The 232,924-nt window shown below is 33.0% G+C and overlaps 1 protein-coding gene across 1 annotated transcript; it reads right to left on the bottom strand.

Moving 5' to 3' along the window:
• Positions 1-65,246: 65,246 nt before the first annotated feature.
• On the bottom strand, positions 65,247-221,716 carry LOC129218265 (spermatogenesis-associated protein 13-like). The gene is given in 17 exon segments (XM_054852491.1): positions 65,247-68,579; positions 72,319-72,364; positions 72,366-72,397; positions 75,712-75,870; positions 77,255-77,339; positions 80,082-80,207; positions 81,126-81,383; positions 85,583-85,687; positions 87,769-87,948; positions 93,463-93,651; positions 96,126-96,302; positions 102,809-102,933; positions 104,302-104,455; positions 105,841-105,924; positions 109,640-109,771; positions 115,894-116,901; positions 221,472-221,716. Coding segments are annotated over 17 exon segments (3,093 nt in total). The 5' UTR covers positions 221,496-221,716; the 3' UTR covers positions 65,247-68,370.
• Positions 221,717-232,924: the final 11,208 nt, after the last annotated feature.

Here is a 232,924-nt window from a genome sequence, read left to right as displayed (position 1 = left end):
TTGGAAGTATATCTCGGAAATGATTTAACATTCGCTTCAACAAATATAATTTCTAAATCCTCCTAAACTCCACAATTTTTTTAAAAAAAGGCTGTGTCACTTTTTCTCAGGATTTATGTCTTTTTTTTTATAATGAAATTTTTCGAGAAATAGAATAATGTTTTCTGCAGTGGAAATTGACAGAAATTTTATGATTGACAAAAATATTGCTCGCTTGAAGCGGGGTTTGCTCGATAAGGTGAGTTACGCTCTTATAGGCTTAACATTGTATTAGCCAAAGCTTTTTGATTCCCTCGCTAAATCCAAGTTCTCGTTAAAACAGGGCTCGTTATAAGCAAATTCGACTGTATTAACCAGATACACTACAAGAAATGGTTCCGTAGGTAATTTAGACCTTTTAGTAAATAGACAAGTGCTCGAACAAGATGCAGGCTCGGATCCACGGGAGGGGAACTGGGGGAACGTTCTCCCTCCAAAATCCCATTGTACCTAAAAATTTTCAAAAGAGAGTACGGGAAAATAATTCCGTTTTTCAAAACTTGAACTATAAGAAAGGCGCCAGAAAAAGTAAGGAGAGAATTTTAAAAGCGGATCTAAAAAGAGGAACTGCTGGAATGTCCCCCCCCCCCACACACACACACACTTTAGAACGTGAACTAAGGCACCAGGAAAAGCAATTAGGCAACAACAGAAACGGATCCATGGAGGGAACTGGGGGAACCTTCTCCTCCCCTCAAAACTACTTACTTGGGGTGCTTGAGGGGGGAGGTCCCTCAAAACTCCCATATATACCTAAAAATTTTCACAATAGAGTGTAGAAAAAATCTTCTGTTTTATAGAACTTAAACTCGAGGAAAAGCTCCAGAAAATTCGATCAAACAATAGCAGAGGCGGATCCCTGGAAGGGAACTGGGGGAACATTCCCCTTCCTCTAAATTCTCATGTGTACTTAAAAATTTTCACAACGTATTACAGCGAAGTTCTCCAGTTATATAGAACTTTAGCTTGAAGAAAGGCGCAAGAAAAAGATAGGAGAGAATTGCAAAAGCGGATCTAAAGAGGAGAACTGGGGAATGTTCCCCTCTTCCCTGCATAAAAATAAATAAATAAATAAAGACAAACCTGTTTAAACTGTTTTTTGCATTTATTTGGTGAAGGATTAATCATTATATTTAAAGCTACTGCAATTCAGTGGCGCTATTAGAGGTGGAGGCTGGAGGGGGGGACACAGGGCGACAGGATCCGTGATCCCCCAGAAGGCCGAGTAGAATGTTTTTGTAAAACATTTCCTATAATTAAAGAGAACAATAGAACGTACCTTGGAAACAGTCGCCTTTTTTAGTCGGTCTAAAAATAAGAAAGTCTTCGTAATGTCGGAAGTCCGCTTCCTCTGCCAATACCTTTAAAGCGCGTCTCAAATCTTGTTTTCAGGACTTCTATTTTGAAAATTTTAAAGGGGAGAACTACCTAACACCTCGCATTCTAATAACATCGAGAATCGTTCAAAATTGCTTTTTTGGAGCTTCAATTTTGAAAAATTGCCAAACCCCTGACGTTACCAAATATGGTCTACAGTCATTTTTTTAAGATGTCGATAACGAAAAATTTCCGGACAAGGGTCCGAATGCTCCTGTAGAAAATCTGAATATTAAAAAATTAAGGTTTTGAAAAATTTAATGGGGAAAGCGTTTAAATCCTTTATCACCGAATATCGCTCAAAAACTTCGTTTTCTAGGACTTCAATTTCGAAACATTTTTTGGGAAAAGCCCCAGAACCGTACTGCTCGAAGTATTGTCAAAGTTTGCCTGTAACTGCGTTTTTGGAAATTCAATTTCGGAAAATTTATCGGAGGGATTTTCGATTTAAATCTATTTTACAAAAAAACGGAGGCAGCCCCCCAAAAAATCCCATCTCTGACCCTACCGTCAATAAATATCGCCTATAATTGCGTTTTTAAAACTTTAATTTCCGCAGGCGGCCCCCGAACCTTTCTTTTTTGTAACATCACCAGAGGCCGTCTAAAACTGCGTCCTTAAGACTAAAATTTCAACATTTTTTTTCAACAACCGCCCTATCAGATGGTGAAAATTTTAAAAGTGCACCCTCTATAAAACTTTTGTGGTTGAACCACTGGTGCAAATATTATTTCCTTTAAGCACATACAAATAGAAAAATGAACAAACTTTTTAAACTAATTATTTAAGAATTGTACATTTAGAATTTGTAATGAATACATTTTTTTCCATAAGAGGCATTAAGAAGCAGTAGACTCAATATTTATGGTTATTTTTTAATGAGTAATTTCATATAACTCCCCCACCCCCATAAACATACTTGCTAGAAAAGTTCCCCTCCCAAATCCATAGTCTGGATCCGCCCCTGACAAGATGTGCAGAAACAACTTCTGCCGTAGCCTCTGATAGGATGGAAACGGCATTGTATCCTCGATGGCTATTTTTTTGCCCATTTACTTCAAAATTTGCACAGTTGGTGGCTGCAGCTGAGTTTTGCATCTAGTTATATTACAACATGCTTCCTTCGCCCTGGATCCGGCACTTGATGTACGAGAGAATAACCTGCAATTGTACCAGACAGTTCGTTTATCACATCCAAAGACTGCAGTTTGGTTCTTATTAGAACTCATCAGTCTGGAATAGTGTGAACAACCGAGCTGGAGGCTTATATCAACTCATTGGAGCTGAGAACGCCAACAAACTGGTAGACAAAGTAAATTTATCTCACCAGTGAGTGTCCGCAGCATGGTGCGGTTCGACTTGTGGCGGGTTATACAGCATGTAGCTCTGTAATACTACATGAAGTACATGGCTGGTTTTAAGGCCAATGTATGCCTTTACGTGCGGCAGTGATGGGAAAATTGTATTACAGCAATGCATTTGAATTTTTAAATCTCAGACTTGTTTACGCAGGGCCAACGAGAGACCATTGCAGCCTAGTCGAAAACTAGGGGTCACAGCTCAGAGTTTTATGAGGAGAGTGGGGGCTGGGGACCAAGCTAACAACAGGTTCGCCTTGGCTCTCAGCTGCCCTGCTTTTACCTCAAAAGCAAACCAATTTCCACTATTACTCCGTATCCCTGAAACAGCTATAGTCTAGAGGGGAAAAGATTCCAAATTCCTAGAATTTCAAAGCTTCCAACTTGTATCTCCTAACCTAAAATTGGCCTGACACTGCAACCCCGGTTATAAGTAAACCTTCACCTCCATATAAAAAATTTCTCGTTATGCTACAATGCCCCAAAACACCCCTTTGTGTAAATTTCCAGGGCTAGCAGGCCCCTTGTGAGTCAGCTTCAAAGCTTTTGCCTGGCACATGGCTGTCCAAAGAGAAGGATGAGCAGGGCATCCCCCGCCGGGCGGGAGTGAAGACATGACAGCGAGCTCTAAACTGAGCTTTAGCTGCATTAAAATGTATTCTTTTTACTTTTATTCAGTACTAGTGGTACCCACACGGCTTTGCCCATAGTAGAAAATTAAAAGGTCATTTGGTTCGCCTTTATATTTAAATAATGTATGGTGAATTTCTCGCCAATTCGCTTGCCCATGTTACAGTTCCGCGTTATGATGATTTCGTAATTTACTATTCCACATTGTGATAATTTGTTCGGAGAAATTTTCTGAAAATTGGAATAGAAAAAGAACAAAATTGAATTTTTTAAAAATCGCTTCGAGGTGCACACCCTCATGCTACAAACTTTGCAAAATTTCATGAAAATTGGCCAAATGGTCTAGGTGCTATGCGAGTCACAGAGATCTAGACAGAGAGATTTTCAACTTAATTATTAGTACAGACTAGCTGACCCAGCCACGCGTTGCTGTGGCAAAGAAGTTGGATTAAAATAAACTTTTACTCATTATTTTCATAGAATCAAATAAATTTTTAATAGAGCTTAAAATAGTATAGCCGATTTTAAAACATAAGAGATTGATAATGGGCGTGATTCAATGTAAAAACCATTAATAAATGTTCCTGGAAAATTATGAGCAGCTGATGTAGCCAATTTCTGCCGGTAACATGTCATGCCAAAAACCGGAAAGTTTTCCGATAAAAGTTAATAACCTTCCTGAAATTATCTCGGAAGCCTTTTGAAATATTCGAAGATCTTCCTGTTAGAAGCTAGTCGTTTTTTTTGGAACTTTAGTGTAAACTTAGGAAGGGATAAAAAAAAAAGCTTAGCACCTTTCTAATTTATTAAGGAACTTGTATTAGCAGTAATGCAAACATAGCCAAAGCTTAGCCAGAACTGCAAGCAAGTATCGAAATTTTTACTGTAATGTTTCGGATTTTTTTTTTTTTTTTTTACAATGCAGGCTGAAGAAAGTAGTTATTGAATTCAGTAAGTACTAACTAAGTTTTCTATGGGAAAAGCACTATACTTACGCTTAGTAAATTTTGAAAGTATGACTTCGGCGAAAAAAAAGCAAAAATAACTTGAAAGTGATAGTAAATATCGAAACTGATTGTAAAAAAACCGAATGTAGAAACTAAGAGTAAACCGCCATACACTTTTAGATTCTACACTACATTTTATCACCTCAGCTTTCTCTATAGTTTGTAATCAATAACTTCTTTACAAAATACACTAACTAAATTAAAAACATATAAAAATTAAATTTTTTCAATGAAGTAGATAACATTGACTTCGAACTATTGTTTCTATTATTTGAAAACTGAAAACTGTCTAAGCACTAAGTTGTGCACAATGTTCTTGCTTAACCACTCTTTTGATAATACGAAAAGTATGATAACTTTCCACTTGTGAGAAAGGCGATATATGGTTGCCCATGAGAGAAATATTTATGTTTCAAGTCCAAACAGAAAGAAGACATTGTTTGTTCTTGAGATCTATTTATGGTCTTTGCAAAAGCTAAACGAATCAAAAATTGAAGCCTTTCAAATGTGTTTGAAAATTATGACGCTATTAATGGATTACGTGGCAACACAAATATTTCTCCTTTAAACTTTCCCGTCAAAATTGTTGACTTTTGATGAAGAAACGTGTACCGTTGCGTAATTTAGGTGGATTTAAATCGCGAAAAAGAATAAATTGTTGGGCCAATTTTCAACCGGAAATCGTGCAGTCGCATTCCTGGTGTATCCAGGAAATTTAAAAATTCAGTTGGAATGTTTACTGCTTTGTTTTCGTCGACAACTGTATAGGGTTGTTCAGCATCAATGGGGAGCTTTTTTTTCCAGGCGTCAGTAATGGATCATTATTCGCAATAATTGTAGCTAAGACAGCGTCATTGCTCAGTTGTTATACGTTACAAATCAGTCAGCTGTAAGTCGGTGACCCAACTACCAAGTGACGGCATATCATAATAACTAAGTGGCAAATTTGAAATTGAAACGCAAAAACCTTCAGTTAAAACTAAAGCTTCATATTCATCTTTGGTGTAAAATCTGGATTTGGACATTTGTGTGTTTGTTAAACTTTATGAAATACGTCTTCAAACGTGAAAAGTATATAGTTTCTCCTTAAAAATAGTATGTCGTCAAAATTGTTTTAAACAGTTGACGAATAGTAATTCTCCTTATGTCAAACCTGCATTAGAAAATGTCAACTCCAATAACTTAGTACGACCAATAAATACAATTTGCGACATGCATCGGGATACGTATTTGACAGTCGACAATTGACGATCCACAAATATTTCTGTCTGTTCGGGAATGTTTACCGAAAACAAAACTGCTACAAAACCAGCACGATTACAGAGGCAATTATGATTTTAAAAAAAAATTAAATTTATCTGGGAATAGACTCTCAATTTGTTCACTTTTCGTCTCAACGGCAGTGTAGAAAATGTCTGTCTATTTGTTGTACTGTATATTTTGATACAGTTCAATTTCACCGTTTCCAATACCCAGCAATTGCTTAGAAAATACCTCAGGGATTAGATTATTTTGCGTTTATACTCGCATGTTCATGGCCAATCGCATTATCTCGACATTACGCTATAAAAACGATTGTTTTAAACATGCGTTGATTTCATCGGAATAACTGGTAATGTCTGCCGGAAGTCTCCAGACAGTATTCAGACAATTTCGCCTAAAAGTTTATCGTTGCCGTTTAAATCTTGCACAATCCTATGATGGGCTTCGATTGAATGCTTTTACTCATGAGCCATAGTACACTTATCCCAAATTATAATTTCACTCTCTTGCAACACTACAGCCATTCTACGTTTTTTTTTTCTTTAATGTTACACATTGCGTTTTGTTTGTTATGAATGTCTAATAGGCAACTTTAAAGCTGAATGTGTTGTTCGTCTACCATCTAAAAAAAGTAGCAGCAATGCCTGACGATGCAATTGTCACTACAATTTTCTGTTGCGAACGTATCTTTGCAAGAATCAATGATATTAAAAATTTCTTATGGAAGAAAATAAAGAAAATAATTGTTTTCCGCTTAAATTCATTAACCTTCCAGAAATTAACCTGGAATATTTTTGAAGATTTCAGTAGACTTCTTGGTTAAAGGCAGAGAAACCTAACGCAGGTTTAATATAATAAAAGCCTGGAACCTTCCTGCTTTTCTAAGAAAGATCTCAAAGCATTAATGCACGCATTGCCAACGCAAAGGCAGACTCTCAAGCAATTAGCTCGAATGCAACTCCTCTGCAACTCTTGTAAAGCTTCGTGATCCAGATATCTTTTCGCACACATTTGGTGTTGAGTCAATCTCGACGAACCGTACTCGCTCCGAAACCGATGCACGTATTAAATGCATTTAGTTAATCTTGATACTGGTGGAGAAAAATATTTTTTACAACTGTGTGAAATCTGCAATTTGTAGCAATTCAAGGAAACGTTTTGAAAAATATAGTTGATTTTCTCAGGAAGTGAATAATAACCTGTAATATCCCGAAACGTTATATGGAAATTCTAAGCAACATTTCTGAGTTTTTTTATCATGGTGTTTTTAGCAGTAAGTCATACGATGTTAGAGTTATATCGATTAATTAACTTACACTGCCATCTATTAAGAATTTTTAGAACTAAACAATTAATTCACACTATTATTGCATAATTAATATGAAATTTGCAATAAAAAATTACAAAAACTATCCTATCTTTTAAGTTGGACCAAATTACAGATACGTATGAAATTTGATAAAAATCGGTTCAGTAGTTTCGGAGTTTACCCCGAACAAACATCGTGACACGAGATTTTTATATATATAGATTTAATTTAAAATACTAACACATTCCTATCTTTCTTAATAAAAGGAAAGATAACATGGTCAGTCTCTTTGGACGGCCCTGCCCCTGCTTTCCTACCCTCTGTGCGGCCTTGGTCAGGCCCGGATCTACATACTCGGAGACCCTGCAGTGTGTGTGGGGAAAGGGGGCATGCCACTGAAAGTGCCCCCCGGCCCTTAGTTACATAGAAATTTAGTAGGCAGTCAGCCGCCGTGCTGATTTTTGACAGGGGGCCGCAAAATTGATAGATTCGGGCCCGGCCCTGGTCGTACTGTGTTCTTTCATTGTTCGTATTACAGTACATGTAGGTGTAATTAGTTTTATAATTTTGTATTTGAATAAAATTTATTTTTTGAAGCTACACTTATTTCAGGGTAACAAGAAATTAGTTTACATTTTACTGATGAAAAAACAACTGACTTCCCTTAATAACAAAGAAGATATACTGCAATCACACCTGTTTAAACGAAATCAAAGAGACCTATTATGATCTAGATGAACTAAAATAAGTAAAATACCGTAAAAATGTGTTTAGTTAAAGTAAAAAGAACTTATCTCCGCACAATGTGTATCAGCATTTCAAAACTAGATGTATCTTATCAATTTGATTATTTGTAACTATTCTAGAAATTGGCTCCAACTTTTGAATTTAAACTTGTACATAACCCAAGCTATTAACAAAAACTCTCATTTTGCTTCATAAGTAAACATATTTTTACTTATTACTTGTGCAAATGTATTCAACGTAGGGAAAAAAAACATGTTCAAATCAAACAGATATTACAATAGGCAGTTTAAATTCAAAATTCTCTAAGTATTATTCAATTGCCGTTGTGAGAAAATTATTTGAAAATCTTTGATCCTGATTAGATTCATTCTCATCGGATGATTATCAAATCGTAATTTTCCTTTAAACATCATGCGTGTTATTCAAAACAAATACAATGTGCATGTGGAACATATAGAGCATTTCTTAAACGGCAACATTTTTTATCCAGTTTGCTTTCTTTTCCAACTGTAGAACTGAAAGTTGAAAAAAAATGTAGCACGGAATATATCCATTACGCGAGCGAACATGAATTCAACATCAAAACAAATATTGCATCACGATTTTAACCATCTCAAACCCAGGGAGCTCAAACCTAATTCTCTCATTGGTTGACATCAGTTAATCGCTCCAAGTACATGCGATTATCATCGACCAGTAGCTCCTTTCTCACTTGCGATTGTCCAAATTGTTTCACTTGAATTCGACTGCCAACAGCGATTGCAAATCTCGTCGATTGCGATTGTCTTTTTTGCGATTGTGTAGTGTTTCACTTGAATCCGGCCCTTGAATTCAAGTGTAACATTGCGATTGTCTTCAGTCCCGATTCCCTCGCAAAATTTGCAATTGCTCTCGAGCTGTCATAAGTCTGGAAAATCCATCGCAAGTGCAGAAAAATATCAATGGCGTCTATTTCGAATGCGAAGTTTATTTTAGAATTAATGGAATGTTATTGCTAAAAATTTTCAATTCTAAATTGGCAACTCAATGCAAGACTCGTTTTTTTGTTTACAGAAGCATTTTTGCAGTAGCCTTCATTTTCAATTGAAAGTATAATTGGTTTTATTTGCTTAAAATATGCGATACTTCCTCAATTTAAATTTGTTTTCATCTACAAATGCAGTACTTATTTTAATTAATGACTTAATACTTGATGGCATAATAATATTCTGCACAGTCGTCATTATATTACTTCGTCGTTTTGAAGAAATCAACGAATTTTTTTCCGGCTGAACAACAGAACAAGTTGAATTACGACTGTAATGAGAAATTATAATTGAATTTTCTTCATTGTTGTAATTTTGCTAGTTAGTACTATACTAGTTGAGAAAGAAAAAAAAAGGGACTGTTGAAATTGAGTAAATTTGTTTAACTTTCACTATCTTACTAAAATAAAATCTCAATTCTAGGCTAGTATTTTTTGATTATTTGCTAAAATTGCATTTACTTGCGTATTATGGTACAATAACAAAATGCATCAAACTTAGCTACATGGCCCCGGCAGCATTTAAACAACCCTTATTACTCTGTCAGGGGACCATGTAAAAGTTTTGAGGCTCCTGATTGGCCAAAGCGAATGACTAGCGCGCATACACGGTGGCCATGTTTTTTCGTTCCTTCAACGCATATGAACAAATCTCGTTTTAATTCAACTCATGCTTAAATGTATCTATTTTCCATTTCGAACAAAGGCTACCTGTTTCTTTTTTCAAATCTGCACAATTTCTTTCTGCATTAATTGAATACTACTCATTTAAAAAAGTTTCTAGCAATTGTACTTTGCTGATTTTTTCAATTCAAAAAAGGGGGAAGAATTTTATGTGCTGCCATCTATATATACATTAGAGTATTTTATACTCACATAAACTCATATTTGGTATAAATTTTAAACACTTGAAAAATTTTATTGTGTACACTGTTTTGAATTTTAATTCGTTTCTTCTATTGACGATTTTTTTTCCACAACTTTTTGAACTAGTTTTTGTATTGTTTGGTAATAATGTTTAGTGGTTTCAATAAGATTATAAAACACAATATTCGCAACTCCAACTAACTATAGGGGGCACTGCAGTCACTGTCTAATGGCGGACGAAAAAACTAAAACAAACGCATATGGTAACGAAGAAAATACTAAAAATGTTGTTATTTTTGTTCGTATGTATGATTTTTTTGTTTTATCCTTTTTAAATCAATATTGTAAGTCCTGAGGATATTTTGGCCCACGTAGAAAGAAATGAGAATTCAAGAAGTATTACTAAACGTCAAACATTAATGCAAACTACGTAGTTCGTAGTTCTAAGCAGCCATTTCCACGATGTTGAGTTCGATATTTATCAATTCTTGATAAAACTAAATAATAATTGTGGCCTGACAAGAATAACAATTAATGCTAGATAATTTAATTATATGATATTACGAATTATTATCAACAGAAGATGATACTTCTTTGCCTTGCTTGGCTAGCGCTTATTGTTTTGCATTTGTAGCTGAGTTATTTCTCTCAAATTCCCGAATCGGTTAATTTAAAATTTTTCTGTTTCGATGTTTCTAATTTCTGAGTTACGATTTAATTATGTCATGTTATGCAAATCATCAACAAAATTCTCACGGAAATATGGAAGTAGTTTTCTTTTCAGTTTGAATGACCATTATTTCTTTTAACTTATCGAATTCTGTAATCTTACTACCATTTTATTCCACTCATGATAAAAATTAAAAATGGTTTAACTAAAAACGCGAAATCTCGCCAAGGTTACTTTGCTCGCACAATACTAAAACTATAACCCTAAACAAATTTTGCGAAACCTTTCAGCTGAGAATAAAAGGAATAAAGTAAATTCTTTCTCGGTTAAACATTTTTCATTTTGTTCTACGATAATATATTCAAGAAAATATTTTGCTTACTGTCCATTCCAACTGAATGCTGCTGTAAAATATGGTTAGTTAAATTAATTTAAGATTTAAAAAAAAACCCATATTCTTACAAATTCATACAAAACAATAAAAATTTTTACCTTGTATAACGTTATCCAAGTTAGTTAATCCAGAGTTTTCGCTTTAACCATTTCTCAATCAACTCACAATTTAAAAGGAAATAAGGAAAACTAACATTATTCTGAGAAGCTTGAGAATACTACTAAGGGACTAAACAATTTCTGTAGCTGAAAGCTACAGAAATCGAACTAAGACACATGGATTGCGTTAATAAATACTCAGAACAAACTGCCTGTGTTTACGTCAACAGACACACATAGAACGCAACGTGGCAAAGTTTTAGTTTTTCCGGCAGTTTTGTAAATCACCGCAAGGTAGCGTACTCGAGTGCTGGAGTTGCGAATATAATATGCATGTGTTTTTTAAGCTAAAATTTAAAAAAGAGTAGTTCTAAATTTAGTTTCGTGATTTTACATTTTGATTAAAAATGTTTTTTTTTTTTTAACAATAAGGAAATTCACATCAAAAATAAGTATTCTAATGCATTTTAGGGGTTTTAATCATTACTTTTTTCTTATAAGGAAAATAAACGTACGCGATATAAAATTACGGAACAACATTAATTTTTAAATTTAGTGGAAGTTTTTTTCTTTGAAGCAGCATTTAGCGTAAATTAAATTGCAAAATTTTTACAGAAAAAAAGTTATTGCTCAGTTTTAAAAATTTATCTTTAAGTGTGATATTTCAAATTGATTTCCTGTCGTTCTTAGCGTGTTTTGATCAGCTAAGAAAAGTTTCCTTTTTTTGTCTTTTGAAATGAACAAATAAATGAAAGAATGACTTCAAAGCAACTTTTATTTTACTTACATAACAAATATATAATTTATATTACATGTAAACTATTAAATATCTGCAAATTTTTGTTTTGCAATAATAAGTTAAATGTATTATAATTATATCACGTATGATAATTATACAGCCTGGTAGCTTCTATTATGAATGCACATTTAATTTTACAATTTGAACTGAATTATATCAAAAAAGAACTTTCATCTTACAGTTTTCATTTTAAATTAGTTCTAAGCATTCTTGATTTTAGATTGAAATACAGTATTTTACAATTCACAAATTTTGCTTTAAAAACTGATCTGAAGCATCTCTTACTTTTACTAAAGCATCTTTCTTTCTTGTAGAAAGCGTATATAATTCAATTTTTACATTTATTTTTGTCAGACAACTAGAGTTTTTTTAAAGGCTTCTTTTTATTTTAGTCCTTTGAAATCTTCATGAAGGAACTGTGGTGACGAATAAATGGTTTCCTAGAAACAATTGAACAAACAATTAAATCCAATAAAAAAAATCAGGTTAAATCCAAGAATAAGGTACTAACTGCACCAGGATGATACAACTAATCTGGTGATTTGGGAGCTCAGTTTTATTTTGGAAAATCCACCCCTCCCCCCATGAAAATGTAGGCACAACATGAAATAATTGAGAAAATATTTAATATTGTAACTGACTTGTAAAGTTCATTAATGGGAATGAACTGATGAAGGTTCAAGTTAAAGGAATTGGCATTACTATGATTACTTTGTCCCTCCAAAAGTTGCCGTATTCCTAACTTTTTTTTTTAATTCATGAATGCAACTCAGATTTATAGAAAATTAAAATAGAATAAAATAAAAAAAGTTTGACAATGCAATTGTTTTACTCTACATACAAGTAAAGGTTAGATAAATATAAATAGCCTAAAGTCTATGAATAAAATTAGTAAAATATTACTCATAGCTGTTAAAAAAATTTCGCACAAAGAGAAATTTAAAAAATTTCTATCAAGTAAACAAAAATAATGTTTCAATGATTATTATTCATTTAATTTTAGCAGAATGTGTTTCCCGTTTTATTTTAATGCATTTTTAAAATTTTCACATATCAGATACATAGATAGATGGCAGCACTGTAGAATGAATAAATGAATTGGTAATTTTATCAAATTTCACGTAATCAATATTTATCAGAATATAAACACAAAGAAAATATAAGTACTTACAAACACATAATTCTCTTTCCCTGTGGAACTGAAGACCTTGAATTCTATTTCGTATTTGTCTGAAGTCCAAATTCTTTCACCCATTTATTGCACTGCTTCGCATTATTTATGTCGCTGCGTATAGTAATAATATTACACTTCCTATTTAAAATACAGTTACTAAAAGAAGCGGGAAGTTTCACTTCCAAACAAGATTCGGTAGCCGTTATTCGAAATTGAAAAAGAAAATTGTGACGTAGTGAGTCACAGAAGTAGCGTTGAAAAAAATTCAGCTTTCAATTTAAAGCCAGTCACACCACGAACAAAAAAGGACTAAACCCCTTTTAAAATGGAACAAATAAAAAATTTATTTACAGAGAAAAAAAAATAAAAAAAAAACGATTAATCATGACAGATGGGGTTACAACTTTCTCATGGCAAACGCAGTTGCCTCGTGGTGATCACAAAAAAAATCACGGTTCCACATATGAAACCGGAGAATGCCTATGGGCACCTATTTTCAGTGAAGTCCAAGAGCAATCTGCCCTCCCAAAGTTCAGACGAAAAAATCCTCGTGAAGGCAAGGGGCTTGTCAGTTAAGCCCCTTAAAAATTTCCCATTGGTGGGAACATGTTGACGAGCACCGCAACGTAGTGGTTCCGTCGAGAACTTCCAGCCCGGATTCGCTGGTTGATCCGGCGCCTCATTAACATGAGGATACACCTCCACGTCTGCAGGTTTGCGGCAAGACAAAAGGGATCACCGGCCAGGCTTGACAGCAGACTCGACACACTCAAGTTTGAAACTGTCCAAAGTGTCGCCAGCTAGTCGGGTCCATTCTTCAGTGCGGGAATCCAACCCAGACACAAAGGGTAGTAGAAGAATAGCTGTCCGTCAGTTCCACAGAGTTCGGTCGGGCATCCCCGTCGCACAATGGACGCGCGACATCAAAAAGGGCACAGGACTGAAGATGCCACAAAATGTATACATTTAAGCGTGAATTAAATGAAAAATAAATTTGTTCATACGCCTTGGACCGAAGAAAAAACATGGCCGCCGTATGTAAGCGCTAGTCATTACGCTTTAGTCAATCAGGGGCCTCAAAACTTTCACATGGTCCCCTGACACAGTAAGGGTTGTTTAAATGCGCCCCGCATAAGTTCATACAATGACATGCATTGTACTCCCATTAAAAGTTAAACTGTGAAAGGCTGAAATCTGGTAAATGTCGACATTAGCCAGTGCATATCAACATACACATACCAAAGACATCAGTGATATACTTAATGTTTCTGGTGAATCGCCAGTAAAAGTCGACATTCTTTAATTTTGGTGTTTTACAGTAACACATATGTACTGCATACACATGCTTTTAAAAAAGTAATTAGCAGAAACATTTCGCTGTAAATAAATGAAAAATAAATAAATAACGGTCCAAATCCCGTTGCTTTTTTTTTTTCAATGAAGAAAAAAATAATGGCAGTATTACATAAAGGTGCATATACACAACATAGTCAGACAAGGTGGGCAAATTTCGAATTAAGTCATTTAATATTGGTTTGGGAGAGGTGGGGGGTGATAGTGCTAAGCGAGCAGTGCCAGATCTTTAATTTTTCAGTTATTTTTATATTTCTGTGGCAAATGTTGAAACTGATGCCCTCACTAGTGATGGGCAATAGCGAGACCTTTTGATAATCGAGATCTTTCCAAATCGAGAACTTGAGCGATTGATAATAGAGATCTTTTAAAATCGAGAACTCGAGCTGAGTCGATCAATAACCAAGAATTCGTGATAATAAGAGTTCTCGAGTCATTCGATTATGCCCATCATTAGCCCATACCCATCTACCTTCAAGGTTTTATATCAAGTTTGAACAAATTTGAAGAAAATAATTATAGTGAATTTTGCCACCTTTCAGAAGTTGCCGCCTGTAGCAAGGGCTTACTCCCATATATGTAGTACAGTCTAACTCACTAAAAACAAGCGCAAAGAGACTGCAGCATTTGCTTGTTATATATAACAGAGTGCTCGTAATAAAAGGATTTGTGGAAAAAATCATGAAAATTTATACATACTGCGTTATTTTTATATTTCTATATAACACCAAAGTTAGCTATTTGCTTTAAACTGTCTTTTCTCTTTCTTGATATGTTTTCAAGGAATTCGTGGTACGAAAACCATCGCCAATGGCATCCGCGGCTTTAAATAGTTTGATTTTTTTCTGCACTTTGGAAACTCTTGAATACTGTCAGTCCCGCTTAATCGGGTAACGGATAAACGAATAACTCGCTTATACGAATAAGACCTCCCGGAACCGAATATTTCCCCATAGATGCAATGCTAAAGATCCCCGCTTAATCGAATAATAATAATCAACTTTCACAAACAATTTTGATGAGAAACATTTTGAATTCATTAGAAAAAAATTAAATAAGAACACTTATTAGTTGCGTTCGACGAACCTCACTGGTCGACCGGTGAGTAACCTGTTACTAACCGCAGCGTTCTATCATCTTTCGGTTACCATTTTAAGCTGTTGATTGAAGCACGTGATCGGATAACCGGTTGAGCTCGTCAAACGCAAGCATTGAGTTAAATTATAAAGTAATATTTATCGCCGACTGTCTTTGACATTAAAAAAAAATAGCAGAGTCGATAACCTAATTAAATAACACAAATACTGTACACAATTTAGACGATGATAAATTGACAAATATTTAATGTAAGATACAGTAGACAAGGAGGGGGAGAAAGGTGTCAGAAAGTGTTCCCAAAAGATCTTGAGCCAGCAATCACCCATTATGGAATTTTTCAAAAAACAATGCTGTTCTGAAAAAAAGTGCCAAAAATAAAGATTTCATAACTGAAGTTGTAAGCTACTTTTTATAATTTTCATACGTACTTGTAATATACTTGTTTATATAAGAAACTATTTTGTTGTTTATTTAGCTTATTCCTAAAACTTAAGAAATAACACTAATTATTTCCCTTAAAAACTTGTTTTTTTATTATTATGTTTTAAGACAAGTTGTAAATTTAAAAAGGTAAATAAAATTTCCACGCTTAACCAAACAGTAATATTTCTTGGAACCGAAGATATTCAATTAAGCCGGCTGACAGTATGTCCAAGGCTATTGAACTTCAAATTCTTCACATTTGTTGCTATTGTAGTCACTTTCTCTCCTTTACATCTGCATTAGATTGACTTAGAGCTACAATATCCTCGGAAGTATATCTCGGAAATGATTTAACATTCGCTTCAACAAATATAATTTCTAAATCCTCCTTTACTCTACGAATTTTTTTTAAAAAGGCTGTGTCTTCCCTTTTTCTCAGGATTTGTCTTTTTTTTTAATTCAAAATGTTAATGAAATTTTTCGAGAAATAGAATAATGTTTTCTGCAGTTCAAATTGACAGAAATTTTATGACTTTCCCCGCTTCAAGCGACAAAAATATTGCTCGCTTGAAGTGGGGTTTGCTCGATAAGGCGAGTTACGTTCTTATAGGCTTAAACTTGTACCAGCCAAAGCTTCTTGATTCCCTCGCTAAATCCAAGTTCTTGTTTAAACAGGGCTCGTTATAAGCAAATTCGACTGTATTAACCAGATACATTACAAGAAACGGTTCCGTGGGTAATTGAGACCTTTTAGTAAATAGACAAGTGCTCGAACAAGACGTGTAGAAACAACTTCTGCCGTAGCCTCTAATATGCCTTCGCAAACAGCATTGTATCCTCGTTGGCTATGTTTTTGCCCATTTACTTCAAAATTCGCACAGCCAGTGGCTGCAGCTGAGTTTTGCATCTAGTTATATTACAACATGCTTCCTTCGCCCTGGATCCGGCACTTGATGTACGAGAGAATAACCTGCAATGGTAGCAGACAGTCCGGTTATCACATCCAAAGACTGCAGTTTCGTTCTTATTAGAACTCGTCAGTCTGGAATAGTGTGAACAACCGAGCTGGAGGCAGGTGTCAACTCATTGGAGCTGAGAGCGCCAACAAACTGGTAGTAAATTTATCTCACCAGTGAGTGTCCGCAGCATGGTGCGGTTCGACTTGAGACGGGTTATACAGCATGTAGTTGTGTAATACTATATAAAGTACATGACTGGTTTTAAGACTAATGTATGCCTTTACGTGCGGCAGTGATGGGAAAATTGTATTACAGTAATGCATTTGAATTTTTAAATCTCAGACTCGTTTACGCAGGGCCAACAAGAGACCATGTCAGCCTAATCGAAAACTGGGGGTCACGGCTCAGAGTTTTATGAGGAGAGTGAGGGGGGGGGGGGGCTGGGGACCAAACTAACAACAGGTTTGCCTTGCCTCTCAGCTGCCATGCCTTTACCCGAAAAGCAAACCAATTCCCACTACTCCGTATCCAGGACAGAGCTACAGTCTAGAGGGAAAATGATTCCAAATTCTAGAATTTCAAAGCTTCCAACTCGTATCTCATAACCTAAAATTGGCCTGACACTGCAACCCCGGTAATAAGTAAGCCTTCACCTCCATATAAAAAATTTCTCGTTATGCTACAGTGCCCAAAAACATCTCTGGTGTGTCCATTCCCAGGGCTAACAGGACCCTTGTGAGCTAGCTTCAGAGTTTTTGCCTGGCACAGGGCGATCCAAAGAGAAGGACGAGCGGGGCATCCGCCCCGGGCGGGAGTGAAGACATGACAGCAAGCCCTAAACTGAGCTTTAGCTGCATTAAAATGTATTCTTTTTGTTTTCATTCAGTATTAGTGGTACCCACACGGCTTTGCTCGTAGTAGAAAATTAAAAGGTATTTTGGTCGCCTGTATATTTAAATAATGTATGGTGAATTTCTCGCCAATTTGCTTGCCCATGTTACAGTTCTGCGTTATGATGATTTCGTAATTTACTATTCCACCTTGTGATAATTTGCTCGGAGAAATTTTCTTAAAATTGGAATAGAAAAAGAACAAAATTGAATTGAAAAATCGCTTCGGGGTGCGCAACCCCATGCTACAAACTTTGCTACATTTCATGAAAATCGGCCAAACGGTCTAGGTGCTTCGGACGGCCCTGCCACTGCTTTCCTCGAAATGGGAAGAGTGGGCGCCGTCGATTGGGCGCAGAGCACTTTGGGCGCCGGGAACTTTGGGCGCGGAGCATTTTGGGCGTCGGGAACTTTGGGCGCTGAGCACTTAGGGCACCGGGAACATTTGGCACAATGTGCTCGGCGCCTAATGTTCCCGGCGCCCAAAATGATCGGCGCCCAATATGCCCGGCGCCCAATCTTCCTAGACCGAGAATAGGGGATTCGGGATTTCTCCATCGTAAATATTGCGAAATTGATGATGTCCTATAGATTTTATGATTTACCTAAGGTACATAAAGCTGGCATTCCTTTCAGGCCGATTGTTTCCAATATTGGTACGGCTTCTTATAAACTTGCAAAATATTTAGTCTCTGTGTTTTCTCCTCTTATGAATCATAATGTATTCACTGTAAAAAACTCTATCGATTTTGTCAAAAAAATTCAGAATTGCGTTCCAAATAATTCTTTTATGGATTCTTTTGATGTGAACTCATTATTTACGAACGTTCCGGTCGAGGGTTCATTGTTAATTTATTTCTGGTGTTTAAACAGGGGGCTCTTTTGGGATTTTTCAAAATTGAAGTCTTAGAGGCTCAATTTCAAGCTTTATTTGGCAAGACTGGGAAAAGGGTTAGATAGGGGACAGGAATGAAGATATTCCTCGAAATTTTTACGATCTTTTTAGAAAGATCCAAGAGGGGTGGGGGGGTTAAAAGTTCTATAGGTGGATCTTAGCCCTCTATTTTCCACGCCAATTGACAGTAACAACAGTGAAGTAATTAATTTTAATAAATGAATGGTTAAATGTGTTTAAAAAAGTAATTGTTTTTTTTTTTTTGTACTTTCAGGAAAGTATTAAGCATATTTTTTCTAAAAATATTATTATCAGACACAATTAGAGGTAAATCAGACCCATGTGCGCCGACAGAACCAGATATGGGGGGATGGGTGGTGTTCACTTGCATGCAAATCGCGAAAAAAAAAATTGTTTTTTTTCATCATCGTGTTTTTTTTTTCTCGTTTATTTTTAACTAGCTGCATTGCCCGGCTTTTTGCACGGTCTACCTCGAAAAAAAAAGTTTTGTCAAGTGACGCGTGTTTAACAATCATGCTTCAATTAAGGGAAAAAAATACTACGAAATTTCCCGTCAAAATACATTCTCAAAGAAAGAAAACGGCAAATCAAAAGTTCCCCCAGAAAAAATTAAACGCAACCCCCCAGAAATACAACTAAAATCCTAAAAAAAAGAAAGAAAGACGATAAGTAGCTAAATAATAATCAAAAGGGGAAAATTTTACCTCAAAACAAAAACAAAATTTTACTAAGCCACAACCGAGAAAAAAAAAGTGGCAACCTTCTGAACGCTAATTTAAAATGAGATCACGCAAATGATAATTTTCCGCTTTAAATTTTCTGTTCCATTACGCTTCGCAGTGCTTTTTATTTTTTTTTTCTGGTAATTTTACAGCCTTTTTTTTTAACTCGAAGAAAATGAAGGAATTCTATTGGTATTCTTCGCGGACTTTAGAATGGGACCTGAATCAAAGAAATCGGATAATTATTTTGGGTGGAAAGGACTATTGAATGCCATTTTCGGGCTTTAAAATAAAAATTCGAACGGTTCAGTCCTTTTTTGGCGTTTGAAAATCCCCCCCCCCTTCCGCGTTCTTTCTTGGGTGCCCAAGTACCTTCCTGCCAAATTTGGTCGAGATTCGACGTAAACTGGATTTGTATAGAGAACATACACAGATATATACATACACATATACTACATACACACATATTCTTTGTTTTATTTATATAGATTAATTTATTTACTTTAAAGCGAATAAACCAAACCCAGTGGAACGACAGCTCATGAGGGCTCAGGACTAATGTGTCCATCTCAGTTTTCCTGACTAAGGGCTGTGGGGAGCAAGAGCACGGGGCAGATTTAGTCTATATTCAAGGGGTGGCGGTTGAAAACCGTGAAAGCCATCCCCCTGACCCGTCATGTAGAGGGGCAAGGAGTCAAATGCCCTTCCCCCTTATCCTGTCTTTTAAATATTAATCGCCTCTAATTAATTTTCACCCTTTGTAGTGTCAAATCGCCCCTTTGGGGGTGATCCCCACCAGGGCTGGAAACAACTGTTCTAAATTATTCATTGTATTTTTTATAATATAAAATGTTTCAATGCGAGTTATTGTGTTTTTTTTTTTTTTTCTGGAGTCAAACGGTCAAATTATTGTTCTGTGTGAAATATTTATTACTTGTGTAAAATTAATTTGTAAATATTATATTGTTTAATACATATTTATGTTTTTGTACTCCAAATTAAACCGATTAAATGACACTGCGGACAGTGCCTTTGGAGCTTTTTAGTGCTGAATTTACTACTAACTCATGTTGAACTATAATCAAGAATTTCTTAATTTACTTTCGTACACGTTGTATGTTTTAACTTTATTTTATTTTGCTTACTATTTGCTATGTATGTGTGTTTTTGTTAATAAAAATCTTATAAATCATCGCAATGTCGTATCATACCAGTATAGTGTAGTCCTGGAAGAAAAAGGTTGAAAAACACATATAGAAATAGAAAAATTATCAACATTCAGAAAAAGGGGAAGGGGCGAGCTTAGGTTTAAATTAAAAAGTGGGTAATACTGTCCATCCTCGACTGCACTAACTTTCTAAAATTAATTTAAAGCAAATTTGTGGAATGTACTTGATTAAAATTAGTAGCGATTGCTAGTAATTCTTTCAATTCTATATCATTGGTTTCAGAAAATGACGGTCACTAAGGGGGCGGTCGCCCCCACCGCCCCCCTAGTAAATCCGCCACTGCAAGAGCAGATGTTCCGGTTTGGTGGTCAGCCTATAACGTGGGACCCCCAGTGTTTAGTTCCCAAGCACGCTTGGTACTCATTTTATGAACCAACTGAAGAGATGAATGGCTGAGTCGACCAAGCACAACCCGGAATCGAACCCGGACCTGTGGTGTGAAAGCGCTAAGCGTTAGAGCCACTAGGTTTCTTTAAAGCGAATAGTGAGTAGTATTTTTATCTTTGTTGAAACTATTCAGCGAAGAAAGTTAAGTAAAGGAAAGGTTTGCAATAAGTAAAAAATAAATAAAAGGAATTTAATATTAAAAAAGTCTAAAAGTGATATTACTTTTTAAAATCAACTAATTTTATTTTTAAAAGCCAAGGGTTGAAAGTGCACTCTCTTGAAGCAGCCCACTACCGGTGCTCATGGACATAAAAGTGAACCATATTTCCTTTGATGTATTTTGTAGTTTTTCCTAAGGGTATTTGTAGACCTTGTTGAATTAATTTTATTTTATTGTTAAAAGTCAACGGGAGTCAGAATGCACCCGTTGCTGGCGCTCATAGACATGAACATGAATTTAGTAATTTTTGTGATGTATTTTGTAGTTTTGTAGCTATGATTCTGATCCTTCCCCATGCTTGACGAGGAAGCAATATTCCCATCACAAACAAAATTACATGCGCCAAAACTTGACGACCATCCCATTCCCGATTTATTTGAAAAACAAAACAAAGAATGAAAATTGAAAATTATTTTAAAAGCCTTGCTTAAAATAATTACAAACATTTATTTGTTAACAAACACAAGGTGGCAACAGTTAAAAAGTTTAAATCATCGCGATTATCTGGTCATTTTATTTTCCAACAGGTAAAATCACGCGAAATACGCAGACGACAGTCTATTACGATTTATCTTTCTTATTTGTTGCATTTATAAAGCTATTTTTATTCACAAAAAAAAAAAAAAAAAAAAAAAAAAAAAAATCAGCCCCCCCCCCCCCCCCCATGGAGTGGTGAGCGCCAAAGTTGAACCAACAGCCGTTTACATATGGATTCACATTTATTCCAAATTTCATCCAGAACGTAGCATTACTTCTTGAGATATGGCACTTACAATGGAAAAAAAAGAACGTTCGATTGCGCCACCCCCTTTTCAGCTATTGACACCAAAATAGAATCAGCTCTTATACCCTCTAAGGGCTACTTGTCGATAAATTTCTGTTTGATTCCGTTCATTATTTCTTGAGATACAGCAGTCACAATTGGCGACAAAAAAAAAATATATTCTCTAGCTCAATCCCCGATTGAGTTATGGACAGTAAAATTGAATCAGCACCTGTACCTGCTAAGGACAACATATGGACCAAGTTTTGTTTGATTCCGCCAGTTACTTCCTGGTTAATAGCAGGCACGCATAACTCAAAAAACGTCCAATTGCTCCACCCCTCCCCCGCCCTTTTGGAGGAATTCACGCCAAAAAACAATGGGCACAAGTTCACATAGGGGCACATAAGTGTACCAAATTTCGTTCGATTTCATGCGGTTGCTGTAGAGCGGCCACAAAAACTGGTCACACACATCATACGTGACACGCACACAAACACACACAGACATTTTCCAAAAATGGTCGAAATGGACTCACACACATCAAAACGTTCGAATCTGTCAAAGTTCGAAATTTTGCACTTATACAATACTTTCTTCTATATATTAGATGCAGAAGAAAGTAAAAAAGGAAGAGGCACAAATTTTAAGGGGTACATGTTCGAGGGCGCAGATGAGGAAGGGTGATCAGGCCGAATAGAGGCGGGCCAGCCCATGCACCGGCCTGCGGGCCAATGACGCGCAGGGCAAGTCCGCCACTGATCGTGGTGTACGTTCTTAAGTGATTGCAATTTGTCCTTTGCTTAACATGAATTGTTTTCTTTTTATTTTCTTAAAACATTATTTTAGATATATTTTAAATGTATTGAAATGTTTCAAACAAAAATTTATTAAAGTCAAATCCCTCCCTATCCCCCAAAACCAGGGGGAGCAAAGCCACACCCTTAAACCCCCAAATGGGAAGATTGGGCGACGCAGATTGAGCACCGGGAACATTGGGCACCGAGAGCTTTGGGCGCCTGGAACATTGTGCGCGCAGAACATTGGGCACAATGTGCTCAGCACCCAAAGTTCCCGGCGCCCAAAATGCTCGGCACCCAAAGTTCCCGGCGCCCAAAGTACTCGGCGCCCAAAGTTCCCGGTGCCCAAAATGCTCGGCGCCCAAATAAGTTCCCCGCGCCCAAAATGCTCGGAGCCACATCGACGGCGCCCAATCTTCCTAAACCGTGCTTCCCTACCCTCTGTGTGGCCTTGGTCAGGCCCGGATCTACATAGTCGCAGACCCGGCAGTGTGTGTGTGGGGGAGGCATGCCATTGAAAGTGCCCCCCGGCCCTTAGTGACATAGAAATTTAGTAGGCAGTTAGCGACCGTGCTGATTTTTGGCAGAGGGCCTCAAAATTGATAGATTCGGGCCTGGCCCTGGTCATACTATGTTCTTTCATTGTACGTATTGCAGTACATGTAGGTGTAATTAGTTTAATAATTTTGTATTTGAATAAAATTTCTTTTTTGAAGCTATACTTATTTCAGAGTAACAAGAAATTAGTTTACAGTTTACCGATGAAGCTCGAGAGCCGATTACTCACTCTTGTTTCTTCTAAATTTTCGTCAATCTTAAAACGACCATTCTCGTTGATTTTTTGACAGATTTTTTCAACGTTTTCATCATTTCGAGACGTTGAAGGGCGCTCAGAGCGAGCATGATCTTCAACATTCATACTACCGCGTTTAAAGCGCCCAAACCACTCGAAAACTTATGTACGGCTTATAGCATCGGTCTTGAAAGCTTGTTGAAACATTTGGTAAGCTAATCCGTTGCCGACTTTTCAAGCAGGAGAATAAAAATTTCAAGATTAGTTTGTTCTTTGAAATCCGCCATGTAATGAGTTCGCAGGCGGAAAGAAACATCACCTGAGAAAACCAGCCCTACGATCATACGGTATCAATTAAGCTGACGCCACTTGCACAGCTGGTTTGTGAAGGTCGCTACTTGAGCCATCTAGCTGGAGAACACTGTACTACATCTAGGATTGGCATCGCACCATTAGTCCGGTTTCTTTTGGGTCCCCCCTCGTAAATTCTGTTTCGTGTGAAACGTAAGATAATAATTGCAAATATTATTTTCTTGCACTATATTTTATAAAGTCATCAATATCTTTTCGAGTTACTTTGTTGTTAGGGAACTATGCGTTCCCTGGGGCGCAAAACCTGCAATTCATGAGTTTTCCTTCTTCATTTAGGGGGAATGTTATGGAATTTGGTATAAAAGAATGAAAGATATTCAGAAACTTAATTTGTCTCATGTGCCGGTTTTTTACCTGACGGGAGTCGGACACGTCCGCGCCTCTTATGCAACATTCACATTGCGTCCGCACACCCGTCACCGACGTATAGTTTTCTCCCTAAAACCAGTTTTCGGCCGGCGTTGCCATGACAGCAAGCCGTATTGCGCGGGACCCGTCAACGTGCCTAGAAGCCAGTTATCTGACGGCTCTGACGTCCGTAGAGTTGGGAGTCGCATTTCATTGGTCTCCACGAGATGAGCGCGCTCTTACTATTGGGTGAGAGTATCGACATGTGCTTTACGCGCGTTCGAATGTATGAATGCTTCCCCCTGTTCGGAAAACGTAAGTGTGTCCGCTTGACGGAGCGAACGTGATGTGCGGACGCTGTTTGAATGTTGCATTAGGGGTGCAATACTTACAAAATTAATGCGTTTCCCCAAAATTTAGGGGGAAGTTTTGGAATCGGGTGCATTGCACACCATCAAGGTTCAATTCCATCCCCACGGTGGATGATTAAATGAATTATATGTTCCATTTAATTATCTTCGGCTTGAGTAATTTACATTATCTGACTATAATTTCACCGCTTGCTTACCTTTTGCAACGCTATATTCAAATGTTTTACTTTATTTACATATGCTTTTTCTGACGCCCAGATTTCACGTCGCATTTTCTTAGTCTTGAACTTATGGAGTATATAATCTAAATGTTAAATGACTCCTGATTGTATGTTAGTATTTTACGGTTAAACTCCTGTTGTCAGAACACTTTTTGGGTGACTTTGAGCTACTCAGACTCAGATCCTAATCGTCGCCTTCTCGAAAGCCACGCTCAGACCGGAACGAATATTTCTTTAGGATTAAAATACTTTCAGTAAAAGAATGAATACTTCTGGGAATGTTTTGGTAGGAGTTTATGACTCTGACCAGCGATAACAAAACCTGTGTTAGTAGACACCATGTCTGTCAGCTCATGAATGGCGGGGCGTGTTTGTTGGTTCTGAAAGCGATGAGCTTCAGTTTTTGACATGAGGGGCAATAAAAGGAACCCAAGCCAAAGTAAATGGATTTTAAAACTGAACTAGAGAAGTAACAGGAAAAGAGAGTTGGTAAGCTTCTCCTGTGAGAGATCATGGGAGAAGGCGGAATCCTTCTAGGCGGCGAAGGCGACCCTCAAATGAGGAGCTAAAATCCCCTCATTAGAGTGAAAAGGAGGATACAACCTTAAAGTATAGAAAAGAAATTAGAATGCATTTTTCACTTTCAAAAGGTGGGGATTAGCTTCCAGAATAGAATCAGGTTGCGGTCAGAAGTGATGAATACGTTGACAGGTTTCTTGCAGCGGCTAATTTGATTTTTCTCACTTGAGTAAATGGAGAAACATTTTTAGCGGTTGGCAACTATGGAGTGATCCGAATCAATCGCATGTTTGCTGCGACGTGAGAGTTTGCCGTTTAAAGTTGTTATTTTCTTCCAAAATTGAAATGATGTCTAATGGCAAAAAATCATCTGGCGCATTTAATCGTAAAAGAAAATTACGACATTTAAAAAAAGATGAAAGGCAGTCAAAAGCTTTGCAGAAGTTTTTTTTAGTTTCGGCTGCCTCCAATAAATTGGATGAAGCAATCGTATCTCAAATCGAAGATGATGATGAATCTACATTGGCTACGTCAAGACAGTCGACAAGTGAAGATATCAGTAAAGTTGTAAGTGGATTCAATTTACATCATTAAATAGTATAAATAAATTGAAATTATCAATTATTTTAATTAGATTAGTAATAATTGTGAATTATGTATTAATTTATTCTACAAATAGTACAAATTGCTTATTTCAGAAAAGTATTGTATCGTGACCAGGATTTTCAAACTAAAAATTAGGACATCTCACTCACAGGGCAGGGGAGACGATATTGTTTCTTTTAATGAAATCATGACAACTGTTCTTAGCTAATAAATGAGAAATAATTGAGATGTGCCTCTGAAGAACTTAAATTAAAAGGTTACTCAATATGGCGTCAATTACAGCATCCAAAAGTGTCAGTCTTATTTACTTTTAAAAGCAATATAACTATCAAATTTTCATCGTCTTGCGAAAATCTAACGCATTCCTTGAATTCAAAGTAAAGGATTAACTTGGTTTAAAAGAAAAAGCTATTTTAAAGCTAACGACTTGACTACGTATTCTGGTTTACAACACAGAGGCCCAGGTAGCCTGATCGGTAAGGCGTTGGACTCGTTATTACTGGAGAGTTCCGGGTACGATGCCAGACGGTCAAAGATCCTCCGTGTTCGTTAATGGTGACTGGGGCACGTTAAATACGTTCGTGGTAACAAAGTCCTCCAAGTTCCCATTTCAAATCAATACCTCTGGGAATGCTGGATCAAGGGTTGCTCGGCTCTTGGTCTGGATCAAAAAAAAAAACAAAAAAAACAGAGCTCTCTTCAACCCATCCAACCAGTAAAACCATGTATGTGGGACCCTGGAGTATGAAGTGAAGACAGTGTAGAAAATGTCCGAAGGAAGGGCCGAACCTCTCTCCTTTCTTTCATCACCAAAGATTGGCCAAAACTGAGTTTTGAAACTTCAATTGCAGAAAATGTTCTAGAGAGAGTTTCGGACCCAAACCTTTACTCAAACGCCATAAAAGAAATCCTACAATTATTGTGTTTTTAGGATTTTAATTTTGACAAATTTCCAAGGGAGAGCCCTCTAACCTCTCTTTTCCCAGTATCACCGAAGATTGTCTGAAATTGCATTCGCGGAACTTTTACAAAAAATTACACCTGATCTCCATCTCGTTCCTTAATATTACGTGGAATAGTAAACAATAGTGATTTTAAGACTTTAGCTTTCAAAAATATACCCGGAGGTAGGCCATCGAAACTCTCCTCTTTCTAATACCACCAAAGGCAGGGCCGGACTAATACTCCGTCAGTCCGTGACCCGGCACGGAGTAAAAATTTTTGAGGGGCGCAAAATCGCCAAATCAAAATGAGAAAAACATTTGCAATGAGCGACTGAAAAAAAAAAAAAAAAAAACCCTAAGTTCTCTGGAAAAAATACTGGCACTATCTACAAATGAAGAGGGCGCATCGCGATATCCCTTTATCTATTCTATAATCGTAGTCTGCATAAGGTTGAAGTAAAAGGTGTTAGTTCTTTTATTTATTACAGAGACTTTAAAATCATTTTAAATGAAGTAGAATAATCAGTAAAATCAACACCAGCCGGGCCGCGTCCCGAACTGAAATTTTTGGGAGGAGAGAAATTCTCTGCCGAACGGCACTCAACTTTACAGAATGATAAATTATAGATATGCACACATGTACTTACATCTCTAGTAAATAGTTACATTTAGGCATTTAAATCTTTCGATTATGTCTCCAAATTTGCAGAATCGTCAGGCAAAATTTGCCGAATTATGAAATTTTTGGAAGATCACAGTGACTTCCCATCAGAGTGCCCATACTCTCTTGGAGGGGGAAGGGGAGCGATGTAAACATCCCAGTTTTTTTAGAAAACGAGCAGTAAATTTGATTTTAATTATGTAACGAAAGGAAATCCTTCGTGGCGTTAAAGATTTAAAAGAAAAAAATAACGAAAATGACAATTTTTTCTGTAAAATTTGAGAACAAAATGCAAATGAAAAAATATATATACATATATATAGCTTTAGTAATATATCAGAGAACATCTGTACTAATAAGAAAAACAAAGAGCCGCTGAGATGAACGTTTCAAACATCTTTAAACAGGAAAAAAAAAAAAGCTACTGTAATAGGACTAACTTTCGCGAGCCGTAATTTTCACGAAAAGGAAGATAACGATGATTTCGCGAGCTGAAAATTTCGCGATTTTTTTGTAAACAGAAGCGAAAGTTGAAAAATTCGACATAAAAAGAATTTTTGCGAGGTTTAAAATTTTTGATTATGTCGGGGTTGCAAAAATTAAAACCTCTCGAAAAAAGTGCTTTTACAGTATTCAGTGCAATTTGGAAACTCATGGCAAGATTTAGACTAAAAAATGTATAAAGTTATAAAATAACAAGATAGCGTCTGGGGAGCTGATGTTTTTCTGTTTCTGTTTTTCTTACTTTCATTTTTTTTTCTTACCATGAAAATCTCACAGCCAAATGCTGAAAAATGTATGTGCCGCTGTAATATGGTTCAAACAGATAAAAAATCAAAGTAGAGAAAAATGGAGAGAAGTGAGATTTAAACGATTGTTATGAAAAGACGCACCAGAAGTTGTTAAATGGTTGAAGGGAAAAAACGAAGGTTAGAACAAGAATTCTGCAGGAGATTAATGAGGCACGATATTTAAAATGAAACATAGTAGAAAATATGACCATAGTTATCACTCAAAGGTAAAAAATAAAATAATAAAAAATAAAAACACCTCCGTCCAAAACAGTGAAATATTCTACTGGGGCTGTAAGCGTTTGAATTCAAACATATTAAAATGTAAGGTAAGGGTGAAAATTGAAAATTTTAATGTTTGCATTTTTAGGACTAATTTCGAAAGAGTTCCAAGGGTTAGGGGAAATCCTAGAACCTGGTCCCTATAACATCATCAAAGATTGTCTACAGTTGTTTTCGAAACTTTATTTTTGAAAAATTTCCTAGGAAGTCTCCTCGAATCTTACCCCTTCCCCTAACGTCATCAAAGATTGCTTACAACTTGCGTAGTTATAATTTAAATTTTGAAACGTTTTCGCGGAAGTTTTTTCGAACCTTCCCTTTCCACCATTAAAGATCAACTTTTGTTTAAACGATTTAAATTCTGAAAAATTCCGAGGGACGAGGCACTTAACCCTCTTCATCCTGACATCTCGAAGATCGTCTAAAACTAAGATTTTGGAAATTAAAACTTCTGACAATTTACTATGAAGAATACGTCAATCCCATTCCTTCTCTTAAGATGACTTACAATTACGTATTTTGGACGAAAAATGTATGTGGGATGATCCCAGACCCCATCCCGTTCCTCTACTTCAACAAGTGTTTGCCTGCCGATCGAGTGGTGTAATAATTAGGAGTTGGCATCTTACGCCTGAAAACACAGGTTCAAACCTGGCTTCAATCGGTGGATTTTCAAGATGCATAAAATAGACAGTACTCGGATTGTATGATTTTGCGGCATGTGAAATATCCTTCGATTATTCATTTGGTTTGAAGTACTCTCGGAAAAATTAAATTCACAGCTCAGTTTTGCATTGTAAGAGCTCAGGTACCTCCATCTGATACGGAAACTTTGCGCCGATATTATCGTGGCACGGTGCCACATGAAAGAATGGATGCTACATCGGGAGATCGTACTAGGTCTACAAAAGTCGATGCCTCTAACACAACCTCATTATAAATAAATAAAAAAAGACGAAAATTGCTAACAACTGCATTTTTGCTTTGAAAATTTTCCTCTCTAGACGTTTCGACAACCCTTTCTTCCCCTCCTTTTTTCAAATTTTGTTTACAGAAAAATTTCGAATGGTTTAAAATTTTGTTTTGAGCCTTCAAGTTCGAAAAATTCCAAAGTAAGGTCCCTTTAACATTTCTTCTCTTCCTAATATCATCAAAGATTGTCTAAAATAACGTTTTCAGAGCTACAATTCAGAAAAATTTTAAGGTGTAACCCCTAGACCCCTTATTTATGCGAAAAGTTTACCTATGACGCAATGTTCACATTTCTCTTTTTTTTTTGAGCAATCATGAATTGCTTATTGTTTTCACTTGACCGTTGAACGACGTCCGTCCCTTGATTTTATTTTTCTATTTAATGCAGGCGTCCACGTGCCTCGGAATCGAATTATTTATAAACGACCTTCTCAACTGTACAATTTTTTTTTTCGCGAAAAAAGTATCCAGCACATAGCATTCAGCACATAATTTGAGTCTTGAGTTCCAATTTTCGTTACGATAAGAGCCATTAGTAGAACCCAACGAGTAGGGTCCTTTCGCAATTCGTAATTGCAAAAAACATAATCTGATTTTTAAATCTCAAAATTGAAACTATTTTATTTATTTATTTGCACATAGAAAAAGGATTAGTAATATGCATGCAACACATAAGCATAATTCTACTAATTCCAGATTCCACATATAGATAACACAAGTCCCTTTATTAGTATGCTCATATTCTAGTAAGGACTCCCACTTAAACCAGACGTTAGCCCGCTCTCTTTGAGACCGCTGTATTATGAATGGAGAATTGGAAATCACCAGAATCAAATCTGTCAACCGATTTGAAAATTATTATTAATATTTACAATTTACATTAAATGCCAAGTTACTTTGACACATTTTCTGCGTTTGCCAAAAAATGTAAAAAAGAGCATATGTTTTTTATTTGTAGGGGGGGAGGGGGGCTCTTTATACATGCAGTTCAAAAGGGGCGCAAATTTTCCTTTTGCACGGAGTGGTTCAAAAGCTAAATCCGGCCCTGCCAAAGGTAGTCTTGAATTGCAATCCTCTTAGAACTTCAACTTCCTGGAAGGAGTTCTAAACTCTATACATCCTCCTTACATCGTCAAAGATGGAATGCAATCGTGTTTTTGTCTAAAATTGCGATTTTTGAACTAAAATGTGGAATTATCTCCGGTGGAGAGTCCCTCAAAAAAGGGGCGACCGTCCTCATCCCCTTCCCTTTGTATCTGCGTTTACCCTTTCTATTTTTGTAATTGTTACTAAGCCGATGGTAAAACAATTGTTTACATCAAAAAATGTGTTATGCACATTAATTTACTTTTATTGCAATAAATTTCAGTACATTCTTCAAGATTTTCTCCACTTCGAAATTACCACTTATTATTTAATATTTTTTCAACTTTTGTAAGTACGATTAAAGAATATTCTCACCATTTTTTAGGTCGTCCAATGCGATTTTTTTTTCTTTTTTTAAAACTTCCGCGAAGCCATTGGAAAAAAAAGTTAACTTTGAAAATTATAGCTACTTTATGTACTTACGACGCGTTTATTTTTGCCGGGGAAGGGATACATTACAAATTCCTATCCCGGGAATCAACCGTGCTAGGAACGCCTCCATAAAACCATTACGTTTTGTTTGTTTGTTTGTTTGTTTTAATTATTTTTTTGTTTCTTATGTACCAGTGTATTTTTATTTCCTATTTTTCTTTCAAAACGGATAAATAACTGAATGTTTAAAAGTTAAGACAATGTGGACAAAATACTAAAATGTGATTTTTTTTCCTTTCTGAATTTATAAGGGGGGGGCACCGAAATTGGAAAAAAATTGCCCCCCCCCCCCCCTAGCGGAATCTTGGATCCGCGCCTGGTACACAGGTAAGACAAATCATAAATTCAAAGCAGAATAGAAGGAGCAACAGCCGGGGCCCATTCCTTTCTGATTCAAGGAACCCCGTAAAATTTGAATGGGCCCCGACTGTTGATCCTTCTATTCTGCTTTTGAATTTATGATTTGTCTTATCTGTGTACGGTAATAAAACTATTTCAACGGTGTATTCAGTAGTACTTAATAACATTCTAAACTCCTGGGCTTATACATTTTCTTTTTAGGTTTTTTGGTTTTTTACGCAGTCGGGTTTTTTGTTTTCATTTAATAATTTTTTATTTGACACTTTTTAGTTCATTTTTATTGACTTATTTATGATTATGATACGGTACATTTCGCAATCTTGTCATTTCATTGAGAGAGTTTGTTTGTATCGTGAGGTCTATTAGGTAACTTGCGGTGGTCTAAACTGCTGATAATTAGTCCCTCTAGGGACCTAACTCCGCTTAAAGCTACATGTGCTTGACCTTCGACAAAAATGCGCGAACTTAAGTCAACCACAGCACATCTATATAAACAGCCTGTATAGTATAACTCATAATGACGCGAAATCGGAAACGTCCCGTCATTCAAATCTTTCTCGCATAACTAAAAAAGCCTGTCGAGAAAGTATACGTCGCGAAACTCAATCCCTTCAAGGCAAACTGAAATGCAACATGTTAGAGATGAAAATCGAATTACCCTCCTTTGCGTCGCGCACGCGCAGTCGGGTAAAAAATTAACAGAAATTTTTGTCTAAAATATATTCATATTACGCACAAGAAAAATGCAAATGGGCTTACCGTATTTTTTTTATGTATGGCAGCATGAAGCAGTCGAATTATCACGAATAATAGTTTAAAATCAGAAAAAAAAAAAAAAAAAAAACATTTTCACCGCAAGAACTTAAATTAGGAACAGCAAATTTCTTGCGTCTCATATGCTCAACCTCGTGCATAGACATACCGAAATGGTATTCACGGCTCCACATTATTAAAAAGAAAAATGCTAATGTAAGCATTAATTGGCATCACGTGCTTTCAGAGTAAAATATTGCATTTTTGAATAGCCTATTTAGACACAATTAGGCAATAATTTTTCCTTACCAGCGAGATGGATAGTTCGTTTCAATGAGCAGTATAATTTCACCGCCCCCATTTAGATATAATGAAATGCTCAAATTTTATTCTTTTGTTTGGAGAGATTTCCACCATTTGGTGCATTTTTTGATTGGTCAGCGTCTTTTTGAATCTGGCACCGTCGTGTGTCGCAAGACTTTGCACATAGGGACAGCGCGGCCCTGGCGGTTGTAATGAGTAAGGGGGTAGGTAGCTTTAAGAGGGCCATTGGTCTTCATTAGGAACTAACTGACCTAGTACCAACCAAGCTGGGCCCAGAGCCTGTTGCTGGTCGTCACATTTGTATTTGAATAATTGCCAAAGGAGATTCTTCCAAAGAAGTCGATCGTCACAAAATCAGAAGGAAAAGAAGAAAAATACCTATTGATTGAAAAGAAAAATGAGGAATAACACTTTTCATAAGAATACGCTGTACTTTGACGGTCGAAGGAGCAATATTTTGATTCAAATTAAGGAATGAAAAAATAAAACTAGAAAGACAACAGAAAACCAAGTTGTTTTACTCTCTTAACCTAAATCAAAGTATGATATCCTTGTAACTCCTATGTCTGGTAGCTCTCATAACATCAAAATGCGCATATTAACTTTTTGAAAGAAAATTATAGATATTTCTAAGTAACGCGCTGTAGGTAAAGTGCAAACAGTTGTCAATACAGGTTTTAAAAGTGGAGTCATAAGAAAAATTGAAATTTCTGTTGTAAATTCTTTGCAATGGTTTATTTATGAAGTTCATACAAATGAATTAAAATTACGTCATTTACTCCAACATTTGAATGTAAATAACCACTGGGACAAAAGGATATGGTTTAGAAATTGGGAGAAAAACTAGAGTCCTTTGAAGATATGACTGTACACTGTAAAAAATCTCGGAAAACTCTCTGAATATACAAAAAAGCTTTCCGTAATACACAGATTCGTACGCCCTCAGCAGTTTTCTGCTATTATCAAAAACCTTTCCCGTTTAACAAGAAAGTAAGAGTCGACGCATGCGCAGCTCACACGGCAATTTTATAGTCCAGCAGCAAATCCAAACTGAAACTCGTGAAAGCAAGCAATGAAAACAAGTGCTGACTCATGTGCGAACACTCATCAAGGGGATTAGTAGAAGTTTTTTTCCTCGCATGAATTCACTGAAGATAATTTTAAAGTCTTATATTTTCTTGCCAATGTATGAATGTATCGTCATGAGATTGAATTTGAAGCTATGTCGCTTATTTTTAAGTAAGAAGTGGAACTTCTCGACGCATGCTCGCGGAAGGAATACAAACTGAAATCAAAAACCAAAAACCTGCCGAGAGGACGCCATGTAAATTCGTTGCGTCGCATAACTTGTGTAGGTAATTTACTTTTTTCTTCGATACTTTTCTTCTTTCTACCAAATGGGTAATTTTTGTAGGCAGAATTTTATTCTGTCATAAAAATTTTGGTGACCAAAGCCTGCAAAAGACCACCACCGACGAATAGGTAAGTCGCTTTGCAACTCTATTACTTTAAAGTGATTTAGTTCATATAAATCTCGTTAAAAAACCTATTTTCCTCAGTATCATTTTTTCGTTGTGAACTATTGCAATTTGAAAATATTTTACATTACATAGAACACATATTTAAAGTGCAAGTGTGTCTAGTTTTATTCTGTAAAATTTATGAATTGAAGATTATAAAAAACTTTAAATAAGTGTTATTGTGTACTTTGTTTTTATGTGTCAATCTCAGTTAATATTTGGCTGAACATTTATGTATCAAGCATTATGAATTAAATATTATAATATGCAAATTGTCAGGTTTGATAGTTCGTCTTTAAGATTGCATGTTTTCATTCTCTTGTAAACAGTGTAGCTAGATTGTATGAAGTAAAAACAAAAAATTATCTCTTGTAATTAGGAACATAGTGCTTCAGTATTATCTAAATGACGATATCTCTTTAAATATTTGCATTTGCGAAACGCTTTAAATTAGTTAAATGTGTATTAATTTCTTTAACAAATAGATTCATATATGTATTTAAAAGTGTCTTCATTTTTTTCGTTTTACAAGCCTCAATTTTACCAAAAGCAAAAAAAAAAAGACTTAATAAAATAAATAATTTTGTATTTTTACACCATATTAAAGTATTTGATTTATAATTTATATTATACATGAAATATTATTTATCTCAGCAGAACTTCATTAGTACGATTTATTTTAGTTGCAATGTACCTGCCCTTAAGGGAAAGAAGCTGCAAATATAACAAACAAGAATTATTTCTCAATAATATATTTTTGTATATATATGAAAAACACAAGCAATGAATAGCAATGAGAAAAAGAAAATTAAAAGTAGCAATTATTAGAATAAAGTTGAAAGGTTGAATTCGGAGCTCATCAGCCGTGGAAGATTCGATAAATATGATCAAAAGACCAAAAGATATTAAACTACTTACTAACTAGAGTGTTTAAGCTCTAATACACTGTCAAAAATGAATCGCTCAATTTTGACGATTTGGCAATCCTCGAGCACTATTTCGTTATTTTCGACGATCCTTTCGTCACCAAATCACGTGATATTTGACAAAACCAGAAATCTCAACTTTTTGACGAAATTATTTCGTCCCGATTTCGTCATATTGCAGTGCATTCTGGGAGTTTTCGTTTCAGTCTTGTACTTGCTCGTTAAATTATTTTAAAGGATTCATAAAAAAGGTTAGTATTTATTAAAATTTGTATGTGCAATGTGCTTTTGCTTTTATTTATTGTTACATTTTTGTTTAGCGTTGTGTTTATAGTTGTGTTTAAAACACATTAAAATTGAAAACGAACCGTTCGATTAGGTTTAGAACTCTGTGTTTTTTGAACTAACTTTGAGTCACCTCCACGTTAGGCTTAACTAGCGTTGTTTTTTATTCGCAAAAGGAAATATTGGTTTATTGACATTAGTTTCCAAAAACGTACTTCTATTTCGTTAAAAAATGTCAAACATGACCAAAAAATTTGTACAAATTTAAACTTACAAAAAAAAAAAAAAAAAAAAAAAATTCCTCCGTAGCTAAACCAACACAAATGATAAATACAGCGCTTTTATAAAAGGCATAGAACTTTGAAGCTTTTAATTTCAACGTTGAATATATTGCATGGTTATGTGTTTTCATTCTTCTCCATGAATTTTACAAAAATAATTCTGTAAAACGAAGTGTATTTTTTAGTTTAATAGTTCAAATTTTTTTCACTGTGCATTTTTATTTTCTTAAACAAATATGTACCCATTCCCCAATAAGTATTGATATTTTTTCTTCTTCCACTCTACATGTAATGTTTTATTCAATGTTATAATTTATACAGTTGCTCCCAAAAGTGTTCGTACACTTTCATTTTCAATGAAATATTGCTCTACAAATTAGTAAAAATTAATATTTTGGAATGGGTAAACAATATTGCAAAACTAAATGAAATATTTTAATAGCAAAATAAAATATGATTTTGAAGAAATTAATAATCAAAAAGTGTCATGAACTTTATAACACAATAGTGTTCGTAGGAAATATTTTAAAATAATTGTTTAGCAATCTTTGAATAAAACCGATGAAACTCGAGGAAAAAAAGCGCTTGATGCAATAAAAAATAAATGCAAATCGCTTATATCAGCTTTTGGATCCGAAATGATACCCTCTTTTTTTTTTTTATGCTCGTAGACAGGACTTATAAATGCTTACCCCATGTTGTTTATATAATTTCTTTCCCTACGGCAGATGTTTCTAGCAATAAGTGCTTATGTTCATTACTTGTGGAGCCTTTTTTTTTACTTGCATAAAACATGAAGTAAAGTAAATATCAATTTCATACAAATCATTTTAAGTTAGAGAAGATATTAATTTCCGTAAAGAACTCGATCTTTGTGCTTGATATTTCAGCAAAATATTTTCAATATTTTTTTCAATTTTTCCGCAAATTAAATAAATTAATGAAAATAGAGTTTTAATGTTTAACATCGATTTAAAAAAAATACATTTATAGTAGCATGTTTTGAAAATGATAATGATAAGCATTTTTTGTTGTTTATTTCCACACTTAATACACTAAATTTATTAGTTTTCTATGTCAATTTGTGTTACATGATTTCTGATAATTATGAGTTTTTCTATTATACATAGTTTCTACGGCTAAAATTAATGCAGCATTAATTTTATTGCTATATTTCACGTTTCAAGGTATTGTCAACAAAAAATGAGAAATCCGGGTCTACATGAAACCAGACTAAGAAGCATTTTATAGATGAACTACCAATCAATCCAAATGTAAATTACAGTTGTGATTTTTGCTGGATGCAAAGTAAAATATCTGAAATTTTAACCGAACAGCTATACTTTAATTGAAAAATTAAAAGATAATCAAAAAAGAAAAAAAGAAGAAAAGAAAAGAAAATCCATTGATATCTGTCAATTAGTTCTCAAGACACAAACAAAGAAAAGCACTATGTTATTGGGTTTCCCCTGTCTTTGGCAACTCTTCTCCCTTGGCGTGTTTTTTATTTACTGCGTGAAAATTACATATTTTAGAAATCAAATATGCTTGGGGAAAAGGTAATACTTCCTTGGTAATACTCCCGCCGTCTCAAACTAGTAGAGCGACGTTTGAATATTTTTGTACCAGTGATTAATTCTGACGCTTTTATGATTTTGTTTGAATATTTTTTAAAGATTTCAAGGTACTATACTATCAATTAATCGAGTGTTGGAGCCCTTGGTTTTTGACTCTAATTTGGTAGTGGTTTAAGCAGGTAAGGCTCGGTAAGTAAATGTTACTTATTGATAACATAACACAATAAAATTTCTGAAAAAAAGTAAAAATAAATCATAATCATCAGTTTCAGTACTACTTAATTTGTTAATATCTTAATAGAACTAATTTGTGGTGGAGGGAGTACTTTAGAAAACATTCGTCAAGAAAACTGCAAATCTGAAAACGAAAGTCGGGAGAAAAAGGTGTATTTTGGCTGTCGGCTGAAATAAAAAATAAATTTAAAAAAATCACAGATCAACAATTGTCGCACCCTTGATTTTTTTATAGCTCGAAAGAAAAATGAAAATTCACGACTTGATATGCAAAGGAATTAACTAGTTTAATGGCTAAGTAATGCTGATTGTCGATAAATTGAAGAAACTCTAATTCCAGAACGCTATTCAGAAATTAATTTCAGATACCAACTGAGAGAAATTGTCTGTTTGCTTAAATAAAAACTTTGCCCATCCGCTGTAAAAATAACTCACTCTTGCTATCTGCTTGGAAAAATAGCTGTCACTGACGATATAATCATATTTTGAAAAATATGAATAATGAAATCAGATGCTCTTTAAAGTCACAAGAGAATCGTAGTTTTTTAACTAAAAGGGAACAATTTTGAAAGAAATTGTGGAAAAATGCTTCATTTCAGAAATAAGCTGCTGCATTTAATCGTAAAACTTTCCTCGAAATAGAAAAAAAATCAATGTGCATGAGGGCATACACCCATGGACTTACACATTTACTTATTATACATATATTTTCTTTTTAAAACTCTTTTAGGATGGATCCAACATCATGGAGATAATCAGAACCAAGACAGACGAAGATTTTTTCCATAATTACAACAATATTCAGAGTGTTCGTATATTATACATTGATTTCATGTTACACATGTTTGGAAATAATAATAAAAACTTAGGGGTAAAAAACAAAGGTATATTTTATAATTATTTAACAAACATTACACTAAATAAATTTTACCAAAAGATTTATTTCACATTTGCATTTTTTTAAGATTCATATTTTCAAATACCTTTTGCAATTTTGGCAGAGAATTGTTTTCAAAGTATGAAGTATGAAATGTATGCAATAATAAAGTTCCTGTATTAAACATAAATTTGGCCAAATAAACATTCTACATACAAGCAAAATTAATAAAACAAGTAATTGATTGGAAAAAGAAAAAGGTAAGCTTTTTCTTAAGATAATCTAATTTTACTTTCTGTATCTAATTTTAGAACAAAGATATACTAACTTAAAGTTGTCCATTTTATTGTACTTTTTCTTTGAAATTTGTGGTATAAATTGGATAAAAATCTTTTTTTTTCTGGAATTTTTTCATGCAATGCAATGAAGAAGAAAATCCCCAGCAAATTTCCCCCGAGCATATATCGATGTAACTGTGCATAAAAGTGGCACATGGTTTATTTTTCCAGAACCCAATGTCTGCTGAGGAAGTAGCACTTTTATATTCCCAGTAGGACAGGACGATGTAGGAATTTCTACATCGTGATGCATCGCCATCCTTACATCGCGATGTAGCGATGCATCGCGATGTAGTCCAAACAGCTTGAAATATTCTTCCCGCTTTAGGGGCACCCCCCCCCTCATTAGGGGAGTTTTCCTTACAAAAATCCAGGCTTTTGTCAGATCTTTTTCTAATTTGGCATAGGTCCTTTAATCACATGGGGTAGTACCCCATATGAATACTACCCCATGGGAAACTATCCTATGTGGATTTCCAGCATCAAAGGACATCTAGGCCGAATCTGGAAAAGATTCGACGAAAACTGGATTTTTATAAGGAAAACTCCTGTGGGGTTTGGCACACATAGTGGGACGAAAACTACAATATGGGAATTCCCAAGCATCAAAAGACAAATGTACCAAATTTGGAACAGATCAGACGAAAACTGGGTTCTTATAAGACCTTCCCCCTCCCTCCGACACACTCACATGGTTTCCCACTCCATAGCGGGACGAAAACGGGAATTCCCGAGCGTCAAATGACATCTGTGACAATTTTGGAAAAGTCCTGATAAAACTGTTTTTTTTATAAGAAAACCCCCCGTTTGGTGGTTGTCTCCCATAGCGGCGCGAAAACTACTTTATGAGAATTCCTGAGCATCAATGAACGAACCTCTATGAGAAATTTTGGAAAGATCCGATAAAAAATGATTTTTTTTCAAGGAAAACCCCCATCGGGGTTGCTGCCCCCCCCCACCCATACATTGACGAAAGCTAACCTCCGTGAATTCCTGAGCATCAAAGAACCTCTATGACAAATTTGAAAAAGATCGGACAAAAACTTTTTTTTTATATAAGGAGAACCCCCAATGCGGGGTTGTTCCCCCCCATCATGGAGGGTTGAAAACTACCATGTGTGAATTTCCGAGCATCAGAGGACCTCTGTTCCAAATTTGGAAAAGATATGTTAAAAACTGTTTTTTCATAAGAACCCCCCCCCCCCCCGTATAGGGATTGCCCCCCATAGTGGAACGAAAACCACCCTATGAGAATTCCTGAGCATCAAACTCTGTACCAAATTCGGAAAAATCCAACAAAAACTGGATTTTTTTGTAGGAAAACTACCATAGGGGTTGCACCCCCCCCCCCAAAGAGGGACGAAAACTACCCTGCGTGAGTCCCGAGGCATCAAAGAACCTCTGTGCCAAATTTTGGAAAAATCCGACAAAAACTAGATTTTTTCAAGGACCCCCCCCCCCCTCCTCCTTATAAAGTGATGAAAACTACCCTGCGTTATTCTTGAGCATCTAAAAACCTCTGCGGCAAATTTAAAAAAGATCGGACAAATTTTTTTTTTAATACGGAGAACCCTCAATGTGGGATTGTCTGTCCCCCCCCCCCCCCCCACATAGATTGACATAAACGACCTTGTGGGAATTCCCGAGCCTCCAATAACGAACCTCTGTGCCAAATTTGGAAAATATAGATTTTTTGAAGGAAAACCCCCCATTATGGGGGTTTAATTAAATACCATGGGGAGTTTAATCTGCAATGATTTGTTTTACCTTTTTTAAGAAGTTGTTTGTTTGCACTTTTACATAAATAAAAATTTGCTTGTCATATTTTATGTGCCTCTTTTTTCAACAATTACTTGTCTTTTTTTTATGGGGGGGGGGGCGCTGCAGGCCCGTTATTTCAATTTTTTCCCAAATATGGCAAAGAGTCTGTACTCAATAAAAATTTTACAGAAAACCAAGTAAAACGACGGGCAGTCATGTGTAAAAACATGAATATTCAAAAATCAAGACGGGGGGGGGGCGTCAATTGACCCCCTGACCCCATAAATGACGGGCCTGTGAAAGTGACTATACGCATTAAAATGGGAAACTACGGTGGTAAGCTTCTGAAGTTACGATTTGATCACACGCTCACGAATCTTATAAAATACAGTCGAACCTCGTTATAACAAACTTAAAGGGACCATTAAAATCGATTAAAAACGTGGTTCGCTTTATCCGAAAAACAATAAGACAAGGATTGCAAAAAAGTTCATTTCAGCAGTTATTTGTTTTAAGCGTGTTCGAATTAACGAGGTTCGACTGTATTCTGAAAAATAAAAAAACTAATGTGCTCCAAGATAAAAAAAAAAGGAAATAGATTTTCTTAAAAATTTACGAAATTAACGTCTTTATATATGACGAATTTAATATGACAAAACTAATGCTCTCAAAACTACGAAAATTATTGTTAATTTGACGAAACTAGAATGAAGAAATATTTTGTTACATTTGACGAAATTCGCATCCTCAAACCACTAACAAAAGCAGTTTCTTCAATTTGACGAAATGTTCGCTCGGAGCATATCCCTGGAAGTGGCTTCGTCAAAAACGAAGAAAATTTCGTCAAATTTGAAAGTCCATTTTTGAGAGTGTATATGCGTTACATTGAGCCAAACGCACCATATGCTAAACTATATGCAATAAACAAGAGCTTAAACCTAAAATTAAAAGTAGGGGTTTTTTACCTCGGCTAAATTAAGAAACAAGTCCCTATAATTTGTCTTCCTCAGGACAGTACCTACTGCATGCATACTAGTTTAATGTAGGACAGTCAGGAGGAATGAGTCAGTGGCAAAAATGGAACAGCTGCATTTACATGCCAAAATGAAAAGTAATATTATTTCATGTCATTGTTTTAAAAGTGATCATTTTTAAAAAACGATGTTATTAATATGCAATGTACATATGGGGAGAAGACGAGGGGCGTTCACCACGCAGACTGTGCCATTGACATTTTCAGGGGGTTGCTTTTTTAAGGGGGGGGGGGCGCTTTATAGCATTTTATGGGTGCACCATCACTCTTATGGTGTGGGGGGGATTCTCGTATATATGAAATGGAATAATCATGTAATAGAGTTCAATGTTTTAATAAATAAAATATATATTGCATTTTGCGCACACTGTAAAAATAAAATCAGTAACCTATTTTGAATAAGTATTTATATTTGTGATGAGCTGGAAAAGGGCAAGAACAGAAGAATCAACCCGAATGGTTCCAGCAGGGGGACTTGGTGTCATATTTAAATTCATCAATTTCTCTGTTGGTACTTTTCGGTACACTTTGTTCGTCAGAGAAATTGACTTGAGGTGAACGAATTCCGGAAAGCGAAGGGTAGGTTAGTCCTGTCAAATTTTATCCGAAGATAAAAGCTATCAAGTTTGATACAAGATATGTTTTTAAGTTCTGCATTAAAAATACAATATGTTGATAGTTTTGTCTTGAAAATATTGAGAGAAAAACTGAAGTTTAAGATTGTTTAACAAACAATCCCCACTTTTCAGAAGGTACCCCCCCCCCCTCCAATTCCCCAACGATTTTATGAGTAGGAATGAAACTACTAGATTATTTCATAATTTTTCAAAAATTTATAACTGTGCATATGTTATGCTGTTAATCATGCTGTTTGTCATTAGAAATTCAAAAAAAAAATCCACGAATGATTCTAAAATTGCTTGTATTATTGCTCTTAGATATGAAAGAATTGAAGGTGATATGGTATGCAATACTATAATAAAGAATTATATTTTAGAAAAAATCACGGAAAAAGGATTCCGAAATTCTCGGAAACGTTTTTGAAAATTGTTTGGAGAATTCCGAAATACTCGGAAACGTTTTCGAAACTTTCATGAACCACAGCTGCACAGAATACTCAGAAACATTTCTGGAAATTACGGAAAGAGGATTCCGAAATACTCAGAAACGTTTCTAAAAATTACAGAAAGAGGATTCCGAAATACTCAGACACGTTTCTGGACATTACAGAAAGAGGATTCCGAAATACTCAGAAACGTTTTTGAAACTTTCATGAACCACAACTGCACGATATACTCAGAAACGTTTCCGGATTTTTTTTACAGTGTAGTAAACTTTTAAAAAGTAGATAAATCTTTGGCAGAGGCTGCCCCTGATGAACTTAGTACAGATCAATGGCATATCTACAAAATGTGGAATGGAATACAGTCATTCTAGAAGGTTAACGACAACAAATAGAACTTTTCGGTTTCGAGAAAATGCCCATCAGAGAACGTGAAAGTTTCAACAGAATATGTTGTTACAATATACTTTATAATATTAAATCTAAATTATCGCGTCGGATTGGAAGTGAATACTTTTACAATTTACAGTATAATAAAATAACGTAGTTATGCCAAGAAAACATTCTATTGTCGATGCTGACCAACAATATAAAACGTGCGAAAGAGATGGGCCTTCAACAGCTTTAAAAGGGAAAAAATGACTAAACTCGTTAATTATGTTTAAGAATTCAAGATTCCTATAATATTCAATGCAGATAACTATTTGACTTTAAATGACTGGAATTCAGTTGCACTTATAAAAATTGACCCTAAGCTCATTTACGATGCTAAAGAAAAACCTTGACTTATGATTACGTTTTTTTTTTCTTATTTCGAGTTGTTTATTTGTAAAAACCGCGTCTTCATTATTTATATTTGAAGTGATAATTTTAATAGTTTGAAATAATTCAAACTAAATGAACTACTTCAAAAAAGAGAGACAACCAACTAGAACAAAGAACGCAGTCGGTACCAGTGAACGCAATAAGTAAGTGCGCTGGTAGAACATATACTATATATATATATGTATATATATATATATATATATGTATATATATATATATATATATATATATATATATATATATATATATATATATATATATATATATATATATATATATATAGATATAGATATTGATATATATATATATATATTAGGTTGGTCCTTATTTTTGAAGTTGTAGATATTTTACACGACCCCCCCCCCCTCAATTTGTTCCATTATACAAATAAATGATCCATGCAAAATTTTAAGTCAATCCATGAATATTAACACGTGCCCCTAGGGCCCCTTTTTTTTGAGTTTTGAAGAAAAAATTGCGGATTTTCTCATTTTTATGTAAAAATATTCCTAGGTTTCATATTGAAAGTAATTTTGAACCTCAATAGATGTTGCTACTTCCACACCAACCATTCTCTCACTTTCATTCTGTAAAATTTTACATATTATATAGGGTACATGTACACCAATGGCCTTGGGACAGGCATACCGCTATTCGCGCTCGTTTCAAACGAAGCGGCAGGGGAACATTTCTTTCCACCAAGATGGACACAATGGATTCTAAAGACCATTAATGAATGGCCTAGGCAATAAATGAATGATTTTTGACATCAACAAATTGCCTCCTCCAGGCTTTGGGGGTGTTGATTTAGAAAATTTTCTGTGTATGTAATAGGTGTGGCAAATAGAATCACTAGGTTTCCATGCTATAAATATTAGTAATGAAAATTATAATTTAATTCGCTGTTCTTTAGTTATATACTTAAATGTTTATGCATTCTTATACATTAAATTTTGAAAAATCCTCGATTACCCAACCATAAAAATAAACTCTATTTTCCATATCTAAAATATAAATTTAAAAAAATTCCAGAATTTGGAATAATGTAAAAATCTGTACTTTAAATTGTCTTCTATTTCAGCACATAGTCCTTTATTATCATCAAATTCCTCTTCCAATTCACAAGATTTAGAAACCGAAATAGGTATCTATCCTAACCTGTTGGACCTTTTTTCTATATCTGGTCTACCGCAACGCAAAAAAGCTTGACAACTATTGAGATCTTCTCGCATTTCATCAACGCTAGACAAATGCCATATTAGGGACAAAGATTCTGCTCATTTATTAACAGCCTATGTAGATGCAGTAAATTTAATTCCAAATAACTTTATGATCAATCGTACATCCCTTATTAGAGCAAGAGAAAATCTTCGAGAGGTAAAATCAGATTTCATGAATTTAAATTTAGATTTTTTAGTTATTCCCTGGGATACAAAGCTACATCCAGATGTAACTGGAAAAAACGCCGATAGGCTTACCATGATAGCTTCAGGTTCCAATGTTGAACAGCTACTCAGAATTTCTGAGATATTTCTTCAGTTGTATATGATATCTTAGATGATTGCTCTTTATTGCTAACTGTTCAAGCTGTAGTGTTTTATACAGCGGCTTACAATACCGGCCGTATAAATTGTGCATGCAATTTTTTAGAGTAAAAGCTGAACGGTGATATATTGCATTTGTATTGATATCATCATGCACTTAAAATCGTACTGCAGAGTGTCTTTAAAGAAGTTCTTGCCTTTCTTAGTTCTAGACTCGATATTCCATTATTTAAGCGCTTCAAAATTCAAAAATTACACATACCACTTAAATTCTAAAAGAAGAATTTGATGACATATTATTGTTCATAGAAAGCGGAATTAAGAAATATTACAGAGAATTACGTGTAATAATATTTCTTTTGAAATCCTCCCTCCTACAGGGATACTCGCATGTTTTCGGCAACCTGGAGCTTATCTGTGAGCCAGATGGGTAGCAAAAGGAATTTATTGTTTGAATATTTATATATTTAGGAAACAATTTAAATTGACCTTACATGAAGAGATTGCCCGTAAATGCTGTTTTACAGTTAAATGTTGTATGAAGATATAGTTATTCGCAGCAACCCATTCTAGGCCTTTTAAATTAATATAAAGTCTAGTGTCTAAAAAACATGCAGCGTACAAAACGATGACAAACATACAGCAGAAGCAGTGATTAAAAAATTCATAAATCACTTATGGTACTTAGGGAATGAACTAGTAGCTTTGTACGTACTGGATGAAGGAATTAACTTTGAAGATAGGAAAAGACTACTTCAAAAAAATGCTTGCTGAATAGGAAGACGTGTCTGATGACTATAAAAAATTTCAAATAACAGTAGATGATTTGGAATACTTTCTTAATAAAGATCTTCCTCTTCATAGAATCAATTACAAGTCAATAAAACTGTTTGATAAGTTACAAACATCAAAAGATGTTTTCCTATTTGATCCTGATTCATGGCAAAATGAAGGAAGCTATTTAAAGGGAAGAGATATCTTTAAAATGCTGAAAGTTGTGAATGATGCAACTGAAAGAGGAGTACAATTAATCGAAGAATTTCGCAATCAATTTACCAAATATGAGTCACAAAAGCAATTTAGTATTTTACAGACACTCCAAGACTATCGGGGAAAAAATGCACACGATTGAGATACATTGAGAAAAGCGTACGATTAAGGTAAAGTTTCTAAAGCAATATTTCATTCTTATTCAATGTAAAATCTTTAGACGATATGAAGTAATTAAAAAGATTATTTTTAGGCTACCTCGCTGTAAAAATATTTTGCAAACATGGGAGAAACGATATACGGGGTCTGGAGTAAAATCTCGAAGATTTGTGAGAAAATTACCAAAAGTGTTAAACTTCAACGTCCTAGGGGCACGTGTTATTATTGACCGATCGAGTTCAAATTTGCACCGATTACTTTTTATTATAGTGTCACAAAACTAGGGGGCGTCACTTATTGAATTCCGAATTTTTTTTCCCCATATAAATAAGGACTACCCTAATATATATATATATATATATATATATATATATATATATATATATATCAGTATTTTCTTGATAATAAATTTTGAAGATGTAATTTAAAAAATGCCGATAGAGGGTGCTTTAGACTTTGGAGTAACGAACAACTATTTTTTTACCGCTATTATTGAATCTTATTCGATTTTTTCTAATGTTTGGACTTACACTTAAATTTTCAGCTCATAATCAGAATCATTGGGCGTGATAAAGTGTTGCGCAAAGTGTACTGTGTTTAGAACTTGGAATACACTCTGTCACAATAACCCAAAAGGAAACGAGCTATCTTCACGAAACTTAAAATGAATGTGACCTATGACAAGATAAAGAAATGATTGAAAACTCAGAACAAAAGATTGTTTTATTAAGAAGTTATGACACAATAAAGGTTACAAAACCGTAAGTTGTATAGCCTCCTCTAGCAGCTATACAAGACAAAGCGTGATGTGGAGTGAAATAGGTTACCTATGACCACTCGGACTAAATCGGGATTCATTGCTGAAGATAACATGCCTCCTGTCTGTCACAACTCAGCTAATCAAGTACAGTGAAAATCCAATCAATCGCAATGGACGCCAGTTTGAGATATCAGCGTCTTTCAGTCTACTCAGGATTGTTTTTCTTGATACCATCAGTTTCATGGAAGGTGTTAAAAGGCATGGAACTAATGTTGGCGACCTTGTTGATACGGTAGTGGCCGCTTTTATGATGTGCGATCTTCGCGCCTATTTCTGTTTCTAGAAAGGCTTAAACCAACCGCTATGGAGTAATTCATTTCTTTTTACCTACACTAAACTACTACCATATCGCTCCGACCGAGGTGACTGCAGATACGCACGTACAACCAACCTGTTTCTCTGAGACGTACTGTACGTTCTTTTAAAAGTCCAACAATTGTTCGTATACCTCTAAAAGGTTGTCCTAGTCACAATAACGTCCATCCAATTCGATAGTTTCGTTTGAAGTGCCCTCTGACGCAAGCTTTTACTTTTAATCGTACCTATCTGCGCATCTTGTATGCGCATAACGCGCTTACCCTTTCGTCACTGGCGACGAAATTTAAATCATCTCTTACCAAACTATACTCCTGTTTGTTGGTTGCAGCTCAATTTATTCTTGATGCATACATTTTTTGCGACAACGTGTGTTTCAACCTTTGAAAACAATCGAGTTTTCGCTACTTAATCACTCTCAATAATTCAGATTTTGAGCTCAAAATTTAAGTCCAAGCATTAGAAAACATTTAATGAGATTCAAAAATAGCGATAAAAAAGTTTTTTGTTACTCCAAAGTTTAAAGCGCCTTCTATCGGTATTTTTTAAACTACATCTTCAAAATTTCAAGAAAATACTGATAAAAAAGAATTTTAGCGAAAACCGCAAACGAATCGACCAATTTTTCCTTTTTTTATGATCGTTTGAAATTTTGGACCCTAAACTTTAATGGCACCTACCTCCTTCGGAAGACGTTTGGGACCCTTATTCTTGCCATTATATTGCTTGTCTAGATGTGTACTATCCCCCTTTAAATTTTTGCCCAAGAGTTCAGAAACACCCTATATTTGTATGTTAGTATATGAAGGGCCACGGGGAAGAATGATCATAGTGAACCATGCTCAAATTTTCCTCATTACGTTTTTGAGCTTGAAATCTCGAATCGTGTCCAAGTTAGCCTCATACTTCCCTGTTAAAACTCACTCACTATGATGATTCTTGTTGTGATTCCTGAATAATATTTCTCTTGAATGCTCTCTGTGTGTTCCCATAGGTTAACCAGAGTTTTTTTAGAAAAGTGGACTTTGATCGTTCTTCCCCGTAGGCCTTCATATGCATCAGGGGTGATTTGATGCCGGAACGCCGTGCCGTTCTAGAACTGCTTTTCTGTAAAAATAAATTCTCCTATGACATGGAATTAGTGACGACACAGGTTTCAATCATTTTTTATTGGCGTTCCGGTACTGAAAAATTTACGAATTCCCCCCTGGTGTAGGTATACGTATCTATTCTTTCTCTCTCTCTCTCTCCCCCCACCCCTCATAAACAGAAGCATGACTTTCCCAGGGCTCCGATAAGTTCTTGTGTTTTGTCGGAATCTCTTCATTTTCTCAATGGGGAAAATGTTAGACTGGAAGGGATTTTTCAGTATCGATCCGTGATGGAAGCGTTTGCTTTTCCCCCACCAAAACAAGCTCTCCTCGAGAGCGCTCCGCCACGATCACACTAGGACGCAGCAATGATGGCAGGGAAGGGCTACAGGATGGCCAGGTGCAAACCTATCAAGCCTCAGCGTACCATTAGATGGTGGTTCTTGCTCTTCATAGTATTTATTTTAGTGTCTTTGTTCGTGGTTGCGATTGTGTTAGTGCTCCACTTCTCAAAGACCATCGTCAAATTAAATGAGAAGGAATGCTTCTTTAGTGAAGAGGAGGTAACGTGTCGCAATCTCATGAATGAAGGGAACAAACTCCAGATGGAGGTGCTTCCTAGAACTTTGATCGGTCCCCGCCTCATGCAGGTGATCCAGCCTGAAATCCGTCGCGACCTCGTTGAAAACGTCCGGTGCAACAAAACTGACCAAGAGGTGCTGATAAAAGATCGTCACTGCACTGAGTTGTGGTACTGTGTTCCGTTGTCAATGTTTGCCATAGGACTCTGCTTTTATTTCATGTCTGAATTCTATAGTGAGATTATCAACGAATTCACGTTCGACCTGCCAGTAGAAGAGGGATGAAACAAAATGTATGATTCAATCCCTTGAAGTTCCATGTGCTAGACTTCTTGGGATTTTTCGTTTCCAAAAAATAATTGCCATTTGGGGACGCAACATACCGATAAATGGAGTCGAAAGAGCCCCTCTTTAATTTTCCACATTTATATTTGATACAATTCATATTTTAGTCGAAAAAAGTATATTTTGCAACAATCCACAATGTTCATATATGTACTACGTACGTGAAGATTCATATTCAGATTTGTTTTTACTATTGCAAAACTCTTCGTGCCAAAAGAACAGAGGTAAACTAGAATGAACAACACAATTCTACGAGCTGGGCTTTGATGGAACGTTGTCAACAAACATCGCCATTTTGGAGAAAAATATGACCAAACATATCACTGGCGTAGGAAGCCCCCCCCCCCCCTTTAATTTCAGAATTTACGGATAATATTGTTCAAGTTCTGTTCCAAAAGAGCTTCATCTAAGCACGGTTCATGGCTGTATATAACTGTCAACGTATGTAACAAAACAAAATCTCATTTGCTTTTATTTAACCCATTACAAGACTTACGTGCCAGAAGAACAAAGATGAACTAGTTGGAGTGACGCAATTAGGGGCGTGACATTGATGTCGATGTTTTTGTTAAAATATTGATGTTTTTAGCATCAATGTATCATAGGGTCAATATTTTTCTAACAACGTTGTTTTAAGTTCGATGTTTTATAATTAAACCAAGAATATCATCAAAAAACGATGGTTATATCAATGAAAATAGATTTATTATATAAGCTGCACTATTAATCAATGATCTCAAAATCCATCACATTGGAAATGGTTGTCTTTCGTTAAAGAAGTAGATTTCTATTGGAGAAAAGAAATCAATCATTTTTTTATCAGCACAGTTAACTACGTAGAAAATTGAGCTTTATAATAGTTTTCTAACAATAAAACAATGATTTAAATACACAAACTATTTTTTTTTATAAATATGTGCGATACTGTTAGTAAGGGATTTTCAAGTCGCTATAAGTATTTTAAAAATTTTGAACATATATTGTGTTTTAAATGTAACTTTTAGAGTTCTACTTAGCAATTCAGTCGGAAAACAATTACTAGAGGATACACTTATTTTAGTTATTCATTTTCTCTCCGTGTTATCTACTTTCAAAAACATTACTAAATTCTCTAATTAGTTTGCATTTATCAATTATTTTTTATCTTACTCAGGTGGAAATTTAGAAAGTGTCGAGATATTATTCCTATTAATTTGGATTGATGTTTTAATGTTTTGCATTTTAAACGTTACTCATTAATTTGTATCACTTAGTTTAAAAATAAGACATATTTCATAATTCATCATTATCATCATCATCATCATCATTTTTATACCACCATCATCATAATTTTATCATCATTATCATCATCATCATCATTATCATCATTGACTTTATTTTAATGATTAAAAATTCTTAGTTTTAATAAATTAATTTAGGCTGTGAATTCAGTTCCACCAGAAAAACATTAGCTACAGTTAACTACGAATAAATATACATTAAAAAGTTAGTTGTTTCAAAACATCGATGATTTGGGATCGATGTATCGACACCATCGAAGCTCTAGTTTTGAACATCGATGTCATTTCATCATTGTCGCACCTCTAGACGATCTTTGAAAGACGTTTTCCTCGTGCTGGACACCCTGAATGAGACATTAGCAACAAGCATCGCCACTTAAAAACATAATATGAGGTGGCGATACCTGAAAAACAAATTCCTGAAAACCTTTTTCTGGTTTTCAGGAATTTGTTTAGTATTAATTAAATATTACTAAAAAATCGCTTCATGTAGCAATATCTCATCAAAAACAACCCTGCTGTAAAAATTTCCCCGCCAAGAAAACTTTTCCGCACAAAAAAAAGAGCCTTCATCCTAAACCCAAAAACCCTCAGCATTAATTAGTTATGATATCTAGTTTGCCCGTCAAGTATCTGCCAAACTATCATCCTCCCTCTTCTCCTCTTTCATCACACCTACATCCATTAGAACCTCCTCCCACCTTCAACTCCTCAGAAATATGGGTAGATCCTTTAAATTGTTGATCCTGTTTGGCGGAAAGCTTTTCAAAGTGAAGTGGTAGCTTGGTGACCAAAAATCTTCCCGCCAAACAAGATAAACAATACACACACACAGGAAATAAAAAGACGCAAAATATATATCTTATTTTGATTAGTCGCAAAATATACAAACTTAAATTTAAAATTATTTAAAATGACTTATCATGCATTGTATAAAGCGTAAAAGCAATTATATAATAAGATTAATCGTTACAGAAAAAATATTCTTTCTGCTATGTAGTCTCTTAAGTTTGTTCCCTTGTCTATTCAGTGATCAGAGCATGCTACAAAACTTTGAAAATTTGACAGTGAATAGGGTTATATAATTAAGACAAAATATTTTCTGTTGACACATTACTTTACAATTTAATCCGATACAGTATAGCTTACAAACCCTCCAATGTAATTGATACATACGTATATGTTTCATATTAAAAAGTTATTCATTAAACTATGATGATAGTCCTGCTTTTCTAAACCTGGTTCATAAGTGGCCCAGGCTTGTTCACAGGTCCCCCCCCCCCGCCTCTAATGCGGCACATGTGATCACTTGAAGACAATTTTTTAAAATATCATAAAGTAAAGAAATATATTTTTTATAAATCTCAAAAAATTACATGCCATTAAAAAAAGCCAATTTAATCGTGGTGATACTTTTGCTCTCTGGAAATTTAAAATATTTTTTTTTAAATAAGGAAAGGAAAAATATTGTTAACTTGTGCCCCCTTTCGTTAACTTCTTTACGACTACACTGTTAAATATTTTCCGGAAAATTTACGGTAATTGTTACTGGCATCCATGTTGCCAGTAACTATTACCGTAAAAATCAAATGTTACTGTAAAATTTTACGGTTTCCTCGGTTGACCACAGTAACCAATTGGAGCTGGGATCGCTTATTTCTCCGGTATAAATTACCGTAAAAATCAGCGATGCTCTAAGTCCGCCATTTTACAGTAACAATTACCAGAAAATCTTCCTGAAATTTTAACAGCGTAGTAAAGAATTAACGAATAATTAAGTACAATATCCTGAACGCTAGAACACATGTTCATATCATTTGAAATCTTTGCATTACCTCTCTATACGTATTTAGAATAGAAATAAATACCCTTTTCATTTCAATTGGCGCATTTGCTTAGAGAAGGGGAGAGCCAAAGACCCGAAAGCCCCTCCTCTCCATTACATATAAAACATAAAACATCTTAATTCCTTTAGCATTAAGCTCCTACACCTCAATTCATCTCTTTTATTGTTGCTTAAAATGACTTAAAAACACTTCTGACAACTTCTTACCTTTATAAAATTGTGTCCTGCCGGAAAATATCACCATGGCCATTTTGTTTTCAAAATATTCCTAGCAATGAAATATTTAATGCATTATTTGAGTGAAAACTGGTCGGTGTATGATTTTGAACATTTATTTGTTCAAGGAACCGATAATGGCGTCATATTTTGTTATTGCTTCAACTTAGGAATTTTGTAATCCTGTAATAAACCTGATCTACATTTATGAAGAAGGACTAAAAATCTAATCAATCGAAAGTCAAATAAGCAGGTATACGAATTTTTTATTCATAATCTGAGCACATCGGGAGGGATTTTTTGCAAGGCTTTTTTTTTTTTTTTTTTGATAATGAAAATTTATACTTGAATAAAAGTCCACTTTTTGGAAATGTCATTTCTATCTCCAAATGACGAACCAGCTCACTGGGAAAATATTTTTAAAAGCACGCGAGACTAAATATTATAGAACAACACACTTTTTAATCTAGTGCCGTTTCGAAAGACCATTTGAAAACTATTTTAAGTTATAAGAATCTATCTTTTATCAAACTTTTTAAGTGGCATGTATAGCCCACTTTCGGCGAATTATAACTCATCATCAGTTTATCTCTCTAATATCTTCTCATTTTCGATTGTAAAAGTATGACATTTTACTTATATTTTATCCCAGATTCATCATATCCGATTGATATTTTATCCCATAATGTCATAAATAAGCCGTGATGCTTGTTATTTCGATTAGATTCTTTACATATGTTTATTCAGATTAAAAATATTAATAAATGTGAATTATTCAATGTGATAAAAAATTATACATATGATGAAATGAATTATAGATGCCAAAAAGAGTGCCAAATGTGACTGATAAATGTGATACATGTGAATTATAAGTGTGATAAATATGAGTCAAAGTATGATGATGTAAAATATATGAGTTATATAAATGTGATGATAGTGAAACATAAATGTGAAAAATTATAAGTGTTAAAAAATATTGAACGTTGTGAAGAGTGAATTAGTAATTCCAATTTACCGTTGATTGAATTTATTACACACATCGTGTTGCACTCATATAAAATGATGCAGTAAAATTACAAGCGGCACATATACTATAGTTGAAAGTATCCGCAAAAGGGAGTAAAAAAAAATCATGATTTTTTTTTTTTTTTGAAAGATAAAATTTATTAATAGATTTTTTATGTAAATTTAATTATTAATTATTCAATTTTATTATTTTAATTATTAATATATTTTTTTATGTAAATTGAATTTTTAAATTTAAATCGAACTTTTTTGATTCTTAAAATCGACTTTAGAAACTTCAGTTACTAATTAATTTACATTTATAAATTAAATTAAACTTGAAATGTATGTTTAAAAGTTACAAAACCATTTATGTTTCAAGCATTACTTCACCAAAAAAAACTTTTGTAAATTGATCTAAAGTCAATTTCTTACAAATGCATATGATACAAAACACATTTAACAGACATGGCAGAGTAATACATTATAAATACAAACAAAATGTTGAAAAGAAACAAACTTGGTAGGGTCTTATCAAATAAAAATTAAATAACAGTTAAATGAAGGTAGAAAATGATTTAACTTTTTTAGCGACTATAATTTATTTATTTAAGAACATACTATACCAGATTTCTCAAAAAACACTTTCACTGTTTATGGAGATGTTATCTTAAAATAAGAGCTGTCAATTTTCAATTCGTCCATTTTATTGTAAAAGTAATTAAAAATCTGTATGGAAACTTTTTACATGTATTGTTACAGTAAAACAAGTTTGACGTATATTTTTTAAGTTTCTCTTTTCCATTTTGTACAAAATGCACACTCTACAGCAACGGGTCTCATTTGCCAAGACTTTTCTTCACATCCACCTTTTAGTGTAGTGACTTAAGATTTCCCCATGCAGTTAACTCTCGATTATCCGTGGGACGTATTATCCACGACCTTTCACACATTCAAAGTTTTTTTTTTTTTTTTCGACGATTATTAGCAATGCGTGCGTTTTAACTTTTGGAGTGAAAATCTATTTTTATGCATTCCTATTTCTTTCTCTCTTCCCTTTTAATAACATCCAACCTTCCAAAGTCGCCGAAAGGTATCTACACTGGTGTCCAAAAGTTAAGCATAACTCATAAAAATGTGAGAAAGCTCTTGTAAATGTTTATAAAATTATATAAAATTACTTATGGAGATTCATTGGTTGAAGAAGAAACATTATGCTTATGCAAAATATCATAGTCGATGGCATCATTCGCGAAATAGGTGCGCATGTCGGAATGTGGATAAAACGACTCTCACATTTTAGAGAGTTCAAGCGCGTTTCATGCAATTGCTCTACCAAGAAACATTGGTTTTGGTGAAACAAGATTAATAATGGCACAAAGGTGCCAATTAGACATGTTTGCGAAGGAAAGAATCGTTGGAATGCTGGAATCTGGACGATCACAATCCGAAGTGTCTCGTATTCTTAATGTGCCTCAGTGTGTAATCTTGAGACTGTGGCAGAGGTTTCAAAATACGAGAGATGTTCTCCGACGGCCAGTACCAGGTCGACCAAGAGTCAAAACCGATCGCTAAGATTGATTTCTGGCAATTTCTGCGTGACGTCATAGGGACAGCTGTACCAGAGAACTGGGTTTGGTGCTCAGGGCCGTCACAGGAATAACAATTTCGAGGCAAACTGTTTGCAGGAGACTCAATCATGTTGGTCTGTATGCCAGAAGACCAGCAGTTTGCATTCCTCTCACGTCAGCGCATAAACACGTTTGTTTAAACTGGAGCTTGCAACATCACCAATGGAGTGTGGGGACAGTGGGTCAATGTGATGATGAGTGATGAGTCCCGCTTTACTCTACAGGGTGATTCTCATCAGGTAACAACATGGAGAGAAAAGGAAACTCGTTTCCAACCGCGAAACATAAGAGAAAGACACCACTTTGCGTCAGCGGGAGTAACGGTGTGGGTGGGCATTATGTTGGACGGTCGCAGTGACCTCCTTATGTGTGAGAAAGGTCCTGTCACTGGTAAAAGATACAGAGACGAAGTTCTTTAACCTTATCTTTGCTTGTTTCGAGGTGATGTCGGTCCTGACTTCATATTCAAGGGTGATAATGTGCCATATCCCCGTACAACTGTGGTCGATGACTTCCTTGAATCAGAAAATACCTAGCGAATGACGTGGGCAGAGAACTCCCCTGATTTGAACCCTATTAAACATGTCTGGGATGTTCTCGGGAGAGAACTTGCAGCCCATTCGTCCCCGCCAAGCTCCGTTCCGAAGCTAAAAAGAGCTCTCCAGCATGCTTGGAACTATTTGAACCCACAACTCATCCACCATGTCATAGAAAGCATGAGTGATCGGTGGGCAGCGTGCATGGCTGTCAGAGGTGGTCATACACATTTTTAAACTTCAGTATCATATTTTTTTTCCTTATTTTTTGTGTAAAGAGTAGATTACTCATACGTCTAATTTTCTTTCAAACTATTCTTTTGAATAATAAAGGTAAATATTACAGTTTTTTTTAATAGTTTCATTGTTTTGTAATCGTGTTGCACTCGCATATCACGTTTACTCCTATTCCGATGTATATTTCATTCATTACTCACATAAATAGCATTTATGCTTAATTTTTGGACACCAGTGTAGTTAAACTCGATTTTTACAACTAAAACTACTTGCTGCTTTAAAACTGCACTACTTAAGCACGTAAACGAGTGACTGAACCAGTCTTGAAAAAATTCTCCGCCCCTACCTTGTGCTTTTTTCGTGTAACCTAGTTTCATCTGTTGCAGATAATCTGCTTGCATGATTTGCTCGCGTATGAGTGTAATCCGTTTGCAATTATAAGCGATCCTTTTTCAGCTTTTTCCTGCCATTTTTACTTCCTATTTCCTATTCAGAGTCACAACTGACTACAACTGCATTTATGTCGAGGACTGCATACTAAGTGCCTTGCCTCCATTATTTTACATACCGATAGATGGCAGCACCATCACCGGATCGAACAGTTAATGAGAATTTAGAACTAGTCCAGGAGCTAATAGCTACCTGGTGCTAGCACCCCCAGAGGTATCGTTTCACTTGGAGGACATTGAGACCACGAGCATATTTAACGTCGCCCAGTCCCCTTTAATGACGACGGTGGGTCTTCGACCATCGAGGTTCGAACTCAGGACCCTCCGGCCCCGAATCCGACACTCTACCGATCGGGCTACCACGGCCCCCAATTTTTACTTACACTGTTATAGTTTTAGCAAAAGTTTAAATGTATGCAATTATTATTGATATTTTTAAGCTATTGCATACACTAGCATCTTTTTTACCTAGTTTGGGGTTTATCCGCGAATTCGCTTATCCGCGGTTATCGTGTCGTTTCCATAAAAAACGTGCTGTTAACATTAATAAAACGTTATAGTCCTGAATGCAGGGACTATTAATAAAAACGTGACGAATAATTTTTAAATGTCCACTGGATATTAACTAAAAATTTTGAATTTTCAGGTTGGGTAGGAAGAGAGAGATTTAATATTTAAAAATGGGGGGGGGGGGGTCAAGTGGTGAAAAACTCAACATAAAGAAGAAAAGTTAGTTTGATTAAGACAAAGGCAGAGCTAGCGAAATTGAGAATTTCAGGGATTCAAGTTAAAAATGATATAAATCAATGATATTTTAATGAAATCGTCTGACTTTAATTATGATGCCGCCTGCCTTGTCAAGTGGTTAGAGAAGTCTGACTGCGACAGGAAGGTCCAGGTTTGAATCCCGGCTCGGGCATGGACGTCCTTTCTCTCTCCTGTCCTTGTCCTTTCTTTGTGTGAATGTGTTGTTATGCTGTGAATGATTGCCAACCCTATAAACGGGTTCTTATGGCATGTGTGTACTGTAGAAGTTGGGCTTCACACCAAATTACGAGTTGGGAAAGTGAAGCAGCGCACCCCAAATTGCCAAGCTAGCTGGCACACGACAACAACAACTCAAATTATGATTGAAATGAATAATTTAATTCAATTATTTTAAATCGTTGACACCCTGATCTGGACCCTTTCAAAAAATGACATTGTTTCGAAGAGAAATTTTCTGTAAGTTTTTTTTTTTTCATACAAGAAGGCATACAGCTCACATATTACCGTAAAAATTTTATCATGGCTGCATTTAGAGGAATAACAATAGTTTAGAGTGGAAAATATCGCTAAATATATCTTATATTAACGAAGATATATAAGCAATATAAAAAAAAGACACTTTCCATTACAAGTTCTAGGCTCAGAAAGGCAGAGTTTTTTTTTTTTTTTTTCAAATTACCAAACTCTCAGTACGAAAATACGGCTTTGAAACGAAAATCGAGCTAGAAACAGTAAGAATCGAAGTGTGGTTGAACACTAACTCAGAAATTACGCGAAAAAAAAAAAAAAAAAAAGAATGAAATCTATTCCCAGACGTTTAAAAGGTGTTGTTGATACTGCATGATATTCTGCTAAATAATAACTTAATAAAAAGTTAGATTATTCAATAAGACATAGACATTTTTTAAAGTGTACGAAGACTTTTGTGAGACAAAATTTCCGGCACTTTTTCGTTTTTGATTTAAAAAAATTAAGTTTTAATATTTTTTGAAAAGAATTTCTTGTAGTTATGTTGCAAATGAATTATAGATCTTATAATTAAATACCTATTCTGAAATAATAATTCTAACCAATGGTTAGGGTCCTATTTCATTAAAAGTCGTAGGTGTACGAACACTTTTGGGAGCCACTGTATATATCTGTTTGAAAGAAAAAAATACTATGGATTGCATACACCTTCAAATATTGAACATTTGAAACGTTTTCTAATAAAATATATCAAATAATACATTTTAATTTTAAAAAAATGGATTTTTCCATTTTAATTCAGAAGTTTGTTTTTTCCCCCACCGCAACAAAATTTCCGGAAATTTTGCATCTCTAATTATTTATTATCTTATTTTTGAAATTTCATTTAGTTATAAAAAAAATGTTTGTAACATGTAGAAAAAAAAAGCGACTATTGAAAACCACAAAAAACATCATTTCAAATTTTCACGCTGCAATATCTTAAAAGCCCTGGTTTCCAAGAAGCGAAATCGCCGAGCTTTAACGTCGCTACTCGGCGTGACGCTGAAATCAAAGTCAAGTGATTCCCGCGTGGCCACTCAAGATGTCGATTTCGCTCGGGCGCGCATGCGCAGAACCCGAACGGCAGAGGTCTTTCCCACTGTGAGTGTGCTTTTCACTTGCAATTCGTTAGTTCGCATTACGCCTAACGACTTCGTTCGGAACGAAAAAAGTGTGATTTTAAGCTTCCTGAAGTCGAAGCCGAAGATCTCGTAATAAACCGATTATGTTAAGAAAAGGGCAGTTCGGGAACTCACCTCCGACTTTTTTTTGACCATGGAGCTCTAAAAACGCAGTTTTGAATGATCTTCGGTGATGTTAAGGGGAAAGAAGATTCAGGAGCCCAACCCCAGAATTTTTTAAAAACTTTAGTCTAAAAAAAGCATTAAAATTTTTTTTTTTAAATTGAATCTTTTAAAATGCAACTGTTGATTATCTCCTATTATGATATGGAGAGGGGAGTTCGACGGCTATCCCCCGGAATTTTTTGAAATTATAGTTACAAAAACGCAATCTTAGACGATCTTTGACGTTTTTCTCGATCTTGACGAGATGGAGAAGTTCGAGGACCAATCCCCAAGAATTTTTTGCAATTGAAATCTTAAAAACGCGATTGTAGGCATTTTCTGGCAACGTTAAGGAGGCCGGTAATCTTTCCCAATTGAAGCTATAAAAAAGTAATTTTGGTTGACTGTCAATGATGTTAGGGGGAGGAGTTCTCGGAAGCTCTCCTCCGGAAACTTTTCGAGATTCAAGGGACGAAATTTAATACGAGGAGGAGAGGATAGGGGCCCTTTGGTAATTTTCCGGAATTCAAATTCGAGAAACGCAATTTAAAATTACCTTTGATGACGTAATGAGGAATTCAGGGGCGCTCCTGCAGATTTTTTTCAAAATTGAAGCCCTAAAATCGAATGTTTTGGGGGCGGAAGTTCTGAGACTTCTTGAATTTTTCCGAACTGAAGTCCGAAAAACGAAATTTTATACAACTTTTTTTATAGCATATAAAACTTTGAATTTTTTTTTTTTTTTTTTTTTTTTTGGGGGGGGGGGGGTTTGAATATATGTTGAGACGATCGGGAAGGGGATGGTGGCTGTGTCCCCAGAAATCGCTTGAAATTAAAATTCTCAAAACATCATTATAACTTATTGAGACTGAAAAAGCTGCACTCCTAATTTTTTTTTTTTTTTTTGAAACTGAATTTCTTTGGTGACTTTCGGGGAGACTCCTCTAGGGAGATGCAGCCAAGCCCGGTGACAGGATTCTCGGGCCCCTGTGCAATTAAGAAGTCCGGGCCCATAGACAGTAGTCGGGCCCCTAGCAATGCAAAAGCTAGAAAAATCAGTCAGGTTGCCACCTGTGGTAAAGAAGAGGTAGGTACTGCAACAGCGCCAGCGCGGCAACAGGGCCCGTGAGAACGTAAGCGACAAGTCCCAGGCAGACACCGTGGTTCTTAGAATTTTCTCACAACCGCTTCACCCCACTACCCTCAGTGTTTACAATTGATTAAGAATGAAGCGAAACTAATCATTTTCTTCACATCACGTTGAAATAGAGAGCAGCTGTAAAGCATTTTGAACTTAATCTGTCATTTTAATTTTTAACAACGAGCGTAAATTTTAAGCACTAGGATATTTTTACGTTTGTTAGGACGTCGGCCTCTTTGAGTCCCCCCTGTGAGTCTCGAGCCCCTATGCATTTTATGGGGATGCTACTCACTAAGCTTCAAGATAATGATCTAAGAGTACAGTGAAAAAACTATTGCACCTTACCTAAGCGTAGCATGTATTATAGGTATGTTTCAAAGTAATATACACATAGCAGCAATAAAGAACCAGGAGTGGTTCAAAAGAACAAAAAAATGGTTAAAATTTTCATTTCTTCTTCAAAACTAGAATTTCAAAAGTAAATACTAACTTTTTTGGTATGACTTTTTTTTTTCTTTAAATAAAACCAATTACTTTTTTGGGGGGAATTTCAAACAAGGATATTTTACAGTTCAACAAATTATGAGCTGATTAATAATCTAAACAAATTAACTTCCAGCCTTCTGGAGCTAAAAACGTAAGCAAACATTAAATGAAAAGAGGCATGTTTTTATTTTCAGGAAGATTATTGTAGATTTTTCAATAAGAAAAGAAATGTACACATTTAAAAGTTTTTCAGAAACTAATTTTGAACTTTTAATGTTGACGATATGAAAAAGCCGACACTGAGAAGTATAATTTGGGAAAATTTTAAATAATATAAATAAAGTTATCTTACACCAGCAACCAACAAAATTTAATTAAAATAACATTTTTGAAAAAGTTCTAAAACGTAATCTAAAACAATACGAGAAAAGGATCAGATTTTAAAAGTCATGTTAGGAAAGCAACTAATATGGAAGGAAACTGGAAAAAAAAAATGCAGCTGGTGGTAGTAAATTACTGCTAGAATAGCAGTAAGTGGTGCTAGTATTGCTGCTAGGCTAGCAACTCGTTCTAGTAACACAAACTAGAATTTGTATGCTAGCTAGCAATAAAAGTGGGCCAAAACAGTGCCTCCCATGCTAACAAGTCTGCTAGAACTAGCGAAAAATTGAAGCAACGTATAGTAGATATCTTGCTAGAAAAGCTAAAATAAAAATCAATGGATGTTGCTAGCAAAGAAAGAATAGCATCTAGTGGTAGTACATTTCTGCTAGAATAGCAGCAAGGTGCTAGTAATTGCTACTAAGCTAGCAACTCATTCTAGTAACACAAACTACAATTTGTATGCTAGCTAGCATAAAAAGTGGGCCTTTTAATGGTGCATGGCATGCTAGCAAGTCTGCCAGAACTAGCAAAAATTCATGCTAGTTTATGCTGTTTGACTTGCTGGAAATATGCATGTGACGCTATGCTAGCAAAAAAATTCTAGCATGAATTTTGACCTGGGTGATGTCGCCGGCCCTGGATGCAACTGATGCTCCTCCGTGCCCCCTCTGGCTTTGCCCGAGCTCAGTAGCGGTTTTTGAGATTTTATGGGATTAGTTTCCATTTTAAATACCAAAGAGAAAACTTGTATTAAAAAAACTTTTTATTTTTCAGTTTGCAAGCTTTTTGTCGGTCGGGAAAACTCTGCTCGATGACCGCTGGTCCAATAAATATTTAACGCCGACAGAGCGGCTGTATGCCAAAACACAACTATCCTCCCAAACCCGTCATATGACTTGTGTACATGTTTTCCTCAAGCTTTTCTCACTGAGAAATCGTAATCGCTCTCTCAATTTAGTATTTCTGCTCAAAGGGAAAGATATCCATGGCTAAAATTCCAAAGTTGGGGGAAAAAAGCAGAGAAAGAAAAAATAGTGGCGCCATCTGTCGCGCACGCAAGAAATCAAGCACAGCCCGCTTAAATCCTGCGTAATACTTTCAATGTAACAGCTGGCCATTTTTTCACCAGGATACACAGACAGCTGACTTGTGTATTTTTTCATAGTTGCATATAAGCTGTCATCAGGCAAATTCTTAGCTGAGAGGAAATCATTGATTTTTTTTTTACATGTTCGACCTACCAGCTGACTCATAACATACCGCGTTACGTCAGCTGACTTTCTATTTTCCTTCGAGATATTGTCTTAACTATAATTTGACAAAGTTTCAGCAGAGAGGAAATGACTGAATTTTTAATTTTTTTTTTTGAGCAATCACGATTGCTCATTGTTTTTACTTGACCGTCCTCGGCGTTGTGGTTCCTTTTTCATCCCCCACCGTCCTCTGCAGGCGCTCCTCCTCCCGATATCCGCTTCTCCTGATCGATGGCGTCCACAAGCACGCTCTCATACATACACACTCACACACATGCACCTTTACAAATACAAATGTGACGACCAGCAACAGGCTCTTGACCCAGCTAGGCTGGTCCTAGTTAATTTACCAGTCCCCAATGAAGATCAATGGCCCTCTGAAAGCTATCCACCCCCTTTCTCATTACCGCCTCTTCCAGAAAGCTGCTCCAAGTGCCCACAACCCTACTAAAGTTAAAGGTTTTTCCTTATTTCCAAATTACCCTGAGATTTGAATTAGCTTAAAACAATGACCCCTCGTCCTACTTTCGGTGCAAAAATTTGATCCATTCAAATCATTCATTTTGCTAAATTTAAACAACTGAATCATGTCCCCTCTGATCCTCCTTTGCTCCAGGCTATACATAATAAGCCTATTAAGTCTGGTATCATAATCTAAATCTGAAAGTCCCCTTACTAGTCTAGTTACCCTTCTTTGAACCCTTTCCAATACACAAATATCTTTCTTCAGATACGGCGACCAAAACTGAAAAGTGTATTCCAAATGAGGTCTCATTAAACTCCTATATAAAGGCAGAAAAACCTTCTTAGATTTGTTTGAAATAGATCCATTGATAAACCCAACCATTTTGTTGACTTTGTTACTAGTAATGCTGCAACTTGAAGTCCTGATTTATTAAGATACCCTGATTCATAACATTTTCTGCCTGATTAATGACTGAACCCTGCAAACGATATCTCGTACGCTTATTTCCATGACCTAAGTGTAGCACTTGACATTTCCCTACATTAACTGCCATACCCCATTTATCTAACACCGTCCCCGAATTATAAGAAGCATTGAAAATATTCAAAATAACATCCACTTAGTAATATGACCTAAATCCTCTTGAAGCTGTTTTACTTGTTCTTCATTTTCGACAATCCCCATAAATTTTACATCATCAGCAAAATAATTCATGCTTCCAGAAATATTTTCCATTGATGTCATTCATAAAGATAATAAACAAATGAGGCCCTAAAACTGATCCCTGAGGAACCCCGCTTAAATCATCACTCCATTTAGAATGATTTCCTCTCACAACTACTCTTTGCTTCCTACCAGTGAGCCAATTTCTAACCCAAAGTAAAGTTTTTCCTCCTATTCCTATGTCAGCTAATTTGCTGAGAAGAGCAACATGCGGTACCTTGTCAAAAGCTTTTTGAAAATCAATATAAACAACATCCACACATTTTTTGTTATCTAAAGCTGAGGTAACCTTGTTGTAGAAATCCTATAAATTAGTACCACAGGATTTACCTTTCCTGAAACCATACTGCAAACTAGTCAACAGACTATTAGTCTCTAATAACTTCATGATCTTAATTTTGATCAAAGTTTCGAAAATCTTACGAATCATTGAAGTCAAATTTACAGGTCTCTATAATTCCCAGCATTACCTTTACCCCTTCTTGAAGAGTGGCATTATGTTAGCCAGCTTCCAGTCCTCTGGCACCGTCCCCGAGTTATAAGAAGCATTGAAAATATTCAAAATAACATCCACTAATCCCTCTGCACATTCAATTTCGCAAGTTTATAACATTTGCTTGCAATCATTCAATGCGATTCATAATAAAAACAGCTTATTTGCGAACGATCCCTGGAAATTCGTAGCCTAGCTAAGAGTTATTCAAATTCGGCTCATTAGTTTGCTGATAACTTTCTAAATTTTTGAGATATTGAACTGGAATTTTTTTACGAGCTGAGGAATCTAGTCGGTATTTGATGATGAAAGTTATAAATTGCTATCTTTCGCGCATGCGCAGTGATGATTGCTTTAAATATGTCCATATTTTATCAAGTTTTCAACATTTAAATTTCAAATTTTAGTATGCTTATTTTGTATGCTGACAAGTTTTCTGAAAGTTTCGTAAGCTTTGATGAAAAACTTTGCGTGTTATGAGCCAAAAACCTTTAAAAAATTTATAGTTATAAAAGAAATGCTTATATTTTCGTGAATATCAATGAACTTCTCAAAAGTATGAAAAATGATTGTACATAGTAATCTAACTAATTTCTGAAATTCGCAGCGTATTCTGAGCTATTTATGATGAACGGTGACCAAAAAACGTTTTTGTTTTCCTCAATTTGATATTGACCCCCGAAATGCAAGGGTAATATAATTTTTACTGTAAATTGCCAAGTGCAGCATACCTGTTATGTGACAAAAGTTACAAAGCAATTGTCTTTTATTTCTTCAGAAATTCTTTAAAATGTGAACTTTTGAAAGTGTCCCAAGACTTTTGGTCACATAGTGTATTTCTATTGACTGATGTCATTACCCTGTCTCTGATAATTAATTTAACTTTGTAATAATCACTCAATGAGTGATTGACTCTTGTTTGTATAGAGTTTTTCCACCTTACTTTAAGTGGCATTGATTTTTGTTGTTTTCAAACAAAAATCAATATGTAAGTTAACTTTATATGACAATATGTAAGTTAACTATAACTTTTGTCATTCCCTTGTCACATGCAAGGGAAACAAATGACCACAATAAGTACTTTTTGCACACCACCACATTGGATCTTTTTCAATTTCAAAAAATAGTGTTTCCTTTTCCCCACAGAAATTATAATACCTCCAGTAAAATGCATTATTTCCTCAAAGTCATTCCCCTGTCACAGTGAATGCCATTCCTTGCCGTGTCCAAATTGCACTGTTTAGGGAAAATAACTCATAATAAACTATATTAATGACAGCAGTTGATGATGCAAAAGATTTCTTTTAGGTTTGTTTTCACAATTTTCAGCGTTTTAGACTAAATTAATGATTTATTCCCATGATTTTTTTTTTTTTTTTTTGTTAAAATAAAATTCTCTGACAAATTCTCTATAGGTTTTACAGGTTCTCCCTGACCTGTCAAATCCATGCGTTACATTTCTTTAATTTTTCATTCAGTAATATAATCACTCTATAAAATGCAATCTTAGTGTGAAATGAAAAAGAAAAAGAGTCAGCAACAAAACCACACTAACAGTAACACACAAATTTAATTAGAAATGATATGTTACAAGAGATTTCTATCAAGAAATGTGTTCAACTGCTATTAAAATTGCTGTGCCTCTTCTTTAACCAACAACATCACACCTATATACATATCCTAGATCATACAGTAATATTCTTTAAAAATTAAGGAAACATTTAAACACAGTATCCATTTCAAGTACACTTCAAAAGTGTAATAAAAACAACTTCCATAATTTCTCTTTCAGATTTAAACATTCATTTTCAACATTCAAAAAAATGTAAGCTCAGTACTCTATTTCAACATGCATGCACATATATATGTATGTATGACTCTTGTGATAATTAAGAGTAACATTTTTGCCATAAATAAAGCATTTATCGCTAACAAAACGTAACAAACATATTATGAGGATGAACCAGATAAATTCATATAAAAGCTCTGATTTTCCAAACAGACTAATTTAATTTAAAATCAAAATGAAAGAACTGCTTTATTTAAGCGTTATTCAGAGATCTAGCATGCCCAAACACAGATGAAAATCAAAAGTATATTTTAAAGAAGAATATTGAAAAATTGGTTACTTTCCAATGAGCAAAAAACAATACATTTTCAATTTCAGAAATTGGATTGGCAATAATTGTAAAATGATTGTTTTTCATATGAATACATTTGAATGACACTTATTACCAAAATACAAACAGGCTATCAAAGGAAAAATCATTGAAATTGTGAGAAATTTTGAGACTCCAAAATCTTTTTAAGCAAAGGAACCTTTAGCAGCATTGAACTTGCACATAAGGGAGAAACTATAATAATGTTCTTGACATTTTGAAAGACACATGAGCATATTAGAAATATAGTTGATATCTCTTAGCACACTCATTAGGGTCTGAGTACAGTAATTTTGGGTAAATAAGCTGCGGGTTATATGTGTTTTAAAGTTGAAACTTAACATCTGCGGCGTATCTGCCAGGGTGGCCTATCTGAAGAAATTTTCCCCCCCACCCTTCTTTCTTAGTGTTTCTCATGTTCGCCCAATCGAGTGGCAATGTTAACATTCATTAAAAAACGCTGAGCTCTCAAATTGCACCATAAAACAGGTTTCTCATTAAATTTAATTTCTCACTTCCTTAATCCAGCATTAGTTTGTGCCGATTTTACCGCTATTCGCTGTTATTCTTTCCAGTTCTAGTGTTGCCAGATTCATGATGATACCATACATTTCACAAGACTGAAAAATGGAGGAATCGCTAGCTTGTCTGAGTTAAGAGTCCCTATAGTTTGAGTAATGTTTAAAAATGTCTCATTAATGATAAATTTAAAAAAAAACATCAATTGATAAAAGTTAAACAATTTTTTGATGAACTGCTAAGTATAACACAATGATTTGAAAACTTCTCATCCAACCAAATGTAGATGTCATCCGGCAACATTAGTTTTATGTGTAATCATAGCGTTTTCTGATCTTTTTTTTTTACACGAAGTTTACTCCATTTCTACCTATCAACAAGTGCAGTCACTTTTTACAGTTTTGTTCTAACTATAACAAATGATCGCATCCATACATATGTATAAATAGAGAGAGATATATATAGAGGGGGTGCGGAGCCATGTTTTGATATGCTCTTCTGCAGCACATACGATGGAGAGGCTTATCCGATGAACTTTTGTTTTTACTTAGTAAATTACTGCACCTGCGGCATATACGATAAGGCGGCTTATCTACCCAAAATTATGGTACTACTTTTTTTCTTAGTTTCATACTTAAAAGTATAATAAACCAGATATATTTTTCAAATTAAATTTCATATACGATTATTTTTACACAAAAATCAGTAATATCATCGACTTTCCTACTTTCTTTTTTTTTTCACATAGCATAAGCAACAATGTTTTTTTTAAATGTAGCATTGATAATTTAAAATAATTTTAACAGCCCATTCAACATACATGAGTTATACTCAATAACTTTGCTTAAAAAAAGTCATTTTAAACATTTTTTTTTTGTGCTGAAGAGAAAGATTTTAAAAAATAATTAATGCAATAAAATAATTATGAACTGAATATAAATGGAATAAGAACACTGATTCCAATTAATACACATTTAAAAAAAAATCCTCATGAACAGACAGGTTACATTTCAAAGAGAAATTCCATTTTAACATAAATAATGATATTCACAGAGAAAAAAAATGAATGAATAAATTACATGCTTAAAAGACTTTTATCAAATGCAGCAAATCCTACATTTCTTTGCATAATCATCAGCACCAGTCAATACATTAAGTTTTATTTGTCATGTCTAAAAAGTAACATTTTAGGAAAACGACATGAAAAAACTATTACTTCAAAATATTAAAATAGAAAGTATCAAATGTGAAATAACAAAAATATTCATAAAATTTTGAACTTTTCTTTTTTATAATCACAATAATATTTATGTATGAACCATGTAGCAAAGCAAAAAGAGAATTTTGCTTTACTTATTAGCAGCAACAAGAAATACAAAATGGGAATAAACACGTGAAGCAATTGCAGTAAAAAGTTGAGTATTACCGGTTTTACAGTATTTACAGTTGTAATAAATACTACTCTACACTTTTCTTGTGTACACGCTCACAATCTCATGAATAAAATTAAAACACTCTTGTTTTGTTGAGTAGTGATGTCATGCATAGTATATATTTTCCCCATTAATGGCACAAAATAGGGAATTTTCTGTTTGTAGATACAAACATCACCAGCTATGTCCTTTGTTTTGAAGAAGAATTTTTTAAAATTATAGTATTCATGAAAAAATTTATAATTCCATTTCATTTTTCAAAATATAGTTGCAAGCTATCAAATGTTCTAAATAAAATTAAATTTATCTTCTGTCGTGAAGTCATGAATCTGTAAAATACATTTCTGTGAGATTATTTATTTATGGTGTTTCAGTGCTATAAATACAAATGCATGCAATGACATTCATTAACTTACTCAAACCTTGGATTAATTCTAGTCTTTCATCATTTTTTTCAAACATCTTCAATAAGGACTTTTTGGAGTTTTATTATTTTTGATGAATTAAAATATTCACAAACATATAAGTTCATGTATGGCAACAATGTAAAAATGCCATTACAACAATTTTTTTTTAACTTTTCGATTTTTTACCACTCCCAAAGTGAAACCACCCAGATCCCTTTTTCCTTGTAGGTCCCAACTTAGCACCAGCCATAATAGCAAGTTCTGGATGTATATTCGAAGGAAGGCTTCCACTGCGTGCTTTGGCACTCGGTGAATCAAGAAGTATTTCTGTAACTGCAACATCAGGATGGCATCTTCTTCCCTTTGAAAATTTTGCTGTGAAAATGAAATATTTCAGAAATATTAGACTTTTTGCGACTTTTTGAAAAAAATTGAGATTAAATTTTATCAGTCATGTCATATGATACACACAGAGAAATTAGCAACAGTTAAAGCATTTGAGAAGCAATAACATAACTTTGAGAAGATCAATAAACAGAACAAAATATAATTGAAACAAAATATTGTTAGTATTTTTGGTTTTAAGCCAAGTAGCTTTTAGAACCCATATGAAAAATACAAATGTGACAACTAGTAACAGGGTCTTGGCCCAGCTAGGCTGGTCCTAGTCAATTTATTAGTCCCCAATGAAGATCAATGGCCCTCTTAAAGCTATCCACCCCCTTGCTCATTACCACCTCTTCCGGAAAGCTGTTCCAAGTGCCCACAACCCTACTAAAGTAGTAGTTTATTATTTTCAGATTACCTGAGATTTGAATAGCTTAAAACAATGATCCCTCATCCTACTTTCGGTGCAAAAATTTGATCCATTAAAATCATTCATTTTGCTAAATTTAAACAACTGAATCATGTCCCCTTTGATCCTCCTTTGCTCCAGGCTATACACAAATATCTTTCCTCAGATAAGGCAACCAAAACTGCACAGCATACTCCAAATGAGATCTTAATAAACTCCTATATAAAGGCAGAAGAACCTTCTTAGATTTATTTGAAATAGATCTGTTTATAAACCCAAGCATTCTGTTGGCTTTGTTACTTGCAATGCTGCACTGTAGACTAAACTTGAAGTCATGATTTATTAAGATACCCAGATCAATTACATTTTCTGCCTGGCTAATGATTGAACCCTGTAAATGATAACTTGTACGCTTATTTCCATCATCTAAGCGTAGCACTTGACATTTCCCTACATTAACTGCCATACCCCATTTATCTGCCCACTTAGTAATATGATCTAAATCCTATTGAAGCTGTTTTCAGGCCAGATGGCTTGACGGTGCCGAAAAAGACTTGGACCAAAACTATTGGCCTCAATAGATGGAGGAAATCTGTTTCTGACAGGGCGGGATGGAGGAAACTGATGGAGACTGTCTTGGCCTGCCCTAGGCTGTAGTGCCGAAAAAGAAGAAGTGTAGCAGTTGACAATTCCCTACATTAACTGCCATACCCCACTTGTCCGCCCATTTAGTAATATAATCTAAATCCTCTTGAAGCTGTTTTACCTGTTCTTCATTTACTACGATCCCCATAACTTTTACATCATCAGCAAAACAATTTATGCTTCCAGAAATATTCTCATTCATGTTATTCATAAAAATAATAAACAAAAGAGGCCCTAAAACTGAACCCTGAGGAACCCCAATTAAAACATCACTCCATTTAGAATGATTTCCCCTCACAAAAACTCTTTGTTTCCTTCCAGTCAGACAATTTCTAACCCAAAGAAAAGTTTTTCCCCCTATTCCTATATCAGCTACTTTGCTGAGAAGAGCAACATGCGGTACCAGTGTGACTATAGAGAAAAGCATTTACATAGATAAATGTCTTTCTCAGCCCACAACTGTTGCCGACTCATGCAATTTTAACAAAATAGTCTTTTGAGAAAGTTAAAATCAATGTTTAATACTGTTTATACATGAACTTAATGACAAAATCCAGAAAAACATTTTCTTTAATGATGTAACTATTTATCAAATAAATACAGAATGTAAAAGTAAGCAGGAGAAATGTTTTTACTATAGTATAATATCCAGGTGTGATAGTGGACCCAAGTAAAATTTCCTGAAGACAAGTGAGAAATTTTAGTAAACTATGAAAAAGCTCCCCCCCCCTCAAAAACTCTTCAAATATGCTTACAAAAATCATGGAAAAAAAACGATTTAAAAGGATTTTTTTTCATTATTTTTCACTTTTAGAATGTTTTGCAGTTCAAAATTTTTGGAATTTTCAGCAATTTCAGATCCCAAATTCCCCCGATTTTATCTTAAATTCAATTTAGGGGTGAGCTGGTTGGTCCTTGTCCTACCCCAAGATAGCTGTTTTAATTAACAGTGCATTGAACGCAAGCACTCCGGTTGGTGAGCAGAGTAGAATAGTCCCAACATAGTACATGAGTGTTGCAAAAGGCGACTAAAATGGATACCCAATTCAAGGTGTGAGGCACCGTGCTGATGAATGAATGGCATCTGGGTTGTATGATGCCTCAAAAAGTCCCCCCCCCCAAAGAACTAAGCGAAACCTGGGGTCCTGTTTATATTACCAGGATTTTTTTGTGTGTAATATTTATGAAGAAATATGAGTCCTTTCTCATTTTTCATGAGAGATACTGCTAAATCAAACCATTGGCTGCAGAAAAAGCTTTAATATAACCTTTCCCTAGTAAGATAAAGCTAGAAAGTATGTGTACACAGCTCGAAAATATCTGCAGGTATGTAAAACAATATACAGTGAGAAGGTAAAAGTTTTAGTAATGAATTCTTATTTTGCTTTCAATCATGTATCCATGAAAGCAAGAGATAACTTTTTCAATAATTTATGAACAGATTTTGAAGACAACCTTCGTTTAATCTTGATATTAATTAAAAACCATTGGACAATGCTCATGTCTCGCAGCAAATATATCCATGCACGGTGTGTGTGCCCCTGTGCGTCTGCATTATCTAGCAAAGAACCTTTAGTTTAACTATCAAACTGAAAGTAGATTTATTTACTCACTTTCTCCGATTCGTTTTTGTGTTATCAGAAATAGATTTTTTCTACTACTTAGGACACCATTTTTATATAAGAAAAAAACCTAAATACATTTAACCCTTTTTTTTTCACAATGAGCTTGCTAAGTTGGTTCCTCTGTCTTTTACAATTTTAATCATTTAATAAGTCATGTGTCATCAGGCCGAATATCTTAAAGCCCATTACTTATCCTGTATAACAAAATCTCTTTTTTTGTGTATCCTTCATTATGTTTATTAGACTAACTGATATTATTATTTTAGGACTAAATTATGCATCAAATAATGTAGTTTCCAAAAGACATTTGCAATGATGGATACTTTAACAAATGGCTTTTAAAATACATGAACAAACGAATAAAAATGAATACCAATAGTTCACTTATGTCTAATATGCCATATTTTTGTAAAGAAATTGGCAAGCAGCCAGTGAAGGAGAGTTGAAAATATTCACTCCAGCAGGGAGAAAGGATGTTTTTAGTTCTTTTGATTCAATAATATCTTCTAAGTTTTACAAATTGCTTTCATGGTTTTATAACCACATTTAATTTTTGTGCCTCTACTCCTAAAAACGAATGGACACATTATTTTCCACATAGAAACAACATGTTGAACTTTCATTGGCTTGGCCATAGAGCAGTATGCTTGAAATGTTCCAGTTTCTACTTGATGAAGAATTTTTGACACAAATTCATCATGTAAAACTTTGATGTAATTCTATTATATAGAAGATTTGAACCTAATAACTGAAGTACGTATCAAAAATATTTTTTCAGACTCACTTGCTTTTATTCAACATCATTACCACAATTCTATTTATGCACAAAACTAATTTTTCTGTATTCTTATATCTTAGCATTTATAGAATGAAATTCTGCTGAGTATCATAGCACTTTGAATCCAATAAATAGGGGAAGAATAATTAATTAATGATTTGAAAATAGAATTTAACATAAACCATTTGATAAGAAGACAAACAAATAACAATGCCATGTACACATCATGAAAAACAATGAGATATACATAAACAACTACTTATAATGTACCTCTAGGTCGCTTAGGTTTCTGTTTGTTCAGTACAGCTAATCTGGCCACTTTTCTTGGCTTCTTCAGTTACGATAAATGCTAAAAGAAAATCATTTTTTTAAACCATCAAATTATATCTTTAAAACTAAATACAAATTATCCAAAAGTACAATGCTTTAAAGTTGAAATCACATTATATTATAACTTATTTTCATTCATTAGGCATGATCAACACAAAAAGCAACATAACCAACATTGTTACTCATGTAAAGATCTAGAGATAACCAGACATTACAACATAAAAAAATTAATCGAAAAATAAGAATAAGGAACGACTATCATTTCTACATTTTCCATAAGTAGTATGTGCGCGCAGTACTATACACTAGTACAGCCAAAATTTACCTTTGGGGGGGGGGAAGTGTCTGGTCACACAAAACAATCCTTACCTGCATATAAAATACTATACTAAGATTGGCAATAGTGTTTAATATAAAGCTGTGGGGGTGTGAGCCCTAAAACACTCCTTACTGTGCTCTTGGCACTTTTAAGTTACAAATTATTAAATATATAATACAGGATCATGTTTAAGATACTTGAGTGCATTTGAGCCTAGCATCCTAAATATAGAACAGTTCATTGTATGAATATAAAGGGATTCAATTTAAGGCAATTACAGAAGATGGCATCACTATTCTGATTTCTTAAGTGAAAGGACATAAATTTTCCCCGCAATTTTTTTTCTCTCATCTTAAGATCATTTACCATAACTATAAGATTCATGTATTAGACTAAAGTAAAAAAAGAATAAATAATGTAAATATCAATTGCTAGAACCAAAAATATTTAGTTATCAAAAAAGTGAAAAATTAATATTTAGAAAGAACCAAAACTTTAGGCTACCTAGCAATGTTGAAAATTTCCAGGACTCTAAGAACAGCATTTATCTCGCATTTATTTTAAACTGTAACTCTAACCAACAGATTGATTGCACCACAGTCCAGATCAGAAGCGTTGAACTAATGACTTGGTGAGAGGGAGATCAGCTCAGTATAAGGAAAAAAAATCACTATTTTTATTTTCTGAATATAAATTAAAAAAAAAAAAAAACATTCAACTGAAATTCCCCCAATTACTCAAAACTGTTATAGTAAAGCAAAAGTAATGATAGTAATAATATACATTGACCACTATTCTGGTCCTGGTTTAACTATGTGGTGTTTGTTTCCTTAATGTCCCAAAACAGAAAAGTATACACATTTTTAATAATTCAGACATTTTTGCTGCAAGGAAATGTGTCCTAAATTGTTGATTTTACATAGAACAATGTTTTATGTGTGTAATAGGGGCTTTTTTTACATAAACCGAATTTATAAGATGGCAGCAAACTATGAACGTATACAATTTATACAACAGATCCTGAAATTAGTTTTCCTAATTAAGTGCCTAAGAAGAATAGTTTATGTTTTTTCAACAAATTGGTTCAAGAATGTGACTGTTGAGCTGTGAAGCACATGCCTCAAGGTAAAAAGGTGATGCACTTCAAGAGTTAACAATTTCTAGTTCAAAAATATTCACGAAATTTGGTTAAACACAGCTGATGTCTTTTTCATACAACCATTAGAATATAAATTTTCTTCTTCCATTTTCATTGCCAAAAGATGCTATTTATGCATATCTTAATGTTCCCCTTCCGTCTCCCCCCCCCCAAAAAAAGGTGGGATATTTGCTCATAAGGGGCTATCCATAGATGATGTCACACATTTTTAACATTTTTGACCCTCTTTGTTTTGGTTCAAAGCATCAAACTTCACCATACCCCTCCTTCCTTTTTAATGTCAAGCTACTTTTTATAAACATATTCTTATTAAATAAATGCATTCTGTGAAATTTCTTGTACTCACTCCCTCCACCTTGGCACAATTAGACCCTTCCCCATCCCCACTCGCCTCTAAGAGGACACATAGTAGAATAAAGTAATACTTTTGATAAAAGAGAGCAAATGTCTTGTCTGCTAGAAACAATATCTATTGTTTTCAAGGCCTGATTCAATAACTATAATGATAATCTCAAATTTACAAATTTGTCCTTGTTTCATAGTTTAAATTTTAGAACATGTTTTCAGTTTATATGTTCCTGTAATAATATATTCATAGTTTTGATTGATTTTTGTACACCCAACGGAAAACAATTTACTGCTACTTACAGTTTTTCATACAAGAAGGTTATGAATCAAATCAACATCATAAAAACTTCACAGCCTTGCAGTCAATGGCCATTACATAGTTAGTACTTAAAAATCACAGTTGGTTTAAGCTTCCTTTTAGCATTTGAAACATTTTGCAATTTATAATTCACTTTATTTTCATATAAAAAAGTAAATTACAAAAAGTGACTACTTCACAAAAAATCTTGATTGAGGAATAGAATCTTCACAACTTTTTTTTTTAAACAAATCATAATTTTTACATGTACAAATATTAAAAATATTTTTCTCATAATAGTTTTTCAACATAAAAAGTAAGTTTCATAAGATATACAGTACAATCTCGAAAATCCGAGTCTTGAAAGTCCAAGGTTCCGCTAAATTCAAGGTGATTTATTTATACTTTAATTTGGATTTTTAGTGCCTAAAAAATGTTTTACATTAAAATCTGAAAATCGAAAACTTTTTCACCTGTAAAATTTCTTTAACTAAACTTATTAAAGTAATGAAAATGGTCTTGAGAGGTCAGTATCAACATCACTTGCCAAATGGCACGAAATATTCGTTAACTACAGGTGAATTAAGTGGATCATACATTAAAGACCAACTTAGTACATTAATTGATTTTCCAGAATAATGAACGTGTAATTCTCTTTTAGAATATCACAGGGCAATTTTTTTTGAAAAAGAAGGGTACAACTTGGAGCCGTACGAACATACGTTGATACAAACATTAGGACAAAACTCGTCGAAATGAATTCAGGGAGTTTAAAAATGCATTTCTTGTTTGTCTACAAATTAACACATAAATACTTAGTCACCATGAAAAAAAGGTCAAAATTCCTTTAAGAGTTATCAAAATTTATCTTCATGTTGAAATAAAAGTGATGAATTTTTCATAAAGACGATATTTTCTTTTTATGGACAAGGAAGGAAAGATACACGTAGCATGTTGTAAAGATACATGTTGTATGAATAGTGTAAAATTTTAATTATGAAATGTCTAAAAAATTTTTGGATAATCCGAGTTTTCAGTAATCCGAGGTAGCATAAGCCCCAATTACCTCCAATTTTCGAGACTCTACTGTACTATATTTCATTAAATAAAATTTAAATGCACGAAACATGAACACTGGACAAATTTTCAGAAAAAAACCTTTATAAATTAAAAAAACGAAAAGAAAGCAAATAATCAGGAAAAATTTACCTTGCTTTTCATCCTCAATTACTCGCTGCCTTTCAGTTTTAAATGCATGAAGCCACTGATCCTTCTCGGGAGATGTCTTAGCATAAAAAAGATACCATTTATCCTTATCTTTAGAGTATATTTTCCATGCATTTTTCACACTTACAGCAAACTGAGTATCTAAAATTACAAAAAAAAAAAAAAAAATCAAGACATGTACATAGGAATAAAACTCCATAATGAATGCCATATAGTTAACTCTAAGTAACTTGATTTGTAGAAACTTCAGCAAAAAAAGATATAGTACTGAAAGCCTAATGTGATTCTAATTCCAAAATAAGGTGATTTTTGGGCTTAAACCTCATGCAAAAAACTAATTTTATCACATTTAGAAGATGTATAGTGTAACTTTGATGAACTATACTTAGGGGATCTGATACAGTTTCCACAATGAGGGATATATTGAGAGGTGACAGAAATTTATCTTAACAGGCAAATTTTGGCTGGTTTTGATACATTAATATAACAAAAAATTTTCTTCCCTTTTTTAAGAGATAAAAACTTTACACCATTAATTTATATGCATAGTAAAGTGAGATATCTTAAAACTTTCTTAAATACAAACTTCCTGGCCTAAAAATGTTAGTTATTTAAATTAATTTATGGTTTTGTTTTTTCGTTTTTCATTCTCAATCAAATAAATAAGAATGCACAGGTAATATGTATATCTATAGGCTGACCCATGCAAAACATTCACGCTAGACATAAGGAATTCAAAACCCATTTTTTAAGTAATGTTTTGAATAAAAGCCAAAATGTGACTTGTGTTTATTTTTTGCTGATAATAGTGAAAAACTCTTATTAAAATTATGTCTTAACTTAGGAAGCTACACGCAAAAGACACCTTTGAGTAATAATATATATGATACTGCAATTTACGATGTTAAAATAAACTTTGTTTTCTAACTTCAATGCAACAAAGCAACTGCAATTTAGAATCCGACCCCAAATGAGTTAAGATTATATATTTAGGGCAACCTTGATCAGAATTCATCAGAATTCACCTGAACAAAACTAGACATTCAAAAACTACATTTGCTGGCCTATGAGAGGATTGATCCCCATGACCATTGTGCTATTAGCAGGGTGGTTTTACAAACTGAGATAATGGGCCTACGTATTGTGATGCTATACACTGAAGCAATACTTAATAAGCAATAAAATAATTTGAAACCAATGCCTCTATTTTGTTAAAATATTTGTAAAAAATTATACAGCGATTTACGGTGGTAAAATTAATGCCTTGCCTGGTAGCAGAATTTTTTTCAGCTTAAAAATCAAAAAATGGCCTGCAGGAAAATTTGACATTAGATCAGTTGCAAAATCTAAATCAACACAGAGAAATGCTTACACATAAGATGCTAATTCCTTAGCCAAGTAGTAAGTTATGCTTTTTTCTATCGTACTCTTCTAAAGGACAGGTAAATAAATTTTTGCACATAGTACTTTTTTGTGACAAAGGAACAAATATACATAATCTTTAAGTTAAGGAAGATCAGCTTACCTTTACCATCTTCAACATCAATAATATCACAGTAATCAAGATTCAATCTGCCTTTATAAGCGTAGGTTTGTCGTTTCAAGAGATCCTGAAACAAATAGACATTTCCTTATTGAACTTTTAATAACCCAAACAATTCCAAAGATGAATAACCCAAACAATCGCAAAGGATGAAAACCTAAGTTCTACAAACAATCAAACTTAAAAACAATTACCATAATGCAGAACATTAATGAATGCTTTTAAGTGGGAGGGGGGAGACAAAAAAAGCTTAAGATTATGAGTTATCTGATATTTAAATGTTTCCTTTTTTTCATATTATCACTAGAATAGGAACTGCAAAATAATATTTTTAATAATTCATCAAAAATCATAGAAGAAAATAGAAGATAAATTAGCACAACTATTGACACTTGAAGAAACTGTACTGGTTATGAAAAAGGAAAGATTTCTATACAGCTTGTTGCAGATATATCCTAACCAGCACACAAGTAAATAATATACTTTCTTTTCATGTATCATCTCATGGTGGGTCATGGTTGTTCTTCTAATGACCAGGTTTTTTCTACTTTCAAGATTCTATCAGTTTTTAAATTACTTTCTATTTATTTTTACATGTGAGGTAGCATCCTCTATAAATTCTATGCCGAGGTAATTTATGATTGGGGGGGGGGGGAGCTAAAGATGTTTCTCCGGGTTTTCTTTCCCAAAGTATCTAATAATAGTTTAATTCCTTTTGTTAATGTCTTGATCTCTGAATCATAAATGACAAAGGGTTGTTTGACTGTTTAAGAAAGTTAAAAAAAAGGATTTTTTTTTTGGACAAAGTCTAATTTAAGTTTTTTTTTTCTTTTTTGTAAGTCATAGACATCAATTAGCATTTAAAATAATGTCTGGATTCTTTGAACTACTTTTGCGTTGTTAGTTAACATCAGAGGCAAGACAGATAAAACTTTTAACTTCTTCAAGTTAGAGCTGATCAACTGTTTCTAAAAAGTGTGCACTATTTCTACTAAATGTCATGAATTTTATTTTGTTAATTTTCTGAAAGGAAATAGCTCTTGTTGAATTATTCTAAGAAAAGCAGAAATGCCTCTTTTAGACCTAGAAGGGCTCTTAAGATTTGATTCAAATCATCTACATATGCTAGCAGTTGTACATACTTTATAAGGGCTAATCAATAATTAAAGAGAAATTGGTGTGTGGAAAAACTGTTTGTAGTACTACATTTGTGGTCTTAAGTCGGCATCACTGTGATGAGTTCTAATCAGTTGATTGATAAACATTGATATTTTTTATAACAATGTCAGGTATTCTTGAAAATTCCACATTGGTTTAACAATGTTCTGTGTTAAATTTTTTTGTTTGTTGAAGATGAAAAACCCACCAATGTATACTTTAGAATGATTAAAATGCATGGTGAAAGTTGTATGAACTGTAAAAATGTTTACAAGTGGGTAGAACAGTTCAAGCAGTCAAAAATCAGCGTCTCACGAACACTGTTCTGGCCAGTGGCATAGCGTAGGGGGGAGGGGGCAAAGGGGGCACTTTGCTAGGGACGGCAAATTCTGTAACACGTGTTTCGTAAATTCCCTTTCCCTTTACCATCACTGAAAGTAAAAGTACCTGGCACTGTACTAGTCCAAACATCGCTTTGTTAATTTGCAAATCGCCACTCCGCATCTTTTTTATTTTAAATATGAAATTGATGAAGCATAATTTCACATAAGTGGGCTGTTAATCTAATTTTTTTTTAATGAAGTAAAAATAGAAAGTTTCAGACAACTAAAGAAATTTAAAGATTTTCGATATGCTTGAACAACTAAAAAGTGTGTCGAATATAATTACTGTATCTACTGTACAGTATTATTGTAGTACTGCATTTTATTATTGCTACATGTCTACCGTCTGTTTAATTTTGTGCATTCTAACCATATTTTTATTCAATAACAGAACTTTTCTTTAAATACAGTAAAATTTCAGTTCTCTATGTTTAAATTCGGTAATAGGAAGTTAAGAAATGGGTTAAAACATTTTGAAGGATGTTTTCCAATGTCTAAAATAATTGGTATGTTCAAAAAAAATTTCATAGATACCCTTTTCTACAAAGCAAAATTTCAACCTGCACGAGAAGTTTTGGAACTCATCCCTCACGTTAGCCAAGATTGTAAGACGGCCAAGGCAGTTCAATATAATCCTCTTACATAACATTTACAGTAGCTTCCACACTGGGAGGATACTCAGGCACAATAATCTCACTGACGTCTAAAATGTTCATCCACGAAACAATCTCTGCTGACAGAAAACACAAACGTGGCACCACTTGGCAGTTATCTCTTATTCTTTTTTTTTTCTAAGCCATGCTCTACTCAAGGCAAATATTGGGAAAATGTGAACATTTCAATGCCAAGCAAATTAATAGTGTTAAAAAGATAGAACGTATGGTGTCAAAATATGTCTGATGTCAACTCATATTTTTCAGAGTCTTACGAGTCTGATTGATGCAAGTTTTACTTGCGTTAAGATTTAAACTAGTTAAATTGTTTGAAACCAGTTTTTTTTTGAAACTTTATTTAAAAGTAGTTTCCGGAAATCGCTACAAACTCCTTTTTTTTTTGTAGCGAACTACTCCCTACTCTACTTTTTCTAAAAAGTAGTGCGCTACACTACAAAGTAATAAAAAATGTAGCTACAACAGTAGCTTCGCTACTTGTAGTGCACTACTACCAACCACTGCATTAAATAATATGCCAATATATATATCAAGCATTAAACTTATGCAAAGCTATTGAAATGAAAAACTAAAGCAGGAAAAAAAAATTATTTATACCTTTTTGCAATATATGAGTTGATGGTCAAATATGAACAAATATATATCTCTTGACCAAGACGACGACACTCTTGTAACTTCTCCACAGTGAATTAAAATAGAGCTTGTATCCAGAACATCAGGTCCCTAGAAATGAGTTTTGAAAACATGTCAATTTGTTACATAAACTTAACATAAATCAGAGCGGAGAGTTTCCTTCAAACTTAAGAACCACAAATAACTTTTTACTTTAAGTTTTAAAACTACAAGCTTAGAATGTAAAATTACAGTTCTTAATGAAATACAAAACTGTTACACACACACAATTTTTTGCGGAATAATATGCATTTCTCACAGCATTAGGAGAATTCTTTTCCAGACTAAAAATGCACATAAGCAACCAATGAGAAGTACACAAGAACAGGAAGAAAGTTGAACCATTTCAATACATTTTTTGATAAAAAGAAAAAAGTATAAGAGAAATATCACACAGAAAAGTTAATAATGATGCATTTTGAAAGCAACAGTTTTATGCATGAATCTCAAATTTGAAGGACATATTAATTAAACTATTTCAATCAATAACTCAAAGGAAGGGATTACTTTTAAAAGTGAAAAGCTTTCCAAACTCTATCACCAAGTAATTTAATGCAAACGTTTTAAATTCCTTTCATGGTTTGTGAAGTAGAAGGTATAGAAACGAAGTATTGATTAAAAAAAAAATCAACAAAAACATTAAATGTTGATGCAACCAAGAGTGCAGACATGCTTATGAGATTACATTAATATGGGATCCTATATCAATGAAAAAATGGCCTGTTAGACTTAATATGTTTTTGTGCAAGGTTTAAAGGGAATTTTTGAATAAACAAAGAGAAGTGAAATAAGTATTGAAAGAAACATTCTTATTTTAGAAGATTGCATAACAGCTCAATTCTGAAATAAAATTGTGTTAGAAAAAGGATAAAAATTGCCAATTTTTAGAATAAAGCATTATCTTACAACAATATTTAGTAAAGGATATTTTGAAATAAAAATTGCATTGATGCAATAAAAACAGCTCACCTCCCAACCTTCAATAGTATTTTGCCATTCAGCTATGCGTTCTAAGCACTCCATTCGTCTCTTACGTTCATTAACAAGCTCTGCCACTTCTCTCATAGCTGCAAGGGCATTTTTTACAGGAACATGATCTGGATGACTTTCATCAGTAAATTTTAGTAGTTCAGCCAGTTGTAATGGGTATTTACAAATTCTTTGTATTGGAGTAAGAAGGAATCCATCCAAAGAAATATCTATCATTTCTTGTAGAAGACGACATGCCTGAATGATATAAAAGAAATTCTTCATGATTAGCAAATTCTGCTTTTTACAAATACATATTTCATAAAAATTCGAGATAAAATATTTCACAATGTTCTTCAAATAAATAAATAAAACTTAAAAAATACATCATAATATTAGAAATAAACAATTTATAACATAAAAAGTAAATAAAATCAAATAATAAATAAATACAAGAACAAAAATAAGCACCAGTAACAGGTTCTTGTTCAAGTTTGGTACATCCTATTCAATTTATCAATCTTCAATAAATTTTAAGAGCTTTCTTAAAACTTTATTATAAGTAACAGCTGCATTATATTATTTAGTGATTTCCAAAAAATCCCATTCCATCTAAAATTAGTTTTTTTGACTCTGAAGCAATGCTATGACACAGCTGCCAACATTAAAAGATGAGAATTAGGAAGATTCACGCATAAAATGAGAGGGAGCAGATTTTTAAAACTGAGCTGGTACATAACCCAACCTTAGGAAATTTAGATTAATACTTTTACCGTAATTTCCTGCGTATCATCCGTGGATTATATGTTAAAAAAATGCAAAATTAGTGAGGTGCGGATTATATAGGGGTAAATCTTAGTTTCAAAATGAAGGTCAGGGAATCCTAGGAAAAGTGGATGTCAGAAGAAATGCATTCCGCATGTTGCTTTACTTAGAAATTAGCTGATATAGGAATAGGAGGGAAAATTTTCATTTGGGTAGAAAACTGGCTGACCGGAAGGAAAAAAAGAGTAGTTGTGAGGGGAAATTATTCTAAATGGAGTGAGGTGGAAAGGATCAGTGTTAGGGCCTGTTTTGTTCATTGTTTTCTAGAACGATATTCATAAAAATATTTCTGGGAACATGAATTGTTTTGCTGATGATGCCAAAGTTATGGGGGTTGTAGAAAATGAAGAACAAGCAAATCAACTGCAAGAGGATCTAGATCATATTACGGAGTGGGCTGATAAATGAGGTATGGCTGTTAACGTTGGGAAATGTCAAGTGCTACATTTAGGGCATGGAAATAAATGTACAAGTTATTATTTGCAAGGTTCAGGCATTAGTCAGGCAGAGAAAGTTACTGATCTCGGCGTCTTAATATGTCAGGATTTGAAGTTCAGTCAACACACACAGTGCAGCATAGCTTGTAACAAAGTCAATAAGATGCTTGGGTTTATCAATAGATCGATTTCAAACAAATCCAAAGAAGTTCTTCTGCCCTCATATAGAAGTTTGGTAAGACCTCATTTGGAGTATGCTGTTCAGCTTTAATCTCCTTATCTTAAGAAAGATATTAATGTATTGGAAAGGTTTCAAAGGCGAGCTACAAGGCTAATAAAATGGACTTTCTTATTTAGACTACGATTCCAGGCTTAGAATGCTAAAAATGTACAGTCTTGAGCAAAGAAGAGACCGAGGGGACATGATTCAGTTGTTTAAATTTATTAAATTGAAAGATGTTACAGGGTTAAAGTTTAGCACTGAAAACAGGACAAGGGGTCATTGTTTTAAGCTATTTAAATCTCAGGCTAACATGGAAATTAGGAAAAACTATTATTTTAGCAGGGTAGTGGAACCTTGGAAAGCTTACTGGAAGAGATGGTAATGAGCAAGGGAGTAGATAGTTTTAAGAGGGCCATTGATCTTCACTGGGGATTGTAAATTGACTAGGACCAGCCTAGCTGGGCCCAGAGCCGTTGCTGGTCGTAACTTTTGTATTTGTATTCATTTACAAAGGGAGGAAAGATGCGTCGAGCATCTTATGAGGAAGTGGTAGCATGAGTGAAAAGTGCATGGGAAGATGTTTCGGTTAGAACGATTCGAAACTCTTTCCGAAAAGTGGGACTAATTGAACACGCAGATGCAGACTCTGCTTCAGATACTGAAGTAAACGATTCATCCGCATTGGATGCAAACGTTGTGGAAATGTTTGTGTTGGACACCGACACTTCTGACTTTGAACAGTTTAATTGATTATGTTTGTAAATTTAAACTTGTATCATTTTCCTGTAAGTATTTCAGTGTTAATAAAACCTGTCAAACCTTTTCATGAAATAATATTTCATTTTACATGCTAGTATTACTATTAGCATATTTTGATAAATTACATTCGCTTATTACGATAAATTTGCTTCAGAAAATGGTATGCATAATAGAATTGTTCTATCATATTATCCACAGATTATACGCCGCTGCGGATATACGGAGATTTTCTTTTCCTCTCTCCCATTTTGGGACCTGCGGATTATACGCCACCGCGGATAATACGCAGGAAATTACAGCACTTATTAAAAAGAAAAACCAATGTATAGGCACAGTCCACACTTTCAAAATGTTGTAAATGTAGTAGAATAACAGGTCTAAGTATCCAGCTCCTGGTATTAATTTGAATTTTGACATCTTGAATTCTAAGTGTTTTTGCAATCACAATTTGCGGTAAGACCCTACTAGTTAGGTTTCTTGATTCTACAAATGACTCCTTTATGGCAATCATATCTCCAAAAAACATAATGAAGATAGTGTTAAAATTGAGAGGGTTGGATAAAAATGAAGCCAGTTCCAGGGGTCATGGAACTGCCACTGCCTGAAGAAGTTCATGCTCAGGGAAGCCAGTGGATTTCAAAAGTGACCCAGACTGCCAGCTTTAATTAAGTGAGGTTAATTAGCAATTTGAGATTGCTAAAAAAAAAAAAAAACCCACAAGTTTTAGGCTTGAAAAGAAATGTTTTAAAATAGACATGAGTTTCTTTTCTCTTAGAAGGGATAATAAACATTCCTTTCAGTTGGTAAAAATCAGGTTAAAAATTAGGAACATTTTACCTAATTTTGGGAAATAAGAGTTTTAGAATAAAGAAAAATGTGAATTACACATTTTTCAGAAGACATATACAATTTTCACACTCCTGAATTAAAAGGTTTTGTTTTCCATCAAATCCTACCCTATGGAGTGAAAATGTACTTGTAAACGAAAGCCTGCTGAAGAAACATAAACTAAAAACTAGCAATAGCAGTCATAGATTATGCAGACATTTCATTTTAAGATGGGTAATTAGCTGATCGCAAAATTAATTTCAATTAATAGAAACTAAGATTATATGATGTTTATAATCTCAGATTTTCAATGCATACTCAAGCACTTTGCGTTTTTTTTCTTTCTTTTTCTTTTTATGTTTAAAAAGTCAAGTTTAGTCATCATATACTTTGACAAAGCTTATATGTATTAATTGAACTTATATGCTAAGTGGGACATACAAGGATTTTAAAAAATAGCCGCCTTGATACAAGTGCATGCTTCCCCCCCCCCCCCAAATGTCATGCACAATATACTCAACATCAGGTAAGTTTATTTGAACATAAAAGTATTTTTATAATCATTATATCATTTATAAAATAAACTATTTCCCTTTTTTTAGTCGCATATTAAGAACATAAGTAATATCTATATACACCTATTTGCTAGCTTAATAGTAAATTCAAAAAGAATATTCAGTATAAGGTTGTGAAACTTGAAAATCAATCAAATTGCAAGAGATCTTTCCCTTTTATAATTTTGTGACACATCAATACTATATATGCAAAAAACAAACTAAAATCTAACAACACTGAGTCTGATCTATATTATTATTATCAAGCGATAAGGATAAAAGCAAACCATGTTTCCCTTGCTGCCAAGTAATCACTCATCAGTGAGTAATCACATAACTGTCCAAATTTTTTTTTTTTTTTTTTGCCTTTCAATTTTGATACAACTTATTGTATATAGAACTGGTCTATGGCTGTGTGTAAAACCTCAACTTTTTTTTTTTTTTTGGCATAATCAACATTTAGATTCCAAGTGTTAACTTTACTCTTTCTTCATAATCCATTTATCAAGGTCATGTTTGCAAGCACTGTGCAGATGGTTTAAGCTTCATTGTGAATCATACAAAATTACATACATGCAATAGTGAAATCTAATAAAAATTAATACTCCTTCTAGGATATTTCTAAGGTTCTTGATCAGCATACAAGTGGATATGAGTTGTTCAGTAATATCATTCATGATTTAATTCAAGTGAAGACTTTGTTAGCATCAAATAATGATCTTAAGTTTCTGAACAAGAAAAAATATTTCTGAAACTGCAATTTCAGATTTTATCTACCATTAACACCAACAATAATGAAAACAAGAAATAAATAAGAAATTGAAATAATACCTCAAAAAAATGAATATATTGTGAATCACAGTAAAGCTCTTGCAATTCGCTCACAGCTAATGGATGGTTGTTGCAATATTGAGAGTACATTTTAAATTCTTCTTTCTAAAGAGAAATTAAAATTTATTTAAGAATAGTTCATATACAACATTACATTAATTTTTATGGTAAAAGTAAAACTAATTTTTTGTGTAATAAAATATCATAAAAATAAATGTAATGAAAAATACGGTGTTAAACTTTACAGCGCTAAACTATATTTCATATGAATAAGAGTGACTGCATGTAAAGCTAATACCATAAGAAATGCAGTACAGCTACTTAATCAACATTTAGTATTATTTCAAAAATGTAAATAATAAGTCCTAAAAATGCATATGCTTATAGATAAGGATTATCTTAAATGAAATCCTTTGAAAAACACTACTTTGGATCCATATTTGTTGGCAATTATTAAGTTTGATGTTACAGTAAGTTTCAATGACTGAAACAAAATTAAATTTAAGAAAATGAAAGATTGATGTTGAGTCCTGAGAAAAGGGATGAGGGAGTTTTAACTTTCCATCGAGAATGGGTATCTGAGAGATACACTAAAAGGTTATTTGATTTATAGTTTTATGCAAGGTAGCACTACAAAGGTTTGACTTTAGATATTTCTCCCTTTCATTAGACCAACTTTTAGTCATCATTGGAATTTTTCTAGCTTCAGTAGCAGTATGTACATCTGCTAATTGTATCTGAGAGATATAAGTGGCAGTTTAATTTTCTTTTTTACATTTTAATTTGCTTCTTTTTAAAATTTCATACTACATTTACTCTTTTCTATTCCAAATGCAAATAGTAGAGTCAAAATATCAACAGTTTTATTTATTTTATTTTCTTGTAAATTTTAATATTTTTTGGATAATTGAACAAGTTACTGTAAAACATACTGAAGAGTAAGGCAAAATAAGAAAGCGCACAACACCTAAAACTTAACAACGGAAAATAGAGGAATAATATGAAATTCAAAAAACGGACTAAAAGGACTCACTAAATTCCCCAGAAATGCCAAGAAAACTGCTCAAAAAAGAAAAAAAAAGAGAGAGAAATCATTGGAAAATATTCAAGCAGTTAAAAACAGCCAAAAATCAAGAAAATATTAAAAATAAAAGCCGCACTGAATCACTAACCAAATCAAGCTGATTTCACCTATATGAAAGCGAAGATCTGTAGGGAAGAACACAGTTATGCAAAATTTTTAAACTTAAATTGAAATTAAAAGATTAGATGAAATTAGGAGGGGACAATGTAAAGTTCTAGGAGACAGTTTACTAACTTACATAACTTACAAAATAAAAATAAAATGAGCATTAAAAAACCCACATAACTACTCAGAAGCATTTAGAGGAAAAAAAGCTTTAAAAAAAAACAATAATAAAACAATTATGTAAAAAAAATTTCACAAAGGCATTCGAAATTTCAAAGTAGCTAAAATCAAACAATTACTCTTTAAAAAATGTATTGTTTGGAGGGGAGAGGGGTAATCCAATGGGCAGGTGGAGGGCCTTGATAATTATTTGCAGTGGGGCCCAAAATTTATCCGGGCCTGAGTTATTACAAGGCTAAAATTCAGTAGTGATGAATTACAAGCTTTCTTACTACAACAATTACAAAATCATGTAAGTAAACCATACATATATGACGAACATGCACCCAAGGGAAACACTATGCAAAATACTTCCTTGCCAGTCTGTTAAATTTGCTAATTAAATGAAAGTGACAACTAAGTTATGCAACTTTACAATTGAAAAAAGGTTTCTTAAGTCATGACTGTAATGAAACAAGAATTAGTTTTAATATATAAGTCCCAACTAATTGTGAAATGTGAATTCAAATCGTCATAAATCACAGCTGTTTGAAATAAAGTGACCAGAAAATATTTTTTCACTTACCATTATATGTCACAAATATAATAGAAATGGCATAGGATCACACTCATTACAAACTTAAAAATGCAAACCTTTAAAAAGCTATCAAATTTCTACTTTTCAATGCCTCTCTACATTATTATTACTATAAATAAAAAATGCTTTTCAAAACCTAAACAATTCTTAAAAAAAAAAAAAAAAAAAACAACATTGTACAATTGTTATTTAATAAAAAATAAAAATTAATTTAGTTGTTTTTTCTTATTTTATATTTACATGGTTCAGAAAGCAAGTCCCAATTTGACTAAGATGAGCTGCTTCTTCAACCAAGCACTGCTCTAGCTGCTTCAGGAATTGGCTTTGAAAGCAATAAATCTCTCTTATATTTCCAAAAACTGTTTCAATTCTCTCTTTGCTAAACATATCAGGCCGTCGATGAACTTGTTTTAAGTAGCCCTAAAAACAAAGCAAAATTTAATAAGAAATATGCATGGGAGACAAGGAATATACATTATCTTTCAGAAATGAAGATGCATTGCACGTAAAAAAAGAAATACAAATTATTGATTTTTTTTACCAAATCAGCTACATAAATAGGCTTTTTTATTTGTTTTTTCATGAATTAAATATATTTTTCAAAGTTACTTCACTGCACTAAATATTTCACTTAGTGTAATAAAAAGAAATTAGGCAGAGTCCTATGTTTAAAATATGAAAATAGGTATTAGAGCATTTTATGGCCTAACTCTTAAATTTTCCAGATAACTTGAAATAATTTCAATACCATGTTTTTGTTGTCAAATTTAAAAGGTCTAACTTGATTCATCAACTTAAATGTTATTTTGTCTTTTATTTGTTTTCTATCTGCATACATTTCATCCCTTATAGCATTTTTGCTCCTAGTTTTCCATTGTTTATATAAAGCAAAAATACACTATAATTCGTGAACTACACCGCCAGCTCAGTCATTTCCAGCCGAGGACTGCAGTTTTCGTGCTTATTAGCACTCATCAGCCCGGCATAGGAAAGCGACTGAGCTGGAGATGGAAAACCTCTTAAGGAAGCCAAGAGTGCGAAACAAACTGGTAGCTAATATAGAATTAGCACACCAGACGAGTGACCGAAGCAATGGTTCGGTTCAACTCGAAGATTGAACGCAAGGCAAGGTATATTCAGTAAATTACCGCCCATTAGCCAGGGCTAAAGCAGAAATACGTGAAATACACCGCCACGTATTTCTGCTTTAGCCCTGGCTAATGGGCGGTAATTTACTGAATATACCCTGCCTTGCGTTCAATCTTCGAGTTGAAACCGAACCATTGCTTCGGTCACTCGTCTGGTGTGCTAATTCTATATTAGCTACCAGTTTGTTTCGCACTCTTGGCTTCCTTAAGAGGTTTTCCATCTCCAGCTCAGTCGCTTTCCTATGCCGGGCTGATGAGTGCTAATAAGCACGAAACTGCAGTCCTCGGCTGGAAATGACTGAGCTGGCGGTGTATTTCACATATTTCTGCTTTAGCCCTGGCTAATGGGCGGTAATTTACTGAATATACACTATAATTGCTTTTTATTTGTATTAGCTAAGCTCAAAAACTAGTTTGATTGTTGTCCAGTAACAAAAGATAAAAGCCTGTGTGATATTTAATGGCTGGAAAAAAAAAACTCATTAATGAATATCATTTCCCAATGTACCATTTTCCTGAACCTTGAAAAGAAATAAAAAAATATAATTATCTACAAACTGCAACTAAAAGATAGCATTTCAAGTATTCATTCTTTCTCATATCATAGTGAAATGAGCATGAATACCATATTGATCAATTTGTCAATATTCATTCTCTTTTCACAATGATAAAAAAAAAGTGATGATTCTTTGTTTTACTTCTGATACATAAATGAACAAATTTCATTAAAAAAAATCTGCTATTTATCAACACACACATTTGAAACAATTTAACCAACGGAGCATAGCCATATGGACCCTATCAGGGGTTAAGGTTTTTTGATAGAGCCAAGTCAGGGTTCATACCCTATAGGCAGAAAAAAATTCAAGCACTTTTCTAGTACTTTTCAAGGTAAAAAATTTTGTTTTCAAGGCAATATCATAAATTTGTACTAAAAATATTGTATGCAGATTTCATTTACTACAAACACATAGAAATAAGGCAATAATACAAAAAAGTATAGGAAAACAAAACTGTTTTTTCTACAACAAGAGACGCTTTGATGAAAGATCTACTGCGTTGAAAGTCTTTCTGAAAATGTTTGAAAAGTTCGGTCATAAAGAGAAGCAGATACCAAGAGGTTTAATTTTGAGGTTTTTCAAACGTTGCAGCAGTCAGAGGTTTGTATATTTTCTAGAATCAGCAAATTAATACTTAAAAAAAAACCCCTTTCATAAGTGCTTTTAACTTTAATGGGAAGAAACTAAAATACCCAAGTTCAATGGCATTGCCAGAGAGGAGTTTTTGAAGTCACTCCCCCCCCCCCCCCCGGTTTCAACATTTATTTCCAGTACCATACAGTGGTTTATTACAATATAAAGGTCAGGACAAAAACACTACCCAGAAAGTTATTTCAGTTTGCACTATTAAGTTCTAAAAATATTAGGTTTGCAAATCATTTATAAGTATGCAAATCAATTATTCGTATGTATTTATTAGCTGTTCAGCCAATAAGGCATTTCAACTGTCCTCGAGTAAATTTAAAAATTAGGAAGTAAGAAAAGTTTATGAAAGTCCACAGTCCAGTCTCTACACCTCAAAATATACAAAAGCAGCTTAAGCAGTGATAAATACTCTGAATGCAAACTTGAGCCTATTCAGCTTTCATTGATTAACTTGCAATAGACAATAAATGTGCAAGTTCAGATTTATAGAGCCATATTTCGGAATCGAAAAGATTTAAAAGAAGTTGACATGTATTATGACAAAAGTAGTTTTATTTTGGGAAAAAATGGGTTATTGTTGAAATTAGAATTTAAATTTAGAAAGGCAATAATATTCAGGTGTAATTGTGATTTGTGAGTTCATAAAAAATTACCTGAAAGTTTCAAAGAGCAAAATGGGGCGGGGGGGGGGGAATAATTTTTAAAACTAAGACCCCTATTACTTGAATATACATATGTACAACAATAACTTTTGCTATGCATACAATTCATAAAATAGTTTATTAAGTCAAAATATTCTGCATAGAAATACCATGCCCAGTGCCTGTTGATAACCAGCAACAGGCACTGGGCCTAGCTAGGCTGGTACTGGTCAATTTATTAGATCCAAATGAAGATGAAAGACCCTCCTTAAGCTATCTACCCCTTTGCTGATTAAAGCCTCTTTCAGTAAGCTCCAAGTACCCGCAGTAAAGTAGTAATTTTGAACATTTGAGGAAAAGGGGAAAATTGGAGATATAAGGAGGTAAAAGCATAAAAACGAACACTACTGGATTTCAAGTGAATAATCATAACACAACCACCCCTGTTATACACCTTATTTATTTTAGCAGACATAAAAAAATGATGTACTTATAAATAAAATTATATAAATCAACTTTATATTTAAAATACAAACTTTAAGTTAATTTGTTAGGTGCTCAACTGCTGAAATTTAAATTAAAAAAAAAAAAATCTGTTATGACCAAAAATTAGGTAAAGATAATCATTCAAAATTGCAAACATAAATAAGCAAATAATTAAACAAGACCAAGGTAATAAATTCTTTAACTCTTTAGTTATTAAAATAAAAAAATAAAATAAGCTAATCTGATGTAGCAGTGTCAAAATAACTACTAATTGCCAAAAATATAAAAATATTTACAAAATGCAAAAGGATTGAAATCTCAAACAAGGGAAGCAAATTTTCGCGAATTAAGTTTAATGTTGTCATGTTTCCCATAAAATAAACTTATATTTTACTGAAATTAAACATAAAATATGCTAATCTACGGTAGCAAATATGAAAATAACATCCGATTAGTGAATATATTTAAATATTTGCAAGATGCAAAAAGATTGAAATTTCAAACACGAGAAGCAATTTTTCGCAAAGTCTGAGTTCGTTCGACGTGGCATGTTTCCCATGAAATAAATTTATTTGTTTTTCATTAAAATTAAACAAAAAATATACTAATCTAAGGTAGCATATGCGAAACTAACATTTGATTAGCCAAAATATTTAAATATTTGCAGGATGCAAAAAGATTGAAATTTCAAACACAAGAGCAATTTTCCGCGAAACCCGAGTAAGTTCAATGTTGTCATGGTTTCGAAATTAATTTCTTTCTTAATTAATGAAATTAAACAAAAAATAAACTAATCTAAGGTACCATATGTCAAAATATCTTTCGGTTGTAAAAAACATCAAAATATTTACAAGATGCAAAAGGATTGAAATCCCAAACACGAAAGCAATTTTTCGCGATGTTGCATACTGAACACATGTTCAGAAAATTGCATTGGTGAAATACTTTTTTAAAACTTCTAAGCACAATTCGTTGATTTTTGAGAGAATTTAAGCACTAAGAAACTTTTTCAAGGTTTTAAAACTTTTTCAAGCACTTGAAAATGAACTTTCTTTTTTCAAGCACTTTTCAAGGTTTTTCAAGGGCGTACGAACCCTGCAAGTACATATCTAATCAAGATATAATAACCTGCAAACAATGTACATTAAATACATTTTTTTGATTACATTTGATAGCACAAATTGGCTATCACAATGTTTCATACTACTCTAAGTGTGATGTACATATATTAAGAAACTGAAATATTTTTACGAATTGAATGTGTGTTAATTCAGCTGATGTCAAAGTTATAGGGATTTTAGAAAATGAAGAACAAGCAAATCAGCTGCAAGAGGATCTAGATCATATTATGGAGTGGGCTGATAAATGGGGTATGGCTGTTAATGTTGGGAAATGTCAAGTGCTACATTTAGGGCATGGAAATAAGTGTACAAGTTATTATTTGCAAGGTTCAGTCATTAGTCAGTCAGAAAAAGTTACTGATCTGGGCTTCTTAATAAGTCAGGATTTAAAGTTTAGTCAACAGTGCAGCATAGCTAGTAACAAAGCCAATAAGATGCTTGGGTTTATCAATAGATCTATTTCAAACAAATCTAAAGAATTTCTTCTGCCCTTAAATAGAAGTTTGGTAAGACCTCATTTGGAGTATGCTGTTCCGTTTTGGTCTCCTTATCCTAAGAAAGATATTAATGTATTGGAAAGGGTTCAATGGCGGGCTACAAGGCTAATAAATGGACTTTCGCATTTAGACTATGATTCCAGGCTTAGAATGCTAAAAATGTACAGTCTTGAGCAAAGAAGAGATTGAAAGGACATGATTCAGTTGTTTAAATTTATTAAAATGAAAGATGATACGGGGCTAAAATTTAGCACTGGAAACAGGACGAGCGTTTTAAGCTCTTGTTTTAAGCTATTTAAATCTCAGGCTTACATGGATATTAGGAAAAATTATTATTTTAGCAGGGTAGTGGAACCTTGGAACAGCTCACCGGAAGAGGTGGTAATGAGCAAGGGAGTATAGTTTTAAGAGGGCCATTGATCTTCACTGGGGATTGTAAATTGACTAGGACCATCCTAGCTGGGCCCAGAGCCTGTTGCTGGTCGTCAATTTTGGACTTGCATTTTTAGTTGTAATTCCCTTCAGAGATTTAGTTACATCATGTGAAACAGAACCCTTCCATTGCATTTTCCGCCAAAAAAAATAAAATAATAATAAGAGTGTTTTAACTCCAAATGAAGAAAAATGTAGGAAAATAGTATAAATCTTTGTGGCAAAAGTGAGCTCAAGTTTTATTGGATTCATCAAATATTCTTTCATTGGAGCATTAAATGAGATAAGAAGAGGAGGAATAAAAAGTGTAGGGTAAAATTAGAGCTTTATTGCTTATTCTAAATATTGTATTAGAGAATTCTTCCAGCACCTATAAAAGAAAAGAGAGAGAAAACATTACTTACTTCGACTACATCTTTCAAGTGTTTTACATAATCCTTTTCTGTGGCAACAATCTCCTGAACAATATTGGCTCGCACTTGCTCACAGCTTAAATTGCTGATATTTAATTTGGAAGGAGAACATGGAATCGGACTGTTTTCAGACTGTTCACCATTAAAATGGAGTGATGAAGTTCTGTGACTAACATAAAGCTAAAAAATAAACAATGAATTTGAGCTAGGATTCAAAAACAAATTGTAATGAAATTTTCAAACAGACTCAAATTAGAATAAAAAATATTAGGTTTAATCTCTATTCTTTTCATGCATGCAGTAGTAACATTATACAATGTCACAAAATAAAATAAAATTATACTATTTTCATCTAGAGATTGAAATACCAGCATAAAAGCATACTGGATATTGGTATTTCAGGATATTTGGTAGTTTTGAAAAATTACTATTCGTTGTTGTAAAATATCAGTATTTTTGGTTTAACTGTAAATGATATATATTTTTTTTAATTTAAAAGATATGAATTTAACTTGTTAGATATCTACTGCTATTTTAAATGCATTTTTTTCAAAAAGCAACCTTTTTCATGCTAAATTAAAAAGTCGGAAACACATATTGATCAAGTATGAATGAATGAAAGTATCCAAAGAATACATAAACGTGTTCTCCTCTAGGGATGCAGTAATGAACTACATTTTCATGCACTTAATGTGCATGATCCTTTTTATTTCTTCCACTTCACTGATCATTTACTTTTTCTAATTAGCCTCCCCCACTTGCCTTTGCATAAAAGTTAATTTCAAAAGTTACAAGTGTACTAGTTACAAATGTATTAGGTCTTTGTTTTAAGAATAATTTACCACTGACCAGTATGAACTAAGGGAGCATATTCAACTGTAAGAACTTTGTGCAAGAAAATATGCTTGAGGCTAAATAATATTTCAATAGATGGTTTACGATTTTCCTCAGTCACAATTTAAAAAATTCTCTTTATAAACATGCTTTATGCAAAGTTCCTTGATTGCATCGAAATAATGTAACAGTTCATTTTTATTTTCAGTTTTTGATTCAAATGACATAAGTTTTTATTAAATTATACTATTTTTATAATTAATATTGAGCAATAACATTTGCTCTTTCATTTTATATTTGTCCATATCCAAATTGGTTATATTTTCAGTTTATGCAGGTTTTGGACAAAATTATGAAATATGGTAAGGAAACAAAGTATGTTTTTATTGCATTTTTGAAAAAGGTTTAACACTGGTAATCAGTATCATGTGTACAACACCACCATATACTGGAATTGTATTTTTGGATCAGTATTGCAATCACTATTTCTTTTTTCAAAAGAATTAATGAAATGGAATTCTGTTTAGTTTTAGCTCTTTTCTATTTCATGTTTTAAATATGAGTGAGTTATATTTTGCATTTAAATATCTGAATGCTTCATTCTTTTTATTTGCAATTTACCTGAAAGATTCCCCCTTTTTTCAGGCCCTTGTCTAGGATTTCATAAAGAGAGATGTTTTAAGGCTTCTTCACCTTTACGTGCATTGTCAGCAAGACATATCAGAGTGTCAAACAACTGATTTCTGCTTAATGGCACAATAAGGGGCATATAGCAGGGAGGTCAAACTCTTCCAGAGCTATTACATTTAAGTTATTGTATGGTATTTTATATACATATAAACACTTATGACTCCCTCCCCCTGCAGATAAATGCTGGCTGCATTAGTGACTGCAATATTCATTCATTTTACAGCTTCTTTTGAAGCAAATCTCAGCATCTGTTTATTATACAGTACATTGCAAAAAGTATTAAAAAATTATCCACAAATAATTCTTTTATTAACATATATTGTATATCCGGTTTTTTTTATTTTAAAATAATGCTTAATAACAAGATGGAGTTTATTTCAAGTTTGCAGGTGTACATTGAATCAAACCTCTTATGTCAGTTCTCTTTACAAAATGGAGAGTGAAGTTGGTTATGGTTACTTTGCTATCTCAGTTGTTGTTTCATGATAAATGCTTTCGTAGAATACATTGGTTTGTGAAGCAATTTCATATTTCAATAAACTCCCAGTTATTTTTAAATTATAGCAAGATGATAAGATTTGTACGTATATGTAACTAATTATCAATAGCCAACCCTAAAAAAAAAGAGCCAAGCTTCCAAATTTATGTTGGCAAGTAGTTTGAACTGTAGAAACAAAACAATTTAGAGTAACAAACTCATACTTAAATTTAACCCTTTTTCACTGTTATAAACACTGCTAAAATAACTGCCCTCCCCTCTCCTCTTTCTATTGTGAGTTTTAATATATATATATATATATATATATATATATATATATATATATATATATATATATATATAAATGAATCAACACCATGTTAAATTACTCCTCATATTTGGTTTACTACCACAACTGTTGGATTTTTCCTATAAACTACAACAATGGGAAAAAGATGGAAAATAAATTTTGTAATTTTTTTTTTCACTCCACATTAATTTTAATCATTTTACTCAAAGGAGTATTAGTCACTCGTCCAATTTCCAACCATTCGTAGATTGAAATAAAATGCAACAAAAGATTTGTCACAAATTTGATACATATCGAATCTTTTTACAATAAAAAGTGCCCACAGGGACAAGAGCTACTTACCCTTACAAATGCAGATGGAAACCATCCCCCATGACCATCCTTTGTGCCCCACCACCAATCTTGATCACTTCTATCTGTAACTTCAATTATATCACCAGCCAGAAAAGGCAATTCTTCTGAATCAAGGGTTTCGTGGTCCCAAATGGCTTCAGCATACAAACTACCTTCTCCAGAAAGCTAAACAAAATAGTATTTCAAATTAATAACTTCTGGCATAGAAGAAAGTTTATTAAAATAATACAAATACAAAAGTGACGACCAACAACAGGCTCTGGGCCCAGCTAGGCTGGTCCTAGTCAATTTACAATCCCCAGTGAAGATCAATGGCCCTTTTAAAACTCTACTCCATTCCTTATTACCACCTCTTCCGGTAAGCTGTTCCAAGGTTCAACTATCCTGCTAAAATAATAATTTTTCCTAATATCCATTTTAGCCAGAGATTTAAATAGCTTAAAACAATGACCTCTTGTCCTGTTTTCAGTGCTAAACTTTAGCCCTGTAACATCTTTCATTTTAATAAATTTGAACAACTGAATCATGTTCCCTCGGTTTCTTCTTTGCTCAAGACTGTACATTTTTAGCATTCTAAGCCTGGAATCTTAGTCTAAATGAGACAGTTCATTTATTAGCCTCGTAGCCCGCCTTTGAACCCTTTCCAATACATTAATATCTTTCTTAAGATAAGGACACCAAAACTGAACAACATACTCCAAATGAGGTCTTACCAAACTTCTATATAAGGGAAGAACTTCTTTAGATTTGTTTGAAATAGATCTATTGATAGACATAAGTATCTTATTGGCTTTGTTACTAGCTATGCTGCACTGTTGACTAAACTTTAAATCCTGACTTATTAAGACGTCCAGAATAAGTCAGGATTTAAACAGTTAAACATTTAAACAGATAAATCAGGATTTAAAAAATTAAGTCATGATAATTATGTTACATACTAAACTTTAAGAGCTTAGGGCTTTTATAAACTTAAATAGCCATTTTATTTTGAGCTCCCTCACACAAAATGATTTTTGGTAGAAGGCCAGTTGAGTACAACTGAAGTAGGACATTCAAATTTGCTTCTATTTGAGATAACATTAGACATTTCACTAATCCTTTGACACACATCATTGCCTCAGAGGAACAGTAGGATATCTTAATGTAATTCTGGGATCTTGCATGCCAAACTTTTGCTCTGAGGCAAAAGCATTTACTTTCTCAAAAATAGTGTAGTATAACCAAAATTTAAAATAAAATTTTTTATTATCCATTTGATTGATTAAAAAAAGGGGTTAAACATTAGTACAAATGATGTTTCACTTCCGAGAAACAAAAGTTTATTTTACATAATAGATAGTACTTCATACTTGGCATAGGTTTTTTCTTTTGACAAGTATTTAAAAACTTTTACACTAGCTAAATAATATTTCAGAAATGAAAGATATTAATATAAAATTTAGTTAATGCATCTGTTGATGACATACTGCTACACTTTTTAAAAACCAATATTGAAACCAATAAATTAAATTAAAAGTATCAGATTTATATTCGAATCTTCAAGATAAATTACTTTTAAATAATAAAAAAAAATCGCCTTCAAAAAATACCCTGGTATAGTGCCTAGAAAGAGTAGTGTGCCGACCGGCGCTTTTTTCCCTGCGATTCTTGAAGACGAATTGAATGAAAACCGCTAGATGGCAGTGCAGTCGAGGTGCACGTTCAATTTCGCGGTATTTACATTAGTAGACGCGGGATTTTGTTACAATTTAGTTCCGCGTTTCTCTTTTTTACCTTTATTTCGTAAATATTTCATGAAACAGCATTTAAGGCTTTTAATGGAGGCATCAAAGTTGAAAGTGGGTACAAAACATGTAAGGAAAAAGTTACGCTTTTTAAAGCTCCAGCAGATGAAGAAAAACTAAAGTGGAACTCGTTAATTCCCAGGTTAGATAAAGTTTTTGACAAATATTGCTCAATTTGTGCTCTGCATTTCGAAAAACATTTTATTGAAACGCATTTTAAGCACATTATAAATGGTGAGGAAGTTTTGATTCCTCGGGGAAAAACTTTTTTGAAAGATGAGGCAATTCCGACAATTTTCCCAAATCTGCCAACATACTTTACTAAAAAATTACCAAAGAAAAGGTCCATCAGGAATTAAGCAGTTAAGAAAAATGTTCCTGTTTGAAAAAAATAAAACTTTATCTTTCCGCAGAAGAAACTGAAATAACCACGTATAACTCTATCATAAATGAAATTGTTCATATTAATTTGCCTAACGAATATTGGGTTTGTATGAAATTTGAAAAATCTCCAAATATTGTAGTTTTTGTATATAATGTAAATTATGTGGAAAATAATATTGATGATAAAAAGATCATTATTGAAGTAGACACAAAGACAAGGATGTTTTCAAAACCAAATTTTACACAACTGACTGAAAATTTGATTGGCTATTTGATTGGCCAATTGGCTATGTTCATTCGCTCTTCCCATGTTACGGTTCCACGTCATGATAATTTCGTAATTAACTCGTCTATCTTATGATAATTTTGCTCTGGAAACTGTTCTTAAAATTGAAAAAAAAAAAAAAAAATCGAATTTTCGAAAAATCGTTTCGAGGTGCACACCCCGAGCTACAAATTAACTTTATCAAATTTCATGAAAATCCGCCGAACGGTCTAGGTGCTGTCCGCGTCACAGAAATCCAGACAGAGAGACTTTCAGCTTTATTATTAGTAGAGAAAAAAGAGACATGCAGTTATTGAATACTTAGAGGCCATTCATTAATTACTTAAGGATGATTTTGGCAATTTTTGATCCCCCTCCCTCCATGTAAGGGTGCGTAAGATTTTTCACCCCCCCCCCTCCTATTCTTAAGTAAGATTCCATTTTGTTTTTCAAAATGATAAAATAACAAATTTTGGAGTCGTTACATCACTGTAATCGTTATTAAATTCACATTATTAAATTAAATCTTTTGTGTAAAGAAATACTTACTGAAAAGTTAGAATCTAAACTAAATGTTTTTTCGACATTTTTTTTTTGCTTTTGTTTTGATGTAATATTAATTAAAAATAAAACATGCCATACACAATGCGACTCTTTTATTATATTTTACACTATTCATTCTTTGTAAAACAAACAAAAAAACATCTTATCCTAACATGTTTCTTACCTTCCAGACGCAAATGGAACATAATCTGTGCCAAATCACTTGTTGACCGCGCAATTTCTAATGTGAAATACCGACTTGGAAAATATTACGTAAGAATGAGTTTGACCCCCCCCCCAGGTACGTAGAGGCTTTTCCAACCCTCCTCCCCCTCGGGACCCTTACGTATTTAATGACTGGCCCCTTATATTCTACTATTTTCATTAAAGATAAATTAGCATAAGGTAATTTTATATTCTTCAAAAAATAAATGAACACCCATGTAACAAATAGCACTTATTACAGAATTTGTCCTTTGCGCAGAAATAAGTTCAATCCGAAAAACAGGGCTTTTAAACTGCGAAATCAGCATGCAATTCCTGATTTAAAACGAGTCTGATTGAGGAGCATAAGGTACTCCTTGAGCGCAGCGCCATCTGGATTTTCCTCAGATCTGACCTCACTTTTTCCCCGTCGATCGGCACACTACTCTTTCTAGGCACTATAACCCAGGAACTAAAAAGCCAAAAATTACTGATTACACTTACATTCTATTTCCTACCCAAACATAGAAATGAAATTTATTTTACAATTCCAGTACAAAAATCAACTAAACAAAGCACCGAATTATAAAATAAACACTGATTTAAATTACTATATGATGAACTATTTTAAATACCTAACTAATTATATATGATCTCTTAATTTTCAATAACCTTTTGAAGTCAGGGCCTCCTATAAACAACTACATAACATAACTAACAACCCACCAAATCCTGAATTAAACACTAATTTAACTATACGCGAAATAATTAGTCTTTAAAACTAAACCTACTCAGTTACGTTAGGTAGTAGTTTATAGAAGGCTCCGACTTCAAAAGGTTATTAAAAATTAAGAGATCGTATATAATTAGTTAGGTATTTAAATAATTCATCGTATAGTAATTTAAATCGGTGTTTATTTTAAAATTTGGTGTTTAGTTTAGTTGATTTTTGTACTGGAATTGTAAAATAAATTTTATTTCTATGTTTGGGTAAGAAATAGAATGTAAGTGTAATCAGTTATTTTTTCTTTTTAGTTCCTGGATATTTTTTGAAGGCGTTTTTTTTTTAGATTTAAAAGTAATTTATTTTTTTGCTTTTTAATGGTGTAAATAACATGGCGAGCGTCTCGGAGACTTCTGACGACTGTGAAGAAAGGCTTTTTCAAATGCGTAACTATGCACAAAAAAAATTGTCTTCATCATTTGTTCAACTTTATCAAAGTTTGCTTTCCGAAAGCAAATGCATGAGTCACTAAAAAAAAAAAAAAAAAAATCACAATTAGTGTCATGTAACTCGTAATAAAAGTCGCTTGTTTCTTCACATGGCCCCACTATAGATGAAGATTAAAAATTCCACTAGAATGAATTTTATGTTTGCTTCAGAGAATCCTTAATTCAAAATTTACATTATCATTACTCTTAATAATATATATTTTTAGTACTTTCTTTAACTATAGGTAAATAAAGTATAAACCTTTGTTTTATGGCCTTTGTTTATCAATGGGTTTTATATTTAATCATTTGTGAGAGAAATGGCATGAAATTTATTGTTTTACCCTTAACTTTTCCCTAAAGAACAAATAGGGTAAATCAAAAATTTGGAACCTAATATGACCACCCCCTAAACAAAACCACCACTAAACAAAAAAAAAAAAGCATAAAAACCGGTTCACTAAGTGAGACGATATACAAAGTTAATAAAGTTTAAATTGATTTAAATGCTAGTGTGATATTTGAAAAGTTCCCACAATTTCATCAAACCTGAACTTGATTAACATTAGACTGCCGAGGAATTATGCTGTTTCAAACAAAAAAAGACTTTTCCTTATCGGTACAGGCAGGGGCGTGCATAGAAATTTTGGAGCACATCACAAATGACTTTTCCGGGCCCCTCTCCATATTGTTTACCTGTATATTTCACCGTTAGTTACAAAAATATTGGGCCCCTTCCAGGCTCGGGCCCGGGCGAACAGGTGTCCCTCCCCACTCCCCGTGCACGCCCCTGGGTACAGGTGTCTTCGAGTATTTATGGAACGTTGTACAAAGGAAAAACAAATCTGACGAGTTCAGAACCTCCTCCTTTTTTTGAAGATTGCTAATTAATGTAACCCTAATTTCAAATTGAACTGGCAGCATCGTGAAATAGTAAATCCAGAATATTGGTCAAACTTCAGAAATCATACACAGTTATAATGTATATTATTAAAGAATATAAATTAAATCGCGGGGGAGGGGTGCGCTGTATTCAATTCCCCCTCAATTCAACACTAAATATATTTAAAAATTGGAATATTAAATAAAGAACTTTATATTTTAGTGCCTAAATAAAGTTATTTATTAGTAAATAAAATATTAAGGTAATTGATTCAACTATTAAAGTAGCAAAGTATATTTAATTTACTGCTGTGCTACGCAGTAATAAATACATTAAAAACACTTATAATAAAAAATTACCAGCCGGCGCAGCATTGAGAAAATTAATCATCCATGTGCCGCGAGAATTAAATATCGCTCAAGAGAAAGCCAAAACCTTAGGTGTGAAAATACACCGATCACAGCAACATCACGTGACCATGACGTATGAAATTTAAAGTTTCTAGGATTTCTCCGGGATCCCTTATCAGATCCAGACCAAATTACAATGGAACCATCTGGGAAGTATACCCTTCCAAACAAAAAAAAAAAAAAAATTCAAATCGGTCCAGTAGTGTTGGAATAATTCGAAAACACACATAAAAGGCTGCAATACGAAATCATAACCTCCTTTTTTGAAGTCGGTTAAAAATCATTGCTAAAATAAGTGCAAAATATTAAATCTTTGTCATTGTTTGCTTCTTTGAGGCATTTGAAATATTTAGTGGATTTGCTGAATACAGAAGTGGATTAAATGAATCAATTAACAAATGTTTTGATGCACAATAATTGCAAATTACTGCAGACACATGTTTTGGTACTGCAGACACATGTTTTGGTGTTACAAAGAACACCTTTTTCAATGCAAAGAAATGTGAGCTGTGTTATTTGTTACAGAAGTTGGATGTTGGATTTTGTTTTATTGAGTGCATGGCTGATAAGTATGAATAGCATAAAAAGAAAAAGGAAGAATAATTTAGAAAAGCATAAGTAAAAGGGGGGGGGGGGTAAATAAGAACAATATTAGTGATATAATATGAAAAACAAGGTGCCAATGCCTCCCAATAGACAAAACATGTTTTCAACTTCAAATATACAAATATGCAAAAGACAACTTATAACACGAAGAAAAAATATTATAATAATATTTGCATAATTAATGCAAAAAAACAATGACATAAAATGATTTTAAATATGCTTAGATTGTGAAAATTTGTTTCATATCCTTAATTCTAAATGGTAGTATAAGTATAAAAATAACAGTTTATGAAAATAAAACTCAAAATGAAGCAGAATAAAACCTTATTTGGCATTATGAAAAGGCATAAAAGAAATTGAATTAACTCTGCTTCACTTACCTCCCAACATGTATTTGAGCGCCTACTTGGGCTGCAACAATGACTGTGATAGATGTCACTTTCTGAAGAAGCCTCATCATCTGACGATAAACTTCCTTTCTGAAAGCTATCATGATCAGCAGAACCTATAAGATTTGTATTAATAAGATAATATGTAAAACTAGCATATTTAGGAAAAGTGTTTAATACAGATTGCCAATGTTGAAATTTAGGGGAGCAAGCCTTGCATTGTACAATTAAGCAATAAAATGCAGCCTCTAAATATAATTTTCTGACATTAAGGTTTCATAACTCACATCATTTAACCTAACACAATCTACCCCCTCTTTCATGAGAATAAAAATTGAGGCATTGATATGGGAAAGGGTGTAAGTCCAAAAAATTGAATAGATTTTTGGACACTTATTTCAGGAAAAATAGCCAAAAAAAAAAAAAAAAAAAAAAAAAAGGAAAAGAACAATGTAATCTCTCATCCCCCTCCCATCCGAAGAAAAAAATTTCAATGAAAACAAGCACCACAATCGAGGAAAGTAAAAATTCTCCTTCCCAAAAGAAAAAAAAAACTTACCTAAACAATTAAAAAAGAAATAAAACCTGCCCAAAGAAAGAATTATAATTAAATTAAGCTTCAAGCAATATAAATCTCTCCTTTGTCCCGTCATTTCAACTTTTTCTCCAAAGGGGGAATTGCAAATGGCATACTGTCAAATGCATATTACATCGAGAATCAAAAAATTACACCTTAATTTATAGAACTGCAGCAATTTTCAGAAAGCGGGGGAGGGAGGCAATGCCTCTCCAGACCCTCTTAAATGGCGGACCTGTCCCCCTCCCCTCAAAGAAAAGGAAATAACTATAAGAAATCTCTAGAAAAAACATTTTGTATACCACAAAAGTCTATGTATTGCTAAATTTTAACCCAATTCACATGTAAAAACTATCGATACTCGTAAAATGATGTATACGGGTGGCTTATATGTAACTCAAAAAAACTAAAAAAATATTTAAAGCATTTAATTGGCAAAAAACCACCCATTAAATATCGCTCAAACCCTATTCATACGAGGATTCTAGGTTTTTTCTCCCTTAGCAACGGCCTTGTTGGAAACATCCCCGGGTTTCTGACAACCCCTGACATCACCACTGAACATGTGGATTGCAGACGGATGTAAAGCACATGGCAGTACTCACCCAATAGGGAGACCAATGAAATGCGACTCACAACTAGACGGACGTCAAATATCTAGCTTCTCGTCATATTGACGGATTCCGTTCAATACGGCTTGCTGTCATGGCAACACCGACAGAAAAGTGTTTTTTGGGAGAAAAAATCGTCCCTGACATGAGGTGCGAATGTTGCTTGATTTGGGTGGTGAATACGAGTATAAATTTGGCTTCTTTGAGTATGAATTTTAGAGCTCTCGGTGTTCCATCTAAAATGTTTAGCATTTCTAATGATTTTAACCTAAGCATATGAATGAAAAATACATTACCTCGTGTACATTCTCTTAAATTGTGTACAGAGCCAGTCATTTCCAGTTCTACTGGTTGACTAATTGAGCGTCTCAGACGATATCGCCCTCTCTGTTTGGACATTAGTATTCGTGAATGTGCTCTACACAATTTCATAGGATTAGCTCGCCATATCTGAAAATGGAAAATAAAAAGAAGACTTTAGAAAAGATTGATAGCATATCAGCAATAGCACATATATGTTTAGAATCGGCATGTTAAGTCCAAATAACTCTCCCACCAGGGCTGAACTATTACTCCGTCAGTCCGTGCTCCTGCACGGAGTAAAAAATTTGAGGTGTGCAAAATTGCCAAATCAAACTGAGAGAAATATCGCGATTGAGCAACTGAGGGAAAAAAAACCCCTAAGTTGTCGGGAAAAAAATTCTGCCACCATCTACAAATGAAGAGGACGATCTGCAATATCCCCTTATCTATTCTAGAATCATAGTCTGCAGAAGTTTAAAGTAAAAGGTGGTAGTTCTTGTCTAACTTTAACTAATTACAGACTTTAAAATCATTTTAAACGAAGGAGAGTCATCAGTATCATCATCACCAGCAGGGCCACCAACTTAAAATTTTTAGGATGGGAGAAATTCTCAAATAGTCAAATGGCACTCCAAATTTTTCCGAGTGATAAAATACGGATATGCACAAATATGTACTTAACTTACATCTAGTAAATAGTTACATTTAGGCATTTAAATATTTCAATTATGTCTCCAAATTTGAAGAACCGTCAGGCAAAATTTGCCGAATCGTGAATTTTTTGGGAGATTATACAGTGACCTCCCATCGGGAGGGGAACGGAATGCTGGGTAAACATTAGGGTGGAGTGAAAAAAATCCAAATCTGATAACCTTTAAGTAATAGTGCGGAAAAGTTTTCTTTTGTAGAGATATTAAGTCATACAAAAGGATTTTGACAGAAAAAAAATTTCTTGAGGGTTTGCTCGAGCCTTGAAGTTGACCATTATTGAATAAAAACTGGGGAAATTTTCAATAATTTCATCAAAAATAAAAAAAATGCTATATTTGATGTAATATCACAAAAGAATAGGAATTTTGTGTAGACACACTGCATGTGATCTTTACATCTTTAATGATAGGGTGGGAAGGTTCGGAAGCGCTTCCGCGTAAACTTTTCAAAATTGAAATCATAACTACACATCTGTAAGCAATCTTTTGATGATGTTTTCGGAGGGGGTGAGCTTCAGGGAATTTCACCCAGCTCCGAAATTTTTCTAAATTAAAGTTTTGCATAAGAATAAGCAAGAGTGGTGTCTGAACTATTAAACAAGTTTTATTTATTTATATTTATTTATTTTCCGCACTGTGCTATTGCTGTCATATTTTTGTAATCTTTCTAGAAATGCTCTAAACTAGAAATTTGTAAAAATACGTTTTTGAATACATGTATGCATATTTAAATAGAAAAGATAAAACTTAGAACTGTGAATTACAAAAGTAACTACTCCATATACCTAGATCAAATAACGTATCAAAAATAGTTTTAAATACCTGATCAAGACTAGAAATATTTTTCTGTTGGTCTTCTGAACTTGTTGTATCCGAGGCTGTCCTTGTTAAGTCATGCCTGCCATCCTATAATACAATTTTAAAAAAAATATCAGAAGCAAATACATAAAATATACATGCAAAATATATATTTCTAATTCTTAGTTGACACTCCTTACGAGCAAAATGCTGCAAGACAAATTTTAGAGTTCGCACACACGCATAAAATTTTACAACATTAAAGGATCAAAGACACAAAATGAATGTTATATGAATGTTTTAAAAATCCTAGCGGTCACAAAGTATTTATAGCAAATAACTTAATTAGAATATTTTTGGTTTCAAGCTAAAAGAGAAAGTGTTTTAGCCTGAAACTAAAGAAATATTTTAGCCTGAAACAAAACAATCGTAGTTTACTTCATATCCCGGAGCAAGCGAATTACTTATTCTACAACAAAAAGCAATTTGAGTGATGCAAATGAAAACAAAATTTGTACTCTTATACAATAGCAAATAAAAATACCCTTCAAGAGTGCAAATACGATAGTAAAGCATAATATTCAACTTTTCATTTGATTGCCAACATTATCAATCAATGAAAACGAATGGTATAAATAAGAGAAAATCATGTCCGGCACAATTATTATATTGAAAACTTGTTTTTAAAAAAATGTAACTCATAAAAAGCGGACGAATGAGAGGAGGGGGCAGAAAATCAGTTTGAATAATATATATATATATATATATATATATATATATATATATATATATATATATATATATATACACACACACACACAATGTGTCTCAGTTAACTGTTTCAAAACTCAAGAGGGGTAGGGTGCATCCAGACGACATGAAATCACACAGCAATGCGGAGTAAGAAATGCTTTCTTCAAGCGGTAATGTACACAAAAGTACAATAAAGAATAGAAACGGCAAGTGAAAAATCTTTTTAACAATACACGAAAAAAAGGTACATGGGTCTAAGGGCTAAGTTTTTTCAACCCACTACAATGCACAACTCACATCTTTGGAGCATGGAACTCCGAACGGTCTGGAATACTCCTGGCATATCTCGAATTTCTCGCACTGAGAAAGCATTTCAGACCTCACATTGCTTGATTTTGCGTTGTCAGGATGCATATTCATTTTTTGAACTGCGTGTTACACTAGTGGAACAATTTCTAAGAAAATTGCTGTTGAGTTCGATTTTTTAGCAGTTTTTGATTTAAGTAGGCCTCTTGATTTGAAACCTGTACTTGGTTCTTTTTCCAACCACATCAGGTTTTAGTCCACTTTCCACGGGAGAGTGAGTGTCAAAAGAAGCATTCCTGCTGTCTTATTACTAGTCGTCATAAACCTTTTAAGCTGTTTTCTTAAAACTTTAGAAAAATTTTAATAAAGTAATATCACTGCAAAAAAAAAAAAAAAAAACATATTTTCAATAAGGGAATATATAATAATTCCTTTTCTTTTTGCATTGTGTATCGAATGTACGTATGATTGCTGCTTACCTAGAAAATCATTTTTCGACTCCCCCCCCCCCAAAAAAGTGGCATATTTCATGAATTGAGTTATTTGAGCCCTTACAAAAATTACATGAAAACTAAAACAGATCTTTTTAGGACTCAGAAATCATAAGTTACACAAACACATAAGTCGGAAATCTAAAATATTCCATCCCAATCGCTCATCTCCAGCGTTATTGTTAGATTGCCAAGTTACTGCATGCTTCATCTGTTGTTCGCAGTCCAATGTATTTCACATGTGGAAAAAATACCAATGGCATATTACTAAACGTATCTATGATTGAATATGAATACTCGTAACAGTATATCTCTCAGTAGGAATTACAAATGTTTATCTTCACGTTCACCAATATAAGGGTCATTCTCCAGAAAACGTAACTTTTGAACGCAAAATTTTTTCAATTTCTAAACCTTTTGTTTTTTTTTTTTCATTCTTACATGAAAGTGTTTCCCACTAGAAGTAACCACAAACAATGGCCCAGCTAAGTTCCAATTATTTTACTCATAAATACAAAAAATTAAAAAATGCCTTGTTCATGGAAATAAAAAAAAAAGAAAATTTGTTTCAATGTTTAAAAACTGAGGCCAATTTAATATCAAAGTAGTAATTTTGCTAATTGTGCAAATAATAAGCTATTTTAATGATTAGTGGGAATTCAATATTAAGCTGTCTTAATTAAAGCACGGCTTAATTAATAGTTATCGTTTTAGTTATCAAATGTTTGTAAAAAATAGTATTTAGTAATTTTGAGAATGCACTGGTAATTTATAATTGTGGTAGAATGACTAAGATTGATGTATTTAACCTCCATCGTTTATTTTCAACTCACAAATAATGACATTGATATGGTCTGTCACGGAGGTGAGGAATTTTCTATTAATATAGGCCTAATGGATACATTTTTCAGGGAAATATGTTTTTTCTTCAATGCTACAATCTGCACATATCAAGCATATGAAAACATGTTCACTTCTTTTTTCACATTAATTTACATCCCTGAAATTTGCGTTCATGGAGGTGAGAAGTCAGAATAACCACACTAAGTTTTTACAGCAAAATCTGTATCTCCTTGTTTTTCGACAAAAATCTCACAACTTCAACTATGGCTGAAAATAAACAATGGGATAACAAGGGGGTTCCCTTGTATCATGGAATATAAAATTTGATGTCATTACTGCCACGTGTTAATGAGGAATTGCATTTTAAGTTTGGATAACGGAGGTGAGCATTTTTTGTGTGACATAACAACTTATCCTAAAAAAACAAACTAAAATACAATATTAAAAAATTAAATATTCTTAAACAATTAGTATTTGAGACACTTGTGAATGGAATAATAAATAAATAAATATCTAACTTTTAATTAAACAAGTTATTAAGCAACAAAAAACAGTCACACCAGGTGTGTGACATGTCACGGAGGTGAGAATTCACATGTGTATCAAAAATATCCTAAAATGAAAATTATTAAAAAATTGTTGGCAGGTTTAAATAGATTTATTTTTGATGAAATTAAAAAACATTGTTAAATGAATTGTTCCTTAAAGTTTTTTCTGTAAAAGGCGTGTGACAGAAAAGTTACTTTTTTAAGAATGACCCATAAACAAATACAACAATACAACACGGCATAAGGACAAATTAGAAATGAAAATTCTACATTCCTAAGCTCGTGTATGCAATCTCCATTGCAAAATTTCTAGCAAATCACATTTGATTTGGTCAATTTTACATCCTACGGAATTATGGTGCACAAGTTTTTCTAAAATGATTTTTCTACTTCTTTATTTTTTTCCTTTTTTAAAATAGTTAAACAATAGCTGAGATATTAAACAAATAGGTGACGTTTGGCGATGTTCCATAAAGAAAAAACATTAGGGTTTGTTTGATTTTCCTTGCTAACAAAACAGCGACAATGTAAAACTTAATGTAACAAGGGGTGGTAGTTGTAAAAATACTAACTCTTAATGTAATATTATAAATATTGAATAATTTCCAAATAATAATCTTTAATAATTGCGAATTTTTCAAGCACGCAAACTGCTCTCTCTGAAGTAACTGCCTTAATCCAAATTAATAAAGAAAACGTTTGTTGCAACAAAATAGCAATTTTACTCATCATGTCTGATTCACTCCTAGACAAACACGTACGATTATTTTGAATAGTTTTTCTGAATTCGTGTTTTCTCGCACTGAACGTTTTTACCTGTTTTATAATATATATATTTCACTTATATAGGCTTAACTTTTACTAATCAGTAGCGTTACTTACAGAAGATTTTGTGCGTGGAGAGAGATTATTTTCTGGGGTTAACGAATCAGTAACAGCTTTTGACTTGGAAGAATAATCTGGCGATGCAGTTGTTTTCTGATGAATATTTGCATCACTTCCAGAAAATACAGACTGAAAGACAAATTTATTATTTAAATTTAAAATTTAAGGTTTAAGGAAAACAGCTATAGAATTAAACTTATTACTTACGGCATGCAATATTGCCATGTAATTACACACTACATTCAAGGGGGCTAAATTCAAGTAGTCAACTCCCGCTACAACGCGATCGATTCGACTTACGCGAAATGGCTATAACGTGAGCTTTTCACGAGCAATGAATTTTAGAGCAAAAGCGAATTTCTCGCGTACAACACGAAACTATTTAAAAGTAATCGTGGTGTTAAGTGTCTACTTCGTTATTTACTACTAAATATTGACATCGTGAATGCACGTTCATCTTTTTAGCATCACTGACTGCTCAAGTTCCCACACACCGCACTAGTCATCTAAACATCGGTTTGTTAGTGAAGATGGAGGGGGGGGGGGAGCGAAAAGTTGCGCCAATTCAAGAAAAGGTAAAGATTCTTGATACGCTTGAACAACAAAAAAGTGAATCGAAAGTAGCTCAACAATTAGGTATGAGTGAACCTTCCATACGTGCAATTAAAGTTCAAGAAAAGGCAATCCGTATAAGTTCAGAATTTAGTTTTAATATGAAACTCGTAAGCAAAATGCAAACAGTATGAAATGGGAAGCTGCTCTTATATTGTGGATTATAGAGACCCTGAAAGAGGGGTGTAACCATAGGACGGAAACGTTATAAAAGTAAATGCGAAACTACTCTATTTAAAAATATATTAGAATAACGATCTGATTGCGCAGCATAAAAAATCATCTTCAATTTTTAAGTTATAAATGTAACTATAATTGTATCTACTGTACAGTACTACTATAGTGCAGCGTTTTATTATTGCTACATGCTGTACGAATTGCATCGTTTTGTTTTATGTCGTCCCATTGATCATTGATTTTGTGCATCGCACCAACATTCTATGTTGAATAACGCAGCTTTTTTAAAAAAATACAGTAAAATTTCAGCTCTTCATGTAAAAAACGGTAATATATAATTAATAAATCGTTTAAAACAGTTTGAAAGGTGCTTAAAAATGTCTAAAATAATTGGGTATGTTAATAAAAAATCATATACAATGCCTTTTTCCACAACGCGAAATTTCGACTTAACGCGAAGAGTCTTGGAACGCATCCCTCGCGTAAGTGGGGATCCGACTGTATTTGAATTACGCTTTTATCAGAATTAATTTGAAAACTTGTGCAATATTTGTCAATTATGTAAATTTTCAATCCTTTACTTATTGTTCATTAAACTCACATTCCGGTTAAAAATGAAATATTTTCTTGACTAATGTATGAATCATTTACATGCATAATTTTTAGGATTAAAAAAAATAATTTCTGATTAAAATACAACTACAGAATTCTCGAATTTATAGTGTAATGTACAGTATACTGTGAAACGAAATCCCAGGAAGAATTATAGCAAAACATGAAAGATGTAACACATTAACTAATCAAAATTGTTTATTCTCAAATTAAGACACAGATTTAAAGACTGAACTGTTGAATCTTAACGACTGTAAGGAAAATGTAGTAAAACTACGAATCCTTTTACACATTTTACGTGTAAAAAAAGAAAAAGTTTTTAATTTTACATTTCTTTTTTCTTCTTTTTTGGCATAAAAAAATATAGTTAATTACTGATAGGTGAACAAGTCTCAGAAGATACTTTAAGCATACTGACTTTCTGCAACCATTGCACTACTACCGCTAATAAAATTCATGTTCCCGAGACATTTAGAAATTTCTATATGATTCGATTGATTTTTCGTAAGCTCATGATCACATGAGAATCATTTTTTCCAACTTTTTATTTCTCTATTTTTCACAAAGGTTGTGAAAAAAAAAAAAAAACTTATTTATTTGCTATTTTTCTGACTAAGATAACGATGGGATAGCAAATTATTTTCATTACTTTTCCAAAATAAAGTGAAGGGATTAGAGAAACCTTTCCGATTCACGACACCCTTTGAAGAATTTTCTCATGACATCCTTGTATAGTTCTATTATATACATATTATTCTTATCATGGACACTTCGCGACACCCCTCACATCTTACTGCGTTATCCCAGGGTGTCGTGGTACCAACTTTGGAAGCCCCTGAACAAGATTGAATGAGGAAGTACTCTAATGAAAATATCTTCGTAGATGCCAGTGATAGACGTGTTGCCATGAGTACTAGAATTAAGAGGTGAAAATACAAATTACCTAATTATATTTTAGACATTCTAAAGAGACTTCAAATCCGAACATGAAAAAATAGTAACAACGATGAAGTTAATGTATGAATTATTTTTTAAAAATACATTTACATAGGAATTTTTTCTTCTGAAACATCGACATTTCAAATTCTTTCTCAGAATATTTTTTCATTTTATGAAATTTACTGAAATTCAAGATACAGTAAAACCTGTAAAGTTGACCACCCTTGTAAGTTGACCACCTGTCTATGTTGACCGCTTTTGTAAGGAACGGAATTAGCCCTATCTCATATAATGTAGGAAAACCTCTGTAACTTGACCACCTCTCTATCTTGACCACCTGTCTATCTTGACCACTAATGTACGCCAAATTTGGTCTGGAGTATTGCAAAAAACTCTTTGTAAGTTGACCACTTGGTTTATTTTTTTTTTAAACTTTCTTCAGCATATTATTTTATTATTAATTTATTTATTATAATAATATTTTTTTTGATAGCATTCAAAAAATGTTTTAATGCTTTAATGAAGTACAGTAAAACCTGTAAAGTTGACCACCTTTGTAAGTTGACCACCTGTCTATGTTGACCGCTTTTGTCAGGAACGGAATTAGTCATATCTTGTATAATGAAGGAAAACCTCTGTAACTTGACCACCTTTCTATCTTGACCACCTGTCTATCTTGACCACTAATGTACCCCAAATTTGGTTTGGAGTATTGTAAAAAACCCTTTGTAAGTTGACCACTTAATTTATTTTTTAAAACTTAATTTAGCAAATTATTTTATTTTATTATTATTTTTCTTATATCTTTCCAAGAATATTTTTGATGCCAGACCAGCATTTTACCAACTAAATGAAACAGCAGCATAACTAAACCTCCTTGTAAGTTTAACCCCCACATTGAAAAACTACTAAGAACACTTTTATTCTAAAAAATTGTTTTTCTTTTGTTGTTCTATTTGAGATTACCTTTTGTACTCTCTGGTTAATGAAAACATGCGTCAGTAGAAAAGTTCAATGTATTTTTTCCCAGATCAAATTAATTGAAAGGGAGAAATCCAGAGAAAATTAGCTGACACATATGGAATTTCCAAAACTAGTGTCTAATAAGTGCACCAAATTTCAATAAGGAGTTATTTTGTTGAAAAGTAGATCATCATGGTTATAAATGTATTAAATGTATATGAGAAAAAAAAAGGGAAAATTTTGTTATTTTTGATTAGCTATGAATTTTTAGGAACTATTAATATCAAATAACTTTTTATAAACAATGATTTTTTTTTTGATCAATTTACTGAAATTTTAAATTTACATGACACATTATACGTCATTCTGAGAAAATAACCTCCTAAAATATTTGAATAACATTTTAAATTATTGTTTCAAAATAGTGTTAAGCAATGAAAGTGAGTTGAACGGAAAGAGTAAGTGTCAATTAGTCAAAAAATGAATACATGGTGCAAGAAATGACAAAAAAAAAAAAAAAAAAATCATTACCCCCTTTATAAGTTGACCACCAAAGTACTGCACCGCAAGTGGTCAACTTACACAGGTTTCACTGTACTAGCATTTTTCTAACTAAACAGTAGCATAAAGCTTATGCTGCTCTTTATTCTCCAAACTTGTTTTTCATTTGTTGTTCTATTTGAGATAGCTTTTTGTACTCTGTTCAATGAAAATAGGTGTCAGTAGAAAAGTTCAGTCTTTTCTTTCAGTTGCAACACGTTGTGGCAACACAGGAATTCTGCTAAAAAGAGCAGGCCCGGATCTATACAGGCACTGCGGGTACGCAGATTTGGGCCTGCTAATGAGTAATGAGTGAAGTTACATGTTTCTGGTGCAAGGGATTAAGAGATAGGACATTTTAATTTTGCCTTTATGAACTGGGAGAGTCGAACTTGTTGCTTTTTGTGCTATAAGTTTTATATAAAAAGACTTCAAAAAGAAAGATAGTGGAACTTGATATTAATTAAAAGTATGAAATATTAAAAGTGATTGAAAATGGAGAAAGCCACAGAAAACTAGCTGGCATATATGGAATTTCTAAAACTACAGTGTCTAATATAGTTAAAAACAAGGGAAAAATAACAAAAGTATTTGAATAGTATTTTTAATTATTGTTACTTTCAATAATGTTAAACAATGAAAGTGGAGTTGAACAGAAAGAGTAAGGGTGAATTCCTCAAAATAATAATAATAATAATAATAATAATAATAATAATAATAATAATAATACATGGTGCAAGAAATAACAAAATATATTTTAAAAAAATTACCACCCTTTATAAGTTGACCACCTGTCTAAGTTGACCGCCAAAGTACTGCACCGCGAGTGGTCAACTTACACAGGTTTCACTGTACTAAAATAATCATTAAAAGCTGGAAGAGGATGCTTCCTAATTCCATATTTGTTGCTGCTTTACTTGACGCTGTTTTTTTTTTTTTTTTTTGAATTATTCACGCATTTAACACGTAAAGTTTTTTTCTAATACTAATTGAAGGGGAAACTCAAGTTCTCAAAATTATTTCCAAACTCAATTTATTTCATGTTTAATATCTACGCATAAGACATAATTTCGAGGCATCAAAACGAGTAAACGTTTTTAAGTATTAGAGTTATTACCTCAATAATTTTTAACTTGAGTGTCTTAGTGCAGTATATTTCACGAAATCATTTACTTGAATGATTTAATGATACTATTTACTCAAGATACAGGTGGTAATAATAATAATTAAAAAAGAAAAAATCCATTCACACACATATAAATTGCATAATCTATTCCAATCATACTTTAAAAAGCGATCTTGATGGCCCCTCTTCCAGCGCTTTGTCCCATAACAATGATTTTTCAATTCCACAGCAAATGTACGCAATCATTAAAATGCAATGAAGATAAATACGTTTATATTAAAATGTAATATGTGACAGTCTACAATAAGAATTACAATAAACATTTTTTTTTTAATTTTGTTTGAACATCATTTTCCATGTGTCCCCAGTTTTTGCTTCGTTACTATTTATAAGGGCAGAAGAACTTTAGATTTGTTTGAAATAGATCTATTGATAAACCCAAGCATCTTATTGGCCTTGTTACTAGCAATGCTGCTTTGTTGGCTAAACTTTAAATCCTGACTTATTAAGACCCCCAGATCAGTAACTTTTTCTGCCTGACTAATGACTGAACGTTGCAAATAATAACTTGTACACTTATTTCCATGCCCTAAATGTAGCACTTGACATTTCCTAACATTAACAGCCATACCCCATTTAGCAGCCCACTCTGTAATATGATCTAGATCCTCTTGCAACTGATTTGCTTGTTCTTCATTTTCTACAGTCCCCATAACCTTTACATCATCAGTAAAACAATTCATGTTCCTATAAATATTTTTGTGAATATCGTTCATAAAAACAATGAACAAAACAGGCCCTAACACTGATCCTTGAGGAACCCCACTTAAAACCTCATTCCAATTAGAATAATTTCCCCTTACAACTACCCTTTGTTTCCTTCCGGTCAGCCAGCTTTTTACCCAAATGAAAGTTTTCCCGCCTATTCCTATATCAGCTAATTTGCTAAGTAGAGCAACATGCGGTACCTTATCGAAAGCTTTTTGAAAATCAATGTAAACAACATCTTTTTCAAAACATTGTAAGTACTCTTATATTTATGATTAGTAGAGCAAAAATATTTCGTGACTTTCAAGAGTACTTTTTAAGTGAGTAAACATAAATTGTATTTTTTCGTAGAATTTGAACACGAAATTAGCTTTAATTCTTACGTAGCTTAACACATTGATGCAACAACTGAATGCTTAAACACATTGTCTAAATGTTTAGTACTGCGTTATCGGTAAAATATGAAAGTGAATTTTTCCTACTTACGATAAAATCTCCCAAATTTTAAACTTACCGTGCCAAGAGTTTTGTTTAAAGAATTTTTATTAGATGTATCAAAAACACTATCAACACTGTCATAAATAAGACTCATTCTCCAATCTGCTCTTTTATTTCGTTTTCTAACTTGAATATTGGGTGGGTTGGAATGTGCTTTTGGTCTGTTATTTGTACTTGATCGTTTCTCGTGTTCATTTTGAGAATTTTTATGCAGGTCATTTAGTCTGCAATTTGTCTGTGGAACAGAAAGTTTTTCTGTTGCAGTTCCTTTTGCCTCTTGCTCTGAGACAAGATTCGTTTTATGCAACTCAATAGAAATATGAGAATTGGATATTTTTTCTTGTTCATTATATTCACTAATTTCTGCTGATGGCTTAAGGGAAGAAGTATGAAGATCTGTGCTAGACACTGTTTTCTTTTTCTGAAAACGAAGGGCAAAACTCTTTCGAAATCTTTGCAAAAGACTATCTGTTGGTGAAAGCTGTGGAGTAGATGTATGTAATGAAAGATTATATCTTGTTATTAAATTGGACGATGTCGCTGAAATGTCCGTGAGTTCATCAACTTCTGACAATATAGGCTGTGATCCACTGGCAACGTGGCCCAAAGGAAATATGCTTGCCCCATTCGAACTGACTTGTTCAAAATCAAGATCATAAAACTGTGAAGTAGGCCTTTTCTTGGAGTCCACCGAATCTGATACAGTTTTGCGAACAGGTCTTGCGTTGATTTCTGATGTACTTTTCCCTTTAGCTTGTCTTTCAGACCGGGATGTTGCTCTGCTGCGGAGTCGAAGGATTGGTGCTTTGTGTTTGCTCATGACTATGGGCAGATGATTCTCTAGTGTTTTATCAGTGGAGTTCTCAAAGGGCATGAATTCCTCCACCATGTTCAAAGTTGTATCCTCTAAAACATGGTTATTTCCCAGGCCCATTATTGCATCAGCCTGCACAGGCACTTCATTACAGTTTAAAAGCTTTTCTTCAAGACACGCCTCATTCTTATCTGGAGTTTTTCTTTTTTTCTGAAAAATACAAAACAACTTCATTAAAAGGAGGAAATTTATTTAAAACTTTAATTTCAAAGTTATTGAAAAAACGTTATTAAAGACAACTGCAGCAGCGGTGAAGGGAGGGAAAAAAATGTCCTGATATAAATCAATATAATGCACACGTTTAAATATGCAGAATAAACCCAAGGGACTTCATAGGATTTTTTTCGTTTTATCTCAAGTAAATTGCTCAATTTAATTTTTGAAAGGTCAAATAAAAACATTTATAGAACAAAATAAAAAAAGTTAACCAAATGATCAATTTATATTATCTGAATAGCTATCTTTATAAGAGACAGAAAGAAGCAAATTGATGTATGCCAAAATTAAAATTTTACCATTCGCACCGATTATCGCCAAAATTTTAATTTTGGCGATAATCGGTGCGAATGGTAGAAGAAACTCTCTTCTGTTTTGGGGATACAGTCTTATTTAGAGACAAATTTCAATGATAGCCTACCAAGGATCTGAACTTCAAACGCGTTTTACTCGAAACTTGAAAAAATCCACTTTCATCCCTTTGCTTCTCACTGCCTCATATGTAATCCACATCATTCTAACTTAGAAAAATAATAAGAGCCAAAAAAAAAAAAAAGAAGAAGAAAAAAAAAAACAATATCCAACGGCTTGGAAACTGTCAATTATGAATTACCTTATGTTTGCTTGTTTGAAGCAAATTGCGCGGAAAATTACATATCATAAAATAATGGGTTGAAGACTATAGGATACGAATGATATATTATAAGAAGGGGGAGGGGGAGTTTTTGTAATGTTTAAGTCGTACTTTAAAAGTATGTTTTATGCTTCAGTTCAAAACGGCAAATCTTTATTATTTTTCAGAATATTTTTTTCGCTTTTTTTTTTGTTTTGTTTGAGGATTGTTTTATTTTTTTAATAGACTTCAAATGTTTTAGATATTAATTAAGTTACACTTTTAAATACCTATTTTAAACAACATAAAAAGTATTATATTTTAAGCTATATTTCTTTGGCAGTAACTATTCTTTTAATAATATGGTTAGAAAGATAATACCATGCGGAGAAGAAACCAAAACGGGAGAAAATGATTTAAGATGGACGAAGATTAGTGATGATATAAATTGTTTTAGTCGCGAGGAAGTCATTCTTCACCATGTTTGCAAGATTTATTTCTTTCTGTAGTATTTTAAATTTTGAGCAATCAAAAGTCATCATCATTTTACCACTTAAGGTAAACACACAAGTAGTGGCCAGTACTTAATAGTGCTTCAGTAGTGGCCACTTCAAGGTTTATATTTGATGAAAATAGGATTCCAGGCCTTCCAATGGATTCAAACGTGCAGGAGGCGATACCTCCTGGACGTTAGATGCACTTTTAAATCCATTGGAAGACCTGCAATCCAATTTTTTTCAAATATAAACCTTGAAGTGGCCACTACTGAAGCAATGACCACTACTAGTGTGTTTATACCTACACATTAAACGAACCGCGATACATGTTTCGATGATACATGAGATTCAGTCGATGCCCAACATAACGGACCATTCGTCTAATAATACTAAGGCAACTAATAATATCAACGCAACTATGCAATACAAAGACATTTATAGAAGTTCCGATTAAAATAATGCAGGTTTACATTTAAGAATAGATACATGAAGTGTTTAGTGTCAAAAACGTCTTAATCCATTTGGGGCTGTCCATAAATGTCACTTTTTTTTCAACGTTTTGGCTTCTCCCTCTTCCCCCTGTGACAGATATCACGCTATTTTTCACATATATATTTTTTCTTTTTTTTTAGACATGATTTTACACTCTTTGCTACCCACTCCCCCCCCCCCCCTAAAAAGGTGACATGAACTGTTTACAAACCCTTTTCAAAAAAAAAACAGTTAAAGAGATGGAAAACATTTCACTCTCTTTCCACTTAATATTTCCAAAGAAATAAACTTTCGTTTGAATAACCTTTGGTGCAAAACTTCACTCTTGATCTCTTTTTTGAATTAGCAGTATTGTCTAATTGTTTACAGCATTAAATAATTTAGATTGAGCTGATTTTGAAATGAATCTGCCTTTTGTTTCCTTCATCTTCTGTTCAGTCTAATTAAAGTCAAGTGGAACCTCAATTTTATACTTTATACTAGCTTGTGAAAATATAAATATGAATTTATTAAGCAATTAATGTTGTTGATGCTATCAGTGCGTGTTCCCAGAGACCGTTCAGCGGTAACATGAATTGAGATGGTATTGAATTAAAACCTCTTTTTGGCAGAAATTGTCGACTTGATTGAGAAACACCCGATACAAATCCCTTTGCAACGTGTTAGTATCAACCAAAGTATTAAATTACAAAAGAAAAAACACTTTGAAAAATTCATGGATTAAGCTAATATTAAAACAACCTCTGAAAATTGACAGTCCAGTCGCATTCGTACTGTATATATTTCCTAAACACTGTATACATTTCATAAACATGAAAAAGCTGTGATCTAATGCTTAAATATTTGTAGATAATTATAAAATAAACGAGCTGATGTGTGCATCACATGACTTCCTTTTACACCAATTTAATGTTATTTCCCCATTATTGCAATTTTAATGTGATTCAAGAGTTAACTCTCTAAACATCATCAACAATGGCCACACTGAAACCAGATTGAAAAAAAAAATCGCCAAGTTGGTGACAAAACTTGGTGACCAAAAGACTGGCGATAAATCGTCAAGTGTCCTCCAAATTATAACACCACTTGAGTTTGCATCGAAATTAACAATGAATTCCCCCCAAAAAGGTGCAAAAGACCCCTTTAGAAACACGCGAATGCAAACAGAAATTGAGGTGCACAACTAGACCCCACTAAGAGTTTACGTACCAAATTCAAACTTTCTAGGACAAACCGTTCTTGAGTTATGTGACATACATACACACATACGCATATACATACGTACAGACATACAGACGTCACGAGAAAATTCGTTGTTATTAACACAGGAAAGGTCAAAATGGATATTACGGGCGTCTATACGTTCTTAGGTACATATGTACGTGTGGTAAGGTCGAAAAAAAAAACACCTCAACATTCATTTGGGGGTGAGCATTGAGCAAAATGGAAATTAAGACCGATTTTTCAGAGAAAGTTTTTTCGCGAATACAATACTTCCTTTTTTGTAAAAGGAAGAAAAATAGAAACAAAAATCAAATTCAAGTTTCCAAAAAATCTTAAAAAGTCGCCAATTTTTAAAACAAAGCAGATAGAATCGAAGTGAGTGGAAGCGTGAAAAAAGACGCCAAGGATCAGCGAGTGACTTCAGTGAACTTTCTCCGGACAAATCTCAACGAAGTCAGGAAACGACATGTGATGCTTTTAAAGTTACTCATGACTATATGACGCTATGAAGCCCATTAATTCGTGATAGGTTTCGCCAAAAAAAGAAAAAAACAAGACAAAACTTCGCTCGCATTAGATGATAGCTTCTTTCAGCTGCAACGGAGAGAAATTTACAAGCTTCCAAGCTTATCAGTTTTATTTGCTCCACGCACGGCTTCAGAAAAAGACTCATTAAGTGAATAAAGACGTTATTAGGAAGAAAACGAAACAGAGTAGTGTGATTACACTTCGAAAAAAAAAAAGAAGTGTTTCCATTCAAATTACTTCCAGTCCGCTGAAGTTACTTAGTATCGTTTTTTGATTAAAACACTCTATATGCCCGGGTTATCCATTAAAATGATTAAATGTATTTCCGAAACTAATGCATCCGTAAGATATGTATAAGTGTAAAATAATTACGTTACCTTTTCTTTTTCTCTATGCACACGAAATCCCAGATTTTTAACGCCCTACAATCGCATTTCACGCATTGAAGATCGGAAAAAAGAGTCAAAAAGTTTAGTCAATCATATTTTCTCGCTTTGTCTTAAAAAAAAATAATTAACTAAGCATTGTGGAAAACGGGGGGGGGGGGGGAGCAATTTAAACTTTTATTTATCACATTTCAATGTTTTTTTTAAATTAATTCAAGTCAAATGTCAAACATTCTACAATTTAAAAATCCAATCATTGCACTGCTCTTCCTGTCCTGTCATTCTCAGTTTTATACATAGTTGAGTATGTTTTTAGAATTTATGACTATTATAGTCCTTACTGTTTTCGCGTATTTTACACGACCAATCGGGGGTCTGTCCAGGATTTTACACAGGGAATATTTGTAATAAAATTTATAAATTTATTAATACATAATTTTTCACATATTTGTGAATTTAAAAAAAAGTGAAAAAATTAAATTTTTTTGTGAAATTTCAAAATGTAAACTAAAAGTTACCCATCAATATCGATTAGATTTCTGGTTTGCGTACTCATTTATTAAAAAATGAGTCCATGGAAGGTCCGATTTGATCAATCGAAATTTTGTGAAGAGTCCTTTTGGTTCATCAGAATTTTGTGAAGGGTCCTATTTAACTAATTAGAATTTTGTGGAGGGTCTTTAAAAGGACCTACATTTCCTCTGGCCATACCTTTGAAAATGAATTTGACTCCACTAAAAAATGTCAAGGAGTATTTTTAGGCCTTGAAATAACTTAAGATACATCTCTGCTTAACGGTTATTATTACTAACAATCAAACGCGAGCTGCAGTTAAGAACACTTTGAACTCACCGATGATCAGTCTGTTTTCACAAATATTGAAATATAGGGATGGTGAAGAGGATTTCGCAGTTTCTGTTGGTAATAAGATTTTTGGAAAACCTGAAGCTATTCACTATATATTTTGCTCACAACTTTCAATTTTAGGAAGGATCGGGTACTAGAGTTATATAAGGTTTACTGACTCTGCAGAGGTACCGCAAATTCAAATAATAAGTTCGAAAAGATTTTATCGACGCCAAACTAGATAGCATACAATAACATTGTAACGCGCAGAATTTTTGGGGAATAAAATGCCAGAATAATTCAATCTAGTGTTTACTAGCACTTTAGTCGATCATTTTAAAAGATTCTTCATCTTCGCGACAGCGAAACTAAGTTGTCAATTTCTACTACGGTTTTAATAGACACGACGTGAAAATGACGTTATTTACGACGCAGTAACTTATCAGAAAGAGTGAGAAATATGGTTCTTCATAACCTGATAAGGCTCATCACGCAATTTGTAGCCTACATTTTAACAGGTGGTAATGTTGTCCAATTCGTAATGATATTGAAATTCAACAAGAGACGCATGTCCTATGGGAAATGATAGGTAAAATTAGAAAAGTCCAGTAGTAAAAAAAATATTCATTAGCAATGTTTCCAAGGCATATGAAATACTAATCATCAGTGAGCTCTCCATGACATTTTTTACAGGATTCAGATTCATTTTGGAAGAGTGAAATACGCGAAAAAGACAAAAGAAGTCATAGTAGAAAAAGCAAAGTTCAACAGATTCAATTGGTCAATCAAGAAAAATAAAATAATGAATTAAAAAATATATAGTCACATTTTCTTCCACTCTTAGATACCCAGTGTTTCTTCCTGTGTCATTGAGCGAGAAGCCGACCAAATGCTTTTCTGAAGTGCCCACCAATTAGTTAAACAAATTAACACCATGCGCATTAAAACCTATTTCGTGCTTTTTTTTTCACGATCGTGGAAGTTTCGTCCTCCCAATTTCTAAAATGCAGAATTTCGTGAATCCCCAAGACTAAAATTCAAGTAACCCCGCAATATTGCATGATCAAATGCAAAATCAGCAACAAAGTTAAAACATGATTGAATTATAAATATTTGAATGTCCTGAATAGCTGTAGGGAAACATATAAGAGGTGAAAAGATTGAAGTAATTTGGTGTTTATACTTGAATTAATTTTGGTTTTCTATGACATAAAAAATATCATGTGTGATTATTAGACAAAACTCTTATGATATTATTATGCACTATGATTTCCCTTAATTCGTGGATTTGACAAGGATCCTGAGTCCAGCGATAAAAATTATTTTCTTTTCGTCTTTCCTCCAAACAGTTTTTTTTCCTTGCTGATTCGTACGAGATTTCGTCGAAGAAAAGATAAACTCCCATTTACCCTCCTAGTTACGTATCAAAGAATAACATAAGTAATCTAATTTCTAAACATTTCTAATAGAAGATTAAAAGACAGCCTAATTGAGATGTTTCGGAACCTTTAGCTTTAGTTATTTTATAATAAAATACATCACATACACAAAGAAACAACGACCATTCTATATTTTGATTAAAAACTATTCTACAATAATAATAAAAACTATTGTACATAAAATCTTCAAATTACCAATCGATTTTTTTACCGCCATAACGAAGACTATTTTAAAAGCCGTTATATTCCAATGGTGCACTTGTGAAAGTAGGAACTATTCTTTTCTGCAGCTCTTTGAAATTTATTGTATATACAAAGGCAAATTTTCAATTGTTCTCCCCGGGCAACGCAGCTATATTTACTAGTTATGACGCGCATGAGTTCTCACTTGCTGCTTTTGTTTGAATGAACAAAAATCCATAACTTTCATTTTTATTTTATTCAACAGGACGGTTTTTGCTGATTATGATTCAGCTGTGATAGTGTAGTTTTTTCTTCAACAAGGCCAAAAAAGTAAAAAAAAAAAAGAAAAGAAGAAATACAATAAAAATATAAGCTTCTTCAAAAATAGTGACAACAATTTATATTATTTCTAAGCAACGGGAAAATATTCGTATATTATGTAACGCAATTCCGAAGCTACATGACTGCAGCAAGCGCGGATGCAGGGGGTGAGTCATGGGGGTCATGACTCCCCATTAACACGACCAACGATAGCTTTAACTGCATTTTGGAGACTACAGTTTCAATAAATTAAGAGAAGAGAAGGTACCATTCTCCGTGCATTATATATTACACTTATGACCCTTGTCTGATAAATCCTGGGCACCAGGTCACAATGATGACTAAAAGAACCCCCGTGACTACTAGTTCTTTATCACGCACACACACACACACAAGCTATGTTACAATTAATTTTCATACAAATTGTGAGAAATAATATGGCACCCCCCAAAAAAATGTTTCCCGGCTCCTAAGACTTTACAGTTTTGTCGGGTCTCTGCTTATGATATTACTCTGAGGACCGCCCTCCCCCCTCCGACTTCGCTGCTCATGCTCATATTTAAATAATGACCCTCTCAAAAACCAGGAGCTGGATCCGTTTTGGGCAAATACATCCTGTATAAAGATCTCCATTGCATTTTTTTTTTAAACTTGAAAATTGGCCCAAAAAGAAAAAAAACCAGAAGTGGCATCCTTTAACTGCGATCTTATAATATTTTATTTTTTCTTTCGGCAGTTGGATTAATGAAAGTCAAATTTGAATTTGCGCACTCTATCCAACTATATAAATTAGGAGTATCTTCCGCAGCAAGGAAAATCTTTACTTGGAAGCTTAAGTGTAACTTTTGACATGGTCAATTAACTTTTTCCATTAAAGTCTTACCACCAGCCTTTTTTTTTTCATGCAGCGAACCACTTGCATGAACTACTAAAAAGATATAACTACACAGGGTACACTCTACCTGATACTGCATTACCCCTTCTCCATAAATAAGAACAGCTGATGTGAAAAAATTGAAATTTCATTCATTCTGTGATAACACGCAACAAGTGCTGCAAATAACGCATGGCGTGAAATTTACGACTCATGTAAGATGCAAGCCATCGTCTCTCTCTCTCTCTCTTTTTTTTTTTTTTTTTTTGAGGAATAAAACAGTTCGACACATAAAAATTCATTTCAACAAAGTGATTGAAGATCTTGCATTCATGAACTTAAGAAATGTTTCATCAATTGCGCAAGAAATGATTATACGTTTCATATGCTATTACTTCTACTCGATTTCTTCAGGCAGTGCCTTCAAGCAGTACTTGAAAAGCTGAAACATACTTCATCATTCAGTCCCATGTGGTAATTTGGACAATCCAAGGCAGCAGTAGGGTTAAACACACAGAGAGGAGATTGATAATCAGATGCAACACTTTATATCTTTGAAAGGCAGCTGAAGATTACAAGGTCAAAGAAAAGAGAGCAGAACATTGAAGAAAAAATCACCTAATCTGTGTTTAGCCGCAAAAATGTTTTAAAAAAGCAACAAACGTGATCCTAAAAGAAGCAGAAAATGTGTACATATGTTGTTTTTAAATTCTAGTCGAGTATGTTTTAAGCAACAATTATTTATTTATTTATTTATTCATTTATTTATTTCAATTTATTTATTTTATTATTTTTTTGTCACTTTTTAAAAAAAAGTTACACATCCATTTTGTTTTACATAAGTTCACTTTATAGTAGTGTATGAATCTTTGCAGCGAGTTTTTTTGGATTACGCAACAGGATTTATTCAAACGTTTTTGGAATTAACGTTTGAGAACGGTTTTGGGAGAAATAATAAAACCATAATGCATAACCCAAAGTTACTTCTTTCAAAGAGTCATAATCCGTTGACAAGATAATTTCGAAAATAAATAAGTAAATAAATAAATAAATAAACTCTTAATTTTTTAAAAATGATTCAAGCTATTTTTTATGAATAAATATTGAGCAAACTGGATTGCATTTTAATACTTCAAATGTAGGTTTCCTGCGTAAATCAACAACCGATACCAATTATACTTTTAATGAAAATCATAGCATTCCAAATCGTTTGCGTGCGCGCACGCGCGTGTGTGTGTGTGTGTGTGTGTGTGCATGTATGTGTGTGACTGTGAACGTCGAACTTAAAAAGTAATGTTACGCATATTTTCTCCTTTACGAATATTTTGAGTAAAATTGAACCTAGCGAATATTCCCACTAGCGAACCTAGCGAATTTGTTTGTGTTTACAATAAATGATTCACAATTGCATTTATAAAACTATTTGTAAATCTCACTGCACTATGCTTGAGATTCATTTGATTAACTCACTCCAGAGAATGAATTGCCGCTTTTAAACTCGTTACGATACTCTACAGTTAGGACAGAGAATGCAACAGCGAAAGGTAAAGCAAAGAAAAATGCCGATAAATTGTAAATCCAATAATAGATCGCCAGCGTTAAAGCAGGAAAATATTGAAGATTCAACAAGTGGGAAGAAGTCAAATTCAATAAGACTTCGATTTGAAAAATTAATGCCACTAAAAAGCAAACGCATTTCAAGTTTGATCTTTAAGGGATGGAATTCAAACACTTAGACTGGATGAAAAAATGTATAAATGCGAATAGCATACTATTTAAAATACGGTAGCCCCTCGTTGAACTGCTCTTGCTGGGGAACAAAAAAGGGCATAGTTATAAAAAGTATCAATTCAATTAACGTACAAATTAATGATTTGTGAATATAAAAAAAAAGATAAGTTTAACGTTACATTAGGACGATTTTCTTCATAAAAGCATAGTCTACCAATTTTCTTTAAAAAAAAAAATAATGATTTAAAATACTTGTACTATTTAATAGTGGAATGCGAAACCAGAGCTGCAGCTAAAACTACAAAGAATTAAGTGAGTGGAAAACATGCCAGTTCTGTTATTGATTAAAACAAAGAGAAAACAATTCTTCTTGGAAAAATAACTTTTCGTTTTCTGTGATGTCAAATGTAAAGAAACCATTTTTTTTTTAATTTTTCGGGAGACAAAAGAAAAGTGCAATGAAGTGAAGCACCGTTTATACGCTTCTGAAGGGACTATAAGAAAAAAGCGTACAACTGAAAAAAAAAAGAAAAAAACGTAGGGGAAAAGGGGGCACATGTGACTAGTGTTTTACTAGGATAACGTCAAGCAAAAAATCTTTAAAAAAGTAATCAAGTAATAGCAGTATCAGTCCAACTACTTGACCAAACTTTTAGAGCAAGGAGTCACTTTATGTTCCTCTGGTGACAGCTTATTTGTTTTAACAGATGCTGATGTACTTTTATCACTGTCTTCTTCGTGTAAAAACATATTTTAAACTAACTAATAATCTAAATTTAATTATTGCAAACCATTATATGAACATTCACGTAAATTTATGCAAACGCTTAAATTTTGTAATTAAATTAAAAACTCTTTATTTTTGAAAATTAGTTCTAAGGTAGATAGATGGCGGGGCAATTGTGAACGCAACATGTAGGGGCACATGTGAACAGCTCCCATAGCCTCTCCGCAACTATAAATGTTAGTGTAAGCTTATTATAAGTGTTAAAAGAGATGTAGATATTTATAATTATTATTTTGTTGCAATCAGTTTGTAAATTTATTGTTAATTATTATTACATTATTATTAATTATTTATTTTATTATTTTTTATTTTTGTAATTCATTAATTACTAAATAGTTGGCTAAAATTTCCTTTAACTAAAAACTGAAGTTTAGAAAAATGTAAATACGCACTATATAACAAGAATATACTTTACATAATAAAATATTCTGCGTATTGTTTAGTCTTATAAGACTTTTTCTTGTCGTTCCATTGATTAGAACATGCTATGAAACTTTAAAATTTGACAGTGAGCAGAGTTCTATAATTCAGAAAAATGACAGCTATTCTGCAATTCAAACTGAAGCAGTATAGGTTACAAATACTTGAATGTAATTAGTATATACGTACATGCTTCATTTTAACGAGTTTTTCGTTGAAATATGATGCTTGTCCTGCATTTTTCAATCGTGTTCACATGTGCCCCGAGCTCGTTCATATCGTTCCCCCTATAGGGGCATATGTGAACAATTGAAGACATTTTTTAAAAAATCCATAAAGTATAGAAATAATTTTTTTAAAAATCTGAAAAAATTCCATGGCACAAAGAAAATACTATTCAATCTTGGGGACCCCTTTTCTGTGAGAAATTGAAAATATTTTTTGAAAAATTAAGAAATGAAAACAAATGTTCACATGTGCCCCTTTTCTCCTATAGCAGGATACATTAATATGTATTAAACTCTGCAGGGACCAAATTAAAAAACGTATAATTGATAAAAACGTATAAAAGAAAAATTTATAAACGGTGCTTCATATCCAAATGAGCCATACAACGAGGTGCGATGTAACGATGAGTTATTGTACAGTAATTTAATGCTCAACCTATTAAAAAATAGTAATAATGAATAATAATAGTAATGAAAGAAACAAAAAACGCAATGGCATCGTGTTTTCTATTTTATTCTGAGATTTTTATAACATCGGATGCTATAAAAATCTCGGAGCTTTCAATGAAAGAAATCCAAAAAATAGTATCTGTAAAATATAAGAAAAAGAATGTTTTTACAGAAATACAATCTCTAGAACTATATTTCTTTGAATGAATAATTTAGGTGAAAGTATGTTTGGAATTTCAAATTATTTTCAACTTTTAAGAACAGAAAGAAATATCTTTGTATCTCGTCGGAAACTCTTTAACCCTTTCTAACCTGAATTTGATTTTGAAAGTAAAAAAAAAATTTCTTCAATGTTCGTTCTTTCTAAAACCAGTCATTAGAATTGGAATTTGAAAGGGTTAAAAAATACCAATAAATGTATATGAGTCAAATATGTCTATTTATATATACGTACATGCTACAACTAGTAAAAGGATGTGAACAGGGGTTTTTTTTTTTTTTTGAAATCGAACGCTTTTTTTTTTCTTCTTTTCCATCTCTTTTTGATTTTTTAAGGCCTGAAAACTTTTCAATGCATTTTTAAAAATTGCAATAAGATTTAAGATAATCTAGTCACTCTTATTGTAATATGAAATTCATTTTCTTTCAAAAACATAATAAAAGACATTATACTTGTAACAGATTTTATTTAAAAAATTGTTTGGCGGTAATAATATTGTACTGTGTGCCTGGAAGAGAAAAACATCATTTATTCATTACTCTTTTTCCATCGAGATTAATACTGATAAAGTTTATGTAAAGATTGAATGCAGAAAATAAAGTACTGGTAATAACAATAACAAGTAACGTTTTTGAATGATCACTAAGCATAACTGCAAAACTATAAGCGCATATAGTCACACTTACTGACCCTCATATATAAGCTTAAATAAACAGAAACCTTGCAACACTAAACGAATTTACCAAAAATAAAATCAATGAATATAAAACCTTGGTACGAGGTCATTACATGTTTAAATAGGGGGGGGGGGGACTGCGTAATATGTGTTTCATTTACCCACAATGAATATATAAACAAATAAATAAAAAGTGGAAAATTTGTCCAATTGAAATCAATTTTGGTACATAACTCTATATACTAATATTTTCAAGTAATATAGAATCGTAAACCCATAAGAAATTTTAAACTTCTACACTATTCTAGGTATGAAATTCTTTCAATGGAACCCTTTGAGGACCATACGCACTGAAGTAGAAAACAGAAATTTTGCCGTGTTAAAAAAGTATTTTTCAAAGCAATAACTTTTTTTTTTGCTAATATTAAGATTTTGATACATTAATAACATGAAAAAAAAATAAATAATTCATGAATTATTTGTGTTCGATACTTACGAAATAATCTTTAGCTTAGGATACATTATGTGTCCCATAATGGTTTTTAATTTAAAGGGTTGAAGATTAATAGTTGAAATTTCATGGAATAGAGAGAAAAAAAAAAAAGGTGATCCGATGTAATTATTCAAGTCCGAAGAAAACGAACATGTTCTAATAATATATACCTAGACAAGTCGAGTTTGATGGACTACATAATGAGCGAGGGGAAATACTTTCCCTTGAAATGTTATGTAGCTGCACGCCTCTTTATCAAGGTCACTTAAGACAAACCCAGATAAACTCGTTTTAACAGGGTTTACAAATTTAACTTGCTGCATGAGCCTGAAGATACACATGCAGAAAGTTTTCCAAGTTCAACCTCATCCGTACACAAACGACATACAGTAAAGAAATTGACGTAGGCAAAGAGGAAATCGTAGGATGTAATGTGGTTCAATTCTGTGACTCGGGTCAACCGGAAATCAGACTGTCATCACAGTGGCTCTAGATGCACTGCATGAATTGTCACCTAATATATGAGAAAACAATAATCATCATTCTTAAGTTGTAAAACTTCAATGAACATTTTTTGTATGCAAAGATTAAGAAATGAATTAGGAACTTTTATTCAAACCAGCAAAACTCTGTAAGTTACTGAATTAAGAAAGAATTTAATAAAATAGGCGTTGCAATATAATTTGTTGATATCATATTTATATAAGATATTATCATTCAAAATTAATATTTAACAACATGCACTCTTGCAGGAAGTAAGTATGTAAGTACTTAATTAAGAAATAAAACACCTTTGTGTTTTATTAGAGAAAAACTATAGACGAAGAAATTGGGTGTTCTAATGAAAACATTAACACTTTTTGAAAAATGCAAATGAATTAAACCTAATTATTAAAAATTAATTTCGTAGTTTAAATGTAAGAAAGTTCATTTTTGGATTAGAAACTTCTAATCACTAGCATATATTTTCTTTATTTTCAAGACTGGGGGCGGGTGTAGCTTCGAACTGACAATTTACAAAGCAGCCCAATAAATATATACTTAAAAAGTGACTAACGAATATCTTAATCGAATGCTAGTATCAGTTGAGCAGGGCGCACCAACGGGAGGGCACGGGAGGTCACCATGACTTCCCCCAAAATTTCCTTATTTGGAATATTTTGTTTGACGATTCAGAAAAATTATCATAAGTCGGCTAAATTTGGAGTTTTATTCGGCAGATTGAGAACTTCCAGTTGAGTGTTATTGGCATTTTAGGAGTATTGTAAAACAATCACTACTTAGATGATCATCCGTCACTAATGAAACGATCATTTTATTGAATATTGGAGTCACAAAATACATTAAGGCCTGTTGGATATACCGCGAGGGTTGTTCATCACTTTATCGAGATATTTAGTTCGATGCAGCAGTTCTGTGTGAAACTTATCTCACAGCTCATGACCTTTCAGAAAGGTTAAAGAATGTATCTACATTTGATAACATAATATCTTAAAAGGCGCCAATAAAGACTGAAAGCAGCCGATCCCTGAACGGCAATCATGCAACACTTTCAATCCTAAATATAGAAGCCGGAACGAGTTGAAAGGCAACTGTTTCCTGATTGAACAATTACAGAAATCGCAGCCGCAAATGACGAGATGTGTCAATGCAAATAAATTTAAAAGTCATCATTTTAGTGTTAAGTAAATGGTCAAGCACTTTTGCCTACTCACGCTGCATGGTTAGCACGGCAATTTAAGTAACTGATTCCTCGAAGCGAAAATCATTTTTAAGAGTCATGTTTTACCATAAATCAAAGCGTTGTACATTATTAAATGAATTGAATGTTGCAAGCAAGCATTAAATGATGAGCTTTTGGGGAAATACTTGGATTAAAGTAGAAGAGAATGAATGATTGCTTTCAGACATCGTATAGATTTTCTCAAACTGAAATATGTTCCATCAGATATTTAGCGCTTAGAAGGAGCTACGAAAATGGGAAAAGTATGAAACACATGCATTCTACCTTATAGATCTTTGAGCTACTAAACGTTAATGCAGCTCTGTAATAAGCGATCCCCGATTTAAGGATCCAGCACGTTGTGCTAAATTCATAAAAATTATATGTTTATTTATCTTTAGACTACAAACGTAGAAAGGAAAAAAAGATCTTTTGTTTAGAGTTGTTTCTTCTACTATTACCACTTTTCCGGGATTTCAAAAGAACTTTCTTTTATTTATTTTGATAAATTAATTCCAAGCCTTCAGTTTTCATATGCATGTATGAAAAAGACATTTAGTTCTATATAAGTTTATTATAAAATAATATCCTGAGCTAGCAAAGAGAAAGAAATAGCATCCACATTTCATAAAAACCTTTTCTTTTGTGCAAGTATTCCAAAAATAAATGAATAGCGCAGACGATAATTAAATAGAATAATGACTAAGAAATATAAAGCATTGCAGACGATAAATAAATTAAAAGAAAGAAAATGTAAAACATTATATACAATACATTTACAAACGGGTAATTTTGAAATAAAGTGGTATTTGAGGAGGTAAAAAAAAGGTTGAAAAGTACCGCAACAACGTACCGACGCGACGCCTCTAAACCTTTGTTTACAAGCGGCAGGGCTTCAATGGTTTCGCATGCACTTAGAATTGCATTAGCAAATGCGGCAATTCCACTAAAGAATTAGTTTGCACAAAAAAATAAGATAAAATTGCATGAACTGTTACATAATTGTGTGCTTTAAAAAAAAAACAACTATGGTAAAAAGTCAATCTTAATTACCTATTTAGCTGAACAACTAGTTGAAAAGATCAGAAAAAAAGAGCAAATTAAATTTTCTGATTCTGAGACAGTTATACTTTGAATACAGTTCTAACAAATGTCAAGCCATTTGGTTGCGCATATTTTATGAGTAGAGACTCACAGATGAATATACAAAGCAGTACAGTAAAACCTGTAAAGTTGACCACCCTTGTAAGTTGACCACCTGTCTATGTTGACCGCTTTTATCAGGAACGGAATTAGCCCTATCTCATATAATGAAGGAAAAACCTCTGTAACTTGACCACCTCTCTATCTTGACCACCTGTCTATCTTGACCACTAATGTACGCCAAATTTGGTCTCGAGTATTGTAAAAAACCCTTTGTAAGTAGACCACTTGGTTTATTTTTTAAAACTTTCTTCAGCATTTTATTTTATTACTTATTTATTTATTATAATAATAATTTTTTTTTTTTGATAGCGTTCAAAGAATGTTTTTAATGCTTTAATGACATACTAGCATTTTACTAACTAAACAGCAGCATAAAGTTTATGCTGCTCTTTATTCTCCAAACTTGTTTTTCATTTGTTGTTCTATTTGAGATAGCTTTTCGTATTCTTTTCAATAAAAATAGATGTCAGTAGAAAAGTTCATAGTCTTTTCTTTCAGTTGCAATACGGTGTGGCAACACAGGAATTCTGCAAAAAAGAGCAGACCCGGATCTATACATTTTGGGCCCCCTGCAAAAAAATATGCGGCCTCTCCCTAGTGGCCAGCACTGTCTATTTGAAAAGCGATAAGCCTAAGTGCTAGTTATTTTTTCTCTTTTTTCATCAATTTCTAGGGCTGTTAGCCCCTTTAAGGACGCGGGCCCCTCGCACTGCGGGTACGCAGATCTGGGCCTAGTAATAAGTAAAGTTACATGTTTCTGGTGCAAGGGATTAAGACATTTTAATTTTGCCTTTATGAACTGGGAGAGTCGAGCTTGTTGCTCTTTGTGCTATAAATTTTACATAAAAAGGCTTCAAAAAGAAAGTTAGTGGAACTTGAGATTAGTAAAAAGTATGAAATATTAAGAGCAATTGAAAATGGAGAAAGCCAGAGAAAATTAGGTGGCATATATGGAATTTCTAAATCTACAGTGTCTAATATAGTTAAAAACAAGGGAAAATAACAAAAGTATTTGAATAGTATGTTTAATTATTGTTTCACTTTCAATAATGTTAAACAATGAAAGTGGAGCTGAACAGAAAGAGTAAGGGTGAATTCCTCAAAAAATGAATACATGGTGCAAGAAATGACGGAAAAAAACATTACCGCCCTTTATAAGTTGACCACCTGTCTAAGTTGACCGCCAAAGTACTGCACCGCGAGTGGTCAACTTACACAGGTTTCACTGTATTGATTACGTCGCAAAAGCTAACACATTTTTTTCTTGCCAGTCGAAGCAAATATGCTGCACCTCTGAAATTCTACTGAATTCGCAGCTTAACATATTAATAAAACATATGCGTCATTTCATCTGCATGTCCTAAGTACTGCTGCAAAGCTTACATCAAGTGCGACATAATATAATATAATGCAGTTCTATGTTTATCAGGGCTGTCGGAATTTAGCTGGGGCAAAAAAAAAAAAAAAAAAAAAGGAGGCCGTTTCTTTTTGGTTGAACTATGTAAACAAGGCCGGTTTTTATTGGATTTTATTAGGAAAATCGGCTACTTCCAAGGGGGAAAACATTTTAATGTAATCAAGATGAAAATTATATTTATGTTAGTAATGCAGTTACTACTGTATTAACAAATTCCATGAAACAAGGCTAAAAATTTAGTAGTTGTTAAATAACATTGTACAGTACAAGAAGAGAAGAAATTCTATTTTTCACTCCACACTCATAAGTAAATAATTTTATTAGTTTCCTTCTACTATATGTATCTAGAAGCAGTTCTTCCAATGTAACTCTTTATTGCAAGCTTCAATGATATTTTCACGAAATTATCAATTTTAAATGAGAAATGGAATGTTTTTATTACTTCTATTTTTGACTGTGATGTCAAGTAACTTTCATACATACATATATTCCTCATCAATAGCAGCAAAAGGCTAAATTCTGATTCTTAATGAATGCAGGATTTAGTTCTATTCTAAGATTGATAAAACAACAATAATAAATCATTAAAAAAAGCAAATTATACCATACACATGTTTTAGGGCTACAAAGAAAACCTTTTAAATGCTAAAGATGTACGCTTCGGTGGAAGACTATCATAAGGAATTTGTCAGACGTTTAAAATGCTTTACATTTTTTATGAATATTCCTTTTATCATTTTATTTTCAGCAAAGGTATTCTTTCATTACTCAAACTGACATTGATTACTTTTATACTGCCGTGGGCAGGTAAACGTCAGTATCTGCAGAAAGGAGTTTTTGAGATATTTGAAGAAACGCGTGTTGGATTCAATATTAAAAAGAAGAAAATGTTGGAATAAGACGTTTTTCGCGCTTTTTATTCAACGAAATCAGCAGTCCCTTCAAGCTCGTTGAAACGGGATTTCACAGTATTTTCACAGTTAGAAGAAAAAAAAAACAAAACAAAAACTAGCTATATCTTTGAACACAAATTAATTCGCGGGAACTCGAGGAATACGCACCACGAGTTTTACTTGGGAAATAGAAAAAAAAAAAAAATCTCATACCAAGACAGGGTTAATCAATTTCAGAGAAGCTTCAAATACTTATTTTTGCGCTAAGCACGCACAGATACATTTGTTTCAAGGAATGCATAATGAATTTTGACCTTTTCTGTCGAACGAGAAATTTAACCGCCCAATATTTTCTCCTCTACTAAAAGCTACAACAACTGCATTAAAACAACTGCAATAAGCTGTGTTAATGTTGAGTGTTAAACAGCCTCAAGAATGCAACATATTGATCATAAAATAATCCCTTAAATCTCGGCACGATGTAAATATTCATCAGTTACTACTGCATCTTCAAACAGATTTAACAGCACTGACAAGCTATTTGTTAAATGATAAATTACTTTCTCCGTATAAAATTGAAGCCGCACGTACAACATTTCGAAGCGTATATCTGTAATGTTTTCTGTGAACAGAAACCATCTGCTTTAAGCACCTATTTAAAAATCGCAGGGCAATGAGAATTAACGAAAAAAGTCACGGATATGCAAACATTTATTTAGCACCAATTTTCATTTTAACGACACGGGAGTACCTTATGTAACATTAGAAAATAAGAAAAGGGAGCAGTAGTCAACATTTTAAATTAGGGCGACGAGATGATTTTGCCTCAGATTCCTAATATCAGATTTTTCAATCAATTCTTTCTCTCTCTCTTTCTCACTCTAATGATAAAAGTAAACGATCTAATTTTCACTTAGGTTCCTAGTTTTAAAATTACTTTTATTCGAAACAAAATTTCTAGCTTCGTTAGAAAATGAAAACATGGAATTAAATTTCATTCATTATGTTTCTCACTTTATTTGCAAGACAACTAATAAACCATTATACAGTCATAAGTCAAACGGACTTATGAAAATATCAACAAAATATAACAAAGAATGAAGAATTGCTGTCTTTCATGACTGGCGGTTTGTAATATACAATGTACAGCCAAAAGCAGATCTGCCAACCTTGCAAAATGGAAAAGCATGACCATTATAGTCAAACGGACTTACGAAGAAGTCAACAAGCTGTAACAAAGAATTATTGCCGTTCATTGCTGACGGTTTGTGACACACACTGTTCAGCCAAAAGCAGACCTGTTAACCTTGCAAAATGGAAAAGCACGAGAAACAAAAATGAAAAAGCAAAAGAAATATCTGCACCTCAGAACCAGATAAATGTTAGTTGTTTTTTTTTTTAAGGATACTTTTCATGTTCTTAGACATATTTCATAAGCTCAACCACATTTAAATTCCATAGAAAGCAGAAACCTCTTGCAAAGGGCAGGAAAGTTGGCAAGCCTACCAAAATATCCGGGTACTTTCAAAAACTCATTTTTTACGGATTTCTTGTACATCATGAAATGTTGTACATCTTAAAAAGCAAAAATATTACAAGCAATTAACAACCATTCGCCATTTCACTGTTCTGTTCACCGAAGAGTAAGACAAAATCACCAATTCTTTCTTCATACATAAGTTCACACAAAAACTTGTATTTACTAATAAAACAAATAGAATTGTGCGCCAGCTCACAATTTCTTACCTACAAAGTTCACTTACTGACCTACAGCGAAGCAATCGCTGTAGGTCAGTCGCATAATTCACAAAATTATTCCACAGTATTGGATTATAACCAGAGCTAATGAGATGGTCCCTACATACCGTCTGGCATACATACATCAATATTTCTACGTTAAACCAGCGATGTTTTGATTTGGTCTGCTGAGTATCTCGAAATTGCATCCCCTTGTTACCGCACAATTTTCTGAATATCTAACCCATGAACAAATAAAAACCGCAGGCTAGTCGACCTTCAGTAATATTTGTCGATGAAGATTTCCCTAACGGTGAAAATTCAAGGATTGCTCAAATTTTATTAGCTCTTAGTTACGGAAGAGCGATCATGAGTATTGAAATAAAAGCATCGAATCTTATGGAAGTATATTATTTAAAATTAATATAGATAGAAAACAGATCGTAAGGAGCTGTCCAAACTATTGTACTTAATCTTATCTCTTATGCCTTTTTATAATTTTATGACGAAATAAGATGCGTTACAATTTATTAATACAAACTGCAGCGGAAAAGAGGACTCGTGAACAATTTTTTAACTTCTCATATTTTCAAAAAAAAAAAAAAAAAGCACAGAAAAAAAATGTTTACATATTTTAAATACAGTGAAACCTGTGTAAGTTGACCACTCGCGGTGCAGTACTTTGGCGGTCAACTTAGACAGGTGGTCAACTTATAAAGGGCGGTAATGTTTTTTTCCGTCATTTCTTGCACCATGTATTCATTTTTTGAGGAATTTACCCTTCTGTTCAGCTCCACTTTCATTGTTTAACATTATTGAAAGTGAAACAATAATTAAACATACTATTCAAATACTTTTGTTATTTTCCCTTGTTTTTAACTATATTAGACACTGTAGATTTAGAAATTCCATATATGCCACCTAATTTTCTCTGGCTTTCTCCATTTTCAATTGCTCTTAATATTTCATACTTTTTACTAATCTCAAGTTCCACTAACTTTCTTTTTGAAGCCTTTTTATGTAAAATTTATAGCACAAAGAGCAACAAGCTCGACTCTCCCAGTTCATAAAGGCAAAATTAAAATGTCTTAATCCCTTGCACCAGAAACATGTAACTTTACTTATTACTAGGCCCAGATCTGCGTACCCGCAGTGCGAGGGGCCCGCGTCCTTAAAGGGGCTAACAGCCCTAGAAATTGATGAAAAAAGAGAAAAAATAACTAGCACTTAGGCTTATCGCTTTTCAAATAGACAGTGCTGGCCACTAGGGAGAGGCCGCATATTTTTTTGCAGGGGGCCCAAAATGTATAGATCCGGGTCTGCTCTTTTTTGCAGAATTCCTGTGTTGCCACACCGTATTGCAACTGAAAGAAAAGACTATGAACTTTTCTACTGACATCTATTTTTATTGAAAAGAATACGAAAAGCTATCTCAAATAGAACAACAAATGAAAAACAAGTTTGGAGAATAAAGAGCAGCATAAACTTTATGCTGCTGTTTAGTTAGTAAAATGCTAGTATGTCATTAAAGCATTAAAAACATTCTTTGAACGCTATCAAAAAAAAATTATTATTATAATAAATAAATAAGTAATAAAATAAAATGCTGAAGAAAGTTTTAAAAAATAAACCAAGTGGTCTACTTACAAAGGGTTTTTTACAATACTCGAGACCAAATTTGGCGTACATTAGTGGTCAAGATAGACAGGTGGTCAAGATAGAGAGGTGGTCAAGTTACAGAGGTTTTTCCTTCATTATATGAGATAGGGCTAATTCCGTTCCTGATAAAAGCGGTCAACATAGACAGGTGGTCAACTTTACAGGTTTTACTGTATTATGTTTTACGGAACGTTTAAAATTAGAGTTGTCTTTCCTTTGCAGCATTAAAAGAATGGCTTCAATCGTTTTTCTTTACTTTGCAGTATTAAATGAATGCATTCAATCGTTTTTCTTAGTTTGCAGTATTAAAAGAATGGCTTCAATTGTTATTCTTTACTTTGCAGTATTGAAAGAATGGCTTCAATCGTTCACATGTGCCCCTAGGGTGAGGGTAGGGGAGGAGGACATAAATATCAGGGTTGCAAGTGGACTCAAGTAACATTTTCTGAAGATAAGTTTGAAATTTTCGGAAGTTCCACCCAACCGTAAAAACTCTTCAAATATGCAGACAAAAATCATTGAAAAAAATAAAGAAAAAAAATAAAAAAGTTTTTTTTTTCTTTAATTTCAGTTTTAGAATGTTGCTAGACCAAAATTTTTGGAAATGTCGGAAATTTTGGATTACAAACATCCCTGATAAATATGAACATCCATCGGGCTCAAATGAATTAAAATAAGTTATTAGGTTTTTGTTAATGTGCAGGTGAATTTGTCGATTTTGAACAATTTTTTAATTTCCAAATTTTTTCGATAGAAAAGAAGTCATCTATTTCTCAAAAAAAAAAAAAAAAAAAAAAAAAAAAAAAAAAAAAAAAAAAAAAAAAAGCTATATTTAAAATAGCTTTTATCTTATGACAAATGAGATTTTTAAAATATATTTTTCAACTTTTAAGTACTTAAAAATATCTTCTATGGTTCGCATGCGTCCCTTATGGTTGAGTTTCATACATGCAAATATGCCTTGGGAACATAAGAATTAAAATAAGGTACTAAGCTTTTTGTAATTGCATAGCTAAATTTTCAGGATTTACAACCATTTCAAGAGTTTGCAAGAGCCGAGGCTAAATAATTTATTAGGTTTAAAGTTCTCGAATCAAGAACACGTGGAAAATTTTAAGCACCTTGTTAATATTAGTACTTATTGAAACTGTAAACTACTTGTCAAACCATATTTTTTAAAAAATTTATTTTCACTTTTTGGAAGCCTAATTCAAGCAGTTATGGCAAGAAAAACAATTCAAAATTCACATTTCGTCTCTTAGTCAAACATCTTCCGCCATATATAAATATATTTTAATACAAAAAAAAAAAAGAAAGAATTCAAATGTTAACATCAAATAATTCTTTTTAGCAGCGTCAGAAAGAAAGTTTTCTTGCTCGGAGAAAGCTTGATGCAATTAGCAACACTTAGCAAGAACTGTAAAAGGAATTCTTCGTAAGAAAATGACATCGAAAATGTTGCAAAGAATGAGATCAACCAAAAGTTCTCGGTAAAGTACCACATACAGTCAAAAGAAGAGGAAACTGATGGAGTAAAATACGATGAAGGGTTAGAAGATCTAATTGAACACAATCAAATCCAGCCAGAGAGGAAAATTTCTTTTCTTTTCAATAGCTTGTTTCCGGTGAAAGTAAAACAAGGTCTCCTTCTCAAAAGAGTTTGGTTAGAAATCAGAAAAAGTAAAAGAGTTTCTTGATTCAATAAAAGAAACATTTTATTATTTTTTGTAATGCTAAATTATTTTTAAAAATCCAACCATTGAAACACGTGTAATTTTAGTCATTTCTTCAAGTCAGATTTTATGGCCAAAATATTTTGTTCTAAAGTGTGGGGGGGGGGGGGGACGAACAACGTAAACAAAGCACAAATTGTTAAGAAAATGCTAGAAATAGCTACTTCAAGACAACAATGAAGCCACTTCAAAGTACTCAACACTTGATAAGAAAGTTGTGATTCTCAGAAAAGATGTGATTTTAAACGTGAACCCGAATGTTCTAACGCACAGAAATTACAGATTTTTTTTTCTAAAGACACTTGAAATTTACAAATTGAATTTGTACAAGTCTTAGTTTGCATACAATGCACTTACTTTCGATGGCACATATATAGCTTGATTTAGAATAGGTAAAATGAGCTGAAAAAAATTTACCACCACTTGACATTGAAAATTAGACAAACAAATTTTATTTATAACAGAGCTATGTAATTATTATCATAACAGGACGAAAAAGTATTTAAATACAGAAAAATATTTATTTACTGCTGTCCATTGGATGCCTTATACTAAAAGCAGTCTTATTCATGTTACTTCCGTTTAAACCTTCCTATTACGTAAATTTATTTCCTTACTCTGAACAAAATTTAAAAATGTCAAGTAAATTGAGAAAAACCTTTATAAAAATCAATTGTAAGAAGAACTTTTTTCCAATATTTCACCACACATACCAGCAGCTAAAGAGCGAAACCACGAATCATTAGTTTTGAAGCAAACTCTTGAAAACGGTTTAGATTTAAGGGGGGGGGGGGGGGAAAGAATCCAATTCTTTTGATGAAACCTACAAAATTTACAAGGGATACGCTCCGAAAGGGCAAACTGCGTCATTAACAAAATAATCTACTTTTTTGCAGAGCAATAAAATGAAAAAGTAACAAGTGCTCTTTTTTTTTTTTTTTTTTCCCCCACGACAGATTTCTGATAATCCAAATCATGTCTTCCAATTTCTGAAAGAGCATTCGTAATGCAACAACATTCGTTTTACCATTTCTTTACAAATAAAGTCAGTCGCAAAATGCAACGTATTAAGGTGGAAAACTCTTTCAAATGCTACGAATTCTGAAGATCCATTTTAATCATTTTATAATAATTAATGTAACTAGAATGATATTTTACTTTTTCTTTTTTTTACAGCATCTTGACTGCTAAACTTATCGCAAACTTATAGCAAATGACACAAACTCGTTGAAGTCTTTTAACGCGACTGAATTTGTAAAATGACTGAATTTTTCAAATGAAAGTTACAAATATGTTTGTTTCACAGTTCCAGAGCTCCTTTTCTCAAAACAAAACATATACTTTTTTAATTTGGTATAGTATATGCAGTAGAATGTCCCAAATTGGGAAAAATCTAGAATTTGGAGGGTTTTTTTTACAATTGTTGATACTTTATTTTTCAAAAAAATAAATAAGTAAATAAAATAATAAAGATAGAATCATCAAAAATCTATATAAATCGGCAGAATCCAAGATGGAATTTATTCCTGCCGATATCCGTAGAATATCAACCGTTTAAAACAATTTCTAACTACTACACTTTGTTGAGACAATTGAGCTGCTCCACTTGACATAAACTCTTCAAAATTATAAATTATTGCACTTTAAGAAGAGAAAAAGACGAATTTGGGCTTGCCTTTCACTGCTTCATATAGTCGTACGGAGAACGATGAAGATCGGCTTGAAAAATTGTCTTCCCTTAAAGGTGAGAATATTCTTCTCCTTTTTTTAAGGATTTCAGAACGACAAATTTTTATTCTCTCTTCACTTTATTAAGCTTATTTTTTGAGTAAGATCGGAAGTCGATAATATCAACGATTCACACTCTATCGTAACATATGTTTCCTTTTTAACTCGTAATATGAAAAGGGAATGTAATATAAAATAGTAATGTTCCGAAATTCGGATATGCCGAGATATATATATATATATATATATATATATATATATATATATATATATATATATATATAAAGGGTGTCCCAAAATTAACGCGAGATTTGAATTTGCCGCCATTTTTGCAATAAATGGTTGGCAACCCTGAAAAAAGAACAATTTGACAGAGCTGAGAGTTTAGGGTAATCAAAAATGGAGCGTTATACGATACAATAACGCGCTTTCATTATTGAACAATTGTTTCAAAAATAATGAAAGTTGAGGCTGATCAAGCAGTTACTGTTATTGGCGCTCGGTATCGCAACACGGTAATGCACGGGTGGTTGTGGGCTTGTTGACATAGACCTTTGAATTCAAATAACCCCATAAGAAGAAATTTAATAATGTTAAATCACACGATCTAGGGTGCCAATTCTGATGACCGAAATGAGAGAGTACGCGACCAGGAAATGCCTTATGCAGTAATTGAAATGTTTCACTCTCTCTAGCTGTATGGTACAATAACACCCCATTTTTGCTAACCCTAAACTCTCAACTGTCAAATTGTTCTTTTTTCATGGCTGCCAACAATTTATGGAAAAAATGGTGGCAAATTGAAATCTTGCGTTAATTTTGGGGCACTCTTTATATACAGTGGAGCACCGTTTATACGTTTCTCTTTTACACGTTTTTATCAATTATACGTTTTTTAAATTGGTCCCTACAGAGTCTAATCCACATTAACCTTACGTTTTCTCAATTGTACGCTTTTTTCATACAGTCCCTTCAAAAACGTATAAATGGTGCCTCACTGTATATATATATATATATATATATATATATATATATATATATATATATATATATATATATATACAGTGACTCCCAAAAGTGTTCGTAACACCTATGACTTTCAATGAAATAGGATCTTATCCATTGGTTAGAATTAATATTTCGGAATAGGTATTTTATTATAAGATCTATGATCTATTTTAAACAAAACTACATGAAAATTTTTAATAAAACATTAAAACTTAATTTTTTAAAAACGAAAAACCAAAAAGTGCCGGAAATTTTATCTCACAAAAGTCTTCGTACACTTTGAAAAAATGCCAAAAAATTAGTAAATAATCTAACTTTTTACCAAGTTATTATTTAGTAGAATATCATGCAGTAACAACAACTGCTTTTAAAACGTCTGGGAATAGATTTCATTGTTTTTTCTTTCTTTTTTTGTGCAATTTCTGAGTAAGTGTTCAGCCGCACTACCGAGTCTTACTGTTTCTAGTTCGCTTTTCGTTTCAATGGTGTATTTTTGTAATCTAGCCACCAGAGATCTCCAAATATGTTCCATTAAGTTGAAATCTGGCGATTGAGGAGATATTTCTAAGCTTAAGGACAAATTTTGAGGCACCAAACGCGAACGTGTGCTTCTTATCGTTATCTTGATAAAAACAAAGTTTTTTTCCGATTAACAAATTTTGGGCTAATAGTTTAAAATTGTTTTTTGAAAATATTTAAATGAAACACCATAATTCATTATTTCATCAAAAAATTCCAAATTTTCAAGTCCTGACAATGAGATGCACCCTCACACAAAAAGACCTTCACCGTCCTGATTAACTGATCCAACTAAGTTCTTAAGATTAAATTCCTCATTTTTTCTTTTATTGACAATTATACAACAATTTAACCCAAAATGTTGAATTTATATTCATCTATAAGTAAGACGTTGTTCCAAAACGTTTTGAGCTTATTTATCATTGATTTTACGACGGAAAGCATAAGCTTACTGTTTTTCGCACGAACAAGAAAATTTCCGCGGGAAGAGTTCCCATTTAATCCAGCTAAATAGAGAACTTGGCGAACAATTTTAGGTAAAAAATAAACGTAAAATGTTTCATTCAACTCTGCAGAAACTTTTTCAGTTCTGAAATGTGTATTTTTCATATTTTTTTTTAAACTGTAAACCTCCAATCAAGCTTTGTTAACTTTGCCAGTTGACCTTTTCTTACCTTATTTTCGATCCGATTCTTGTCTTTAAAGCATTTTATCCAGCACTTCACTATAGAATGGTATAAATTAACCAATTTAGAGACATTTCAAACCAATTTACGGCTACTGTGAGGGAAAAAAAATCAAATATCGAATCGTGTTTGTTGTGTTCTACGCATACCTGCCATTTTAAAATAATAAGCAGAATATTAGGGAATAAATACACCAAAAAATTAAAGGCAAATGACTTTACAGTATTATTACAAGGCAAAAAATATTTAAAAAAAACCACATATGATAATTTTAATTATGAATTTATTCGAAACTATTTCAGTGTACGATAACTTTTGTGACGTATTTTTTCTATGTCTCTTCGTTTTTTGACAAATTTCAAAAATAAAACCTGGCAATATTTTGAAAAAAAAAAAAAACTACTGGGTTTTATTCAGAATAGCATAGGAATGGTGTGAAAAAAAAATTGAACTTCATATTCGAATTCAGTTTTGCGTTATTTTGGTTTTACTACAAAATTTCAAGGTGTACGAACACTTTTGGGAGCCACTGTATAGCGACAATGTGTGTTATTAAACAAATAAACCACTAAAATTGCGCATTTAACGCATAAAAAACGTTCATTTATCAGTTATATGAATAATTTCAAGGAAAATTTGATTATAATCGTGTAGAACATTGTCGAATTAATAAATGCCGTAGAAACACGTTCTACAGCATGTACAAAAAGAAATAAATCGAATAGAACTATTCCTTTTAACTGCGGCATAAAGCATTTTGCACGCGCATAAAGTATTCAGTGAAGGTTCCCGTCCGACATTTTTGACACATTGAATATGTAAGGAAAAGTTGGGAACATGGAGCTAAAAATAACCATCCAGGCATAAGTGTACTTTACTTGTAAATTGAAAGGAAAAGACATTAAACTTTCTAACCGAGAACAAGTCCACGTTCTTCGGAAAATCGTAGAGCGCAAAGGAAGTTGGATAGGAAACGTTATACGAAAGGATATTGAATCCAATATCACGACATATACTAAGATAAAAGGTTTTGATGTATGCAAAATAAAATGAAAACTATGAAAACATTGAAAGGCGATTTAAATGAAAACGGTGTTAAGATCAGAGATGTAGCTAGGATTTTTTTTCGAGGTAGGAACATGATCTTTGGCACTTTTTAAAGGAGTGAAATTAATTAAGTGGAAAGATACGAAAGCAATGGAGAGCGTAAAAATAATGAATTCCATAGAGAAACTAACTTTCAAATCGTATATTTTAATAATGAAAAAAGTTCAAAAGGACAGCAACCGAAAGAGCATATTCTACAAATTTTGGTGACGAATGGAAGAGATTTTACACGCTTTGCAGATGGATGTCCTACCACACTCAGACGGTGAAATCGTCGGCGAGAAATTGGTACCTTCAATATCTCGCCAAGCCTTTAAATTTAGTGTTTTTCTTAAAATTTCAGCAGGCTTAAAGAACTTGTATTGCGATAATGGGGGTACGAGGACAAATAATTTTTGCGTTCAAAATGTCAAATTGTGCTCTTTGGATTTCTACCTACTTTAAATGTTCCCAATATTACACTGTCGTATGGTTTCCTGGTGAGATCACCAAATCCATGGAAAATTCACCCCGATATGCCACAATCGTTGAAAGACAGTACATGATCGTTATTAAAGAGTAACTATACAGTGTATTTACAACGATTTTAACCTTGATATTTAAGATCAAGTTTTTAATGGCACATAAAAACGTTAAGCGCACATTGGCAGATCGATTAAAAACTTCCAGTTGAGGTTTCATCTCAGGTTTAGCAAGAACTAAATGAACTGATCACCATCAACGGAATTCTTTGTTAAAACTATAAAATACAATTGTACTTAAACTGATTGTAAAAGTCCAGTTTAAAACTCAATTTTACAAAAACGTACTTTTTTCTTGCAAGCGTATTTTTCTTTTGTATGTACACAAACTAGTTTAAATCTTTTTTCACACAAATGAAACGGAAGTAGCAACACGACAAATTAATCATGTAAAGACGATTGATTTTATGTAAATAAGTATCTGCGCTCTAAATGAAAAAAAAAATGTCTTTACGTGGACTATTTTTAACAAGTTCATTACCAATCATACGATATAGCGAGAAAACAAAAAAGGTGCTCCTCTTTAATCGGTACTGTATATAAAATGTTTCTGCACAGATAGATGGGGAGGGGGCAATTTATCGGAAACGAACGTCTTAAGAGCTTAATTTTAGATACCGACACTATATAAAACGAACCTCGCTATAATGAGCTTCTATTGCATAAGAAAAATCATTTCAATAACATTCGCATTCGAGACTGCTATACAGTCGAATCCCGACTTACGCGAGGGATGTGTTCCAAGACCCCTCGCGTTAGTCGAAATTTCGCGTTGTGGCGAAGGGTGTGTATAAAAACTTTTATAAATATACCCAATTATTTAAAACACTTGTAAATACCACCTAAAACTGTTAAAAATCATTTCTCTCAACTATATATTACTGTTTCTTACATAAGAAGCTGAATTTTTATTTGTGTTTTAAAATAAAACCGTTTTATTCAACCCAAAATACTGCTGCGATGCACAAAATCAGTGATCAATGGGCAAAAGAAAGGATAAAATGTACAATACGCACTGCGTACCGTACTGGTTTGTAGTAAGAGAAATAAATGACTATAGTTGTAATGTATGTAGTAGATCCAGTAATGATATTTGTAACTTAATAAAGTGAAGATGTTAGGTGTCATTATATTTCATCAACATTCACATTTAGAACGAAAAAAATAAATGTAAAATGAGGAGTATTTGTATAAGTTATGTTCAGACTAGTACGATGTGGGAACTTCCGCTCTCAGTGATGCTAAAGGGATGAAGATTCATTCATGGAAAAAAAACTTGAAAATAACAAAGCCGATACTTACACAACACAATTTCCTTCCGAAAATTTTCGTGTTGTGAACTAGGAATTCCCTTTAGATCTAAAATTGTTTACTGGGGGAAAAATCGCGTTGTAGCCATTTCGCGTAAGTCGGATCGCATTGTAGCGGGAGTTGACTGTATTACGTAGCACTTCAACAAAAATATTTTTGAAGGTTCACAGTTTCAGACGGAATAAGAAACGAACCATTCCTAAGACACGAATTCAGTAATAAATTTTCATATCATATCAATGATTTAGCCATTTCAGTCTGTTTTGTGTAACGAATGAGTGAATCTGACAGTTTAGGGAGGGGGTGGGGGACAGATTGGAAAACAAAAACAGCCCAATAGCATGTGGGTAAAACCTTTTGCCACTGGCGCCTGGTCTGAGCTAGCGATATTGATCCGTTGGCAAGTGCCCCGCCTACACAATTCTTCCTCCTAGCTTCACGTGTCGGCTTCCGATTCATCTGCACGTTCTAAAGGGGTGAGGGCGGAATGTAGATTCATCTTTTAAAATCGTTAACTCAGCTACACGGTCGAAAAGTGGATCAATTAAGACATCCATTTGAAATTGCCACCGAAAATGACGTGGCCTGAAAATGTTGCAAATCGACCACATGGAACATGAGCAGATAATGCTTTTCCTTTTCAGTGCATTTCAGGATTATTACAGCAACTGATCAATAGTTGTTTCAAGGTTCACGTGAGATCACATTTAAGAAAATGAAAGTGTCTTGACTTTGACTATGAAATTCGGAGTTTGATGGTCCGAGCTTTAGATATAGGATTTTTAATTCGAAATGCACGACAAACGCAGAATCACATACAGACACCCTGGGAAGGTAAACAGCAGTATCTGCATTTTTTTTTTCTTTCTTTTGGCATTTTTGTCTTGTATTATACTTTAGCTTGATTGTATAAACTTCAGTTTTTGGTTAACGCACGAAAATAAAACACGAAAAGAACGTCAAGTTCCACATTTTATCATTGTTTGTGTGGAATCAAAAACAAGTTTCTTTAAAAAATGTAAAGCCTCATTTTTGCAGGTGCCGTTTACCTTCCAACGGCAGCACATATGAATGATTTTAGCGAGACAGAAGGAGCTACCCAACATTTAAAAAATTGCCAAAGGTTAAAAAAATTAGGAAAAAAAAAACGAATACTTTTGGGGGAAAAAATGTTGAAACCATTTTAAAAAAAAATATTTTTGGTATTTTCAGTTACGATTAAAAGATAATTGAAATGTGAACGCGGGGAAAATCGTACACATACTCCCAGGAACTTTTTAGAAGGTTAAAAATCTAAAAAATAAAGTGTTTTTCATGCAAAATATACATTTGAGTGTGAGATTTTTAAAAATAACAAATACCGTCGAATTGGGTGAACTTTGTGCCAGCAGGAAGTGAGACTGTGCCACATAATATGTACCCATACCAATACAAAGAGGTTCAGTTAAGTTGTACGAAAGATGAAGCTGAGTGCAGCACATTTCAAACCTACCATCTGTTACAAAAAAAAAATCATCCTACCAGTTATGCCGCACTCTATCTGGCACATCTAACCCCTGATGCCACAAAGTCACTCTATTGAAGGAAAATTAACTAATTAAAAGAAGCAAAGCCTAGGAGAGTGATTTGCTATTTTTAAGTAAAGGTAAAACCAGCATTAATTGCAGTTTTCCCCAGCAACTAAAAATTCAAAGATCGGTGTTTATTACCAAAATTTAAAGAAACAATCCCTATTACTTTTTAATTTAACAACTTTTTGTTAAACATGTAGTATTTTAGCTAACCAGTATAAGCTTATCTTCAATATTCAACGAAAGTTTTCATAAAAATTACATCGATAAAAAAAATATATATCCTCAGGTGCAAAGCAGTGGGAAACCTTCACCAGCAAAGTAACGCAATCAATTCTCCACACCGTTTTGGATTCCCACTTGCGAATAACTTCCATCTCGGCAGGTTGTCGATGGGGCGAAAAATAAGGTAAAAAAAAAAAAAAAAAATCGACGCAAACAACAATGATGTGGAAATGGAAAATATAAATGCATCTCAAAAAATGAGACCGGCATTTCATGTGGGCGGGACAGGCTAAGCTATTGATCAGACTGCAGACTGGCTAAAGTCAGCAATGCATGAAGCTACGTGAACAATAGGTCTGATTTCCTTAATTGCTCTTTCGGAAGGGAAAAGTGTACGTTAAAGCTGTATTTTCCAGTCTTGCAAGGAGATAAAGGGCAAAATCAGGGGTCTCCATCGGAAACACAACCCAACTAAATAAAAAAAAAAAAAAAAAATGCTACTGAAAATCATTTGTTAATCGCCACTCGATCGTCAACTCTAAAAATAAACTAATGCTCAAGCAGTTATTCAGGGTATCTTTGAGCTAGTCCGGATAACTTTGCGCCACTTCATATTTTTTGTTATAATACCTTTTAAAATCACCAAGAGCAGACATATTTGTTTTATAACCTTATCAGCAAGAATGCATATTTTTAAAAATATGAAATGGCGCAAAGAAGTTATCTGGACAGGCTTAAAGATACACTATAATGCCTAGAAAGAGTAGTGTGCGGATCGACAGACGAAATGTAAGGTCAGATCTGCGGAAAATCCAGATGGGGCTGCGCCCTGAGAGCACGTTATGTTTCTCAATCAGACTCGTTTTAAATCAGCGATTACATGCTAATTTCGCTGCTTAAAAGCCCCGTTTTTCGGATCGAACTTATTTCAACGTACAAGATAGATTCTCGAACAAGTTCTATATGTACCAGGGCTGTTTTTAATTTTTTGCAGGCTCACAAACATTACATGACTCCTCATTAATGAATATAGTACACTATAAGATTTTAAAGCTATTTTTTTCTAAATAATTTATTCCAACTTTAGCAATGTAAGTAATAATGGTTTCGTATTTTACTTTATTTCGTCAGATATTTTATTACAGCAATTGGCGTGACCTTTCATCATTCCTGGAAAGAACGAGATGACGTGTGCATCACATGACTTCCTTTCTACTTCCACTTTAATGTCATTTTCCCATTACTGGCAATTTTTTAATGTGATTCAATAGTTTACTCTCTAAATATCACTAACAGTGGCCAAATTAAAACAGATTTTTAAAAAATTCGCCAAATTTGTCGCCAAGTTGGCGAGAAAACTTTGCGACCAAAAGACTGGCGATATATCGCCAAGTGTTCGCCAAATTATAACACCACTTAAGTTTACATCAAAATTAACATAAATATTTTGTATAATCGTATTCTGTACGAAGTTGGCACTAAAAGGCAAAGTAATCTTCGCAGCTAACATTTAAAACAACTAGGGAAGGTTAAACAGATTAGTTTCAAAAATGATTAATGCAAGATTTCTTTTTAGAACTAAAAGAGACATGATGAACCACTTTCAAAGGCGTTGCGTAAACAACTTTTCTGTTCAGATAATTAACTAGTTTAAATTAATTAAAGTAGAGTGAGAGAAGGAATTACACTCGTTTGGTTAACTAATTACAGAATATCAAAATAATTTAAAAATAAACATCTTCTGCACTTCACGTGGAAGAATATTTTCCCGGAATTTAGGTCGCTAAAAAAAACTTTTTTTTTTTGCCATTCGAGAGAAAATAGTCGCCAGGTATTTTTTCAGTCGCCCGGGATTTATCGGAGTCAAGAAATAACAAACCAATCCATGCGTGACTCTAGACTAACGCGCAGAAACACGGTAATTGTTACATTTTGTTTACTGCATTATAAACTGTCACCAAATTTATCAACTTCATACAGAGATACAGAAATCCAGCGAAAATATTCAACAATACAACGCGGAAAAAGTAAAAACGCTTGTCAAAAAAGTTGTAAATGAAGCTCTCGCGGTAGTTGTTAACGAATCATTCAAAATAATAATAGCAATAAAAAAATCTTAAAAAGAGTTTAACAAAGGAAATTAAAGCTTAGTAGTCAATCCGCTTCTCACCGAGAGACATTAATTTGACCTATTTTTATTGATAAAGGTTAAGTTATGATGTAATAAAGGGAATAACACCATAAATTCGTAGCACATTTCATCAGTCCCGATTCGCACTTCCTTTCGACTTCCGTAAAAGCTTTGTTAAGGGTATTTCCATCGAAAACGTAGTGTTAATTGCGAAAATAAAAAGTCAAATTAAGACAAGGAGTAGATGACGGCGAATATTTAAGAAAAGAAGACGAAGCTTTTATATAAATAAAATGTTTTTACTTTTGCGCGATAAATTAAAAACATTAAAACAACATTATACCTATACAACTAGTTATAAAAGTTGCAGACATTCTTTCGTTATTCGCAGATATTTTAAACGCATATTTCAAGCATTGAAAATCTAATACTCATCAAAAATTTGATCAAGCGTATTTTTAAGCTTTGGATTTAATAATAATAACAATAACGACAATAATTTTCGAATAATAATAATAAAAACAATAATATGAATAATAGTAACAATAGTAATTGATAATAATAAGAACAAGCTTCATGGAAAATGGGGGGGGGGGGGGGCAAATTGAAATTCAAGAACACTGCATTTGAATATTTTGTTATTTTTTAACTATAAAATGACAATCATTCTAAAGTTAAAAATCAAAATAATGTGTATCTCTCCGTATAGGCGTTGAATAAGACAAAGTGCGTCTGTACGATCTGCGCAAGCTAACATCAGAAACATAAAAGTACAATTTATAAAAATCAAGCAAAACGTATTTATTTATTTTTGGCTCTCATAAAAAGCAGCCCCTCCCCCCTTTTTTTTATAGTCGTCTCGCATATTATTCAATATTTTACCGGCAAAAAAAAAAAAAAAAAAAAAAAAAAAACCGCCAAAACTTGCTTTTTTTTCAGCTCAAATTTGGTTTAACCTGTAAGTATACCGGATAAAATCTCAGGCATATATTATTAACAAACTAATAAAGCAATATATTCATAACGCACTATGCCTATATAAGGATTTCAACTCTTTCCTATTGATAGGAACTCTTTTCAGTTAATTACAGTACTAAGTAAGCATACTGATTGAGAAAACAAAAACAAACATCAAGTGTAGAAGAAAAAAATTGAAAATAGAATTGCATTATTGCCTTCAAATTATCGCAACTCAGAATACTAAGCAGTGAAAAGCACAGAATGAGATAATAGAACAGCAAACTTATCAAATTTGAAGAACTGAAGACACAGTAACCCTTTGACTACCAACGAGAAATGCGCATCCAACAATAACTTAACCTTTTAGAGACCCTAAGCTCTGATCTAGAATATTAAAGTTTCAAGGCTTCTCAAGATAAAATAAATAAATAATTTTGTTATATTTTTCTTTCAGATTCTGACGGCTCATCAGCATAAAAAAATTTCAACTTATAAAGTATTTGTATTCTATAATGTATGAAATAAACTTTAACTTACGGGACATACATGCACCATAATGGCTCTTAATGGGTTTTAAAAAATTCCAGTTAAATTGTTCTGAACCACATAACGATTCCCAAGTTTCAAAAAAAAAAAAAAAAAACTATCTCTAAAATATTCTTAATCAAAGAGTTAATGCACATTTTATATAAGCTAGATAATTTCACACAGCATTTTATGCACTGACACCACTGGTGTATCCTATTTTAGTATTTCTGGTGTCACACCAGAAATACTAAAATAGGATACAAGGTAAAATCAAGAACTCACATCATAACGGGAAGTTGGTCCATACTTTCGGAAAAATACGGAGAGATTGGTAAAATTTATGCATAGCGAAACAGAAAAGCACATCTTTAAAAGTAGGTTCGAAACACAGGACAACTTAAAATTTCTATGATATAGACAAGCCCTCACTTCGAAGTGACAATTGACGATACAAATCAGAGGTAATTAGTTTATATCATTAAAACTCATCGCAACTTCCGCTCGCTTTATTATCTGGGATGTTAACTTTCCGGTTCTACAAAGGTTGCTACAATGTTTCTGGCAGTCGAATTCTTCTTAATTAGAGATAGTTGTGGATAATTTTGGTTGAAGTTTTTTGGAGTGGACAGTGATCGCCCATTTATTGACACGGACTAGAAAAATATGACACCTTAGTTTCTAAGTTATATCGTATCCCACTCCGGCGACGGAAGTGACACGACTCAAAACATTTGAGTATGTGAATTGTTGTAATAATTTTTAACTTACAAAACAATATATTATCGTTCTGAAAACACTGACGGAGAAACGAAGCTAAAATACTATCAACAATCTATACTATTTAAACCTGTGCGCGTTTGTCTTAGTGTCTGTCCTTATCTCCTCCGGAATGTGACTGTCTACTGAGTCAGTACTGGTACCGTTGGATGCAAGACATCCAGGGAGAGCCATTCCACCCAGTCTCACCCCTCTAAACCTTAAGGAGCAGAGAAGGGGTACTACAATCAGAATTTTATAATTTTATAAATCAATACTTTGATTTTGTTATAAAATTCGACACACTTTATTGCATTACTTATGATGCGTTTATGTGTTCTTTGTATTATTATGCATTTATTTTTGTTATTACTATCTTATGTTATAAACTGGCCCTAAATTAAGTTCTTTTCTGAGTGGTGGGAGCTAGTCAGGCTATTGTTATAGCCTTTACTTCCACCTACTCAATCAGGGATTTTCCAATAGACTGGGTGAAATACATTTCTGTTTGTAATTTCTTTTTATTTTATTTTATATGTGAAATGCATATTTGTAAAAAAATAATGCCCTGACTGAAATAAAATGAATTGAATTGAAAGTATTAAAATCATCAATTGCCACCAGCTGTAGGTGACGAACGGAACAGGGGTTGGCGAGCGAAGCGAGCAGGCGGCGGAAACCCTTAGGACTTATTAATCGATTACAATATGAAATACAATTCATGAGTTTTTTATTTATTGATTTGCATCAATTGATCATTGATTTTTGTACAGTGGACACAATGTTTGCAGAAGAATATGTGAAATATTGAAAACTCACGTAGGTAGCAAGAAGAGGAAGTAGAAAACTGGCAAGTTTTGTATTATGCCCCCCCCCCCCCAGTGGTGAGTATTTGGAAATTAAGTCAATGAACCAAGGCTTCACTGCAGTGCAACTGCTCTTACGCATTAAAAGCATTAGCTCAGAAGTATTTGTAAATGTTGTTGTATCATTACTGGAAGCTATAACGAATTACATACGTAGGAAAACAAGACTAAAATAAACAGCATCACACGCAGAGCAAGCTCGAAAGCTCCCCGAACAAGCTCTCTAGCAAACCAAAACGGAATATAAATCGTATGATTAACCTATTTGACAGGAGTCGAGGCACAAGTCCAAAAGTAGTCAATAAAATTCTAGAAAAGCCGTTTATAAATTAATGTGAAAACAAGTACTTTATGTATCAGGGATGCATTTGTAAACTTTCTAGTAACGGAACGTTAATGAGAAATAGTCGAGTCCTGACAGACACGCAATCAGGGAGTTGTTTCAGTGCTAAGCCCTCACTTCACTTTCAAAACTCTCAGTTCTAAGCCATATTGACAATTCTAGTATTTTAATACATATGAGGGTTTTTCCTGATATTTTAATAAAAAGACTGCAAGTATTTTAATAGAAAAGAGAAAAAGCTCCATTTGATACATGTAATTATTTTGATTTCTGCATGATACTAATACGAAGTTCTAAAAACAGAACATGCAAAGCGAAAGGCAGCTGTAGATAGAGGTTGAATGATTATTTCTTTTACAGAAGAATGACTTCCTACTTCGTTTCCTTTTTGACAATTTCGTGAAAATTGTGGGACAAGCGTTTTTTTTTTTTTTTAAATAATAATACTTAGAGTAAAAACTAAAATGTGAAACTAAAAGTACAATTAAACCACATTTTATTGGAAAGGAAAAAAGCTAAGTTAGAAATCGAAAATCATTGTTTGAAAAGAATTATGTTTATAAGCGCCGTTTTATTCTCCTTTAAAAATAAACAGTTGATTGATCCTTAAATTTAGGTTTTCCTAAGGACGCCTTTTCCATGTTAGTTTATTCCCGAGGAGCAAAATAACAGAGCGGATCGTTACGCTCCAGGCGAAAAAATGCGGTAAACTGATTTTAAAAAATGTGCAAACTCCGGGAAAATGACTTTGCAAAACAGAGCTTATCAAATATTAATGCATTGAGAAATTTGAATTTTCGCCGGTACATAATTAAGGTTATTTTAATAATTAGATGAGATACACTTCTAGACAGTAAAGCAACATTTTAAGCTTCCCTGCCTATTTATTGATTTTTTTGTAGTCACTTAGTCATCAGAATTTTGAACATTAGTTTTTATACTTAAAAAATTCCACACGTCTATACCCTGGTTACATATCATTTTTACAATAAATTAATCAACAAAATTTTTAAAAACCATTTCTACCCTTGATTTTTTTTTACGAATAGATGAAGTACCTAGACAAGCTTTTAAAGGTACTCTAACTTGTTAATCTAAATTATAACACTTCTAAATGAATATTCTTCTAATTAACATAAAGTAATTTTCTAAAACATTGTAAGCATAATTCAGAGAAATAATGTACTTAAAAATGTTTAATTTCATTCTTGAAAATCATTTCTTAAACAGTTCGCAATCCACCAAAAAAAAAAAAAAAAAAAAAAGAGAGAGAGAGACGGGGGGGTGGGAGGAATAATTCAATGATTTCTCAGAGGGGAAAAACAACTAAAACTTCTTATTGCCGCAATAAATTATTCCAGTAAATTACTGGAGCACACAGCTTACGCAGCAGAAATGAAAGCGTCAATTTAATGCTGGTAACTAGTAACAGTTGAAAAACCCACAGAATTAATGGATCAATTATCTCTTCTGGTCACGTTTTCCGTTGTTACAAATCCGAGAAAAATGCATAATATCCTAACGAAAGAATCACAATTATATCTTTGTAATAATGACACAGAAAATCATATTCATGACTTGAAAATCGTTTAAAAAGATAATCAAAAATAATATAAATCGAAACATGAAAAACTTTAATTGAAATTTCATTTGATGATCTCATTTTTCTTTAAACTCGAACACTGCGAGAGCCAATTAACGGTTTAAAAGAAGAATAAATATCATCAATTATCACAATATGCTATTATTGCATCCTTCCCCTTCCTACAGCTAAGGTTACAATTCATAAATACACATTTTTGAAATGCACAGTAAAATATACATATTTTGCATTTGGGACCAGTCTTCGGTCTTGAACATTATATATATATATATATATATATATATATATATATATATATATATATATATATATATATAATTTTCAAAAGAAGGAAGGAAATTTATATTTAGAAATTGTATCCAATATTTAGTCTCTCCTGCACTATTGAACTTTCAAATTTTGGTCAATTATTCATGATTTTATTTCATCCTCAATAGTTTATTTTTTCATTATATTTCTTCAGCATGTTTTTTTTTCAGTCATTATTTCATCTCAAAATTATGGTGGGATTTTGACGAAAGTCCAACCTATCGAGTAACTTTCGATGGACAGAGTCATCTATGAACACGACAGCAACAACAAAACTCAGGTTGAAGACGACTTTATAAGCCGGCATTAATGCCCACATGTTTCGAATGAAAATGAAAAATCAATGCGAGAAAATAAATGTGAGACCTGTAGCTGTAAGAACGAAGCGTTCCGAAGCGTAATCTTGTATGATATTTAGTATGCGCATTTTATTCAAATCGACAGCAAAAACTGTAATTTACAACATTTCTAAGTTTGCAACTGGCAAAAACAGAACACAGAATTAAATTCTCACCAACACAGCTTTGACGTTTAAGATGACAAGAATTTTGAACGGAGCATTAGAAAGTATTTCATATTCCACTGCAGATGTCTCAAGCTCATCATTATCCATTGAGGTCTAAATAGTTTTCCAGGTCAATAATGCAAGATGAGCTTTCTCTGGGAGGCTGGAATGCGTTTTATCTGCTGCTGCTTAAAAAGTTGATGAACTGCAGCAACATCTGAATACGTTTTCAATAAAATTTTCAGGGAAGAGCGAATTATCATTAGGTGAAATATTATTACAAACTATATCACCAGTCACTAAATTAATTAAAAATAGACAAGGGCGTTAAAAAAATTAAATTTGTCTAACATTGCTGACACGTACGTTGATGTTATAACTAACTCCTTTTTGAAAGAAAAATAATCGGAGCTTATGATGACGTTCTCTGACAAATGTCATGATTCTAATCGGGATGTTTAAGCATCGATATCATGAGCAGTTTTAGGGATTGTTGTTCAAGGGATTTTTAGGAATAGTTGTCTACGGGATAGTTAGGGAACGTTGTTCTTATTGTAAAAGGAACTTATTTTTTTTCTAAATGTCACACAATTGATTGAGTATCATTTTCGGCAACTTACATTTGGCGCCAAATTTTTAGAAGCGAGTATTTTGTTAGGATTTCGCTTTGACAGTTTCGATTTCCCTCAATAGGTTCCGTTTGGAAAATCGCGATTTTGGTGGAAGATTTGTGTTGATATCAAAAGCCTTCCAAAACTCTTTGTACTCGATGAAACAGCAGAACTCAACTGTTACGAAAAATGAATTCCTATACTCTGCTGCATTTTATGTAACAGGTTAAATTAAAAAAAAAAAGAATCAAATTTCATGATTTAAAAATAAAATAAAATAAAATCAAGTATAGTGAAAGATCTTCTTGCGTCAGCATCTTCTGTAATCTATAAATCATTATCGTAGCAAAATAGTAGAATGCAGGAGAAAATAACGATGCTATAATTATGATGTCGTTAAGGGATTTTATTAGTATGAATTAATGACAAAAGGTTAAGGAAGAGTCAGGAAAATTACTTCGAATTACGTATTACACACGTACATGCAAAACATCGGATTATGTCTTAAAGATCTATTTTTATATATTTAAATTTCTCAGAAATAAGAAAATGAAAGTAGAAATCGTAAGGTGTTTAATAAGTAGTTACGAAAAGAGCCTAGGAGCAAAAATGCATGCCATAATTAAAAGCCATTTTTCACTAATTACAGTAAACAAAACTACCCAATGAACTCGAATGTTTTTTGTCATGAAGAGAAAAATGAGAAATCAATGTAACGATCACTATTTCAGTATTTTTAATTTATAAAAACAGCAAATAATGCTTTCAATAGTGTATTTACAAAATCCAAGGAAATGCATGTAGAAATTGTTAGAATAACGTATTCAATATATGAAGTACTTTCGTTTTACTTAAAAAACTTACTACAAAATACTTTCGTTTTATTCGCATTTAAAGATGATGAAAGGTTTTAAATTATCTTAGATAATATTGCACGAACAAAAAGAGTTGAACTTAAACCCTAACTCCAATCCGAATTTTTATTAATTAATATAAAAATCGCGGTTTCTCCAACGTCGGTTTTAGCACATAAATTTTGCAACTGCAGCTTTTCGTTCGTTTTCCAGAAAAAATTAAATTAGTTCAAAATATTTAGTTCGTCAGTGAATTTTTCTCCATTTTAGGCAAAACAGAAAACAAAAAATCTCTTACAATTATTTCTTTTTAAATTAAATATTCTTAAGAAATTTCGTTCAAAAATTTGTCATCTGAAACTTTGTAAAATTTACTTTATGTTAGAAAACTAAAAAAAAAAAAAAAAAAACTGAAGTTAAAGTAAAAATATCAAAGTTCAAACTGTTTTCGTTTAAATTTTCAATATCGCACAATCGCAAACATTTTGACTCAAAGAGCTAAAATTAAAACATTAAGCCTCTGTAATGAACTCATTGTGTTGAATATTTGAACAAATATTGAGTATTTACAAATCGCTAATCTTTCAGAAATGTGATCAACATTTCTCACATTTTAAATTTTAACTGAATTGTTTTCAGCGAAAAATGGAAATCGCAATTCATAAACAAAATATATCATTGTTGTCAATTATTATTCCACAGTTTATAAGCTTTATTTGTAAAATATGTTTTTAGATATTGTTACGTAAGTCAATCAATCATAAATATTTTGCTGCAAAAAAAAAAAAAAAAAACCACAAGATTTAATTGCGTGTGCAGGACGATGCCAAAAACTGCAACAAGTCAAAATAAATCAAACAATATTCTTCTAATTCAGTATTAAAAAAAAAAGTAGACGACGAAAAGTATATCTGAACAATAACAGATTTCAAATAATTTACTCATGATTTTTTGTAGTTATTGTAAGGTGATTTTGAGGGCATTCCGCAGTTAGTAAGCAGCAGTTTCATTGTTACCTGCAACATAAATTACTGTAACATCCATAAATCCTTTAAAATGTACATATACATGTGTACTACCCGGAAAAATACATGCACGAGCAAGTATTTTTTGCCAATTTTAACGTAAGAAATGAAAATATGTCCACAAAAGTACAAAATTGAACCCCACTCATACAATTTGGCTCTCAGTCGGTGAAGATTTAAAAAAAAACTGAATAATCACGGTTGTGAAAGAATGAATGGGAAAATTTCGACGATAATAGATAGCAACAAAATGACAATGAATGTGTCACACATATTTTTTTTTTATTTTGTCACTTGTTATATGTGTCAAAGGTGACTTGGTGCCGGAAGGCCGTTCAGGGTACTACTGTTTTCTTAACAATTTAATTCCTTTTCATAAACTGATAAACTGATCACGAATTGGGATTCAATCGGTCTTCCGGTACTGGAAACTTTACGAATTAAACACAAACACATACACACACACACACACACACACATATATATATATACACAGTCGAGACTTGACTTACGCTAGGGATGCGTTCCAAGACCCCTCGCGTAAGTCGCAATTTCGTGTTGTAGCAAATGGTATGTTTACGACTTTTTGATAAACATAAACAACTGTGTGTGCGTGTGTTTTCTTAGCTAAAAATTGCAATTTAGTCTTCTTTTTAAATAGGTTTTCTCATTGCTTTGCATTTTTTTTAATATAAATATTTGCGGATAGATTACGGATTTGAAAATACAACATTTCTCGGTTTCGGTTTTGTTATTTTGGTCACATCTTCCTGCACCTTCGAAAAGCGCGCACGAAATTTTAATTGTAAATCTGTTCTTTACCAAGTGGCATCTGCTCACTTCCGAGGCTAAAAGAATTAAAAATGTTGTGGAAAATTATTACACCATTAATACCATCAATAAGTAAATAACTTGGAATATAACTTTACTTGAAACCTTTATTCTGAGACGAGTAACGAAAATCAATGTTTTGTTAGGGTGAAAAACAACCATTGAGCCTTTTCATTGTGACGCAAATTAAAAACAACAGCAATCCCTGAGATTCATTAATCAATTTCAACAAATAGGACTTTGATGTTTCTTGTGAACAATAAATAGGGGATACACAATAAACTTACTTCCACTAAATCAATACTATTCAATAGACTTTAGTAAGGCAAAGGTTTTAGAGAACTTAATATAATTCTAAGTAGGAAGTTAAAATATAATTAATTTGACAAAAGAAAAACACGCCGCGCTGTTTTCAGTAGTTGTCAATTTATATCAAAAACTATTTGGAATAAAACGCTTTAGAAAATTGAGGAATTTAAATTTTATTACTGGTTTTTCTGCAAAACAACTCTATGATTATTTACTGAAAAAATCCCTAGTGACGACATTTTAGAAGATACGTCATTTACAATGGCTTTCGTGCAAAATTGAGTAGGAGTTCCAGAAATTTGGCCTAAAATGAATATTGATTTTAATTTAAAAAGGATTATTGTAAAATATTAACTTTTCTATTATACTTTATATACAAAAAGGGAAATAATTTGTTTATCGGAATGATTTTGGAGGAGGTTAAATTTTCTAAGCGCAAATTCTACTTACATCTGTGACAGTTAAACAAAAATTAACAAAATGAAACATAAATTAATTCAATAATGAGACAAATACCTTAGCAGTTAATTTAGAAGATGGAAAAATAAACAAATAAGAATATATCTAAAAGTAACTGTTTTGCAACATTACATGACTTAAAATAATCAATTATCCAACGTAATGAAGCACAAAACGTGCAAAACATGCAATAATTTGCATGCTTTATGCTTCATTACGTTGGATGCAATAATTTGCATGTTTTGTGCTTCATTACGTTGGATTCCAATAATTTGCATGTTTTGTGCTTCATTACGTTGGATAATTGATTATTTTAATTTTCAGCACAAAGGTATTTATTAGTTATTACATGACTTATTTTGTTTGTTTCAGAATGCCTAGATATAGTAGACGAGCAACGGAAAAGAAGTAGTAGTCAGGAACGTAAGGATGCTGCATTTACCTTAGTTGGGGAATGTCGGGCGAAATGAAATAGTTAAGATAACGTACCTTTTTCAAAATGAACTAATTGGATATTTGGTAAGGAAAATTAAAGTATATAAAGAAATAACAGTGTATTTTATAATCAAATTTGCATTGAAGCACTTATTTTTTATTTTTGGGAGTAAATTTGTACCTTAAAAATAAAACAAAGTGGAAAATTCATTTTTTTCCATACTGAGAAAATGGAAAAAAATAAAATATTTTTCTAGCAAAATATTTTTTGTTTGATTATCAAAAATATTTTGTTTCAAATGAATGAGTAAATAAAAGACTAGATGATAAAGATGAACAAATGAATATATGATGAAATAATAAACGAACAACTAAATTTTAATAACATGAGAAAAAATAAATGAATGAGTAAAATAGTGAATTGAAAAAAAAAAAAAAACACAAAAAACAATGAAGCAAATGAATGAATAAATAAGTGAATTAATAAATGATTGAATAAGTTCACGAAATGAACTATTTCACTTTGCCTCGCATGCACTTGACTAATTGTCTGATAAATTTAAAATTGAAATAAGCTTAATAATATTAAGTAAATAAATAAATACTGCATTGAATATAAGTAGGTCTCAATAAAAATTTGCAATGTTGGTAACATATCATTTTAGTGTAGCAAAAATAATTTTTGACTTACAACAAAGTATTACAATATGAGTGTCAATTTGTGAAAATTGCTTGTATAATCATATGCTTTGATCTTCAGAAGAAAGTATTTGACCATTTTACTTTGCCCCACATTACCTGCTAATTGAAGAAAATCTGTCAAAGTGCATGTAGTGAACGAAAGATTTCTAGCGTATTTCTTTAGGGATTCTGTAAAAAGAAACTAAATTGTTTAAACCTTAAAGTTTACCACGATCTACACAACGTTTGATCAAGAATATCAACTAACCAGAAAAATTGAAAGAAGAAATAAAAGAAGCGAAAAGTTTCAAAATTATTAGACCAGAATAATAATACTATTATTCAGCAGCTACGCCAGCTAAGAAAGGGAATAAATTTCCACCCCGAAACAAACTGAGATATATAAACAGTGATACGTCTTCTCACAAGGAAAATTTCTGTACAGTTTGTATAGACAATTTTGAATTCAGTCCTACCAGATAAACGTGGATGCAGCGCATGGGATGTAAAAAATAGTTCCTTATGCGGTGGAACAAGGATCAAATTGAATATCAGAGCCCAAACTGTTTCCATGATCAGGAGATGTAAGGTGCGATGCATTTCATTATTTGACAGATTTTTTGCTTGTAAGAAACGTTAATTGACTTTTTTTTTTTTCCTCCAAATGATTGACGAAATGCGGGTACATAAATTGAACACTAATTTGTTGAAAATAAAAATAACAATTGTTGGTTTTTAAAAAGAAGAATATAAGGCGGGTGAAAAAGGGAAAAAAAAAGAAATCTTATGATGAATGCCCCTTGTGTGTTGCGATGGCGCAGTCAATCGTAGCAATTTTCCTCGCTAGATTTCCAAAGTAATATGAGATTAAACACAATCATTTTGATCCCTGTGAATATGAGAAACGAAACAAAGATAGTTTAAACTTTTTTGTTTCAGAGTTTGTTAATTCCATGTAAAAAATCAGTTTAGTTACGAACAGAAATGTCACATTTTTTACGTCTGCCTTCAGGCTCCCTTACTTGACGCGAGTTTATTTATGTTTTAAAGAACTATGTACTAACACAACTAACACAAACAAAAACACATTCCTAAAATGAAGTTTACCATCCTTTTATTCTCTACACCTAAATGCCTCTTGCAACTGTCTAAATGGAAGAACTTAAATGTTATCGCGGCTGTTTGAAACGTCTTCTTCCTGAATATCCCAGACATAGAGGCAGAAAATCAGTTTTATTAGAAATACTCTTCCATCCGACCATGACTAAACTCTTTCGTTGAAGAGATTGACAGAGGATATTTAGCTAAAGGGGAAAAGGAACGCTATTGATACCTACTGTGGGCGTCATTTTGGAAAATCCTTTAGTTGAGCTGTATTACGACAAACTAGATATTTTTGGATAATCGACAGATATAGTCTGAATACAATGCTGAATGATAACTACGTGGCAGAAATTTGTAATTTCGGATAAGGAAAAATATAAGCAGTTAGATTTTGAGAAAATTTGTTTGGAATAATTTGCTGAGTTCAAGGAACGAAAGTCGGGAAAAAGGAAATAAACACGTGATAGTCCACTTTGACGAAAAATGTTAGATAGAAATAACAAGATAATAAAAATAATTATAAAATATACATAACTTATATCTACAAAAATAGTTCAAAATTGACTATCAGTGGTTTATTTTTAAATCTAATGTGTTTTCTTCCAATTCTCTGCTTTAATTTAACCTGTTACTGATAGCAATAAGAACTGGACTGAAGTTGAAGCCTTTATAGTATTTATAGTAATAGCTGTTGATGAAGTGCAATAGCGAACGTGGCTGGAGCTGGATTACACTTATTCGTCTAAGAACAAAAATTGGAAAATGAGCCCATTTAGAAGTGCAGACTTTTTATTAAAAACTTTGCGAGCACTACACCCAAATCTGTTTTGTACAATGGATAGGGACCGCATAAAAACAATCGCATAAGTAAATCCATTCAAAACTTCACGAGAAGCTGTAAAAAAAATGTTCGCAACAAAAATACAGCTAAATCTTTTTTTAAAAAACGAGCCGATGTGTGCATCACATGACTTCTTTTTACGCTAATTTAAAGTTGTTTCCCCATTATTGGCAATTTTAATGTGATTCAATAGTTAGCTCTCTAAACATAACCAACAATGGCCAAATTGAAAGCAGATTTTTTTAAAAAAATCGTCAAATTTGTCATCAAGTTGGCTACAAAACTTGGCGACCAAAAGCTTGGCGATATATTGCCAAGTAATTGCATAAATTATAACACCACTTGAGTTTGCATCGAAATTAACATTGATTTCCCCCAGAAAAGGTGTAAAAGACCCCCTTTGGAACAGGAGAGTTATGCGACAGACATACGCACATACGTACATACAGAGGTCACGAGAAAAGTCGTTGTAATTAACTCAGGGAATGTTAAAATGGATATTTCGGGTGTCTATACGTTCTTAGGCACTTATCCGCGTGTGGTCGAGTTGAAAAGAAAAAACTCAACATTATTTCGGGGGTGAGCAAAATGGAAATTAAAGCCGAATTTTGAGTGATATTTTTTTCGCGAATACAATACTTCCCTTTTTGTAAAAGGAAGTAAAAAACGTAGAAAAACGGTTATGGAGTGATTTTCGAGTCTTCAAAATGATAGCCACTTGATTCAGACACCTAGTTCTTATGTCAGACCCAAGATATCGAAAATATGGAAATTTCATTCAGTTGGAAATTAATGTAAAGTCTTATCAGATGTAAAAAGGAACAAAACAGTTCATTTAATTTCAGCAGACCGCACATGTAGGCTTGCACGGTCACATAAAACAAATATTTTAATTTATATTCTATCAAATTTGTAACATAATGAAACGTGATATAACAGTTTTTTTTTTTTTTTTTTGTCGCTACACATTTTGTGCCTTTATTTCTGGTTTGATTGAAAATGCTTATCTTCCTCCAACAGACTCTTAATTCTTAACATGCGGGATCGTCAAACGGAATAAATTGAATTTGGAACTGAGAAAACTCGAAACGTGACAAAAGTATAGATACCCAACAAAAAGGGTAGGACGTGAAAGCATGGAAGAAAATAAAACATGGCATTACAAATAAGTGCAGACGTCTTCGAAACATTTTTTAACAGTTACATCAATAGAAAAAACGTGAACACATTATTCTTTTATAAATACCATGGATAAATCTTTATGTATATCGTACTCAAATGCTAACTACATAAGTATTTAAAGCAGTAGTTATGTTACTCTTCCAGGCAGTTTTCAAAAATAAACTAACGTCCATCTTAAAATCTTTTGTTATCTGAAATACGTAAGCAGCAAATACAAAACATAAAAATGATGTAAGTTTCAGAACGCATTGGTTTATGTACTGAGAAAAATTAAGTTTTCAAAAATCAGTACATTCATGCTTTCAAATTTTCTTGAAACCTTTTGTTTCAAATATGAGTACCCATGTTTTCAAAGAGTATGCTGAATTATTTCTTACTCAAAAATGAGCACTTAACTCGGCTAATACTCAATTTTGAAATTATTACATATTCAAAAATGAGCACAAATACCTCAAAAAATGAGCACATGTTGATTTGAGTATTTGATGAGCATTTGAATGTTTTAAATTTGAATACCACATTGTCGCAGCCATTTTGACTCTGTGATATGTTCAAATTTGAATAGTTTTTCGTCATTTTTGAAATTGTTTTTAGAACGTAAATATGTTTATGAAATACATACTTAAAAACTTTATTTATAAAAATGCATTTCTAATAGTTAAACAATTATTTTACAGCAAAACAATACGTCTTGACAGATCGAGATATTTTTAAATCTAAATTACGTAGTACAGTTAGGTCTATTTCGTTATTAATCTATATATTTTAGGAAAAATAAGTTTTATCTGATTCGATTTTTCACACGTGAAATTTATATGTAGATTTGTTAAATTTTACATACTACATTTTTCGAATAAACTTTTTTCTATTGCTTAAAATTATGAATTATATACTCTTTGAAATATACGTATTTTCTAAATAATAATCTTGAAGTTGAGAAGGTACTAACTTACTCTTGGTAAGTTGCTGACTTACAAGAAAAATTTGTAACAATATACTAGATTGTGTTGGGGGACAGTCACAAAATTGCAAATGCTGGGTTTGTCAGTTAATGAATTTAATGTAATTTTTGTTATAAAATATAGTATGTTTATGATAGACGCGTGTATAATCTATTTCTTTAAAGCACTAAGGTAAAAAAACCCAGTAATTGACATTGAATTAGCAGTTGACACGTAAAGAAAAAACAAAGTTAAAAAACAGGCTCCAAAAGATCAGCCAAGAATAAGTTAAAAAGCAGGAATGCAAATTTAAACACCACTATAATAATTATGTAATTTTTCCACCATTTTATAATTTCTCTTGTTAATTTATTTTTTCTTTGTAAGCGTCAACTACTAGAGCAGTGTCAACTACTACTGCAGCGTCATCTACTAGTGGTTTTTCTTTAGTGTGTTTCGGACAAAAAAAAAATTGTAAACAGAAATTTGAATTTTAAATACCTAACATACCAATCAATACATAACTTGAGCATTTTATCAAAGAATAAATGCACAGATGTAATAACAATAATTATTATGTGAAAAAAAGATAAAAAGAAAACAACGCTTTTCATGTTAATAAATTGATTTGCAAAGTTTAAATGAAGCATCGTCAGAACGTTTATGTAATGTATAGTAAATGACATAAACAAAGCCTAAAATATGACAAAAATGTCATTAGATGCATCAAAAATGTTAGTCAAAAGTACATTTACTTCATCACAAAAATCACGCGTCTTACAAACTGACCTACTTGGAATTTCAAGGAAATGGAGCATATTTCTTATCCAATCAACATTATTGCTATGGTAACGAGTCGAGGAGTATAACATACAATCGTGACAGGTAAAAGTATAAATAGCTGCAGGAGCAAAAATAAGACAAGATACAAGGTTTTCAGGGTAAAAGAGATACTTATTCAGCGGAAAATTAAATGTTCCACTAGTAAGTGTAAAATACTTACGAAGCTGTACATGTGAGAGCGAATTTACATGAGGAATATGAACAAGGTCATTATTACAAGCAAAAAGCAATTATCCATTGAAATTCAAAGCACTTTGCTAATGAAATCTAGCTATTAACAACGGATTGCCAGAAAAGTAAACTTTTTGAGGCTATTAGTGAGGCATTAAACGAATTTACGACACGGAAGAGTGAAAGTTACATAAAAGTCAAATATAGGTTTGTTTTTATATGACAGTAGTTAGCGAGTAAATTTCATTTATATTTTTATTCATGTTTAAGAATGAAGAAAATGTTTACTAACGAGTTGAAAACTGTGCGCAATAGGAAACCAAAATCGATCTGTGAATATTTACATAACTTTTCATGACCCCCTCCCCCCCCCCCGACTGTGATGCAATCCCTAGAGATTAAAATAGAATCATGATTGCAGTGAGTTATTTTCTGCATATAATTTTCAGAGCGAAGCAAAATTACTTAAATTTTCCATAAAAAGTTTATTATTTCCACAGACCGCAGGGACTATGCACAATCCGCATTAGTTGGTTCCTCTGCAAAAATGAAATAACTTTTGCACATGAAAAAAAAAAATTCCAAGAAGGGAGCCAACTTTTACTGTCCTCATTTTTGTGATTTCGCTCTGAATAAAAAAAAAAAAAACGCATTTTAACATGGTCGATAAAGTATCGGTTTAGAGTAATTTTTGTATTTAAAACAAACCTTAAAAACATAATTAGATTCATTTATTATTTATTTATTCATTTGCATTACTAATAGTGTTGTTGCATTTTCTACCTCTCAACAAGTTCTTCTATAAAATAGCGATAAATTTAATAAAATGCCCTTTATCTTTTCAAAAAAAAAAAAAAAAAAAAATTAAACAACCTTAGTAAACAAAAAAATTATTTGAAAAGTTTATTTTTAATATGGACAAGATGAAATGTACGTTGTTATCTTTCAAACTTTTTGAATTTTTCGTTAATGATACGTCTAAACGGTTAAACTTGATTTTCCCTTGTCTTCTTCTTCAATACATTTAGTTATGGAACTAATACGTTAATATGGAACTAATCGTTAATGATACGTCTAGACGGTTAAACTTGATTTTCCCTTGTCTTCTTCTTCAATACATTTAGTTACGGAACTAATACGTTAATATGGAACTAATTGTTAATGATACGTCTAGACGGTTAAACTTGATTTTCCCTTGTCTTCTTCTTCAATACATTTAGTTATGGAACTAATACCAAAGAAGTTTAAAAAAACAATTTATAGACAACTAAGTTATTGCTTTAAAAGCTCTACTTTAAAAGAAAGTACTTCCTGTTTTGGAGAGACAACTCCTTCTAATATTTCACAGCTCGAGTTGATTTTTTAGCATACTTTAGCTTAAATCGATTTTTGTACGCATTTGACTTTTACAGCAAAAAAGTATTCCTTAACATCATTAAAAAACATATTATTTTTGATCATTTTTATACTCTATAGACGTCTTAAGTTTCTTTACATTGTTATTCGCTTCAATTTTTAGAGAAATGTTCGTGGTTGGTTTCGACTTCTATTTCCTTTTCGAACATAGAACGCATCGAAAACCACAAAAGGATTCCCAAAACCGCATCTCAAAGTTCCAGACATCATTCGGTTTCCTTCTTGTTTGTGTATTTTTCGAAGAGAAAGAAAATTTCTTTTGTAAACCTCAACAGGGTACATGTATAAGTTTCGGATCTAGCTGCACAAATTATGGCGGAAATAGCTGGTATTCTTGATAAATAGTAAATCTTGCCGTTTAGTATTTCATAAAAAATAAAAATCTCTAGCGAAAATAAGTATTTAAACTAAGTAATTTGTTATATGAAATGAAAGTTACTTACGAAAGCAAACACAAATTTTCTAGTCTGAAGCTTATTAAAATCCAATTTATTTTGTTAAAAATCAATGTTACTCACAACAGTAAATGTGTTTGTTATTTACTACGAACGATAAGATAAATTCGAAAGAAATGTTCAAGAATGAAAGAGGGAATATAATTAAACACTCAAATCAAATTACGCTTTAAGAAACCTAAATAAAACTTTAGGAAGTGTGCACGTTTTAAAAAAAGACCCCACAAAAATAATTTAAACTTACATCAATGCCAAAATATTAAAATAAAACAAAACATATAAAATGAGCAAATAGTAAAAGTATGCAGCTCAAGATCTCTAAGAAAGAAGACTTTTATTATTACACATAAACTTTAAATCTGAAATATTTATATCTGTCACACAAGCTAACTCCAAAATGCTTGGATTGGAATAATAGAAGCGGGAAGAGACTTTTTCAGAAATTTTTTGCTTTTTCCAAAGCAAAAGCAGTTTACTGCCTTCCTCCATGCCTATCTAGATAACCCATCTCTAGGAAAATCGATACATTACAAAAACAATAATATGAAGGGAAAACAAATCCTTTAATTCCTTTTAGTCTCGAGTTCTCATAATAGGGAGAAAAATTCCTCTTTTTGCATGTTTTTTTTTCCTATAGAAAATGCAGATGTTGTCAGTTTTTGCCCAAGTAGAACTAATACTATGAATCACCATGCTCATTTGAGATGTGAAAATTGTACGTATATTATGTCATTGGAAAAATTTAGGGAGTTTTTAAAATAGAAATTTAAAATAGAAATAAAATAGAAAAAATTAGGGAGTTTTTAAAATAGAATTTATTTTAAAATAGTTTTTAAAATAAAGTTTTTAAAATAGAAAAAATTTAAAATAGAAAAGAAATTTTTAAAATGGAATAAAAAATAAAATTTTGAAATAGAAAACTAAAACAGAAAATTTTTAAAATAGAAATTTAGGGAGTTTTCTTAAATAGAAATAAGGAGTTTTGAAATAGAAAAAAAAATAGGTCGACACACTGATGTAATAGAGATAACTTACAAACTTACACAGATTTTGTGTGTTAAGAGAAAACGGTAGTTGAGAAATTAAAAGAGAGCCGCTTTGAAACGAGTAAAAAAAAAATTAATTTTTATACGCACACATGCATGCATAACCTACACACACAACCATAAGATCCCGTTGCGTCCATATAGAAATACGCTGAAATGGTGATTGCTATAATGAAGGTAAAAATTGTGTTAACGCGCTGCTTAGAATAAAACCTTTTTCTTCTCGTTGTTTCTCTGTGCTTAGATAAAGCAATAAAAATTTATCAAAATGCAAAAAATCTTCAAAAGTTCATCCGAAACACTTTAGCACAAAAACATCAACTTCCTGACTCCCTGAGACGAAATACTAATTCATGACAGAATGAATTCAAGAAACTTACACAAATTAAAAAAAAAGAGTAAAGTAAAATAGGAATGCCTTTTCAACTTCCGAATCGCTTCAGAGGTCACTGCTTCTTTTTACAGAAACTTCCGAAATTAAGTTGAAAAGAAATGAAGACTTCGGGTATTTAAAGGACAAAACCTATTGCTGAAGTCAGAGTCGCCGCCAAAACGTCGGTGTGCAACAATGCCGGCGCAAATTCAGTATTCACGAACAGACATCTCAAATTTTTGCTCCTTTTTGTGACACAAGATGCAATTATAAAGAGGCCGGGGATGGGTATCAACCACTAGTCATCAATCAGGACCAGGAAAACACAATAAATCCGGTGGCATTCTTCCCTCCCGAATTCAAAGCCACTTAAGCTCGTAGTCTCATGATTAAAGAGAAGTTAGCAGGAAGGTAAGAATGACAATATGGCTATTATTAATAAAGTATCAGTAATGGAGATATAAAGAAATGTGGAAGTTTTTTAAACAGAAATAAAAAATGAATCACGTGTAGTAGTTTCTAAAATTTGGAGAAATGGGAATGTTTCGATGTAGTAATTTATAAGGAACATACATTAAATGCCAAAGAGTTTTGGGAAATAAAGCTTTGCTAAATGGCATTTTTATGATCCATCAGTTTGTGAAAACATTGAGAAAGTACGGTATTTAGGTAAACGTTTGCACGATATTACAGTCGATAAACATTTTAGAGATACTTGTTTCAAGATTATTGAGGCAATTCCTGTAAAAATACAAATATTTGATTACAGCATATCGTCGCCGAAGAGCAACAGTAAGATATATAATCCCAGAAATAACACTATGACATCTTACTGTTGCTCTAAGGCGACGATATTGAAGCAATTGTTTTAAGTACTGCCACTGTATAAGAATTATTGGGGAAATTTCTTTACATAAGCTCAATATGCAAACTTATAATTTAATATTACTACGAATGATCTTCAAGCTTTATAATATAGAAATAAAGTTTATTAGTTCACAAAACATGCTTTTAAGGGATAAAAGTAAGCAATTTTTTACAGACCATGTTACTTATTTTGAAAACTACAAAATGTAATCTCTATAAAATAATTTTACTTGCCAACAGAGGCCTTCGGGAAGACTTTGCAAATGCTTTTCTCAGAGAAAAAAACAGAAAAGAAAATACTGCGAAATCGAAAATCAGAAAAATTGGGAAGCACAAAAGACGGAAATACACGTGGAGTTCAGACAGGCGCCTCGCCACCTGTTCTCACAATAGCTAGCTCCAGCTACATGGAAAACTAATTAATAGGAGGTAGAAAAAGGACGACAAAAAAAAAAAAAAAATGCCCCTGGATTATTAGATAAGTCCTTAGGGAAGAAGCTTAACCCCTTTTATTCTCGAAATAAAGCCTAGTTTTATTTGAAGAAAGAAAAAGTTCTTCCTGTCTGTTAGAAGGAACTCATATATTCCGGCAAAAACAGATTCACAAATACGAAAGCGATGGCATAGGATTTGTACTACAGGATGGAATGCACTTGGACAAGCAGCTTTACGATGAAAAACCAATCTGCTTGACGTAATCAAGTTCTTGAGTGTATAGTAAACTCTTGAGTTCGTTTTGGAAGAAAAAATGGTTGTTATTGATCAGCCAAGAAATATATCTTTAAAGGGCATGCTTTTGAAACGCTATCAGGTTTCTTGATAATTTTTTCAATAACATTGTGTACATTATAACATTATGTACTTGATCCATAACCGATGCAGATCATTTCGGTTGGTGTATCAACACAAATTTATTAATTTTGGCTAATGAATTATCAACTGAAGAAGCGTTGTACAATTCTGCCGTGGGCAGGTAAAGGGCAGTAACTGCATTTTTTTTTTTTTTTTTGCATTTTTGTCATCTATTGTACATTAGCTTTATTGTACAAGTTAATTCCAACATTTCCTTATGGTTAGCATTGAATCCAAAACGAGTTTCTTGAAATATCTCGAAAACTCATTTCTGCGGATACGACCGTTTACCTGTCCCCAGCAGTATGTATGTCACTCACGGCGCTGTTTCAGTTATATTTATGTAAATATAATAATCGAAAGGTTAATGGAAAATTTTCAACTTTGTGCACAAGGAATGTAATGTTGGGCTTACATAGAATAGACCTCACCTCACCACTTACGTTGCAAAAAAAAAAAACACCTCCCCAGCTTAGGGTTAATGAAGGCTTTGAAATAAATGAGCCATTTTGTTAAAATTGCATCTCGAAGAAAATAACTTTTGTTGTTAAGCTACGTGAAAATAATATCCTCTTTCGACAATGAACTTAAAATTAAGATTAGAAAGATAATTACAGAACAGGAAAAGAGCCTAAGATTTAAAATAAAATATAAAAAAATCATAAATATCTATTTAATAAAAACCAATAAAAAATATTTCCAAAATATTTAGTTGAATGAAGCAAACTTTTCCTATAACTTAATATCTTATTAATAGCAGTTCAAAAATTAACTTTTTTCTGGTAGTATACTTTAAAAAAAAACTCTGAAAATCAGTAAACACTGAAATCTCAAGGAATAAAAACCATGCTGCATATCTAAGAAAAAGAAAAATGTGGCATCTTTTGATGTGGGAAAGAGCTGTTTATTGGGAACCAAACATCAAAACAGATGTAAACTTGAATCACTTTCCAAAACTGACCTGGATAAACCATGTGGATAGAAGAAATGAAGAGCTCTCTTTTTGTCTGTCAGCTGGAGCTTCCGAATTCAGAACCGTGAACTCTACAAGTTCAGTTGAGCATGAAGAAGAAGTTGTCTGTCTACGTATTGGTTGTCTAAATACGTGCATTCACTTGTTTGAAGATAGAGATTGTGCAACGCTTGGAAAAGTTGTCTTATGGCCAGGCGGAGATTGCATAAATATCAAGTATGGTGGTGAGCGAACTAAGCCCCTTTGAAGAGTTCTTTGGAAAGATGCATCCAGAGTTGCTTCAGCCCATTCAGTTGCAATCCAGTTGTCCTGCCATTCAGTTCAGACCGAGGGGACATGATTCAGTTGTTTAAATTTTTTAAAATGAAAGATGTTACGGGGCTGAAGTTTAGCACTGAAAACAGGACAAGGGGTCATTGTTTTAAGCTATTTTAAATCTCAGGCTAACATGGATATTAGGAAAAATTATTATTTTAGCAGGGTAGTGAAACCTTGGAACAGCTTACCAGAATAGGTGGCAAGGTAGTAGATAGTTTTAAGAGGGCCATTGATTTTCACTGGGGATTGTAAATTGACAAGGACCAGTCTAGCTGGGCCCAGAGCCTGTTGTTGGTCGTCACTTTTGTATTTGTATAATTGGAAAAGGTTTTTCCAAAAGCAAATTTTAGAGAAAATAGTTATACAGGGTGTTCCATTTTAACCTGCAAGACCTTAATTTTCGCAACCGTTAGTCCTAGGTGTATGCTTCCAATTGCAAAAATGTTCAAAATCAGATGCAGAGTTAAGATATTGAAAGTCTGAAGCGAACATAATAATGAGTCAAAAAAGACAAGCAACTTTTTATACGGGTCCCAGGTCCCCTAATTTATATTTAGGGAAATAATCTTCATTGAAAGATATTACTAACACAAAAAACTTGACATTTGTGCGACCAAAACTCAGGGAGATATTCCAGTTTAAAGACTTAAAGGACCATACAAAAGAAGCGATTGGAACTTACCGCCCTTTCAGAAGAATGACAGGTCGTAAAAGTAAGAAAAACAAGGTATATTTTTCTTTGCTATTGAAAAATAAAAGCAAATGTCATGCCGCGATACACAAAAACACACGACAAAACCTCGAACAATTTGAAAAACCACACTTTATGCACAAGTATAATTTTAAACACATGTTAACTGCTATATTTTCCCCCAAAAGGCGTTATTGAAGGCGAGTGAAAAGTGGTGTAAGGCACAAAACGCTCAGTTTCATGTCTCGGTGAATATTGGTCGTACTAATTTCAAACTTTTTGTGTTGGAATTGTTTTTTAATGGAGAATATTTCCCTAAATATAAGTTAGGGGACAAGTGGCCAGTATAAAAAGTTAAATTTTGAATTTGACTAATTTTTATTTTCATTTCAAACTTTCAATATCTAAACTCTGCATCTGATTTTGAACAAATTTGCAATTGGAAGTATAACATCTGGGACTAACGGTTGCGAAAATAAAGGTATTGCAGGTTAAAACGGAACACAGGGTGATTCCACCGTCACGAGTGCGACAATTGGAGTAAATGTTTTCTTAATTTTACAGCTAAAAATATTTTTAAAAATCTGACCAAGGATTATATAAGCAAAAAAAAAAAAAAAAAGCTTTTTCAATTGCTGTTTTTTAAATGAAATTTACCCTCACGTTTTACCTCAGTTGTAGGCTTCTCACTATCTTTCGTATTTATTGTTGTAATTTGTTTTAAATATACTTAGCTTTCCAACTAATTATTTGTTAGTGAGCGGAAATAGCGGATGATTCCACCGAAATTTAGACATTTTGTTCTGCACGTGACTGCTCTGTATTTCATTTCGAAATAAATATTAAAAAAAATTAATTAACAAACATTTTTTCCCCCTAAGAAATCACACATGTGTGGTCTCTTAGCTAATAAACAAGTTTTTTTCGTTTGTAATACGTTTTGAAATAAAAAAAAATTGAAAAAAAAATAGAACAGACTTCAAAATTGCTCTAAAAAGTGAAAAATAATTTTATTTTTTAAACACCATCGATAATGCTTTTAAACATAATTTTTGAAGTTGGCGCAAAAACAAAACGTAAAATCCAGGGTAACCATGCTTCGTTCATACTTTTTTTCAGAAAAGCATCCAAAGTTACGAACGAAACATTTATATCGCTATTCAAATATGCTGTCATCAACGCATAATGTATGTGATAGTGAAGAAATTGGTCCTGGTTAAATTTATAGTTGTATTTGAGTTATGGCTGTGAATGATTTTATCTATCGTTTTTGCACCAACTTCAAAAATTATGTTTAAAAGCATTATCGATGGTGTTTTAAGAATAAAATTATTTTTCACTTTTTAGAGCAATTTTGAAGTCGGTTCTATTTTTTTTTCAAAATTTTTTTTATTTCATTCTTTTTAGTGTAAATGTAGGTATTTCAGAAATAATAAGAAGTTACCATCACGAAACTTCACATTTTTTTCTTAAAAATGCTCTATACTAAAAAAAAAACTATTGACACGCGTTAAACTTTAAGCGATTGGCCCTAAAAACTTATCTTTGTTCCTCTCTGGAAATCATGCGTAGTTAATTTAATTATAACCATTTAAGTATTACGTTTTTTCTAACTAAATTACATTCCACAGCATCTAAGTTGCTCATGATGAAATCCTGTATTTTCTTACTTAGCCCCGATCATCTGTTATCGGCGATGATAACGATAAAAATACTACAGAGTAGTTGAGTCAAACCTAATGATAGCATTGTGAAGGCTAAGCAGATCCTAATCACTGCATCACCTCGCTTCCAGGTTAGGTTTACCCCTACTATGGAGCAATAGCACTGAAGAAAGGAAGATTTTGATAATTCACATAGGGTTACTATAAATCAGAGGGTTACTAAAATAAAATTATTTACGCCAAAAATGAGACGACAGCGCCAGATTCCCCATTATCGAAATATCCCTTGAAGAAATTTGATGCTTGCTTCAGAGAAGCTATCATTCAAAATTATCATTACAATTAATGTTACTGTTATATGGCACCAAACTTTTATAACAATGAGTTTCATATTGTCGCGTAGATGAAGATAGCGAAGACAATGTGAAAGCAAAATGAAGCGAATACTCGTTAGTCTCAACTCGAGATCTTTATTCAGAACCACGAATGAACGTTACATCTCCTTATATACAACTTGAGAAAGTGCTGGAACTTTCCAGACTTGGAAAGATACAGAAATTAATAGAACATTCGAGAAAATACGCACTGTCAAAAATGAAACGCTCAATTTTGACGATTCGGCAATCCTCGAGCACTATTTCGTTATTTTCGACGATCCTTTCGTCACCGAATCACGTGATATTTGACGAAACCAGAAATCTCAAATTTTTGACGAAATTATTTCGTCCCAATTTCGTCATATTGCAGTGCATTCTGGGAATTTTTGTTTCAGTCTTGTACTTGCTTGTTAAATTATCTTACGGAAATTATCCTACAGGATTCATAAAAAAGGTTAGTATTTATTGAAATTTGTATGTGCAATGTGCCTTCTTTTATGTATTCTTACATTTTTGTTTAGTGTTGTGTTTATTGTTGTATTTAAAACACATTAAAATTGAAAACGAACGGTTCGATTAGGTTTAGAATTCTGTGTGTTGTTAACTTTGAGTCACCTCCACGTTAGGCTTAGCTAGCATTATTTTTTTTTATTTGAAAAAGAGAATATTGGTTTGTTGACATTTATTTCCAAAAACGTACTTCCTTTATTTCGTTAAAAAAATTACAAACATGACTAAAGAATTTGTACGAATTTAAACTTACAAAAAAAAAAAAAAAAAAAAACACTCCACCGTAGCTAAACTAACACAGATGATATACAGCGCTTTTATAAATGGCATAGAACTTTGAAGCTTTTAACTTCAACGTGGAATATATTACATGGTTATGTGTTTTCATTCTTCTCCATGAATTTTACAAAAATAATTCTGTTAAACGAAGTGTATTTTTTAGTTTAATAGTTCAAATTTGTTTCATTCCGCATTTTTATTTTCTTAAAAAAATACTATGCACCAATCCCCCAGTAAGTATTGATATTTTTTCTTCTTCCACTCTACATTTAATGTTTTTTTTTAATATAATAATTTATACAGTAGTTTCCAAAAGTGTTCGCAAACTTATCATTTTCAATGAAATATTGCTATACCCATTAGTAAAAATTAATATTTTGGAATGGGTAAACAATATTACAAAACTTCATGAAATATTTAAGTAGCAAAATAAAATTGAGTATGTAAAAAAAATATAAGAACTTTATAACACAAAAGTGTTCGTAGAAAATATTTTAAAATAATTGTTTAGCAATCTTTGAATAAAATCGATGAAACTCGAGGAAAAAAAAGCGCTTGATGCAATAAAAAATAAATGCAAACCGTTTATATCAGCTTTTGGATCCGAAATGATACCGTCTTTTATTTTGTTAAGCTCGTAGACAAGACTTTTAAATGCTTATCCCATGTTGTTTATACAATCTCTTTCCCTGCAGCAGATGTTTCTAGCAATAAGTGCTTATGTTCATTATTTGTGGAGCCTTTTTTTTTTTTACTTGCATAAAACATGAAGTAAAGTAAATATCAATTTAATACAAATCATTTTAAGATAGAGAAAATATTAATTTACATAAAGAAATCTATCTTTGTGCTTGATATTTCAGCAGAATATTTTCAATATTTTTTAAAAAAATTTCCGCAAATTAAAATAAATTATTGAAAGTAGAGTTTTAATGTTTAACCTCGATTTAAAAAGAAAAGATAGTATAGCAGCATGTTTGAAAATTGTAATAACAATAATATGCATTTTTTGTTTATTTTTCCACTTCATACACTAAATTTATAGGTTTTTCTATGTCAATTTGTGTTACATGATTTGTCATAATTATGAATTTTTCCATCATACATAGTTTCTACAGCTAAAATAAATGCAGCATTAATTTTATTGCCATATTTGCCGCCTGAAGGTATTGTCAACAAAAAGTGAGAAATCCCGGTCTACATTAAATCAGACTAAGAAGCATTTTATAGATGAACTTCCAATAAATCCAAATTTTTTGTTAGAGCTGTGATTTTGCTGGATACAAAGTAAAATGTCTGAAAATTTAACCGAACTTCAATTGAAAAATTGAAAGGATAATGAAAATATATGAAAAATTAAAAGGATAATGAAAATATATGATAAGAAGTAACAAGCTTTGCTTGTTTGCACCACACTGGTCCCTATTTTCATTATAAATCTTTGGAAAAAAAAAATCCATTGATATCAGTCAATTAGTTCTCAAGACACAAACAAACAAGGAAATGCACTTTGTTATTGGTTTTCCCCTATTTTTTGCAGCTCTTCTCCCTTGGCGTTTTTTTTTTATTTACTGCGTAAAAATTGCATATTTTAAAAATCAAATATCCCCACTAAAAAGGATCTCAAAATTTTCTCTAGAAAGTGCCGCTTTCTTGAGAAATTCTGCAGAAATCTGAAGATATTTTTAAGATTTTGTTTTGCCTCAAAAATATCTCAAGAATTTTTTGAATCATTTTAGAGTCATTCACAGCTTGCTAAATTTGTCTCAAGAATTTCTACACAAATTTAAAAACAATTTGGCGCTAAAGTAAAATCTGAAAAAAATCTGCAGATACCATTAACATCGAACGAACAACGATTTTTGCGATTTTCTTTTTCGAAATTTTAAAGTTTTTTCTTTTTTGAAAATTCATTTTATAAATGTTGTGCGAAGGTCCTTTGATGCTCAAGAATTCAGAGGGGGATTCCTCTCATTCCTATAGTTGGGGGGGGGAGTGTCGATTATCCCCCCCCATTGAAAAAGGTTTTTCTTATTCAAATTCAGTTTTCATCGGATCTAAAGGGATTTTGGCACCAAGGGATCAGGAGGAGCTCATATTGGTGCTTTTGTTCCCTGTAGGGGGTCGACCCCCATGGGGGGGGGGCTTTATAAAAATTCAGTTTACATCGGATCTTTGCTAAATTTGAACAGAGGTCGTTCAATGCTCAGAAATTTACGCAAGGGGAATCTCGACTTGTGTGGGAGGGGGGACCTTTAATGAGGGGGGGGCGACCCCCCTCATTGAGATGTCTTCTTTGTACAATATCTGTTTTCGTCGGATCTTTCACAAATTTGACACAGAAATCCTTTGATCAGTAAGAACTCGCATAGGTGGATTTTCGCCCATATGTGGGGGGCGGGGGGGGTCGCCCCCCATGGAGTTTTTTTAATACTAATCCACAGTTTGCATCGGATCATTGCTAAATATGAAACAGGCTCTTAATGCTCAGGAGTTTACATGAGGGGTTTTCACCCCTTTGCGCTGGGGGGGGGGGATAGACCCTCCAGGGCGTTTCGCCAGAAAATCTGTGAAACAGATTGTTTACACTTTTTTTTTTTTTTTTTTACAATGACTGAAATTTTGAGATTCTAAAAAAAAAGTAAGAAATCCAAAGTTATATAAATTTAAATTTTGAGTCATAAAATAGCTCTTTGGGAAATTTTACACTTTTTTTTCTTTTATTAAATGTTGATGTCGAATGGAGTTTTTCGATGTTAAAGAATTTATTGTGAACATAGGTGTCTTTTAGGTTTTAAGCATATAATCTGTGATAGTACAATGCAATTTTGATGTTTTTGAAGATTGAAACTAGAAATTTGCAAATACTTATTTACTTTATCAAGTATTTATTTAAATTATTTTTTTATAACTGATATCATAATTTTGATTTTTACTTTTTGAATTAAAATTATACTAATTGAACACATATTTCTACATTTTTATCCATAAAAACAAGATACGATTGACATAAAAGAACCAATCTATAAATGAAATTAACTTTTGATTGCGCAATAACTTTCCTGTCCTACTGCAAAATCTAGAGTCCAGCAAAATCTAAGCAATTCACGACAATGAAAATTAATACAACACTAGTTCATATTCTGATAGTTTGTCCGAAAATGCTACATTTTTTTTCTTTTTTAATTCGTTGTAGATTTTTTAAATTTAATGATTTATGAACCACTTTTTTTCATATTTTTTTTGCTCCATACTAATCAGTTTCGGGCTTGAAGTGAAGAGAACTTGCTTGCAGCTTTACCGGCGACCGGCGATTTGTTTACGTGTTTGCCTCTTCCATGCCTTTCGCTCATTCAATTTTTTTTCGCTATTATTATAATTTTAAGCTTTATTTTGTCTTTAAACTGCTTTTGCTCATATTAATTGAGCTACAGGTTTTTTTTCTACAGGGTTTTTGTTGTCATGTGATTTCTTTACTATCGTATATCGCCAAATCGCTGCGCTTGTTAACGTAAAACACGTGCTTATAATTGCTAGTTAATTCTTTAGATATTTTAAATTTTCAGCTTCGTTATTTCGTTGTTTTTGTTTAAAGCAAATTGAGTCTTTGATGTCCCTACTGTGCTTTAATTTTCATATTAATGTGAGGAAAAAAAAATCACACTTTTGTTCATGTGCAGCTTTTATTGCGTGTTTTGGTAGTTGAAACATTGTTCGTTTTATTTGATATGTTCGGGTTTTTTCTTTTTACTTTTATTATGATTATTTTTATTTATAACGTTATTTGCACGAAATTGAAACTACAGTTGACTGTGAGTAACTTAATGCATAGAAGTAACCTAAAGAAAAAAGAATTTCACATAATAAGACTCAAATATCAAATGTATAGTTAAAAATAAATTGAGCAATGTGCAAGTAGACAAGCATGGAAAGATAGACGCATGTAACTTGACTATATGGTGAAAAATTTAAATGAAAACTTGAATGTTAGTAAAAAATTTCTAATTAATAAGTAACCCGAAATTAAGAACAAAACGGAGAATGAGTGAAAGCGTAGCAAGGCAGACTTATACACTATAGCTGACACATTTATTATCAGGTCAGTCCCCCTTGCCAGAAACCTACCGCATACGTCTTTCATTTTTTTGTCAATAAGTATAAAAAATAGCTTAAATTAGAGACGTACTGAGTACTCAGTAACTACTCGGTACTCGACTTACTCAGACAATTTGCCGAGTACTCGGTACTCGGGCAAATTTTGATCAGGTACTCGGCCAATACCGAGTAGTTGTAAAAAATTGAATATTGTTCAAAGCGGATTTTACAATTAATAAAAAAGTGCTAGCATATAATATACTGCAGTCATTTAAAATTCAAATTTACAAGTAAAATTCAAATTTTGAGAATAATGAAGTTTGTTATGCTTCAATGGAGTAAATCTTATATTTTAAAGCCCCAAAGTTGATAAAACTTATTTATTAAAAATGGAGCAAAAAGGTAAGTACAGAAAATATGAAATGTTAATATTATTAAATGGATTTTTGCCACTTCGAAAATTATTTATAAGAAGTATAAAAATACCTTTTCTTAAAAAATAAAACAATGTCAAAAGCACAAATGTGCAGGAACACTGCAAACACGTGTTCTGGCATTACAAGGAATGCTTTTTTTAATTCACAAAATGTGAGCTTACGGATTTAAAGACATTCGACAAATATCCGATTTTTTTTTACATTCATTTTCTCGCATTTTATGCACCGAAAAAGATGTTCCTTGTAATACAGAAACACGTGTCTCGGTGGCTTGTGGCTTAATTTGGCGGGAGGGCCCGCCAGGGGCACCCCGATGGAAGTCACTGTGGCCTCCCAAAATATTCTTTATTTGGCAAATTTGGAGTCCATATAGCTGTTTAGGCCCAGAGTATCCTCTAATTATATTTAAGTACGTGTGGATGCTAATTTTTTATCATTTGGTAAAGTTCGGAGTTTCATTTTGTAAATTGACAACTTAACCACTCTCCTCCTAAAAGTTTTAGTTTGGGTTGCCTCTGACAATTGTATAAAAGTTTTCACAAATAAAGGAAAACATAAATTGAAGAGAACTAAGGTGAGTATGCCAAATAATACGGCAATGAAGACCAATGAGACCCCCCCCCCCTCTTTTTCCCATGCAGGATAGCAAAAATTAGATTGTGACTGGGATCATGCAGCAGCATTAACTTTCACTCTAAAATGCTTCGTTTATATCAAATTACGAAACTGGTAACTAATTTTTCTAGAAACACGCAGTTTACTTAATTACCAATATGTTGTTTTTATAAGAAAATTAAATTACTTTTGATTGAGTAATAATTTAGGTTTGCTCAGTGCTAGAATACTCTAGCGTAGTAGAGGCATGACAATAAGCCCAACACGACTAAGATTTATTACTTTAACCAAATATCTAGCTTGAAAGAAAATTGAAAAAGTGACACCCAATGAAGACTATTTTAGGAACAGCTTTTAATTAAAAAAAATAATCTTAACACTTATTATACTATCCCGACACTGAAAACCAACTGAACCTAAATTCAAAATGAAACTTAAAAAATGGCAAACGCCTTTTCGAAAATAAAATCTCCATTCAGAAATTTCGAAAATGCGCTCTTAGTTCCATAAAGATAAATAAACGAATTAAAATAGGCATCCCATGCAATGAAATGAGTGGGAACCCAAAATATTGTAAACACCAATACCTGATAGTAAGAGCCGTTTAAGATTAAAGAAAAGGAAAAAAATGGATTAAATCAAAAGAGAGAGAGAGAAAGAGAAATCGATGAGAGAACTTTTCCTTTCCCCGTGGGGTGGGCTCTGAAATTTCTGCCCTTTGCCTCACTGAAACATTGTATAAGCGACACGAGACGAGACACATTCTTCCCACTGCTTCTACTATTGCTATTAGATGAAGATATTTTTCGAAGAGGCAGGAAGGGAGCCGGCCCATACTCATCGTTCGGGGTGACGTCGCTTGCCATTTTCGTAATGCTCGCAGTTGGTTAAGTTGTGGGCCGTTGTTGAAATGACCTGAAGGATCATTCTTAAAGCGCTGTCGCTAGTCACCAGAAAAGGAACACTTTTTTCTTATATTAGCGATTAGCAGAGTGCTAAAATTTAAAATCAGTTTCATGCCTGATTTTATTTAAAACTGAAACACAAAAAGAAATTTTTATATAATCTAACTATGCACAATTTTTCCGAGTGGGCTCGGCCCATAGTGACGAGTCGCCACTGACGTGTCTGCAGTGCTCTTGCACATTTGTGCTTTTAACGTTGTTTCATTTGCTTTAAAAAATTATTTAAGTTTGCCGGACTAGAAGTATAGGTTGATATGCTTTGTTTAAATTCCAACTTGATTAATCCTACCTTGTTGTGAAACTTTTCGAGACTGCCCCAAATTTTTTAATTTGTATTCTCCGCAGGTGCGAATGAAGAAGGAGGAATAGATTGATTTCAGATATTTCCCTTTTTATAAATTCGCAAACCTCCGCCTTGTAACATCATGGAAGATCGTCTTAGATAAATTTTTAACTTCCATTCCTCAAAACTTACGTAATAGTGTTCTCTCCCCCCCCCCTGTTCCTTACCGTTATGTCTTCAAAGGCAGGCCCGAATTAACGTACCTGCCATGTGGGGAAGGGGGGGGGGGACGCCTCTAAAACGGCAGTGGCCATTAGTGCCATAGCATATTCTTGTGGACAGTTAGGGGGCCCAAAAGTTACAAATCCAGTCATGATCAAAGGTGTCCTATTCAGTCAACTCTCGATAACACAAAGCCTTACAACTCGAATATTTCTTTATCTCGAGGATTTCACTCAGTCCTAAAATAATTTAGTTTTTTCAATACAAAGTTCTCTTATATCTCGAATAAACTCCTTTTAAGTTGTGTGGAAAGTTCTACGAAAGCTTTGTTTTGTCTAATGCGTTAAATTGCATTTAAAATAAGAAAAAAAACAAGATTTTCTAATCAGCTTGTATGAGGGGATAATTATTTTATATTAGTGCTCCTAAAATGCACACAGTGCTTATGAAATCACTACATTCCTAGATTTTGCACAATTGTGGCAAGTACCGTGTGCAGCAGAGTCAAAAAACTTACCCTAATGTTGACTAAACGGTGGCCGAATTTGGAAATGCCAGGAATTCGGGAATGGGGTTTAACAACAGTATTTTCACCCTTCTCAATGTGTTTCTGAGAGTCTGCCAAGTTATCCAGTTCTGAGACTCTACTGTATCTCTTTTACATACGATTGCTTCTACTTTATGCTTAAAAAGGTAAAAATATATTGCTACAAAATGTTAAAATTTTAATTCTGATTCTACATTCATAATATCTTATTTATGCACTTTTTCAAAGCACGAAAAGAGTTGATTTTCAAAAATTTCACATTAGCCAAGAACTTATTCTTACAGTAAGAAAAGAACTTATTCACATCAAGCATCACGCTGAAAATTCAAAAATATCTGCAGGAATGAAAAACAATATGCAGTTGAAAGATGAAAATAAATGACAATCCCATTAGCTTTTTTTCCAATCATATATCCATGACAGCAAAAATAGAATTGTTTGCATTACTTTACCATTTTTGAAGATAATGCTTAGTATAGATATTAATTAAATATTATCAGGCAATGCACATATCTACAGCAAATGTATGTGCACACAACATGTGCCTTGTAATATCTATGCATATTCATTACAGGGTCAAGAATGAAAATACACCATTACCACTTACTTGCCTGTTTGGAACATTTAAAAATATTGATAGAAAATGGGAAGCTGGGGTAATTTTTATCTAAAATTATTCATAAGTGTGGAAATGTAGTTTACACAACATTGGGAATGTTTCAAATATTTGTAGGTTTTCCTAAAATTTTGTTGATCAAGTTGGTAAGTTAATTTAATTGTTTATTTTATTCTGATTATTTATTTCATTTGGTTGATTCTGAACTTGATTTTAGTAATTAGTAAATTATTGATAGTCACGCATTTGAAAAAGAAAACTGCTAGCTTTCAAACGAATTAAATCTTAGCATCTTTCTCTGTTCTTAAAATAACATATTTTTAAAAGTAAATTTCAAAAAAAAAAAAAAAAAAGCAGTAAATAAAACCAGTTTAGCAGGTTCCTTTGTTTTGTAAAATCAGTATTTTTAGTAATTGAGAGATTATTGTGTATTCTATCAGATATTTCAAGGAAAAAATAATAAATTTGCTTTCATGAAAATTCCTACCTAATTTTTGTATGATTTGTTGAAAACCAGAAAATGTTCTTGAAATTTATTATTTCTGTTTTTTAGTTACAATAGTAGTTCAGCTCATTACATTTCGCTTTAATTTAATGTCTAACTGTAGTTCATGTGGTTGAAATTTTATTTTTCACAAAACACTAAATTTCGGTATTCTTGTGAAAAATGAATGTTTTTTCTACGAAATCGTAACTCATGAGTCATGGAAAGTTGCAATTAAAGTCATGGATTTCAAAACTCTAAATGTAGCACCTGCACTTGCATGATTTTCAGTGCCTCTGCATACATAAACACATGTGATTGCCCTACATTATTATTGTTTATCTTGTCTGATCTAAAAATTTGATAAAATTTAGGTTTATAATTAAAGGAAGTATATACCTTTAAATAACCTCTCCCTCCATGCAATATAGTGCTCTATTTTCGCTAAAATTTGAATGATTAAACATCGCTCTTTGTAGTGACGCTACTGAAATATATACAGTGGTGTTCCCATAGGGTATACTTCATATATATGCTGTATACTCTCAAACATTGTTTAGACATATAATATCAAATTGCAAAAATTTTCATATTATAATATACTATGTATATGATCACGTACACCAATTGTGGATAATGGATTACTGGAAGTATAACCTGAAAAATTGATGGTTACATCACTGAATATATATACAGTGGAGCTTCATAACTCGTCACCCCAAGGGAAATTAAAAACATGTTGATTTAAGTGGATGTCAACTTATTGAGGTTCCATAATTTTAATTCCTGAAGAGTTTCTGTATCACTTTTACTTACCAAGGCTGCAGAGTCAGAGACTGACAGATTTTAGGACAAAAGAGTCAGATTCAGGAGTCGAAGGTTTAAAATTTCAAGCGTCAGTTATTTTCTTCCTAAGCCCGCAACTCTGCCACTGCTCGCAAAGTTGTAGTCTAAGGGTATGAAATTTCCTGAGTCAGAACTGGTAATTTTCCCTCCCTACACCACAGCCCTGTCACTTTCTAATGCTTAACATTTACATCATGGAAACTAATTCCAGTATATGAATTTTCTTATTTTGAAAAGTACATAATAAATCCATAATTTTTGAAAAGAGATAATACAGATTCTTGTCAGTCAGGTCTGAATTCACACCCCCGGGGAACATGAAAACATGTCGACTGAAGCGGAAGTCAACTTACTGAGGTTCCATAATTGTAATTCCTAAACAGTTTCTGTATCACTTACCAGGGCTGCGGAGTCAATGACTGACATGTTTTGGGGCAAAGGAGTCAAAGTTTTAAAACTTCAAGAGTCTGAGTCGGTCATTTTCTCCCAAAACCTGCAACTCTGCCATTGCTAGTGGCGTCGTAATCTAAGGATCTAAAATTCCCAGAGTCGGGGCCGGTCATTTTTTCCCTCTACTCTGAAGCCTTATCACTTACAAATGCTTAACATTCACGTTATGAAAGTTTATTCCAGTAAAAGAATTTTCTAATTTTAAAAAGTACATAATAAATTCGCCATTATTTTTTTTAAAGAGATAAAACAGATTCTTGTCAGCCACGTCTTAAGATAAAGTCCTGCTCACCCTTGTTTGAAAAACATGTCACAGTGCCACCTTTCTCTAGAGGACATTTATCTTACCTTAGCCTTTTAGAATTGCACTAACAGCACAGAGTGGTGGCAGACTCCCCTGGATAAAAATGGAATTCTCTAAAAGAACTTCCCAAAAAAGATTGACTGACCAAGAAATCACAGCGTAAGGTTCTGAGAAAAGGTCAGTATGAAAGAATGTTGAAAGAAAAAATTGTGGACTAGAATAGCAATTGGATGTTGACTTATAGGGGTTCCTGCAAATGTGCGTCAAGTTAGAGAGATTTTAGCCCATTGAAATTAGCATTGAGCCAACCATAAGGAAAATAAATGTTGAGCTACCAGGTTAGTCGAGTTATCCGTAAGTCGAGTTTCCAAAGTTTCACTCTACATGAAACTAAAAGTTTGAAATATCTGGCAACTGTCCACATGAGACGGTGAAAGTCAACATTCTCTTATTTAAAGTTTTCACAGTAATATATATTTAAATGTGTTTAGGAATAAAGAAATTGTTGCACAATTACGTCTCAGAAGTGTAGAGTTGATGCTAAATATCTCATATCAGAACAAAAAATTTATATTGTGTGTGTATTCTTATATATACTGCCAGCCCCGCTTAAACGGGTAACGGATAAACAAATACCCCAAATATGAATAAAACCTTTTGGAACCGAATACTTCCCCACTGAGGAAATGTCAAAGATCCTCGCTTAATCAAACAATATTGATCAGCTTTCACAATATTTTGCTAAGAAGTTTTTTTAAGTAATTTAAAAATTAATTACGTATGCACAATTATTCATGTAAAAATATTAAATTATATTTTATGCATACAACAGATGAGGTTGTAAGTTGCATTTTTTTCCTTGCACCCTTATAATATATATTTAAAATTATTATACCTATTATTTTGTTGTTCACTTAGCTTGTTTCAATATATTTTTACCAAAAACATTACTCTCATTATATAGTTATTGATTCATTATTATTACATTTTAAGACAAATGTTGTCAATTTTGTATGATAAAAAGTATTTCCCCGCTTAATCAAATAATATTTCTTGGAACTGACAGTATTCAATTAAGCAGGGCCGACAGTATATATATTTTTAAAAATCAGAGTAGAGCAAATATATATTATAATGTAAAAAAAAAAAATTCAAGGTTATTACTATCTTCCCATTAAATTATATTCTTCCTACTCTGATTGGAAAAATATTCAGGTGCATACCACTTTTCAAATAGCCAATGAAATACTTTTCACAACAAAATTTTCAACAATATAACTAACTGTTCTTGAAGTAGAAGGGATTTCTGTTGTCAATTTCTGTTTGAAATATTTGACTTATGACCATTATCTTAAAAAAATTAGTACCATCTACAAGAAATAAAAAAAGTATCCTATTCATAACACCAATGAATTAAAAACACATTGTATACGTTCTCCTACATCAGTACGGTGAACATATTTTAGTCTAAATTAAAAATTCTTATTTCAAGGTATCTGTTTTTGCCAAGCACAATGAAAAAAAAAAAAAAAAACTCTAGGTTTATTCTTCTGAACTAATTTTAAATACTACATTCCAAGTTATTTCTGGTAGGAAATTTTTACCATGACAGCATCTGATGTATGTAGATTGAAATTTCAAATGCTTCTTAAGCTTTTATTTGGATGATCTACGCACATAATCAAATCTAGATTAAATACATTATCATTATGCAGTTTTTAGGGAGTTTCAAATCATTTTGAACTATGTTTTAGCCGAAAGAGTTCTAAGATTTTCTTAATTACTGTATTTTTCGAAATAAATAAATAAATAAAATTTTCTGAAAAAATTAATTTTTAAAGAAAATCTTCAGAAACGCCCACCTTCAGAAAATCTCAAGTTATTTGGCCCACTTTAAGCCTATATATTCTAAGAAAACCTTGAGAATAAAAATTTGAAGATTTTCTTCAGAGCTTTTTATAGAAAATCTACAGATCTTAAGTCTGTAGATTTTCTTAAGATTTAGGTTTAAAAGTGGGCCAAATACCTTCAGATTTTCTCAACTTCAGAACATTCTGCAGAAAATCTAGAGATCTTCAGTCTGCAGATTTTCTTAAGATGTAGGCTTATGAAGTGGGCCAAATACCTATAGATTTTCTCAACTTTTTTTTTAAGTTTTTTTTGAGATCCTTTCAAGTGGGGATGCTTAGTTAAAAGGTGATACTCCCTTCGTCTCCGTCCCAAACTAGTAAGTAGAGCTACGTTTGAATATTTTTGTGCTAGTGATTGATTCTGATGATTTTATGATTTTGTTCGAATATTTTTTAAAGATTTCAAGGTACTATACTATCAATTAAAAACTTTACTTGGCAAGCATTCCCTCTTAAAATCATTACCAGCTGAGTTAAAAAAATCCGAAGTACACACGCCCTTAAGCTACGCCCCATTTTGTAAGTACTCTACCCCCAGTATAGCAGAAAAATCAGTTTCTTTTTCCTACTAAATCTCTATCCATCAGCTAGAAGGTAGCTTTATGTAATTATTAGTTAACTTATGAAATGGAGCTTGGCTTCGAGTGTTGGAGCCCTGGGTTTTTGACTCGAATTTGATAATGGTTTAAGGAGGTAAAGCTCGGTAAGTAAATGTTGTTTATTGATAACATAGCACAATAAAATCTCTGAAAAAAGTGCAAATAAAATCATAATCACCAGTTTCAGTACTACTTAATTCATAAGTACTTTATTAGAACTAATTTGAGTAGGGGGAGAGAGTACTTCAGAAAACATTCGTGAAGAAAACGGAACACAAAAATCGAAAAAAAAAAAAGAAAAACGGTGTATTTTGGCTATCGGTTAAAATAAAAAATAAATTTAAAAAAAAATCACAGATCAACAATTTTCGCACTTTTGACTTTTTTATAGCTCAAAAAAATGAAAATTCACGACTTGATGTGCAAAAGAATTAACTCGTTTAATGGGTAAATAATGCTGATTCTCGATAAATTGAAGAAACTCTAATTCTAGAATATTATTCAGAAATTAATTTCAGAAACTAACTGAGAGTCTATCTGCCTAAATAAAAATTTTGTTCATCCGCTGTAAAAATAACTCATTCTTGCAATCTGCTTGAAAAAAAGCTGTCAGCATTGAAATCATCATATATTTTGAAAAATATGAAAATTAAATCAGATGCTTTTCAAAGTCACAAGCGAATCGTTGCTTTTTAACTTAAGGAAAAAAAACTCAGATTTTGAAAGATATCGTGAAAACATGTTTTATTTCAGAAATAAACTGATGAATTTAATCGTAAAACTTTCCTCGAAATAGAAAAAAGATACATGTGCATGAGGGCATACACCCATGGACTTAAACCTTTACTTATTATGTTATATATTCTCTTTTTAAAACTTTTTTTAGGATGGATCCAACATCACGGAGATAATTGGAACAAGGACAGACGAAGACTTTTTCATAATTATAACAATATTCTAAATGTTCGTATATTATACATTGATTTCATGTTACACATGTTTGGAAATAAAAATAAAAACTTAGGGGTGAAAAGCAAAGGTATATTTTTATAATTATTTAACAAACATTACACTAAATTAATTTTACCGAAAGATTTATTTCACATCTGCATTTTTTTAAGATTTATATTTTCAAATACCTTTTGCAATTTTGGCAGAGAATTGTTTTCAAAGTATGAAGTATGAAATGCATGCAATAATAAAATTCCTGTATTAAAAAACAGGAATTTTATTATTGCATGCATTTCATGTGGCCAAATAAACATTCTACATACAAGCAAAATTAATAAAACAAATAATTAATTAAAAAAAGAAAAAGGTAAGCTTTTTCTTAAGATTATCTAATTTTATTTTCTGTATCTAATTTTAGAACAAATATGTACTAACTTAAAGTTGTCCAATTTATTGTACTTTTTCTTTGAAATTTGTGGTATAAGTTGGATAAAAATCTTTTTTTTTTTTTCTGGAATTTTTTATGCGATGCAATGAAGAAACTTCTCAGCAATTTTCTCCCGAGCATATATCGATGTAACTGTGCATAAAAGTGGCACATGATTTATTTTTCCAGAACCCAATGTCTGCTGAGGAAGTAGCACTTTTATATTCCTAGTAAGGGCAGGGCGATGTAGGAATTTCAACATCGTGATGCATCGCCGTCCTTACATCGCGATGTAGCGATGTAGTTCAAACAGTTTGAAATATTCTTTCCGCTTTAGGGGCACTCCCCCTCCCCAATTAGGGGAGTTTTCCTTACAAAAATCCAGGCTTTTGTCAGATCTTTTTCTAATTTGGCACATAGGTTCTTTAATCACATGGGGTAGTACCCCATATGAATACTACCCCATGGGAAACTATCCTATGTGGATTTCCAGCATCAAAGGATATCTGGGCCGAATCTGGAAAAGATCCGACGAAAACTGGATTTTAATAAGGAAAACTCCTATGGGGTTTGCCACACATAGCGGGGCGAAAACTACACTATGAGAATGCCGAAACATCAAAAGACAAATGTACCAAATTTGGAACAGATCAGACAAAAACTGGGTTCTTTTAAGACCCCCCCCCCACACACACACGTGGTTTCCCACTCCATAGCGGGACGAAGACGGGAATTTCCGAGCGACAAAGGATATCTGTGACAATTTTGGAAAAGGCATGATAAAACTGGTTTTTTGTAAGAAAACCCCTCATTTGGTGGTTGTCCCCCATAGCGGGGCGAAAACCACCCTATGAGAATTCCTGAGCATCAATGAACGAACCTCTATGCCAAATTTTGGAAAGATCCGACAAAAAATAAATTTTTTTTCAAGGAAAACCCCATCGGGGTTGCCCCCCCCCCCACCCATACATTGACGAAAGCTAACCTCCGTGAATTCCTGAGCATCAAAGAACCTCTATCACAAATTTAGAAAAGATCGGAAAAAAACTTTTTTTTATATAAGGAGAACCCCCAATGCGGTGTTGCTCCCCCCCCCCCCCATCATGGAGGGTTGAAAACTACCATGTGTGAATTCCCGAGCATCAGAGGACCTCTGTTCCAAATTTGGAAAAGATATGATAAAAACTGTTTTTCTATAAGAACCCCTCCCGTATGGGGGTTGCCCCCCATAGCGGAAAGAAAACCACCCTATCAGAATTCCTGAGCATCAAATAACGAAACTCTGCCAAATTCGGAAAGATCCAACAAAAACTGGATTTTTTGTAGGAAAACTACCATAGGGGTTGCCCTTCCTCCCATAGAAGACCGAAAACTACCCTGCATGAATCCCCGTGCATCAAAGAGCCTATGTGTCAAATTTTGGAAAGATCCGACAAAAATTGGATTTTTTCAAAGACCCTCCCCCCATCGCCCGCCCCCCTCCCCTTATAAAGTGATGAAAACTACCCTGCGTGATTCTTGAGCATCTAAGAACCTCTGTGGCAAATTTGAAAAAGATCGGACAAAAACTTTTTTTTAATACGGAGAACCCCCAATGTGGGGTTGTCTGTCCCCCCCACCCCCCACATAGAGGGACATAAACGACCTTGTGTGAATTCCCGAGCCTCCAATAACGAACCTCTGTGCCAAATTTGGAAAATATCCGACAAAAATGAGATTTTTTGAAGGAAAACCCCCATTATGGGGGGGGGGTTGATTAGATATCATGGGGAGTTTAATCTGCAATGATTTGTTTTACCTTTTTTAAAAAGTTGTTTGTTTGCATTTTTACATAAATAAAAATTCGCTTGACATATTTTATGTGCCTCTTTTTTTTAACAATTACTTGTCTTTTTTTATGGGGGGGGAGGGGGCTGCAGGCCCGTTGTTTCAATTTTTTCCCAAATATGACAAAGAGTCTGTACTCAATAAAAATTTTACAGAAAACGAACTAAAACAACGGCCAGTCATGTATAAAAACATGAATGTTCAAAAATCAAGACGGGAGGGGGGGTCAATTGACCCCCTGACCTCGTAAATGACGGGCCTGTGAAAGTGACTATACGTAATAAAGTGGGAAACTACGGTGGTAAGATTCTGAAGTTAGGATTTGATCACACGCACACGAATCTTATAAAATACAGTCGAACCTCGTTATAACGAACTTAAAGGGACCATTAAAATCGATTATTATAAAAAGTTGGTTCGCTTTATCCAAAAAACAATAAACAATAAGACAAAGATTGCAGAAAAGTTCATTTCAGCAGTTATTTGTTTTAAGCGTGTTCGAATTAACGAGGTTCGACTGTATTCTCAAAAAAAAAAATAATGTGCTCAAAGAAAAAAAAAAGGAAATAAATTTTCTTAAAAATTTACGAAATTAACGTCCTCATATATGACGAAATTAATTTGACGAAACTAATGCTCTCAAAACTACGAAAATGATTGTTAATTTGACAAAACTAGAATGAAGAAATATTTCGTTACATTTGACGAAATTCGCATCCTCAAACCACTAACAAAAGCAGTTTCTTCAATTTGACGAAATGTTCGCTCGGAGCATATCCCTGGAAGTGGTTTCGTCAAAAACGAAGAAAATTTCGTCAAATTTGAAAGTCCATTTCTGAGAGTGCGGGAAACAGTAGAAAAGAAATTTTAGTAAAATTCACTTTGTCCTAGTCGGGATTTGAACCCGGGTCGCTCGTGTGGGAGGCGAGAATTCTACCACTGAGCCACCGTTATCCATGGATAAAAAGTGCGAACTTCGCTACAATATCATTTTAATCATTTAATAGGGAAATTGCATAAAATTTACTGTTTTTTGCCCATAACCTTTTTTCTAAAGGACAAATATGGTCAAACAAAGTAATGGGACCTAAGTTGAGCCATCCCCTATCCATTAAAAAAAGAATCATCAAAATCGGTTCACTAGGTGAGACGCTATGAGTGGACAAAAAAAAAAAAACATACATACGGTATGAATTGATAACCGCCTCCTTTTTGAAGTCGGTTAATAAAATATAAGAGCTGTCACTTGCCAGACAAAATGTCTGATTTTCCGTAGAATGGCTTTACAGTTAAACTACCTCACAAATTGTCATTTTATTAACTGAAACTACTACAGCTACCGATGTTTGATCCAACAATCAGTCACACATCAGTATCACATTCTGTAATCCGGCAACAGCACTCTGTCTTCAGGAATAAAAAATCAATTACCCTTGGAGTATGCACAAATACAAATAAATATTTCCCCATCGCCCTTAGATTTCAGCCCATTTCAAAGTAAAAAGTGCTCAAACTTTCTTAAGTCTCAAGGGATTATGCAGGTCCAAAAGCGGACTTGTGGCGAAAGAAAATACAAAAAGCATTACGTGCATAAAATACTGAAACGTATTTTTAAAATTCGAATGGAATTGAAAGTATTTTCGACCAAAAGAAAGAGAAAATCCGAAATAAACGAGAAATAAAAAAAAAATGGTCGCACTTAAGGGAAAAGTGGAAACTCTTGTACACAAATTGCACGTGATTTCGAAGTTTTTAAGTTGATTTTAACCGATAAATTTCAAGACAAGTAAAGCTTAAATGATGAATTTTACAGAAATCCGAGTTAAAAAGCTCAGATGTTTCATTCACTGAAAACGATACCACAATTACTGACAAACATTGCAAATAAGATGTTAATCCTACGAAAGCGTTTTAATTACACTGTACACAAGGCCAGGAAAGTGACTATTATCAATTTTTATGCATGGAATTTTCTCAGCGTGCAAATTTCATAACGGATATTATGTAGTTGTCGTACTGTTAAACAAGAGATGTTTATTTCTCCAAAAGAAAACCGTTGCTGCTTTGTCTTGTAGACCACGTAGGAAAGTAACTTTTCACTACCAGGGCCATAGAAGACGCTGGAATTGTGTTGACTAGTACAGCTATACCTCTACTCCAACCAGGGTTGCTATCTTGTCCACTTTTTTGGAAAAAGTCCGAGACGGCGGAAGAAATGGGACAAAATGGACAAATTGGACGAAATGGACAAAATGAAAAATCAACTGATTATCCATACATAAATTTATTGTTATGGTGTAATAAAATTAGTATGTAATTCCAATACATTATCTATTATGAATTTATCATTTAATTAAAATAGAATGATTGTTAACTTTAAAATTTAATAAATCCAAAAATATTTTAAATTACACATTGGTGCAACTAATTTTAAATCATAATTTACTTAAAAGAAATAAAATTTAACAATATGAATAAGCTATTGGGTGTGATTACACTATTATATATTACAATAGCAGAAATTAAACTCAATGGAAAAGTCAAATGAAATGCTTGGAGACATACATACAAAATGAAGATTTATAGACTAAAAACATTTTACTGTTACATTTTTCGAATTTATATTGATGTCACCAGATTGTAAAATATTGATGTACTCTCCATGATTTTATGGATTTGTTAATGTCATACAAATTACAATTTTAGTAGGGTTGTGGGTACTCAGAACAGTGTACCAGAAGAGACTATAATGAGCTAGGGGGTAGATAGCTTTAAAATGGCCATTAATCTTCATTGGGGACTAAGAAATTGACTAGGTACAGCCTAGCTGGGTACAGAGCTTGTTGCTGATCACCACATTTGTATTTGTGTTACAAGAACATATTTCACTTCATGAAGGGCCGCGCCGTCCCTACGTGCGAGGTCGTGCGGCGCACGACGGCGCCAGAGTCTACCAATCAAAAATGCTCCAAATGGAGAGAATCTTTGTTAACAAAAAATAAGACTGAATTTTTTATTAAATATAGGGCCCGATCAAGCCAAAGTAATACCAAGCCCTGGCAAAATTTGGTGCCTCTCTCACAAAAAAATCTGCATACTTTTCATGTAGAAGTTTACAAAAAATCGAAGAAATTTACCCTATTTTGGTATCCCTAAAATTGTGGTGCCCAGGTCAATGGACCTACCGGACAGTGTCGTCCATTAGGCCCTGATTATATCCAATAGTGGCGGTGAAATTACACTGCTTATTGAAACAAGCAGTCCCCTCGCTACCTATCTAAAAGGAAAAAGTATTGCCTTGATGTGCCTAAATATGCTATTCAGAAGCGCAACCTTTCACACTGAAAACACATGATGCTAATTGTTGCTTACATTAGCAATTTTCTTCGTAATGTGGTGCCATGAATGCTATTTCGGTATGTCTTTTAGTCCACTATGCTGAGTATATGAGGCGCAAGAAATTTTCTATTCCGCATTTTGGTTCTTGAGGTGACTATGTTGTATTTTGATTGCTAACTATTGTTCGTGATATTTCGACTATGTCATGTTGTCATGCATAAAAAAAAAATACTGTAAGCCCATTTGCATTATATTTTGCTTATGCGTAATATTTGTATGTTGTAGACATCAATTTCGGGTAACTTTTTAGTTCCAAAAAGTAACGACGTGACCATAATTACTCGATCCCCCCCCCCTTTGCCCTTTTACTTTAATTATTTGCATATTAAAAGAGCTATGGACATAGTCAATGCCTTTTTAATGTTCCCATATTTTAGAATTATTGGTTTTATCGGAAAGGGGATTTCAGTTTCAGATTTTAAGGTGGAATATCCTCTATACTTCAATTTAGAAACAATGTTGAGCATAATGAAACCCTATTGTCAGGTTTTTAACAGGCATAAAAGTGTTTAAATATTCACCAAATAGAGGTCAGAGAGATCTTTAGAGAGGCGTTAACTTTGATATTTTTCTTTTTCCAAAACCCATTAGCACGTCTGAGAAGCTACTGAACTCGAAATGACTTCGAGATATGAAGTAAACACATACACAGTAAGCCAAAATTAAATACATAATTTGCACACTGTTTTGGATAAATTAAAGTCAAACATATTTTTTCCACGTCATATTCGTCTACAAAACCTCGTTCCAGGAGTTAACTATATTTTCGTCGAACGCCAATTCATAAAGGCGTTCAAAAGACATTTGCACGACGGCCCCGATCAGGCTTGGCGCAGCCCTGACTTCATGTCAACTTAGTTTCGCTCTTTTTTTCCCTTTTTAATACGATTTGTAATGTTTTGAGACTCCAACCTTTAAAAAACTTTTTCCCCTTTTTAGTTTTATAAATGCATTTATTATGGGCAATAAACCCCCACAGCACCGATAAACATTTTAAAATGTACAGCTGATGTGTTTGTTTTTGCAAATGCTATTACATGCATTATTACTTTTTAACACTCATTTGATTTATATACACACTTACATAAAGTTCATCTGATTTTAGTTTTTTCATTTTCACTTTAAAATGTTTTTCTATCAATTGTTTATATGCATATTTATGTGTATGCTATTTTATATTAAAATATTACTTGAATAGGAAGAATCTATATAATCATTTATTATTTTCAAAACTTCAAAATTTTAACTAAAAACTTTTAGTTTACCCAAAAAAGTGGACAAAACGGACGAAATGGACAAAATGGCATTTTGTCCGAGATGGCATTTTGTCCGAGACAGTTTTTTCCAGGTTTTTTTCGGCGGTTTTTTCCGGGGTGGACAAAATAGGCCAACCCTGACTGCAACTAAAAACCCATATTTTGCTCACCATCAATTAAGTTGAGAGCTGATTTCGTAAAGCATGTTAACACTGAGTGCCGTATGAAATTAAGAGAAATCGACACCCTAAGGTATCGAAAGAGCTATATACTATTATCTTTTTCTGTTTCAACCTTTCAACTTCGTTGTGTTTCACAAAGCTTTTGCACTGCACATGCAGCGTTTGATAAATTTCATGCCAAGCAAGTAGTTTTTAACAGAAATACAAAAATAATAAAGTAAAATACTTTTAGCGAATATAGTTAACACAGGAAGCTTCGACTTATACCCATATACTCTTACTCAGAAGAAAAAAACGAAACATTTTGTAATTACCATACGAATGCTCTATTAAAAGGTAACGCATCTGCAAAAAATACTAAACACATACAATTGCGTAATGATGGCAATTACATGCAAAAGTCTTGAGTAACTATGGCGGCAACTTATTTTGCGTGACACCGCAAGATTTTCCCCACAGCCCATTTACGCTTCACAAGCTACCAAGATAAGATGTATGTATAGTATGATAATTATTGGTACTTAGTAAATCGTTTGGGTGAGTAACCTGCATGAATGCGCGTTCTTTAAACAATACTATAAATCCACAAAAGAGTGGATTCCACTCTTTTGTTAAAGTCAGATAAAAGTTTAAATTTACTAAATATGTTCTTCGAAAAAGGCAGCAATTAAGATTATGTCAGTAACTACTCCTAAAATATGGCTATTACAGCAGACGATAAATTATGAACATATTTTTCAATTATTGAGTATGAGTATATTAATTGCATTATAAGATAGCTTTAACAGGAGATAAATACAATAAAAGAAATACTATACACCTGCACCCGACACAGTAACAATTTTTTTCGCGATTATAACAATAAAAAAGTGAAGTTTAGTATGCTTGGTGAATAAAAATCAGAAAGGTCAGTTTACACACATTTCGGCTTTTTTTAAATGGTTTTTATAGCATGATTGTTGTACTGAATACAGGTCAGAAATGTAACTTTACACGTAAGAAGACCTTGTTAAATGGTTTTTGTATTGCAAAAAAATTATCATATCGAACAGGAGTGGCTAACATACGGCACGTATGCCAAACTGGGTTCGGCAGAACCCCCCCCCCCCCCATGTCAAAATCATTTACATAATAAAAATGATAATTAAAAAATAAAATAAAAGGAAGATAATTTGCTTCACGTCACGTAATATCAGTGATTTATGGTACTTTTATAGGATGAAAATAAACCGGGAGAAAAACAGTGAGCAATATGTATTGCATCGACACTATTTAAAGTCTTTCCAAGTAAGTTGGAAAAAAAAATTCCTAAAAGGTCAAAAGAAGTTAAATTCTAAATGGGCAATTCCACAAGTAACTGACCGACCCTTTTGAAGGAAAATAAGACGCATTTTGCACAATATTCAACGGAAAATAAAACAATATTTTCCCGTTGAATATGGTATTTTTTAGGCTGAGTTCAATGGCATAATTAAATTCTTAAAATACATTTCGGACAATTAAAAAGAAATGGTTAAAATCATGGTAACAGACTGACATACTTCTTTTTAAAAGGTCAATCAGTTACCATGTTTTTAATAAATACTTAAAAAGCATCGTGTATTTCGGGAATTCAAGCATTAAATGCAGCTTAAAAAATACAATATTTCAGGGCAAAAGATCGTTTGCACAAAATGTATTTTCCTTTGAATGGAACAAAATACGTATTTTTTGCTTCAAAAATGTCAGTCAGTTACCCGTGGAATTGCCCAAACATTATCAACATTTTGTAAATTCATTATTTTTTTACCTTCCCCATAATGAAAAGTTACTGGAAAAGAAATGCTTTAGTATAAAAGTATTGAACTCGACTGGCACTAGAAAAAATCGCACATCTATTTAATTTTGGCAGTTGGATAAAATTATATTTTCCCGATCAATGATATATGTTTAGTACATTATAAAATCCACTATCAAAACCAATAACACAGTTCCATCATTTCTCCCTTTCTTTTCTTTTAGATGCAAACACTGCTGAAGACACAAAAAAGGAAAACAACTTTCGAAGCAGGAAACACCAGACAGTTTACTTCTTCTCTCAAGCGTAGTGAATTGTAAAAAGCAAGACCTCTAACATTAAAAGGGGGATAAGAGTTGGCAAAGGTGAGTGGGAGCTGCAGTTTTTCATAGGAAAAGTAACCAGAGACGAAGGAGGGGAGACAACCTCTTCATGTGATACAGGAGTCCGCAACATCTGGACAGACTCGGGGGATCTTCAGAGGGTAATCGTCGCGACGACCTTAGGCTCCTTTCAATGCAAGACGAGATAGACTTTTTTTTTTTTTTTTTCATTTTTATTATTTTTGACAAACATGTATCAACCAGAGCAGTGCTGTCGGAGTCGTTCTGTTTTTGGGATTGAGAAATCGGACTCGGAAGCTTTAACCCTTTAAAGACCATGGTACATAAATGTCCCCTCAGTTCAATATTTACTTCATAAAATTAAATGTTTTCATGTTATTGATACATAAGAACCATCATATCGTCGCTAAAAAGACGAATGGGCGTATCTCACTTTTAAGCATTTTGCAGAAAACCGATTTAAAGATTTCCAGTTTACTGTACCGCTTGGGAACCGCCACCAGTGTGAGGGACTAATTTTTTCACTATTTATTGTAGAGGTACGCCCATTGGTCATATTATAAAATCGACTTCGGACATTTCCGTGGTGGTCATAACTCATTTTTCGATTTTTTTTTTTTTTTTTTTTTTTTTTTTTTTTTTTTGAGATACGCCCATTCGTCTTTTTAGAGACGATATACAGTGAAATCCTGTGCAGCGAACTTCGAGGGACTGCAAATTTTATTTGTGGTAACGGGAATTTCATTATAATGAAATTCAAGCAATTTAATGGCAAGTAAATCGGGACTGAATTTTATTTCTCACAAAAACAATATTTCATTGTAACGAGATTTGACAATATCATCAAAATATTTTCATTATTCTTTAAAAAATACGATGCAGTTTTATTTTGAAAACATCACAAAAGAACTACATGGCGATTTTGAATCTGCATTCATGCAGTCATGCTTCTACTTTTACTCAAAATTACTTTTTGATTGGACATTAAATGCAGGTAACATCATTAATTATCCTAATATTACTTATTTAGATAATAATTTAATCAAATTTTGGCAAAAAAATGTAGCTTTGCACGTCTTATAAACTATATAAACACAGATATCCCATCAATTTACACAAAATGAACAAAAGCAATTTTTACAAAATTTGACATAGCCACTTCACAGTTTCATGTGCACAGAAACTATTAAATGGCGTAAGGACCATAATGTTTGCCTTACTCTAAGGCAAAGATTATGAACCTAAAAGATTTTTTTTACAATTTTTAAAAAGTACAAAACTTTTTTTTAAGCGTCTTGAAGCAACTAGCTACACGTTCTGTTAAATTCTACCCTTTTTCATTAGTTCAGTTATTCGTTCAAAGTTATGTGTATGTTTTGTTAAGAGTAGAGTAAATAGCTTGATATAAGTATGTTGAGCCACCGTTTTTGAAATCGTTTCAAATGCAATGTTGCCCTCCTCCTTCTCAGAAAGAGAAAAAAAAGGGGGAAGAATAGTTTATTTCTAGTTTACCCCCCCCCCCTTTTTTTACCATAACTCAAATTTATAGAAGGTATGATCGTTTTTTTAGTCTGTGCACATGCATCGGACGTTTTTTTCAATCACCAGAAAAAGATCACGAAAACATAACTGAGTTTTTAGTTTAAACTCCGTCTTATCTCTCTTATTATTTTTTTCATATCAAAATGCATTTTTCTTCATTACACATTTCTTCTACCTCAACAGTCATCAAAATCGAAATTACAGTCATAAATCAGAAATAAATATTTTTATGAATTCGAAGGATACCACAATCATTTTTAATTTCATTTCAAAACTCAGCTCTTTCCCAAAAGATAAATATTTTAATGCAACTAGAATACACCACTGCACATAAGCACCCCTTAAGTTCATTTACAGTAATTAAAGAAATAGAGAGAAGATGTTTGGGCATAAAAATGGCGGCTATGTAGTAACCTCGCATCTAGAGCGACTCTACTAAGACATTTCGTTATAGGCGCCATCTCAAAGACATGACCAAGAATTCAATCTGGATCTCTCTCTGGAATTCTCCTTGAATATGCTCATACTGGAAAAGCGTGACAGGCGTTAGGAATTGACTAATCTCCTAAAGCTTTAGCACATTTAGTAAGAAGATCGTGTAAAAGAAACGAAGCTAATTGGATGTGTCACTAGAAGCTAAAACTGTTTCGTCAGGAATTGAATTTCGAAAAAGTAACAGCTACATGGTGCAGATAGCTTCTATCAGGGTCGGATTTAACGGGAGAGCCGAAGCCCCTCTCAAAATAAATTTAAAATTACTCATTGTGAATAAGGATTTTAATATTTTCAAACCTAAATTTGGGAAGTTCTCAATATATTTGGCTTGAGTCCCTCCAAATATAAATTCCTATATTCGCTCCTGGTTTCTCATATCTCTATTTATCAAGCTTCATCAACGGAATAAATATTTCACTTCAAAGTATTTTGTGAACGTATTTTGAACATTAAAGTATTGCTCTACAAAGTTGTGCTTTAAATTCTTTAAGTTAAGCAACTATTTTTTTTTCGAGGAAGGGGGGTGATGGAATGAATTGTATGGTATGAATAAATATTACGGAACTAATAATCAAAAGAATTAATCTGACAAAGTATGCTTTAAATCATTAACTTTTTAGAACCTTTTAAATAAGAATGAGTTTTATGAACTGATTAAGCAAAAATTTAAAGACAACTAGAAAACTATTTTTATTCTACTTTTATACATTGATACTTCAAAAACAAACATGTAAATAAGATAAAGAAAAAAAGATAAAAAAAAAACTGAAAATTGAAAGAAATATATATTTTCTTTTAAAATATTAAGTGAAGCATAAACCAAAGAGACGGCATATGAAAATACAAAAATGAAATTGAGGATTAAAAGGAACCATAATTAAGAAAATATTTAAAAACGTATTCTGTGCGTATACTTCTTTTTCAAGAAATATTTATATTGTATTGTCGAGTTGTATTTATGTTGTAATCCTTTATAATTCAAATCGTATAGTAGTACCTCTTACATTTTATGAGAAAAGAAATCACATGAAAATTCTTCAATAAGTTTTATTTCAATTTAGGAGAATCATTTACATAATATTTGAATGAAATCATGAAATGCATAAGAAGATTTAATTTTGCCGGTCACTTTTTAAATTCTGCCGGGACTAAAGCAGCTTCGTCTAGATAAATTTTTTATTGAAAATTTAAATTTCCAATTGAAAATAAAAGACATCCATTCAAATGTAAGCAAATCAAAAAAGAAAAAAAAATCCCCAAAATAACTTAAAACATGTTTTAAGTAAAAGCTATACACCCAAGCTTATACAAGTAGGTCCCCGAACATAAATATTTTTATGAGTAAATAAAACTTTTAAAGCGAAAAAGAAACTTTTTCGGTTCTTTTAATAATTCAGCGGGAGGCTAAAATACCGTTAGTTGAACATCCTATCAGGCTGGTCATCATACGAATTCGACATTGCAGATATTTTTTCCAAACTTAGAAGAGTTTCTGAAAATCATATATGTTTTTTTTTTTTTTTTGCAGCGAATAAAAGTTACAACTTCAGTTTGCATTTATTCTCGATGAAATATTATTCGGTCTCAACTCTATTTCACCATATTTTCCTTTCCAATAGAATGTGAATAAATTAATAGCATTACACGTAAACTCACGTTTTCAAAAATCAAGTGTTTTCTCTCATGGACACTAATGCACATTCCTTCAAGCATAATTTGAGCTCTCATCTTTTTAAAATCTGCTTCTGATGAGTGTCATTCAAGCAAGATTAGGTAAGGGGTCGTCCACAAATGATGTCACGCTTTGAAGGGGGGGGGAGGTCAAGAATTTGTTAGTTTATGAAAAGGGAGAGGGAGGAGATAACAAGAAGTGTGACACAACACGTTTTGGTTGAAATAAAAGCATTTTTTAAACAATAAGTTTGCGTGACATGTGACAAGGAAAAAGGGGAAGGGGTAAGGTGAAGTATGACACTTTGTGACAAAGAGGAAGGGGGTCAAATAAGTTGAAAAAAATACGGGATCATTTATTGACAACTCTTAACTTTACACAGCGTTTTGGATCATGGTTAACGTCTGTTCTCGACGCCATTTCAAATCATGCTAACGATATACTGTGCAATATGACTTTAAGTGTATTTAACTAAATGTTATTAAAACTTAAGCAGGCGTATCTTAATTGAGAATGGTAGGAAAAAAATAAATTTTTTATTATCACCACCGCAAGGATGAAAAAGCAATAAATTATACTAAAATGAAAGGAAGTAAAAATTTGTTGAACCATTCAAAGCTAGCCATTTAAGGACCATAGGATATATATGTCCCCTAAGTTCTAAACTTTTTTCATGAATTATCGAATGCAAATAATTAAAATAATATATTTTTCCTATGTTATAGACACATCAGAATCTAAGCAAAAAAGATAAATGGCTATTGTTTTCAAAGTATTAGTATGTAGTCCCCCCCCCCCTTTTTTTAAATTTCACCTAAGGGCAGTCCATATATATAAATGTCACACTTTTTCAACATTTTGATCCCCCTCCCACATTTTGTCAAAGTGTCATACTTTACCATACTTCCTCCCCTTTTGTCACGTGTCACGCTGATTTCAAAAACATCTCATTAAAAATAATGCGTGACGTCTCACTTCTTGTCACAAACAGTAAAAAATTTTACGATCCTCCCCCCCCCCCATAGAGTGATTTCATTTGTAGACATACCCATATTCTACCGTGAGGCTTATGTTCTGGGTTAAAACTATTGCAAAATAGAAATCCAAATAATAATGATGTTAAATTTAAGTAGACGGTGGGTATGTTTTACCTCAGGAAAAACATTGATTAATTGAGGAATTCCTAAAAATGGTTAAAACTTGATTAAGAGCTCCAGGGTAAAGCTACAAAACTTTTTTTTCACGCCCCGCAAACTTAAAACTAGTACAGAGCAAAAACTAAAAAGACAACAAGAAACAAATAGAAAAATTATAATCTATGAATTAAAAAAATATATTAATTTAGCGAGATTCATAACTAAAGCACAAGTATTTTAATCTCATAACAAAAAATTTAAACTAAGTGTTCACTTTCGCTTCAAAATCAACAATTTTATCTTATCAAAAAATACTGTTATTCAACACTTTAAGCACGTCACTGGAATTCAAGCATCAATTTGCGTAACATTGGGTAATGGATGAATTTCCATTCACCGTTGATAAATACGATAATAACGACAGTTAAATTAAGCGCTTGAGTGTCAGTTTGCTGAATAAGCGAACGACAGAGAAACAAACTGTGCAGAACTATTTCCGTAGACCATACCAGTTTTTTTTGGCGATAGTGTCTCGACGGTGTCTGCGGAAGAAATGTTTTCGACTCCTAATTTAAACTAAATAAACTATTTAAGAGATAACCAATTTTAACTTACTTCAGTTCTGAAAATTGTCTGAATGTGAACTTCGAGCAAGTAATCGTCAGTTTCGTAAAACTTTCCTGAAAGTTTCGTAAATTAGAAAGATACGTTAAAAAAAATATGATCTGATATTCCAGACGATTTTCTTTCCCTAGAAATGATTATTGGACGTTAATAAACTACACTTTCAAGAGAAAAAGGAAAAAAAAAAAGATTTAAAAACGATAAACAGGGGGGGGGGGGAAGCATAAATGATGGAAAAAATACAAAAATATCAAAGCTTATTTCTTAAATTTTTTTTTGTGTGAATTTCAAGTTTTCTTTCTTCAAATCCGTTGCAGATCTAAAAAAAAAAACCCCGATAAAGCTGTGAGTCAATGAAACTCATCATTATGTGCAGTACATTTCAATTGTTAAAGAGGTACCATCTTAATCTTGAAATGGCGATTTTGATGAAGTTTTCAAAAATATTTTTGCTTCAGTTAGACTTTGTAGCAAGTTTAATCACACTTCGGCACAATGAATTTTGACGTCTTTCGAAAATTTTATAAATTTTGAAATTTGTGAAGTTACACAACCAGGCATTTCAATATTTATTTTAAATAAGACTTGAAGCGGAAGAAACAAGTTAGAGGAAAATGTTTTAAGAGTTATTACTTCACAACGGACTAAAAATAGAAATGGTAATTTAAGAGCACAAAGTTTCTGAGAAAAAGTAAGAAACGAATGTTTGAAAATCCAGTACAAAATGGAAGAACATCCGATTCGGTAAGTGGGTATAAATTTGCAGAAACGGAAAACATTCATGGAATTTTCGGGGTATTGAATTAGCGAACAATAGGTAATACTATATTTCAGGAAGAATCCCGCAGCATAATTCACGTAAGACTTGGTGTGTTTAAATGAAGGCCTCTGCCTCCTCGACACAGCTAAGAGGTATTTTTGACGTGAATACACTTTGTTCATATTTTAATACACCCAACTATGCATTTAAAAAAATCTGATGTTTTGTAACTCAGTAATTTTTTCTAAAAACATTTTAATTCTTCTTTTAAACCGAGACATTTATGTCTTGCTCATATTAACAAAGAATCATTTATCCCATTCTTGCTGAAGCACAATTCACTATGTCTTAAATAAGCTTTTATATTTTTATTTTAAAGTTAAATCAGTAAGAAGTATTAAACATGGAGGGAATTTTGTATTGAAAAACGCTGAAGTGTTAAAAACGGAAAACAATTGAGAATAAAAAGAAAAAAAAATCTGAAGCAAATTTTAACCGAACGAATTTAAAATAAAATGAAATTTGCTAAAAGTTATAATTGCGTAACTATTGCTATCGATCAAAATTTTCTCCTAAAGTGCAACCTATTTTGACTTAAAATGCTTTTTCCTTCTTTTAAAGAAAGCTTACAGAAACTTTAAAACTATTTCACCTATCATATAAACTTAACAATTTGTATTTTAAAAGCATTGTAAGAAATATAAAGAATATTTAACAAAATATAGAATAGAGAGCAAACAACACGGAACTATTTTCGATTTTCGTAGATCACTTGCTTAATTTCCCGAAAAAAATGCTTATGTCGAGTCTTTTTCCTGTGATAGCAGATTTTCAGCACTGACATCATCAATAATCGATCATCACTGATGATGTCTCCTGCAGATAAAAATAAAGTAGATTTCTTTGAAAGCAGATAATTTTTAAAATATGTAAATAGAAAACGATGGAACAAAAAAAGTCACTGCATTTACTATCGATTATGATAATATAAAAAAGTGGGATTTTTTCCTTTTTAGTTTGCACATTTTTAGATACACCTTTCAGTTATTTATTACAATAAAACATCTGTTGGTCTATCGATTACTTTGTATTGGATGTCTATTTTTTTAAGAAGTGAATTTGTAAATTTTTCGATTTTCCAACGAATGATGTTGATTAATAGTTTTGCCTCTTAAACCATTTTTTTTAGAAGTTTGAGTCATTAAAAAGACAACAGAGCATTTTATAACGCAACATAATGAGGAAACAATCTACTGCAACGAAAAGGAATAAAATTTTCCAATGATTTAACAGGGTACCTCGTCAAAATTCAAATAAATGCCAGGCGGTGAATGCTGGATGTCATTTACAGCATACTGTTTCCGCGTAAAAAGGATTGTGTTAAGTCGAGAAGGTCGTTTTTAATAATTCGATTTCGAGGCACATGGACGCCACTGTCCAGAGGAAGGGATCTGCTCGTGGAGTCCCTTGCACCAGAGGAGTTTTTATTATAAGCATAGAAAAATAAAATCAAAGGACGGTCAAGTGAAAACAATAAGCAATCGTGCTTGTTCATAAACTGCTTCAGTTACTATCTGCAGTGGGTACCTAGCATGGGTGACACCCGGGGCGGTAATTTGTGGTGTCACCCGCCCTCCTACAAACGCAAAAAAAAAAGGTTATAATATTTTATGTAAACATGAAATTCATACAATTTTCTGAAAGAACTACGTTTTGTGTTTCAATTTTAATTGGGATAATGTACAACAGACAAAAGAAACTATGCTTTTATATATATTTTGCCCTAGACGCATATGTGCAGAGCCGTTGCGTTGCAAGTACATAAAAGTAAACGGGTGTATGAAATTGATGCCCCTTAATTATTTCGAACGTATCTCAAACACAGGGAAAGATAATGGGGTTCCGTTTTTGGTATAAGAGGAAGTCATTTCACTACTAGGTCTACGTACTGACAATATGAACCTAATCCCGAGTATAGTGCTTACCTCATAACGATGGGTGGAAATAAGGAGGGTCCGGGGGGTTTTCCCCCGGAAAATCGTCAAATTTGAAGTTTTAAAAATGCATTTTAGCTTCATTTTTGTCAAAACTTGCAATTCCACTTCGGGTGTCAGCCGCGGCAAATCGCCCCCTCCCCCCCCGTAGCGACACCACTGCTATCTGCAATTAAAAATCTCTACTATTTTGCTATTAATCATTAATTGTAGGATTTCAATGCAACCATATGTAATGTATAAAAAAATTTTTAATACCAGTAGGGGAAAGGGGAGGGGTTGCATCAGTGAGTTTGCTTTCATTGAGTGAAAAATTTAGAAAAATCTCCAAACAAAGAGTAGGGGGACATCAAAATGAGACTGAGCTTCTCTAACTTCAGAGGTTAATCGAGGCCTGCTTTCGACAGAATCTAATTATTTAGATTTTGTCGAAAACCATAACTCTGATTCAATTACAGTTACAGACAGCCAAATGCTTAAGTCTGAAACAGAAATGAGTGTGGGAATTACCACATCAGATAATCCACAGAAAACTCCACAAAACCAGAAGGAAAGAAAAAAGAATGTGTCAGTTAGGAAGGGGGTGGACGGACGAAAAGACGTGTGGAAAAGAGGAAGGCAGGGGGTTTGTAACCCTATATTTCAAAACTGTCATTTACAGGAGGAGTCGAGAAAGGGGGAAAATGAGGAGGGGAACATATGTAACACTGATAACTCTGTAAGGTCTAAACGCATTTGAATGCTAAGAGCAAAAGGATAGTATGGAAGGATGTATTCTAAACGTGTCACAATTCTATCAAGGGGAGGAAAAAAATGGTTGAATTATGATGTTTTTTGAGAACAAAAATATTCAAAAAGAAAAGGGAAGAAAGAGAAAATAGCGAAATAGTACCACTTTAGAACATTGAAAAAGACACGCAAAAAGTTTTAAACATATTTTTGCAATTCAATTGTCGAAATAATGTGCTGTTCTACGTGAGCAGTTTTTAACAAAAATAAAAAACACTGCTTTCTACATTTTGCACTTTGATGAAGAACAAGAATTAGTTCGTAACAAAAGCTATAAAAAGCAATGCATGCAAGTTCAGATTTTCGAATTGATTACGTAAAGATGTTTCAGGGTTTTCCACGCGCTATCCTTCATGTACTTCAAGTTCCTAACATAATATTCTTCATGTCCTAACATAACATTTCATAGTTATGCATTAAAACAGGATCAAAAGAAAGTTAATAATATGTTTCCAAGTTAAGCTAAGTTTTGCAAAATTTATATGCGATATTTTAACACCAAAATGAATCGAATCAATGTTCTAAAAAACTAAGTAATCATCAAAATGTAGGGAAAATTCCTCATATGACATACGCTCTAAAATGTCATCTTTGTTACCAGATTCAAAGAGTCTTATAATTTTTGAGGTCAAAAATTACAGAACATGCTGTATCAAAAATTATATCACTTTCCGGAAGACGAAACTCACAGGTGCGAATTTTAAAAGAATGGCGTGCTTAGATTGTCCTCATTAATGAAGACAAATTTACTGATGAAATTCAGAAAATGACTGATAGCCGAGCCATTCTTATTCTATATTTATACTTGAAATATGTACTAAATCTATACATATAATAAAATAAGATGTTTGTGTGTGTGTAGCGCGCATCCCGGGAAAACGGTAAGGCCTAGAAAGATGAAATTTGGTATACAGGTGTAGTTTTTGCTGAAGTTGTGCACCTCGGGCTTCGATTTTTGATATTTTAATTAGAAAAAAAGTTATTTAATGTTTTATGTGATTTTTAGCACCTTTTAGTACTTTTAACCTCATAGACCCCGAACCAATCGTGCCAGACAAGTATTTTTTATACTATAGTGTCGGAAATTTAATTTTAAATATGATGAACAAAAAAATTTTGAAGATAGAGCAATTTTTGTATTTTTTATGAATTTTTGAAAAAACCTTTAATTTGCATGTTTTCCTGGGTTTTATTCTTTTCTAATATCATCCTGCGAGAAGTATCAAAGCCTCATTTCTGAAATTTAAGTTGGTAATAGTAAAACCATTTCGCCCTCTTCAAAAGAAAAAAGTTCTTAAAAATACGCAATAGTTTTTTTTTTACAATATTTTTAATGCTGAACACATCATGTCCTTTCACGCATCAGTCGAAAAAAGCGTTCTTCAATCTTTTATGCCTTTGACGTCACTACTTGGATTTCGATTCGTTATTTACGACGGAATCTTAATTGCAAACAATGTTAATCTTTTTTTTTTTTTTTTTTTACTATATAGCTTACTTCTACATTTTATGACGTGATGACCACGTGTTTTTCAGGCAGCACTTGCTTTTTTTTCTTGTTTAATTTAGGGAATGCATTTATTTAATTTTCCATCTCCCCCCCCCCCCCCCCCCCAAGCTGGACGTTTTGCTGTTTCGATATTACGTTACATTTCATAGTTGTGCGCATTTAATTCAATAAAAACAGCGAGATTTTTTTTTCTTTGTCACTTACTTTACTTTGTTACTTTTGGCACACCACGGGGAATTTTGGAGATAACTTTTTTTTTTGCTCTACTTAAATAAAAAAGCAGTTTTTTGAGTGATCTTTGTTTTTATTAGGAAATGAGCTGGGAGGTTAAAATAAATAGAGATGGATAAGAAATTTTAGAGATAGATCGTAAAGATAGATAGCCGCCGAAGGCGTTAATCTTGGCGTAAAAATGTGAATGTCACAAAAAAAGATAGAGATGGATTGATTAATACTGCTGCCAAATTGATTTAAACAGCCGCCAAAGGAGGCAAACTTGAATTAAAATGGTAAATGACAAGTTAGCCAAACAGCCGCCGTAGGCGGCTGCTTGCATAAAAAGGTGAATGGCGTAAGAAGGCGAACCAGCTGGTCGCCGCAGGCGGCTAGTATAAAATATCAAACACTAGGTAGCACCAATTGAGGATTAAGATCAGACATTTCTTACTTGTAGATCAGCACTTCAGCAGTTTTTTTTTTTTTTTTTTTTTTTTTCAATGTTTGAACCGAAACACCTCAAGATTCATGCATTAATTTCAATAAAACAGTCTAAACATTCTTTACTTGAAGTTGTGCCGTTAGAAGATTAAGTTCATTATATATATATATATATATATATATATATATATATATATATATATATATATATATATATATATATATATATATATAAATGGGTGCAGACGAGTGTTTGTATGTTCCTCATGCAAATCCACAGCTTACTTCGGGTCGTTGCCAGATTTGGTACAGATCCTTTGATGCTCAGGAATTCAAAAAAGAGGTATTTGGAATTTAAAAAAGTCCAAAGAGGCATTAATTTGAACTGTGAGTCATAAAATTCCTCTTTTGACATGTTGACGGGACATTTTACCCCTTCCCCTTTCACTTAAGCGTGATTTTCGAACATACGTCACTTGACACAAATTTTCGAGAAGACCATGCAACGCCGGGATTCGCAGCTAGTATTTAAGTAAAAAAAAACGGTAGCAAGTAACTAAACTCACTTCTTGAAGAAAAACAAATGTTGTATCCGAAACAACTCAATATCCACGTATTGATTCAAATCAAATTAGTGCATAGTTGTGAATGAAAAATGATTAAACATTTCTTACTTGCAGATATACAATTTTGCAGTTCTTTTCATTTTTGATCCGAAACAATTCAATACTCATGCATTCACTTGCATGAGAAAAAGCTGACGCATTCCTTACTTGAAGCTGTGCAGTTACACGATTCTTTACCACGGCAAGAGATTCAGTACCATCGAGCTAATAACGATTTTAACATAGAAAATTTGAAAATGCATTTGCTGAGCATGGAAAGTACTTGAATTGTTATCACAGGTATAAGATAAGACCACTCGGTTCACTCTGACATATCAGTTACATAATCTTAAATTAATGAAAAAAAAAACTGAATGTTTACGCTCTCTCCATTAAGCAACATTTCCCCATTTCCTGTTCTTACAGTTTTACTTTGCCAGTTTTCAGTGCTCTAAGAAATCGATGTTTCGAAAGGAAAACAAGGGAATTAACAAAAGAGCTTTCCCAATTACGCTATCCTATCCTCATCGAAGGAAGTTTTTCTTTTCTTCACCGCAATCCAAATACCACACCTCGCGTTCTACTTCGCTTTCGGCAAACAAAACAGATCGTCCTGATCTGCGGCGGACCGAAAAAAGAAGTGGGAAACAAGAACTGGACTAAAACAACATTCCAGTCTGATATTTTAGCTTCCAACGGGAAAATAAAAGCGTGGGTGATGTTTCGGGAGTGAGAGACAGGGTTCTAAATGACATTCTCACTGCGCGGCATAAGAATGGGCAACGAAACAAGACCTTTAGTTTCCATTTCTACGCAGCTCAAACTCTTCATACTAGATAGAAGTCAAAAATGAATAATACATCGTACAAGTTAGGTAAAGCAAGTCTTTTTACCGCTATACTACACCCCACTTCAGGATCCCCCGCACGTACCACTGCACGTACCCACGCAAATGGTTAAAATCGGTTGGATGGGGCCTGAAGACGGCTCGTTTTGATCCAGACCACAAGCAGAACAGCCCCTGGTCCAGCACTCTCCAATGGTATCAATTTGGAATGGGAACTAAGAGAACTTTGTAATCACGACAAATTTTGCACGCACCGGTCAGTATTAGCGCGCACGGATGATTTTCGAACGAAAGGTAACGTCTAACCGATCAGGCCACCACGGTATCACCCTCAGTACTTCAGAGTATATCCTTTGAGTATCAAGTATCGACCCTCATTTAATTCTTGCATGGCACTAAATTTATTTCGCAGTGGGGGCTGGCGAGGCATGGGCTGGAACATTCCATCGGAAAAGCGCAACGCGGATAAAATTGGGGAAAAAAAATTATACATTTTCTTACGTCACAGTAGAAATTCGGATTGTCTTACAACAGAGAATGTACACTTGTACAATGTGCTCAGAAATATCAGTTGTTCAAATCAATAGAGGCCTGGAATATATCTCCAAGAAATGAAAAGATGGGCATGGATAATTCGGGTTGGAACAATTAAATACTTCTTTTAAAGAAATGAAGGAGTCTCAACCATGAGATTGATTTATACTAAAGTTTTTGATCGTAGCTTAAATGGCGACAGGAGGAATTGCCCGCCATGTTGGGGCTAAACGCCGGCGTTCTTCTTATGTCTGTTATGATGAAGTAGAGTATTTTGCTTCCTGATTGTGGTTCGTTATCAATGCTTCATGAATAAAGATTTCTAGATTCTTGAAGAGTTATCATAGTAAACATAGGAAGAACACCCGGCATTAAGCCCCAAGATGGCGGACAATTCCTCATGTCGCTATTTAGCTAAGATCGAGGGCTAACCACAGAATCCACCTTCAGTAAACACAATGAAAACATTTTGATTGGGTTAACAACAAAATATAGACATACTTTCATTCACAAATATCGTTCGGAGAGTCTTTTGTAATTGAGAAAAATAAATATAAATCACATCTGTACGTCTTGAGGGAAGGACTTGGGGGAACGTCTACTACCAGTGAAGTGAGATAAAATTGCTAATTAATAATAGCTTACTTACACTTACAAAAATACATCACTCAATTATACGCAATCTTCATATTTTAGATAAGTACCAATTCGAAAACTGCAATTCATTTCAGATCACCGATAATTTGATTCACTTACTCGTATATCGTTAGTTAGTTAGTTCCAGCAATTTCTAATTAGAAGTAAATAAACAAAAAAAACTTCCCCACTAAGTAAACTAACTGAGATGGCATTAATTTTTATCGTCCTAACAGTCATGAAATTATACTCGCGAAATGAAAGAAAATCGACGCATTTTGATCACTTTCAACCGCCTAAGTGGCAATTTCAATTAGTTGCTCTGCTAGAATTACGTCAGAAAGCTGAATATTCTCCTGGATAAGTAACAATAATATTAAATTGAAGCTACAACTGACTTTTCGTTGTCATATCAGTGACGAAAATTAAAGCAAAATTTTACCATCCTATTTCTCATTAAAAAAAGTCTAAATTACTGAAATAATGAACTGCATTGCATACCCAGCTTCCGAAAGGGAATTTTCTCTCGTGTTTAATAAATACTTATTTCAAACGACAATAAATTATTGTAGAATATAAAGAAAATTTTGATGAACAGGGGAAATATAAATAATGATTGATTATGGTTATTTCAAAAATTAATTTTTATTTATCCTTCAACTTAAAGTCATTAAAATCAAAAGAAAAGGAAATGACAGTTTAAATATAATTATATCGGACAGGAAAAACATTTCCTCTGAAAAGAAAACAAATTTAGAGCCTAGTATAGATAAGAATAATTCAACCAGAACTGAAACAAAACTGACAGCTTAGATGAAGATTACAACGGAAGGAATCCTTTTTGACAACAATAAACAATTAAAACAATAGTAAGGTTCAAAACATTCAAGCGTATCATCTTTTTGCACATTAAGTAAAACGTTATATTTATTCACTGACGTCACATGATGCATTACAAAGCTGAGTAGTCTTCTAAACCAGGGGTTCTTAACCTTTCCCAATTCAAGCACCCCTTTTTCTCTATAACTATGCTTATAACTAACAAAAACAGTCTCGTTTTATTAAAATGTTTTGAAGTAATTTAAGTTAAACCCTGTTAAACAGCTAAAGCACATAGAATATGTTACTAAAAAAAATTTTGAAAAATAAAATAGAACCGACTTCAAAATTGCTCTAAAAAGTGAAAAATAATTTTATTCTTTAAACACCTTCGATAATACTTTTAAACATAATTTTTGAAGTTGGCGCAAAAACGATCAATAAAATCATTCACAGCCATAACTCAACTACAAGTATAAATTTAACCAGGTCCAGTTTCTTCACTACCACATGCATTACGCATTGATGACAGCATATTTGAGTAACGATATAAATGTTTCGTTCCTAAGTTTGGATGATTTTTTGATAATGCATGGTTACAATGGATTTTACCTTTTGTTTTTGCGCCAACTTCAAAAATTATGTTTAAAAGTATTATCGAAGGTGTTTAAAGAATAAAATTATTTTTCACTTTTTAGAGCAATTTTGAAGTCGGTTCTATTTTATTTTTCAAAATTTTTTTATTTCATTCTTTTTAGTGTAAATGTAGATATTTCGGTAAAAGTAAGAAGTTACTTAGTAAGAAGTGCGGCTCTATATCACTGTATTGCTTTAGAAAAGCCTTTATTCAAAATTATCATTACAATTACTATTAATGTTACAGTTATATGGCACCAAACTTTTATAACAATGAGTTTCATATTGTCGCGTAGATGAAGATAGCGAAGACAATGTGAAAACCAAATGAAGCGAATACTCGTTAATCTCAACTCGAGATCTTTATTCAGAACTACGAATGAACGTTACATCTCCTTATATACAACTTGAAAAAGTGCTGGAACTTTTCAGATTTGAAAAGATACAGAAATTAATAGAACATTCGAGAAAATACGGGAAACAGTAGAAAAAAACGAAATTTTAGTAAAATTCACTTTGTCCTAGTCGGGATTTGAACCCGGGTTCCTCGTGTGGGAGACGAGAATTCTACCACTGAGCCACCGTTATCCACGGATGAAAAGAGCGAAGTTCGCTACAATATGATTTTAATCATTTAATAGGGAAATTTACTGTTTTTTGCCCATAACTTTTTATCTAAAGAACAAATATGGTCAAACAAAGTAATGGGACCTAAGTTGAGCCATCCTCTATCCATTAAAAAAAGAATCATCAAAATCGGTTCACTAGGTGAGACGCTATGAGTGGACAAACAAAAAAAAAAAAAAACATACATACGTTATGAACTGATAACCGCCTCCTTTTTGAAGTCGGTTAAAAAAAACAAGACATTTTTGTTTTAATGACATTTCATTACAAAGTTTTTAAAATCAGATATAAAATTAAAAAGGTCTGGGAGGAACATTGGTATGAAAGCTGTTTTTTTTTTTTTTTTTTTAAATAGTTTATCAATATTTTGCTCCAGCTTTATCAAATACAACCGCAAATCTCCCACAACATAAGCTTAATCCTATACTTGCTCTTCAAGTAACATAAACTTGAAAACCATTTCCCACGGTTGTAAGTTGCTGTAAGCCTCAGAACGTACTTACAACAATGTCAGTAGAGCTATTTTTCAATACCAGTCCATAAGTTAATTAGCAAAGTACATTGCAATACTTCTACTTCAATGTGGAATCACACGACGTTACTCAAAGTTTGGTCCCGATTAAAATTCTTCGCATTATCAATATATTTTGGATGCTTTTTGATAGCTAACCGTACACCCCTTTACAGATTTACGAGTACCCGAAGCAGTACGCGTACCACCGGTTGAGAACCAGTGTTCTAAACTACAGCTTCTGGTTTTGAAGAATTCGACTCTTATTCACTCGACTTTTGGAATTGAATTTTATCATCGTCTGTCCTTCGAAATTAGAAATTATTTCTGTAACTCAGAGCCAAACTATCGCAAGTCACATAATCGGTAATTTACAGGAGAGATTAAAAACGTTTGCGTGGTGCATACAAAGGTGGGACTTGCGCTATTTTAACACTGGTAAATAATTACAAAATTTTTTTTTTTATTTTTCAGAATTACGTTTATATGAAACGATGCAGAATAGAATTCTACGTACACTGCATAAATAAACTGAAAATTGCAATTTTTGGCTTACTTACGCTAGTCTGATTCTGAGGTAAAAGTTTTAGCAAGAAAATGTACACAACTTATAATTTTAAAAGCACATTATCGTCATCGAGAAAATTTAACTCTGAAATAAAATTCCGCGCGTTTTTAAAAGCTATAGCGACGCAGTAAATTACTTTTCAGAGAAATGACGCTTTTGAGAAACAATTTCGTAATTATTAACTTCATGGCAAATTTGCGTTCTGATATTTGTTTACATCCAAGTTTAATCTATAAAGGCCGACGAGAAACAAATCTTCATTCTGAGATGGTACTCTTTAAATGGAAATATTTTACAATCACACATATACGTATCTATACAGGGTGTCCCAAAAGGTCGTTTACAAACTTAACATGCTGGTCTGTCATATCATGAAGAACAAGATTTACATAGTAACATAAGTTCGAAAATACAATGCTGGCACACTACATACACACAAAGTCAGACACTAAAGGATGCACAACATGTCGCATATTTATTACACAAAGACGATGTTACGCAACATTTTAGTTTTCAAGGAAGGCTTATAGCTGTTGTTGAAATTTGCTGCCTTTAGCTGTCATACACGCGTCGCAACGACTAAGTACCGACCGTTGTAATAACGATCCATTCGGACAAGATTTCACCGATCGCTGCGTTGTCGTTGTAACGTGATTATGAGAGCTGACAGGACGGAAATTTTATCAACTACTTTAAGCTTTCCTTAAAAATTAAAATGTTGTGCAAAACTGTCTTTTTGTAATAGATATGCGACATGTTGTGCATCTGTTAGTGTCTGACTTTGTGTGCATGTAGTGCGCCAGCATTGCGTTTGGGAACACATGTTCATATGTAAATCTTGTTCATCATGATATGACACACCAGCATGTTAAGTTTGTAAACGACCTTTTGGAACACCCTGTATAAATATAGGGTCCGACAAATCCCAGGCCGACTGAGCAATTAGTTTATTCAAAACAAGAATCTTTCAGAGGCTATGTTACATTAAATTTTCCTATGAGAACAAAAGGCTCTGGCGCCTAAAACGTTTTCATGACACTTAAGATTTTGCAATTTTTGTCGGTCTCTTTGCATACGCACACACACAATAAGCGACTATATAATTTCGAAGGCAATGACTTAAAAGGAAAGAAAACAACCTTTTATTCTCCGAAAAGAGTCGGAGAGGAATATTAGTAAGAGATGGAAGGTGATTATTTCTTAAAACGAAAACAAAGTTTTGTTTTCCAAACAAGCTAACGTCGGCTATAATAAACAAGCGAAAAATTCATCTACACTTTTCCCCATGCAGTAAGACCTCATTAGGTCATAGTAATGACCAATGCAAGTTTGGAATACTAAAAAACTTCAGGTTAACCAAGAGAATAGCCAAATATGAAATACTTACAGGGTAGTTACGGTTTGTTGACATTACATAGAATATTTGTATTAGTGTTTACCTCCTGCACTTCCCTTTCACAGAGCGGTAGCTCTTTGAAGATTTTTACCCGATTGTTCGCTTTCATTTGTTAGTTTCCTTTCTTTTACTAACTGGCTAGTACTTGACTACATATAATTTACTTCTAGGGATGAATCCCATTTTCGATGCATTATTATTATTCAAATACTCATTAAATACCAGGTCAAGGCACCTGCACTCCCAGACTACAACAACGTTCGAAGAATGTGGAAAGAAAAATATTTCATAACGAGTGTTATAACCAAATGTTATCATTGGAATTTGCTGATCCAGGGTCGCCAACCTTGTAGGAACTATTTGAGGAGCATCTGTGGTGATTTTGAGGAGCATTTTGAAATTTTGCGGATCAGCTCGGTATCTATACATATATATATATAAAGGTGATGCTTTGTTTCTTTCTTTCTTTGTTTGTACCCCATGGCTAGAAGACCCCATAGCACCTACAGCCCTGAAGCTTGGCACAAAATTCGAACGTACCAGCGGGGTCCGCACCTCAAAGCCCGAATTCTAAATTTCTAATTAGTTTTTTCATAATTAACTAATTAAGCTGAAATTTCACGTTCTTTGCCTAATTAGGGGTAAACGCAACTGGAAATAGGTATAGAAAATACGAAAAAGATAGATATTGATTAATTAATACCGTTGCCAAATTTATTTAAACAGCCGCCGTACGCTGCGAACTTGGCAAACAGGGTGGAGGGGCGTGGATTTTTTTTATTCAACGGACTTCCTTTAAATTCTTAGCACGGGCATCGCCGTGCGGGTACAGCTAGTTTTGTATAAAGATCAATACAAAATTTTAAACCTATTATCTAAAATTGTTTTTGAGCTTTGATAAATCATTTTCAGCACTGGCATAAAAATAATTTTTTTCAAATTAATAAAACAGCTTTAAATACTATGTCACGATTTGAGTATAAGCATCTTTAATTTCCCATATTTGCATGCCTGTCATAATAAACTAGCAAAATATAATAAAAAATATTTTTATTTTATAAAAATCTAATGACTAGTCACAGTTGGTTAGATTTCAATGCCAAGTAATTACATCAGCAAGATGAATGATGAAAAAATGATGACCAACGATGTTATGCTCTAATGAAACTTTTTGGGTTCTCCACTGCGCATATGATTAATTTTTAGTAGGCTTGTAGGTAGCGTTGAATTCGTCATTAATTATAAGTCAATTACTACTTTATTAAGGATATTAATGTAGCTGTATGTTAACTATATTTCATGAATAACAGGTGAAATATTTTTTTCTCGAACATTTTGTACAAATAAGGCCCCACCTGCGAGCCTAAAATGGCCACCTGTAAGTTTTTTTTCTCCTTGACACTTTTTTATGAATGAAAACGGCAAGAGGAAAAACACAACATTTTCAAGTCGTTTTGTTTTTGGAAATGCATAGAAGGAAGAGAATTCAATCAAGAGAATTTTTCGAAAAAAATGTAATAATTTTTTTTCAATTACGAATTGCTAATTCACTGGAGGTGTTCCTTCACTGGTCGGTGTACTTCCTATGAGCAAGTTTGTATTTTGGTGTTTTTTCAAACATAACAGAGTACACACCCTTTGTCTCCCCTCTCCAAAAAAAAAAAAAAAAAATGAGACGACGGGCTTGCATATCGCATAACGCATTTTTTATGCCATTCAATACGCAGTACACGTCAATCACATCAAGCATCGGATTTCGCCAACTCTAAAAAACGAATACGCAGCTAAAATTGTCCTACACATTCCAAACCTTATCTCCGAGGAGGACGAACAAAAGCAACTTCGTCGGCATTATTCTTCGAGTAAGCGTGATGAAGAGGAAGAAGAAAAATTTATGAGATTATTCATATGCATGTAGTCTTGCATGAATGCTTGACATAATATGGTCATTGAATAGGAAAGAATGTAAACAAAAAAAAGTTATGTGACAATATCCAAGATTAATAAGGTATCAATATTTGATGTTTCTTAGCTGTAATGCTTGCAGCTAGGGCTGCGGAGTTGGAGTCGGAATGATTTTGGGGTAAAAGAACAGGGGCGTCTCGATGGGAGGTCACTGTGTCCTCCCAAAATTTCTTAATTTAGCAACTTTTCTCTGACTATTCGGCAAAACTTGGAGTCCTATTCTGCAAAACTGTCATCCTTCGGAAAAATTTGGAGTTCCATTCGGCAAAATTATCATTATTCGGTGAAATTTGGAATTCTAATCGGCAAATTGAGAATTTGCGCCCTCCCAAAAACTTAAGTTCTGGGCGACCCTGCAAATTAGTCGCAGTTTTGAGTCGAAGGTTTTTAAATTTATGAGTCGAAACTCTGTCAACGCTACGCAGTCAGGGTCAGATGTCGATGTCGGAATGATTTTAGGATGCCGGAGTTGAAGGCTCTGAAAGTCCCGGACTCGGAGTCTGTTATTTTCTTTCCGACTCCGCACTACTGCTATTAGCAATAGTAAAAGATATAAATTAAATACATTGTGGAAAGAATGGCGGAATTTAGAATTTCATTTTCTATTTCAATAGAATCGAAGAAAAAAAAATTTGAAAAGACGTGCCCTGAACCCTACGTCGTCAATTTTGATAAAGAAAAGATAACAATTTATATGAAAAATTATTTAAAAATAAGCGAAAAAGCAAAATAATAAATACTTGCACACATTTGGTTTTTCTCAAATAGATGAAATAGGCGGCAATATAGGCGAAGAAATACTCCTTTTTTACAGGCGTAAAATTCATTTTAGAGGAATGAAATATATGCAAAAACAGTGAACATCTTGTAATTAATCGATTCAACACGAAAAATAGCTTTATACGGATGAAAATGAAGATAAGAAAAGAGTAGATGCGACTTTTGCGGTTTTGACTTTTAACATTTTGAATAGTTGATTTTTTTTTTAAAGTAACAAAACATTCAAACGCGCAATAAAGTTTTCAATATTTTTTTTTATTACTCCAGGATGTATTTTACTACAAAAGCACCTATTTTCGCGATTTTTTCGACCGCGTCGTAAACGCGAAAATTTCAGCCTCGCGACACATTCAAGGTTTTTCAATTTTTGGCTCTGTTCACGTAAAATTCGCGACATTTTCAGCTCTGGAAATCATCATTATCTACATTTTCACGAAAATTTAGATTCGTAAAAATAAGTGTTCTTACACTAGATCAAAATACAAAGCCTGAAAATAGGCGACTAAATCTTTGAGGCGTATTTCCGATTTTCAATGCTTGAATTACGCTCGTAGAGAGGTTAAAAATATCTCTGCTCCACAAAAGAACTTTTTTTCAAAATTAAATGTAATATGTAAATAAAAACTATACATATTTATTTATACACTTTTAAAAATATTTGAAGCTTTCTCGTACAGGCAAATATGTGCAACAACACTTTTTGAACGTTAAAACGAATACATGTAACAAAGAGTAGTTAGTCAAGCAGAGTTGATTACGTTGAGTTATTTTTTTTATTTTTTTTTGTATGTTATATTGCATTATGTTGGGATTTTTAATGCCTTGGTTTATTACATGCATACATAATTTAATTATTCTTTAAAAGTATGATTTCTTCAAATATAATTAAGTATTTTATTCTTTAAGGAAAAAGAAAATAAGAAGTAATTGAAAAAATATTTGATTTTGGCCAAACACGCAATACGTTCAAAAACCATTATTTTTCAAAATAATGGGCGTCTAAATGTCATGCGCTCTTTGAGATCTATTTTCAAAAAATATGCATTTTCATGAAAACAAATCAATTTAAAAAAAAATCACATCACCTCATTTCAAAACACTTTTTTTTTTTAATATCAACATATTCTCTTAAAATAAAATAGGAGTAACATTAAGCGAATATGGTTACTATGACAGAGCGATACCAAAACACTTGCCGAAAGCAAACAAACATGTGTTGCATTCGAAATGCAACATATCATGCAAATTATGAGAAACAAATACATTGAAAGCACAACTGCAAACATTGAATAAAATTTTACTCACCGAATGAGCTGCTTTGAATCTCATAACTCCAAAATTCCATGGTATACATACGGTATAATTTGCGACAGAGAAACCACCATCACACCTCAACTCGAAACGAAAGTCGGATCTGCGAGATGTTTGAGCTAATTCTCTCAACAGGGTTGCAACGTCAGACACGGATACTTCGCCAAATCAGCTGATTGGCGATGTGGCGGCACGGATTTTCACGGTGCGTGTTTTTCTATCCGTTGCGTTTACGTCATTTCCATGCCAATAGAAAAAGATTAATTAAAACGGCTTTTACATTGTTACGAACTTCACTTTATCTTTCCAACTTCGTTTGAAAAGATATGATTTAAACGATGAATAAAAAATCAATCATTCCAGTTTTTTTTTTTTTTTTTCTTGAAATAATTTTAACATCTAAAATTTTTCTCCATATGAGGCAGTGAGAAACAAAGGGATGTAAGTGGACATTTTCAAGTTTTGAGTAAAACGCGTTTAAAGATAACATCCTAGGTAGGCTTTCATTGAATTTTTTCCCTAAATCATGCCGTATAGCAGCAACTACCAAGGCTACTAATAGGGGAAACTGGGGATAATTGTTCCCTAGCAATAAATGATCCCATAGCCAAAAAGTACCAAAATCATTACGTAGAGATTTGAAACCTGACAACTATATTTAAGTATATAAAGATTTTGAAAAGAAGAATATCTATCACTCGCTTTTGAAAACTCTACAATAAAGAGGATTTCGGAAATGTGTGGGAGAAAATAAGGACTCTATTCTGGAAAAATCGGTAGCATACCGCTTCCGATTGACGTCATCCTTCAAACCGTCTCCGGTTGCGTAATTTCTATGCGGAGACACTTTGAGGAAGGATTATAACTATCTATCCATAGCCGAACTTTGCCGATTTTCCCCTCTGAAATATACAGTGAAATTCCATTGCAACGAATACCATTACAACGAAATTCCCGTTTCAACGAAATAAAATTTCAGCCCCGATTCAATTTCTAATACGTTGCTTGAATTCCACTATAATGAAATTCCCGTAACAACGAACAAAATTTGCGGTTCCTTGAACTTCGTTGTAACGGGATTTCACTGTAATTGCTAAGATTTTAATTATACAGTGAAATCCCGTTACAACGAATACTATTACAACGAAATTTCCGTTTCAACGAAATAAAATTTCAGTCCCGATTCAATTTCTAATACGTTGCTTCAATTCAAAAAAAAAAAAAAAAAAAAAAACGAAATTTCCGTCACAACAAAGAAAATTAGCGGTTCCTTGAACTGCGTTGTAACGGGATTGCACTGTAATTGTTAAGATTTTAATTTTGTTAATATATTAATTATACAGTGAAATCCCATTACAACGAAATTTCCGTTTTAACGAAATAAAATGTCAGTCCCGATTCAATTTCTAGTACTATGCTTGAATTCCACGATAACGAAATTCCCGTCACAACGAACAAAATTTGCGGTCCCTTGAAGTTCGTTGCAACGGGATGCCAACAAACTGGTTTGAAGTACAGTTGGCTCTCTGTTTAGCGACTTTTAAGGGACCACAAAAAATCGTCCTTAAGTAGAAAGCGTCCTTAAATAGAATGCTTTTAACACTACAGTGGACCATCTGGGACCATGAAAAGCCGTCGTTAAATAGAGAAAGTCGTTAAATAGAGCGTTGTTAAACAGAGAGTCAACTGTATATTTATCTCACCAGCGAGTGTCCGCAACATGGTGCGGTTCGACTCGTGAATTGAAGGCAAAGCTTGGATATTTAGCAGTTAGTTACCGCCCCTAAGCCAGGGCTAAGGTAGATCAATGTACTTTATCTACCAGTTTGTTGGCACTCTCAGCTCAAAGAGATGACATCTGCCTCCCCAGCTCGGTTATTCACTGATCCAGATTACCGAGTTCTAATAAGAACGAAACAGCAGTCTCTGGATGTTATAAACGGACTGCCTGCTATATTGGAACTGGTATATATAAAGCTCTTTAATTGCTCCTAATATTCCTATTTAAATTTAAACCACACCCTTGAAGCCTGAAAACCCTGCAGAACAAAGGAAAGCTTAAATTTGAGAGATTTAAATGTTCAATGGATCCATCTCGAGCAAATAATACAGTTGGCTCTCTGTTTAACGACTTTCAGGGGACCACAAAAAATCGTCCTTAAGTAGAAAGCGTCTTTAAATAGAATGCTTTTCACACTACAGTGGACCATCTGGGACCGTGAAAAGCAGTCGATAAATAGAGAAAGTCATTAAATAGAGCGTATACATTAATTACAAAGAGAAAATACTGCAACAAGAAATAGTCTGATTTATGCTGGATGTGATAATACAGCGATCTTGTTCTAAAAACTAAAAGACGTTCTGTTATTTCCACATTTGCTTTTGGAGTGCCGGTTAAGACCAAGGGAAAAAATCCTTTTAAATTTTACAGAAATTTTGAAGATGTTTAAGAAAGTTTTTCAATCCTTTCAATAAATTACAGACCCAACACACATGAACTCATCTCGTAATGCAGAAACTGCTGGAAATTGGAAATGTCTCGCCTCTCAGGATCAAGATCAAACTTGAGGGAAAGTGAGCTATAATACAACTACTAGCTCAGCCAGAAATACCTTCTGGAGGGGGTGTTTCGATCAAAAATACCCTCTGGAGGTTTTTTTTTTTTTTTGATGAAAAATACCTACTGGAGGGGTTTTTGATCAAAAATACCTACTGGAGGGGTTTTTTTTTTTTTTTTTGATGAAAAATATCTTCTGAAGGAGATTTTTTTAAAATCCTAAATACCTTCTAAAGGGAGTTTTTTGATCAAAACAGCCCTTTCATATGCATAAACTACTGTATTAGATTCTGAATTTATGTTAAAACCAATGGCTCTGGGTGGAGGAAGGGGGAAGGGGTTCACCCCCCTTCACTGCGTCACCCCCCCCCCCCTTTCTTCGCGCTTGAATCAATCAATTTCACTAATTTTATATTTCAATACAATGCACAAAAATAACGTTTGAAGTACAACTTCTATCCGAAAGTTACAACTCAGACAAGTATAAATCAAGGAAGAAAACGTCAGAATCCATCGCAAAACATATGGAAGAAATTTTTTTCCTGGCCCAGATAAATTAAGCAAATGGGAAAAAGTACAGACACATTCAAATTCGGGAAAGAAAAATGTCAAAACTTATCGTAAAACACGCAATAAAAATAATTTTCGAGGTCGAGACAAATATTTCAAAGGAATTGCATTTATTGATACAGCTGTCAGATGTGAGAGGCAGTGTCTGACATTTACATTTAAGTTGGCTGCATTAAATAAAGAAACCAGTTTTTATAGTACAGTCGAGTCTGCTTATTCGAATATCGGTGAAAAAAATATATTGCTTGGTGAAATAAAACTTCAATGTACCAATTCCATTGAAATTTGTCATGTTGATCTGGATAGTATTTGGGATGGCAAGTTGCGAAAGCAGAGCAGGAAAATTATAGTTACACCGAATCGGTTTTGATAGGGTTCGTTCATGTAGTTTTACAGTACACTACACCAGCGGTGCCCACCTGAGGGGGGAGGGGGTCATAACGCAGACTGCGCCATTGAAATTTTTAGGGGGGGGGGGGTGTTTAGATGGGTATTTTAAACTTTTTGGAGGGGGGCTCTTGATTTGGGTGGGGCATCTTTGCTGCATTTAGGGGGGTGCGCTTTTGCCCTTAGGTGGGACTGGGCACCCCAGTATATACAGTGAAATTCCGTTGCAACGAACTTCAAGGGACCGCAAGTTTTGTTCGTTGTAACGGGAATTTCTTTGTAATAGAATTTAAGAAAAGTAATGTAAATGAAATCGGGATTAAAAATTTATTTCGTTGAAACAGATGCTTCGCTGTATCGATATTCGTTGTATCAGGATTTTACTGCACTTTATAAAATTCTACGCGAAACTTGAGTTTTACGCTTTCCTTGAATTGAAACGTTCCTTTTTTTAAAATTCTTTGTATGACATTTTGTATTATTTCGTAACTTTAACGGAATAAAAATTCTCACTGATAGATTTTATAATTTTCACCGAATTTTCCGTTCTGTATAAGGCAAAAAAGAGGGGGTGTTATTTAAGAGGTCAACGTGTATTAATCAGTAAATTAACCTCGTAAGTTGTAAAAACTACTTCTTTTATATAACTCCAGGTACATTAAAATCTTCATTCAATGATTATTTAATATTAATTAGTCTATGTACATCATAGACTATTTTGTTCAGTATAAAATAGTTTATATAATACAAACTTAAACTAGAACATAGATTATAGCTTTAACCTTCGGGGGAACATAATATAAAATTACTGGACTGAGACAGGCTGAGAGCAGATATATTTTGTTGTAGCCGCTGTCAGTCGGTTGAAAAAAAGTACTGAAACTAAGCTGCTGTGGTTAAACCTGGACGTTCAAGTAGACAAGAACTAGTTCAAGTTGAATTTATTATGTACATAAAAACTGCTCCTTAAATTTAAAATACATTCTCATTCATTATTAATAATATGATGTGCTTTTTGTATACAAAAAAAAAAAAACTCTTTCAATTCTGAACATTTCTAAGAATTAAATTGAATACTTCTGTGCTTTAAAAGTTAAATAAGAATTAACATCGTTTAATTGCACAAAATTGCAGATTTTTGCATGCACAAGATTCGAGGTTACAAAGAACCCTTTTTTCAATGCAAAATAAGTAAGCTTTATGGGTGAAAAGACATCCAAACGTTGTCATTTCTTATTTTATTTTTAAACATAGTTTATTTATCAGAAAATATGTGTAGTAAAATGTACGACTTCAATTTTTATTTAAAGCGACTATTTCAGGATAGCTTTAAATTCTGATAGTTTAAAATTAACAGTTAAACGACGATAATGTTTTTTATCGTTTTTTAATCATTGGTTATGATTAATGCTCTGCAAATAGTAAAAACTACCGTTTCAATTCAAAACGTGTTGTAGTGAACGTTTATTAATGATACTAATTAATTATGTGTATTAATCATAGTTTAATTGCCATAAGATGTGATTTTTATGCAGAAAAACTTCCTAAATTACTAATATTTCCATCAAACGTTTTTCTTTCTTCTTCTTTTTTTTTTAAATCTGAAGTTTTTTTTATCAGCATGTGGTACAAGCTACTCCTTCAATTTCTATTTAGAGCTACTTCTGCAATTTTAATTTAGAACTACTACTTAAAATCTATACGCTACCTAATCTTCGCTTATTAATCTAAAGATAAACATGCTTGTAGTTCTAAATTAATGCACAAATCAGTTAACGAAGCAAATAGTAGTTCATCTAAAGTCCAAGCTTTGGAGTAGGAGTGTAGGAGGAACAGCTGAAATTAAAAAAACATAATAATAATTAATTTGAATTTTTGGCATCTTGAATTCAAATTATGTGTTTCGCAATCACGAGCGTGTGTGTGTATGAATGCGCGTGTGTGTTTGTGTAGGCGCATCTGTGTGGGTGTGTGCGTGTTGTGTATGCAGTGCTGTGTGTATGTAGGCTTTCGTGTCAGTGTGTATGTAGGCATATGTGTTTGTGTCTGTGTGCAGGCATGAGTATGTGTGTGTGTAGGAGTGTTTGTTCGTGTCTGTGCGCAGGCATGAGTGTGTGTATGTGTGTGTAGGCGTGTGTGTGTAGGATATGGACGCAACCTGGAGACGGTTTTCGCAAGAGGAGCAGCATCGTGAGGCCGGTCGACGCGGCGGTGGTGCTGGCAGAGGGTGCTGGTGGAAAAATAAAATGATAGGAATTCAAAACAGTCAAATGAGAACAATAAGCAATCGTGATTGCTTAAAAAACAAAAATTATGAAAGACAAATAGCAAACTTGACAACGTACTGATTTCATTTTTCGCACTTTTTTTTTTTTGGGGGGGGGGGGGAGATTTTTTTTAAACGACTTTGAGTTAAAGCTCACAAAATGCCTAATTGATTTCGAAATGAAGATCGAATCCGCTTTCAGAGTTCAAACTCTTTCTCACTTTGATGATTTACGACTAGATTTTAAATTTGTTCACTTGAAATTTTTTTTTTTTCATTTAAGACCCTGATATAGCCGTCTTCATTTTAACAGATTGATCCTACGAACCTTTTTTTCTTCTAGGCATCACTAAGAATAGGCGAGTATAGCTATACGCCGAAATATACATACGAAAGAATTACTAAGTTTCAATTGAAAAGCTAAACTTAGCAAACCTGTTAAAAGTACGTAATGAGATTTAGAATTATATGATGACACACTTGTTAGAGACATCCGAACAATTAAGATATTTTATTAATATTTGAAAAGATTAAAAATTAATTTTATTATTTTATCACAGATTCATATAAATTGTTGTTACATTTAAATGCTCATTTCCTGGAAAATCGGAATAGAAGCTGTTAAATCGATAAGAATTATAGTAGTTAACGAAATGTATTTTAAATTGTTCGTCGAACAAATAATTTAAGAAATTTATGCATTCAAAAAAATAAAGGAATGCATGAAACACGAATACATTTTGCTTTCAGAATAAATTCTTACATCTAGTTTTAAAAAAATGGTTGAAAATTTATGAATAGAGAGAAAAAAAAAACAATCTTTCAACTTGAAAAAAAATTCTATTCGAAGCAAAACTCTCTCGCATTACAAAACAAAAGCGAAAGTACATTCTTTACTACGAAAGGAATAATCTTTTGTTGGCGATTATATGCCAAATATGTGATCATATTCGAGACGGAAAACACAAACCGCATTTAACACTAGTGCTGCCATCTACTACTGACAGATGCAAAGTTTCTATTTTTAACTGGAACTTTGTTTTTTGTAATTTACTAAATACAAATCGAATCCTATCATTCCGAATAAACTAATTTTCTTGTGTTCTATAAATCTCACTTAGATCTATTCCAGTCCTTAAAACAAGAACAGAAAATTTTAAAATTTATTGTTTACCTTCATCACATTTAAAAAAAAATGTTATCTAAATTTCACTGTAAATACTTGTAGAAAGTCAAAATTTCAGTTGTTTCAAATCCACATTAATACGAACTAATTAACTCATCTTGAAAAACCGTTTTACAATATACATTTTATACAAGTTTTATACCATTCAATAGAAAGATTTTTTTTTAAAATGGAGTAATCAAACAAACGTTTTTATTAAGTCATTAATATAGTGTATAAACATATTTAGAAACAAGACAATAAATAAGGCGAACCAAACGAATTCAGTTTTCAAAATCAGTAAAAATGTCAGCAAGTAGCAAAAAAAAAATCCACTTCCTAATCCTATCTCTCCTTCCGCGAGACTGTTATTGGAACGTATGGAGTTTCAATCTGGAACTTCATAACTAAACTTTCACAAACAAAGCTAACGGAAGGTCAGGGAGGGGGGCGGGAGGGAGTCGGTTTTTTCCTCAAAGCAATTTACTTCCATTTGGAAAAATGGAAATTTTTGCCAATTTTAGCAAAAAATATTGTATTATTCAGAAATTTATTATACTTACATTCCAATGTTTTTTTGTTTAAATATAAATGCATTTTTTAATGTTCATCATCCGATACGAAAAAAAAATACAAAAATCACATCTTTATCAAAATTAATGGTGATTTGACTAAGTAGATATTTTTAAAATTTTTGGTGTTTTGAACAAAGAATGCTAAATTTGCTTACAGCAAAAGTTTAATGCCTATCTTTGTTTAAAATAAATAATAACATGGATTGCATATATCTTTAAATGTTCCACAATTTTTGTGTTTGCTCAGAAAATATAACTACTAAATACATTTTAATTTGTAAAAAATCAAATGTTTTCCACCTCATCAAAATTTTCGGAAGTTTTACATCTCTAATCCAAAATAATAATTCTGCAGGGAATTACTGTTGATTCTACTTTTAGTGATACTTCACAAATACTAACTTTAACTTTTGCACTTTCTCTTTTCTTCATTGTTACTTTTGTACTGCGTTCTTAATCATTAATATTTATTATTATTTATGTTATTGGCCGTTGTCATTAATATTTATTTATTTATTTATTTAAAACGCAATAAACCAATAACCTTTTAAAATTTTATTAGTCTTGAATCTACACTGGAGGATGCTACCTTTCAATGAACGTTTAGTAGTTCAAAAGAAAAAAGAAAATTTATTTAAGAAAAAAAGAAAAAAAAATTATATATAAATAATTATATATATATATATATATATATATATATATATATATATATATATATATATATATATATATATATATATATATATATATATATATATAATCACTCCTTTATGTAATGCGCAACAAATCGAAGTTGCAGAAAAATTACTTGAAATTCAGATAAATGCTATTTCGTCAGATCTTTTCTTTCACTTGAAAAACGACTAATGAAAATTCGAGGACCCCGGCGAGGAAAGTGACACAACTCAAAAAAAAAAACAGCAATGGAGAAAATCCAAGTTTCACGCAATAATAGTGTCAAGCGATTTCGTCTGAAATATTACAATTCGTGCAAAAAAATTTATAATGTGATGGAAAACGGTTAAATTTTGTTGTCTGAATTAATAATGCACACTTAAAGTTCGAAAATTTATCTCATATTTATGTAAAATGATGTGTCACTATTGATTATATCGTTTCTACACCACCATGCACCTGCTTCTAAGGCTTACTTTTGCGAGTTTTGTGACCAGAAAGATCATTACAGTTATTTTCTAAATCAATATCTGGTACGCTCCCCCCCCCCCCCCCCCCCCCAACTTTGGCTTGCGTCACTTTCTTTGCCGGGGAGCGATATATTAGCAATTAAATTGAAGCAGATCAAAAATAAATTAATAAAGCAACGTTTATATGTTTCTGAAGGGACTGCATGAAAAAGCGCATAAATGAAAAAACGTATAATAGGTATACGTTAATATGTCTTCGACTCTGCAGGGATCAATTTAAAAAACGTATAAATGATAAAAACGTATTAAAGAGAAACGTATAAATGGGGCTTCACTGGTAAATACAGTAAAAAAGTTTAGAAATATATAATTTTAATTAACAAAATGTAAAAGCTTCAAAGTATAAATGATAACTTATTTCAAGAACTGTCATACATTTGCATTCAATAAGTAAGTGGAGTAGAATCGCCTCTTTTATTGATTTAGTAACGCAGGAAGAGCGAACAACAGTTTCCTGTACCTTTTCTTTTGCTTTCACCTGATTGATAACAAAGATTAGGATAAAAGTGATCGATGCCATTAAGTGTTTTCTCGTAGCTACGTGTATTTGTGTTTTAAAAAACATTAGGTACATAATTATATTTTTGCTGAGAAATGATTTATCCATGTAATTTTTGTGTTTGAAATGGCGAAGTTTAATAATTATTTTCCATTTCAGATAGGACAATTATTCCGGATATTTTGAGGCGGTGGAAAAAAAAATCCCAGTTCCTTCCGGGTTATTTTCGGGAAAAATTGGTAAAAACATGTAAAATTGATTTTTTTTATAAATTAACTAACACAGTGATTCGCAACCTGTGGTCCGTGAGCAATTTTCAATGTGGTCCGCGAACAGCTGGTGAAAATTAATATACATATTTTTTATTGTTGTAATTAAATTTATTAAAGAAAACTTTTGGACTCAGTAATGAAAAAATAGAGAACCACTGCCATAACATAAATTATGAATAAAAACTTTCTATGGCTACTTTTGCGAACATATAATTAAAGTAGGTAACAAGCAATAAAGTAAAGAAAAAGCAATTCAAATGGAGTTTAACCGTGAGTTATAAAACACAAAAGACATGTGAAAATCTGGAAAGGGACATGAAATATCCTTGAGAACAAGTTATGAATTAAAAAGCTAAAAATGAGGCGTCCTATATCTATAATTAGGCCTCCTCGTATTAATGAAATTTCTGGTTTTGCGTGGTATTTCTAACGGTTGGTCATTTTACTAGATAATTATTTCTGTAACTACAACGAAAAGAAATATATAAATTCACTTTCCAAGCTTGAAAAAGCAAATAACTTTTTCTATAACTTCATCAGTTACCCTAATCCACGTCTAAAATATTTGGAGATATGAAAGTCAACACGAAGCATATGAAAGCAAAAGATTTGGAAAAGAGACCTAAGTATTCAATGGGTGTAAGAAACCAAATATAAAAGCATTTGATGAAAATTCACCTTCCTTTCATTTAATACCATACATGATTTTTTTTCCAAATTTTTTTCATGACTTTTCAAGATGGCGCAAAAAAATACCATTTTTCGCAAGAAAACAGGAGAATAGTTTTAGTATGTTCACTTCTCTTTTAATACCTCATGTTTTGTTCCTTTTTAGCTGGGACTTTTCCCTCATTTGATCCCACAAAAATTATTTCTTTTAATTAAAAAAATTTTCTGTGATTTTTCAAAATGGCGGCCAAAAATCATATTTGTCCCAACACTACAGATGTATATTTTTAGTATGTTCATTAAGAGCATGTTACCTACCATTTTTCACAAGATTCATTTCTGTTGCAATTTGTTTGACCCCAAACGCTATTGAGCAGACGAGTTCTGTTTAAACAGAAAATATGCCTTGAAAGTACATCTTCCGTAAGATACATTGACTTTTCTTTAAGATCTTATTTTCTCGAAAAATACTCGCAAGACGTTTGAATAACTGGGAGAATCTGTGATATTTTGTTTATAAAAATAACCATCTGTTATTTCTAATTGAATTACCTTTAAAGTTAAACCAGTAACTATTTATCAAACATTCTGATTGTCGATGAATGTTACAAACAATGATGTTTTTCTCGTTAAAGCAGGGAATTATGCTATTACTGACAACATTTTTCAAAGAAAACCACACATACATTCTTAAAAATATAAGAGTTAGCTGAAAATATTTTATAGATATTTTGCTCTCGATTTCCACGGGGGAAATGTTTATTTTTAAAATGACTGTATTTCTCTAAAGCTACTTAAACCAGATCAGATGCACTTGCGAAAACTTCTTTTGCATTTGTGTGAAATATATTTTGCTGAAGTCGGACTTTGAAGATAGTAACAAATTTTCTTAATTTTCTTTTTAAAGCTTTTTTTTTAACAAAAAGAAGAAAAAAAAAAACACTTGTTTTCGTTCTTAATTTTTTTTTTTCTTTTTTTTTTCTGATACCTCACTTTATTCTCATCCTTGTAGGAGGGAACGACGGAAGAAAATTTTTTTGTAAGATGGAGACCCTTAGACTGCATCTTTACACGTAGTTTTAAGCATTAGGTAATAATTTTCATGTAAAAGTTAAAGTTTTCATTAAAAGGATAAGCACTTACGGGGAAAAAGGGTGGAACATAAAGAGGGGGGGGGGGTAATTAAACAAAACTAAAAATATTAAAATGTACAGTAAAACATACTTTAATGTCAAAATAAGCACAATTGAACACGAATAGGAAAATTCTTTTCTACAATGAC

This window comes from Uloborus diversus, chromosome 3, assembly GCF_026930045.1.
Source record: "Uloborus diversus isolate 005 chromosome 3, Udiv.v.3.1, whole genome shotgun sequence".
Classification (NCBI taxonomy): Eukaryota; Metazoa; Arthropoda; class Arachnida; order Araneae; family Uloboridae; genus Uloborus; species Uloborus diversus.
This window is presented reverse-complemented; position numbering and strand designations above follow the sequence as displayed.